This window comes from Mauremys reevesii, linkage group 1 (assembly GCF_016161935.1).
Source record: "Mauremys reevesii isolate NIE-2019 linkage group 1, ASM1616193v1, whole genome shotgun sequence".
NCBI classification, from domain to species: Eukaryota; Metazoa; Chordata; order Testudines; family Geoemydidae; genus Mauremys; species Mauremys reevesii.
The window spans coordinates 62,205,710-62,494,067 of NC_052623.1; the positions used below are offsets into that span (position 1 = coordinate 62,205,710).

General features: G+C 43.5%; 2 protein-coding genes and 1 long non-coding RNA gene across 8 annotated transcripts; 1 reads left to right on the forward strand and 2 right to left on the reverse strand.

The window, feature by feature from the left end:
- Positions 1 to 43,448: 43,448 nt before the first annotated feature.
- On the reverse strand, positions 43,449 to 55,295 carry MLNR (motilin receptor). The gene is made up of 2 exons (XM_039532968.1): positions 53,687 to 55,295; positions 43,449 to 45,235 (listed from the first exon to the last, which is right to left on the reverse strand). Exons 1-2 carry the CDS (start codon positions 54,456 to 54,458, stop codon positions 44,922 to 44,924), a joined length of 1,086 nt encoding a protein of 361 aa, XP_039388902.1. The 5' UTR covers positions 54,459 to 55,295; the 3' UTR covers positions 43,449 to 44,921.
- A 680-nt stretch (positions 55,296 to 55,975) lies between these two features.
- On the reverse strand, positions 55,976 to 234,678 carry FNDC3A (fibronectin type III domain containing 3A). 6 transcript variants are annotated; one of them, XM_039532933.1, is made up of 26 exons: positions 234,507 to 234,678; positions 211,123 to 211,251; positions 167,787 to 167,862; positions 135,540 to 135,616; positions 129,477 to 129,714; positions 125,625 to 125,900; positions 121,300 to 121,358; positions 112,784 to 112,941; positions 110,707 to 110,766; positions 109,051 to 109,189; positions 107,013 to 107,066; positions 105,953 to 106,077; positions 102,744 to 102,918; positions 100,618 to 100,704; positions 98,192 to 98,330; positions 95,045 to 95,113; positions 85,304 to 85,422; positions 83,958 to 84,063; positions 83,080 to 83,255; positions 81,658 to 81,771; positions 77,006 to 77,155; positions 68,460 to 68,743; positions 65,920 to 66,129; positions 64,448 to 64,614; positions 63,049 to 63,176; positions 55,976 to 58,370 (listed from the first exon to the last, which is right to left on the reverse strand). In XM_039532933.1, the coding sequence occupies exons 2-26, from the start codon at positions 211,219 to 211,221 to the stop codon at positions 58,056 to 58,058; spliced, it is 3,600 nt and encodes a 1,199-aa protein (XP_039388867.1). In that variant the 5' UTR covers positions 211,222 to 211,251; positions 234,507 to 234,678; the 3' UTR covers positions 55,976 to 58,055. The 6 variants fall into 6 exon arrangements, with proteins under 6 accessions (XP_039388867.1, XP_039388862.1, XP_039388874.1 ...); XM_039532928.1 differs by having other exon boundaries at positions 234,377 to 234,678; XM_039532940.1 differs by lacking the exon at positions 234,507 to 234,678 and adding an exon at positions 183,704 to 183,813 and having other exon boundaries at positions 211,123 to 211,252.
- On the forward strand, positions 149,273 to 153,151 carry LOC120402371. The gene is made up of 3 exons (XR_005597192.1): positions 149,273 to 149,302; positions 152,233 to 152,363; positions 153,127 to 153,151. It is a non-coding gene; the product is annotated as an uncharacterized LOC120402371 (long non-coding RNA).
- Positions 234,679 to 288,358: the final 53,680 nt, after the last annotated feature.

Below are 288,358 nucleotides of genomic sequence, written 5' to 3' on the forward strand. Positions count from 1 at the left end.
CTTCCATACCGTAATGTCACATCCTGTGGAAAATGAGGGGACAGGAATGATTATCAGGCACCCCCTACAGTGCTGGCTTGCCCCAAGAGCCAAGTGCCCAGTGAGCAGCAGGGTCCGGGAAGACTGATTTACCCTGCCTCTGTGGCTACTCACCATTTTGGGGGTCTTGTGGCTCATGGGTGCTTGCCTGGAGTCAGCCAGTTAGTGACAGGTGCGTGAATACTGGCTGTGTTTTAAATCACTGAATCAGTGTTCTGTGTGTGCGAACAATACTGTTTCTGTAAAATGTTGTGTTTAAACTTCACAGAGATGACCTTGGGAGCCCAGCCTCCCTCTTTGTTATTGGTGGCTGAATGGCTGCACAGAATTAGAAAGCAACCACGAAGAACTAAGGAGGACTTTCTGCATGATGTTATGATGCGCTCCATGGCCAAGAAACAGGAATTGAAGGAGTGGTGCGACAGCGAGAAGAGGGACCGAGAGGACAATGCGGCACGCCAGAGTGAAGCCATGGAGTGACTCTTAAATGTTATGGAGCACCAAGCGAACATGCTCCAGGCGATACTAGCAGTGCAAACCGAGCAGCTCTGCGCCCTCCCTCCCCTGCAGCGGCTGTCAAACTCTTTCCCATGCTCCCCCAGACACTGCCAACACACTCTTATCAACCTCCTGGCTCCATCTGTACCTGCGGCATTCCACTGCTTCCCTGTCACAGTCCAGCACTGCAGAGTCACACTACCCACTGCACTCAACACTCAACCTTCTGCAGTTTGGCCCTGCTGAAGTACAGTATCCACTGCACTGTACTCCAAAGGAGAAGATTGGATATGATCCCTGGACATACACAAATCTTTAGCTATCTGGGACCCCATCTCGTCCTGGGACCTTCCCTTCCCCCATCCCCCTCAGTGCTGATGGGTTTTTTTGTTTCACTTTCTCCTTCAGTGGTTGTTTTTAAATAAAAGAATTGTGTTTGTTTGAAAGCAATCTTTATTCTATTAATTGAAAGCAAATAGAGCCTGGCAAAGCAACAGACAATTATGTTAAACCTTCATATTGCATCGTCTGCACCAATCAATCACCTCCTAGCATTACAAGCACTGCACTCTCAAGCATAGCAATAAATAGTAGTGGCTTTCAGCTTCAAATTGCTGCCTCAAGGCATCACTGATCCTTATGGCTCTGTACTGCACCTCTCTAATAGCCCTGGTCTCTGGCTGTTCAAACTCAGCCTCCTGGCAAAAGTAAGATTCCAGGTCACCACAGAACTGTATCATGTTCGTGGGGGTGGTGGTGCAGAAGGAGAGGCTCTGAGATAGGACAGACTCTTCTGCTGGGCTAAGAGTATAGATGGATGGAATCCTACTTTCGCTGTATCCAGCTCAAGGAATATTTCCACCACACCACTGAACAGCACACTAACCCACAGAAACCTTCCTACCAATGCTACAAGAAGAAGGATACTGCATTGACTCCTCCTGACAGTTGAAACAACAGACTGGACTTCTACATAGAGTGCTTCTGCTGATGTGCATGGGCTGAAATTGTGGAAAAGCAGCATCACTTGTCCCGTAACCTCAGCCGTGCAAAACACAACGCCATCCACAGCCTCAGAAACAACTCTTACATTATAATAAAAAAGGCTGACAAAGGAGGTGCTGTAGTCATCATGAATAGGTCAGAGTATGAACGAGAGGCTGCTAGGCAATTCTCTGACACGTTCTACAGGCCATTACCCTTTGATCTCACTGAGGGGTACCAAAAGAAACTGCACCATCTGTCCCTGAAGAAGCACAGGAACAAATCTACACAGACACCCCTAGAGCCCTGACCAGGGGTATTCTATCTGCTACCCAAGATCCATAAACCTGGGAATCCTGGATGCCCCATCTTAGGCATTGGCACCCTGACAACAGGATTGTCTGGCTATGTGGACTCTCTCCTCAGGCCCTACGCTACCAGCATTCCCAGCTATCTTCGAGATACCATTGACTTCCTGAGGAAACTACAATCCATTGAAAAAAGAACAGGAGTACTTGTGGCACCTTAAAGACTAACAAATTTATTTTAGCATGAGCTTTCGTGAGCTGCAGCTCACTTCTTCAGATGCATAGAATGGAACACACAGACAGGAGATATTTATACATACAGAGAACATGAAAAGGTGGTATAAATCGTCCCCAAATCAAATCAAATTAGACTCTTCCTGTTGGTATGCATACTTCCTCCTTTTCATGTTCTTCCTGCCATGGCTGAGATTCAAAGGGCTCGGCTGCCCGCAAAGCGCCGTGTGCGGGGGATTTAGAATCCCCCCGCGGGCTGCACAGTGAGGCTCCGCGGGCCGCATGTTGTGCAGGCCTGCTCTAAGGTGCCACAAGGACTCCTCATTATTGTTCCAGCTTTGGAATCTATTAACCTATATTTGGGCTAAAGACTATATCCAAAGTTGTATCAGAGATGGGAAAACTGAGGGGTTAAGACACTATCTCACAGAGGTTCTGTTGTATTTTTCTGTCAGCTTGGGTAGGCAGAAATAGACACTCCAAACCCACAAATATACTGAGATCCACAAACAAATCCTTCAGATCTCAAGATATCCATGGAGGGCTGGATTATTTGAAGAGATAAGTTCCTCTGCACTATTTCCTAGAACCCCTATGTGCTTCCTGCAGACAGCTATCCTTCCTGAGTATGTGTATAGGGCCGGTTGGAAGTCAGAATTCTACTGTGCAATGGTGTAAGAGAAGTGCTGCAGAAATGTCTGTTGGAAATTGGAAACTGTTTTACCTAGTGGGAAAATAAAAAAAATTCATAGGTACAGTATTGTGCAGTATAAAGTTAGACTTGTAAAGCAATGTATTGTGACTATATATGGATAGGGAGTGATAGATGTAGAAAGTTTTAGGCAGTTTATGAATATAGGTACAAAATCTGTGTATGGTACTAGTATGTATGAAAATTATCCATTTGAGGGACGCAATTTTGTATATGTACCCAGAAAGGGTGAGATGGATCCTGATGTATACTTCTCAGCAAACACTTGAGGGACCACACAAAGGCATTCACTCTGATATCCTGACTTGGTCCCCTGCTGGGCCTGCCAGACAAGCTTCCCAAGAATGATTCAATCCATGTGGTGAGGGGGAGGAGGAAATCAAAGGATCAGGGTGGGTTTAAAGAGACACCCAAAGAGAGAAGTTTTTTGAGACTTTTGACTCCTACCAGGTGGAGGTTTGGGATAAGATACATCTGCTGAAAATTCTCAGAAAGGGAGACATTGCTGTAGACTTTTTAAAATCCTTTTTCTCTTATGTTATGCTTTGTTCCTACTGGTAAGATTCTTCAGCCATCCCCACCTTGCACTTCTCAGCTTTTACGGTCAGCCCAGCTTCCTGGAGTCGGTCCAGCACTTGTCTAACCTGGGACACATGGTCCTCCCAGGTCTGGCTAAAGACACAGATGTCATCAATATACGCCACCGCAAAACTCTCCATCCCCCTTAGTAGCTGATCCACCAGGCGCTGAAAGGTAGCAGGCACCCCTTTGAGGCCAAAAGGCTGGGTCAGGAACACAGAGTGATAAAGGCTGATTTCAGCCTGGCATCCGCATCCAGTGGCACTTGCCAGTAGCCCTTTCTAAGATCCATGGTGGTAAGGTACCAAGCTCCTCCCAATTTATTTAGGAGCTCATCAGGCCTGGGCATGGGGTAGGCATCAGATACAGTGATAGCATTAAGCTTCCGATAGTCCACACAGAACCGGATCAACCCATCCTTTTTGGGGACCAGCACTACCGGTGAGGCCCAAGGGCTGGAACATGCCTGGATCACCCCCAAAGCCAGCATGTCACTGACCTCTCTTTCCAGGTCCTGCACAATTTTCCCTGTGACTAGGAATGGGGAGCATTTTATAGGTGGGTGCGATCCTGTCTGCACCCAGTGGACAGTCAGATTAGTGCATCCAGGCTGGTTGGAAAACAGTTGTCGGTACAGATGCAGCACCCCTCTGATCTCAGCTTGCTGGGCAGGGGTTAGCTGATCAGAGAGGGGAATTGTTTCCAGGGGTGAGCCAGCTCTTGTCCCAGGAAATAGATCTACTAAAGGGTCATCTCCCTGCTCTTCCCAATGTCCACACACGGCCAACACCACATTCCCCCTGTCATAATATGGCTTCATCATATTCACATGGTACACCCGGTGGTGGTGTGCCCGGTTCAACAGCTCCACCACGTAGTTTACCTCATTTAGTTGGTTGACAACCTTGAATGGACCTTCCTAGGTGGCCTGTAGTTTGTTTTTCCTCATGGGGATGAGAACCATCACCTGATCCCCAGTGGCATAGGCGTGGGCCCGTGCCGTGTGGTCATACCAGACCTTCTGCTTCCTCTGAACTCTGGCCAGATTCTCCCTGGCCAGGCCCATGAGCTCAGCAAGTCTTTTCTGGAAGGTCAGGACATACTCCACCACTGACTCTCCATCGGAAGTGGCCTTCCTCTCCCATTTGTCTCTCATCAGGTCTAGGGGCCCCCTTACCCTCTGGCCATATAACAGTTCAAAAGGCAAAACCCCGGTAGATTCCTGGGGTACTTCCCTGTACATGAACAGCAGGTGAGGTAAGTTCTTGTCCCACTCCTGCGGGTGCTGGTTCATGAAGGTTTTCAGCATCATCTTTGGCGTTCCATTGAACCTCTCCACCAGCCTGTTGGACTGGGGGTGATATGCTGAGGCCCAGCTGTGCTGGACCCCACATTTCTCCCACAAGCACCGGAGCAGGGCTGACATGAAGTTGGACCCTTGGTCTGTCAAGACTTCCTTGGGGAACCCCACTTGGCTGAAAATGGTCAGCAGCACATCGGCAACAGTGTCTGCTTCAATGGGCTAAGGGCACTGCCTTGGGGTAGCGGGTGGTGAAATCTACCATCACTAGAATGTATTCCTTCCCTGACCAGGTCGTCTTGCTGAGAGGTCCCACTATGTCCATAGCCACCTTCTGGAAAGTTTCCTCTATGATGGGCAAGAGTCTCAAAGCTGCTTTCCCCTTCTCCTGGGCCTTCCTCACCCTCTGCCAGAGGTCAGAGGATCAGCAGTACTGTCGGACAGTAATAAAGACCCCAGGCCAGTAAAAGTTCTGTGGCAGCCTCTGCCTGGTGCGCCGGATTCCCTGGTGCCCTGTGAGAGGGATGTCATGGGCCAGGTACAGTAGCTTGTGGCGATACTTCTGGGAGACCACCAGCTGCCTCCCGATCCCCCATGACTCCATTTCCCTTGGGGGAGCCCATTCTCGGTATAGGAACCCCTTCTCTCACAGAAACCTCTCCCCATGGTCTGTACTGCACTGAGGTTGGCCAGGTCACTTAGCTTCCGCAAGGAGGGATCTTTCTGCAACTCGGCCTGGAACTCAGTGGCTGGGGAAGGGATGGGAACTTGCTCCCTCTAGCTGGCTGGGTCTGAGGCTGTAGGCCTTCTGAGCCTTGTCCCTGGGCTCTCCCTCCCCTCCGGGGTCCTGTGCCTCAGGTAAGGTACCCTCCCTGAGGTCAGGGTGTCGTGCCCCTCACCGGTTCTGGCAACGGGTCATGACCAGGGCATTCTGGGGGTTGCTTGGCCAGTCCTCTAGGCCCTCCCCATCAACATCTCAGTGGGCAAGTGGTGGTGCACCCCCATGTCCTTGGGACCCTCCTTAGCCACCCATTTCAGATGTACCCTTACGCCAGGCCAGGACGCCCTTATCAAATATCCATGGGTCCCCCATCACTCACCGCAGCCAGGGGCTTGCTGCTCCTCAGCCTTACCAACTCCAGCTCATGCTGTCTGTTTCTCTTTCTCCTCCAGCTCATGCTGATGCTGTTTCTCCTCCTCCAGTTCATGACGACACTGCTTTTCCTGTTCTTCCCGCTCCTCCTGCAGTTCCTGCTGCCTCAGCTCCAACTCTCTCAGTTTTAGCTCCTTCTCCCATTCCAGCCACCTCAGCTCCAGCAATGGGGAGCTCTGCTGGGAAGATCCCCTGCTGGCCAGGGGAGTCATGGTGCCCTCCTCCCAGCCCTTCCCATAGGCATAGGTAGAAGGGGTCTTGGGAAGCCCTCAGCAGCCAGCTGACCACTCCTAGCTGGAACAGACACCAGTGCCTGCACTGCCTCCACCGAGCTGCTGCCCTCAGAGACAGGGATTGGTTCATTCAAGTGATCTCCCACCTCCAGCTGGGCAATCAGCTGTTCTTTGGTGATCCTCCCAATGTGCAGCCCCCTCTGCTTGCATAGCTCTAGTCTACTAGGTCACTCTTAAGGTGCTTGCTATACATCTCCTTGCTGGCCACTCGCAGGCCTGTGTGCTCCTCCGCCCCCCAAAACCATTCCTCACTGACTCTTCAGCATGCCTGGTCCCCATCAATCCCCTTCATTTGTCTGCTCCCTAGTCACTTACTGCAGGAAGCGCTGTCCATGGGGTGCAGTAGATCCCACTCCTGCCACCAGTTGTCACGGAGTTGCGGGGGAGACAAGGCCCTGCGACCCCTGGCTTCCTGTGATTCAACGTGACTCTCAGCCAGGAAGGTTTATTAGACGACAGGAACACAGAGCTTGTAGGCATAAACAGGACCCCTCAGTCAGGTCCTTCTGGGGAGTAGGGAGCTTACACCCCAACCTCAGGGTTCCCTATGATTCCCCAGCCAGCCCAAGACTGAAACTCCACTGCAGCAGTCTCACTCCTTCTCTCTCCGGCTCCTTCCCCCGCCTTTGTCCAGTTTCCCGGGCAAAGGTGTCACCTGGGTCCAACCCCCTCCCAGCTCAGGTTACAGGCTCAGGTATCCTCACTCAAGTGGAGTCATCCCCTGCTCTCCCATCCCCCATGCAGACAGTCCCAGCAAAAGTAGACGACATTCCCAGGTCAATCCGCCCCTCTCCCTACTGTGTCACAGTGACTCAGCCCTTTGGCCGGTTATTATATGTTTCCCACTTCTGGGGTTCAGTCTCTCAAATCTTGTGTCACTCCCACAGTGACTCGAACAGTCTTCCCATTCGCTGCCCTGCCAGTACCACTTCCCCAGTGGTGGGTAGGGGAACCCGGGTCCACTCTCTACTCTGGGTTCCAGTCCAGGACCCTCAACTGAGCAGCCAAAGTCTGCTCAGTCCCCAACCTTACTGCTTACTCTCTGGGCTGCTTCCCATCCCAGCATTCCCCCACTCGGGGGTTTGCCAGCCTCTCTATTCCCTCCTCCCAGGGAGTAACCATGGGCTAAATCTGTTTATAGGCCCCAAACACATTTCCCTTCTCCCAAAGAGTGAGTGCCCTTTCCCAGCAGCACCCCATCTGTTGCCAGCTTCCTGGCTTAATGGGAGCCTCACCTATTCCTGCACAGCTGAACCTGCTTGTAATGAATGCTTGTTCCCTGGCTCGCCCTCCAGGTGCAGCCTGTGGAGTTAATAGGCCTACCTGCCCACATTAACCGCTTCCAGTCCTGTGTGGGGTGGACACCACATCACATAATCCAAAGAATGCACTAGTCCTTTTGGCCACAGCATCTCACCGTGAGCTGTCATGTTCAGCTGATTCCCACCATGACCTCAAAATCTTTTTCAGAGTCACTGCTTCCTAGATAGAAGTCCCCTCTTGTGTATGTTTATTCTGAAGCACTTAGAGGAGAGGAAAGTGATCAGGAACAGTCAGCATGGATTCACCAAGGGCAAGTCATGCCTGACTAACCTAATTGCCTTCTATGACAAGATAACTGGCTCTGTGGATGAGGGGAAAGCAGTGGATGTGTTATTCCTTGACTTTAGCAAAGCTTTTGATATGGTCTCCTACAGTGTTTTTGCTGGCAAGTTAAAGAAATATGGGCTGGATGAATGGACTATAAAGTCGATAGAAAGCTGGATAGATCGTTGGAGCCATTGATCACTACCTGTTGAGCCTATGTCTAGTTGGCAGCCGGTATCAAGCGGAGTGCCCCAAGGGTCGGTCCTGGAGCCGGTTTTGTTCAATATCTTCATTAATGATCTGGAGGATGGCACGGACTGTACCCTCAGCAAGTTTTCAGATGACACTAAACTGGGAGGAGTGGTAGATACGCTGGAGGGTAGGGATAGCATACAGAGGGACCTAGACAAATTAGAGGATTGGGCCAAAAGAAATCTGATGAGGTTCAACAAGGATAAGTGCAGAGTCCTGCACTTAGGATGGAAGAATCCCATGCACTGCTACAGACTAGGGACCGAATGGCTAGGCAGCAGCTCTGCAGAAAAGGACCTAGGGGTTACAGTGGATGAGAAACTGGATATGAGTTGACAGTGTGCCCTTGTTGCCAAGAAGGCTAACACATTTTGGGCTGTATAAGTACGAGCATTACCAGCAGATTGAGGGACGTGATCATTCCCCTCTATTCGACATTGGTGAGGCCTCATCTGGAGTAGTGTGTCCAGTTTTGGGTCCCCTACTACAAGAAGGATGTGGAAATATTGGAAAGAGTCCAGCGGAGGGCAACAAAAATGATTAGGGGGCTGGAGCACATGACTTATGAAGAGAGGCTGAGGGAACTGGGATTGTTTAGTCTGCAGAAGAGAAGAATGAGGGGGGATTTGATAGCTGTTTTCAACTACCTGAAAGGGGGTTCCAAAGAGGATGGATCTAGACTGTTCTCAGTGGTACCAGATGACAGAACAAGGAGTAATGGTCTCAAGTTGCAGTGGGGGAGGTTTAGGTTGGATATTAGGAAAAACTATTTTACTAGGAGGGAGGTGAAGCACTGGAATGGGTTACCTAGGGAGGTGGTGGTGGAATCTCCTTCCTGGGAGGTTTTTAAGGTCAGGCTTGACAAAGCCTTAGTTGGGGAATGGTTGTGCTTTGTGCAGGGGGTTGGACTAGATGACCTTCTGAGGTCCCTTCCAACCCTGATATTCTATGTCTGGCCTATATTATTTGTTCCTATGTGTATGCTTAGCCATACTAAAATACATATTGTTTTCTTGAACTCAGTTCACCGAGCAATCTGGTTTGCTCTGAATCAGTGACCTGTCCCCTTTGTTATTTAGCATTCCCCTAATTTGTGTGTCATGTGCACACTTGGTGATTTTATGTTTTCTCCCAAGTCATTGATAAAAATGCTAAATAGCATAGAGCCAAGAACTGATCCTACAGGTTCTTACGAGAAACACACCCATTCAATGATGATTCCCTATTTACAGTTATATTTTGAGACCTATCAGTTAACCAACTTTTAATCCATTTAATGTGTGCTCTGTTAATTTTATATCTTTCTAGATTTTTACTTAAACTGTTATGTGGTACCAAGTCAAATGCCTTATAGAAATCTATGCATATTACATAAACACTATTACCTTTATCAACAAAACTTATAATTGAATCAAAAAAGAGATATCAAGTTAGTTTGACAGGATCTATTTTCCATGTTGATTGGCATTATTTATATTACCCTCCTTTTAATTCTTTATTAATCAAATACTGTATCAGTTGCTCCATTATCTTGCCAGCCAGGATCAGCGTCAAACTGACAGGCCTAAAATTACCTGGGTTATCCCATTTACCCTTTTATATTGTTTGGCACAATATTAGCTTTCTTCCAATGTTCTGGAACTTTCCCAGTGTTCAAAGACTTATTGAAAATGAGAGTTAATGGTCCAGTGAGCTCATTGGCCAGCTCTTTAAAAACTGTTGGATGTCAATTATCTGGACCTGCTGATTTAAAATGTTTAACTTTAGTAGCTTCTATTTAATATCCTCCTGAGACACAGGTGGAATGGAAAGTGTGTTATCATATGATATAACTGCATCATCTGTTTTTTCCCCAAATACAAAACAAAAATATGTATTGAACACTTCTGCTTTTTGTGCATCAGTACGGGTAATTCTACCATTTCCATCTAGTAATCAACTAATACCATTGTTAGAGGTCTTTTTGTTGCTAATATACTTAAAAAACTCCTCCTTATTGTCCTTAACTTTACTGGCCATAGTTTTCACCTTGTGTCCCTTTTTTTCCTTATCAAATTTCTGCAAGTCCTAGCTTCTGATTTATATTTAGTACTATCAACTTCCCCTTTTTTTCATTTGTTATATTTTAAAAAATGTGTTATCATTACCTTCACTTCCACCAAAACCACATTTTTTTTAAACCAGTATGGCCTTTGGAACATTAAATGGACTGTCTAAAAAAGAAATATTTGTACTATATGTGCCTAGTAATCCACTTTAATTTTGGGGAACAAAAGTACATGCTGAGTTTTCTTATTTCTTTGCTTATGCTTCTCACATTTCTGTAGCTTACTTTATGTTGGCACAAAAAAACCTCCTCCCAGTCCCTTTTAAAGTATTTTTTGTAGTGATGTGGCCACCAGGGGGAACTATAAGTTAAGTACTAAATTATAAGAAACAATTGGTGGCTATTGTTTTGAGAGGTAATAATGAATAAAGGGCTGATCATACAGTCTTCTCCCTGCCAGACTGCACTCTGATTGACTTCAGTGGTATGGATGATTTAGGACTCTCTAGGTGAGGACTAGCTATGCCAAATGGCTAAGCCTGCTAGTTTAGGGCAGGAGACTCCCGGTGTGGGGGTTTTGTTTATAGAGGTCCTCTCTGCCGGCAGATAATTTTAAATCCAGTCTTCTCTGTACATTATGTGGCCTACTTAATAAAAGAACAACAGTACTTAGTTGAGACTATGTAAAACAGTACTGAGCTGAGAATATGGTCTTAAAATATACTGAACTTTCACACTTCACAGTAAACTACTGAAGTAATAGCATGAGTAACTGACAGAGCCCAAATCAGAGAAATAAAGGTAAATTAATTTCCTAAGACAAATGTAGCTGCACTCGGGAAATGTGCCACAAAATATGACGGTTAGTGCTAACAAATCTGACATTATTGCTGCATCAGTTCTTTACCAATGATGGAGAGAAACAAGGTCTGAGCTTGCTCCTATTGAAGTCCACAGGAGCAGTCAGTGAAACTATTATTTCCCTATCTACCTTGAAAAAGGAAATACAATTTAATCCCTAGAGTATTACTGAAAACCTACACCCCTATATTAATAATAGAAACTGTTCTGATCCCTCCAGGCAACTCAAAGATAGTAAGCAGTTGAGTGTAAAAAGTGAAGTGTAATGTGTCAAATTAAACTATCCACTATTTATCACACCAATTAAATAGATCTTAAACTTTTAAATTGTCCCTCCTTAAAAGAGGCAGTTGCCACCTGATGACTAATGCTGCAGAAGTGGTTCTAAACTCTTATGTATTATATGTGGCTTATTGGAATGTTACACTGCTGCTGTTGTGAGCATTGTAAATACATTACACATTATCCGGGAGTATATGCAGAACTAGGCTAAGAGATGGCAGAACGAGGAGGATTTTGATGAGGACATGGACACAGATGTTCCTGAAAGCACAGGCTGTGGCAATTGGGACATCATGGCAACAGTGGGGCTGGTTGATACTTTTGGAACACCAATTCTGGGCCAGGCAAACAAGCACAGAGTGGTGGGACTGCATAGTGTTGCAGGTATGGGATGATTCACAGTGGCTGTAAACTTTCACATGCATAAGTCCACTTTCCGGGAACTCTGAGTTGCTTTCCCCACACCCTGAAGCACAGGAATACCAAGATGAGAGCTGCCCTGACAGTTGAGAAGCAAGTGGCAATAGCCCTGTGGAAGCTTGCAACGCCCGACTGCTACCAGTCAGTTGGGAATCAATGTGGAGTGGGCAAGTCTACTGTGGGGGCTGCTGTGATCCAAGTAGCCAATGCAATCATTGACATTCTGTTATCAAGGGTAGTAACTCTGGGAAATGTGCAGGTCATAGTGGATGGCTTTGCTGCAATGGGGTTCCCTAACTGTTGTGGAGCGATAGAACGCATATCTCCATCTTGGCACCAGACCACCTTGCCAATCAGTACATAAACAGCAAGGGCTGCTTCTCAATGGTGCTGTAAGCACTGGTGGATCACAAGGGATGTTTCACCAACATCAACCTGGGATGGCTGGGAAAAGTGCACAACGCTTGCATCTTTAGGAACTCTAGGCTTTTCGAGCAGCTGCAAGAAGGGACTTATTTCCCAGACCACAAAGTTACCATTGGGGATGTTGAAATGCCAATAGTTATCCTTGGGTACCCAGCCTAACCCTTGCTCCCATGGCTCATGAAGCTGTACACAGGCAGCCTGGACAGTAGTAAGGAGCAGTTCAACTATAGGCTGGGCAAGTGCAGAATGGTGGTAGAATGTGCCTTTGGACATTTAAAAGCTCACTGGCATTGTTTGCTGACTAGGTCAGACCTCAGTGCAACCAACATTCCCATTGTTATTGGTGCTTGTTCCATAATATCTGTGAGAGTAAGGGGGATATGTTTATGGTGGGGTGGGAGGCTGAGGCAAATCACCTGGCATCTGATTTTGAGCAGCCAGACACCAGGGCTATTAGAAGAGCACAGCTAGGCGTGCTGCACATCAGAGAGGCTTTGAAAACCAGTTTCATGACTGGCCAGGCTTTGGTGTGACAGTTGTGTGTGTTTCTCCTTGATGCAAACTCACCCCCTTTGTTGATTTTAATTCCCTGTAAGCCCACCACCCTCCCCCCTTTGAAATAAAGTAGCTATTGTTTTGAAACCATGCATTCTTTCTTTATTAATTAAAAAATTAGATAACAGACAAGGTAGCCCGGGTGGGGTGGGGGAGGAGGAGGGAAGGACAAGACCACATTGTTTATTGTAGCCACACTAAAAATCAAACTGCTTGAATGACAGCCTTCTGTTGCAAGTACAGACAGCCCAGCATGAACGGGGTCCTTTTACTGTTCCCTTACAAAAATTCCCCTATTTCAACCAGGTGACCATGAACACTATAGCTTTTAAAACCTGTACTGTAGTTACAAATGTGCACTCACCAGAGGTGCCTTCTCTGGCTTAGGGTCGGGGATCCTGCCTTGGGAGGGTATTGGCTCCAGGGTGATGAAAAGTTCCTGGCTACCGGGGAGAATGGATTCACTGCTTGCCTGCTGTGCATTCTCCTCCTCCTCCACATAATCCTCCTCTGTGTTCCATTAGACTCCCCCCTTGCAGGTGTTCACAAACAGTGGTGGGATAGTGGTAGGGCCCCGCCAAAATGGCATGCTGCTGTTCATATAAACAGCATGTATGAGGCTCTGACCCGGAGCAACCATTTGCTTCTTTGTCTTTTGATAGGCTTGCCTGAGCTCCTTAACGTTCATGTGGCACTTTTGTGTCCCTGGTGTAGCCTCTGTCCAACATGCCCTGTGAGATTTTGGCAAATATATTTGCATTTCTTCTTTTGGATCAGAGTTCTGCTTGCACAGATTCTTCTCCCATACAGCAATCAGATCCAGTGTCTCCCTTTTGGTCCATGCTGGAGCTTGTTTGTGATTCTGGGACTGCATGGTCACCTGTGCTGCCGACTTCGCCACGCTGACCAAACAGGAAGTGAAATTCAAAAGTTCCTGGGGCTTTTCCTGTCTACCTGGCTAGTGCATCGGAGTTCAAAGTGCTGTCCAGAGCGGTCACAATGGAGCACTCTGGGATAGCTTCCGGAGGCCAATACTGTCAATTTGTGTTCCCCACTACCCCAAATTCAACCCAGCAAGGTTGATTTTAGCACTACTCCCCTTGCTGGGGAGGAGTACAGAAGTCAATTTTAAGAGCCCTTTAGGTCGATGGAATGGGGTTGGTTTTGTGGACGTGGTCATTTTTAAATCGACCTAACGCGGCTAAATTCGACCTAACCCTGTAGTATAGAACAGGCCTAAGGGTTTACAGGATTAGGTTCCAAGTTTTTAAATAGTTCTAGAAGAAACTGACAATGCCTGAGCTGTCAGATCAGAAGGAGCATCATTCGAATAAAGGCGGGCAGATGTGTGATAAGTTTTAGCTCCATTGCTAAGATGAGGAACATATTTTCAGCAAAGTTCTTGGCAGATTCCTGAGGCAGCCGGTTTAAGGTCAGTATCAGGCATTGTAATCTTCACTTAGGGCTCTCACCCCCACAAATCTGGAAAATTATGCATTGGTTTTCTTTGTTTTGCTGCTCCAGTTCCAGTTAGTAACATGCATGTTAGACTAGTTTGGCTGCAAAGAAGAATTCTATGTACACTGGCCACAACACCGGATTCCTGTCAGGCTGCACAACAGGGCTAACATCAGAATCCAGACATCCTCTGGTCAGTGCAAGCAGAGGCATACCTCTAATGATTTGGAGTTGATGTGATGCAGTATGAATGTCATGGATAATTCAGACCAATGGGGAGAAACAGAATAAAAAACACTGTTTAAACACCTTTTGTCCCCCATCCCTACCCTCTTGAGGACTCCTGGCCAATTTAACAGCACAATACATAAGCTAACAAACTTAAAGAAAGCCTTTGTTTAAGTTTGTTAGCATATAAATTGTGCTGTTAAAGCCATATAAAGAATGAATGCCCTCCCTAGCCGTGTAGAGCAAAGCCCCGCCCCGCCCCTTGAGCAGGGGAACTAGCCTCAAGTCTTTTCGGTACCCTATACACCCTAAAAATCTCTTGCTGGTACTGTGTACTGGACAGTACCACCCTACTTGCACTACTGAGTACAACCAATACCTGTTACCTGCCAGCACCCACAGACCACCATGCAGTAGATGGCAGCAGAGGGCTTGTGCAAGAGACAGCATAGTACGGGGAGATGCAGGGAAAGCATAAGAGGTAACAAGCTGGAACAGGAGACAGAGAGAGACAGACACATACGGACATTTTTGGTTGCTAGGACATGGGCTACCTAAACAGCTGATCTTGGTTAGGGGTCTAACTCTAGGAGAGGATTCACAACTGAGGTTCCTGAGTGGTGGGATACCAAAGCAGTCACTTAGGCACCTCTCCTCTTCCCACTCCCCTCTTCCCCTGCATTGTATGGGGAGCCTGGACACTTACCCTGGGGCTGAAAACTCTAGTGCTTAGCAGTCCAACTCCTAGGGGCTACTTCCACCTGCCAGGGGTTGTCAAGCCCTTTTGGTGTCTAAATACAAAGACCATTGTCATATATGGAAACAGGATTATTTGGCTCTGTGGTTTTAAAGTTGCATATTTAAGGCATCACATCTGAACCTCTTGAAAGACTAGAATTTGCTGCAGAATAAGCAAAGATCCCTCTGGTGATGTGATCAAAGTAGTTATTTCTGCAAAACCTTTTAGGAATTTCAGATAAAGATCTATTTCAGTGTAGGAACTGGCTGCAGTTCTGCATTATCCTTATATTTCTTCTCTTTAGGACTCTAATCCTGCTTCACTACCGAAAACCTCTCTACCATGCAAAGCAGCACATACTATTAGACCTTTTAAGATGAGCTCCTCTGCATACAGTAAAAATTACTTTCTAAACATTTCTGAAAGCTCTGGGTACTCTTTATGGATGCAAATAAAATCATTCAGGTTAACAAATACATCTTCAGCACCTCTCTGGGTTGTTTACTCTCTAAAAGGTGTAGTGTCAAGACCAAATGGGAGATACTATATATTAAAAACAGGCATAGGGTAAACCAAATATGCCTGGTCCATCTTCTGTATGATCTTCTACTGATATCTTGTAACCACATCAAAACTCATGAAAAATGTTGCTCTATTAAGTTCATCTAGTGTTTTAGCCATGATGAGGGATGGATACCTATTACTAGTTTGTTGATCCAAATCAAAATATTCCAACCTGGGTCTCCACAGTTATGGTCCTAAATTCATCATTAGGCACAGGATGGGATTGTCAAAAGTGCCTATGTGACTTGGACCACAAGGCCCATCGCAAGTCAAACCTCACCACAAAAGGACACACGGATCCCAAGCAGGATGAAGTGGAGACAGCCTACTTTATAGGTGTTCTCCCATTCTTTACAGCATCCTCATCCAGTTCTGAATCCAGGTTTTTTCTGGTCCTGAATCTGAGAGCCCTCAAGGGGCTAGGACCAAGCTGACTCACTATCTGCTTCTCCAGTGTGCCCCACAGCAAAAACTGATTAAAAGGTGCATTCCAATTGCTGATTCCCTGGCTGAACCTTCAGGATAAGCCTGAATATTGTCATCTCTAATATAAAAGCTAAACACTCATTTCATAGAATATCAGGGTTGGAAGGGACCTCAGGAGGTCATCTAGTCCAACCCCCTGCTTGAAGGAGGACCAATCCCCAGACAGATTTTTGCCTCAGATCCCTAAATGGCCCCCTCAAGCATTGAACTCACAACCCTGGGTTTAGCACTGCTCAAACCACTGAGCTAACTCCCCCCCCAAAGGTTGTCCCTGTAATGATGCTTCAGAATGGTATGGCAACATCTTCCTGGAAGATGACTATCAAAAACAAGCCTGCAGAGAACAATCAAGTCAAGGGAGCAGAGGAGGGCATTGTTCTTTTGGCAGAATGTATCTGAGTCTTATGTATGAGAAATGTAAATTCTACTTTGATTGGTACTGTGGAAATACATAGACTCACACCTTAGTTATTTTTCCTTTTACTTACAGCACACTGCTTCTACATTTGACCAACAAAACTTCTAGTTGTCACATAGCTGAAACAGCAGCTTCGCTTAAAGGCAAGTTAAGTCCATTCCTAGGTCTTGACCCTAGATATGCTTCAGTGCAGAAGTCCTAGAGAAAGCTTACTACTCTATTCAGGGCTGCAGTTTGTCCCTGAGAGGCCACTCCAATAGATGGATCACCAAACCCTATATTCTCCATTGGAACTTGTTTTACTTAGCAGAACCCCTACAGTGAATTCTGTTTCAGAGAGTCTTGGAAAGTTGGAACTTCTCTTGCTTGTAAATGAGTTGAGATTCCACTCCATCTCTCTTGCAGCAGCTGAGAGTGCTGAGTAGACCAGTATAAGGGGGTAGTCATGTTAGTCTGTATCCACAAAAACAACAAGGAGTCCAGTGGCACCATCTGAAGTGAGGTTTTTTTAAACCCATGAAAGCTTATGCCCAAATAAATTGGTTAGTCTTTAAGGTGCCACCAGACTCGTTGTTTCTGAGTAGAACAGATGACCAAAGATCTCAGATGGCAGTCCCATATCTTGCACTTTCCCCCCTTCTAAAAACAACCACTGGTACTCTCACCCCAGCTGAAGCAAAGTGATTGTCTCCAGTTTTTGATCTGATGGATTACAGTGTGTGTGTTCTAAAACTTCCTGTGTTGAAATGTACTGGGAAAACCCATTTTGAATTCAGTCTAATTCATCAGGTGAGCTGCATTTCTCTTAGCATTTACTTAGATCTCCCCATTGATGTTTTTGGTTGTAAATTAGCCATGTATAACTATGTTTCCTCCAAAACTGTGTGGTTTACCTGGCTCATAAATCTGATTATAAAATACTCCTGTATTTTGTAGGTTGATAAAGTATTAACCTTTGATACAGTAATTATTGGGTTATTCTGCTGGACCATTTTGATGGTAGCTGGCTATATGAATCAGCACCATCTAGTTTTCCTGAAAGTCTATCCTTTGCAGTGTCCCTTTCTACTGTTCTTCCTGACGAGATCCATGAACTGATCACCACTGAGGGCTCAAAATGGCAGATGAAATTCAATGTTCACAAATGCAAAGTAATGTACATTGAAAAACAAAATCCCAACTATACATAAAAATGATGAGGTATAAATTAGCTGTTACCATTCAAGAAAGATTTGGAATCATTATGGATAGTTCTCTGAAAACATCCACTCAATGTGCAGGGCAGTCAAAAAAAAGCTAACAGAATGTTGGGAATCATTAAGAAAGGGATAGATAAGACAGAAAATATCACATTGCCTCTATATAAATCCATGGTACACCCACATCTTTAATACTGCATGCAGATGTGGTCACCCCATCTCAAAAAAGATATGTTGGAATTGGAAAGGTACAGAAAAGGGCAACAAAAATGATTATGGGTATGGAATGGCTTCCATATGAGGAGAGATTAATAAGACTGGGACTTTTCAGCTTGGAAAAGAGAAGACTAAGGCAGGATATGATAGAAGTCTATAAACTCATGACTGGTGTGGAGAAAGTAAATAAGGAAGTGTTATTTATTCCTTCTCATAATACAAGAACTAGGGGTCACCAAATGAAATTAATAGGCAGCAAGTTTAAAAAAAAAAGGAAGTATTTCTTCACACAACACACAGTCAACCTGTGGAACTCCTTACCACAGGCAGGGCTGGCTCCAGGCACCAGCTAAAGAAGCAGGTGCTTGGGATGGCCAATACCAAGGGATGGCATTCCTGCTGCTATTGGGGCGGCACGTCCGGGTGTTCAGCAGCAATTCAGCAGCGGATCCCTCAGTCCCTCTCAGAGCAAAGGACCTGCCGCTGAACTGCCACTGAAGAGTGGAGCGGCGCGATCGTGCTGACGTGGCTTTTGGAGGGGGGGGGCTGCTTAGGGTGGCAGAAAAGCTAGAGCCGGCCCTGACCAGAGGATGTTGTGAAGGCCAAGACTATAACAGGATTCAAAAAAGAACTAGATAAGTTCATGGAAGATAGGTCCATTAATGGCTATTAACCAGGGTGGACAGGAATGGTGTCCCTAGCCTCTGTTTGCCAGAAGCTGGGAATAGGTGACAGGGGATGGATCACTTGATGATTACCCTTCTGTTCATTCCCTCTGAAGCATCTGGCATTATGATGTTCTCACATTTAGTCACCAGCCTGAACCCTCTTTTCAGGCTGATTTGCTTAGAACACCTGTACCTGTGTAATCTTTGTGTGGGCTAGAGTTCACCTCACTGCCTTTCAATGCCTAAAACCCTCAACTCCAGTAGAAAGTACCTGGAGACCCAGAGTTCAGTCTCTAAAGATTTTCAGCAGGGATTGCACAAGGTCAACCTCCCTACATTCAAGTCCCAAAAGGAGCTAAAGAAATGAATTTAAATAACTTTATAAAATATTACAAAGAAAAAATAATCAAATTTTTACAGCATAAAATGTCTATTTTATAATCCACAGACATAATAAATTATACATAAACATAAATAAAACAAATTAAAATCTGAACAGTTCAGTCCCCACAGAGACACAGTGAAAAGAAACTCAAAGTTCCCAAAAGCTTAGGTTTAGTTCACCTAAGTCTCAGTTAGAGTCTTTGATCACCAAATCTATACTGTCTGCTGAGTCTAAAACATCTTCCCTCCACTTGCTTGTAGGAATCTTCAGTTGGAATCCATGCAGACTTCCTCTGCTGAAATCACTGCTAGCCAGTCAGCTAATTGATTAACCACTCAGTTAAGTGTACAGATTTAAAGAAAACCCTGCTGCAAAATGCTCCAGAGTTAGGGTCAACAGCTTGCTTTCTGCTCCTGGGCTCAGCTTCTCCCAACTCACACAGGACACATGGCCCCTTGCAAATCAGCTACCTTCACTGCTTGCCCCCATGGAGTCTGACCCCAGCAACAGGGAACCTAGTGGAGCATTCCCAAAACTACCACTCCCAATTCCAGAAGCTTCTGGATGTGGAGTGCTAAATCTGCCTAGCAACAATGACCCAGACACAACTCACTCTTATTTCCCCACCAATGGGTCTCTTAAAGAGATCTCTCCCTATTAGGCACATGGGTTACACCTGCATCTCACACTTGCTTTATAATCTCTTCCTGTACCTCTTTGTGCACTAGTTTTCAGACTCTGAAACATAGCTACATACAATACTTTTGCACAACCTCTCAGGATTTCCACACCACATATCTCCTGCTCCAGTGTCTTTGCAGCAATATCATTTATTAAGGTATCTCACACCTCCAAGGACAGAAGGTTTAAAAACTGTCTTAGATGAAGGGAATCTCTCATAAATAAGCCCCTGGTTTTTGTTTCCTCACGTGATGTGCATTGTTAATTTTGAGCAGCCTCATCCTTATTTGTTGGCTTCCTGCATTTGATTGTGCTTGAAAGTTATCAAAGTGAATGATTAGTACTGATGAGAGTGAGCTCTTCAATTGATGCAGGAGATACATGGGCAGGCTGTTTCCTTCTGTAGCACAAAAATGCTAAGTCTACCTTTTAATTGTGTAAATAGTTGTCCTTAAGAACTCCGTCTGAAAACTTCCCCGATGAGGCATCACTGGCAGTTTATGGAAAGAAAGCTTTTGCATCACTAGCTTAATGATAAAAGGGCAGCAGGGTTTCTATTTTTTTTTTATCTTCATTAGAGACAAATTAATACATTGTAATAAGTAAAACATCAAATAAGCAAGTAGGATAATGGAGGATACTGTAAATTACTTTATTAACATGGAGGCAACTTCTTCCTTCTGCTTTGAATGTGCACTGACTTAAATGGAAGTTGCACGCACATATCCGAGGACAGAATTTGCTCCTGAGGAGAGGTAGCTGGTACAAGTCAGGTCAGCTACAGAACATTAACATGAACTCACACTCCAAACTTAGTCCTTTAAGTGCATTATTACATTTTTTCCTTCACTTCCTACCCTAAACTGTGTGGTGTTGAAAATGCAACTGCTGTGTTTTGCCTCAGCGCAATCCCCTTACATATATATAGTTTGCATATCTATTTAAGGCACTTGGGGATCAATAGTGATACTTACATTTATAAACAGAAAAACAACATTTAACCCTGAGCCGAGGAAATACATGAAAAGACATTTGTAATGAGCCATAAAAGCCACAATTTGTAACACAAGCTACCACCTGCTAACCCTTAATTGCACACTTCAGCACATGTGAACCCTCAATGCCTAACAATCTGTCCCCCCTTGTATTCAGCATTGACATTCTGGTTACCTTCCCCAGACCTGAGGAAGAGCTACGTCTCGCTAAAAAAAGTTTGTCCCCTCCACCAACAGAAGTTGGTCCAATAACAGATGTTACCTCACCCATCTTGTCCCTCTAACTTAATTTTAAACATTTTGAGGGAAGAGTCTGCTTGGGCAGGACAAGAAGATGTAAGGAGGCTAACTAGAACAGCAGTGCCTAGGCTACATTCTCAGAATTTCCCAGCAGTAGCGGAATAATCCTGTATTTAGCAGTGACAGGCCAACTAACCAAATAAATTTTTCATTCCCAAATTATGCATTTGTGGTATACATACATTTCCCTTGGATAGATACATCACTCAAGCTTATTACGCACATAATGAGACTATTACTAAACAAAGGATGTTCAATAGAGATGCTACTAGGGTGACCAGATGTCCTGATTTTATAGGGACAGTCCTGATTTTGGGTCTTTTTCTTATATTGGTTCCTATTACCCCCCACCCCATCCCGATTTTTCACATTTGCTATCTAGTCACCCTAGAAGGTGCTATGGGGCAGAGGCTCAGCTGGTGTAGGGCAGCATAGTTCCTTTGGTTTAAATGAAACAATGCTGATTTACACCAGCTGAGCCTCCTGAGTACACACTTCTGTTTTCATTGGAAATGAACTACTTTAGGGCTTCTTTGTAATAAACTAAGGGCGTGTCTACACATTGAGTTATACCGGAATAGCTATTGGGCTTTCAATTCGCTCACTCCCTGAATTCAAGTCCACACTTGAAAGTTAACAAGTCTTAAGAAGTGTGACCCCTATACACCAAAATGTTAAGCTCTGTTTTCATGTCTCACTATATACTCAAATATAGCACTGGTCAGAAGGAGACCACCATAATACAGGTCACATACAATATGGCCAGAGAAACGTATGGGCTAGATGACAAACTTCTGTCACAATGTGTTTAAAGTATTTTAAGAAGTTATTTACATAGCATTGATAGAGATCATGGGCAGGATGTCAAGCCAATAAGAACAATGTAACCAAACTTTGAATATACAGTAGACTATTTGTTTTATGAAGCAACATGTCAAAATACACACAGTGGAAATGAAAATATTTAGAAAGTCTGACTGCAGGAAAGCAGTTAGCCAAGATTGTTACACTGGACAGTGAAACCTGTGCAGCTGCTCCAAGATCCTGGCTGTAGAGAAGGCCCCATGGGAAAGGTAACGTAGGTTAGGCTGTATTATCTTTTCTGGGGAATCTTCATGGGGACAAAGCAGGGAGGATGTACAAGTGCAGCCTCTGTCATCCTCATTGTCTCATCCCCATGTAACACAGGTCACCCAGTCTGGGGCCCCTATCCCCATGTAGATTCTAACTCTGTGGGGAGAGCTCTAGAGCCTGTGGACTTGTTGGAGGAGGCGTGTGGGGAAAGAGGCTGAGCTGTCTGACACCCACCCCTTTCCAGTATGTGAGAACCAAGTGGGGGGGGCCCTCTGTGCATGGAACTTGAGGACACTATCTGGCCCCTGAGTTTATTAAGTGCCAGAAAAAAGTGAGACAGCTGTTTGGCCTATTTAACGCTAGACAGGTACTTGAGTAGGAGATTTAAAGCTGTAGAGCTGAGCCACAGAAAACTTATTTCACGCCAAACCTTTGGGTTTAACTTTAGAGCCCTTTTAAATTAAGAGCTTTATTTGTCATCAGCACTTATTTTCCTTTTTCAGGGTCATAAGAAAAAAAAAGTGAGATTAGTGGTGGAAACAAGTCAGTTTGACAGCCCTGGAGCTGGAGCAGCTGTTGTAGTCACAAAACAGGCAGCTGCCCAATAGTTATGCAAGTTGCCCATGGACCATCACTTGTGACATGGACACCACTCCCCTGGGAATTGGATGAAGATGTTTTTCACACGGGCCACCTGTAATCAAGCACAGACTCACCTGTGGCACCTCCTGCTGGTTGTCCATGGGAATTAGCTCACCAGTCATCAGAGCACCCTCTGCAGACCAGATGTCCCACCTGTTGTTGGCCTCTATATCCCTCCCAGACCCCAGTGCCCTTGTCTTGGGTGCTGCCCCACTGGCAGTACCCCACTCTCCAAGTCTTCCCACCCAGGGGAACCCCCACCCCCACATCACTTCAGTCATGGCTACTGCCAGTCACCATCTAGCCCCCGCACCCTATGGACTGCACTCTATCAGCCAATCATCACAGGCAACAAGGGGTTTAGACTGGCTGCCTTTACCCGCTCTCAGGCTGCCCCTCTGCAAGCCCAATACCCATGTGGGCCTAGGACCAGGCCCCACAGCCTGGGGAGTTGCTGGCCTAGGGCTTCCCAGCCCCCAAGGCCTTTCCCCAGCCCTGCCTCATGCTAGGTCCCTGGGTGTGTTCTCCAGCAGCCAGGCCCCTCTCTCTCTCCAGTCAGAGTGAAACTCCTGAGCTTCTGGAGGCCCTGGCCTTCTTATAAGGCCTAGTTGCTCAGTTTGGGGCATGGCCCCAGCTGCAGCCACTTCCACCAATCAGCCGGGGTTTTGCTCCCTTCCACAGACCCAGCCCTCTGCAGGGCTTTTCCAACCTCTTCCAGGCTGGAGTGGGTGTTCACCCCCCTACACCACCAAATACTGATGGTGATGACTTTTCATTCTACTGACACTGGTGAGATTCATACTGTGACCGATTCCATAATTAACTGCTGACCCCCACCTTTCTGCCTGATTACGCTCATTAGTGGATTACACAGCTCAGCCCTCGAGGCTCACCAGACTCCCTTTGATTTGGATTACATTGTGCAAGGTGCTGAACACCCACCAGTCCTGTCAGGGCACATTTTGAGAGGTGCTGAACAGCCACAAGTGAATGGGGTTTCCATAATGGGAGTCACTGGTGCTCACTATTGTCAGCACTTGCCCATTGACATCACTTTGAGTTGAAGGTACTCAGCACAATGCATGCCCTACTCATGCAAGTGTTGAAATGTTAGTGGGCTCAGTTCAGCCCTGGTCTAACTCCACTGAACTCAGTAAGGAATGGGTTAAAATGCATAATTGAGTAGCAGAGATCATTCAGAGACTGTACATTCCAATTAATATCCTTGTTTGCCTTTAAAGTCTACAAGCCAATAGAAGGAAATTTGTTCCAAGGGTAGGTCTTGTGATTGTTAGACCACATCAGTTCTAATACCGCAGTTTTACTAACATGTGCTGGGAAGTATTATCACTTTGGCTTTTTTCCCTTTTCACAAAGAGCATCTGTAACTTTTAAAAACCAAACCAAACCAAAGTCATATCTGACATTTAATCTCTTCATTTTTCTAGCCTGAATTTCTAGTGGCTAGGAGGGGATAAATTTAGTTTAGTCTCAGTTTGTTGAAAATAATGCAGAACATCCTGAGTCCTGCACAAAGCACACAATACATGTTATGCTTTTCATCTTATTTCTTCTCATATTTGTGAGACAATTACACAAGTGGAAACTGAAGCAATTATCACAGCCTAAATGAACGGAAAAAAGTTTTCTGCTATTCCGGATCTCACGTGACCCACTCAGATGACAGTACCTGGTAACTGCATAACTGTTGGGCTAGCTGCCTGGTTTGTGACCACAACAGCTGCTTTCATACAAGGCCATACATGTTCAAACAGTTTCCCCCCAAATACTTCATTGAGAAATCAGGTTGATATAATTACTAAGAAATAATGGCAGAGGGAAAGAGAAACAAGGTAGAGTGATGATGTAGACGAGAGAGGAAGGATTTAACTTCAGATATGTCCATCAATGGCTATTAGCCAAGATGATCATGGATGCAACCCCGTTTTCTAGATCGGGGATAGCCAATTATTTTTTGTCAAGGTCCAAAATTTCTTGGTCCTGTTCCTGACTCCAGAGAAACATTTTTCACACCACAACAATAACGATAAAAAGATTATGTGGTTTGCCTATTGACTACCCTTGCCTGTAGGTGTCCCTTAGCTTCTGACTGCCAGATGCTAGGACTGGACAAGAGGGGATGGATCACTTGATTGCCCTATTCTGGTAATTCCTTTTGAAGCATCTGGCACTGGCTACTGTCAGAAGACAGGATACTGGGCTGGCTGGACCATTGGTCTGATCCAGTATGGCCATTCTTATATTCCTAAGGTATGTGCTGCAGAGAGATGGCTGTCACACCAGCCATGGCAAAATAAACTCTGTGGAAGGACAGAGGAAAAGTTACCGTTAGCCTAGTAAATAAAGAATAGAGGGTGAAATTCACCCCCAGGCAGAGGGCTAGTGCAAGGGCTGTGCAAGCACCACAAAGTGCTGCCCTTGCACCACATGGACCAGAGTGAGCCTTAAACACCCTCAGAAAGAAAACACACCCAAGAAAAGTGATTTTGAACTGGATCCTGGAATTAGCATGTCAGTTCTTGACATCTCTTCTATGCACTATTCCTTACCTGCTTTTTCCAGCAAGGAGTATCCACAGAGCTTTTCTTTGTACAGTAGAACTTTGTTTTGTGTAGCATCTGTTATACAAAGTATACAAACACGGTATGGGGCCAATAGCATGGAGTCTGTCAATACCCATTCTGCCTGCGCTCTCTATACAACGTTAAGAATGAGGAAACCACACAGACATATGTTTCATATAACTATGTTTACTTATGATATAGAAACATACAAGGCCTAACTACACATGTACAGTGTTAGGTTCTGCTGGCTTCCACAATGGAAGGCAGAAAGAGCTCAAGCTATTTATGGGGATACTATCCAGTTCCTCCTGTATACTACAATACCTGACAGCATCCCAGTTTTACATGATTCTGAATCTTTTTGCTCTCTATTTGTTTTTTAAATGTCCAGCTGCATGGGGATTTGGTTACCTTGAAGAAATATGACAAAGTTGATGCTGTACACACAGATCGACTTTTAGTTCCTTGAAAGGGCTTTTTTAAATATACCGAGTCACTCCAACTTATTTCTTCTCGTATTCATTCGACAATTACACAAGTGGAAACTGAAGCAATTATCTCAGCCTAAACTATAGGAAAAGTTTTCTGCTATTCAGGATCTCACATGACCCACTCAGATGACAGTACCTGGGTAATTAAGTGTTGATTATTACATTGGCTAAATCTGTTAGACACTGAGAACAAGTGTGATCAAACAAAGAGGCCATCAGGACTCTACTCTAGAATATTGCATTCAGATGTGGTTGCCCCATCTCAAAAAATATATTGGAATTGGAAAAGGTTCAGAAAAGGGCAACAAAAATGATTAGGGGTATGGAACAGCTTCTGTATGAGGAGAGAATAAGAAGACTGGGACTTTCAGCTTGGAAAAGAGACAAATAAGGGGAGTATGACTGAAGTCTATAAAATCATGACTGGTGTGGAGAAAGTAAATAAGGAAGTGTTATTTACTCCTCATAACACAAGAACTAGGGGTCACCAAATGAAATTAATAGGCAGTAGGTTTAAAACAAACAAAAGGAAGTATTTTTTCACACAATGCACAGTCAGTATGTGGAACTCTTTGCCAGAAGATGTTGTGAAGGCTAAGACTATAACAGGGTTCAAAAAAGAACTAAATAAGTTCATGGAGGATAGGTCCCTCAATGGCTATTAGCCAGGATGGGCGGGGATGGTGTTCCTAACCTCTGTTTGCCAGAAGCTAGGAATGGGCAACAGAGGATGGATCACTTGACGATTACCTGTTCTGTTCATTCCCTCTGCGGCAGCTGGCATTGACCACTGTCAGAAGACAGGATACTGGGCTAGATGGACTTTTGGTCTGAACCAGTACAGCCGTTCTTATGTTCTAAACATGAGCAGGCATAATCATTCCATATTTACCTTCTGATTCATGGGGCTGGACAAAGAGCAAAACTAAGTTAGGAGCAACATAAGGAAAGATTTGTTACTGAGAAATGCACATTAGAATGTGTTACTGAGAAATGCACATTAGATCGCAGAAGAGGCAAGCCAGGAACTGCATTATGTCTTTCCACCCCCTGGGCTATGGGACAGCATAATTCTCCAGTTTTGCAGTCTTGGTGGTGAGGAAGCCAAAGAAAAGGCAATGGGAGGTTTCTGGAGGAGGTGCTTTCCTGGGGCAGAGTTATGCTCCACCAGAACTTAGGTGCTGGTCTTCCAGAGCTCCTACCAAGCCAGGAGCTCCCAGTGGAGCCAGTGCAGCATGGCTCTTCTCCTGTATAATATAGGAGCTCTGCTGCTTTGATCCGCTCCTGCAAGCCTTTCACTTTAACAGTTCCCTGGCTGCAGTACCTTTCTCTGGCCTATTCCAATTAAGGCCACATTCTCAGGCAACATCTACTTCCTCTTCGCTGCAGCCATGTTCCCATACTCCATCTCTGCTGGAATGCAGTAGACACCCCACAGCCTAGACATCTGTTTTGTCTGCTAGAGAGAAATGAAGTGAAGCATCCTTTGCTGTTTTGAAAGTGAGCACCATGTGTAGAAGGAAGAGCAGGTTGTAGCTAGTTTTATTTATTCCAAAGTCTGTGCCTCTGCTCCTTCAGGAAGAGAAAAGGATCACTCATTTGTTTTACATAGGGACAGCATCTGTTCTCAGGAACCCCAGTTCAAATCCAGATTAACTCTACTGAAGCTTGATTCTCCATTGCCGTGCACTGATAGTTACTGATACCTGTGCAAGCTGGCTGTAAAACACCAGCAAGGCAGTTTTCCACTCCACATGGCTCAGGGGTAAATGACTACACAAGAGGCAAGGCACTGGTGAATTGGTTCCAATATCTTTTGAATTCAGTGCAATCCCTTTAGCGTCACACAACATGACTGAGAGCAGCATCTAACCAATGCACCCTCATATGAAGGAAGTGTATTTTTAAATTCTTACCTTTCCAAAAGACGAGTGCACCTCTTGTGCTTTCCCATTTACCTGCTGCTGAAAGGCTCCCATTTACATAGGATGAGGTTTGGGGATGCTGGAAATGGGATGCTGAAGGGTAGCACAGTAATTGATGTCTTAGCAAAGATCCAAATGTCAAAGTGCAGGCTACTAGGGGCCTATCTAGGATTGAGGAGATGAAGTGGAGTTTGGCATCAGGGCAATTCAATCCCATAGCTTTATGCTTTGGCCATGTGGGGTTAGTCAGTCCTGCTGTAAATAACCACATGGGCTCCTTCTGGAGGCACAGCATTCAGTGGGGATACAAGCCACCTGGAGACTTGGGGTGATAATATTCTAAACTTTGAGAGTTCCATAGATACTAACTGATAAATTGACAGATCTGCAGGGTACAGCCTCAAACTGTGGGACCACTTTGCCCCCTTAACTCTCCCACCTGGGCTGTCTCCCATGATGCATTGCTAGTGTCAAGCAGCAAACTCCTCCAGGTGCCTGGATCGCTCAGTCAACAACATGCAGGGACACACCTAGCTAAAGTGCATGAATGCTCTAAGCCACTCATGAACAATACACAGGGAAACACCAGCAAATCCCCCCAGCTTTGCACCCCAGAAATGTACTCTCTTACACTGCTCATGATCGTCTCTTGAACAATGCAAGCTCATTAATTAGTTCACTGCTTCATCAAAGGCTAGTGGACATGCATCAGCTTTTGTAATCTGAACAGATTCCCCAAGTGCTTTAGACAGACTCATTGGTAAGGATAAAGCATTGTTTATTAACTACAGAAAGAGAGATTCAAGTGATTATAAGTGTTAGGCACAGAGGTTAGAATTGGTTACATAAGAAAGAAGAGGTAAACTCAGTCTAAATCCTGACCTTTATCAGACTAAGCAAAATTTAAATTAAACAGTTTCTCACCCCACTAGATGTTCCAGGCAGTTTACAATTCTTATTACACAAGCTGCATTCCCTCCTCAGCCTGGGCCCAATCTTCCCAGTTCAAAGCCTTTTCTTACAAACATTCTTGTTGCCTTCAGAGTAGAGAGGGGGAGAGAGAGGTGGACTCATGAGGTCACTGTCCTTATTTTATACTCAGTTCATATGCCTGGAAAAATCCTGGCTCAAACATGGAGTCAAGCATCAGATGTCTTGAGGTGCCTTGTTGAGTCAGAGTTAAGCAATCCGTATTGTGTGGATGTGACACTCTAACTCCCATACTCATTATTCTTGTATGGTTGTGATATTTCATACAAAGCATGCCATGTAAAGTATATGAAAGGTCATGATCTGCTGAAATCCTTTATTCTGTCCAAATATGTATATCATTACCATGTATAAAGCTATGAGATTATGCTGTATGGTTGCTACTAAATATGCTGTAAGTTTGCTAGTGGCATGCAAAGGGTCCTTAAATTTTGAAAGTGTTTCCTACAGTATGCTTAGGTAGTGGAGGGTTGACACACTCTAGGTTTACACATATATTCTGTTATGAATGTATTACATGCAGCTCAGACAAAGGGCAAGTTCTGCCCTCAGGTGAAATGAGGGAACCAATAGGGTTAGCTGTATGCAAGCATGGGCAGAATTTGAGCCAGGGAGTCTGCATATACTGGGCCTGATTCTTCCACTCACAGTAGTTTTAAACCACTTAATTCCACTTCTCAATGGAGTTATTCCTGATTCACCCCAGAGAACTAGGCCTATTTTCACCCTGGAATTGTTTGACTTGGTAAAGCTGTTTGTAGAAGCTTTTCACAGACTAAGCATTTGAGTGCCACAACTTGTAGAGTCGGCTTGTGAAACTGTGCTGGACATCATAAGATTCACTTAGAAGAAACTGACTTTTATAATGCCATGACATACTGAGGTTAAAGCAGTTTCCCCTCTGCTGACCAGAAGTGGTCTTATGGTTAAGGCAGTGGTCTGGGATTCCAGAGATCTGTGTTTATGGGCATACATGCAGGTACCTATTTTAAGATCCCATCACATTGATAGAATGGCTCAAAGAGGACTTAATATAGCGAGAATCATTCCTGATGATCTAGTACACTTACCTACACTGGGTGTTTGTACTCAGCTGACCACATCTACACCAGAAGGCCAGCCCCTTTCAGCACTGCAGAGAACATCCTGCTTTCCTTTTGTACCTCCTCCCACCTGCAACACAGGGATCTCCCTGAAGGAACTTATCTGAGGTTTGGGGTAAAGCAGGAGCATGTCACAGAGGCAGAGCACCTCTCCCCATCTACTATCCCACAGACAGAATCACCTCTGCTCATGGAAGCAGAGGAGAAAGCCACAGTTTGTCACCCAGGCTTTCTATATACTGGGTATGAGCTCTAATCCAACTGTACTCCTTGTATTTTGACACATGGTTCTAGAAGATAGGAAACATTCTAAATTAAAAAAAAAATCATTTTTTGCATCTTTGCTGCTTTACATTGCCCCCTCACCAAGGCAACAATAGTCTGTGATACGGTGACTGCACAGCATGCCGGTTGGATCTAAATGCCTTATGTAATAACAGTATCGTCTGTTTTGTTTTTCATTCTATCCCCTGATAAGCACACCTGTTATCTTGTTTGCCTTTTTGTGCTGATGGTTTCAATGACGCCCTGGACTCTTTTACTACGTCACATTCAAGGTCTTCATTGTCAACTACAAGATGTTCTGGTGGAGACATGAGTCTGGGATCCAGGAGATCTAGGCTCTATTCTTGGCCTTACTTCTTGAGCGACTGTGGGCAAAGCAAATTAGGCCAAATTTTAAGAAGTGGCCTCTGTTTTAGACACAAAAAGGTCTGAGGTGAATTCAAAAGGGTTGAGCATTGACTTAACTGGAGTGGTAGGCGCTCAGACAGCTGGGGTCTGAAACTGAACCCTGAAAAATCCAAGTCTGTTTTGACAATTTTAGCACTGAGTCTTTAGTTTGTACATCTCAGGTTCCTCATCAGTAAAATAGGGATAATACAGTCTACCTGCTTTGCACATGCACTAGGGGTGAGGCTTAATTAATTAAAAATTGTACGGATATCTTCAGATCTCCCATGCATACAAGAACAAAGTTTAATATGATAATACCCAATAACTTCTCCTGATCAGTTTTCTGGTTGATTGTTCAGAGTGGTGTTCTCTAGATTTGTTACTTTCTCTCAGATTGTTTTACAAAATAGACAGGAATTATCTTGCTGAAGAAATGCTATATTAACCAAAGTTACTGTGATCTTAAAGGTAATAGTGCACTTCAAGAATGTACTGCACATCTACAAAAAGTCACCTTTCCAAATATATACAACCTTCAAATCCCAGTAGTCTGCAAAGAATTCTGGTCCAACTAGTCATACGTTCAGCATCCCTGAGCACTTGTGAACACCCCCCTCCCCCCAAAAAAACCCTCTGCATTTGCCATCTGATCTCTTAATCAATGCACAAGCATTTGTATCTGACTGTACAATTTCTCACTATTTGTTCTGCCTACAATTTTAGTATCATTTGCAAGTTTGGAGATCTCTTTGCAGTACATCCACGCACATCATTTACAGACTACGTAATGCAGTGCTTAGCAATGAGCGTAACAGGTCCTGAACTAACTCCTAACTGCTCTCCAATCTGTAAGATACCCATGACTAATCATTCCTATGGTTCTTTGCATTAACCATGATGGGTCAAATCCTTCTCCAATGACTTGATGAGTGAGGAGAGCTGGATTTGGGCCCATATTCAATGGGGAACCTCATCAAATGCTTTTAGAAAATCCAAGCAGTCGTTAAGTATCACTCATCTATTTTAGCAGTAATTTCTAGAGTATTCCCGCAGGCTAGTTAAGGAGGCCCTCCCCTGTCTTAATGCATACTGCTACCCACTGCAAACAGGGCTGCTCCCACCACATGCCTTCGGATGCTTTCCAATCGTTCCTGTACAACTGTTAAAACTACAGCGCTAGAGTTTTCTGGTTTGTCTTGATTTTATTTGCAGTAGTGGAGCTTGTTTGCCATTTCACTGCCCTTGGGATTTTAGTACATGAATAAGCCATCTAGAAAATGTGTCATTTTGTTACATTGGTGTTGGTGCTTTTGTTTATTTTTACTACACGATACCTGGTTCCATCTCTGCCAGGTGTGGCGAATATGCAGCTAGAGCTTTAGGTTCTAAACTAGGGGTTCCCGGGACAAATTTTTTGGTGGTCTCCGAGTGCGGCCACCAACTCCGGCTGGTGGCTGCTCCCTCACTTTTTCCTAAAATACTTAATTAGCTTAGGAAAACCAAATAAATATGCACATATACATCCAAATCACTAATTTATTTATTGCTAGCTAGTAAGTCTGTTGTATGTTCATTAATATCACTTTTCACAAGTATCACTTTTTACAGCAGACTTACTCAGCCTCGGTAAGTCTGGGGACAAATTAAGCCCTGGGGAAGGGCCAGGAGAGATGGGGGGGGGGGCTGGGGGGGCAGCAAGGGCTGGAGCCTGAAGTTCTGTGGCTAGAGCCCAAAGTCCCGCAGCTCGAGGACAGAGCCTGAAGACAACAGGCTGGACTCTGGGCCTGCTGCCCAAAGCCCCGCAGCCAGAGCCTGCTGCCCCGCCACCCCGGAGCTAAAGCCCAAAGCTGGAGCCCCACTGCCCCGGGAAGGTGGGGAACTCACTAGCTGCCTGCTCCTACAGCGTTGTGCCCCAGGTGACTCCAGAGGGTGCAGGGCCCAACCCCTGATGGTGGCCCCAGCAGCCAACATCAAGGCAGTGCATCCAGGAGCAATGGGGGAGGGGCAGGAGGCCCTACTTCACCCTCCCTACCCCTTCCAATCACTGCCCAAGAGGCTGTGGCCACAAGAAAAGCTCCTGGTGGCTGCATTTGAGAAACACACTAAACCCAGCTTCTCTGAATCCACTCTGTGCATTTAGCTGAAGAGGCCTGATTGTTACTGGAGATTTTTAAAGTTCGCACTTTGTTTTTATTCCTTCACTACTCTCATTTCTCTGTTGGCTTATGCACCTTTCCCAGTTTCTCTCCTTCTGTCTGAAGGAATCTTCCCCAGCTGTAGCTTAGGCACATCCTAGTGTTGCACTGTGGATTTCCCAGGTGCTATTGAATTCCAGCCAGTTTTCTTGATCTCATTGTCTTCATTTCCTGCCATTTTATTTTCAAGCCTTTGTGTTTGATCCCACCTGTATCGTTTTCAGCAGCCTCATAAGATTCTCTGTTAGTATTAGTCTGGATATTCCTCTGGCCTTGGGTCCTTAAGTAGTTCCATGGAATCTAGGCTTTGCTATTTATTTTAGCCTTGAGGTCCCTTCCAGCCTTACATTTCTATAGTAAACATTAGAGCAGTGAATGGCTTAGCTCAGTGGCTCTCAACCTTTCCAGACTACTGTACCCCTGTCAGGAGTCCCATTTGTCTTGTGTACGCCAAGTTTCACCTCACTTAAAAGTTACTTGCTTATGAAATCAGACATAAATACAAAGAAAGTGCCCCAGCACACTATTACTGACAAATGGTTTACTTTCTCTTTCACCATAGAATTATAAATCAACTGGAATATAAATATTGTACTTACATTTCAGTGTATAGTATGTAGCGCAGTATAAACACGTCATTGTCCATATGAAATTTGAGTTGGTCCTGTCTTTGCTAGTGCTTTTTATGTAGCCTGTTGTAAAACTAGGCAAATATCTAGATGAGTTGCTGTGCCCCCTGGAAGACTTCTACATACTTCTGGGGGTACATGTACCCTGGGTTGAGACCCACTGTCTTAGCTAAGTGGATCGTCTTTAAGACATACAGTTAAAGATGACCTGAAGTGCTTTTGGGATAGACTAATGGTGACTTGCTGAGGTCTGTTGGAGAATGACAGTCCATCAATTAGGGAGAGCACTAAGAAGGCCATATTCAGTCCTTGTGAGATCTCTAGCCAGTTTGTTTTAAGGCAGCCAAGGACCAATGGTGCAAGCTGCTAAGCACCAGCAGTTCCCATTGACTCCACTGGTCACGCAGCATCAGGCCATTAATGAAAGGCTTGGCATGAGGGAAGGAAGAGGTCAAGGACCAAGTTCCACCCTCAGTTTGACCCAGGAAATCCCATTCATGTCAATAGAGTTACAGGAGTGTAACTAATGGCAACGTCTAGCCCATAGCACTATTTTAAAAGTCTAACTCCATTGCAACAGTTAACCTTATTTTAGGTGCTTTTCACACCTGGATATTAAAGCAACACTATATGATATTGTTGACAGGGAATATTTGTATACAGAATTTCACAACTGAAAACACACGCCTGGCCATAAAGCTATCAAATTCAATATTTACCAAATCATGTTTTCTTTTTACAGCCTCAGTAGGCACAGAGCACATGGGTTTGATAGAACAGGCATATGAAACAAAAGCCTCCATTTTCTAGCCTATTGAGACTGCCTATGTTTGTTTCCGCATGGTAGGTGCGAGTCAGAGTGATCAAGGAAGTCTGGACTCCAAGAAAGAGTGGGCTATTTGCTTTTGGAGAGAGTGATGAATGGATAGTAACAAGACAGAGATTATACTAATCAAATTTACAATATGTACAATTTCTTTGGAATATGGCTTTGAATAGAGCCATGAAAGAGCAGGCAGCCCAGCTTGGACCAATGCACTCCTAGACTGAAATACGGGCCTCTCAGCAAGAATTATATGTTTTTTCCTCAGCTAGCACAGGGACATGCTTCCCAGGGGCACCCAGGGTTGTGGGGCACTTGGCTACCACCTGCCCTTACTGAGAGGGAACTTTGTCTGCCTGTTGGGGGCCAGTTCCCTGACTCTCACAGCCACACGCAACAAAGCACTCCCCTCTCAGCCCATGGGCTTCGCTGTTTCTCAAGCTGGCTAGCAATAATTCTCAAACACCCAAGGCCTCCAAGCGTCCCTCCAGCACCCAGCCCCTTATCCACTGGGCAGAGGTTTTCATTGGCAACCTTACATGACATTCTTTGGTGAACTAGTATGTAGATCCTAGACCCAGGGATCCCTGCAACTCTTAGGTACCTCCGTTCCCTCTGGGTCCAACCCTGCACTCACTGACATAACTAAATTGGGGCAAAAGGCTGAGAGGACATTTGTTTTTTGTTTTAGTGAAACCTGTTAAACCAAAAAATGACACATTTTAGATTAGCAGTAAGTGTCCACACAGGGCTCTGTACCAATTTATCTATATTGGTTTAAATTCACTTCTTAATTCGTATCTGTGCAGCTTTCTTGTGTAGATCATACCTCTGTCTCAGTCTCCTCTACTTTACTGTCTGGTGATAGTGTCTCGTAGTTTTCAAACTTCTCCACCTCCTTCAATTGCCTTTGTGCCACATAAGGCAATGCTCTAGGGGCTTGTTTTTACACACACATACACACACACAGAGTTTAGTTAAATAGGTACAATGTTGCATGTGGACACACTCACATCAGATTAAACCCAGTTTATAGAAGTTTAGTTGCACAACTCCTTCATTTGAGAGGAAGGTAAATTCATCAATCTTAACTTATTTCCTTTGTAACTAGTCTAGGCAATGTGCACTCCCATTTTTAGTAAGAGGAACCATGAAGGAAAAAAAAAAGTCCCTCTGCAGCTCAACTTGCTTAGCACTAACAGCAAAATGACTTGAGAAATGGCCATTTAGAAATAAGACATCAAGAGCAAGAAAAGCAGCCAGCCTTATCTGAGAAGCACTTATTCATGAGAGTAGCATGTTTGAGTTTGGAGGCTTCGACTTTTGCTTGTATTTAAACAAACTATTTCTGCAGACGTGTACATCAAACAGTTGTACAAAGTGATGATTATGTTTATACAGGTCTCTTCTTGCACTACTTTATAAATTTTAAAAATATTTTTCAGTGCACAAGAATAACCATATTGGGTCAGACCAATGGTCCACTTAGCCCAGCATCCTGTCTTCTGACAGTGACCAATGCCAGGTGCCCCAGAAGGAATGAATGGAACAGGCACTCACCAGTGATCCACCCCAGTCATCCACTCCCAACCTTTGCCAGTCAGAGACTAGGGACAACTGGAGCATGGGGCTGCATCCCCAGCCATCTTAACTAATAGCCGTTGATGGACCTATCCTCCATGAACTTGAGTTCTTTTTCGAACACAGTTATACTTTTGGCCTTGACAACATCCCCTGACAATGAGTTCCACAGGTTGACTGTATTGTATGAAGAAATACTTCCTTATGTTTGTTTTGAACCTGCTGCCCATAAGTTTCATGGGGTGATCCCTAGTTCTTGTGTGATGTGATGGAGTAAACAACACTTCCTTATTCACTTTTTCCACAGCAGTCATGATCTTCTAGCACTCTCATCTCTCCCCTTAATCTCTTTTCCAAGATTAAAAAAGACTGGGAGTGTTCATCTCTCCACAGAAGCTGTTCCATACCCTTAATCATTTTTGTTGCCCTTCTCTGTACCTTTTCTAATTCTAGTATATCTTTTTTGAGATGGGGAGACCAGAGCAGCACACTGTATTCAAGATGTGGGTGTACCATGTTTATACAGTGGCATTTGATAGTTTCTTAGTATTTATCCCTTTCATAATATTCTGTTTGTTTTTTTTATCATATGGGGCAGATGTTTTTGGAGAACTATTCACCGTGACCACAAGCTCTTTGAGTGGTAACAGCTAATTTAGACCCTATCTTTTTAAATATATAGTTGGGATTATGTTTTCCAATGTGTATTACTTTGTATTTAACAATGAACTTCACCTGTCATTTTGTCATCTAGTCTCCCATGTTGGGAGATCCTTTTGTAATTCTTTGCAATCAGATTTGGGCTTACTATTTGGAGTAACTTTGTATCAGCAGCAAGTTCTGCTACTTATCTACCCCCTTTTCCAAGATAATTTATGAATATGTTGAACACCACTAGTCCCAGTACAGATCCCTGGAGGACACCACTATTTCACTCTCCTCATTCTGAGAACTGACAATTTATTCCTACCCTTTGTTTCCTGTCTTTTAACCAGCTACTGTTCCACGAGAGGACCTTCTATCTTATCCCATGACTGCTTTTTTTAAGAGCCGTTTGTGAGGGTCCTTGTCAAAGGCTTTCTGAACGTCCAAGTACACTATATCCACCCAAATCACCCTTCTCCACATTAGTTGTCCCCGTCAAAGAATTCTAGTAGATTGGTGAGGCATGATTTCCCTTTACAAAAACCATGTTGACTCTTCCCCAACAAATGGTGTTCATCTCTGTGTTTAATAATTCCGTTCTTTACTATAGTTCCAACCAATTTGCCCCATACTCAGGTTAGGCTTACCAGCCTGTAATTGCCAGAATTGCCTCTGTAGACTTTTAAAAATTGGTGTCACATTAGCTATCCTCTAGTATGGAAGTTGATTTAAGTGACAGGATACATACCACAGTTAGTAATTCTGCAATTTCATAGTTGAGTTCCTTCAGAACTCTTGGGTGAATCTCATCTGGTCCTGGTGGCATATTACTGTTTAATTTACCAATTTGTTCCAAAACCTCCTCTATTGACACCTGAATCTAGGACAGTTCCTCAGATTTGTCACCTAAAAACACTGGCTCAAATCTCCATCACATCCTCTGTAGTGAAGACTGATGCAAATAATTCATTTAGCTTAGGGTTATATTTGGGGTTCCCCCAAAGAGGACACTGCCAGTTGGGATGGGGGCAGGGGAATCTGGAGAGGGAGGGGGTTCAATTGGGGTGTGTACTGGAAGGGATACCTAGGAGGCACTGGAGGGGGGTAGTATCGCTCCCTGTCATGGTGGCAGGGAGGCTGGAGCAAGCCCAGGATGCAGCACCAGCTATCAGTTAGCATCTCCCTGTGGGATCCCCCTCCTTAGGGCTGGGAGCTGGGGTCTGGCAGCTGTGGCTGCAGGGGAATGGACCAATCAGTTGTGGATACATGAAGGGACCAATCAGGAAGCAGAGCAATCAGGGATCTTTCTGAGCTGCAATGACTGCTGTGCAAAAATTCCAGACATGGCCTTTTATTTAAAAAAAGTCTGACTAGACAGAAGGCAGAGGATAAAAAAAAAAAAGAGGCAATGTCCGGGAAAACCCAAATGTATAGTAACCCTAATTTAGCTTCTCTGCTAGAGTTATGTTCCTTGAGTGCTCCTTTAGCACCTCATTTGTCCAGTGGCCCCACTGATTGTTTGGCAGACTTCCTGCTTCTGATGTACTTAAAACTATTGTCTGTTAGTCTTTGGCTAGTTGCTCTTCAAATTATTTTTTGGCCTGCCTAATTATACCTTTACACTTGCCAGAATTCATGCTCCTTTTTGTTATCCTCAGTAGAGTTTGACTTCCAATTTTTAAAGCATGTCTTTTTGTCTCTAACTGCTTCTTTTACTTTCTTATTTAGCCACAGTGGCACTTTTTTGGTCCTCTTATGTGTTTGAATTTGGGTTATGAGTTTAAGCCTGTATTATGGTCTTTTTAAAGCGTTTCCATGCAGCTTGCAGGCATTTCACTTTTGTGACTGCACCTTTTAATTTCCATTTAACTAGCTTCCTCATTTTTGTGACGTTCCTTTCCTTAAGTTAAATGTGATGGGTATGTTCAGTGTCTTCCCACACCCCAGAGATGTTAAATTCAATTACATTATGGTCACTGTTACCAAGTAGTTCAGCTATAGTCACCTCTTGGACCAGATCCTGTGCGCCACTTAGGAGCAAGTCAAGAATTGTCTCTCCCCTTGGGGGGTTCCAGGCCTAGTGCTCCAAGAAGCAGTCCCTAATGGGGTCTAGAAACTTTCTGTGCCTACTGTTCTGAGGTGACAAGTACCCAGTCAATATGGGGACAGTTGAAATCCCCCATTAGAGATGCTATAAAAATAGAAAATGCAATAATAATCTCCAAGAGCATTTCACACTCACCATCCTGGTCAGGTTGTTGGTAGTATATTCCTACTGATATATTCTTGTTATTCAAGCATGGAATTTCTATCCATAGAGGTTCTATGGTATAGTTTGATTCATGAGATTTTTATTATATTTGACTCTTTCACACAGAGTGCCACTCACCCACCAGCACAACCTACTCTCTAAACCCCTCCCCCTCAGCTGATCTCAGAACTCTAAATCTTCCTCCAGAATGGTCTAGTCTATTGGTCATGGTATTACAATTCCTGCTCTACCTTTGTGGGCTAATTAGGAGAAGTCATGTGTCTCTCTGGGCCTCATCCCCCCCCCCATCTGTAAGAGTAGAGATAAGAACACTTGCTGACTTCACACTGGTGTTGTGAGAGAAACTACATTAGAGAGTGAGAGGTGCTCAGATATTACAGGAATGGGGGCTGGTCCTGCCATCCTGTAGCAGGCCATGGCATGATAGACATAATGCCTCAGTTTCCCCCCTTCAGGTGACCCATAAAACTTCACTTCAGTCTCTCCTGTCCCAGTACTACCCCTCCTTGGGGGCAGTTTATTACCCAGTGTGTCAATGATCCATAATATAAATCCATACACATAGGACGTTTGTCACCCCAGTACAAGTAGTCCTCATACCTCAGTACCCCCCATGTACCACACACCAGTTCCTTTGACCAAATGACACACACATTCCCTGTTAGCCCTCTCTTCTTCCTGTTCCAGGACAGCCACACTAGCCCCTCCAGGTAGAGCATAATCCCACTCATCCCAGAATCTCTCTGCTAGATGCACCCTCGGCAAGGGAGCATCCTTCACCCCACACCCTCAGTTCCTCTTGGTCTAGCTCTCCAGCCCTGGAGATGTCAGCAGGTAATAGCCCTACTGCCCCATTGCCTTCAGCCTTCTCCAGCCCTTGGCTCTGGCTCTCCATCTTAGAGTTAACAGGCAGCTCCCTCTGCTGCTTTTCCTCTTACCGTCAGCCCTCTGGCCCTGGCCCAGGGAGGCCAGAAAACCTCTCTTAGTGCACCTCTACCTTCAGCTTCCTTCTTGGCCCTGCCACAGTCCTTTGGTCTCTAGCAGCTCATACCTGCCCTTCCAGATTGAAGCAGCCTACTTTGGCACAGTGGGACTCCCTGATTCTTTATAGCCCAAAGATGCTGCCCTGCTCTCTTAATTAGCCAAATTTGGAGCAACTTCATTTACTGGGGCCAGCCACCTGTGATAGACATGATAGCCAAGTGATAGACATGAAGAGATTCTATCTGCTATGACTAGATATAATCCTAGTAATTTAGGCCCCTATTCAGGACTGCACTTCATCTTCATCTTCAAACACATGCGTCAAGTGTTGTCCTGAGCTGGGAACTTAGTTTCAAAAGTGTCTTTCCCCAACTGCAGAAAAAGAGTGTTTAAAACACCTCTGAATGAGGGGCTGCCGCCAGGCCCAAAATACCTTCAGAAAATGGGTTGAAAATGCCTTTGATAAGAAGGATTGGCTGAGACAGATGTCAATGGGGAATGAGTGCCTCTCGCTAGGCTCCACTACAACAAAGACACAATTGCCTGCTGCTCTGAGACAGCAGATGGCAAATGCCAGCCAGGACTGGCTCCAGGTGGAAGACAGCAGTATCACTAGAGCTTACATTAGTGAAGGCTTTTAAAAAAGACGTAAACCCCAGCCAGCATACTAGACTATACAACTCTGGGGGAGAATTTTTGCCATCAATAGAGTGAACATATCTGAGCTAATTTACTTTTCAGCATAATTCTTTTGCCCATAGCTGTGTCTCCATAGAGATTGGTGGAGAAAGAATGGAACATTCACAGTTCTCCATAGAAAACACAGGTTAGCCAGCCAGGCAATCTAATCACGTCTCAAATGAACCCCTCCAGTCCATTAAAAACACTATTTTTTTCTGATTGGAACAATCCATTAAATACTGCTCAGCCTGGATTTTCACATTTACTAGAGTTATCGGAATTGTAATGTTCTGAAAGGCTATTTTAAAGTTCCAATCCTCATAGAAAATGCCTTAGGAGCAAATCCCGCTTGCCTTTCTCATATGACTTCCAAGGGGCTACTCACATGAAGGCGGCAAGCAGGATTTGGGTTTATTGTATTATGACAAAAATAAAAGTAGGAATTCCATAAGGACCAGAGAAAAACACAGTTGTTTCCCAGCCTGAAAGAAAGATGGCTTTGTGGATAAGGCACTGCACGGGCACACAGATTTGGGATCAGTGCCTGTCTCTGCCACAGACATCCTGTGTAATCTTGGGCATGTCACATCACCTATCTGTACCTCAGTTTCCCCATCTGTAAAATGGGGCTAATGATATTCACCACCATTGAAGTGTTCTGAGATCTACTGATGAAAAGTGCTGTGTAAGAGTAGCTGTAAAATGGGGCCTATAGTTGTTCTTTTGTCATAAGAATGGCCATACTGGGTCATACCAAAGGTCCATCTAGCCCATCTTGTCTCCTGACAGTGACCAACGCCAGGTGCCCCAGAGGGAATGAACAGAACAGGCAAGCATCAAGTGATCCATCCCCTGTCGCCCATTGCCAGCTTCTGGCAAACAGAGGCTAGGGACACCATCCCTGCTCATCCCAGCTAAGAGCCATTGATGGACCTCTCCTCCATGAATGTATATAGATCTTTTTAAAACCCTGTTAGTATCTTGGCCTTCACAACATCCTCTGGCAAAGATTTCCACAGGTTGACTGTGCATTATTTATCTGTCTTATGTACTTAGCCTGTAAAGCCTTTCTGGCAGGGACTGTCTCTTATGTACCTAGCACAATGGGGCCCTGGATGTCAGCTGGGGCATTGATACTACCATAATGTAAACAATACAAAAACCAAACAGCTCTCTGGACCCAACTGCCACAGCGAGCTCACAGACATTACCTTGCTCCAGAAAAAGAGAAGGGCTGCATGGGATTTTGGAGTGTAACTGTTCACCCTTCTGCACCATTGACTAACGAGCCTTTTTCTGTGGGAATACGGACCTTACCCAAAACCACACGTGTCTTTTGGCTGCCTTCAGTGGCCTTTGGCTCAAGTCCTGATACTTTCCCCATTATTCACCTTACTGGTGCATATCAAACTGGTGAGTAGTCAGTAAAAATCAGTGGCCAGAGCCGCTGTGTTTTGCAGAATGTACAGATCTGGTTGGACAGGCCACAAATAAACTGCCAAGGCATATCTCAGGCAGGTCTGTTGGGGGAGAGGCACAAAATACATTTATTTAAAGAAACACCTAAGGCCTAATATTTTGTTGAAACCTAAAAGGAATATGGAAACTGCCATCCTGGGTAAGAGCAGTGGGTCATCTAGGGCTCAATCCTGCATCATTGAAGCCAATGGGAGTTTTGTCATTGACTTCAATGGGAGCGGGCGCAGGCCCCAAGTCCACTTTCTGTCTCTGGCAGAGGCCTCTACCCAATGCCTGAATAAAGTGAGAAACACCAAAGTGGACAGTTTGGGAGTAACTTACTCCCGGGGGGGGGGGAGGGGGAAAGGGAGTTTCTTCCCAATCCCTTCAATTACATTGGATTATACCTTGGAGCATGAAGTGTTTTAGCCTTTTCAAATGTTAGGTGCTTAAAAAAACAACCAACCAAAAAACAATAGGGTATGTGACTGTGGGGTGGCTTTGTTAGTCAGAGAAATGGCCAATTGATAACTCCAGCTAAGCAAATCACCACACCAATCTCTTGTAACAATGAGTTCCACAGACTAATCATAAGTTGTGCAAAATTGTTTCCCTCTGTCACTTTTTTGATTTGCTGCCTTTCAGTTTTTAATCAACTGTCCCCTTATTCTTGTATTTAAAGTGGGTAAATCGGAGCGCCCTGACATACCTCCTCTTTACCATTCATTATTTGTGCACCCAGTGCTATGTCCTTCCTTATCTGTCTCCTCATTAGATAATCTCAATAGTTTCATATGGAAGGCTTTCCATGCTGCTGATTAGTGTCGTTTTCCATCTTGGAATGTAGTTGGACTCTATTTCTGATCTATCTTGTTTTTATGGTGGGGTGGCCAGAGCTGACAACAGTGAGGATGAAGTAGCGATTTATAGCTCAGCATTACAATATTTCTAATATTATTCTCCATCCCAGTCCTTAACATTGTACGGTTTGACTGCCAAGGCAATGCAATGTCAGACCCAGCATTTCTGTACAACCACTCTAAGCTCTGATTAGTTTATGTGCGTATGGATTTGTTTTCAAGTAAAGCGCATCACAAGCTTGCAGTTGTGGTTTTCTGAATATATTTATTCTGCGATGCTTGGAAAAGGGATATTTACAATGGGGACTCAAATGATCTTCCTACCAAACAGGGCAGATTTCATGCCATCACGGTAACCAGAAACTAGTTTGCTTCTGGCATTTTGTGTTGATCAGCAGCAATGCATTATCTCCCAATCATAATATCCAGCCCAAGGTGTACCATGAGTAAGAAACAAGGCAACTTCTAAATAGCTTGCCAGCAGCTAATATGGAGCAGGAATGCAGTGTCCCAGCACTAACGGGTTATGCTGACATTACAGTGGCTGGGGTGCCATAAATGCTACAGATCAGACAGAACGGAGCTGCTGCCACTTCTTCAAAGTGAGGAGCACATTTTATATAGGGTGTGTCTGGTGGATGGTTTTCCATTCTATTCATAATCACCTGGAGGACCTCCCCTCTTGTTTGTGTTCAGCGGGGCCTCTCCTTCTCCTACCTATGATCATGTAACATCCCTGTGGAAGCTACAGGAATTGCTCACAAGGAAAAGTAACACCGAGGAAGCATTTAAAGTGCTTTTAGCAGGTCTTTCAATAACATTTAGCAAGTGGAAATGGAAAGGAGGCGCCAGCACCATGTAACCCGCCAGCTCTCAGCAGGCCACAATGTGGGATTATCCGATCTAGATTAGACAAATTAGTATCATCTTAGTGAAGCTCACAAATCAGTGTCACAAGGCTTTGTTTTATATACCTCTATTTATTTACAAAGTTCACAGGACAAAATGACGTGTTCTATCAAACCCACAAACTAGCAACTATTCTTTGTTCTGTTGTTAATTTAACATTTTGAAGGGCAAAAAATCCAGCCTTGCAGGGGTGAGAAGTTGCTGCAAGGCAAAGGCTGTATGTGTATGGCATGCCATGAGCTAACTGGCTCCTCTGCCCCGTGGCCTTTCCTCTAGCCAGCCAGTGCTCCCTTTCGTTAAACTAACTGTTTTGTCTGAGAATTTTAACGCCTGGGAAGGGTTTGAGTCAAACGCTGCTTTCTGGGGAAGTCTGTGCTGGAATTTTTGAGTCATGTTTTAACATGTCCACTCATACCATTGTAAACATTAGTGTAGACAGGACACACATGTTACTACACTAAGGATACACAACCACGGCAGTTAACATGGGTTAACCAACGTGTTAAAACATAACTTAAAGTATAGCCATGTGATCAATTACGCTGATGTGAATGCAGCTTAACTCCATTGGTTTCAGTGGAGTTGTTCCACATTTACATCAATGTAGCTGAAAGAAGAATTTGGCTCTTCATGTATAAGCAATATGCTTTGACTTTCCGTAGATAATGATACCTTGTCTTCCTACAGCTTTGCCTGACTCCACCACATTCCTCACTAAAGCATCTTGTTTTAGTCTGGGTTTAAAATTTGTGGTCTCAGTCACAAGTAGAAAGTTAACCTAACGTGAGCTAATTATTGTATATATTTAATAAGGAACAACACTGCTATTAAAATTATTACAGAGGATTGGTCCATATTATATAAATTAGAGACGCCTTAAATTGTACAGGTCATGCCTAAGGGACTGATCCTGGAAACAAGCATGCACATGAGCAACTTTACTTGGGGGAGCTTGGTGACGCTAGTCATGTGAGTAAAATTACTCAGGTTTGCACAATTAGACCCTAAAATCTTAAACTCCAATCTTGCAGGACATTCATATGGATGGATCCCTGCACCTGCACAGACCTCCTTGCAGTTGGGCCTTATAATTTGTAAGATCTTGTTAATGAGAAATCAGTTTCAAAAGGGCAAGGGTGTTCTTGGAGGTTCCTTGGCTATCAAACCCAAACAGAAGAACCTCAATATTTGGCACTGTCTCTCACAGACAGTCCTAAACATTGCACATAGCAATTTTTACCGATTGACATGTAATAAGTTAACAATGGGGTTTTCTAGGTAATTGATGTCACCTTGCCCTTTGCTATTTTGTTGCCTTTCACTAGTTCTAGGCCAGTCTCACGATTCTAAGTTGCCTAGTCATTTTCTCTGTTAACAGAACAATACAAGTAGTAAGAAAAAATACAGTACAAAGAATTATAAAACTCCACAAATAGCAAAACAAAAATCTAGTCTCTTATGACTATAATGCTAGAAATTAACTGCCCTTCCTTTATAGATTCTCTCTCTAGAAGTCCATCCGTGAAGCAGTCTCAGAAGTGGGTTACATACTCTTTTTTTATGCTAGTGCTGGTCTCAGTGTAACCACCAGTATCTCGGGTAGCACTGAAAGCCCTTTCTCCAGATCTGCGTGGGAGCAGTAGTTTGTAGACAGCTGCCCTGTATTTCTTTGAAATGAGGTTGTAGAGGATTGGGTTGATGGATGCGCTCAGATAGAAAAGCTGCAAAGCGAATATATTAAAGTACTGGGAGAAAAGCATCATGCTGGTATCCAGAGTGTTTATAAATATGATCCTGCCCACATGGAATGGCAACCAGCAAATTATAAACGCCAGAACCACCACAGCTGTAAGACAAAACAACACACACAAAATAGTTAAGGGTCAGGATTCAGACTCATTAAACCACTAACATTCTGAATGTCTAGGTACCAAAACATATAATATATTATAAGTCTGATTCTGCTCTCATTAGTTCCTCTTCTTACACTAGTGTAGATCAGGAGTAACACCAGTGAAGTAATATTGGTGTAAGGAAATGGGAACAGCATCACATCCATTAACTACTTTTCAGAACAAAATAAGGTAATTGGGACTCTCTCCAGCAAAATTCCTAGAGATTATTTAAACAGGGGGGAAAGTACATACTTTAGTGAATATGAAATTGTAAACTATTGTATCTTCCCTGTAATAGCAAACACAGTAAAAATGAATTTATGTAACATTTTCAACTTCATTTATGTAGTATGAAAACTAAGAGGAAAACCAGAATGAGGGGTGTTTTTGTAAAAGTGCACAGCAAATCTATTTTTGTCATTGATTTATTCTTTAATGTGGATATGTTGAAAAGGGCTGTACTGTTCTGCCTGCTCTAACACGCTGCATAGTTAATGTGTTCTCTCTACTGGGCTCTTACTGTAATCTACCGTGTGCATTATTTTAAATTATTTCTATTTACAAGTTCACGAAACACATACAATTCCTTTGTATTACTTGTGATTTTTCAAAAGGTAACATATGGCCAGTCAATTATAGAAAAAGTTTAATGGTCTAAATTCATCCCTTGCGAAATTCCACTAGCTTCAAAGGAATAACCAAGGATCAGTTTGACCCATATGTCAAAAGACACTATCAACTTGAAATTCACATTTCTGTCAGAAAACTTGGTCCTACTCTAGTAAAAAGAAATATCTAAGTTTACTACACTTGAAAGAAGTTCGCAAACAGGTATTTTTCTCTAGTGGTTTTAATTTCTTTGCTTTGTGCAACTGACAACGCTCTGTATGTAGTCAGTTTCTCTCTTGTTAAAAAAAAGCTTTACATATGGCAACAGAGGCAGAAAAACCTTCTGAAAAACATTGGCCATAATGTATAAATGATGCTCAATCAACAACTGGAATCTTTTAAAATTAGCCAATATATTAAAAAAATTAACACTGGCAATGTTAATTCAACTCTATAAAAGACGGTTACTCACCTGTAGTAACTGGTGTTCTTCGAGATGTGTTGCTCCAATCCATTCCAGTTAGGTGTGCGCGCCGCGCGTGCACGGCTTCTCCGGAACTTTTTCCCTAGCAACCCCGGCGGGCCGGCTGGGCGCCCCCTGGAGTGGCGCCGCTATGGCGCTAAATATATACCCCAGCCGGCCCGTCCGCTCCTCAGTTCCTTCTTGCCGGCTACTCCGACAGTGGGGAAGGAGGGCGGGTCTGGAATGGATTGGAGCAACACATCTCGAAGAACACCAGTTACTACAGGTGAGTAACCGTCTTTTCTTCTTCGAGTGATTGCTCCAATGCATTCCAGTTAGGTGAATCCCAAGCCTTACCTTAGGCGGTGGGGTCGGAGTGAGACGCTATGGAGTGTAAACCGCGGAGCCGAAGGCTGCGTCGTCTCTAGACTGCTGCACCAACGCGTAGTGGGAGGCGAAGGTGTGGACCGAAGACCAGGTAGCCGCTCTGCAGATGTCCTGGATGGGGACATGGCTCAGGAAGGCGGCGGACGAGGCTTGCGCTCTCGTAGAGTGAGCGGTGAGTCGGCATGGAGTCACGTGAGCTAGCTCGTAGCATGACCGGATGCATTGGGTCACCCAGGAGGCAATGCGTTGGGTAGAGACTGGCTCGCCTTTCATGCGATCAGCGACTGCGATGAAGAGCTGGGTGGAACGCCGAAAAGGCCTTGTCCGGTCGATGTAAAACGCCAGTGCCTACGGACGCCGAGGGTGTGGAGCTGTTGCTCCCGGGCGGCGTGGGGCTTCGGGAAGAAGACCGGAGGAAGATGTCCTGATTAAGGTGGAAGGCCGAGACCACCTTTGGTAGGAAGGCCGGGTGAGGGCGAAGCTGCACCTTATCCGCGTGGAAGACGGTATAGGGAGGGCCCACCGTCAATGCTCTTAGCTCGAGACTCTCCTTGCCGGCGTTATGGCAACCAGGAAGGCCGCCTTATAGGAGAGGTAGAGTAGAGAACACGTGGCCATAGGCTCGAATGGAGGACCCGTGAGTCTGGCCAGGACGAGGTTCAGGTCCCAGGTCGGGCAGGGCGACGCACCGGCGGGTACAAGCGGTCGAGGCCCTTCAGGAAGCGGAGACCATCGGATTGGAAAAGATGGTCCGACCCTCCGCCGACGGACGAAAGGCGGACACCGCGGCGAGGTGGACTCTCAAAGAGGAAACCGCCAGACCCTGCTCCTTAAGGTACCATAGGTAGTCCAGGATGGTAGTGATGGGTACCACGAAAGGGTTGAGCCCTGTTGGTCACACCAGAGCGCGAACCTCTTCCATTTTGCCATGTATGTAGTAATGCGGTGGAAGGCTTTCTACTTTCAAGCAGGACCTGCTGTACGGCTGCCGAACATCTCTCTCTCTGCGTGGGTCAACCACGCAGGAACCAGGCTGTAAGATGGAGAGATTGCAGATTGGGGTGGAGGAGTCTGCCGAAGTCCTGTGTGATGAGGTCCGGCCACAATGGGAGGGTGATGGGCTCCCGAACGGAGAGCTCGAGCAGCAGGGTGTACCAATGCTGCCGCGGCCAGGCCGGAGCCACGAGTATCATGGTGGCTCGATCCCTCCGAAGCTTCTGGAGCACTCTGTGCACTAGCGGAAACGGAGGGAAGGCATAGAGGAGATGAGCCTGCCACGGATAGAGGAAGGCGTCGGACAGAGATCCCGGCGAGTGCCCTCGGAACGAGCAGAACTGGAGACACTTCCTGTTCGCCCTGGAGGCGAAGAGGTCGACCCGGGGAAACCCCCACCTCTGGAAAATCGTGTGTACCACGTCGGGACGGAGGGACCACTCGTGGGAGAGAAACGACCTGCTGAGGTGGTCGGCTAGCGTGTTCTGCACTCCCGGAAGAAAGGACGCTTCCAGGTGAATGGAGTGGGTCACGCAGAAGTCCCAGAGGAGGATCGCCTCCTTGCAGAGGGGGGACGAGCGAGCTCCGCCCTGCTTGTTCACATAGGCTAGAGCTGTTGTGTTGTCCGTGAATACTGTCACCCAGCGGCCTTGCAGGCTGGTCCGAAAGGCGTGACATGCAAAACGGATCGCCCGGAGCTCGCGGACATTGATGTGGAGAGCGAGCTCCTGGGGCGACCAGAGGCCTTGCGTGTGAAGGTCCCCCAGGTGAGCCCCCCAACCGAGCGCTGAGGCGTCCGTGGTCAGCGTCGCGGACGGACGAGGAGGGTGGAACGGTACTCCAGCGCAGACGATCTCTGGGTCGAGCCACCAGCGGAGGGACTCGAGGGTCGGTCTCGTGACCGTGACCACCATGTCGATGTGGTCGCGGTGCGGGCGGTACACCGACGCCAGCCACGACTGGAACGGACGGAGGTGGAGTCGCGCGTACGCGGTGACATATGTACACGATGCCATGTGACCGAGGAGGCGGAGGCATGACCGCACCGTCGTGGTCGGAAAGTTGACCAGCTCCCTGATGAGGGAGGCCATCGTCAGGTGCCGAGACCGCGGCAGGCAGGCGCGGCCCACCGAGGAGTCGAGGATCGCGCCAATGAATTCCACCCGCTGTGCCGGGAGCAGGGTAGACTTCTCGGCATTGACAAGCAGTCCGAGGTGTTGAAAGAGGGACAGGATTTCCGCCACCTGTCGCTGTACTAGCCCCTGCGACTGCCCCCGAATCAACCAGTCGTCCAGATAGGGGTAGACATGGATCTGGCGCCTGCGAAGGGCTGCTGCTACCACTGCCATGCACTTTGTAAACACCCTCGGTGCCGTGGCGAGTCCGAAGGGTAACACGGCGAACTGGTAGTGGTCTTTGTTGACTAGAAACCGAAGGAAGCGCCTGTGAGGGGGGTAAATTGCGACATGGAAGTAAGCGTCCTTCATGTCGAGGGCGGCAAACCAATCTCCCGGATCCAGAGAGGGAATGATGGTCCCCAAGGTGACCATGCGAAATTTGGGCTTGAGCAGGTATTTGTTCAGCTCGCGGAGGTCCAGAATAGGACGTAACCCTCCTTTCGCCTTGGGGATAAGGAAATAGCGGGAATAGAATCCCCTGCCCCGTCTGTCTGGAGGCACTACCTCTATGGCACCCACGCTCAGTAGAGTCTGGACCTCTTGCAGGAGGACTTGCTCGTGAGATGGGTCCCTGAAGAGGGACAGGGAGGGTGGGTGGGAAGGAGGGGGCGAAACAAATTGTAGACGGTATCCCGACTGGACAGTCTGAAGAACCCAGCTGTCCGATGTTATTCGGGACCACGCAGGACGAAAATAGGAGAGGCGGTTGGAAAACAAACGGGGAGGATCCGAGATGGAGAGTGATGGGCCGCCCCCGGGCGTCCCATCAAAGGGCCTGCTTGGACCCTTGCGGGCCCTTGGAAGAGGCCTGGGACTGGTTGCGACGGTTACCCGAAGGCCGCCGGTGATTTTGTCCCTGACGCCTAGACGGTAATGGACGGTAACGCTGCTGCGGGAAGGACCGAGGGGCCTGTTGCCGGAAAGACCTGCGTTGCGGAGCCGGCGTGTGCATGCCAAGAGTTCGTATGGCGATACGCCCATCTTTCAAGGTCTGTATCCGCGAATCGGTCTTTTCGGAGAATAGGCCTTTCGTGTCAAATGGCAGGTCCTGCAGCGTGTACTGCACCTCTTGTGGGAGCGTAGAGGATTGCAGCCATGAGATGCGACGCATCGCCACCCCTGTCGCTATTGTCCGCGCCCCCGAGTCCGCCGCGTCGAGGGCCGCCGTAATGGACGAGCGTGAGGACGTCTTTCCCTCCTCGAGCATCGCTGAGAACTCCTGGCGGGAAGTTGTCGGCAGAAGTTCGGTGTATTTTGCCAGGGATGTCAAGATGTCAAACACATACCTGGCCAGGAGGACCATTTGGTTAGCTATGCGCATCTGCAGTCCGCCCGCGGCGTAGACTTTACGGCCTAGCAGGTCCATCCTCCGAGCGTCCTTGGATTTGGGCGCCGGGGCCGGTTGACCGTTCCGTTCACGGCCATTCACAGACTGCACGACAAGCGAGTCCGGGGTTGGGTGCGAGTATAAGTACTCATAGCCCGTAGGGGGGGCTGAGTACTTCCGCTCTACCCCCCGCGCCGTGGGGGGGATGGACGCGGGTGTTTGCCAGAGCGTGGCCGCGTTCTTTTGTATGGTCTTCACAAAAGGCAGTGCCACGCGCACTGGAGTGTCCGAACCGACCACATTAGTTATGGGGTCCTCATCCTCCTGGACCTCTGCCACCGGAAGGCCCATGGCCGTCGCCACCCGACGGAGTAGTTCCTGGTGGGCCTTGAGGTCAATGGGGGGCGGGTCTTTAGCAGAAGTCCCAGCCACCGCTTCGTCCGGGGACGATGACGAGGACATTGTTTGGCCGATGGCCTCCACTGGAGGGGCCGCCAGAGGCGCCTCAGCCAGGTCAGGCTGGACGGGGCCTGGTGGTCCCGCGCATCGAGGGCTCGCGGGAGGTGACCCGGAGGGCGACTGATCGACGCTTCGGGCACCCGGCGCTCCGCGGCGATGTCTCGTGGGGGAAGCGGAATGCCTTGCGCTTCGTGATGACCCCAGGGCACCCAGAATCCCCACTGCTGAGCACCTTGCGGATGGTCGTGTGGGGTTGGCGGCAATGAGCCGGTGCCATCCGCGCCAGAGGCGACCGATGCCGGACGAGACGGCCAGGGTGGGGCGGAGCCCGAAGCCGAGGCTTGCGGAATACTGCCGGATGGTCTGGAGGCCCGGTGTCCGTCCGTCCGGTACCGGGAGGGAGACTCGACCAACGGCCACCGCGTGCCGGAGCTCGACCGTTCCGGGAGCTCGACCGGGAGCCGGACCTGCGGTGCCGGAGCGGCTGCGGGAGTTCCCGGCGGTGCCGGACGGGACCTCCGCCGCGCCGACGCTGACGGTGATCGGGACCTTGACCGGTGCCGGAGTGCGACCGGTACCGGATGACGATCGGTACCGGGACTGCGACGCGGCGAGATGGCGAGCGGTACCGCGATGGGGAGCGGTGCCGAGATCTCGACCGCTGGACGGCGAGCGCGACGGGTCCTAGAGCGCGAAAGGACCGAGTGTCGACCGTGCGGTGGCCCACAGACGGAGGTCGGACCATCCTCGCCGGTTTTCCAGCCGACGGAACAGCCCGCACCGGGCGGTGCCGGGGCCGGAGGCTCGGTGCCTCTACGAGCTGAATTAGCTCGCGGCGCGGAGTACGTCTCGGCGCCGCCGGCAGCCTTGGCTCAACTCCGACGGCACCGGGAGCGCGGCGGTACCGACTCGACGGACCTGGCGGAGTCAACGGCCCAGTGTCTGCCTTGCGCGCGTCACCACTGGGCGCCGGGCGGCACAAGCACTTTAGCTGAGTCCTCAGCACGGGACTTAGCTATGGCTTTGGCGAAGCCCACGCTCGCCGCGAGTGAGCGGTGCCGGGTCTTCGGCGCCGGGTGGGGCCTGCGGGACCTCGGTACCGGGCGGCCCGGTGCCGCTGGTGCGCTCTGAACCGAGGAGGTCCTCGGTGCCGCGCCGCTGGTGCCGCCGGTTGAGCGACGCTTCCATAAGTATCTGCTTAAGCCTGTGGTCCCGTTCTTTGCGTGTCCGTGGCTTAAAAGCAGAACAGATAACGACTTGTCGGTGCGATGTCCTTCTCCGAGGCAACGGAGGCAAGCGTCGTGTGGATCTCCAACGGGCATAGGCTTTTGGCACACAGCGCAGGGCTTGAATCCCGGTGCCCTGGGCATGAGCCCGCACCGGGGAGGGAAAAGGGGGGGAAGCCCCCCTTAACCAACTACTATCTAGAACAACTATACTAAGACAACTATAAGAACTGAAACACTAACTATACAACTAACTATATATATACAAAAAACGAAGAGTGAAGGCTAGGGTGGTGGAGGGCAGAGAGCACTCCACAGTTCCGACCGGCCGTCACGGGCGGTAAGAAGGAACTGAGGAGCGGACGGGCCGGCTGGGGTATATATTTAGCGCCATAGCGGCGCCACTCCAGGGGGCGCCCAGCCGGCCCGCCGGGGTTGCTAGGGGAAAAAGTTCCGGAGAAGCCGTGCACGCGCGGCGCGCACACCTAACTGGAATGCATTGGAGCAATCACTCGAAGAAGAACTGTTAAGAACCTAAAACTAATTGTGTCAATGCATGTAAATAACTGAATTGTTTAACAAGATCTTGTTAATGAGAAATCAATTTCAAAAGGGCAAAGTCTAAAATCTATTGCATACATTTTTCTCTAAGCACTTATATCACAGTTATCACAGAGTATTTTAGTATCTCCTCTGCTTGCAAATAAATGTTCTGCATTCCTGCAAGCATGGCTTTGTGGTCTAATCAATATTTTCTAAATACATAGACAGCTGGGAGCCACATGTTCAAATACCGGCAGGGTCTGTTCAGCCCTTTGTATTTCTCCCGTAGCTGTCTCATACAAAATCGGTGTGTCAGATGAAGCCTTAGACGTTAAGGAATGAAAATCAGTGCCATTGAAGTAAATGGGAGTATCACCATTGACATCAATGGAGCCAGGGTTTCATCACAAGTCTTCTTTGCTGCATGGACCCATAATGATTTGTTAGCTCTTTTCATAAACATACACCTGACCCCAATTCTCCATTCCTTTGCTGCCAGCCTGGTTATCCACCTCTGAGATGGCTGAATTTCAGTGGTGCTGATGACTATGGTGCATGCAAATGTATGAAAGCAAGATTTAGCAAGTACACCAGAAAAATCTGCTAACAGGGAAACCTATTAGGCAAGGGAAGAAATCTTCCCAAGGAAGAAGCAGAAGCCTCGTTATTAAAGTAATTTTAAACTGAGCAAAGCTTTGGAGAGAGCATGAACTTCACCTACTGCTAGAAATTGGCCAAGTACATCTATAGGGACCAGTGGTGGCTTGCTGAGGTCAGAGGTCACCAGGCCCCACTGAGCAGTTTGACCTAAGGGATTTTTCCACCTCTGATGTCGCTGCTCTCAGACACATCCCTGCTGAAATCAGTGGGGTGCAGACACTGGCCGAATTGTGCCCTATGAGGTTCTCAGTCCTGTTCACCCTGCAGTTCACCCTGGAGCCACCTAGGGTGACCTGAAAGCAAGTGTGAAAAATCGGGACAGGGGGTGGGGGGTAATAGGGGTAATAGGTAATAGGAATAAAAAAAAGCCCCAAATATCGGGACTGTCCCTATAAAATCGGGACATTTGGTCACCCTAGAGCCACCCTGCAGAGATGGGCTGTGGGGAGAGTGCCAGGTTGCCTTGGTCTGTACACGGCTGATCAAGCCCAGCCCCAGGGGAGCTGGGTGGTACCTGGGGACCGAGTGAGGGAAGGGGCCGATTCCCTGGGACTCACCCAGGATCCTGATGGTCTGTCTGTGCCCCTTCTCCCTGAGGGCTGCGTTGGGGCCCTGGGGCCGGACCTTGCTCCTCCACAGCGCCCTGCCAATGAGGCCGTAGAGCACGTTGAGGCAGAGGACGGGCAGGATGAAGTAGCTGGTGGTGACCCACAACATGATGCCCAGCAGGCCGGACTCGGTGGCCAGCGGCGTGAGTCGGCACTCGCGGCTGAAGTCGGTCTGGTTGTCCCGCTGCTCCACGCCCACCAGGAAGAAGAAGGGCCCAGCCGAGAGCAGGGCGAAGGCCCACAGGGCCCCGATCACCGCCTTGACGCGGCGCTTGGTGATCACCACCTTGGCCTTGAGCGGGAAGCAGATGGCCAGGTAGCGCTCCACGGTGAGCGCCGTGATGTGCAGGATGGTGCAGTAGGTGCAGGCCTCGCTCAGGTAGTAGGAGAGGCGGCAGAGCAGCTGGCCGAAGATCCAGGGCCGGGAGCGCCAGAGGCGGTAGAGGTCGAAGGGCAGCCCCAGCAGGATGAGCAGGTCGGACACGGCCATGCTGCCCAGGTACAGGTTGGTGGTGGTCTTCAGCTCCCGGCAGCGCCGCAGGACCAGCACGGTCAGCACGTTCCCCGCCACCCCCACCGCGAAGAGGCCGAGGCACACGGCGGTGACCGGGATGAGCGCGGGCAGCGGCAGGGAGCTGCAGAGGCGCTCGTCGCACGGGGAACCCGCCCACGCCTCGCCCTCCCCCCTGGGCGCGCTGCTGTTCTCGCAGCCGCCCCCCATGGCGCCGGCTAAGCGCGGGGCCGGGGCTCGGGCGCGCTGCCCGCAGGAGCCGGGAGAGAGGCGCCCTGGCCGCAGCCCATGGTGGGCGGCGAGCGAGGCGGGGGCAGCAGGAGCCTCCGCTCGGGCTGTTCTGCGGCCGGGGGCAGAGCCGGGAGCTGCCGCTGCTCCGAGGCGTGAGCCGGGCTGAGCTCGGCTCCACTGGCCCCTGCGCTCCCCGCGGAGCTTATATGGCCCCTGTTCAGAGCAGCCGTTTTTCAAAGTCTAATCGAATGACTGGCCCGGCACATCGGAAGCCCATTTCTCACTGCTGGCAAGTGAGCACGAAAGCCAGGCCAGCCCCAGGCGTGCACCTGTCGCCAGCTCCGTCCGCGTTCACGGGCAGGGACCAGCGCCCCGCCTAGGCGCAAAGGGGAAAGTGCTAGTCAGGACTGGGCAGTGGCGCTTTAACCACCCAACCGAGCCGTGGCTTTAAGGGGAGTTTTTCCTTCTTTCTTTTCAACTCAGCATGAATCGAACATCTCGTGGTTAACAAATCTCAAAACAAGCCGAGTGGAAACCATCGATTTTCTCCTGCTCTCAGCCCAAACCTTGAATGTTGGATGCGGCCACCCGCTGAACAACCGTAACGTGCGTTATTTGCCTGAAAGTTCTCACCGCCGAGCTCACCCTTCAAGGAATATGACCTCAGCTTCCAATTTGTAATGAAACTCAAAACTATAGCTTGGGAGTATCATCCAGCTTCTGTTGTGACTGTTTCACACAGATCTATTTTCCCAGCCATGCTACATTTAAAATGTAGTTCTTCAAGTAGAAAACGTGCACAGTTTACAAGACAATGTTGCGCTGGTAGACACACAACTGCATTTTAGAATCTGAAATATCCGGTTAAAAGCTGCAGTCCCTGCTTTGACCGTACTCACAGAAAATCCCCTGTGGAAGTTTTGCCTAAACAGGGGCTGCAGTTCCGTATGACAAAAATAGATGTAAAAGAGCTTATATGAATGGATCATGTGGAAAAATTGATAATTTTCTTCTGGGCAACACTTAGCTTTTTTGTACTGTAACTGCTATTTTAAATCACTGCTTCTTAGTCTTCTTGCACTAACTTCTTGTACTGCATAAAGTAGGACTTTTGCAATATTTAGGAACTACAGAATATTGTTCAATGAAATTGATTTTCAAATTGTTTACATTTAATACGCATTCCTTTCTTCACTAACAAAACAATATGGTTATGAAAGCAATAAGGAAAAATAATTTACAGGAGAGCAAAGCTAAGTTTTAAGAAAGACACTTAGTATAGCAATGAGGAATTTTCCTAATCTTCCTATCAGACTGATGTTTGAGACAGTGTCTGGTCACACTCATTTTGTCATAGAATAGACAGAATGCTTAAAACCTTGCAAAAGGAGAATATTTTACATGAATTGTCTCATTAAAAACTATGTCTGTCTGCCAGAAAAGTGGGGAAGTCCAGGAATAGTTCAGTTATATCCAAAGATCAATTAGCAAACATGGAAAAAGAATGATACTTTTATTTTCCACACATTTTAAAGATACTTTTGCTACATAGTTTGTGTATATTTCTATGAGATTATACATTTTTCATCTGTATGAAGTCCAACATTATACAAGTTTAAAGTGATATGTTTGGTACTGTATCTATAACGTTTTAAAAAGTTTAGAGTTTTTTTGGAATGTACAGTATATGAGGTAAAATTAAGATTACATTAAAAACCGTCTTCACTGCAGTAATCTGCACTGAGGTTCAAATGGCAAATACACTATTAAATGACATTTACTATCAAAAATAGGAGTTCATTTGAATTTTACTATGAAAAACATAAGCCACTGCAGTTTAGCTGTAGTGACAAATCTTACCATTTTAGACATTCAACCATATAGAAATCTCTGGGCTATTACACTCAATCTCATTTGTACTGCCGAACATGGCACTTTTAAGAAGGTTCTAGAAAACATCTGTTGTCACTGTATTTTGTGGGAAGATATTAGCCTCTACATAAAAGTGACAAATTTAAAACAAAATGTAAACATACATTACATTTTAAAGACAGATCATTCTTACCACTTGAGGGCCAAGTTCTTATCCATTTCTTTTTTAAAACAAAACTCAACAACATTATTCTACAGCACAGATCATTGGACGTAGAAACAATTACAATACATGCCCGTTCTAATATAAGAGAAATTCTTCAGAGATCTTCAAAACACAAGACAGAGGTTCTTTTTATTATTATTTTAAGACTGACAGAAGTGCTTAATACCATTAAAAATGCTAAATCCAACACAAGTAGAAGTCATTAGTGATCCACTATCTTGTAACTGAAATAAATTAAAGCTAATTACAAAATGGATAACAGATAATGTAAGTGTGATGAGACAAGAATTTTTTTAAGATAGTTTCACTACAAGCTTTATGTAATTGGCAGTCATTGACATCTGACAAGATGTTCAATGGGCTACTTGATAAAGTTAAGTCTGGTCATTCAAGAACTCACAAATGCAAGCTCACAAAACATTGATGAATTATGCAATTGCAAAGTGCTCTAATGCAACATTAACTACATGCAATCAACAATTTGGTACAGTATCCAAAGAGACATTACATTAAATGTTAGGTTCTCAGGAAAAAGAAGGCTGAAGTTTTCTGGTGCAAATTATTACACTCCCACCTTCCCCCGATTTGGTGCCCCAAAGAACAAAGGCAGTACTTCATTCCGGTGGCCATGGCAAGTGAATGTAGGGGTAACAGCAAAAATTATGGTTATCCAAGAAAATTTATACACATTATCAATAGAGGGCACATATATCTATATAAACAACACCCAATCAAATAAAGGTCTTATTTAAAAAATGATTTTTAACTTAGTTCTTTATAGCGTTAGATCAAAAAAGCTCTCTCTCTTCCATGTTTGTAGGAAGCTAAAGAGGCATTTTTATGAGTAAACATATCGGGGCCAAGATAAACCACTTGTGCCATATCTTTTTAGTCTTACAAAATGTATACTTGCAGTGGAAAACTCTACATTTTGATAAGAATCTTCTTTCATGCATTCACTTCCATCCAGTTTACTGCCTGCGAAAAGCCTGTTCTATTTTCATCATAATCCTGCTTCCCAAATAATTAAGAGAAATGAGGAGGTAGAAATACAGCGCTAGATTGCTTTCACAGCATCAGACTAACATTTTATACAGCACAAGTTTGTTAGTGTAACTTTTAAATGCATTTTACTCGTTTCCCCCTCCCCCCTTATGGTACTAATCCTTAAAAATATGGACCAGGTTACCATTATTACACTCCTGCTTATTGGTCATAACCTTATAATGATACATTGCCTGCCTTACATAAAGTTTGTACTGCAAGAAGGCATGTTAAAGGAAATATTTCTGTGGCTTGCATTCTATAATCTGTGCCAGCGTCTACTTAATAAGCATTTTAAGTGGCTGAAAAGATGTGCTACAGTCCCAATGCTGATGCTAAATGCCTGTTTTTGTAAAAGCAAGAGAACAGAAATATTTTTAGAATATGAGAATGTAAAATGTAATGGGCAGCATTCTAAAAGAAAATGTTTTTTCTCACTTTATTACAAAGTACTGAATGATAAAGGCAATCAGAATGGAAAAGGTAGCAAAGAGCAGAAGGATGACAGCAGCACACTGTTCATCACTTAGTGTCTGTTGTGTCCTTGAGATTTCCACAGTGTCTTTGTTGGTGCTGGTTGGTGGTTCAGTTCTCTGAGAGATGAATAGTACTGTGGTACTGTAGGGGCCTATTAGGTCCTGATGACCTACTGTTTCTTGGCACTGTCGAATGGCACACACACGAAAACGATATTCACAGTTCAGTTGGAGGCCTGAATACCGGAATGACCAGTCAGGCCCTTTATAAATCTGTCAAGAAAAAAAATAAAAATAAACAAAAACACTTCTAGCAAACTGGCACATTGTGTTTACTGTAAAAATTTAAACAAAATGTCATACCTATAGTTTAATACAGGGATTGGTAACCTTTGGCATGCAGCTAGCCAGGTTAAGCTGGTTTGTTTACCTGCCGCGTCCGCAGGTTCGGCCGATCGTGGCTCTCACTGGCCGTGGTTTGCCGTCCCAGGCCAATGGGGGTGGCGGGAAGCAGCGGCCAGCCCCCATTGGCCTGGGACGGCGAACCACTGCCAGTGAGAGTCGCGATCGGCCGAACCTGTGGACGCGGCAGGTAAACAAACCAGCCCGGCCCACCAGGGTGCTTACCCTGGCGAGCTGCGTGCCAAAGGTTGCCGATCCCTGGTTTAATATGTCTCTATGTTTACTGTTGAAGTTATTGTGAAAATAGCAAGTGCTACTGAATCACCTGTGTTTTCAATGACATTCTTCTAGCTATATAGGCAGAAAAAATTAACAAAGATTAATGGAAAATAACTTTAATGCCTAATTAAATTTATTTTCAGTCTTTTGGTAAAATATGTAGCATTACAAACTCCACTAGATCATAACTTGCAAAGCACCAAATTTAGCTCCTGTAAGAAGCCTTCACTTTAAGTAAACATTTTAAGTGTCAAATATGATATAAATCTCATTGTCTCACAATGGGTTTCTAGGTGATTAATTAGATGTCAGATTGTACGCAGTGTTGTTGTAGCCGTGTCAGTTCCAGGATATTAGAGAGAAGAGGCAGGTGAGATAATATCTTTTATTGGACCAACTTCTGTTGGTGAATATTAGAGACAAGCTTTTGAGCTACTCGAAGCTCTTCCTCAGCTCTTCATTCATACTGTTCCTTAATCTGAGGAAGAACTCTGAGTAGCTCAAAAGCTTGTCTCCCTAATAGCCACCCACAGAAGTTGGTCCAATAAAAGATATTATCTCACCCGTCTTGTCTCTAGATGTCAGATTACCATATTCATCAATTCTAACCAAATCCAACACATTTTTGCTGTACTTAAGCTACACTCTCTTAAAAAGACCACCACAAATTCTCCCAGCAAACTTTGGATCCAATAAAGAGCCTTGAATTGAGCTGGATTTAGGGGCAGGAAACCGCCATTTTTGTTGTTATCATGAATAAATACAGATTTACAGATCCTAGCATGCATATTTATCGTCTTATATGTGAGGGCTAAATCGTGCATCAAAGTCGTAAAATGGGCTACAAATGCAATAAAAAAATAAGGTATTCAGAAGTTTAACAAATGGAGGGTGGGGGCGCTGAAGATGGTCCTTGCCTGGGACTCCATTTGGTCAAGGGCTGGCCCTGCCTTGAAAAGCCCTCTTTGTGATTCTTTTTAACCTCACCAATTCAGTGGTCCCAACACTCTGTTCCTTAATCTATCTGTTCGGTGACTAGGCCCTATCTTTCACTGAACTCACTGCTGCTTCAACATTCTGAATGCCTGTCTCACTGAAAGCTGAGGCCTGATCTCCTACGGTTCCATGTTTGTAGATCCATTTATGTCTGTGGAAGTCTCACTGAAACCAATGAGACTCCATGTAGGCATAATGGTCTGGATGAGTGGATTTATATGCTGTGCGGATGCCCATCACAAACAGCATATGTTAATTTCTCTCTTTAAATGCTTTTATCCTTTTCTCTCCCATTATTCGGTCTCATATTTAAGTGGAGTACTGGTAGCAGTAAACGAACATCAAATAATCCAAAACCTTCTCCTATAGTTGATTTCATAGTATTGAACATCGTCTAGCAAATAAATGCATGCAACTACTCATCTGTTTAGTGGTGGAAGAAAAAAATCAAAACCTGTTTTCTACATTTAGGTCTGGATGCTGTTGCTCATTTATACTTACAGGGTTAATTTAGTTGCATAAATACCTGCTTTCTTTCACAGGTTAATAAATCTAAATAACTCTATGTAACCCTGTTTTGCTTGTCTTGATGCAAAATCTGATTTAAAGATGTTTTATGAACTAATATAATTAATTAGCTGTACAGTCAGATTTCATATAGGTATAAAACATTTTCAGAGGAAATACAGTACATTAGGTGTATGTTATCAAAGTAATAAACTTCTCAAACTGAATTTGCTTGACGATTGTAGAAATAGTACACGAGAGCTCTTTCTACTACTTGCTACATAAAGTGTTACAATAAACAAAATTTCACATCACATTAAGGGCAGATCTTCTGGTCTGGTCCAGCTATACTGACAGCTGCCCTACTTTACACCTGGCTGCCCAAGGCCCCAAGGGACCATTCTGACAGCTAGGGATTGCTAGAATGTATAGACACCTTGGAGACCCCCTTCTTCCTAGACACAGTTCCCACACCAAGGGATGGGAGACAGGTTGTACAGGAAACCCTACGGCAGACCTATGCCACAAGAGGATTCCCCTACACAGAGGGCACCCTCCACTAGTAGGTCTTAAGGCTGGCCAGGTCTATACTACAGTGACTATAGTAGCAGAGCTACAGTGTTGTAGCTCTGCTGGCATAACCCCAGAGTGTATGCACAGCCTATGGAAATGGTAGAGGTTTTTCTGTTGCTGTCACCCCCCTAAGTGCTGGTAGCTAGGTTGATGGAAGCAGTCGTCCGTCAACCTAGCTGCATCTATGCCGGGGATTAGGGCTGCTTAATTATGGTGCCAGGGTTGTGGATTATTGCACTCAGCTGTGTTGACCTAAAATTGAAGGGTAGACCAGACCGCTTTTTTGTATTGCTGGAGTAGCAAAAAGCAGCCTTAATGGACAAGAGAATCTGGTTCTAAGGCCATGTCTACACTGTAGATCAGCACTGCTGCAATTGAAGCAGCGGGTATCGATTTAGCAGGTCTAGTGAAGACATGCTAAACTGATGGGAGAGCGCTCTCCCATCGATTGTGTATTCCACCTCTCCAAGAAGAGTAAGGAAAGTCGGCAGGAGAGTGTCTCCCATCGACCTAGCGCAGTGTAGACACCACGGTAAGTGGATATAGCTACGTCGACTTCAGTTGTGTTATTCATGTAACTAAGTTACGCTACTTCAGATCCATTTACTGCGGTAGTATAGACCAGCCCTTAGTGGTTTAACCTAATGTATGTGCTCATTTACACGTTACAGGCCAGTTCCCCAGCTGATGTAAATCAGCGTAGCTCCACTGAAGCTCTGCTAATGTGCACCACTTGAAGATCTATCACTATACATTTTGTAATGAGCAGTTAAGTACACAGTTTCTATCCTGGCTATTTCAAAAGGGCTTCTCACCATAGTATCCACACACCTTTAATATTCTGTTTCCATTCAGTACCCTGCTTTAATTTCCAGTGATAGTTTTTACAAACTTAATGCTATCTTTTTAAATCTACCTCAATTTACTGTGCTAAATAATTAGTGAGGCACATGTGATCACACAGATTGTTCTTTCAGTGTCAGGCTTTAAGAGTAATCTTCATTTTCTTTTACAGTATATTGGCAACATGAATCACTTATCAAAAAACAGTCCAACTCTGTCTCTAGAGGCAATTACACAGCATTTAATGAATTCTACTGACATACTGAACGCTGCATTTGCAACTTAAAAGCTACAAAATCAATAAGTAAAATACGTAACACTACACTGTAGGTACTGATTTATGAAATTAGTAATGTGCATAATCTATCAAAACACAGGGCTACACTTATTTAATTTGGGCCCATAATAAAATCACAGTATCTCAAAATTAATTGTGCTTCCTCTTTGGAAGGAAACCTGCTTGCTTAATAGTGTGAAACAGAGCTCACAAGTCTAATTATGTGTCAATTTTCTGAGAGTTTATAGTGAAAGACATCAGAAGCTAAGGTGGTATTGTACATCCTCTGTTAAAAGCAGCCTATTTTGTTATTTGGCATCTCAAACTGCATATCTACATGGTAAAAACAGAAATTAACTGAAAAAAAATTCTTAACTGTTTGGCACTGGTGGTTGGCCACTGGTGGCCTGTCTGCTCTACTGTGCTTTCCATACACCACAGACAATACAGTGAAACTTTCTAGAATATCAATAGCTTTCCTTGAACAGTTCATGATGTGCAGTGAACATCAAATTTGTTTACTTTTTCTTCATAAATCTTGCTTCCATTCCTTTAATTAGTTTGCTTCCCTTTTCTCAATTCCCCCATTTGTGGACATTTTCCTGACCCTCAGGTGCAAAGAACTGTACGTAGTATTCAAGATGACTCATCAGTACAATGTAGATTCATAGATTCAAAGGCCCAAAGAGACCACGGTGATCATCTAGTCTGATCTCCTGTATAACAGAGGCCATAGAACTTCCATAAAACAATTCCCAGAGCGTATCTTATAGAAAAACGTCCAATCTTAGTTTAAAAATGGTCAGTGATGGGAGAATCTACCACAACTCTTGGTGAATTGTTCCAATGGTTCATTACCTCACTGTTAAAAATGTACACCTCGTTTCCAGTCTGAAACTATAACATCCTTTCCCTCTGTAAACATTTTAGAAGAAGAAACCTGGAGGATTAGCTTTTAACACAAAATCAGCAAGGGTAATAAATATAACATTTGACCTGCACATTTTTTAATTGCAATTAACCTTCACCAATACATTTTACATAAACATATTATACTTTTTTAATGAACTATACCTGTTTGAATTCTGAGTCTTTTCCCGCCATGACTTGAAGACTATAAATAATTGGATCACCTTTCATTGGTTGCAAAACCTCCCATGTGATTTCACAAGTGTGATCATTTACTCTCTCTATTCTTGGCGCTGTTGGAAAAAAGCAAATGCATTAGTTAACTGGGTATTGTGTCCAGTTAGTGGTTTTCACTAATTTATAAACTGTAGCCTCTATGGTGTTTTATTTTGTTTCTGAAACACAGAAACAAAAGATTTAAGTGCAAAGATATTTTTCTTATCCACTTCTCATGTTGACTAACACTACATAAATAAGGATGTTAGCACACTGCTTACATGTTTTGTGTCCTTCACAAGGAAGCAAGGACAATTATGATTTTCATGAATAAATATCATAAGAAAGGTTAGTTGCTATGAAGAAAGTAGTCTGAAAGAACTTTATTGCAGAGAAGTGTTATGGAATACATGTAGATAAAGAATTGCAGTTTAAGATCAACTGACCGAGTCTGAACACAGAAATTGCCATACTCAACCACCAGACACTGGAAAGAACCAGATGCTTCAGATGATAGCGTAAGAACCCTGCAGCAGGCAGAGACAGGATAATCTGATACCTCCCCACCCACCAAATACAGAAAGAAGAATCTGTACAGTGAGTGAGGGCTAGGTGAGTCTGAGACTACATGAGAGACTATGGAAGAGATTGGGTGCCAGGCTGCGTGTAGTAGTCATTTTATACATTCCTCAACAATACAAGGGAAGGAAGGAACAAGTGATGACATAGGAAGGGGCCTCAAATGAGTTGGTCTGTAGGTGTTCTGGATGGATCTGACCCAGCCCTGCTACCAGGACACCAAAAATGCTAGACTCCAAGAAACATTTCCAAATGGAATACTACTACAAATGCTTAGGCAAACTTATTTCTGACGTCACAGAAAGTTAAATCTGTACCCTAAGTTTATGGAAGGAGATGTGTAGTTTTGGTGATTGTGTTCAAGCTTGACAAAAGGCTGCCAACCCTGCTTTAATTGAAAAATTACATGTCCCATTAAGTATGGAGCTGCTGCTGATACTTTCATAATCTATGTATTTTAATGCACCCATTATGGAGTCTCTGGATGCCACAATGTATCGTGTTTGTTTAGAGCACATTAAAGAGGAATTGTTTAAACTCCATCAAAAATAATTAATTGAATAAAATATGATCACAAAGTCCTTTCTATTCAGTTGAGTTTTAATGTTTTTTAAAAAAACCCGTTAACTTGGATTTGGGACTTAAACTACTCAGCACTGTCCCTTAACTGCAAGCTTGTTTATACTGAATAGGACTAGTAGTATTGATTTATTAAGTCGTGAGAAAAATGACATTACAGTTAAATGACAACTGAAAATACAATGCTTACCTTTCAAGGCAGCTGGAACAGATTTGGGAGTCGTGAAAATGTATTCTTGAGAAAGTGGACCTTCGCCAGCTTCATTACAAGCCTGAATACAAAATTTGTAGGATGTTGACTCAATGAGTCTTTGTACTTTGTATGTATGACATGGTCCTCTGTATAAGGATATAAACCTGAAAGTAGAAATAGTGATTATGTAAACAGACTACATAGATTCCAAAGTAATCTGCATTATTTCTATTTTTGTTTTAAATTCACTCATCTTTTTTTAATTGCTGGAACTTAATGAGAAACTCACAAATACCAATTTCCAAGTTAATTTATGATCTTTCAGTAATACAGAACAATGAGCTCACTTTTCAATAAGCAGTAACTGCTACTGGTCTTATTTCGTCTTGGAGTGGGAAAGGGGGAGAGTTTAGTATGTGGTGCTTTCATTATCATTGCTCCCCTATAATCTTCCTACTTTTCAAAAGTGAGTGGGCCTGGATTTGAGCTACCTGCACCTCAGCAATACTCCTCACTAGTTCCAAGAAATGGTCATGTCTCTGTGGTTCCCATTGCTCTTCCACATTTTTGTGGGGAAGGTGTGCTATGGCCCAAATGTCACATCTGTGCGGGAGGGATCTGTCACAGATGCAACATACGTTGTTGTTCTGATGGGTTTTTCTAGACTGGCCACACTCTCTTGTGTCATGATGCTGGAGCAGGTTAGTTTCACTGGCCCGTCTATTTGCTTTTCAGTCTTGGGGGTTCTAATACATAGCCCAGGTTTTGTCTTAGAGAGAGTGGAGGGGTTTTGTTACCATATTCTACTCCTGTTCATTTCTGAGTTGGGGTGCAGGCATGAATTACTTTTTGGTGGCAATGGCGAATTCCCTGCTATGTGGATCTCCATTTCTGTTTCTCCCTATGTCAGGACAGGTTCCACTTGGTAGACCCCTACTTTTGTCCAGTTCTCAAGCTATCATATGCTCATACTAGGGTAGTGTATATGCTGCAGTGGTATTGTGTGTTTTGCTATCTAGGGAAAGGTGGTGCAAGTAAAAAATTAATGAATTTAAATCCTTAAGCTCCTCACCCTATAAAGAAAGCGTCAACAAGGTGAGAACTCACCCCTCATCCCCCAAGAGGCACATCAAGTTAAAAGAATTAGATCAGACTTAAACATAAATACTTAACAAAACCATAGAAAACAGAAGAGCATGGTGGCACAAGCCATCTCATCTCCACATCAAGCTCCTCACATTGAACCTTCACTATGAAAACTGTTCAGTTTTAATTTCTTGCACCCGCTAATGCTGAACATCAGAGTCTCCCCTTTTCTTCCCTAGATAGACAACTTCTTAAATTCATTTTAAATTAAACCAAAGGTATAGTGTCTTCTTCCATTATGCCTTTCTGATACTTCCTTATCCATTAAACAACACCATGTGTAACGCAGAGCACATACAAAAGGAAGTGATATTAGTGCTAACCTTCCATTCTTATCTTCCATTTGAAGGTGATACTGAATGGAGTCAGTTAATGCTTTTGAAGTTCCCTCTCCCCATTTTAGCTTGAGAGTCTGAGAACTGTATACAGCACATTCCAGGCGAGGTGGATCAGGAGGGAGCGGCTTTGTTTTCAGTTTTATTGTGTGGCTGAAAGGACCTGCTCCAAGACTATTTAGGGCTTGAATTCGTATTCTAATAATTAAAAAGAAAAAAATTATCCATGTAAATATGACTACAGATTTAAAAGGGTAATTAATTCCAGCACTCACATTCAAGAGTGTTACAGTAGAGAATAATAAGGTCATTGAATAGATACTACTTTTTATGATATACATGTCCCTTACCACTAAGAGCCGTTGGATTTAGTCATAAATATTAATGAATGTGCATTCATCTTGCAGTACTTTAAACAATCTATTCTATTAAAAATAAAGAATATTAACGCAAGGGTCATCATATAATGACAAGCAATAAAAGTTCTAATGTCTGTGTCCTGGGACATCAAGTGATCGTAGTTCAGCACAAGAACTTATATTTATAGGACTTATATTTATAGAAAGCCATGATCTTCTGAGTCCCTTCCAATTACTGCCTATTTTCATTATACCTGATAAATGAAGTAGTAAGCAACAGACAAACATTCAGCTTTCTCTGATAATAAACATCCATGTTAGGACCAGCCTTAAAAGAGTTGGGGTGGCCAGTGAGAAGTTTTGAGAGCCTCCTAGAACTGAACTAATTCATTAAAAATGGAAGGGAATATTTGGGCTGCCACCAGTTTTTTCTCTTGCAGGTAGTTTGCAGTGATGCTGGTATCACTGGTAGTGGCGCAGTTGGTCACTTCCAACAATGAATTATCAAGGGGTCCACAAGAAAAGAGGGAAAGAAAACAATAAATCAGAGGACTAGCAGCTGTGAACTTTGCAGGCCATTGTGATTGTGGTAGGGACTAGGAATAATGTGTAATTTTCAGGAAGTCAATGTTGCAAACTTTCAATCTCAGGAACAGGTTTACAGTTTGAAGGTCTGTGACTCAACAAAGAAGATTAGAAACTTATTTTTACAAAACAAAAGCAGAAAATAGCCCAGAGATTTAAAGAGCATAGAAATCAGGGGGACACAGCTGCAGGCTTTATGGATTTCAAAGGTAGCCTTGATTAGACCAACACTCCATGACTCTAAGCCACCTCATTTTCCATTAAAATATCATACATTAATGTCTGTGTGTTTTGAAAAAAAATCAGTGTTTGAGTAACTGCAACAAATAATCCAAGCTCTAAACATTCAAAGGTCACAGTTGCAAAATGTTGGGGTCCCTTTGTATGCATGTATTTAATTCCTTATATATCTATCACTATAGAACTGTTTAATTTTGAGTATGTTAATTTATTACCACAGTGTAGCCCTGGCGACCATATATTTGAGTTTTGTTTATTTTCACAAGAAGCTGGCAGAGTTTATCAAATCTATAATAAAAAAGTACTTTTGTGTGTCCAAGTGCAAAAATATCTTTGCAATGTCAATTTCCAGTTCTTCAGTAATATATATATTTTACAATTTCTCATAATGTGGCAGGCAGTAGTTCTTCAATTACTAATATAACAGTTTTAAAAGTAATAACACAAAAGTATCTTATTTCTAAAAAAATATTAAGGGTTACCCTGGCAGTCTATAATGATCATCATACACATGGGGTGAAACCCTGGCCCCAATGAAGTCAATGTGAGCTTTGCCATTGACTTCAATGGAGTCAAGATTTCACCCAATATATTTTAATGCAGAGGATCTGTGTTTGTAACATGAGCATAGAATGCTATTCTACTGTAAAAGTGACTAAAGTGGAACAGTGGAATTCTGTGTCCATCATCTTTTAATAACTGCCATATTAAATTTAACCGATTTACAAGGAAAAGGATGTTTTCTGTAACCATCACTTTTGCAGACACCACCTGGTATCTCAAAGTTATGCTCTTTGTGCCTAGATGTATCACCACCAGCAATAAAGGTTCTGCAGAAATTGCATCACACTCTGTAACAACCAGGCACTGGATCAGAAATGGAACATAATGACAAATGGACACAGCAGATCAAATGATGTACAGTCCTACCATGGACAGTTCTTACCTAATTTGACAGATACCTTAGGAGTCTGTCTTTTTTTCAATACTTTGGCAACATCTATATAGCTTGTTTCATGACAACAAAGTCTCATTGAATTTGAATTTACAATCAGAACTTTGTTAAGCAATATGAAGCTGATGCATGAATGGAATTAGGTTCTCTTTTTCCAGAACTGTATTGGTTCTGCCATGCTAACAGGAGCAAAAACTTGGTAGACACAACTAAATGCCCATAGTGACCAGATCTGTTGAGTTCATTACATAGTCTCTTTTCTGACCATAGCTACATTCTAATACTTTGATAGGGTGGTAGTGATTTGAAGCAATGTGGGAACAAAGACAATAGATTATTTTCCTTCTATGTAAAATGCTAAGGAAGCCACACCACTTTGCACAGCATACCTGTATGTTGTGTCTGGCTGCAAATTGTCTATGAAATAGCTTGAAACCTTCCCAACAGTTACAGGCTGCTTTTCTCCATAGTCTATGCTGTAGCCAAGGATTTCAGAACCATGGTCACAGGGCTTTTCCCAGCTTATGGCAAGGCATGTGGAAGGTGAATAGTGTGGACTCTCCACTTCATCTTCACTTCTTCCCTGAAGACAGGTCACAACTGCAGGCACAGAGGCTGGCGTCATGCATACAACTACTTCACTGAAAGGTCCTGCACCTGCAACATTCATGGCCTGCAAATGCAAAGTAACATAAGAATGGCGATACTGGGTCAGATCAATGGTCCATCAACTCAGTATCCTGTCTTCCCACATTAGCCAATGCCAGGTGCTTCAGAGGGAATAAACAGAACAGGTAATCGGCAACTGATCCATCCCCTGTTGTCCATTTCCAGCTTCTGGAAATCAGAGGCTAGGGACACTCAGTGCATGGGGTTGCATCTGACTGTCTTGGCTAATAGCCATTCGATGGATCTACCCTCCACAAACTTATCTAATTTTCTTTTGAACCCCGTTATAGTTTGGCTTTCACAATGTCCCCAGGCAATGAGTTCCACAGGCTAACTGTTCTGTGTGAAGAAGTACTTCCTTATATCTGTTTGAAACCTGCTGCCTATTAGCTTCATTAGGTGACCCCTGGTTTCTTGTGTTATGTGAAGGAGTAAATATTTCCTTATTCACTTTCTCCACACGGGTCACTATTTTATAGAGCTCTATCATATCCCCTCTTAGTCAACTCTTTTCCAACCTGAAAAGTCCTAGTCTTTTTAATCTCTCCTCATACTCTTCCTTTCCCTTAATCATTTTTGTTGCCCTTCTCTGTATCTTTTCAAATTCTAATATATCTTTTTTGAGATAGGGTGTCCAGAACTGCATGCAGTATTCAAGGTGTGGGTGTACATATAGTGGCATTATGATATTTTCTGTCTTATTATCTATCCTTTTCCTAATGGTTCCTAATATTCTATTGGCTTTTTTGACTACCACTGCACACTGAGTGGATACTTTCAGAGAACTATCCACGATGATTCTGAGATCTCTTTCTTGAGTGGTAAGAGCTATTTTAGACTCCATCATATTGTAAGTATAGTTGGGATTATGTTTTCCAATGTGCATTACTTTGCATTTATCAACATAGAATTTCATGTGCCATTTTGTTGCTCAGTCCCCCAGTTTTGTGAGATTGCTTTGTAACTCTTCGCAGTCTGATTTGAATGTAACTATGTTGAGTAATTTTGCATTGTCTGAAAATTTGCCACCTCACTGTTTACCCCTTTTTCCAGATCATGTATGAAAATGTTGACCAGCACTGATCCCAGTACAGATCCCTGGGGGACACCAGTATTTATCCCTATCCATCGTGAAAATTGACCATTTATTCCTACCCATCGTTTCCTATCTTTTAACAAGTTACTTATCCATGAGAGGAGGTCCCTTTTATCCCATGACTGCTTACTTTGCTTAAGAGCCCTCTGTGAGGGATCTTATTAAAGGCTTTCTGAAAGTCCAAGTACACTATATCCACTGGATCACCCTTGTCCACGTTTGTCGATCCCCTCAAATAATTCTAATAGATTGGTGAGGCATGACTTCCCTTTACAAAAGCCATGTTGACTTTTCCCCAACAAATGGTGTTCATCTATGCGTTTGATAATTCTGTTCTTCACTATAGTTTCAATCAATTTGCCTGTTACTGAAGTTAAGCTTACCAGTCTAACTGCCAGGATCACCACTTGAGCCTTTTTAAAAAATTGGTGTCACATTAGCTATCTTCCAGTCAACTGGTACAGAAGCTGATTTAAATGATAGGTTTCATACCACAGTCAGTGGTTCTACAATTTCATATCTGAGTTCCTTCAGAACTCTTGGGTGAATCTCATCTGGTACTGGTGGCATATTACTGTTTAATTTATCAGTTTGTTCCAAAATCTCCTCTATTGACACCTCAATCTGGAATAGTTCCTCAGGTCTGTCACCTAAAAAGAATGGCTCAAGTGTGGGACTCTCCCTCACATCCTCTGCAGTGAAGACCAATGCAAAGAACTAATTTTGCTTCTCCGCAATGGCCTTATTTTCCTTAAGTGCTCCTTTAGCACATCAATTGTCCAGTGGCCCCACTGATTGTTTGGCAGGCTTCCTGCTTCCTTCTTCCTGTGTGTCTTCTTACTGTATTTTTTAATTTGGGGCATACATTTAATTTGAGCCTCTATTATGGTGTTTTTCAAAAGTTTCCATGCAGCTTGCAGGCATTTCAGTTTTGTGACTGCACCTTTTAATTTCCATTTAACTAGCTTCTTCATTTTTGTGTAGTTGCCCTTTCTGAAGTTAAATGCTACCGTGGTGGGCTTCTTTGGAGTCCCCATCCCACCCAAGGATGTTAACTTTAATTATATTATGGTCGCTATTATCAAGGAGTTCAGCTATATATTCTTCTCTTTGACCAGATCCTGTGCTTCATGTAGGACTAAATCAAGAATTGCCTCTCCTCTTGTGGGTTCCAGGACTAGCTAGCAGTCATTTATAGTGTCAAGAAACTTTATCTATGCATCCCATCCTCAGATGACATGTACCCAGTAAATATAGGTATAGCTGAAATCCCCCATTATTATTTAGCTTTCTATTTATATTGCTTCTCTAATCTCCCGGAGCATTTCCTAGTTGGGTGGTTGGTGGTAGATCCCTACTGCTTTATTCTTATTATTCAAGCATGGAATTTCTATCCACAGAGATTCTATGGTACAGTTTGAGTCATTTACGATTTTTACTATATTTGACTCTATTCTTTCTTTCACATACAGTGCCACTCTTCCACCAGCATGACCTACTCTGTCATTCCTATATATTTTGTCTCCTGATATTACCGTGTCCCATTGCTTATAATTGTTCTACCATGTTTCTGTGATGCCTATTATATCAATATCCTCATTTAATATGAGGCGCAAAGTTCACCCATCTTAGTATTTAGACTTCTAACATCTGTATACAAGCACTTAAAAATTGTCACTTTTTAACTGTCTGCCATTATGTGATGTAACTGAATGGTACTCATCCCATTAGTCTGGGCCATGTTCAGGTCCCACACCAGGAATGACTGTCTAACCTGTGGGTACAGCTTGTCCAGCCCCTTTAGGAAACAGCCAGCCACGGGGTTGGCGAAGATGGAACGCCCAGCCACTCCCGGGTGGGTGGTCGAGATGGCTGCCAGGTGTACCTTGATGAATGATGTCACCAGCCCTTGGTATTTCAAGTGCAGTAGGTAGTCCAGGATAAGCAGTATGGGTGCCTGCACTGGAGGTCTGTGGCTCTGAGAGCACCAGGCTGAAAACCTTTTCCACTTGGCAAACCCCCTGCTGGAGGGTTTCCTGCTACCAAGTAAGATCTCCCTAACAGGATCCGGGCACCTGAGTATCATGGGGTTTAGCCATGGAGCTTACAAGCCACGAGGTGAAGGGACTGGGGGTCTGGGTGGTGAAGGCGACCATAGTATTGGGTGATCAGTTCCGGGACCAGGGGCAGTGCGATTGGGATATCCACCAACAGCTCCAGGAGCGTGGTGTACAAGTGCCGATGAGGCCAAGTCATTGCTACCAGTATGACCGCTGTCTGTCTCTGCGGATCTTGAGAAGAACCTTGTGGATGAGTGGGAACGCAGATGGTCCATCCAGGGGAGGAGAAACATGTCAGCGAGTGAGCCCGGACTGTGATTCTGGAAGGAACAGAATCACAAGCACTTTCTGTTGCCCCGTGTGGCAAACAGGTCAATCTAGGGAATTCCCCACCTCTGGAAAATGCTGTGTATCATGTCCAGGCGGATGGACGACTCATGATTGTGGAAGGATCTGCTGAGGTAGTCCATTGACTCATTCTGGGACCGTGGGAGGTAAGATGCTTCCACGTGAATAGACTGGGCTATGCAGAAGACCCACAGCTCGAGGGCTTCCTGACATAGGGGAGAGGAACAAGCCCCACCCTGCTTTTTTGTGTAAAACATTGCAGTTCTGTTATCTGTCATGACTCCCACACATTTCCCTTGCAACTGGGCTTGGAAGGTTTGGCATGCTCATCAGACCACCCTCAACTCCTTGATGTTGATGTGGAGCGAGAACTCATCCTGTGACCAGAGGCCTTGCGTCCATAGTTCTCTCAGGTGAGCACCCCATCCCAGCACTGACGCAACTGTTACTAGAGACAGAGAGGGCTGGGGTTTGTCAAAAAGGACTCCCTCGTACACCTCCTGTGGGTTGAGCCACCAGCAGAGGGACTCAAGAACCTGCACCGGAAGAGTGACCACTGTGTCCAGGCGGTCTCGCCTCGGATGGTAGGCTGACACTAACCAAGCTTGTAGAGGTGTGAGCCTCAGCCTGGCATGCTGTACCACATAAGTACATGCTGCCATGTGGCCGCGGAGCCTCAAGCAACCCCTTGCTGTGGTCATAGGGTGCTGTCTGAGGCTTTGAATGATGTCCGTCATTGCTTGTCCAATAAACTGAGCTGATAAACTCTATCCTTTGAGTCGGTGATAGGGTTGATTTGTGTTCGTTGAGGAGGAATCCCAACCTATTGAAGGTGGATCTCACAAGGTGGACCTGAGCCTCCACTTGATCCCTGAAAATGTCCCCTAAGCAGCCAGTTGTCAAGGTATGGATATATCTGCACTTGCCTCCAATGCAGGAAGATGGCCACGACCGACATGCACTTGGTGAACACTCATGGGGCTCTGGATAGGCTGAAAGGGAGGACTGTGAATTGGTAACAGTTGTTGTAGACCACAAACGTGAGGAAATGTCTGTGAGCAGGATGTATTGAGATGTGGAAGTACACATCCTTGAGGTCGAGGGCAGCGTACCAGTCTCCTGGATCTAGAGAGGTGATGATCGAACTTAGGGAGACCATGCAAAACTTCAGCTTTTTCATGAAGCTGTTGAGGCCTCTCAGGTTGAGGATGGGTCTGAGACCCTCCTTGGCCTTGGGGATGAGGAAATAACAGGAGCAGAATCTCTTGCCCCATAGCTCCTGAGGAACCTCCTCCATTGCCCCTGAGGTGAGGAGTGTTCGGACCTCCTGCATAAGGAGATGCTCATGAGAAGGGTCCCTGAAGAGGGATGGGGAACGGGGGTGGGAGGGAGAGGAGGAGCAGAACTGGAGAGAATATCCCAATTCTACCGTATGAAGGACCCAGCGGTCTGATGTTATTTGTCACCAAACACGGTAAAAGTCGGACAGACGGTTCAGGAAACAGGGATGAGGATCCGGTCCATTGACTGGTGCACTGTCCTCGGACGCACCTTCATAAGGCCTGTTTAGTGCCTAATGAAGACTGAGCCTGGCCTTGGCCTAGGCTAGGCAGGGGCTGGGAAGGCTTGCGCCTGCCATTCTTGCCACACTTCCTCAAGAAGTCCTGCCTAGGCTGGGGAGGGTAGAAATGCTGCTGGGGTTGGGGCTTAAAATATTTGCGCTGGGTGTCCGGTGTATGCATGCCCAGTGATTTCATCGTTGCCCGAGAATCTTTTAGGCTGTGAAGCCTGGAGTCCGTTTGCTCCACAAACAGGCCCATGTCATCGAACAGCAGGTCCTGCAGAGTTTGTTGCACTTCTGGGGGAAGCCCAGACACCATGAGCTTCTCCTCATGTCTGCAGCATCCAATGAGGCTTGCAACAAGGTCCGTGCCACTGCCTTGCCCTCATTCACTATGGCCCCAAACTCTTCCCTGGACTCCCTGGGTAGTAACTCCTTGAACTTTAACATGGAGCTCCAGGAGTTAAAGTTGTACCTACTCAGGATTGCCTACTGGTTGGCAATCCTGAGCTGGAGCCCCCTGGTCCAGTAGACCTTCTGGCCAAATAGGTCCAGCTTTTTAGAGTCCTTAGACTTTGGGTTCAGACCGACCCTGCTGCCCCTGCCTTTCATTCTTGTTTACTGCGGCCACCATCAACGTACCCCTTAGAGGGGATGAAGTACTTTCTTTCCACTCCCTTTGCAGTTGGGGGAATGGAAGCAGGATTTTGGTGTTAGCCTGAATCGTCTTAATGAGGGGCAAAGCCATCCTCGATGACCCCTCCAGAGCCAGGATGTCCACCATCGGGTCCTCTTGCTCGACAACCTCCTTGGCTTGCAGCCCCATGTTGTGAGCCACTCTGCACAGCAGGTCCTGGTGTGCCTGACTGTCGATTGGGGGCGGCCTGGAGGAGGAAGACCCTGCTACTGCTTTGTCCGGGGAGGACAAAGGCGATGCTGGGGAGACACAGGGCCCTGCTGGCCATCTGGAGCCCTGGAGACGTCCTGCTTGGTGCCAGGCTCCTCTGCGACGACTGCAGGTTTGGTGCTGGTGGTGGGCACAGGATTGGGAGGCGGCTGTGCGGCCCGCACCGATGTAGTCTTGGAGCCCCAAGGGGTGGGACAAACCACAGCTGCCGGGGGCATTCGTGGTTCCAATACCATCGAGTGGGGGCCCCTGGAGTGAGTGCCCTGGGTCTGGTGGTAGGCCCTCAGAGTCCAAAAGGGCCTCTGCCACTGCACCTGCTATGGCACTGCACCCACGTCCTTCTTGTGGAGGCCCGACCTGCGCCAGCTGTGCCGCGAATAGTGGGACTCTGCCTCCGACAATGTGGACGTGGAGCGCAAAGGCCCCAGTGGTGCCGAGCGGAGCGGTGCTGGGGATTGATGCCATGAGTACGGTGCTGGGGAGCGGTGCTGCGATGGGGAACGGTGCCGTGATGAGTGGTGCCAGGATGGAAAGCGGTGCTGGGATGTAGAGCAGCACTGCGACTCAGAGCGGTGCAGGGGACAGGTGCCGCGTTGTCGGTGGTGACCAGTGCCTCGAAGACTGAGTTGGGGACCGTCGTCGGGAGCGATGGCACAGGGAGCGAAGCCCGGGGTATGGTGATCTCCTCAGCATTGACGGCTTGCCTCTAGAAGATGCCTTGTGCTGAGGCACCGGGGGCCTTATCCTGACTGGCTGGGGACCGAGGAGCTGTCATGGCAATTAAGTTCTGAGCGGCCTCAAAGGTGTCCCGGTTGGATGGGAGTTCTACGTCCTCCACCCGGCACTCTTGATCAGGAGAGTCCAGAGGTTCCGGACTCAACAGCTCCCCCTGCGGGGCCAAAGTCAACGGAGCCATCTCCTCTGCCGTTGGCACCAGGTGCTCCTCCGTTGGATGCACTCCGGCAGCGCTATCCGATGCAGTGGTTCTTGGCGTGGGCGAACGCCCCATGTCCGTTTTCCTGTGCTGCTTATGCGGCACCGAGGAATAAGAGCAGTGCCGGGGAGACCCTCCACTGACTTTGGTGCCGGGGAGCGCCAGTTCTGAGGGCCAGAGTCCTTCCTCAGCACTGTCTCATGCACAGAGGCCGGGGCACTCTGCACGGAGGAGCTCGGTGCCAGATCCTGCCAGCCCTAAGCCAGTTGCGGACAAAGGGCTGCCTCTATCAGGAGTTGTTTGAGCCTGAAGTCCCGCTCCTTCTTTGTCCTGGGATGGAACACCTTGCAGATTTTGCACTGGTCTATTTGGTGCGTCTCCTCCAAAAACTTGAGGCAAGAGCCATGGGGGTTGCCCGTTGGCATGGGCTTATGGTAGGTTCCGCAAGGCTTAAACCCTTGGGATCGAGGCATACCCCACAACCCCAAAGGGGAACAGGAAAATTGGGGTGGAGGACTGCCCCCACTCCTACAACAACTAACACTAACTATCTGAGAACTCTTAAAAAACTATTTACACACTAAACTAGCTGAGACTAGAACTAGGGGAGCGCTTGCGAGAGCAAGCAACCACAGTTCCAACGATCGTCACTGGCGATAAGAAGGAACTGAGGAGGCGCCAGGTTGGCAGGGTCCTATATTCACCGCCATGGAGGGGCCACTCCAGGGGGCTCCACAGCTGACTTGATGCATGCTGCTAGTGGAAAAACCTTCCCATGACTGTGCACATGGCACGCACACACCTAACTGGAATCGATATGAGCAAGCACTCGAAGAAGAACCTGCAGTTCTGCCTGTCTTATTGACTCTTCGCATGGAACTGGAAGCATTTCAGCGAATGCTACCATGGAGGTCCTGGACTTCAATCTCTTACATAGCAACCTACTTTGGCCTCCAGGACTTCCTTGCTACCTTTCCCTATGTCATTGGTACCTACATGTACCACGACCACTGGCTCTCCTCAGCACTGCACATAAATCTGTCTAGATTTCTTGAGAGATCTGCAATATTCACACCAGGCAGGCAATTCACCATCACAAACCCATATCTATATTTCTAATGATCGAATCCCCCATTATTATTACTTGTCTCTTCCTAATAACTGGGATTCCCTTCCCCAGAGAGGTATCCTCAGTGTGAGAGGATACTATGACATCATCTGGAGAGAGGGTCCCAATTATGGGACCGTTTCTCTCCGCTCCACTTTGATGTTCTCCTTCCCTGAGAAAGTAAAATAAATATTCATGGAAACACTGAGAACTGTGAATACCAGGATACCAACAGTAGGTCTTCCTCTTTACCTGAACCCTGCAGTAATATATAGTTGCAGGCAAAAGTCCTTTCATTTCATAATTGAGTCCAGTCCCACAGTAACAGATCTGCATGCATCCTTCCACACTGCCCCACTCCAAACGGTATTCTGTGATGTCGGCTCCATTATTTACTGGGACCTTTAAAGTTAATAGAAATAATTATGACTTAAATTCATTGTCTAAAAATCAGACCAAACTCACCAAATCTTGACTACCTTCTCTATAAAACAGTAAGATAATGAATGTAGCATTTTAAGCCATAAAAGTAGGCCAGAAAGCTGTAGAAACTGCATTTCCACAGGAAAGTCACCCTATGGTGGCGTCAGCAATCTCCAGTTTATTACAGTACATGCAAAACACTGCATTATTTTATTGATCTTGAGCACATTAAAATACTAATGGATAATGTTCATGGTGGCAGAGTATTATATGTGGAGCAGTAACTGCTTTTTCAGTTGCTTAAATACTGAAGTGACACTAAGTGATAATCATAAAATCTATTAAATGTGGATATACTTCAAAGCGATTTCTCTAAAAGGACTAGATTACAAATAATGAAATAAAAATTATTCTCTTCTTTCATGGAGGACTTACCAGTGTAAGATACTGCTTCTCACTGAGGATATGCTATTATGAATCATTGCTCCAGGGCATTTTTTTTTAAAAAGAATCATTAGTTTAAGAAGTGGACTATATGAAAAAGGAATGTGATTGAACATAAACAACATTTGAGAGAATTATGTTTGATGTCCTGTAGCTATGATTTGCAGAAATCTTTCTCTTCTATAATTTACAATAAATTGTGGCATATTCTGGACTATTTTATAGATTACATTAAAATTGTTAAAACACATTTAGGTTGCAAAGTCAAACACTAGAAAGTTAGGATGCACCAGAAGCTAGGTTGGCTATGTAAACTTTAATTCTGCTCCCTTGTGTGTATGCATCACAATACATATTTAAATATATAATTATATACTACTGTTTCCAGAGGACCCCTGCTCATTCAGGACACAGAATGGACAATCGAGGAATGAGGCAGCTGTCCAAATATTTTTATTCTCATTTTTTAGTTAGTGGCTCCATGCCTTACTTACTCCACAGTGTTCAAAGCCTATGAGCAACACAGAATTATTTCTCTCATGATATTTTTGATCATGGTACTTATAATTGTATCTGTGTTGCACAGCCATTAATTAATTTATCTCAACTACAAGATGACAGAATTACTTTTCCCATTTTATAGATGGGGAAATCAAGGCAAAGAGGCTTGGCTGAGGCCACACAGTGATTCAGTGGCAGGGCCAGGATTAAAACTCAGGACCTCCTGATTCCTAGTGCTATGCACAATCCTGCAGACCAAATTGCCTTAGGGGCTGAGCATCCACAGCTCCCAATATCGTTGGTTGCATTTGTGAATGCTCAGCACTTCTGTGTCTCAGTTTGCGGGTATCTTAAGTTGGGCACCAGTAAATGAGGAACACACAATTAAAATGTTGGTTTAAATGGCTTGTTTGAAATCATATAGGAAGACTGCGGCAGAAGCATGGACAGAACAGAGTTCTCCTGTGAAGCAGTCACAGCAGTAAGAAGGAACTGAGAGGGCATAGGGCTAGCGGCGCCTGATATACAGGCGCATGAGTGCGGCACTCAAGGGGGTGCCACTGCCTACTCTACGGATACCGCTAAGGCAAAAATCTCTGACAATCGCACCCATGGACATGCACACCTAGAATGGAACTGACATGAGCAAGCACTCGAAGAAGAATTAATGACATTAGCTGTCAGAAGAATCATAGAATATCAGAGTTGGAAGGGATCTAAGGAGGTCACCTAGTCCAACTCCCTGCTCAACGCAGGACCAATCCCCAACTAAACCATCCCAGCCAGGGCTTTGTCAAGCCTGACCTTAAAAACCCCTAAGGAAGGAGATTCCATCACCTCCCTAGGTAACCCATTTGAGTGCTTCACCACCCTCCTAGTGAAAATTTTTTTTCCTAATATCCAACCTAAACCTCCCCCACTGCAACTTGACACCATTACTCCTTGTTCTGTCATCTGCTACCACTGAGAACAGCCTAGATCCATCCTCTTTGGAACCCTCTTTCAGGTGGTTGAAAGCAGCTATCAAATCCCCCCTCATTCTTCTCTTCTGCACACTAAACAATCCCAGTTCCCTCAGCCTCTCCTCATAAGTCATGTGCTCCAGCCCCCTAATAATTTTTGTTGCCCTCCGCTGGACTCTTTCCAATTTTTCCACATCTTTTTTGTAGTGTGGGGCCCAAAACTGGATACAGTACTCCAGATGAGGCCTCACCAATGCCGAATAGAGGGGAATGATCACGTCCCTCAATCTGCTGGCAATGCCCCTACTTATACAGCCCAAAATGCCGTTAGCCTTCTTGGCAACAAGGGCACACTGTTGACTCATATCCAGCTTCTTGTCCACTGTAACCCCTAGGTCCTTTTCTGCAGAACTGCTGCCTAGCCACTCGGTCCCTAGTCTGCAGCAGTGCATGGGATTCTTACTTCCTAAGTGCGGGACTCTGCACTTGTCCTTGTTGAACCTCATCAGATTTCTTTTGGCCCAATCCTCTAATTTGTCTAGGTTCCTCTGTATCCTATCCCTACCTTCCAGAGTATCTACCACTCGTCCCAGTTTAGTGTCATCTGGAAACTTGCTGAGGGTGCAGTCCACGCCATCCTCCAGATCATTAATGAAGATATTGAACAAAACCGGCCCCAGGACTGACCTTTGAGGCACTCCGCTTGATACTGGCTGCCAACTAGATATGGAGCCATTGATCACTACCCGTTGAGACTGATGATCTAGCCAGCTTTCTATCCACCTTATAGTCCATTCATCCAGCCCATATTTCTTTAACTTGCTGGCAAGAATACTGTAGGAGACTGTGTCAAAAGCTTTGCTAAAGTTAAGGAATAACACATCCACTGCTGTCTCCTCATCCACAGAGCCAGTTATCTCATCATAGAAGGCAATTAGGTTAGTCAGGCATGACTTGCCCTTGGTGAATCCATGCCGACTGTTCCTGATCACTTTCCTCTCCTCTAAGCGCTTCAAAATTGATTCCTTGAGGACCTGCTCCATGATTTTTCCAGGGACTGAGGTGAGGCTGACTGGCCTGTAGTTCCCCGGATCCTTCTTCTTCCCTTTTTTAAAGATGGACACTACATTAGCCTTTTTCCAGTCATCCGGGACTTCCCCCAATCGCCATGAGTTTTCAAAGATAATGGCCAATGGCTCTGCAATCACATCCACCAACTCCTTTAGTACGCTGGGATGCAATAGAAGGCCATTATCCCTAGAGTGTGGAAGTAGGAAAGAGGCCACATGCTGGGTTCAGGGATGGTCAGTCTGGCTCTTTCCTCCCCTCCTCTCCCATGATATCTGAGGAGCTCATTCCCCACTGGGGCCATGCCCTAGGTCCAGCAAAGGTTGTCGGAGACTGGGGGTACCCTCTCCTGAGGAGGGTGCCTGCTCCCCAAGTCCACAGGGAAACATGCTGCTGCTGCATTGTTCCCAGTGCAGTGTGGGCATCTTAGATTACAATGTTCTTATGCAGTTATTATTTTGATATGCTGCCAAAATTTAGCTGACAATGCAAATGACAGAAGAGAATGGTGATTCTCTGGCCCCAAGACTTTCGTCCTGCTGAATTTTAAAGTCCTGTTGCAAACAATGAAAGTATTAGAGATTCTTTCTAAAAAAAGTTTCAAAACTCTTTTTCATGAAAAGTGTTAGGCAGCCTAAATATAAAGGTTTCTACCAGCTCTCTCTTGTAATGTGGGATTCCATCCAACACTTAATTTGTTTGTTATTTATGCTCACTGAGACCATGTTACATAATATGAACTTTTCATGTGGGCTTGTGCAAAAGTATATATATATATATTTGCTTTTTAAAAGTGAACATTTTATAGGTGCAAAAATGCATCTGAAAAGTCTTCAGCCTTTTTGCATTCATCTACAATGCTAACTCCCCATCCCATAGAAAGCAGTTTTTTTAAAAGTTAAGAGTCCTCCCCCACCCTGCAGTGACAATCTTTTTCAAATTTAGTCTTGATGAGATTTATTTTGCTTACTAAAAATCACGCACCTGAAAGCTAGGAGGTTAACAGATAGACCCTTTGCTACATTATTACTGATGTGATGATATAAAGTACAAATCAGCTTAGAAAAGAAAGTGGTGAGTGTAAAACTATCATTTGTATTGTGTGGCTGTCTGGGTTTTCTGCAAAGGAAGAAAAAATGGTCTTTAAAAAAATTAAAAAGAATCTGCATCAAATTCATACTCACAGTGTAGCACTAGTGGAAAAACCCATAAGAAAAACAAAGGAACGAGGATATTGTGTGTTGAAGTTTGAATATGCGTAGATCATTTAGCTACAAATATTGTATAAAGGAAACGGCAAATGATGCTTTGAGGACTTTCAAATTCTGTGTTTAAGTTTCAATGTAAAGATAACCCATAATCAGGCAGCTTGTTTCTGTTTTGGCTTTTTTTAAATGTCGTCTTAGCTACAGTTTAGGCTTTTTAAAATTGACAAAAGAATGTAAAAGGTAACAACCGTAAGACATAAATAAGCCTAAAATACACAGCATAACAAAATATTCCTACCTCCCAATACACCTGTGCACATGTTGCTGATCTACATGTCACTTGAGGGGGTTTGCACTGATCCGGTGGTCCAGGGGCTGTAGTAATTTCACATTTTTCTGAATAGGGTCCAAACTATTAAAAATAGGTTGACATAATTACTACCATGTTTTTAAACAGAAGTTTTGCCCACAGTAGCTGTATATACTGTTAGTGTTTGACAGTCAGCATCAAATATTGTGTGACTGTAATTTGTAAGATGACTTTTCATGACTTCAGGGTTCATTTCAATGTTTGAGCATTCTTCAGAACTACTATAGTATTCTTCCTCTATTGGAGATGTAGTGAGAATAAACATGACAATTTACACTCTGTAACTTAGAAGAGCACATGACTCTGTAAGTCACAGTTGCCAAGCTATATATGACAGCTAACCTATAACAGAGAATATTGTACAACTGTGTATTTATTTAAATCTAAATGAAACAGAAGACTCCAAATAATAGGCTACAACTACAATTCTTCCTCTGGATGTTAGAAAGTAATTAAGCATTCATGACCATTCTGCCCTTCGCTTCTCTGCCAATATTGACAACTAGTGACAATTGTAATAAAGGTTTCTGTGAGGTGGACTTCTGTACATTAACTGACCTGAGATGCCCACTCATTTTACTTTTAAATTAGGGTATTGGCTATTTAATAAAATCAAATATTTTAAAGCAATGGTTGATTTTAAAGCAGTTAATGTAAGGTTAATGTTCAAAATATAAGGAACCAAAGAACATTTTCTTACACTTTGTGAAGTACACACTAATAGATAAAAAACAGAAAAGAAGAAAATGCTAGTTGCTGTGCTCCAGAAAGCCTTCAGCTGTGGAATGCACACACAACAATCAATGTGCAAAACTAGAGTATATAAAATCATTTACCTACTTACTTCACAAGATGTTATGATAATTTATTAAAGTTTGTACAGTGCTTTGAATAAATGTTATATCATCATTATCATTTAGATTTAAGTAGTAATCAGATGTTTGCTCTTTCCTTCATCCAAACAATCCAGGCTTATTCAAATTGGTCTTTAACTGTTGGGTACTACAGTGCTGCAGCAAGTCATCGGAACCAATTAAATCTACATTAAGAATTTGCATGACAAAAACTTCTTAATACACCTCTACCCGGATATAACGCTGTCCTCGGGAGCCAAAGAATCTTACCGTGTTATAAGTGAAACTCGTTATATCGAACTTGCTTTGATCCACTGCAGTGCGCAGGTCCCCCCCCCCCCCAAGAGCACTACTTTACCGTGTTATATCCGAATTCGTGTTATATCGGGTCGTTTTATATCGGGGTAGAGGTGTATCTAAAACTTTTGAAAACAATAATATGCATAAAAATGACTGCACTCTATGTAACTCGTTTGATTTCAGACTGCCTCCTTACCCCAGCTTTGTTAGCTGCTCGCAGCCTAAAGCTGTACGTCTTTCCAGGAAGAAGGTTGCTTACGGTGCATTCAACATCAGAGCCTTGATAAACCTCTCTGTGTTCATCTGTTTCCACAGAAGACATTTCCAGACCATAACAGGTAATAGGTGATCCACCATCTGCTTGAGGTGGTCCTAAAAAACAGGGAAAAGGATTATATGGTTTTAAAAATATATCAACACATTTTGATTTCTCAGGCTATATCTACACCAGGGGGTCAACAACCTCTGGCACACAGCTTGCCCGGGTAAGCACCCTGGTGGGCTGGGCCAGTTTGTTTACCTGCCGTGTTGGCAGGTTCGGCTGACCGTGGCTCCCAGTGGCCGCGGTTTGCCATCCCACGCCAATGGGGGCGACAGGAAGCTGCATCCCTCGCCACTTCCCGCCGCCCCCATTGGCCTGGGACGGTGAACCACAGCCAGTGGGAGCCGCAGTCGGCCGAACCTGCCGATGCAGCAGGTAAACAAACTGGCCCGGCCCGCCAGGGTGCTTACCCTGGCGAGCCATGTGCCAGAGGTTGCCGACCCCTGATCTACACTATAGATTTCTGCCAGCTTTGCTATGTCAGTCAGGGGTGTGATCTCTGACTGACACAGTTGTGCTGACAGAAGTCATTAGTGTAGATGCAGCTATACTGGCAAAGCTGTACTTTTACCTCTGCAGTTTGTTTTACTCGTGGAGGGTGGTTTTACTATACTAGTACAAAACACACCTTTGTTGATATAGCTGCATCCACCCTTGGAGAACTTGGCTGGCATACTATACTGATATATCAACATTGGTAAAGCACTCCTAGCCTACACTTGGCCTTAGATGATAGTCACAATAACAATTACCCCATCTCAGCTGAATTTCTTTTGCTCTTGGTCTGCCCTGTAGTCTGGGAGGTTGGCCTGGACCAGGAAGCACTGCTGGTGTCTGCACCAATAAAGAATCAGATGCCTGTAAAGGAAAAATTGACAAAAGCCGTAATATAATCAGGTGCATTTTGACCTTACTTCATAAAGAAAATGAGAATACTTTGAACTACAACTAAATATCATAAATGTCATAAAAATCAGTGAGGTAAAATATTGATAAATATTTCCATGCAGATCCCAGTTTAGGAGAAGAGCTATAAAAAGAGATCAATAACCAGGGATAGTAGGAAATACAATTTTTGCACTGCTGTAACTATGTCAATTAGGGATGTGATTTTTAATTGATATAGTTATACTGGTACAAACCTAGTGTAAATACAGGTATGCCAGTATAAAGATGCCTTGCACAAGTATAGCTTATTCCCCATCCCATAGGGGAATAAGCTGTATCAGTATAAACATTTTTATATGGCTATAACTGTGTCCATACTAGAGGTTGTACCACTAACTATCCCGGTAGAGGTTTTGCTGTAAACAAGGCCTGAGAGAGAAGATAAGTAAAAATTGTTACCAAAAAAGTAGCAATGCTTTTTTTGACAGCGAAGTTGAATTGTCCACTTTTGCACTGCTTTTTATAATTAAATATGCAGTAAATATCCACCTCCAATTTGGGGATGTGCACAGGAATGCACAGCATACCCCTTGTGTAGCACGGAGTCCCATTCCACAAGGGTTCCCTGCATATGCTCAGGCAAGGGCAGGCTAGAGGATCAGAGGTTGTGCCGATCTGCCAATGCACACTGTTGCACAGGGATCAGAGGTGACTGCAGCGCACTATTCTGTGGCCTGAGGAAACATTCATTCCCTGCCCCACCTTCACATGTATTCAGCCCAGCTATTTAGACTGAGTGCTAGAATGATGATTTGGCTCTTGGAGAAATGAATATTCACATTGCTGTGCTGAGTTAAACAGATACTGCTTTAAGAAAGTTTTATTATTTCCAATAAATCACATCAGAAAAGTAGCGCAATTATATTGTCATGTTTTCTGTAAATTTGAAAAGCAGCTGGAATAAGTAAAACATTTGTACAGAGAAATGTTCACATTTTATTTCTCTAAGAAATGAGAGCAGAAACTCTAAACTCTGGGAAAAAATTTCTGAAAATTTCTTGAGTCCCCAATTATAGATACTGTATTACACAGTGGTTGTATGATTATTCTACAACATTCAATGTTCCTAGCTGGACCATCAGATTTTCTTAAAGCTAAAGAGGTTTTCCACAAGTGTCACATCTATATATAAAATATCAGATAATATTACCGCACTCTGCCCTCCTTCCCCAGTACAGTATACACGTAAGCGATAAGACCAGCCTGGATGTAGTCGATCACACAAATGTTCCCTAGCAGCTCCACTGTATATTACGTCCCAGTTGTTTCCTGAAAGGTTAAGAATTAGTGTGCAATGAACCAAGATGCAATTTTCAGCATTTCAGTATCAGACATAGCACATATCCTAATTTCACTAAACAAACATGTGTGTCATTTGTCAGACAAATTCAAAGCTTGCTTCGAATTTCCTGGAAATGATCTAATTATCTCATGACTATAGTTTCCTAGACAAATTTGTGTAGATTTGCTGAAGTGAAATATCTCCCTTATCTGGCATACCCAATAACTAAGATGTACAATTTGTATTTAATAAAGCAGTTTAAATGTGCTTACTGGTCTAGTAATAATGTTATAACTAAATAGATGGAAGAAAAATAAGCCCATGGAAAAGATACTTTAATTAAATCATACATATTCATTTTACACAGCAAGTCTATACTTCCTAAAATTAAAGTCTGATAAAGCCAGCCTGATGCTTGAGCAGTAGGCAGGGGCTTGCAGCACCTGAGATAAAAGGAAGTTACCTACCCTTTGTAACTGGAGTTCTTTGAGATTTTTTATGAATCTGTAGACTCAGGGGTTGTACTCTATGACTGGAGAATTTGCTAACATAGTTCCTATTTTTAAGAAAGGGAAAAGAGGCGACCTGGGAAACTACAGGCCTGTTAGTTTAACCTCAGTTGTATGCAAGGTCTTGGAACAAATTTTGAAAGAGGAAGTCATTAAGAACATAGAGATAAACGGTAATTGCGATAAAATATAACATGGTTTTACAAAAAGTAGATTGTGCCAGACCAACCTAATCTCCTTCTTTGAGAATATAACTGCTTTTTTAGACAAAGGAAATGCAGTAGGTCTAATCTACCTGGATTTCAGTAAGGCATTTGATACAGTTCCACATGGGAAATTATTAATTTAATTGGAGAAGATGCAGATTAATATGAGAATTGAAAGGTGGAGAAGGAACTGGTTAAAGGTGAGACTACAACAGGTCATATTGAAAGGTGTACTGCCAGGCTGGAGGGAGGTTATTAAATGGAGTTCCTCAGGGATTGGTCTTGGGATCTATCTTATTTAATATTTTTCTTATGGACCTTGGCACAAAAGGTGGGAGGGTGCTAATCAAATCTGTGGATGACACAAAGTTGGGAGGTATTGCCAATATGGAGGAGGACCAGAATATCATACAGGAAGATCTGGATTACCTTGAAAACTGGAGTAATAGAAATGGGATGAAATTTAATAGTGCAAAATGCAAGGTCATGCACTTAGGGACTAAGAACAAGAATTTTTGCTATAAGCTAGGGACATATCAGTTGGAAGTGACAGAGGAGGAGACAGACCTGGGGTGTATTGGTTGATCGCAGGATGACTATGAGCTGCTAATATGATATAGCTGTGAAAAAAGGCTAATGTAGTCCTAGGATGCATCAGGGTGTGGTATTTCTACTAGGGTCAGGGGAGTGTTTATACTATTATATGAGGCACTGGTGAGACCTTATCTGGAATACCGTGTGCAGTTCTGGTCTCTCATGTTTAAGAAAGATGAATTCAAATTGGAACAGGTGTAGGGAAGTGCTACTAGGATGATCCAAGGAATGGAAAACCTGTCTTATGAGAGGAAACTCAAAGAGCCTGGCTTGTTTAGCCTAACCAATAGAAGGCTGAAGAGAGATATGATTGCTCTCTATAAATACACCAGAGGGGTAAATACCAGGGTGAGAGAAGGAGTTATTTAAGTTAAGCATCAATGTGGACACAAGAACAAATGGATATAAACTGCCATCAAGTTTAAGCTTGAAATTAGACAAAGGTTTCTAACCATTAGAGGAGTGAAGTTCTAGAACAGCCTTCAAAGGGAAGCAGTGGGGGCAAAAAACCTAACTGGCTTCGAGACTGAGCTTGAGAAGTTTATGGAGGGGATGGTATGATGAGACTGCCCACAATGGCACATGACCGATCTGCAACTGCTAGCAGGAAATACCTCCAGCGACAGGTGATGAGACACTAGACAAGGAGGGATCTTAGTTACCACAGAGAATTCTTTCCTAGGTGCCTGGCTGGTGTGTCTTGTTCACATGCTGAGGCTCAGTTTGCCATATTTGGGGTCAGGAAGGAATTTCCCCCCAGGGCAGATTGGCAGATTCCCACCCTGGGGTTTTTTCGCCCTCCTCTGCAGCATGGGGTATGAGTGACTTGCAGGTTTAAACTAGTGTAAATGGTGGATTCTCTGCAACTTGAAGCCTTTAAATCATGATTTGAGTACTTCAGTAACTTAGCCAGAGGTTATGAGTCTATTACAGGAGTGGGTGGGTGAGGTTCTGTGGCCTGCAATGCACAGGAGGTCAGACTAGATTAGTCTATGAGATCTGTGGTCCCGATCTGTATTCCACTGTGGGTACGCATGTGCTCCATATACCTAGGACCAGGAATTCTAGCAAGTAGTGTCTGTTGGTCTGTGCCTGCAACCTCAGTCTCCTTGTGTCCTTGCTGATGGTATAAAGGGTGGTGCGGACTGATGGCTTCTCCAGTTCCTCTTCTGACCGCAAATCAGAGATGATCCAAAGCAGAGGAGAAGGAGGGCAGGTAGTAGAATACAGATAAGAACCCAACATCTCGAAGAATTCTAGTTACAAAGGGTAAGCAATTTCCCTTTCATTTTGAGTGCTGGTCCCTACGTGTATTCCACTGTGGGTGACTGACAAGCAGTACTCATAGAGGAGGAGGAGGAGGGTGCAAGAATGGAGGTAGTATGGCTGCTTGTAGAACCACTGTCGTGGAGGCTTGGACCAAGGCATAATGTCTTGTGAATGTGCAGATGGACCTCCACATAACTATCTTACAAATATCAGGCAAATATCTATTTGGTATACGCAATCCGGTCGAGTCAAACCACAACATTTTATAAATGATGTTCAAGGCGCAAAGACCTCCAGGAAGTTGAGTCATTTTGGAGTCCTCAACAATGTGTGTCATGGGCTGTGGATGCCCACATTGACACAGTGGGATGTCTCTTAAACGCCACCGAAATTCCGCTGCAGCACAAGTTCCAAGTGTGACACTACATCCCCTATTCATCATAGTGATATTATGATATGATTACGGCATAATTGTGACGCATTTTGTACAAGATGGGTCATGTAAGGTGTCATTGGAAAAGTTGATTTGCTAAATATGATTATCCTATGTGTGTACATATATAATTTTTGTATCTGAAGTTGTGAATATTGACTATGTATCTGTATTTCAAATGTGGTTATACCTGGGTGACACCCGCTAGGCAAGTCCTTGCCCAGACCCTGTAGGGAACAGAAGCAATGACATTTCCTGTTATTCTCGTGGTGAACAGGTCTACTTAGGGAGTTCCCCACCTCTGGAATAGTGTTCGGGCTACCTCCAGATGGAGCGACCACTCGTGATGAGAGAAAAAGGATCTGCTGAGGAGATCTGCCAGCGTGTTCCTGACACTGGGGAGGTGTCAGACCTTCAGGTGGATCGTGTGCTCGATGCAGAAACCCCATAATCTGAGAGCCTCTTGACAGAGAGCCAATGAGCATGCTCCCCCTTGCCTGTTGATGTAGAACATACAGGCCGTATTGTATGTCAGCACTCTCACCACCTTGTCTGCCAGGTGCAGCAGAAAGACTCCGCAGGCAAAACGTACCACTCTGAGCTCTTTGACATTTATGTGCAACATCATCTCCTCTGGGGACCATGTGACCTGGGTCTGGAGTTCGCTGAGATGTGCTCCCCAGCCTAGGTGTGAAGCGTCCAATATCAACTTGATGGAGTGACAAGGGCTGTCGAATGGAACTCCTTCCAAGACTGCCCTGGGGTCAGTCCACCATTGCAGCGAGGTAAGTATTGTTGGCAGGATGGTAACGACTTTTTCCAGGTGATCTCTGGAGTGGGAACAGACGGTTGCCAGCCAGGCTGTAAGGGCCGCATCTGGAGCCTGGCATGGCAGACAAGATATGTACATACTGCCATGTGTCCCAGCAGGCACAGAAACCCTGGCCGTGGTCAGGGGGAATGTGGAGATGCCTGCAATGAGGTCCACCAACACTTGGAACCTTTCCTGCGGTAGAAATGCTCTGGTGCAGGTGGAGTTGAGAATCGCTCTGATTAACTCTATCCTCTGTACTGGAACTAACATTGACTTCTTGTTGTTTACCAGCAGGCCCAGGGATCAGCACGTGTCCTGCAACACCACGACATCTCTTTGGACTTGGGACCTGGATCGACCTTTGACTAGCCAGTCGTTGAGGTATGGGTAGATCTGGATACCCTGATATCTGAAGTAAGCCGCTACTACTGACATGCACTTGGTAAACACCCTCCGTGCTGTTGCTAGGCCGAAAGGGAGAGCCGCAAACTGGTAGTGGTCTGATCCCACCATGAAGCATAGGAAGTGCCTGTGTCTTTAGAATAATAGAATATCAGGGTTGGAAGGGATCTAAGGAGGTCATCTAGTCCAACCCCCTGCTCAAAGCAGGACCAATCCCCAACTAAATCATCCCAGCCAGGGCTTTGTCAAGCCTGACTTTAAAAGCTCTAAGGAAGGAGATTCCACCACTTCCCTAGGTAACCCATTTGAGTGCTTCACCTCCCTCCTAGTGAAAAAGTTTTTCCTAATATCCAACCTAAACCTCCCCCACTGCAACTTGACACCATTACTCCTTGTTCTGTCATCTGGTACCACTGAGAACAGTCTAGATCCATCCTCTTTCGAACCCCCTTTCAGGTAGTTGAAAGCAGCTATCAAATCCCCCCTCATTCTTCTCTCCTGCAGACTAAATAATCCCAGTTCCCTCAGCCTCTCCTCATAAATCATGTGCTCCAGCCCCCTAATCATTTTTGTTGCCTTCCGCAGGACCCTTTCCAATTTTTCCACATCCTTTTTGTGGTGTGGGGCCCAAAACTGGATACAGTACTCCAGATGAGGCCTCACCAATGTCGAATAGAGGGGAATGATCACATCCCTCGATCTGCTGGCAATGCCCTTACTTATACAGTCCAAAATGCCATCAGCCTTCTTGGCAACAAGGGCACACTGTTGACTCAGCTTCTCGTCCATTGTAACCCCTAGGTCCTTTTCTGCAGAACTGCTGCCTAGCCTCTCGGTCCCTTGTCTGTAGCAGTGCATGGGATTCTGCTGTCCTAAGTGCGGGACTCTGCACTTGTCCTTGTTGAACCTCATCAGATTTCTTTTGGCCCAATCCTCTAATTTGTCTAGGTCCCTCTGTATCCTATCCCTACCCTCCAGCGTATCTACCACTCCTCCCAGCTTAGTGTCATCTGCAAACTTGCTAAGAGTGCAAACCATGCCATCCTCCAGATTATTAATGAAGATATTGAACAAAACCGGCCCCAGGACCGACCCTTGGGGCACTCCGCTTGATACCGGCTACCAACTAGACATGGAGCCATTGATCACTACCCGTTGAGACTGATGATCTAGCCAGCTTTCTATCCAGCATCCAGCCCATACTTCTTTAACTTGCCGGCAAGAATACTGTGGGAGACCGTATCAAAAGCTTTGCTAAAGTTAAGGAATAACACGTCCACTGCTTTCCCCCTCATCCACAGAGCCAGTTATCTCATCATAGAAGGCAATTAGATCAGTTAGGCATGACTTGCCCTTGGTGAATCCATGCTGACTGTTCCTTATCACTTTCCTCTCCTCTAAGATCGCTATATGAAAGTATGTGTCCTTCAAGTTGAGGACAGCATACCAGTCTCCTGGATCCAGAGAGGGGATGATGGAGGCCAGGAAGACCATGTGGAACTTCAATTTCTTTAGGTATTTATTGAGGTCTCACAGGTCCAGGATGGGCCATAGACCGCCCTTGGCCTTTGAGATTAAGAAATACCGGGAATAGAACCCATTGTGCCTGTACATGTGAGGAACCTCTTCCACCGCACCCTGCTACAGCAACCCTTCTACCTCCTGCACGAGAAGACTCTTGTGAGAGGCATCCCTGAAGAGGGAGTCCAGCAAGAAGGCAAAAAAAGAAAGGCCAGAAAAGAAAGGCAGGAAAGGCCTCAGGGGGGTGGAGAAGTGTAGTACTTCCTGGGCAGTGTCAAAAATGCCCACTTGTGCCCCATGCTTAGTACGTGTCGAGCCCACTTGGGCATAGTAGCAGGCTCCACTGCACTGCGTGAGGGATGGTACTTGGGGGATGGCCCCACTGCTATGTTGGCTGCTTTGGTCTTGGTCCTGGACGGACTTTCCCTCAGGGATTTTGGTTTGGGACCAGGGGCTACTCTGGGTCTTTTTTACAGCTGCGCAGCTTGTCTTTCAGGCCATGAGGTCCAGGGCCCAGTAGCCTTGCTGTCACTGCTCAGCCATGAAGGGAGCCTCCCAGGAATGCTGAGGATGCCCGCCACATAGAGCAGGCCAGAGCAGCCCAGGCTGCCGCGAGGAGGCTGGATGGGAGGGAGCTGGAGGCTGCTCTGAGCTGCGGCCGAGATCTCTTCGAGGATGCTGCTGCTCTGATGCAGGCCCAGAATTCCTTCCTGGACAGGAGAGCCTCCCTGGGATTCCTTCCGGCCCTCTCCGAGGATTGGCCTTTGCCACTCTGTCATCTGGGTTGTAATCATGGAAAATTGGAAGGGTTTGCAAAGGCACTTAACTTTTCTCCCTCAATTTTTGGGCTTCTTTTTAAAATTCAACTCTTTCAATCTCTTTTATTCTTGGGCCTGGGCCTTTGTTTTTGGGCCTCTATGGGTGTTTGGATTTGGGTGCCTTTAGCTGGCACAAAGTATTTACTTTCAGCCCTTTTTGGCACAGTGGTTCAGGAGGGGCAGTGGGAAAGGCTTTGCAATTTTTGAGGGGGTTAGAGGGCAGAGCATTACAGGTAGGGCCCAATCCGGTTGTTGGAGCTGTGTCCAGCAAAGCAGGTGAGCACAGCGATGGCCAGGGAGCCAAAGCTCCTCAGGTTGAGCAACTCTGTAGTTTAGATTCAATTTGAGGAAATCTCTTCAGTGTGTATCTGGGAGTTTGGGTGAGGGGTGGGACCCCAGAGACCTTGGTGAAGACCGCCGGCTGAGAGCCATGCTGACACAGCCCTGACCCAGTGAGCCCATGGGCCTCAGGGCCCTGGCCTCCCTGGGGGGGGGGCCTGCCTTGGGGGAGGAGGGGGAGGCTCCTGGATCTGGAGGAGCTGGCCTGGGGGAGTCTGGACTGTCTCTGGCTGCCTCTGAGCTCACCTGTCTGCGACCAGGCAGGGCCCCGCTGCGGGGCCAGGGTGGCATACTGGGGCCAGGTTGCTTGAGCGGGTGCTGCTGCATGCTGTGACCAGTGGCATGCTGGCTGCCAGACCCAGGCTTCCAGCTCAAGGACTCCTGTGTCGTCCAGAGTCGTGGCTGCTGCCAGCTGCCCGGGCGACGTGGAGACCAACGGACAGCCTCACGGACCAACTGGCTGGCCGCTGCATGCTGGACATAGACCTGATTGACATAGACCTCCTGAACCAATCGGGATTGGTGGGGACATCGTGTGGGACCATCTCGGCATAACGTATGGCGGATCGTAGATCGCGCTGGCCGGCTGAGGGACGCTTGATGGGTGGGGCGGGTCAGGGGGTCAGGAGGTGGGGAGCGTGTGTCCAGGTCTGAGTCTGGGTGTCAGGTGTCTGTGGTGTTGGTGACCATGTTGGTGTTCGTGATGGTGTGACCAGTGCCAGACCCAGTGCACTGGCCTTGGAGACACTGCTCCTGCCTCGGTGTGCTCTGCGCCTGCTGCGCCAAGCTACCAGCGCGCCACGAATCGCAGCCAGTGTCCCCGCCCTTGGGGCCCAGGAGGGACCGAGGGGAGCCTGAGGAGTTGAGCCTGCCTCCCTGCTCCTCTGCTCTGAGACCTGGCAGTGAGGACTGAGCAGAGCGCGCAGGGAACGGTACCGCAGTGGAGTTAGTCCCAAAGTGGGCCCCAGGCTGGGTACAGCTGGAGCGCTGTGTGTGTGTCAGGGTGTCCTCAGTTGCCTGTTTGGCCTCAGGCAGGTCCCAACAGGACACATCCCCAGGACGGATGCCCTCGTCACTGTCTGGGGTGACAGGCATGGTATGATGGGATGGGGATGGGATGGTGAGCTGAGTCCTGACTGACTCTGGGAGGTGTTGGAGTGCCAGCAGGCCCGCTCTTGGCTCTTCCTTCCCTTCCCCCCTTCACGGACGGGGGAGATCTTCCTTTCTTTTCTCTCTTTCTTCTTGGGCTGGGGGGGGGGGGGGGGGGTGGAGGATCTGGCGGCGCGCGCGGTGCTGCGCCCACACGCTGCTGTGTTGCTCAGGGCTGACTCAGACATCTGCTCCGGTGCCAGGGTCAGCACTGACTCCATCAGGAGGAGGAGATGGATCTCTCTCTCACTTTTTTTTTTTCAGTTTTTTTGGATTTTTTATGTGACTTTTTTTGCTTGTGTGTCCCTTCGCCCACACACCAACAAACTAGCATGTGGGTTGTTGATGGGGGGGCATAGGGGGGCCACTACATGATCGTGGGGCTTAAAGCCTAGGGACTGGGGCATGCCCCGTCCCTAGGCTGAGTCCCGTCTGCGACCGACTAAACTAGAACTAATACTAAGGGAACTACTAACTATTATACAACTATTTTATAGGAAACATTCAGAAGAAACACTGAAAGAAATGGTGTCACGTATCAGAGGGATAACCGTGTTAGTCTGGATCTGTAAAAAGCAACAAAGAGTCCTGTGGCGCCTTATAGACTAACAGACGTATTGGAGCATAAGCTTTTGTGGGTGAATACCCACTTCGTCAGACGCATGTGGTGGAAATTTCCAGGGGCAGGTATAAATATGCAGGCAAGAATCAGTCTAGAGATAACGAAGTTAGTTCAGTCAGGGAGGATGAGGCCCTCTTCTAGCAGTTGAGGTGTGAACACCAAGGGAGGAGAAACTGCTTTTGTAGTTGGCTAGCCATTCACAGTCTTTGTTTAATCCTGAGCTGATGGTGTCAAATTTGCAAATGAACTTTTAAAGGTAGCCATCCTGCAGCAAAAAAACTTCAGGACCAGACTCCAAAGAGAAACTGCTGAACTTCAGTTCATTTGCAGTTGACTACAATGGAACTTAAAAGCCATGCTTCAGTACCCTTCCAGAACAGGGATGCTTTCCTGAACTGGGACCATAGCGCTGTTTTAGCCTGAACCACACTACACACAACTAGCTATAAACTAAGGGCAAAAACAGTTGTTATTCCAAAAGTGCTCTGCATCATTTTTCCCATTTAATGATGGTAAGCACAACAGTAATGTTATTAACTAAAAGCTTAGCCACAAGAAAAGTGTCAACTCTGGTTGATCTCTGCTATGAACCAAGGGTACTATGTGGTCTTATCTGTAATTTGGCCATCCACATAGAATGCCTGTAATACGAGGATTAAATTTGGGCCATCTCTTTAGACAGAATAGGATGCAACATACAACCTAGTAATTACAACTTGCAAGAGTATTCTTTATACATACATTCAGAAAAACAGAGTGCCTTTTAGTGCCTTTCATTTTTCTATTATAGCAGTTCCCAGAGGTGCCAGTCATCTAAGCATACAAAAACAGTCCCTGCCCCATAGAATTTACAATGTATATCAGAGATATAACGAAATGCCAAAATCAGGGAACACCGTGCTGCATTTGAAAAGTTCCTACATTAATTCTTACCATTTGAGCCTTCAGAAATCTCCACGACATATTTAGTTATTGCTGCCCCTCCATTGTCTTTTGGTGGATCTACCAAATATGAACAAAAAGTCAGGCAAAACACACTGTTCTGGACACTATTGTATTTACATGACATAGATAAAAAACTTTCTGTGGAACATTTAAGGAAGTTAAGCTAGTGTCTAAGACCCAGATTTTTAAAGGTATTTAGACATTGCTCTGGTCAGCATTGCAAGGCCTAAATGACTTAGAAGCAGGACATAGGCTCTTAAGCACCTATGTCACTTTTAAAAATGAGAGTTGGGCTCCTAAATCACTTGGTTTTACAATGCTGAGTGAAGCAATACTTTTAAAAGTCTGGGCCTAAGTGCTTTTCTGATTGGGGAGGGACTTAAGCACATATTTAAGTACTTCACTGAATTGGGGCCTTGTCGGGTTCCAGAAGTTGCTTTTTTTTTTTTAAATGGAAAAACCAGATGTTAAGCAGATTTATTTTAATGTCTAGGTCAGAGATTTAATTACTTATATGTAGGGCTGTCAATTAATTGCAGTTAACTCAGGTGATTAACTCAAAAAATTAATAGTGATTAAAAAAAATAATCACAATTAATCGCAGTTTTAATCGCACTGTTGAATAGTAGAATACTAACTGAAATTTATTAAATATTTTAGTTGTTTTTCTACATTTTTAAATATATTGATTTCAATTACAACACAGAATACAAAGTGTACAGTGCTCGCTTTATATTATTATTTTTATTACAAATATTTGCACTGTAAAAATGAAAAACAAAAGAAATAGTATTTTTCAATTCACCTCATATAAGTACTGTAGTATGATCTCTTTATCGTGAAAATGCAACTTACAAATGTTAATTTTTTTTGTTACATAACTGCACTCAAAAAGAAAATAATGTAAAACTTTAGAGCCTACAAATCTACTCAGTCCTACTTCTTGTTCAACCATGCTAAGAGAAACGAGTTTGTTTACATTTATAGGAAACAATGCTGCCCGCTTCTTATTTACAATGTCACCTGAAAATGAGAACTGGCATTCACGTGGAACTTTTGTAGCTGGCACTGCAAGGTATTTATGTGCCCGATATGCTAAACATTCATATGCCCCTTCATGCTTTGGCCACCATTCCAGAGGACATGCTTCCATGCTGATGATGCTTGTTAAAAAAATAATGCATTAAACAACCTAGTGACTGAACTTCCTGGGGGAGAATTGTATGTCTCCTGTTCTGTTTTACCTGCATTCTGCCATATATTTCATGTTATAGCAGTCTTGGATGATGACCCAGCACATGTTGTTCGTTTTAAGAACACTTTCACTGCAGATTTGACAAAACGCAAAGAAGGTACCAATGTGAGATTTCTAAAGATAGCTACAGCACTCCACCCAAGGGTTAGGAATCTTAAGTGCCTTCCAAAATCTGAGAGGATCGAGGTGAGAAGCATGTTTTCAAAAGTCTTAAAAGAGCAACACTCTGATGCAGAAACTACAGAACCTGAACCACCGAAAAAGAAAATCAACCTTCTGCAGGTGGCATCTGACTCAGATGATGAAAATGAATATGCATCAGTCCGCACTGATTTGGATCGTTATCAGGCAGAACCCGTCATGCATGCATGATGTCCTCTGGAATGGTAACTGAAGCATAAAGGGACATATGAATCTTTAGCACATCTGGCACATCTTGTGATGCCGGCTATAATATTGCCACGCGAACACCTGTTCTCACTTTCAGGTGACATTGTACACAAGAAGAGGGCAGCATTATCTTCTGCAAATGTAAACAAACTTGTCTGAGCGATTGGCTGAACAAGAAGTAGGACTGAGTGGACTTGTAAGCTCTAAAGCAGGGGTCAGCAACCTTTCAGAAGTGGTGTGCCGAATCTTCATTTATTCACTCTAATTTAAGGTTTCGCATGCCAATAATACATTTTAACATTTTTAGAAGGTCTCTTTCTATAAGTCTATAATATATAACTAAACTATTGTTGTATGTAAAGTAAATAAGGCTTTTAAAATGTTTAAGAAGCTTCATTTAAAATTAAATTAAAATGCAGAGCTCCCCGGGCAGTGTGCGTGCCACTGAAAATCAGCTCACGTGCCAACTTCGGCACCCGTGCCATAGGTTGCCTACCCCTGCTCTAAAGTTTTACTTTGTTTTGTTTTTGAATGCAGCTTTTTTTTGTACATAATTCTACATTTGTAAGTTCCACTTCCCTGACAAAGAGAGATTGCACTACAGTACTTGTATTAGGTGAATAGAAAAATACTATTTCTTGTTGTTATTATTCACGATTAATCACCTGATTAGTCACGCTGTTAAACAATAATAGAATACCATTTATTTAAATATGTTGGATGTTTTCTACATTTTCAAATATATTGATTTCAATTACAACACAGAATACAAAGTGTACAGTGCTCACTTTATATTTATTTTTATTACAAATATTTGCACTGTAAAAAACAAAAGCAATAGTATTTTTCTATTCACCTAATACTCATAGGTTGACAGATTGTGTGGGAATTTGTACCTGGACTTCAGGAAGCATATATATTTCAAACTAGAGCTGTGTGAAGCTCTCATTAGAAAACCTGAAAGTATTCTTCACTCTGCTGGTTTCATTATAAACCCAAAGCTCAGACCAGGTTCATCCAAAGGTTTGTGAACCTAGGTCCAGTTGTAAGCGAATCTAGGCCAATTTATAGTTCTGCAATGAAACACATTCACTCATACATTTTCAACAGAAACCAGGAAAAATTGTAGTTTTGGCAAAGTTTCCCTTTAAGTCAGCTCAAATATAGAAACTCTAAGTTAAACTCAGGAACAGTAGTAGAGTGAGCCCAGGCAAACTGAAACCAAAAAAAAAAGTTTCTCATGAACCCCTGTGAACCAAAAAGGCTAAATTTCCCATAGCTCTTTTTCACACCTGATAGTTAGACTACTGTGGCATCCTCCTAAGTACCCTGAAGTCACTAGGTCAATATTCTGCTCTTGGTTACACTAGTGTTAATCCAGAAAAACTGCTGACTGCAGTAGTACTGAGAGCAGAATTGGTCATTCTTCACATACCAATGTACATAAATACAGAAGAAAGTATCAAAATAGAACTGAACAAAAACTTTACCCCAAATTATTTTAAAACTTTGTGCATGAATTTTTCCTTTAACTGATGGTTTTGAAGGTACTCCAGGCTTGTCTGGGCAAGTAGTAAAGTCAACTACCTCACTTGGACTGCTTTTGCCTTCCAAGTTATAGGCAATGACCTGTAAAAAAAAATTATATATATATATATATAAAAGTATTCTATAAACACCACATGTACACTATTGGTACTCTACAAGCTGCTAATGCTGTGTGTGTCTAAATCATTTATATATATATGTTTAATTCATAGGTTATAAATCAGCAAAGGAAAGAAAATTATCACACATTTTTGTATATTATACCATTTTAGTAGTCAACCACTTTACTGAAATGAAAAATGGCAGAGAATTGCCAGCAGTGAAATTTTAATATTTTAAAAAATGAAAATTAAAAATTTATCATTTTATAACAGTTGTAAAGAAAACAAAAAACAAACGAACAAACCCCCCCAACATTTTCAAAACTACCTGACTAAAGTTAGGCTCCTAAATCTATATTCAAGGCATGTAAAAGTAGCCTGATGATAAGACATACTCAGGAAGCTGCAGCTCCCAATGACTTTAATGGAATTTGTGGGCACTTAGTACTTTTGAAAGTCTCGCTACTTTTATTTATGTGCCCAAGTATGAATTTAGGAATCTAATTATAAGTACAAGGTTTTGAAAATTTGGCCATAGTATTTTTGGTAGTCTTAAATACTTAGCGGTATTTTTAAAATAAATGATCCTTAAATACAAATACACCGCTACCTCGATATAACGCCACCCGATATAACATGAATTTGGATATAACGCGGTAAAGCAGTGTTCGGGGGGGGGGGGGGGGAAGCTGCACACTCCGGTGGATCAAAGCAAATTCAATATAGCACGGTTTCACCTATAACGCGGTAAGATTTTTTGGCTCCCAAGGACAGCGTTATATCGAGATAGAGGTGTATAAACTGCACATGCACAGAGGCAAATTTTTAAACTGCAGATACATCAGTCAGTTAGTATTCAACTACATTAAACATAAAAAGCAGTTAGATCACATTATGGTTGCTGGTCAAATTTTATATCTGAAAAAAAATATCAAAATTAGAGCTACACAAAACTATATTAAACTACTCACTTCATCTTTTACAACCCATTAGTTTGAAAATAGCCTTCAAGCCCACCCTTCTTATTCTTCCCCTTATTCTTCTTTCAGGACACCAGAAAAACTTACATATATATTATATACCCTCAAAAATAAAACTACATTGGAAGCATCCATACAATAGCAATACAGAAGTTTGGATATTACACAAAATTTTACTTATTCTACTGAAGGAAACTGAAGTACTAAAATTTGGATCACATATGTTCCTCACTGTGGTAAAAATAATTTTGTATGATTAGTTTAATAAAATATTGAAAAAATGTGACATTTTAATAAAAGCAAAACATTATAAAATAGAATACTTGAGACAATATAGTCCTCGTCTTTTTAAACTTTTTTCTTTTAAGAAAATAGCTACAGAAATACAAAGTAGGAAATGTAAAAAGTGACTGCACTAATAACTGGTGCCAACAAAAGCAAAGAAGTTATTAAATAAATCTGTCACACCATCTTTCCACAATCTTAAGGAATGCTACTACTCCTAAATCTCTCCCATCTATAATGAAATGAGAGAGTTGATTAACACAGTATTTATTCTTTGTACTATGTGGGAGAACAAGAGCCTCTTCTACTTAAAAATGGTTCAGTTAAACAAAATAGCATCTGAAATTTGTGTCATGTAATATGTTCTTGGAGCAATATTGTGCTATCAAATCCCCACAGATCTATCTCCAAGAAGTATTTTAAGTGTTGCCAGCTTAAATACATATGCAACTGCTGAGGCCCCAATTTTACACTATGTTGGGGATATCCTGCTCAAAACAATGCATGACTAATGCATTCCCACACCTGGTCCTTCATAATTTTTTTTTAACTGTTGTAGCATCACTAGTTAAAATCAAGCCAACATATTCTACAATGAGTACCCTGAAGTTTGCGTTCTAAAATCTTTTCAGGTTCCTAAATAAGGGGCCTAATTTTCAGCAGTCTCAAGCAACAAGCAGCTGTTACTGTAATCAAGGGAATGCCCTATGTAAATTATAAAATGGAGATTTCAAAATGTATTGAAAAAGTATTACTTTTGCTAAAAGATCAAATAGTTTTCTCTCTGATATTACAGAGAAGGTATGCTCTCCTTGGGCAGCTCTCGTTTCTTACCAATAAATGTATGAAGTGATATTTTAAGTTTATCCAAACAGTACTTTAGAAAAGTATCAGTAAGTGTGTTACCAGTTTGTTTCATCACAGAAACCAACTGTAAAAAACAACTGCTAACACTGAGCAACTTTGCAATGAATAAAACCAAAAGAATCTGAAGAATCTTACCCTAAATTTATACTTTGTACTACGTCTAAGATTCTTCACTGTGCAGGTGAGATCATCTCCATCGTATTTTGGTTTGAAACCATATCCCTATAGAAGGAATAAAATATTAATACTTGAAATATATTTATAAACCAGACTATATATAGCAGAACTCATAAAATCTGAAACATAGGTACTTGTTAGGCTGCTTTGAGTGAAGTTTTTATTCTGTAAACAAATATTTTTGAGTCACCCATCACCATTTGGGATGGTGTACAATGGAAATAAGAGAATTATGATCAAAACAATATGATAAAATCAAAATAAACCCATCATTTTTTGACTATAAAACAGAAGTTCTAATGCAACAAAAGGGAAAAGGAGAAATAATATGTAGCTGATATTGGTCATACTAATGTATCTTTTGCGGGGAGTAGGGGAAATCATAGCAGGATTCATTGAAAAATGAAGGCAGATAAGCTGAAATGATTGTCAAGGGGAGCAAGTTCCACACCACAGGGACTTTTGCCAAGATCCTTCAAGGATTTACGCATGTACTTGACTTTCTATTCAAGAATACTACTCGTGTACAAAGTTAAACAATGTGTGCGTCCTTCCAGGATCAGGGCTTAACAGCAAAAGCATAACTGATAAGGATGATTGTTTGACATAACAAAAGAAAGGAAAACAATAGGGTTTTGTCTCAGTAAAAGCAAGTCATAATTTTCATTTAAGAGGAGGGAAAAGTCATGACAAATGATGTTTCAATATTAACAGTTTTTCCTTGGAAATTATGGGAAATCAAGTAAATAACCTTAATTTACAATAAAATTTGTTTAATTTTAAAATGATTGTTGAAAATTATTTAAAAGCCCATAATCTACTACATAGAGTCAAAATTAATGAAGGTGGCTTATTCAGAAGGGGACTGATGGGAGTGGCAAATGCCATAATTTTTTTATTTAACAGTCCTTTGAAAGACCGTAAGCCCAAGATTCTTTTATGTAAGGTTCCTTACTGCTCTGGCTGTGTAAAGGGGCCTTCAAGTGGGCATAAATGCAATTTCCTTTGTGGCCCTCTTACACTGCCAGAAAGGCAAAAAGGGGGCCTTACTGTCAATGAAAATCAGGTTCATAATTTGTATAAAAATAATCACAGAAGTCATATAGATGAGGCTAAAACTGACGACTGCAAACACAGACAAAGAGAACTGCATGGGCAGATCTCTATGCCTGTGTGGTTCTCTTTCCAGGGCTTGGGCCTTAGTCAGGAGCTACAACTATTAAGGGACTTAAAACCAGAAGGGTCAACTTAATCTGCTACTTTATCTATAGTCAATGCAAGGGATGCTGAAGTGTAAGACAGTGATCAAATGTGCTGAATATGTTAATGAAAAGCACTTCTGGGAGGCATGGAAAAAGAAAATAACCAACTGCCTCATGGTCAAGACTGTATGATTAGCTGTTGCAGTCGTCATGGTATAAGTAGGATACAGCCTGTATGAATTGCACAAACTCAGACACTTTCATACCATCTCTGACATGGTTTTCCACAGAAAGGATGTGCTCAAAATTGACACCAATTACTTGCTCATTGTTTACAAATACATCCCTTTAACAAACAGGGACACACAGAAAGTGAGAACATCCTTCCAACAATTCCCTCTTACTTGCTAGCAAGACTCATCCCTTTACAGGATTGAGGATGAGGTATATTCTTGCCAAGGCCAAAGCCTAATTTGCAGTGTCCGTAAGGCAAGAGATACATGAACGTTTAATATTAGAATATAATTTCATTAAAATGGAAGGACATTATTAAACATTTCAATTCTATTTACTGATATCACCTAACCATTACTAAAAAACCTTGCTGATTACAAAAATCACAACAGCACACTAATTTCTGTAGTGAATTTTTTTGCAGATATTTTCCCAATTTTGATTTTATGATATGAAATTTACCATCTCCCTCTACATGTCATATATATGTAATAAAAGCACCCATAAGTCTCATTAGAACAACATCACATCCCCAACAGAAGATCCTGTCAATGGCAAGTGTTGTTACTACACTGAGATACTATTAAGTGTGCTAAAACATTCATTTATGGTCTCTTCTCTTATTTAGAATATTTATTTCACACTTACTGAGGTCTCATCCTCCATCTCTAAAATATAAGAGATTCCTTCATCTGTTGGTGTTCCTGAGGGTTTAGTCCACTGTAAGGATAACCACGTAACTCCAGCTTTAATCAGCATAGGACTGGCTGGCATTGATGGGGCAGTGCCTGAGGTATGATACAGGACTTCTTCACTAAAACCACTGTTTTGAAACAAACAGTATGTAAACTAAATAGGATGAAGCAGGAACAAGAATAATACGGAATTGCTATACAACAGTTTCAGGCCAATTTGTCAGACGTGCACATCACTGGTAATTGCATGCTGGTACATGCAGTTGACCATCCTGTACAAACAAATTGTACCTGTGTGTGTAACTCATGCTAATACAGGTTATACATGCCCATATTTGAACGTTTGGCCTGGAATTAATATACATATTTGTTAATCAAATAGACCAAGAACACAATTTGTTTTTTAAAATCCAGTTTGAACAGTCATTATTTGCACAGCAGTAAGTCTCTAAAACACTTGTACGTTTATGTACTTTATCCAACTAATGCCAAAGCTTGTTCTTTCCACCTCTGCCCTGTACTGTTTTCCTTTGTCCAAGACTTAATAAAAAAACAACCAAATTCATTCTGCTCCCTAACCAGCTACCTGTGCAAACACTTGTACACTTCTAAGTGAGCCTACTACTTATCAAGTGTTAATTTTTCAGGAGTCCAAAAAAATGGGACAAGTAAAGCCTCTCTGAAAGCTAAGTTTCCTGTGGAGTTGCCAATATAAAATTTGTATTTTGTAGTAAATGAAAATACAGTGTAGACCACTGACTAATCTGGCAAAGCCTGATTTGTCAGCCTTACCTGATATATCTTTGGGTAGCCTTATTTGGAGACAAAAGGCAAGTAAAGGGTACAGGAAAGAACGAGAGACATTACGAAACAGAATCATTAGGGAAGGAAGCAAGAGTGAATGAGGGACTATTGGGAGCCTGGAAAATATAGTTCTCTGTATGGCTTACGCAACAAAGGTAGCAACCTAACAACTTTGATTTCAAAACTTGGATTTCTTCTACACTGTCTGGACTATCTGGGTCTTTTTAAAGTGGAATCCATCATGATACCATTTAATTTCCCTGCACATGTCTATTTACTTTTATTTTTTATGTTTTCAAACACATTATAATGATGTGACTACTATAACACAAAAGTTGTGATCTTTAAGTATAATAGATGGGCCATAATTTCACTATGTTTTTTTTTTTAACAATTAAAAACTAAAAGACAACATGTTATAAAGGCTTCCACAAAGGCAACATGCAAATCAGACCTTGAGAATTACTATATAATGAGCACAAAACACGATGGAACTTTCCTAATTTTGGGGACGGTATTAATTTTTGTACTTGCACTAAATCACTAGTAAGAATGACTCAGGAACAGAGATGCAGAGATGTGTATATCATTATGTTAGTTACTTCAAACAAACAAACAAACAAACAAACAAACAAACAAACAAACAAACCCAAATCTACATCTAGGTATGCTAAATGCATGGAGTGAATGGAAAGGCGTCATGACCCTGCAGGCCTTGAGACTGGGTCCACAGGATTGCCAGTTGACAGTCGCCTCCCTGCTCCCACCCAGCATATTGCTACTAACCAACCAAGCAGAGAAACCATGAAAACAAAAGCTACACCAGGGAGGCCTCCCCAGGCCCTGATTGGAGGAACACCAGGATCTCTGATTGGTCAGGACTTCCTATTTAAACCCAAAGAGAGGCACAGGAAGTTGTCCACACAACTGGGCTCTACCTGGCTGTTACATCAGACCTGGTTCCTGCCTCTCTGCCTGGACTCCAGGTTCCTGCCTTGTTACTGATTCTTGCCTCTTGTCTCCAACTCTGGCTCTGACCCTTTGCTTGACCCCCAACCCCAACTCTTGCTCCAACCAGACTACCCAGCCACCTACATCCCGGCCCCAACAACAGGCAGATAACAGACCTGTCTACCCCCCACTAATGCCAAAATACTTTTTTTTTTTTTTTTTATTTGGAGATAGACCAATCTCCTAGAACTGGAAGGGACCTTGAAAGGTCATTGAGTCCAGCCCCCTGCCTTCACTAGCAGGACCAATTTTTGCCCCAGATCCCTAAGTGGCCCCCTCAAGGATTGAACTCACAACCCTGGGTTTAGCAGGCCAATGCTCAAACCACTGAGCAATCCCTCCCCCCTAAGCATTCACCCAGTGAGTAGATCTAACTAATGGGTACGTTAACACAAAATAAAGTGTCAATTTAAAAAAAATGTTCTTAATTTATTATTTTTACTCTGTGGGCCCAATCAAAAGCACACTGAAATCAATGGAAAGAGTCACACTGATTCCAGTGGGCAATGGATCAGGCCCCCGACAATTCACTCAGAAGCTTTCTTTTAGCTATTTCTCTCTGCTTCATTTTTGTACTTTTCCAATTTAGCAAATATTTTTGTGCTGTATTTCATATGTGCCTGAAACTAATAATGGTTAATAACTTAAACACATATAGGACTTATAAAAACAGAACATTTATTTTTGGTCAGTAACATCATCTAGATGAAATTCTGCTCTCAGATGCCTAAAGTTCCCAACAATGTTAATAAAAGACATCCTCAATCATACCTAGCGCAAAATTTGGCCCCTCCTCTTGTAAGAGCTCTCCTTAAACATTGTTTACTACTTAAATGGAATTATAAAGTCAGTAGGGTATTTTTATGTCTATAAAATATGTGATTTAAAAAATGTTTAGAGAGTGATTAGTTTTAAAATGATATACGACCATACAGAGTAATGCCCTCCACTAGCTTACAATACAGGAAATGTGAGCTATATGTCCAAATATTCACAGATGGACTAGGAGGTGTTTTGTCTGTTTTTATTTTAATTTTCAAGATTTTATCATAACTGTTTATGTGTAATGTTACCTATTAAAATTACTTCAAAATAAAGATTTCTGTTTTAAATCTTTTAAAATCAAAATGGTTTAATAACAGGAGCAATATATCGTATGTAGTGGTAAGAAGCTCTAGGAGGTTTAAGAGCATTCAATGATATGTCTTGTGCCTTATCGTGTATATTAGGTGGGCATATAATGTTATTTAATTACAGCAGTATTCTGTTATATGTTGTTCCTACATATACATGCACGTGGACGTAGACACACTGCATTGTTTATGTATATAACATGGTAATACTCACCTCATGCCCATGTCATTTTTGGCTGCCAGTCTAAAGGTGTACCCCATTGCTGGTGATAGTTTAGTAATTCTATACTGCTTCTGTTGGCCATAGTAACACTGACAAAACTCTCCATTTCCTTTTCCCTAAAAGGAATAATTAAAACTCATATTATTTACACTGTTCATTAAACAAGCACATCTACTGATTAAAACAGTTTGCTAAATCTTGAAGAATGTTCATCCAATTAAACTCAAAACAAGCCAAGGATACCAAAAGAAGGTAAGTGTTATATCACATGGTTATGAATACTGAACTCAAAATGCTGTTTTCTCAGTCCTTAGCTCCACAGGGCTGATGAAGGAGGCTGTGCATGTTCTGCACCACAGCCCACCTAACTCCTCTCCTGATAAGCTCTTAAGTGTCTAAGGGGATGGGTTGGGAGACAGCTGAGCCATCCTTACACAAGGAAGGAGATCTTCACATGGAAATGACTCTCAGCTCACAGATCCTGGGAGGAAGAACGGGGCCACCAGAAAGGAAAAAACCACCCTAAACAGTGACCCAATAACGTAAGTTTTAAGAGCCACCTGATAATACTGCCATTTTCTGTTCAGCAAGCAAAATTTGAGGAAATATAGCTGTATTTTTGACACCTTCTTAGGAATGAATTGTATATTACCAACACTTGCCTCAAAGATATAGGTCACAATTAAGGATACAATTTGGTCACAGATTCTGTGACTTTAACAGACCTCCGTCCGTGACTTTTGCTTTCACCCCGCAGTGGCCTGTGGGGCTCCAGCTGTCAGCCCCACCCTGCAGCTGGCAGGGCTCCAGCTGTCAGTGCCTCCCTACCCCCTGTGCAGGGCTTCAGGTTCAGCCCTGTGGTGCTGAGCTCTCGATTCCATGATTTATGGTTTATTGCCTGCATCCTGCCCGTGAATTTTAATAAAAATCCCCTCGCCAAAATCTTAACCTTAGTCATAGTTTTCCTTTGAAAATATGTTCACATTCACACAAAGCTATTTTTAAAAAAATACAAAGAGAAAAATAGTATAAATACAGCAAACCTGCTTACCTCATCCCATTCTAAAAGATAATTGTGTATTTTAGAACCATTGTCACAAGATGTCTGCAACAAGAAAAGAATAAAATTAGGACACAATAGCATCAGGACAAGATCACTTTAGAAAAATGGCAATGGGCTAGAGACATTCATTTATAGGTCACCTGTTCCAATCAAGTCAAGATCAGAGGTGACCAACTGCTCCCTGATGCTGGCTGTTTGAGGTTTCACTCAACTCTCCTTTTATTGGCAACACACACCTCTGAAAAATATTCTGGCAACAGTGTCAAATATCATCCTATAGCAATTTTCTGAGGAGGGTTAGATAGTTAAAGGGTATAAAGGGTTACGTTAGCTTATCTTAATGAAAGAAAATATATGTGTTTTGTAGTTTAAGCCATGGGTTTTTAGCAGCTATGGGAAGGTCTTGAGGAAAAAAATGTAACTGGCAAGTTACAAGGTAAGTTGTAAAAATGCTGAGCTCAAAATGTGGCTAATAAGAGAAGAGAAGCATCTAATTATCAGAATTGGTTCTAACAGACAAAGAAAAGTTGTTTTGTGATATGATTAACTTATAATGATGCCTAATACAGCAATGTTATCTTGAAGAAAGAGGCCCACTCATAAACTCTTGTCTACAGGCTTAAGGGTCAATCCCAAACTAGACAAAAACTGTTTTTTAAGATAAGATAACAGTCATCATGACATCACTTGTTTCTTACACTGTATAAAAGAATCAGGCTTCCTAGGGGTATTTATCAGATCCTACCTAATGATGCTGAAGTAAATCAGGATGAGAGGGTTATCCCTGGGACTGATCCTTTTGTGAATATTCTCATCAAATGCTTATGAATGTTTGTTACTGTGTGGATGTGGTAATTGCTTACTATGTAGACATTTTAGACATGTTTAGAGCAACTGTACAAATACCATTTGGCCTTCAGATTTGGTGAACTGGCGATGTGGCAATACTATGTATTAATAATAATAATTCCAACAAGAGCCAAACTACAGCCACAGAGATTTTCTTAGTGTGATGGCTGATGATCTTGCCTATTACATTTTCTTTACTACATTAAAAAAAACACCCTATAGATTATGACGGCCTTAACTTGTTCTTTTTCTGATTTTTGTGCATTTATCTTTGAATCCTGAAAAATAGCGAAAATACTCCTCCAGGCCTACGAAAGTCCATAGGACAGGAACTCTTTTCCATAAGTGACTTACTCCTACAAAAATAGATTGTACACCCCATTTTCTGCTGAAAACAGAGAATCAACATAAACTCAGTTAAATGCACAATAGTCTTTGTAAAATACATTTTGTAACAAATTAATTTGACAAAAATATACTGTACAGACCTTGAAGTGCAAAAAGAAATGGTTTTGACAGTTTTAATAAACAAAAATACTGCATATCAATGTCATTTTAAAAATAGTCCATGTTTTAGATTTTGAAATAATCTGCAAATGACGAGACAAGTTCTTATTTAAATTTTAAAAGCTGAAACTTTAAGTGACATATCTATTTGTCCTCAACTCCACTTTTTACTTTAGCTGGATGTTACTGCTAAAATGATCAGCAGTGATTTAGTTAGCTATGTTGACACTTAAGTTGGCCATCTTTAAGTTTCAGAGTGTGAACAATTCAACCGAGATGAACAGAGCAATTTATGTTTCTTTAGGCTATTGGTTCGGAATGTCTGCAGTCTCACAAAGATAACAGTTTATACTTGGGTTCATGTTTTTAGGAGTCTCTTAACACCAAAATTAACACATTTCTTTATTAAACGCAAAAGTTTAGATACTGAAGTATTCATTTGATAACAAATATTTTACAATGTAAATAGTTGCTGATGGTCACTGTGAAACAGACAGAAAAAAATAACACATAAAAATGAATGCAGTAATAAACTTTGAAAACATCCTTTGGGGTTGATTCAATACTGCATTACTCCCAAGTACTGTAATTCCACTCTTAAGTTATACTGAGATTTGCACTTAAAGCAGGTATTAAATCTCATCCTGGGGTCATTTAAAACAAGTCTTACCTTCCATTGCAGAGTGAGAGAATTTTTGGTCCGGTTAGTTATCCTTGGAGGATTTGGAGTATCAGGTTCACAGCTCATTGTTGTAAAACTCTCAGCTTCTGAAGGGCTTCCCTTTATGCAGTTGCATTCTGCTTGGACTCTAGAGTAGTAAAAGAGGTCAATAACATTTTGTTTCAGAATGTACAGATACAATTTCTGTAGAACCTGAACAATATTTTGAGTTCACAACATTCAAAAAACAGCATATTCTCATCCCCTCCAAATGTTATAGTTAAAAGTAAATAATAAAAAAAGGTGGAAAATTTCTGCTCAATACAATTTATGCAAAGGGGAAATGCAATACACTGCTTTGGATATACATACATAGTGGTTCCCATCAGTCAACAATTACCCTCCCTATAGTTATATATGAGAAACCACAGTTATCCTCTTGCAGTATACTGGATACCACTATGTGATAACCACAGGTAAAGGTAGACTTTTAATGGTGACCAATGTATTAAAAAAAAATTATCCAAAGGTAAAAGTGTACAAAAACACTGAAATTTATCGGTCAACCTCCATATTTTGTTTTCAGATATTAGCAGATTAATATTGTACACATTCCATAAATATGTAGTAAACTACAAGAACACTAAAAGCCAATTATTTAAAAAAGAGACATTATGAGATGTAGTGATATGCAGAGTATCAGATACATGAAAGAATTTAAGCAACTTCCACCAATTTTCACAATTTGTGCAACACCAGAAAGAAAAACATAACATATCATAACTTCAAGTTTGGTCTTTATTATTGACCACCTACCTGCATTAATTAGAGAAAAACCTAAAAACCATTGTGGTTTAAGGACTTCATGTTTCATACTTAGGCCAAAATGTTCATGCCTGGATACCTAATGTTAGGCACTTAAATACATATTTATCCAGTTAAATGTGTATTCTCCACCTCCTTTTGTTAGTCTGAAGTCTCATTAACTAGCATCTAAATTAGAAACAAGAGAGAGAGATAGAGAGAGAGAGAGGAAAAGGAACCAAGCATGGCATCTTCTCCCCACCCTCTGCCATTTCTTCCATGGGCCATGAATTGTGCAGCAGTTCTTGCTGGAGCTGCAGAATTATAATGAACTAGGGACAGTGCATAATTGGTCAGATTCTCTTGCCTGCTACTGTGTTAATTGTACAAAGTGGCCTTAAAATGTCCAGAAATAACCAGTGGAGAATTCCCCTTGTGTAGGTGAGCTCTCCATTGGTGGAAACCTGGCAGAAATGGCTCCTTCACCTCCTGTGCCGACGCTGCCATAAGAAGAAGGAAGGGAGAGTGTCAGGGGCGTTCTGGTAGCATGAAGTGAGAAGGAGGGAGCATGGTGTAGTGAGCGCCACAACTGGCTTCCAGAGTCTGCCAGTCCTGGACCTCAGGGAGAAAGAGTTCACTACTCTTCATTTGAGAGTATCAACATTTCAACTGTGGCTAGTTCATAAATTACAGTGATCATCAGGGGAAGAACAGCATGTCTGGTGGTAAAGACTGAAGATATCAAAGTCAGTTACTGTGTTCATACTGTTATACATACTAATTACAATGAATAGTTTCAAATTTGGAAAGTTACTCTAAAAATTTCCATTGCATTTAATAGATAAAAAGAAGGGTACTTACCTTGCATGGTAATCAGTTGCTGGCCTGAGATCATTTATGGTAACACTAGTTTTTTCTCCACTGGAAAGAAGTACAATTTTGTTTAAAATATTGTCTCAGAATAATAGAAATTAAAGATCGAAAGAATTTAATCAATCCACCTTGCAGTGCAGGATTGTTCCTTGCTATTTCCTAATGCTTTGTTGTTCTAGTATATTTAGTGGTGCTTTATTAAAGATGTATCTATCTTTTGGTTTCCAGTTCTTTTATATAAAAAAGATTGTCCTCCACTTTACTTGGTCACCCAATGTGTGAGATATCATTTGAGTCCCATCCTCAGGTGGACACTATATGACAATAATATTTTAAAATACTAAACATGTACATAAACGCTTTATAAACACTGATTTTCACACCTCCCTGAGGTAAATAAAATCATTACTTAAAATAGTAATTGATTCTTCAAGAGAGCTGCCACTGTATATTCACATTTTTGGGAACACCAGAGATGGGAATACCAGCACACCTGGAGTAGTTCTTACTGGGGCTGAATAAGCCCCAATTACTTCAATTTATACAACTAGTTCTCACACCATTGTACATTCAGAATGAGGCTTTAAAAGGGCTGTGTAGCCCTAGCCACATTCCTTCCATTAAACCCAAAAGTCCTATGAGTATAGAACTTTGAGGAAGAAGGGATGGTGGCAGGTAGTGTGCATATGCAGAGACAACACACTTGAATAACCACAATTACTATGGTAAATAATTATTTTTATTCTTTGAGGTGGCCTCTGCATATTCCTACTTGTGAGAGGCAAGCAAGAAGTGCAGCCCCCAGGAAGGCGTTCATTAGCCTGGTTTGGGTAGCTTTTAGATTACATTGTGAAGGCTCATCTCTTGTCCCTTTGTTTTAGGGAAAGAGTTGCAAGGGTCTACGACTCTGTTGGTGAGGCTTAAGTTTTGCTTACATTTCACTGTTGCCAGGGTATTGTGTTCTGGAAGTAATAAAAAGTTAAAAGACTGTCATGGGGTCTGTAGCGGGGTGATCCCCCGCTCCTGCCTGGGAGGGCTGCAGTGGTAAAAGCAGCCCTGGAGAGGGCTGCAGCTCTAAAAGCTGGGCTGATTAGGGAAGCAGCTGCAGCTGGGCCACAACCCAGTCAGGCCACAGCTGGCCTGTATAAAAAGGCTGGGAGGCAGGCGCTCAGCAGTCTCTCTCTGCGTTCAGAGAGAGAAGGGCCTGGCTGCAGGGAGGTTAATCAGGTATCTAGAGTGGAGCAGGGCTGGGGAAATGCCAAGGGAGCTCCAGCCTAGGAAAGCCCCAGGCTGCAGGCCTGGTAAGGCCTATTAGGTACTGGGTTGCAGGGGCAGCCCATGGGTAGCCAGAGGCAGCAGGTCCAAAACCCTTTGCCTGTGATGAGTAGCTTATACACTGCAGTCTGCCCCAGTGAACGGGGGCTAGATGAGGACTGCCAGTAGCCAAGACTGAGGCAAGTGGGGATAGTGGGTGGGGGTTCCCCTGGGAGGCAGAGACCCAGACTGTGGGGGTACTTCTAGGGGGCAGCACCCAGTTAAAGGGGCACTGGGGTCCTGGGAGGGACATGGGGGCTAGCAAGCGCTAGTGGGACACCGACCTGCAGGCGCTCCAACGGCTGGAGAGCTAATTCCCGGAGATGACCAGCAGGAGGCACCGCAGAGGTGAGGCCCGCATGTTTACAGGGTCCCAGAACCTTGGAAACGTACCTTTGTTTTGGTGGTAGTAGTAGTAGTACAAATTGAAGTAAGTAAATGAAAAAGATTTTGATCTGATCCTGTATCATTTCAGAAACCTTAACTTCCATTGTAGTCAACCGAAGTACAGTCAGTGGAAGATGAAGGCATTCTGTTCCTTAAAGGGTCAAGCCTTTACATAGTAAATTATTGGTAAAGATTTGGGAAATAAAGCAGTTTCATCTTACTGATTAAAACAATTTGCCTCAAAAGTGAAGTTGTGTGAGACGTCTCATTATCTCACTCTGTAGATAAAAGGCAGTTTTTAAAATAGGCTTTTATGTACAAAGTTCAGGACATCAGTAATCTAATAAAGATAACAAATACCTACGTATATACAGTTTTGTATTTTCCATCTTTTCCGGTGTTTGAAATCAGAACTTCATAAACATACACCTTCGGCACATTATTCTTGTCAGCGTCCCCATTGATGACACTGGATGGAGGGGACCATGCAAGTACTACTGTCCGTGCCTGAATGTCTGATATCTACAGAAACATAACATTTAAGAACTCTGTCATATAACTTCAATTGTGGGCCAATACTGATAACTAAACAGTATGAATAAAACAGAACAGAAAGTGTGACTTTTTCAGAATATTTGTTCAATTACAATAACTCACTGGTTAGGCTACAAGTGGGACGAAACTATGTATTTGGAAATACAGGAAATGGCATGATCACTTCCATCCTCAGACACAAAGCTATTTGCAACCAAAGAACATAGATAAGTAACCAGAGCCATCTAGTGGCAAAATACAACTGAACAGTCTGGTTACATTTGTTTGTCATTCTTGTGTATAATAAATTCTGGGAATAATTGTTTTTTATTCAACAAGGCTCTAAAATTTTTTATTAAACTTGTTAAGACATGAAGTTAAAGGAACACCACGAACAACAACAAAATCACGCCTCTGTCTGAACATTTATTATCTATTGTTATATGTAACATTTAAGATTACTAAAACTGAAAATGCTTCTTTTATATTCAAGATTGTGTATTGTGCCTATCACCATAGTATCTGAGTGCCTTCCAAACGCACATTAAGTGACATGACTAACATTTATTGTGTGGTGCTCTTTCTTTCTTCCTCTCCCCAAGGGGAAATCTGTGCATGGATTTCTTTTCATTTTATTTTTTTAAGCATATGTATGCTGTGTTATTATTAATGAAGGTAAGTTTAAAGCGCATTTGAACTTTAGAATGGAAAGTGGTGAGGTTTGCAGTGGTTCTTTGATCCTGCAGGAATTTCTTCTGCAATCTTGAATCAGTCCTCTGAGAAAGCTCTGTCTTCTGCATAAACAAGTCTCCCCCTTGCAGTACACAGCTATGTTGTGCCACAGGAGCAGAGTAGTTGACTGAACTCCAGTTCTTGTCGCAGAGCTCTAGATGGTCTTTTAGGTATCCCGGTCCCAGACCATTAAAAGCTTCCCAAATAGAGACTAAGAGTTTGAATTTGATGTGACATTCTAGGGGGAACCAAAGTAGCAAGTAAAAGACATCTCTGATGAGCTCATGGTAATCCTTGTTGTGCAAGAGGCATGCTACTGTATTTTGTACTATGTACTCCTGGGGGAATTCTGCACCACTGCGCAATGCAGAATTTGTGCAGAACCTTCCCCGCAGAAAAGATGGTTACTTACCTCTTGTAACTGTTGTTCTTCAAGATGTGTCGTTCAGGTCCATTGCAATTAGGTGTGCATGTGCCATGTGCACGGACGTCGGAAACTTTTTCCCTTAGCAGCTCCCGTCGGGACAGCAGGGGAGCCTCCTAGAGTGGCGCCCTTATGGCAGTGTATATATTACCCTGCTGGCCTGACCCCCCTTTGGTTCCTTCTTGCCGTTGACTCCGACAGAGGAGAAGGGGGGTGGGTATTATAATGGACATGAACAACACATCTCGAAGAACAAAAGTTATGAGAGGTAAGTAACTGTCTTTTCTTCTTTGAGTGATTGTTCACGTCCATTCCAATTAGGTGACTTCCAAGCTTACCATTGGAGGAGGGTAGGAGTCATGGAACGATTGATTGAAGAACAGCTCTGCCAACCACCACATCATCTCTGGCCTGTTGGTTGACAGCATAGTGGGCTGTAAATGTATGCACTGAAGACCAGGTAGCTGCTTTACAGATCTCTTGGATAGGGACCTGAGCCAGAAAGGCTGTCAAAGATGCCTGCGCTCTGGTTGAATGAGATGTAATTGCTGGGGCTGGGACCTTGGCCAGCTCATAGCATGTGCAAATGCAGTCTGTAATCCAGGATGATATGCGTTGCGCAGACACAGGAAGGCCCCTCATTCTGTCGGCTATGGCGATGAACCATTGGATCGACTTGTGGAAAGATTTTGTGCGCTCTATGTAGAACTCCAAAGCTCTCCGTACATCTAGCGTGTGTAGGCTGCGGTGTCTCGGGCTCGTGTGAGGTTTTGGAAAGAACACTGGTAAGCAAACGTCCTGACCCATGTGGAATTGGGAGACCACCTTGGGGAGAAATCTGGGATGTGATCTAAGCTGTACCTTGTCCTTATGAAACACCGTGTAAGGTGTTTCGGAGGTGAGGGCTCTCAGCTTGGACACCCTCCTTGCCGATGTAATGGCCACCAGGAACGCCACCTTCCAAGAAAGGTAGAGGAGGGAACAAGTGGCCAGGGGATCAAATGGTGGGCTCATGAGTTTGGAGAGGACCAAGTTCAGATTCCATGCTGGGACTGGTGGGTGAGAATACGGGAACACCCTCTCCAGCCCTTTGAGGAATCGCCCCACGATGGGATTTAAAAACACTGAGCGCCCAGACTCCCCTGGATGGAAAGCTGAAATGGCTGCCAGGATGGAGGAAAGAGATAGACCCTGTTGCTTAAGGTGTAGGATGTAGTCTAAAACAACTGGGATAGGAGCCTGGAGCGGTTGAAGGTGCTTGGGTTCAATTCAACAGGAAAACCTTTTCCATTTTACCAGGCAGGCAGCCCTAGTGGAAGGTTTCCCACTACCGAGAAGAATTTGTCTCACCGACTGAGAGCACTGGCTCTCCATGGGATTTAGCCATGGAGTTCCAAGCCATGAGATGTAGAGATTGCAGGTGGAGGTGGCATCCATGGTCCTGCGTGATCAGATCCAGGTGGCGGGGCAGGGCTATCGGGGCATCTACAGACAGCTCTAGGAGGGTTGTGTACCCATGCTGCTGGGGCCAAGACGGGGTGATCATGATTACTGTTGCCCTATCCCTGCAAATTTTGAGGAGGACCCAGTGGACGAACGGGATACGAGGAAAGGCATACTTCAGACCCTTGCCCCATGATTTTAGGAATGCATCGGTGATTGAGTCCGGACTGTGGTTTTGGAATGAGCAGAACTGAGGGCACTGTCTGTTGCTCTTGGTGTGAAGAGGTCTACTTGGGGATAGCCCCACTTTTGGAAGACTAACTGTATGATGTCCGATCTGACTGACCCCCCGTGCATGTGGTATGACCTGCTGAGGCAATCCTCCAGCTTGTTCCTTACCCCTGGAAGGTACGATGCTTTGAGCTGAATGGATTGGGCTATACAGATGTCCCAGAGAAGAAGAGCCTTGCAGCAGAAAGGTGAGGGTCGGGCTCCGCCTTGTTTGTTTATATAGAACATGACGGTGGTGTTGTCTGTCAGGACTGCCATGCTGTGACCTTGCAACGTGGCATGAAAGGTTTGGCAGGCCAGATGAAACGCCCTGAGATCCTTCAGGCTGATATGGAGAGATATCTTGTCCCTCGACCCCAAGCCTTGTGTCCTCAGATCTCCTAAGTGTGCGCCCCAGCCCACATCTGACGCGTCTGTTACTAATGTCAGAGAAGTTTGGGGCTTGGCGAAGGGGACCCCTGCACAGACCACTGGTTGGTCCAGCCACCAACCCAGGGATTCTAGAACCTGTTCCAGGATCATCACCAGAAGGTGGTAAGACAGTGCGAGCCACGCTTGCATGGGCCCGAGTCTCAGTCGGGCATGCTTGACCATGTACGTACATGCTGCCATATGCCCTATTAGATGCAGACAACACCTGACTATCGTGGTGGGGTACTGAAGCATTGATTTGACAATCTGCTCTATGGCTTGGAACCTGGGTTCTGGAAGGCTTGCTTTCGCCTGTACCAAATCCAGGATTGCCCCTATAAACTCTATCCTTTGGGTAGGTATGAGTGACGATTTGGGTACACTGAGGAGGAGCCCCAGTCTGTGAAATGTGTCCATGACCATCATCACGTGGGATTGGACCTCGTCCTTGGAATGACCTGTCAGTAGTCAGTCATCGAGGTATGGATACACTCGAACTTGCCTTTTCTTCAGGGAGGCCGCCACCACCGCCATGCATTTTGTGAACACCTGGGGGGCTGTAGACAGGCCAAACAGGAGAACCGTGACCTGGTAGTGATATTGGTTTACAACAAACCAGAGGAAGTGTTGGTGCACCGGATGAATGGCAATATGGAAGTATGTCTTTCATGTCGAGGGCAGCATACCAATCCCCTGGACCAACGATGGAATGATACTGCTTAGGAAGACCATATGGAATCGGAGTTTGACCATAAATTTGTTGAGTCATTGAAGGTCTAAAATGGGTCGAAGACCCCCCCTTTGCCTTGGGGATTAGAAAGTAATGGGAGTAAAACCCCTTTCCCCTTAGTTCCTGTGGAACCTCCTCCACTGCACCTATCTCGAGGAGCGAACAAACCTCCTGCATAAGGAGTTGCTCGTGAGAGGGGTCCCTGAAGAGGAACGGGGAAGGTGGGTGGGAGGGAGGGAAGGAGGAGGAGAACTGGAGGGAGTATCCCACCTGTACCATACATAGTACTCAGTGGTCCGATGTTATATGGGACCACACATGGTAGAAGTGGGATAGCCGGTTTAAAAACCGTGGGGATGGATCCGGGAAGTGGGTTGGTACACTGTTCTCGGGTGCACCTTCAAAACCCTTGCTTGTTTCCGGGCTGGGGTTTATTCTGCTGTCTGTGCCTATTATTTCTGCCCCTCCTGCAATATGGCTCCTGTTTGGGGTGGTGTTGATACTGCCAATGCTGCGGAGGCTGAGGTCTGAAGGGCTTTTTCTGGGTTGCCGGCGTATGCATCCCTGGCGACTTCAGGGTGGCCCTAGGATCCTTAAGGCCGTGCAGCCTGGAGTCTGTTTGCTCCGAGAAAAGGCCCAAGCCCTCAAAGGGAAGGTCTTGGAGGGTATTCTGGACCTCTGGAGGGAGGCCTGATGCCTGGAGCCACACTGAACGTTGCATGACTACCCCCAAGGCAATGGTTCTGGCCGCAGAGTCAGCTGAATTGAGGGAAGCTTGTAGCGAAGTCTTAGCCACCGCCTTTTTTCCCCGCGATTAACACCGCAAGCTCAGAGTGAGAGTCCTGGGGCAGGTGATCCTTAAACTTGGACAGTGATGTCCAAGAGTTGAAGTTATGTCTATAAGGATCGCCTGCTGGTTGGCTATGCGTAGCTGGAGGCTACCAAAGAGGTCCAAACGCTTCGACTCCTTGGCCTTTGGGGCCGAGGCTTGTTGGCCCTGTTGTTCCTTCTCACTGACTGCTGAAACAACTAGGGAACAGGGAGTCAGATGGCAGAACAGGAACTCATAGCCCTTGGAAGGGGCGAAGTATTTCCTTTCTACCTCCCTGGCCATTAGCATGATGGAGGCCAGGGTCTGCCATATAGCATTGTAATTCATCTGTATGATCTTTATGAGAGGAAGAGCGACTCAGGAGGGATCCTTGAGCGTCAGGATGTCCACCATCGGATCCCCTTGCTCGACTGTTTCTTCTGCCTGGAGTCCCATATTGAGGGCAATCCTGTGGAGTAGCTCCTGGTGAGCCCCATGATCGATCAGTGGTGGTCCTGAGACAGATGTGCCCGCCACCACCTCGTCTGGGGAAGAGGAGGAAGTGAGGTGCTGCTGGTTGCCCTCATCTAGACTCTCCTGTGTGTCCCCATATGCCTGGGTCACGTCAGGGCCTGGCGGGGCTGACACCTCTTGAGGTGTCGCAGTGCTTGGCACTGCCTCGGGCATTGGGCCTGGTAGTGCTGGTTGCTCTTGGGAATCCGGGGGCAGCCTGGAGAGAGTGGCCTCCCTTGTCCTTGATGCATGCCTGTGTGGCAACCTGGAATGGTGTTGCATGGATTACCCGGACCTAGAGGCTCTGGAGGTGATGCCCTGCTGCTGGTGGTAGGCCAATGGGGTCCAGCAGGTGCCATGGACCCAGAGGAAGCCATTGTGGCTGCCATGCTGAGTGGGATTCTCTGCTGGCCACGGTTTGATGTCTGCTATAGCTGGAGCAACCGGAGTCGGCCTTGGAGCCAGAGGTTGTCGACGGAGAGGACCAGGGCAGTGCTGAACGTTGAGCAGCTGCAGGGTGCCATGGAGCTGGGGAGCGGTGTATGGCTGACCGGGACCGCGAACGGTACTGGGAGTCTTGGGACTGGGACCGGTGCCTCCCACTTGACGCCGGTGAGGTTGTCGGTGCTGCACTCTAGTGCCAGGTGACCAATGGCATCATGGACTGGCATGCAGTCTTCGCGGGTGCTGCTGTTGGGTTCGCTTCTGGTGCCATAACCTAGTGCTGGGTCGCGGGTACCGGGGAATAACAGGACGCCAAGCTTGAACGGGAGCGGTGCCGAGACAGTGACCTCGAGTGGCGCACCATTGCCGGCTTCCTTCTGGGAGGCACCCTCTTGGGCTTCTTCCTGCACGGGAGGGGATTTGGCGCCAACCACTCAATGAGGTCTTTTGCTACCTCGAAAGTGTTGGGCATGGCGGGGTGTTCGAGGACCTCCTCCAGACATTCGTTGGCACTGAATCCGCTGGGTACTGGACTCAACGGGACTTGTGGCGCCGGAGTCAACGGTGCCAGTTCTTGGCTCGGGCCTGCAATCTGTCTTCGCGTGCCGGGAGCTTCTTTGAGCGGCTAGTAGCTCTTTGGGGAGAGCGCCCTCTTTCCCCTTTCTTGTGACGCTTAGTTGGTGCCAGAGAGGTCGACTGGTGCTGAGGTTGGTCATCCTGTCTCGGTGCCTGCGCAGTACTGGGTCGTGCACGGATGCCGGGGCACTTCACACCAAGGAAGCTGCGGCCAGTGCCGGTTGGTCAGGGGCCGGTGGTTGTAACGCGGCCTCCATGAGCAACTGCTTAAGGTGAAAGTCTTTCTTAATGCGTGGCTTGAAGACCTTGCAGATTTTGCAGCACTCTGCCTGATGAGACTCTCCCAGACACCGGAGACAGGAGTCATGGGGGTCGCTGTTAGGCTTAGACTTGCAGCATGTGGCGCAAGCTTTGAAACCCCGGGCAGCAGCAGAGCCCTGGGCATGGGGGCAGCAGAGGGGATCCCAGGATGTGGGGTGGTAGCAGAGCCCCTTGTAAAACATGGGGGTGCTGCAGCATCCCCGCAACCCTAGTTCCCTGGGTAAATGTTTAACCATGTAACCGACAGAATTTTAATCGGTTACACGGTTACTGTTTTTACATGTTATTTACATCCCTAGTTTTGACTATCCCAGCAGGGGAAAACCTTGGACTGAACTGGCCTCAGGTGGGCGAGATAGGAAGTGGCCCAGGGAGGGCAGCCTTAAGCAGCCTCAGTTGCCAGACCACTGGTGGCCCCAAAGGACTCTAGGCTGGAGCCTGGTGGAGTGGGAGGGCCTTGGGTCCCCTAACAACAACTCCCCTGCTCTTCATGGGTCATGTCCCTGACCACTAGGCCATGCTTCCTGACCAATCCTTGAGTGAGGACCATTACACTCTGCCAACCAGAAGCATCTCTTTGTCGAGCAGGTTTAACTTAACCCAGCTTTTCTTCATGTATGAGCTGATCCTTGTCAAGCATTGGGCTAGGATGATGGAAATGGTTTTGCCATATGTTTTGAAGGATACAAAGAGCTCTCATCTGCATATTGTTGGCATATGAGCTCATTAGGTCTCAGTAGTTCTGCTAATGGCTTCATTTTGATGTTGAATAGGAACTGAGAGAGAACTGATCCTTATGGAACTCAGCAAATACAGGTCTGGATGTGAACAAGCAGTTACAGACTAAAAAAAATATTTTCCCCATTTGTTTACTTTGTGCATTTGACAGTACTTTATTCAGGGTGAGTCTTACTTTTTTCACTGCATAGTAAATTAGTCGAATTTCCATGTCCAAGGCCCTATTCTCACCCAGGAATTGGAAAAATGGACATCATGCCATTCAACTTCAATTAAAAGATGTAGTAAAGCTGCAGCTCAGCCAACATACTGATAGCACTTCAAGCTACAAAGACTATTCCCCTCAGCGATCCACATACACCTGCCTAAGTTCTGAATTAGCAAATTTCTGCTTGTAATATACTGAATAATTATTTGAAAATTTACTGAAAATTTTTACTTTTGAAACTGATTTTGAATGTTAACAAACATTTCCCTGATTCCTTTAATGATAAACTGCCTATTATAAGAGAGAGTTTTACCTGTATAGTTATTATGTCAGCTGCATTAATGCCACATACACAGAACAGAAACAACAAAATAACAGGATTCTGTGTGTGTCTGAATGATTTTAACCTTGACGAGTTTACAGTGGGTAAAATTCTCTTCTTAATTACACTGGGACTGTATCAGGGCGAGCAAGAAAAGAATTCAGCTTAGTCAGTCTTAAAAAGTCAGTTTCTCTAAAATTTATGAAATGACCACTTTAAGTAATTTGAACTTCAGTGACGGACGAGCCCTCAGTCTGGTGATTTTTCATTACTGTTGCTATCTAAAGGTCGTCCAGACCTGGACAACAGAAAATCAAGTGTTACTACAGGGTAAAACATGAATAGCTCAATTCTGATTTTGTGGAAAGTAGCATTTACTTACCACTGGCTTGGTAATATTCGAAAGAAGTGCTTCGAGTGCTTTTGTTTCTTCATCATTTTCTTAAAAAACAAAACAAACAAAAGTCAATGAATAACTGTTTAACATTTTTACAATAAAGCATCTTTTTAAATCCAGACAACACACACACATTTAGATGTGTGCAAGTGGAACTTCCTTATCAATTTAAGCTACATTGATATAAGGCACTCTAAAACTGAAAGAAGAGTACCTAAACAAGGGAGCTGTATAAATTTCATAGATTATAGCAGCATGACCATCTCCTAAAAATATATTTATTAGAGTTTAAATAACCCACTGCTTTGGAGGGCTTAGGAGACATCTTAGATATCTCAGTTACCTACCCTATTTTTCGTAATATATTTTAAAAAGTGTTTACACTAACTAAACACTTATTTAAGATGCTTCATACGTTTTCTCATATGTACTACTGAGTGAACTGATCCAACCTGGCTTAGGTAGATTAGAGGTTAGATGGGAGTTGTAGGGTATTTTTCCTTCATTTCTTTTTTAAAAAATGAGCAAATTTCAAGTGAACCTTCCTGACTTGCTAAATCTCCCACCAGAAAGTGAGATCAAGTCAATTCACTATTTTATATTCATAAGATTTTTCTTGTTAAAGTTGATTAAAAAATATCTGTGACCTGTTATGCCCTTGTTACTGCAATTCTAGGTGACATTATAAAGTGTTTCCTCTTTTTAAATCAACTTTAAATTTGACATAAAATCCACTGAAATAAAGTAGATTTGCAAAGAAGACCTGCTCTGTGTGTGTATTTATTTATGATTTTTAGTCAAAACCGAACTTCATAATAATTGCATTTGAATCAATGATAAACAAGTGCAACTCTGAACATTAAAACCAAAAAGAGAAGGAAAGAAGCGAAGATGAAAGTAGAAAGAAAAATTTTTGGAACACAGAGCTGCAATGCTGTTAGGAGAAAAACAGCAATTACAGTTTATAAGTGATTACATAGAAATACCTTTGCTGTTAAGTTTCAGAGTAGCAGCCGTGTTAGTCTGTATCCGCAAAAAAAACCAGGAGTACTTGTGGCACCTTAAAGACTAACAAATTTATTTTAGCATGAGCTTTCGTGAGCTGCAGCTCACTTCTTCGGATGCTATTAAGATGCTTTGCTGTTAAGATTCTCAATTGTTAGACAATAAAATTTTGGATGCTGCCTCAAAGAGAAACATCTATTATATATACATGTACAACAGAGGTATGATGTCTATTAAAAGTGTGTATGATGAAATGAGATGATGTGCAAATTAAAACAACAAAGGTAAAGTCAAGCCAAAATTTGAACAGTCTCTGTTTTCTTACTCTAAAAAGTTTGGCTACTTTAAATATACAGCACATATTTAAGGTTTATAACTGTACTGTAAAATGCTTCACTGATTTATTTTGTAACCTTCCAAATAAAACTGCTCGACATCTCTCAGTGAAAGGGTGAGAACTGCATTTTTCTTAGTATTCCACGTAGACTATTGACAGCTAAGAAGTCTATCCTTACTAATACGCTATTTTGTTTTTAAGTTTACTAAAAAGCTGCAACATAGTGTACATTAAGAGCAATACTATTCACACACACAACAGTCATATAGCCACAGATCAGCCCAGCAACAACCCCGCCTCTTCCAGTAGGGAGAACACAGAAGTGATGTAGCCAGCCAACCTGTGGGTGGTCAGCCCTAGAGGTTGAGACAACAGTTCAGCCTACTGGTTAGAGCTGGGTTGGAGGTGGGATAGAGTTCAGGAACTAGTCGAGGGTAAGTACTAGAGGGACAGAAGCAGAATGCCAGAGCCAGAGGGTAAACCAGAATCGTAAACCAGAGGCTGAGCTGAGGACTGAAGCCAAAGGCTGGAGCAGAACAGGGGCTGGCTTGAGAGCGGACAGCAAGTAGATCAGGAGCAGGTTCGAAAACAAGGCTAGAGCAGGATAGGAACCAGGTAGGAGCAGGTACTGGAATGAATGGCTGGAGCAAGGACTGGAAACAGGATCTGGGCAAGCGCAGCTGTCAGTGTGGTATGTGTTGAGCAGCTGCTGATCTGCTGTGGGTGCTAAGCTTAAAAGATGGCTGCTAAACCATCAGCCAATCAGGTGCTGTGGCTACTCTGTCAGTTCCAAGGCAATGCAGCTGGGCTAATTGGATGCCTAGCAGCAAAGTTAGTCAGGGAGTAGGTTAGCAACTGGCCTGGCCCCTGACAAGTGATGATGAGGGGATACCCTCTCCTGTGCAGCAGCATGACTGCTTTCTTTCTTCACTGGCTCAGTGCTGCACTAGCAAATATTGATGACATCCTAACTAGATATGGGTGCAAGGTTGTAATGAGCCATAAAACCAGCATCTCTGTTAAATCCATGTTTTTTAGCATCCAGCAGAAGTATGAATTTAAGTTCCCAGGTTTGTCTTTTGAAGTTGTTGTGCCGGTTTTCTTTGAGGAAGAGGACTGAGTGATCAGATGTGCAGTGAAAACTTTGTCAAAAGTGTTTGCTGAGTGGTGACAGGGTGTTTTTGCCTTTTATCATTTTTCTGTGTGAGTTCATTTGAGAGAGCAGTGATTGTCTGGTTTCACCCACATAGTTGTTGTTAGGCATTTGATACATTGGATGAGATATATCACATGTTGTGAAATGCAGTGTAGTTGTAGCTGTGTCAGTCCCAGGACATTAGAGAGACAAGGTGGGTGAAGTAATATCTTTTATTGGACCAACTTCTGAAAAGCTTGTCTCTCTCTCTCACCAACAGAAGTTAGTCCAATAAAAGATATTACCTCACCCACCTTGTCTCTCTAACACGTTGTGACAGGCATGCATAGAACCCACGGATCTTGAAATGTGTGCTGTGTTGGTATTGATCATTGTAGCAGTGGTGATATGTCTCCAGGTTTTGCATCTGTTCTAGCAGGGTATGGTGCTGCTTTGAGTTGGTGTGTCCTGGTCTACGGGGAGCTTGAGTCTGATGATGAGGTGGGGTGGGAGGAGGGGAGTTGTTTGAAGGCCAGAAGAGGAGGCTTAGGAAAGATTTCGTTCAGGATGTGGTCCCCATCAAGAATGGGTTGTATCTGTTTGATACCCCTTAGAGATCTAGTGTGGGGTGGTAGGTGACAAGTAGGGCTGTGTGATCAATGGTTGTTTTTCCCCATATTGAAGTAGGTTTTTCTAGCATATCTGATTGGCCCATTCCATGATGTGATCTATTTCTCTAGTGGATTGTCCATGTGTATCCTGGACTTTCTTTTCAGAGCAAATACTGTGCCTGTCTGCAGGTAATAGATTTTTTTTTGGTATGTCTGGGGTGGTTTCTGGATCTGTAGAGGTAAGTGTGGTGATCTGTGGGGATTTTTTATATAGGTGTTTGTAGGGTTCCATTGCTGAAGCTGATTGCGATGTCAAGGCATTTGATGCTGGTGTGGGAGTGTTCTAGAAGGAGCTTGATGAATGGTTAGTGGCTGTGGAGGAAATGTAAAGCAGCAGGGATACAGACTTTGGGCTGAGTGCAGCTGACGGGGATGTGCCTGGGAAAGGCACCAGCAACTAGTGCTCCCACTGAACCCTGCTAGGACGTGCCCAGAGCAGAGAAGAGAGATGGGGCTGGCAGTGCAGCTCCACCAGAGGTGGTGCGGGGAAGCCCTCTGAGTCCCATCCCTTACTCACCCACAGCCACAGTTACCTGCTTGGCAGTAGGTTTCTAGTGCCCACTCTGGCCTGAGCCATGCCTGCAGTGGGGAGGTGATGGGAGAAGTAAGTGGGGAAGGAGCTGTGGGGAGGGTGGGAGCAAGGTGGTGCCAGATTGGAGCAGGTGTAGAAGGTGCACGGGGAGTGGAAAAGGGGCCAGAGGTAAATGAGTGGGGAAGTCACATGCCCCCCTACAACCTTTAAATTGTGTCCCCCAACCATCAAGAGTTACAGGTCATCTCTGGCAGGGACTGTTTCCCTCCATGTCCTTTACAGTGCCAAGCAGACTGTTTGCACTCAATAGGCACATCAACATGCAGTACCAAGAACATCAAAGAGAGAAACCACAATGGTGGACAAAGTGCAGACCTTTATCTAAATGGAATTATATGATGTGCCCTACAAAACTTGCTCAGATCAATCAAGATGCAGCTAGCTGCTGCAATCTCTTAGGGCTGTCCCTCACTTTAATAACAAAGATGGTTGTAATCTCCATTTTATTAGATTATGTGAAATCAACAGGCTGCTGTCCAGCTCCAACGTAGTCAGTGTGGGAGCTCCACTTCTACAGACAATTCACAGAATAAGAGGTAGCATTTATGTTAATTTTTTGCTAACACTTACCTTCTACTTCTGTATCCGCTTGAGAATTACTTTTTCCTTTCCCCAAAGACTTGCTCTTTGTAGATCCTGTGCTGACAACACTACTTGCGTCCTGTCCTTTCACAAGTCCATTATGTTCATTTGTGGGAGAAGGACATTTCTGAGGTGATGGTGGCGGACTGTTCAATTTATCTTTCTGTGTTCCATGCCGATCTTTTAATTTTTTCTGTAAACGTTCGTATGTTTTACTAGACCTTTCGTCTCTAAAGTTGGACCTTCCATGGGTAGAGAGAGCATCTAAATTAAAGCAAAAACATGAAATGCTCAGAAAATATCATAATGTATAAAATATATTTACAATCTCATTTGAAGAGACTCCATATATATCTTGAAATTATATCTGTTCTTTTCTCATTGTGAACCTAATTAGCATAAAAGTTTATCTACTTAACATTTCAGTCAAACGTTAACTGTTGCATATAATTTTTTTTAAGGATAAAAATGTAACCCTTCTTCCTGTTTTAGTTAATACAATAGATCTTAAATATTCCAAATTCTGCTTTGCCCTCTTTGATACTATTAAATCCTGCACCTTTGTGGAAAAATTAGTGCTTGCCAATATGACATGTGTCTCCCTCCACCAATGAATTAGAGGCCAAGTAGTCTCAACAAGGTCCTGTTGGTGCAACAGACATAGTAATACCTATTCTGATTTATTAACAGAGTGCTGTAAAGAAGTATTAAAACAGAAAATGGAGAAACCACAGTGAAACCATATAACTCTTATAAATTCACTTACCACAGTGTTTGAAAATCTCATTTCAGGGCAGCTGAAACACCACATATTGAGCAAACAAAATGAATCAGCACTTAAGCCCTGATTAAGTAGACCACACTCATTCAGCAAAGCAAACTGAAGAATAGGCTTTGTTTAATTGGGACTAGAGAGCATTTTACTATAGCAGTAAGGCACAGCAGGGGATGGACATTGTACCCTAATGGAGGTTCCAGTCAAAAATGTTCACCTATCTCCTACTGGCTGCAACTGGTAACTAAGTTTTGGAACAGAATAATGAATTACTATTCTAATGGTCTTTCAGCAGAAACCAACAGAGATCAGTAGAAACCACCCCCAGCAGCTGAAGGATACTAATGGAATGAAACTAGTATAGCCAGGCATGCTCAGCACATTAATCATCTCTGTTTAAAAATTAACAGTAGATTTCTATATATTTATAATATCATGGGCAAAGCTATTCTCCTAATCTGTTTGATGAGGCGGTCAAAACAGTGAACAGCGGTGAACTGATGGACAGCTCTGACTTCACCAAAAAAGCCCAACCACCCAAACAGAGCATGGCTTTGGACAAATAATGACTAACAACAAGAAAGAACTGTTCATTCTTGTCAAATTTTGTACTAAAGATTCTACTTCCTTTCCCAGCGCTAACATTTTCATTCTTTTTTAACATCACATACAGAAGTGCTTTAATTACACAGTGCAGCCTTTTAAAAGGTACACACCACAGCACCAGCTCTGTTTTCTCAGTGTAATCCTATCTGTCATTAGTAAAGGAAACAGCTGGTGTTTGTTATACTTATGGGAAAAGGAGATTCGTCTCAGGGTGAACAATCTGTCACTTTACTTTCTCAATTTATGCACTGGTTGCATTTAGATTAAAAGTTTAGAAATGGGAAGACAGGTATCAGATGGACGAGATGGTTGACTTATCAACTTTTGGTAGCAAAGACATTTTATTAAGACAGATTACTTAAAATGAAAAAGCTTTTTAAAATGTATTCTTTGCATAATATACATGACATACATATGTATGCACACTTTATAATAATACTAATTACAATATATATAAACAATCTAACTATGAGGGAATAAACCTTCTGGATATTTTGATTTATCACTAACGTTTTAAATGGGCAGAAGTAACACATCAGCATCTTAGCTTGTGTAGATGTAACATATCGTTGCTCATAATCTGAAAAGATAACTGTGAAGTTCACTTACAAATATAAATATTAATTCAATTCTCAAATATGAAGAAAAAAGAAGAGCTAGCTCCTGTTCTAGTCTGAAAATTTTAAAAGTGAGAGATATTTTCTTTCAATATTTACCACTTTATTCAGAACAATCTGTGGGTGGAATGCTAGCTTAGTTAAAAATATAAAAATGACTGCCATTAACTATATCTTTCTACTGTGTGAAATAATCTACATATAATAAGTAAACCAATTATGATCAGAGCTACATATGTCCTACAATTCTGAAGTCATGGAATTGGCTGCAGTATCAATTCCTTACCATAGACCTGTGCAGCAGAATTAAAGGCCTTAAATATATGAGAAAGTTTTAGTTGTTTAAATTGTTTTCTAAACAGACTTAGTTAAATGAGTACAAACCACTTGTGTAGACACTCTTGTTTTATTTTAAAAAGAGTCTTATATTGGATTTAGTATAAGCTGGTAGGGAATCAACTGAGCTAAATCCAACATAAGACACTTTTAAACCAAAATAAGATTGTGTCCACAGGGGATGGGGATGGGAGGGAAGAGTTGTACTAATTTAACTAAAATGCTTTAGAAACTGATTTTTAGTTTAATCAATACAACTTTTTAGTGTAGTCAAGGCCTAACATTTTATTTAAAAAAATAAATTTTGAGCCATTATTGGGCAATGAAATACTATCCTCCAGAGTCTGAAAACAGCCTGAAAGAGCAGACCCGAAGAGGCAAACTCATTCATTGCAACTGAGAGTTGACTTTGAAGTGTACTGATGACATTTTGAATCTCAACTTTATTAACCAGTTTATTACCAATCATTTTAGTAGAAAAATCCTGCTAATGTGCTTATTTATGGCTGATGCACTGGTGGATATTTGAGAAGCAGCCAATTGGGTGATCAGATTACTGGGGTGGTAACCTAGGAGTTCAAGCTCTCCCCCAAATTCCAAGTCACTTTTGTTTCTGCACAAAAGGGGAAGGAAAGAGAAGATGAATACTCTTCCTTTTCCATTTCCCACCCACATCTTCACAGTGCCTAAGCCTCTGCTAGCTCCTGGCTGCCAAAAACCCAAGCCACATTCCATACTGGATCCCAGGAAGCAAAACTCCAACAACCCCAAACCCAGCAGTCACAACCTGCAGCTACCACTCCTGACGTCTTCTGGAATGCAGTTTGCTGCTGTTAATACAAAAATGTGCAACTTTGCTAAGAACCATAAATATTGGAACAGTGCAAAATTTAAAAAAATTCAAAAATTCAGGTATACATTGAATTTAGCGTAAAATAAACAAGGAATAATGTACTGTTTTATTTTTCACATATTTAATTCAATACAGATGCTCTGGTTTTGAATTTACTTGAAGTAACCATGGAAATTTCAACATGTCACAGATTTCTACACTGCTTATGTGGTAGAAATTCACAGAATTTGGATCCAGTGTCCCATAGAGAACAAAGGGCCTACCTATAATGCTGAGGCAATGGATTTAAATACTGAGTCAGAGGAAAAAGTGACACTTACTGAATCACTAAAATCATATCATATAATGCCTTGCCTTTTCCAGTGTGTGAGGCTCCCTTCTAGAACTCACCAGGCCTAATTCTGCTTAGACTGGGATATCAGACAATTTTCTGAAACAAAATACTTAACGTACTTTAATAAAAACATATATGGTTCCCTGATACTGTCTTTATTTGTACTGCAGGATGCCTAGCTAACAGCTCGAATTTAGGCTATAGTACTGCTTAAAGCTAACAGTTACACAACAGAAGAATACTGAATCGACTAGGGACGCCAGAAGAACACGAACACATTGCTTTGATAGGATATGTAACTCTTTGACAATTTACTTACCCAGATCTCCATATACCTGTGAAGTGTGATACTGTGGTATATACTGCGAAGCCATATCACCTGCTCCAGTCACTGTTGAATATATATGTCGTGGTGGGGGGGGCATCATGGCTTGAAGAGGAATGAAACCAGGCAACGGATGATGCGGAGGCCGATGTATTACTGCATGACTGCCAGGGTGAAATTCTGGAGCCTGGGGAACCACCACAACCCTTCGAACACCATTGTCTTCAATAACCTTAAGCCAAGAGAACAAACATTGATCAGGTAAAGGACTGCTTCTTAGATAGCAAACAGCTCGTTTCAAATATATGCCACAAAGAGGAAATGGAGTCTGGAACTATGCAGTCTGAAAGATAACAAATCAATAAATCTTTTTAAAAGAGAATTTTTCATTTTGAATATAAGAGCAAAAGAATCTTCAGTAGTATAAGTAGAACAAAATGGAGATGATAAGACAAAAAAAAAGAATGCGGGCGAGGAAAATGAGGGATACTTAGTAGTGTGTTTCAGTAGGTTTCTTGTAGGAAAGTGTAAAAGTGCAATTGATTTCTGGGTGGGAAAATAATGGGGAGAAAATACTTCTCCCCCCTCTTAAAATGAAAGCTGCGTGTAACAAAATTTTATAAACAGTTTTTAATCCTTTTAGGCCATTTTGAGGTTCACCAGTGTAGTTAATCCATTTTAAAAAAAAGTGGAAAACTAAATATGATTCAGTTGGTAGTATAACCTGCTACCTAAAAGGGGATCTGGCTTGGAGTAACCATAGCTTCAAGTATTGTGGGGGCAGTAACCTCAGCCTCCAGAGTGCCAAAAAGAAAAAAAAAAATTACACAGACTTCAAGATCCCAATAACAAGTGTTACAGAATACCTCAAAGGAAGTTGCCAGGCCTCTCAGCTGGCAGGTTTGCATGCTGATGAATTTGTAGTTGATATGTAATAGGGTGCGATAGATGTAAAATGGGTGTGTGGGGGAGGGTGGAAATAGCCATTCAGAAAAAAAGGAAAACCTATGTGCCCACTGTAATATCCTAAATAGCTTCCTAAAATAGGGGACAGACCACTTGGAATATATTGTTATTTGCAATGATGTTTGGTGAGATGACCACCTATTGCAATGTAGGTGTGGGAACAGGAATACACAACAATTAAGATAAAGTTAAAATCTATTTAAGGTTGGATTGATCAATTACAGAAATACTTATCTTGAATTTAAGATTAATTTTTAAGCCATAACATAGCTTTAAAATAAATACCATGTGACTTTCTAAAGGATTTGGTACTTTGAAACTGTCCCTTCCTGTAAAAGAAGAGTATTTTTAAACTAAAACAACGTTCCTCAAAGCTACCAAAACTGAAGAAGTCCTGTTCTTGCAATTCGAATATAATAACAACAGTATAGGCAACTATAGAGTTGGCCAGTTTAATTCCCCAAACATAAAGATGTAATTTTAATTATTTAAGTCCCTTATGTTTGTAGCAAGGATAGTCATACGAGTTATGCTTTCTAAGGGCTTGTCTACATTACCCGCAGGATCAACAGGCAGAAATCGATCCAGCAGGGGTCGATTTACCCTGTCTAGTCTAGATGCGATAAATCGACTGCTGAGCGCTCTCTCATCAACTCCGGTACTCCACCGGAGCGAGAGGCACAAGCGGAGTCGAAGGGGGAACATCAGCTGTTGACTCACTGCAGTGAAGACACCGCGGTGAGTAGAATTAAGTACGTCGACCTTAGCTACGTTATTCACGTAGCTGAAGTTGCTTAACTTAGATCGATCCCCTGCTCCCCAGTGTAGACCAGGCCTTACATACAAAAATTATATTACATATTACAGCAACATTTGGAGTTTGACAAACTGAAAAAAAAAGAATTAAAGATATCACTTCGTCCTTACTCTTCCCTGCTGCGCTTAGTTATTGAGGCACACATGGTGTTTAACATTATGCCTAGTTCACAGACTCCTGTGGTATCTCAGCATGTCCGAGTAAGTGAAGGATAAGGCAATGGATTTAAATGAAGACCTTTACATTAAAGGTGAACTTCAAGTGTGTATACATATATATATTTCAAAGTTAAACTGCAAAATGCAGCAAATCATAAGGCTACGAAAGGTATTCAGCACAGCATAATTTATTAAAATCTCGCTTTTCAGGTTCTGCCACATCTGGACCTGTGCCAGCTCCTATTTTCCATGATGCCCCAGCACAGTTTCTACAGCAAATCTTACTTAACATATAATCTGCTGGAAAATGGAGACAACCTAGATGGTAGTGTTGTCAAACACCCAGCCTGGAGGTTGGATCTAGCCTGTTTAAGGCATTTATCCAGCCTACTAACAGATTCAAATTCTGTAGAAAGCAAGATTTCATTAAAATAATGTTTCTTGCCCTTAGGGCTTTAAAAAAATGCCAAATGTGATCTGATGGTAAACAAATCGCAAACCAATATAATGCTGTCATCCTGGGTAACTTCCCCATTCATGACATTAGGTTCTGAAAGTCCAATTATTAAAAGTTAAGAGTTTCAAATAATTTACATGCACAACTGTGTGTCTCATTTAAACATTAACTGCAATAGTGTGTGCAAATCAGATAACTGCACATGTATAAAAATCAAACAAAAATAGTGCCCAAGTATGATTTTTTTTCCGCACAGCACTGAGGGATGCTGAATGCAACAATAACCGTACAAGCGAAACATTTAATTCTGGCGTAAGGCCCATATTCTCTATCTTTGTGCAAAGCCATCATCATCACTGGGAAACCAACTACAGATCAATGAATGTAGACAGACTTAACTCTGTAGAACAGGCAGGCCCACACACAGTAACTAAAAGTGTAATTTTACTCTCTTCACAGAATGAATTTCACTCCCATGAGATTGGGGGTAAAGCAAGCCCTGTTTTTTTTAAACAGTATATCACGTTTTCTGAAACACTTAGTAGTTTTATATAATGTGTGAAAACCAAGACATGTCTTATCCTGTATGTTGGCTCTAATCTCCAGCAGCAGAAAGTATGGTGTAAAATCACCAAATTCAGGAGCTAGGGCAAATCCAGGCATAAGAGACCTAAACTAAAATGATACATAAATGATAGATATATTGAATAGCCTTCCTAGCCTGGTGGTTTTGGTCATTTAGCATATATTTCTGCAGGTTTTCAACTTCTCTTAATATATACACATTTGCAGGGCACCTTCAGGGTTTTTTTTTCTTTTTAATGTTAAGTATAAAGAAACAATTACACACATACAAAATGGGAAATGACTGCCTAGGAAGGAGTACTGCAGAAGGGGATCTGGGGGTCATAGTGGATCACAAGCTAAATATGAGTCAACAGTGTAACGCTGTTGCACAAAAAGAAAACATCATCCTGGGATGTATTAGCAGGACTGTTGTAAGCAAGACAAGAGAAGGAATTATTCTGCTCTACTCCGCGCTGATTAGGCCTCAATTGGAGTATTGTGTCCAGTTCTGGGTGCCACACTTCAGGAAAGATGTGGGCACATTGGAGAAAGTCCAGAGGAGAGCAACAAAAATGATTAAAGATCTAGAAAACATGGCCTATGAGGAAAGATTGAAAACATTGGTGTTTTTTAGTCTGGAGAAGAGAAGACTGAGGGGGGACATGATAACAATTTTCAAGTACATAAAAGATTATTACAAGGAGAAAGGTGAAAAAAATGTTCTCTTTAACCTCTGAGGATAGGACAAGAAGCAATGGGCTTAAATTGCAGCAATGGCGGTTTAGGTTGGAAACTGGAAAACACTTTCTGCCAAGGTGGTTAAGCACTGGAACAAACTGCCTAGGGAGGGTGTGGAATCTGCATCACTGGAGGTTTTTTAGAACAGGTTAGACAAACACCTCTCACTGGAGGTTTTTAAGAACACATTAGACAAACGCCTGTCAGGAATGGTCTAGTTTTTCTGTAGTCTTGCCTTGAGTGCTGGGGACTGGACTAGAATACCCAATGAGGTCCCTTCCAGTCCTACACTTCTATAATTCTAAATTAAAATCTCTTGTTGGGACTTTATTTGTTTTGGGATAACTATGAGCTTGGTACTGGTTGCTTCCACTGGCAGCAAGTTATCTATTTGTTGTCAATTTTTTTAAATTTGCTACAGAATCTTTTTGTATAAATCACTACACAATGGTATGCTTTGTTAGCAATAAGCATTTCAGAACTCTTACAACATAAAGGTTTTAGCAGGATTTGATCACTCTGAGTTCTGGGTGACAGCTGAGAGAGGCTCTCTGCCCTCAATGGAAGCAAACAGTATATATTAATTTCACTAAACTTATTTAGCCTTTCATGTATTTTATAATGTTTTAGCATTAAGTAACCCACTTGAAATTAAAAAAAAATACAGAAGAAACTAGCTCATGGCAAAGATGTAAGGATTTTTATTTTTCCTAATGATAAAACATGAATTTTAACAGGAAACATGCCTTTCTGTAATGATCTAAAACAAAATGAAACAATTAAAAAACACAAAATCCATTTTGCTGCCAGATTCGGTATTCTAATATTCAAGATTTAAGAACCAACCAAGGGCTTGTCGGTTAGCACGTGGCAAGACAGGGTATGAATATACAGCAGGGGTCGGCAACCTTTCAGAAGTGGTGTGCCGAGTCTTCATTTATTCACTCTAATTTAAGGTTTTGCATGCCAGTAATACATTTTAACGTTTTTAGAAGGTCTCTTTCTATAAGTCTATAATATATAACTAAACTATTGTTGTATATAAAGTAAATAAGGCTTTTAAAATGTTTAAGAAGCTTTGTTTAAAATTAAATTAAAATGCAGAGCCCCCCGGACCCGTGGCCAGGACCTGGGCAGTGTGAGTGCCACTGAAAATCAGCTTGCATGCCGCCTTCGGCACCCGTGCCATAGGTTGCTTACCCCTGATATATAGCATGTGAGCCTGCCATGCGGATCATGCTACTGCACACTAACAATTCTGACTATGGTATATTTAGTGTGCAGTAGCAGAGTCCACATGGCCAATTAGGGTGTGGCAAGCTAGAGCACGGTACATTCACCCGAATTGCTGCACATTAAATGACCATGCAGACAAGCCTTTATACACAAACTTTCCCCAGCAGAGAGTAAGTGAAAGTAGGTGAGCCTCCTGCCCTGTATGCAAGCACTCTGCTGGCGGACAGAATTTTATACTCTTTCATTAACATATGCACCATCTGACTGGCTTTGGTTATTTGGGTTGCATTTTGTGTTGTTTGTTCGTTCCTTATTCTATACCACAGGCTGTGAACATTGGATCAGCAAAGGCAGAGTAGGTTGGCTGTAGATCCAGTACAGAGGCAAGAGAAAAAACTTGTATGGTTTGTGGGAAGTTTTAATTAAGACAATACACTGACAATTATCAAAGATTTGTATTGCACTAGTGCCTAAAGACCACAACCAGGTTGGTTCTCCATTTGGCTAGGCATTGTAGAAACAAATAATAGATGACAATATTTCCCAAAAAGCTACTTGGTACTTGGTCTAACATGTTCTCTGTCCATTACTGTTTGTCTATCTTGTCCATTTAAGTTCCAGTTCTCCAGGGAGCTCCTTGGTGGCAGAACACTTAACCAGATGGCGCCCCCCGGAAGTCTGTGGGGCTTTGCACAGATGAAGGGGGTCTACCAACATGAAGCTCAGTGCAGGATTGGGGTCTTGGAAGGTAGACTAGAATAGGGAACCACGTCTTCCTTATATGTTTGTACAATGCCTAGCACAAGGGTTCCCTGATCCCGCTTGGGAACTTTGCATTCTATTACAATATAAATAACTGGGAGTAACATAAATATTATACACATACATCAAAAAGGAGGCTCATAAAAACATACAAGGAGACTCCTACTGAAGAGACTTTATGGGACACCACATTTACTTGTGCAAATCACTGTAATTCTGAAACTTACCATGTCATGTTACCAGGTTAGACATGTCAGCTTATTGTTATGTTAGTCCCAAGATTTTATGTATGTTTTATTTAACTGCAAATGTAATGTGAATATATGAAGCCATATGAATCAGATGTTTGGACATACCTGTGGGGCATATCCAGGAGGCACATAAATAGGAGGCACTGAACCATTTGGGGACATCATTGGAACCTGAGCAGGACCTAAATGGGTTACAGAAGTATTTCAGTACAGCACAGTTTAACAAACTTTAAAAGTTCTAAGTCCATTCTGAATTTCAATATCTCTGCAAAGAAATAAACAAGATAACATGGACAACAGAGCACATGGGCTGTAAAGATAAAATTATAGTGAAGGGTACTCAGTTCATATGAACAACAGATATGGCGCATAAAAACAATATTTCCCTGTAAATATTTCCCTCTTTCTGGAAATAAAGCTTCTTTTTTTAAATACACAAAGCTATAATCACCAACAGTAATCATTAAAAGGAAGAGAAATCCATGTGTATTCTTCCTAGGAAAATATTTGAGGAGGATGGTTTTGTGGCAAAAGCACAGGATTGGGAGCGTGGAGCTCTGTGTTCTATTCTCAACTTTGCAACAGACTTTCTGGGTAATCTTAGGGAAAGTAAAATGCGTAGGCTGATTTTCAGAGGTGCTGAGCACCCAGAACTCCCAACTATTTCAAAGGAGTTACAAAAGGAATGAATTTGATTCTTTATCTGTAAAACCAGGATAATACTTTTCTGCCCCAAAAGAGTGTTCTTATTCTTAGACTTAGGACATTAATGCTTCTAAACTGTGTTCAGATCAGCAAATGCAAGGTGCTAAGTAAATGCCAAGTATTATCTGTATAAGAAGATTAATCCATCCTATTGTTGGTAAGCAAAGATGCTAGAAGAAAAATCAAGGTAATTCTGCCTGAATGCGAAAAACTGGGCCAGAGCAACAAAAATATTTCTGAACTTAGTGTCTGATCAAATTTGAAAACTTTATACAATATCCTCAACATAAAACATGCAATGCTATAAATGTTTTAATCTGCAAAGAAGCTCAGTTTTACTTTCTGTGTAATTGGTAGTCCATGACTTTGACAGCAAAGAAACATTCTCTATCTAATTTCAAGAGCAAGGTCTTTAGTTGCAGATGGGAAAAGATGGGTTAAAAGCCAACTTTAATGTAGCCTTTTCCATATTTTGTTTAACTCGGAATTACAAATTTTCTTCAGCAACTGAAGCAGTGGGAGTTCTGCTGGAGTAAGGAGTGTTGAAGAGGACCATAAATAAATATAATAAATATATAAGCCTACAATGGGTTGCTACTGTCCCTAACCTTAAAACAGTCTGTCTTAAACAGAATATTTCAGAAGAAAAACAAGGATGGAACTACTTAAAAAATAAAGTCAATAGCAAAAGCTGCAGGCATATTAAATGTATCATCAGCCTAAAACAGAATATACTTTACATTTTTAAATAAAAATAAGGGGTCTTTTCTTTGCTGCTTGTATCTTGTAGCCATTTATACTCAAGAAAAATGTTTTCAAAGTGGATACAAAATGATACCACTCTGCTTTAAACCACTCACTTTAAACAAATATAAATGACTACACAAGTTATAAGTCAGTTGAGAATCATGCCCACAGTTCTTCATGCTGCTCATGTCTAATTAAAACCCTTCCATTCTAGTTGCTCCAGAAACTCTGGTGATGCACATCTGTGAAGAAAGATATATAGTATGCATATAGATGGTAAGCACATCAATGGATGTTTACTTTTGCTGCATCTGGCCAAATTGAGTGTTCTGAACAGCAAATTATACTTCATTCGGAAGACCACCAATTTTGTGTATTTAATGCCTTTCTGTCTTGACTGATATAAGCAGCAGTTTTCTCCAAAGCCAATACAAAAGTTGCCATATGGTGGCATTAACACATTGCTCCCAACACAGCCACGTTCACAAACCACCTACTCCCCCAGCAGTCAGAAAATAAGAGACTCAAGGCAATTTATTAACTTGAATGAGTCCCACTTGTGGTGTTAGCATTAAGACAAGGTGCTAACTTTGAAATATTTATATCCTGACTTTAAAATTCGGAAGATTTAAAAATAGAGAAAAGATGGTTTCTTCTCACTCAGGCTGTAACGGTGAACTCCATTATACTTCTGATTAGGTTTTTAAATCATTGTAAAATGTAATAAATGGTAGATAAAATTAAAAAAAAAAAAGAGCTTGGCAGAGTTCCTTGCTGTGATGTTTTTGCCAGAAATCATGGTACTGCTAGCATGACTTGAGAAAAAAAAAAAGTTTTTTTTTGTGAGAGCTTAAGATAAAATGCTAACGCCAGATTTTTAGAAATATAAAATTGGGGTTTTTTTTGTTTTTACAACTAACGTGAAGATCTTGGTTTTATTTAGGCATAATACATTGTAAAAGGAACTCTTATGTTTCTATTTGTTATTGCTTCAAGTTACTTGTTAGACTGTTGATAAGTATAGATGACAAATTTACTGTTCCTAGCCATGAAATACAGTAATGATGTCACATTATCAGCCAATAATGACATTATTAGGATGTGTTAACATTTTAATTTTTTAGAGTGTATACAAATGAAATTCTGCTTTAGAAAGTGTTTCCTTAATATGATTATATTTGATTATTAATGTTAAAGGTTTGTATTATCTAAATTGCTAGTCTGGAATCTTCTATATATTGCAACATGCTGAATCTCATTATGAAAGTAAAATTGAAGGACACAAAGAAAAAAATCTGATATAAATATTCTATAGTTTAAAACAGTGGTGCCCAACCTTATCACATAGGAGGCCCACAGAAACCTACACACAAACTTGTGTGGCCCAAACAGATTCTACATATTTTAATATGATTTAAAGTCACCTGTATTGATTTATATTTTAAGTTCAGCTTGTTTTGTATGTATTTAGATAGAAATAATGTATGTACAGTATTGTCTATTTACACTCTTGTGTAAACTAAAATTATGTAAACATGACGACAAACTGCTAATAAATTGTACGTTAGTATATTGTGTTGAAGCAGGCTGCAGGCCTTATGAAATGCTCTGGTGGACTGTGTACAGCTGCAGGCCGTAGGTTGGATACTCCTGGTTTAAAATATAATTGCCTGAAAAATGCCTTATCACACACTAAAAATATCATATTAAAACAAAAGACACATGTTTTCCCATACTTTCAATAGTGCCATTGTATCAGAATGTCTACATTTCCCTTAAATTATTATGGCAGACGTAGCTTGTAATTTTTTTTTTTTTTGGTGTGCATTTTACCCCAAAGGGAAATGAAGAGATGGTGGTAGGGAACAAGTCTCCTGAGACATTTGTTACAGAGTTCGTGAAAATTAAGAACACTTGCAAGAAGCAGTGAAACCTAAACACAACAGCTTAGGTCATATCAACTGTATCAGGTTGCTTAAAATCTTGAGCGTGCCTATTTGAACATAATGTAAAAGAAAATGTATCATGACTCTTACAATCACTATAAAGAGGGAAACAAAATTAATATGATGTATGCTTTCTACTGTCCCAGACATAATTTAATCGTATGACAATACATTTCAAACCTGTAAACTTCAAAATATTGAAAAAAACTTATTTAATCAGCTATGCAATCAGTTTTCTTAGTTTTTAAATCTCACTTTCTCATTCAATTTTGAATTCAGTAAAGAAATTGTAAACTTAAATGGACTGAATTTTCAACATAAAAACCAAACATTTTATCAGTCTATAAACAAAGATTCTTTCTGGGCAGTAACAGTATATAATAGTGCTCTTATAAAACTAATATTCATAAAGTCCTCAAAATGCAATACTAGCTTCTAATGTTATGTTCTGACAGACAGGGAGGTCCTTAAAACAGGATACACAGTGATACACATTAATCTACTGAACCCACATAATAATAAAGACAATTCATAATTTTACATACCACCAGATCTATGTTTAAATGTACCAACCCTTTTCTACCTTTTGTAGCTATTATATATCTGGCATCTGCTGAAAACACAGGCTGGGTTTAGATTTATGTAATGCTTTTCATGTTTTAACACAAAAGCAGAACTCTCTTTCAAAATACAGTCAGCAAATCTTACCACTCATTTTGTTTTTACTGTAATAGCAGAAGAGTAAACAAGATCCAGTGATCCAAGGTTGGACACGTTAGCTGCTTTAATTGGGAGAATGCTTTCGTTTTTGTGCTGGTTGAGGAAAAGCTCCTTTGACCGAGTCACATGATCATCACATGACTTACTGAGAAAGGAAAAAAGGGAAGCTTCAGGTATGCAGCAGAGTGATTTGTTCTTGTAAAGACTACACTTCTTTTTCTGTGATAAGATTTTTATCTTTTAAAGTATGTACTAAAAGTGGATCCAAAAGCTTGTCAAAACAAGTGGTAAAAGTAGCTCATTTTAAAGAAGATGACAACTGTTCTCAGTGGAATACCCCTCAGAGAAACACTTCATTTACTGTTTTACATGATGTATACTCTGATTTTTTTTTGCAATCTATTAAGTACTACATAATCTGATGTGATTATTTACAGAAGTTCTTATAATTGAAAGATTTTTACATTTTAATTAACAGAATTAAGTTTTAAAGAATTACTTTAACCACATATTTTCTGATTAGGAGGGTTTACCTTTAGCTGATAATCAGTGAACCCTTGGGGAAGCAGGTACATACAAATACTTCTTTTTAAAAAAACACTATTTTGACACCATGTTTAGCAAGCTGCAGTAGTTGTGATACTAATCTGTGTGGATGCTGCAGGTCATGAACACTGCTATACTTAGCATTAGTCTAATGTGAACAAGGATGAATCACTCTCTCTCTGTTATTCCCAGGAGGAAATAGTGTTCAGGATTTACTGCAGCACATTAGTTTAACTATGTCTCTGTAACTGAACACCCACACTTTGACATCACACAGGCAATGATATGCATCACTGACGCAAGCACTGCCAGGATCAAATACAAAGGCCACAGCAGTTGAAACAATACAGTGCACCACTGACGTAGCAGCATGCCCATCTAACATTGACAGACTGCAGTAAATCAATAGTCCCCGATGCCAGGAATAGTTGCACCACTCTTTCTTTATATAATAGCTAAGACTTGGAAGTTTTATTTTAGGCTTCCAGCAGCTACAGTAATTACAAGAGACAGCAGCAGCAACAACAAAAAACAAGAAGTCTATATCTCTTTAAATTCTGTCTGTAAGATATCATGAAGAATCATCTCTAAGTGACAGGCACTAAAAAGTGCTACAAAGAAAGAACTGAGAATTTTACTTATAATAAGCAGATAATATAATCCAAGTTTTGGACTTGAGCTGAGAAAGAGGCACCAGTAGGAGCTGTGAGCACTACAAGGATGTGGATAAACAGTGCTGTCAATCTAACACTTTCCATTAGCCCTAAATTCACACTGACAAAACACCTCCCTCCCCCCATCAGTCTAGCTTTGGCATCAAGGCTATGTAATAGCTGCTCGTAAACTGGGGTGGCCAATTTAAATATATACTTTTAAACTGAGTGTTAAATCTACCCATGAGTATATTGCAGTGAACAGGGAAGCTTATCTTATAAAAGAATAGTAGAAAGAATGCAAGGGGAAAACGCTCAAACAAAGCAGATACCTTCAGAATTGGAAAAACCCCATCAGCTTCATCCAAAGAGACTGAGGAATAATGGATCAAAGATCAGAGAGCTGTGAAGCGTGATCATCTCCAACCACTCCTGAAGAGTCCCTTCCAAAAACATCCCAGGCTTTTCCATGGGGGAGTACACACCCATTCAAACTGAGAAAATAAAAGGAGGCCATCAAATCCCCTCACAGAGGCAAATTGCCTGGAAAGGACAGATTCCTTGTAGGGTTTTACAATCAATAAACCAATCAACTCTGTCCTATATGGGCCCAAACCTTTGAGAAAACAGAAGATACAGGCTTCCTTGCCCAAAACATCAAATATACTTTTATTTCAATTATTTCTGCGACCATAATGCAATCTTTTTTGCCAGTTACAGGCCTACTCTTTAATCAATATAATCTTCAAAATATAAAATAAAATCTTGGACTTTGCAGCAGATGATCAGCCTCTAACTAGGGACATGTATGCCATCCAAGGTGCTTAGACAGATCTGTCGCACATTAGAGACTAATATCACTCTACCCCATCAAGCGATACATCTGAATGAGGAGGTATTCAATTAAATGGAATTATTATACAGTCTCTGTTCCAGACTCTCAAAATGTTCAGTTTGGGTCCTTTCTTTTATGGATAGTATCAAACTTGTCTTGAGTAACTATTGTGTGTCTATGCTAAACCCAGGGTTGTGAGTTCAATCCTTAAAGGGGCCATTTAGGGATTTGGGGCAAAAATCTGTCTGGGGATTAGTCCTGCTTTGAGCAGGGGGTTGGACTAGATGACCTCCTGAGGTCCCTTCCAACCCCGATATTCTATGATTCACTATGATTTACCACTTTCAATAAATTTATGTTAAATGTCTCCAGTCCTCTTATATCTTGTCCTGATCCAAATACCTGGCTATCACCAGGCATCACAAGGAGACAAATACAGTATATTAGACTGAACACAAGGAATTTTTCCATTTTAATGTTCTTATCCTCAGTTGTAAAAATCCAACTATGTTCACTGGCTCTTTAAAGTGATTAAACAGCAGTGTTTGTCTTACAGTTTGTTCTGACATAAAAAACTAACTGGGGAAAAAATGAAATACTCTCAGTTTCCCAAGATCACCTTTGTGTAGTGCTTACATGATAGGACTTTCACCATTTGCACATAATATTCAATAGGTGCATGTACAATAAGACTGAGGTGATTCCAAATTAATTAAACAACCAACCTGGCCACCTGAAGGGACTTAAAATAGCTCTTGCTAGGGAATATATATACATCATCTAAAAGATTTTAGCCACATAGTTCAGCATTTTTTTCCGTGTTTCCTCTTTCAGTCCTTCAAAAGAAAAAAGTTTTATTACCTGAAAAGGTCTTTTCTGTACCTTTATATCCAACTCTCTGCACTAAAGGGTTATTTCTTTCTGTCACAGCTTAGCAGGCTGCACTAATACCTAACTAAAGTTCAGATTTTTTTCGCATCTTCTGCTTTCTCAGGAAATAAGGGAATTTATTAATAATTAAAGAAAGAGATTTTGGGGTCCGTTCAAAAGCATCTGGCAGTCCAGATTTGGCCTGCAGTCCACAATTAACTAACCCTGATCTAAGGAAACCTCTTTCTCCAGTTGTGAATTTCTTAATACTCCAAAAAAAACCCCCAACAACCCAGAATAAAATCTGCATATAGGTAGGTCATGACTAAACAAATCAACTATACACATTATTGCTTGTATCCAAAATACTTATTTTCAGGGTGGGACATTCCAGAGTTATGACTGAAATTATATGGAAGATGCCTTTGGGAGGTAATGAACTTCTATTTTCTGTATTTTAATGTCTGATGGTATTTGACTATTAAACCACATATCTAGCTAGGAGGATAGGAGAAAGTCAGGAAGGCATCACTGCTCCAAGAAAGCAACACCCATAGGGTATGTCCAGAAAGTAGAAGGCATCCAAGTTGTGATACTTTGGTGAATAACCGCAGGAAAAGCCAAATATCTACCCTACAGATCTTTTCTTCAAAGGACATGTTTTCTCCTCTTTCTGTTCATAAAAATGTTATACATTTAAGTGAATTCACTTTGAATTGGGATCTGTTGAACTGTGTAGGTTTCAGAGATATACAAGAAAATCTAATGGTAGATTTGTATGCCCTATCTCCATTTTAATGACAATAAAGTACCACCAGTACTTCCCCTTCCTAGTAAACAGACTAGGGCAGAAACTGGGAAGACCATTTTCTGAGGTAAGTTGGAACAGAGGCAAAACTTACATAGCAGGAGGTGACAGGATAAGGATCTGTTTTTCATCAAGACAGAGTGGAGAAAAATTTGTAGGACAGAGCAGCTGGTTTACTAAATGATCTATCAGAAAAAGAGTGACAACTAGGTAATTGACATCATGAGTCTTGAATATTAAGGTGGCCTCCACTGATGAAGTTCTGGGACCAAAATGGCTGCTATCTAGTTCCCATTAAAAACAAAAAGGTTTAATGACAGCTGTCCCTATTTTTTTAAAACAAATAGCTCAATGTTCCTGTAAAATCTATTTCATTGAATGTATAGACATCATTCTCTTTCCATTAGCCAGTGAGTTTGCTTTTCTGACCAGATGAAAAGGTCTTTTGTCACAGCTGACAGAAGTGGAGATAAGTCCTTAAGAACTGATCTCATCCCCCTCCTCTGATCATAGACACTACATGGAATTACAGTTTAGCCCTCTAATGACAAAAGCAGATGGAATTTCCTGAATTCCAGTAAGCTGATGTGAAGATTCTACCTGTGTTCAGAACATTTGCTTTGTACTAGAAAGTGTTCAATGTGCACCTCTGAACTCTGCAGATTTGTATCTACAAGAACCTTTCATGTGTGTTCTTGAAGTCACATGTTTCTGGAAATAGTCTTTACTCCACCATTTGAAGGAGGATGAAAACTGTCTGAAGCAAATGGGATAAAACAGAAGAAGTTGTCCCAGATGCAAGCTCCCTCTGAGGCAACCCAAGCTGCACACAACAAGCTCAAAACCAGATCAAACAACATCCACGTATGACATTAAAAAAAAAAAAAAAAGAACTAGGAGATGATGGGCTCTCCACCCCCTCCTCTGTCCTTCCACGACAAGACAACTATATGAATACAATTATAGTATGCAACCCTTCCGAAGACAGAATGGAGAATGAAGTCTGGCTAAAACACTGATGATCTTAACATTTATTTTATTTGGCACCTGCATAACATGGTGATTGGTGTACTATTCATACTTATACAGCTAGATGAAATTCCTGATTCTGGCAATCACTTTTAAAGTAAACAGAGAGGAGTATAGTTTTCACTGATCAAACAACTTTATGGAACTCTTGTCCCAGGTCAATCAGCCCCAGGCTTTGGAACATCTGAAGAATCCAGGACATTGCTTTTTTGGTTAGACTTAAAAATTATGCTTCAACTAAATACTGAGAGGTACTATAATCTACATCACACACCTGACCTTTTCCCTAATGAAGTGGTTTCTACAATATCATTTAGGTCACAAAACTACCGCTGTTCCTCCCACTCCCCCAGGGGCAAACTTCAAATTCTGATGTTGACCCTGCAAAACCAGGGTTCCTGGGGATCTACGGATGCAAGAAAATCCCCTGGATTGACTGCCAAAAGCACTTTTAAAATCTATTTTTAACAGGTTTTACCATTTCAAGTCCAGAATTGGTTCTCCCCTTTCATCTTTTTTGGTTCTATAATGAAAAGGGAAAAGACTTCCTGATTCTATCATAGAATCAGAAAAGAGATAATAGAATCCTTTGCTTGTAATAAAAAAAATAATTTCCTTACACAAAGGCTCCACCTACCACGAATCAAATAACTAACAGAGACATTATAGAGGCACCAACCTGCTCTTTTCAATCTCAGTTCTACATCTTTCCAAACAAACTAATACAGACAGAAGTACAATTGTGGAAAGAAAGCAGATTTGCTACCTATAAATCAATCCTCAAGGTAAAGTGGGAAAGAAGTAGGATGGGGAAGAGAAAAATTACTGCTAGGGCTGTTGATTAATCGCAGTTAACTCACGTGATTAACTTGCAAAAATTAATCATGATTAATTGGTTTTAATTGCACTGTTAAACAATAGAATACCAATTGAAATTTATTAAATATTTTGGATGTTTTTCTACATTTTCATATATATTATATTCTGTGTTGTAATTGAAATCAAAGTGTATATTATTTTTATTACAAATATTTGCACTATTAAAATGATATACAAAAGATAGTATTTTTCACTTCACCTCATACAAGTACTGAAGTCCAATCTCTTTGTCGTGAAAGTGCAATTTACAAATATAGATTTTTTTGTTACATAACTGCACTCAAAAACAAAACAATGTAAAACTTCAGAGCCTACAAGTCCACTCAGTCCTACTTCTTGTTCAGCCAATTGCTAAGACCAACAAGTAGGTTTACATTTTCAGGAGATACTGCTGCCTGCTTCTTATTCACAATGTCACCTGAAAGTGAGAACAAGAGTTTGAATGGCACTGTTGTAGTTGCAAGGTATTTACATGCCAGATATGCTAAACAGTATGCCCCTTCAGGCTTTGGCCATAATTCCAGAGGACATGCTTCCATGCTGATGACGCTCATTAAAAAAATGTGTTAATTAAATTTGTGATTGAACTCCTTGGGGGAGAATTGTATGTCCTCTGCTCTGCTTTACCCGCATTCTGTCATATACAGTATTTCATGTTATAGCAGTCTCGGATGATGACCCAGCACATGTTGTTCATTTTAAGAACACTTTCACTGCAGATTTGACAAAAAGCAAAGAAGGTACCAATGTGAGATTTCTAAAGATACCTACAGCACTCGACCCAAGGTTTAAGAATCTGAAGTGCCTTCCAAAATCTGAGAGGGACGAGGTGTAGAGCATGTTTTCAGAAGTCTTAAAAGAGCAACACTCCAATACAGAAACTACAGAGCCTGAACTACCAAAAAAGAAATCAACCTTGTGTTGGTGGCATCTGACTCAGATAATGAAAAGGAACATGTGTTGGTCTGCACTGCTTTGGATTGTTATCGAGCAGAACCCATCATCAGCATGGACGCATGTCCCCTGGAATGGTGGTTGAAGCACGAAGAGGTATAAGAATCTTTAGTGCATCTGGCATGTAAACATCTTGCAATTCTGGCTACAACAGTACCATGAGAACGCCTGTTCTCACTATCAGGTGACACTGTAAACAAGAACCAGGCAATATTATCTCCTGCAAATGTAAGCAAACTTGTTTGTCTTAGCGATTGGCTGAACAAGGAGGAGGACTGCATGGACTTGCAGGCTCTAAAATTTTACATTGTTTTATTTTTGAATGCATTTTTTTGTACATAATTCTACATTTGTAAGTTCAACTTTCATGATAAAGAGTTTGCATTACTGTACTTGTATTACGTGAATTGAAAAATTTCTGTTGTTTTTTTACAGTGCAAATGCTTGTAATAAATATATTTTAATATAAATATAAAATAAATATAAAGTGCGCACTGTACACTTTGTATTCTGTGTTGTAATTGAAATCAATATATTTGAAAATGTAGAAAAAATATTTAAATAAATGGTATTCTATTAACAGTGCGATTAATCGCGTGATTAATTTTTTTAATTGCTTGATAGCCCTAATTACTACTAACAAAAGTATTACTAAGTAATTTTCCTCTCAACTATATCTCCTTTTCTTCCTTTGTACAACGGATTCTTTTTATTAAGCAGATGTAAGCAGTGTAACTCTGACCATGCTTACACAGGGAGTCTAGTTCTCATTGAGTTGACTCAGACTAGTTGGTGCATAATACGTAAGCCATACTAATAACGTGCACACAGGATGGTTGTGCCCACTTTCAATTTGCATCACTGTGTATATACAGCAGGGGCTTTGTATGAACCAAGGTGGTGGCATTGTGCGAGGATATCCCATCGTCCTTGGCTTTGCTGGTGAGCTGTGTGCATACTGGGATTTTTCTCACCACACACTGTGGAATGCTTAATGTAAGCCAGGCAGAAGCCAGTGGCGAATTCTGGACTTCGGGTCAACTTAAAAAATTCCCATGATTCTGCTCCCTTTGTCCCATGCGTCTTCTCTTTCTGGGCAGGCTAGCACCATTTTCGGTTTTCAGCAGTGACTTCTGCAGCAGCAGCGGCAGCGGAGGAAGGATGAGGAAGCCGAGAAGCCCACTGAGCAATTGCTACTATGTGAGCTCGTCCTGGAGCCACTTCAAACAATGCAGCACTGTTTCTGGGCTTGGGAAACCAGTGATAATGTGTGAGAAAGGATCGTTCTGCAGACCTGAGATAATTAGCAGTGACAAAAGAATTTCAGGATGGCAAAGGCAACCTTTTTGGAGATCAGTGCTGAAGTCGCCCTGGAACTGCAGCAGAAGCATACCAATGTGTGGTGCCCCATTCTCACTGAGAAGCAGGTCACCATTGTTCTCTGGAGTCTGGCCATCCCTGAATGTTGCCAGTCTGTAAACAACCAATTTGCCTAAGGAGATCAACCGTTGGGACCACTGTCATGCAGGTGTGTGATACCATGCATAAGGCACTGTTGCATCAGGTTACAAAACTTGTTAATGCTCAGATTTTTGATGGCTTTGCTCGCATGAGGTTCCCAAACTGTATTGAGGTAATAGATGGGACCATGTGCCTCTAATTTATCTCCCATATCAGGCCTTTAAGTATATAAAGAGAAAGGGGTATTTCTCCATGGTGCTCCAAGGGCTGGTTGACCACCAGAGCAGGTTCACAAACATAAATGCAGAGTGATCTGGAAAGGTCCACAGTCTTTTGGAACTCACCTCTATTTGCCCGAATGAATAAAGGAGACTGCCCCCAGGATCACCGTGGACATTAATGGTAGGGAAACTGCTCCATTTATCCTGAAAGACCTGGCTTATCCTCTGCTTCCCTGGCTAAGGAAGCCATTCACAGGCTACTTGGAGAGAACAAAGGAATTGTTTAACTATTGTTATAGTAGCTGCAGAATGACAGTGGAGTGTGCGCTGGCCACCTTAAAGGCAGATGGCACTATTTATGGGCTAGGTTGGAAGCTGCAGAGTTTTTTGGTTAAAATTATAGCTGCATGTTGTATTTTGCACAATATTTCTGAAAGTAAGGGAGAAGGTCTTAATGATGGGCGGGAGGCTGAGGTGCAGAGACTTGCTCAGCAGTTTAAGTAGCCAGCAAGGAACCCATGAGAAAATGGAAACAACCAGAATAATACTGTCAAGGATGCTACCAAAGGCTGGCTGGCCCTTTAAGGCAGGTGGGCTCAGACTTGCCCATAGCTACTTGGGGCAATTAGTGATGCCAGCTGGGTGTAATGGAGTTAGTGACTGACTCCAGCTTCAGAGGACTACTTAAATAGAGCGGGGAACGGTCCATGGGGAAAAGATTCTGGAGAAGACAGGACTCTCCTGCAGGAAGAACCCACAGGATAGGCTCCTGGGGATGAGGGTGGGGAAAGCACCAAGACAGGGATCATAGGGTATGTCAACACAGAAATTAAACACCCTCGGCTGCCCTGGGTCGCTGATTCAGGCTTGGGCTGTGGGGCTGTAAAACTGCAGTGCAGACATTTGGGCTCAGGCTGGAGCCTGTGCTCTGGAGTCCCACAAGGGGTGAGGATCCCAGAGCCCTGGCTCCAGCCAAATCCCGGGTGTCTACACACCAATATTTAGACCTGCAAGCCTGACTCAGCTGACCTGGGCCAGCAGTGGCTGTACCACTGGCCTTTTATTCCAGTGTAAACATACCTATAAAGGTTGGAAGTCAGGTAGGAGAACCCACATAAAGCAGAGTAGGCTCCTGTGGAGAAGCCCTAAGACAGGGCCTACAAAGATCAGGGAGATTCCTAAGGAAAGCTGCCAGAGTCCCTGGGAGAAGAGAGGCAGTAGGGGAAGAAGGAAGATAAGAGAAGCTCTGCATAGGCCAAGAGAAGGGACCACAAAGCAGAGGACTTTAGTGGAACCTGAGAGGGGCAGAAGAACCTGCATTTGATTTGGATTTTCCGTTGGATCTCATTATCCCAGAAAGGGATTGAGCTTTGTGTGATTTGACTGGAGGTCTGAGCCAAGGAAGACCCAGCAAGAGGCAGATGGCAGGAGAAAGTGCCAGAAACGGTGATGCCCTGCAGCACTGAATGCTGACGCAAGGGGGTATTACAGGTGGTGAGTACACTACCTTACAGATGCCTATTGCTCTTAATTTGAGTTTCAGGCCTGAAAATGTCCTGCTGTATATCCAGCTGTTATCCAGGGGGAGGCAGGGGGCATGGAATGTGAGCACTGCAGTGTCTTTTAGGGGTGGTAGAAGTGGCACGTTGTGCTGCTCCTTGTTATCTTGTGTCTGCTGTTATACTTTTGTAAAAATCTCTGACTTATGCAAAATTTACAGTTTTTCTGTCTACCATGCACTGCAGATCCTTTATGAATGATTTTTAAAGGTTTTTATTATTAAACAATGATTTATTATGTAACAACCAGAAACATTTAATTAAAACATCAGTGAAGCACAGGTTTAAAGTGACACAGTGAAGTGGAGAGCAATGCACAACAATGGGGTGCGGGGAGGAGCTCCAGTTCACAGGCAAGTATATGTCTTGCCTCTGCCTCTTGTTCTTGTTCTTGGACCTTCTGGTGTTGAGTGTCGGGCTCAAAGTTATAAGGGTGTTAAAGGGCCTGAAAGAGCAGGGCTCCTGGGTGTAATTCTTGCTACCCTCAACTTGGGCTAGGAAGGGGAATGGCATCTGGGAGCACAGCTGTGGGGGTACAGTGGGAAACACATGCTGGTGTTCCCAGGACCTTGTATTGTCCAGGGGCTTCAGCACAGAGCTTTGACTGTCTGTGTGCCCGCTAGCAGCATGCACTGCAGCAGAGCATTCTACTTCTGTATTGCCTCCAGGAGTTGCCTCTGCGTATCTCTGTGTCAGAGGCCTAGCTGGCCCTCCACCTTGTGGAGCTTGTCAACCCTCCTGGTTTCGCTGGGAGTCTTCCAGAATCGGGCTCTATCTCCCAGAGCTACTGAAACCAAACTGGAAGACTTTGGGCTGCTAAAAGTCCGGCCGCGCAGCTGGACTAAGGCAGGCTCCCTACCTGCCCTGGCCCCGTGCAACTCCCAGAAGCAGCTGACATGTCCCTGCGGCCCCTGAGGGGGAGCAATTGGGGTCTCCACGTGCTGCCCCAAGCGCCGATTCCATAGCTCCCATTGGCTGGAAACTGTGGCCAAAGGGAGCTGTCGGAGTGGTGCCTGCAGGCAGGGCAGCGCACAGAGATCCTGCCTCCCCCTGCAGGGATGTGTCGGCCACTTCCACAAGCGGCGCGGGGTCAGGGCAGGCAGGGAGCCTGCCTTAGCCCTGCTGCGTCACCAAGCGGGAGCCGCCCAAGGTAAGTGCCGCCTGGCTGGAGCCCACACCCCCTCCTGCATCCCAACCCCCTCCTGCCTCAGTCTGGAGCCCCCCTCATGCACCCAAACTCCCTCCCAGAGCTTGCATCCCACACCCCTTCCTGCACCCGAATTCCCTGCCTCAGCCCAGAGTCCCCTCGTGCACTCAAATTTCCTCCTGGAGCCTGCACTCCCTCCCGTACCCCAACCTCTTGCCCCAGCCCAGTGAAAGAGTGTGTGTGTGGGGGGGAAGCAAGCGACAAGGGAGGGGGGGATGGAGTGAGCTGGGTGGGGCCTTGGAAAAGGGGTGGTGCCGGGGTGGGGCCTTGGGGAAGGGGAGGGGCAGGGGGTGGGACCAGGGTGTTTGGGTTTGTGTTATTAAACAGTTGGCAATCCTGAAGGGAATGGGAGTAGTTAATTCACAGAGTAACTGGGAATAGTTAATTAGACAGGGAAGCATCTGAACATGGCTAAGGATTTTAGTTAGACAAGGAGAAAGGAAAGGAGAGGAACTGCCAGTGAGCCCAAATTAAGCAAATGCTCTCCAAACAGCGAGGCCTGGGAGAATCCCTCAACAAGCAGGGGAAAGACTTCAGAGCTCTCTAGGCAGTGGAGAAGCCTGACGCCTTACAGCTGAAGTAGCTGCTGCTGGCACCTAGAGACTTTTGGTTTGGAACTAAAGTTTTATCTGGGCTCTTAGATAGGAGCCTTTAAATCACTGTATATGTGCTCATTTCAGAAGGTTTTATTAAAGGGAGACATTCTACTGTAAAGCAGAGTGGCTTCTCCTCAACCTAACTGTTTCTGACCTCACTGAGGGTGGAAACTGAGGCAGGCTATAGCAAGCCACACTCAGTGTCTTTTGCCATGGCAATGCTGTCTCTAGCCATTTCAATGCTCTCTCCCCAAGCTCTTTGGATAGTTGCCTGGTTTCTTCCCCCTCTCCAACCTCAAATACAATCTCCAGCTCTCCATTATCTTTATTTTTGGGAAGTGGGGGTAGGGGAGTCTGAAAGGAGGTCTGCAAACGTTCATTCCAAGTTCTCTGTTTCTTCCCCCTCAAGTTACCCAACTGCTCATTCATTGATAAAGGCCCTGTCCTTGAGAGTCTGGCCAGTGCAGGTGCTCTGGCTGTGGGAGTAGGGGAAAACACCCAAGTGGTGGTGGTTCATATTTCAGAGAGGCTATGATAGTATTTTTCTAATATGTATTTCTCATTTCCCCTCCCTGAGATTCTTCCCACTCTGGGGGAACTCCAGATGGTAAGCGGTGGATGCCTGGGGCTAGATTAGGATTTTTTGGTGTGCTGTAGATGCTGTTTGAGTTTGCAGTTGTACCTCGGCAGCTGTGAGTGTTGGGAATATGTTCAGGGTTTGGCTTTGCAGTTTAGGCTATGCCTTGGAAGTGCTGATCAGGTGTTGGAGGGACTAGCAGGGGGTTTCTGGGGGCAAACTAGATACTAAACCCCCTCTACATCCCTTTTAGGCTGCCCTGACTCTCAGTGATGTTATACTGAGGTGGGTGACTACAAGGCAAAGAACAGCCTTATTCAGAAAAGCAAAGGGCAGATCAGCAAGATACACTGTGAAGTTATTCACCAAGACAGTCCCTTCAGAAGTAGTGAAGGAGTGGAAGGGAGTTGTGAGATATGCTGGGAGCAATAACCGTAGAGCAATTCCCCATGTCTCAATTAGTTTCTGCTCTATCTCCCCTGCAGACATCCTGAAAGTACAGAGAAAAACAGATTGGCTTTTGCGCTGATTGTTTGAAGCCTGAACTGCTCCTAGTCTTTTTCTGTATAAGTCTGTGAAAAGTCATTTGGAGCTGTACAACTATGCTATTGCTAAGGTAAACTTATTTTTTGTACGAATACCTGTTACAGGGCATATACAACTCAGCAGGAAGCTGCAGTCTTAGTACCTTTATGGGCATGCAATGCCCATGTCTACTTCATGTAAACGGAGAATACTGACCAAACTTTTTTTTCCTGTAATGATTGTCTCAAACTGTTGAATTTAGCACAGCTGAATGTTTTGACTATTCGAATACACAACAGGAGGGGAAGGAAGGAGACTGTTGTAGTAATAATAAGGTCTACAAATTTACCCTAATTGTAAGATCCACTGTAAAATGTATATGATAGTGTAGTTCATAAACTGTTACGATAAATGATAACAAATGTTAATTAAAGTAGGTAAAGTTGTTTATGATAATAAATGTTATAAACAAGTGTAAGGAAACCAGAGAGACTAAATTAGTCCAAACAACAATAAGGACCTGCTGATAAGATTCAAGAACTGTTGAAATCGTGATTGGTAAAAACAGAATATGTGGAACCAGAAGCTAATGGACCAAAATTGGTGTGAAGGATATTAGGTCTAATTGGTAGACAAAATAATGAGGGTGATATTATAGTTCATCCCCCTATTTCCCCATTTTGGGTTTCTTAAAAAGAAACTGAATAAAAAATTCATTGCTCCACCCCACTTTGCATGCCAGCTTGTCTTGTCTCGTCTCATCTCATCTTCTCTGACCCCAAGATAAAAGAAGCAGACCAGACTAAAAGATTTTTTTCTAGGAGGAAGGCCAACTGGCCTTAACCTTGTTTAAGGAACTTTTATTTTCATCTGAGAGTATTGAAAATCATGATGACATCCAGCCATTAGTGGGACTACCCAATTGCCAGCATCGCAGTCAGGTAAAATCTTGTTTTGCCTCCCTTTCCTGTTGTGTTACTTTCTGCCCCACTAATTCTTTTCTACGACACCTCTACCTCGATATAATGTGACCCGATATAACAAAAATTCAGATATAACGTGGTAAATCAGTGCTCCGGAGGGGGAGGGGGGGCGGGGCTTCGCACTCTGGTAGATCAAAGCAAGTTCGATATAACGCAATTTCACCTATAACGCAGTAAGATTTTTTGGCTCCCGAGGACAGCGTTATATCAAGGTAGAGGTGTATCTTCTATCTCAGCTTTCCATTGAACCCTGAAATCAACTAAACTGCATCTACCCAAACCTGCTCTGTCTAAGGAAAACAAACCCAACCAGATGATGTCCCTGACTGGAATATAAACCAGCAGCAGGTGCCATAGTTGATCTGTCAGACAAAGCATCCATTTATGATTGACCAGCCACCCAGTGTTCCAAAGACATCAACAAATGTTGTATTTGCCGCACCTTTTCTATCTTATCTCTCCCCAATTGTATGTCTGTCTGTTTATTAGAAACAGGAGAAGTGAATACAGTAACTCCTCACTTAAAGTTGTCCTGGTCAACACTGTTTTGTTATTAGGTCGCTGATCTATTGGAAAACATACTAGTTTAAAGTCATGCAATGTTCCATTACAAGGTTGTTTGCCTTGCCCCACTCTGCCTAGTGCTCCTGCCTAGTGCTCCCAGACCCCTGCAGCTCTCCCCGATTCCCTGCAGTGCTCCCTGATCTCACTCCCTGGCAGGAGCGCCGGGCAGGCAGAACGGGGCAAGCCCCCATGCCCTGACCCTGCTCCCCAGCAGGAGTGCCAGGTGGGTGCAGCAGTGCAAGCCGCTGCGCCCTGAGCCCGCTACACCCCTGCCTCAACCAAGCTTCACAATAATTATTGGTGAGTACAGTATTAAATTGTTTGTTTAAAATTATTTAAAACATACTGTATATGTATATAATATCTTTTGTCTAGCGAAAAAAAATTCCCTGGAACCTGACCCCCCCCCCACCCCATTTACATTAATTCTTATGGGGAAATTGGATTCGCTTAACATCATTTTGCTTACAGTAGCATTTTCCAGGAACATAACTACAATGTTAAGTGAGGAGTTACTGTATAACAATAAATTGTACAGACAGATACTTATATGTTGAGGAGGATCTACCTCCAGAATCTGGGGCTGGGTTTCTGGGTGGAAAAAGAACTTGCTTCCTACACGATCGCCCTCAAGGTTCTGAGTCCAAGGGAGATCCTGGCTTTCTGGGAAGAGCTCTTCAGTGACCTCCTCATGTTCCTCCTTCATTGACCCTTGCTGCTTGTCCTCTGGGGTTGGGAAGAGGGGCACAGAGTCCACAATGTCCTTGGATCTGGCAGTGGTGTAATTGCTCAAAATTCGATCCAGCTCCTCAAGAATTGGACAGATTACATTTCCATGGCTGGACTGTTTCCTGACTCCCTGGTTTTAATGTAAGTTATTCCTGAGCTGATTGCTCTTTATCTGGCACTGGTCAGCATCCCAGTTGTGACCCCTTGTGGATATCTGACTAGCAATATCCAAACCCACAACTTTATAGCAGTGGCTGGCCCCAAGGGCATGCTGAAGTCATGCTTCTCCCCAGATGGCGATGAAATCTAGGGTTTCAGCATGGCTCCAAGCAGCTGCTCAAGGCATATTGTAAAGGCTGCTGGAGTAATATTGCTGTAATGCCAGTATATTGGAATCCAGGACCAAGTGTGCCGATCCTGGCACTGTGCCAGTTTTTAAATGGACAAGGGGACATCCAGTGAACTTGACTCCAGAACAGTGGCGGGCACCCAGGTAAACAAACAGGTCAGTAATAGACATCCACAAAGCAGTGTGGCATAGCAGTTGGAGTACAGAAAAAGTAGTTCACAGCAGCATTGTGTGCCAATGAACAATCAACTGCACTAACTCAATTCATACTGAACTTCATACACTTTGAAAAAGGACTACAGAGTTTGCAATAAATGCAGCGTTAGTGCACTCTAAGGAATTGCATCATGTGTATGCAAGGATTTTCAGACTGGACTAACTCAAATTAGTGCAGACCAAAGCCCCTATACAGACAAGCCCTCAGGGGGGATACTCATCAGATGATTAAACTGAGGAAAAAAGTTTTTCTGCTCAGTAAAAAGGAAGATATGTTGTTTTTAAACAAAGATAATCTCATATAAATGAGATTTAATTATATGATGCCATAAGAAATACTATGAGAGTAAAGTGTTCTCAATGTAACATACCTTAAGTGAAAACACCAAATAAGAATTTTAAAAAATCTGATTGCAACTTTTTTTTCATGTGTGCACATGTAAATCAGTTAAGTGCAAGTCCACTGGCATGGTATCTTTGATCTAGATTTAATAAAAAAATCCCAATCACATTCCTATTTGGATCAATTTCACTTCTTAATTTCTATTTCACTTTTGCCTCTTTAGCTCCACAATGAGAAATGTGTTGGGCAGCTTCCTTTCCAGCAGTGGGGTCATAACAAGGATGAAATGGGCTGGACACACAATTGGAACTATCAGTACTGTAAGACACATGTCAAGGACATAATCATGAAAGTTTGCACGTGCATAGTACGCACACAGTAATGGAATGTATGTGACCCAATATTGGTATTTCAGTCACGTGCCCCAAAAGTGCATGGTATAGTGGGGGGATGGGATGGGAGGGTAAGGGAGAAGAGCAGATTGGGTGAAGCTAGAGAGAGAAAAGCTAGACAACAGGGTATGTCTACAACAGCAAAGAAATACCCGCGGCTGGCCCATGCCAGTTGACTTGGGCTCACAGGGCTTAGGCTGCAGGGCTGTTTCACTGCTGTGTAGACTTCTGGGCTTGCGCTGGAACCGGGCTATAGTACACTGTGGAGTGCCCAGAATTCTACCCAGCAATGAAACAGCTCCGCAGCTCGAGCCCCGTAAGCCCAAGTTGGCTGGCATAGGCCAGCCACGGGTTTTTCTTTGCTATGTAGACATACCCACAGACACTAACAAAAACCGAGTACATTGTAGATACCTAAAGAAAAAATGAGGTGATTGCTTCATATTATATTGAGTAAATACAGAGAATCATAATTTCATGTTAATTTTTATTATATTTCACAGATTCCTAAAACACCCATCGCCACAATATTTTAACAGTTAGGATGAATAAATCTGAATTCTGTTTAATTTCTTAGCTTTTAGATCTGTCCATTTATGCAGTAATACTGTTAATTATGCACATGCTTTAAACAGAAATCAGTGATTGGAAAATCATTCATCTCTCCTTCCAACATTAATCTATAGCCAACTTATTATTCTTTTAGTGACAAAGTGGTTTGATAGAATACACATTTCATTTCCTCTCTTAGCCATCTGATTTTAAGATGTTACTAGAAAGACGGTATTTTATAAAACCTTTATCCAAAGTTTAATTGTTTAGTTTCTATTTAGAATGCAACAGGGAAACTTACAGTGTGTACACACACACACACACACTCTCTCTCAAGGAGCTGGAAAGGCATAAGAAGGAATTGTTCACCCTGTGCAGTAACAGTGGTGGATTAGCCACTGGGCCAATAGGGCCTGTGCCCAGAGGCCCCAGGCAATGGGGGGCCCCCCCATAAAAATGGGCATCCATGCGCCCCTACCTGCTCCGCCTGGTGCTCCTGCTGGGGAGCTGGGTTGGGACACGGGGGCTTGCCCTGCTCCGCTCGGCGCTCCTGCTGGGGAGCAGGGGAAGCCCCCAAGCCCCAACCCTGCTCCCCAGCAGGAATGCCGGGTGGAGTGGAGCAAGACCTCGCGCCCTGACCCAGCTCCCCAGTAGGAGCGCCAGGGTGGGGGAAGCCCCTGTGTCCCGACCCAGATCCCCAGCAGGATAGCCAAGTGTGGGGGGGAGCGAGGCAAGCCCTCCTACCCCGACCCCATTTCCTCTGCAGGAGCATGGGGAAGAGGGGTGAGGGGACTGCAGGCGGAAGGGGTGGGGAGGGCCCCACCCACGCACTGGCCCAGGGCCACACGGTCCCACAAACCCCTAATCCGCCTCTGGCAGTAACTGTAGTTTTTCAAGATATGGGTTTCTATGGGTGCTCCACTTCAGATGCATATGCTCCTCTTGAGCCCTTAATCAGCAAGTTCTAGCTAGCAATGTTCCTTCAGTCCGTGCATGCACCCTATGCCTCCTCTTGGCAGACATCGAGGCTATATATACACATTTGGAATGCCCATCACTTAATGGTTTAGCATCCTGGCAAGAGAGGCAGCATTTGAAGCCTGGCGAACCAAGCATAACTTGCCAGGAGAAGACAAGTCTCCCGGGGGAAAAGAGAGTGGAAAAACAGTCCTCTCACCCAAAACTAACCAGCCATACTAAACACCACACAACAACCTACTACCATAAACTAACACTGAAGAAAAGAGAAAAGGCTGAGTATGCTCTAGACGGATATGCTAATGTTCCATCTCGGGACAAGGCAGTAGAGAAGGGGCTGAGGGTAGTTTGCCCAAGCACCCCTATATAGCCTTGGTGTCTGCCACAAGGAGGCCTAGGGCGCATGCATGGGCCAAACAGACACTACTAGCTAGAAATCTCTGATCAAGGGCTTTAGAGGTGCATGTGCACATGAAGTGGAGCACCCATACGGACACTACTCGAAATAAAAATCAAATTTTCCCCAAAAAAGCAAAAAGTTCTGATCAGTTACCTTCAGAATTCAGAAATGCCTTGTTTCATTAATTTACAATGTTCTTAAAAAAATTCTCCACTGGCAGGAGCCCACACATATGAAATGGGAGTCAGAGAAGGGGTTTGTTTTATTTATTTAACTCTGTGGATACTGGACAGGGCTGCGGCTGGGAACTCAAAATTAAACTAACAACGGAAAGAAAGTTACACTTCTAACTATAGCATCATATTACCGTTGCTTCATAATGGATGTAAACTTCCTCACCCTTTCAACTCTTAAAAACACATTTTAATGGATATTTTATTCCTTATTTTAAACTAAATTAAACCAAAGCAAGGTTGCTTATTCTTCTTCTTTCCAGAGACTTGCCTTACACTGATATTTTATTCATTTCAAAACATGAAGTATTTATGATCCATTCTAATTTGCACACATTCTCATTTTATGAATACGGCAATTTTCCTTTTGCAGAGCCATATATAACATGGTCTCTCTTATTATGTCAAGTAACATTTAATAGCCCTTAGCTGCAACTTGTGACTGTTAGAAAATGTGCTCAGGATGAGTCATCTTCATTCACATATTCTGCAGTGGAAAGAATTCATGAATGGACGATCTGCTGTAATTCACTTCTACAAAGAGAACCCATTCATACATTTTAAACCCAGTTTTATGAATCACTCTAATGTAGCTTATAATTCCACTTTAGAATAAGAAAATTTTGGCTTAAGGAAGGTTTCACAAAAGCCCATAAATACTACTACTATCAAAAATGGCTATATAGATTTACAAGAACTCTTTCCTTTTAAAAAATATACATTTCAGTACAGCAAACTGACAAACTAAGATAGAAGTCCTGTTACCTAACTAACAAACAAAAAATAAGTTCTCTCTGGAAAGCAGATGCTCATGGGATGGTACTGCTAGTCTTTCCCCAATAGTTTGCTGGTTTAAGCTGAGCTCAGATCAGTGGTGACCAGAGGTCATTACTATCTGATGACTGTTTGGTAGTCAAAGAGAGTAATTTATTTTTTTTAATAAACATATAGAGAGCTGTTCACTAATGTATCTAGGTGCTCATTTTTAAAATACATGTTCTTAAATAAAACTATCTACAATGGGTTGCAACTAAGAACTCATGGCTGAAATGTTAGCAGTCATGCTGTCATTTTTTTAGGAATAAAAAGACGAATATAAAAAACCTGAAGAAAATCTAAGAAATATATTTTATTTTGTCTTGAAGCTCATTAGTACTCTGATGGGCCATCAAAGGGATTGAATTGCCAAGGTAGGGCCCTTCAGTTAAGACTGTTCTTCTGCCATCCCTGGAGATTTCAAACCCAGGAAATGATCACAAGGACCTTTCATCCAATCTTAACTCCATGAAAAAGGCATTAACTGAAATTACTTCTCACCTAATGTACTTCCACATCATCCAGGGCTTTCCAGATCACCAGCCTAAATTACATTTGGAAACAACCTGGAAGTCATGACAGGGACTTGAGTACAAATGTACTTGCAATACCTTACCCCTCACAAAAAATGGGCAGCACATTTTTCATCAGCTAGTGCTTCAGGGTAAATTCAAGGATATTCCTTAAAACATCTACCCTGACACACCCTTTCGTCTGGTAGGACATTCACTCAAATTTGTTTTCAAACTTAATTAGAGTGTTTTTAAGTGTTTTTTTTACCTTTATCTAGTACAGCATCCCAAGTCATGAGAGCACTCATTTGAAATAAAAACCAACAGCAAAAAGTTATGAAGTGTCCCATCTCTTAATGTGCCATGGTCTCTAGATAACACCACAAGAAAATGCAATTAATATTCTAATTATTACATACACAAATAACATATGGTGACTTCACTAGATGGTGCAGATGATCAAATTGTGCCTTGAAGTCCAGAATCTGGCCTCTGGAATATCGACAAGGCATTAAGAAACCCAAGAAACTGACACATGGTGATCTGCTAAATCCCCCATGCAATACTACACTCTCTCTATTTCTACTCCATAAGCTCAGCTCCTTCTAGAAAAAAGATGGCGGCTCATTACTGCAGTCTAAGATTGTAAATATATTAAGAAAATAGCACCCTTGGAGTAGATAGCATATACTGTTTCAAACAGGTATCAGAGGCCCAAGGAAACAGAGGAAGAGCTTTTGGTATAAAAAGTTGAGTTTAAACAGACTCATGACATTCCTTCTGATCCAGCAAATGCACATGAACTTTTGTCCAAGGGAGGGCCAGGCCCCTACCCTTGCTGCATGGTTGGAAGGACTTTGATTTGCCAGGGCCCCACAGCATTGATGGGCGACTGTTGGTATGTTTAATACGTGTGTAGATCTGTTTACTGTTTTCTTGTACTGTTTTCTGTATTCTTTTGTCCTTAAATAAATGTATTCTGCTTAAGAAGGCTGTTTGGCCACTGGTAAAGACAATATCATTGTTCTTGGTGAGAACCCAAGGAGCACAAACTGCAGAGCTGCTTGGGATAAACACACTGAAAAAAAGGAGGCTGCAGCTTAAAACCTCAGTCAGAAGGGAAAGGGCTGCAGGCCTCTGCTCAGGCAGGTGAAGCGGAGAGACCTGAGACCGCATTTCTTGAGCAGACCACAGAGGGGAGTTAAAGGGACAATTACCCTGACATTATGACAATTTCCTCCAGCTATCAGAAATCATAAAATATGTCCCAAAAACATAACAACAAAAAACGCCTGCCTAACCCAGAGAAAGGAGAAAATTGGCATCATGCTATGTAGAAACCTGCCACTGGATCCAGAATGGAATGGTTTGTAATGATAAATGGCCAAATACTATGTAACACTCTCCTGGATGGTCACACCCTCCTCTACAAGATGAGGGGTTTGTCTTTTTTTTTCCTTAGCACACACTTTGGCAACAATTGTATTGCTTGTCATGATAATAAAGTCTCAATGAACTGAGTCATAACTCCAAGTGGTGTACTGGAATGGAATTTGTCCCCCTTTTCCCTTAAAGACTTCGTATTTAATTGGAGGTGGTTTTATTATGCCAACTGGAGTGTCTTCACCAGATGCGCTACAATGGTGCAGCTGCACCACTGTATCATTTCTAGTGTAGACTGGCCCTTAGTCTAGCTGGACCACATTGCTGATGAGAAAGAATTATGAACTGGGATAAGTAAAACTTTAAAGTTTGATTGTGTATATTTTATAAATTACTAGTAGTTCAGCAGCCATCAATTTAATTATATGTCTTATGAAAATAGCCTGGCCGGCACCAGTCAGATTTGAATCTTTCTACCCTTGGACAAAGATGCATTGTCAAAGATTTGCAATTTTTTTCTTTAGCTCTCAATAATTTTCTCCTTTATGTTACGGATCCCTTTCTGTTTACAGGACTTTACTACCAAAAGACAGGTAGCAGTGATGACAAATACTAGCAAACTGCCACATTGATAAGTATAAATCTGGTGTGTATGCTTAGAACACTAAAAGTGCACAAGCATTCTCAAACCTTTTCTTAAAGCAACCCCCTTGTATGTTTAAATTTATTTTTATTTCTCTGGCCTTGCAATTAGGTATATTATTTGTAGTGTGCTGAAAGCACTACAAAGCATGAAGCAACAAATCTTCTTGACTCATGAGCTTCTGATCTAAGAAAACGATAGAGGACAACACAGTCACAGAGTTCTGGGTGATCAGCAGATGAATTTATCACAATTAAGTAAATAGGGTGGTGAATGAAAACACAGGTTGCACAAAAGCATGTTTTGAGGAGAATTTTAACAAAGACAAGGGGAGTGCTTGCTGCGTATTGTTAGGAAGGTCATCTTGAGTGCAGGGGTAGCAGGGAAGAAAGTACTCAGCCAGCACATAACTTCCCTCCAGTTGGATTTAGAATGTCTGAATAAATCTCAAGGAGATAGATTTGATGCAGATAATGCTGTTACAAGCATTTGATAAATTATGTGGGCATATAATATATTTATTACATGCTTGCACAATGTATCATGTGGCTATTACTTCCAAATATATGATTGGTGTGTTTGTATGTGCGTGTGCATGCATGCACCATTTTTATGAATATAGAGAACATTCCCTCCTTTATACAAAGAACTTCACAGAAAAAGCATAACTGAAAAATTTACAGAGCTGACTCAGCAGCTTCCATTGCAGGCAGAAAAAGAAGACTACAGAAAATGAATGAAGTAGAATACAAAAGAAAACTAACACTAGAAAACAGAAAAAGTTTTAGCAGGTATTCTGGTGAACTAGGTAGTGAGGAGAGGATAGAAAAGATGCACTAATGAAGAAAAGGGAAGATGAGTGGAGTTTACTATAAACCATTGACTAAAGAAAGTAAGTGACTCAATAGCTCTTAAGGGCTTGTCTACATGGGAAAGTCAGTGTGCAGCAAGTACATTAACAACTCTGCAGTCACTCCCCATATGGATGCTTATTATGCATGAAGAGGATGCTTGAGTGGTTTAGCTGAATGCACTTCCAAAGTGCATTAAGCTAATAAGCACAAAGGCATTCTTAAGTAAGAGTGTCCACACATGGAGTTAGTGCAGAGTAGCTAGTATGCATCAGCTACTATGGGCTTTTCCCCCATGTAGACAAGCCCTGAGTGAGGGACAAAGGAAAAAATTCCAGATCTGATTTTTGAAACTTTCTGCCAACTCTTTCAAAGTTTGAATGATAGATAGAATAAATTGGTATGTCTTGCTGACATCTCAGTATTAAAAGTTCAGATCAGTTCTTTAGATTTTATTTTCTTTCTTTATTCCAAATTCTTGTTTCAATAATCTACCCTCCATGTCCATGTTTCCCCAAATCAAACCTCCTTAGTATTGTCATATCTTTAACGTTAATGTCACCCAATTGTTGAAAGGATAGGTTTAAAACTTTATCTGGGAGTGCACCTATGAGGCCTACACCTAGGAACAGTGATCAGTCACTACCCAGACTTGGGGGTTTAGAAGCACGTGGGAAAATAGCAGTTGGATCCAATCACAATAGGCTGGTATCCATCCAGAGATTGGGATGAGGAGTTTGTGAAAATTGGCAAGGATTAAATCATTTGTTTAACTACTGTTGTTTAACTATTGTTATCACAGATTGCCGTGGTATTTATACAGAGACAATAGTAATATTTTTGCATGTAAACTTGATAGATGACAATTTACCATATGACTGGAACACTTTTAAGGTTATAGTGTGTTAGGATATAGATATTCAAGCCTGTCTGGCCTATACTTTAAGAATTTAGGTGTATTCTTATCACTTAGCTAGTTATAGAAGTATAAAAGAAAGAATCAAAATCATTGTCTATCTGTGTAAGGGCCTTCTCTCACTGTGACAGTCTGAGGCCCTGTTTAGTCATATTGAAATAAGGCAATCTGGGGCTGTTAGGAAGGCGATCCGATCTATCACCTCCAGAGAAAGGAAAAAGCCTAGAACATGTAAAAGGAAATTTAGTTTGATAGTTTTCTGTCTGGTAAGAACTCACTTATCAATAGACACAGCTGGAAAACCCTTATGTCTGTATAGATGTAGTTGTGAAATCCTCACTTCTGTATTGTTTTGTATGTTTATTTGCATGGTCTCTGTCTGGTTCTGTGATTATTTCTGTCTGCTGTATAATTAATTTTGCTGGGTGTAAACCAATTAAGGTGGTGGGATATAATTGGTTAAATAACCATGTTACAGTATGTTAGGATTGGTCAGTTAAATTTCAGTAAAGTAATTGGTTAAGGTATAGTGAAGCAGAACTCAAGTTTTACTGTATAGTCTGCAGTCAATCAGGACGTGGAGGGGGGGAATGGGAACAGGGACTGGGGGTGGGGGAAACTGGGAACATGTTTTGCTAAAGGGAGGAATGGGAACAGGGGATGGGAACAGGAACAGGGACACAGGCAAGGCTCTGTGTTGTCAGAGCTGGGAAGGGGGACACTAAGGAAGGAAACTGGAATCATGCTTGTTGGAAGTTCACCGCAATAAACATCGAATTGTTTGCGCCTTTGGACTTCGGGTATTGTTGCTCTCTGTTCATGCGAGAAGGACCAGGGAAGTGAGAGGGTGAAGGAATAAACCCCCTAACACAGTGCATGAAAATGCAGTATCTGTTCATCTTAGATTCAATCCCCTTATTTAGTCTGTTGATAATTTAAGATTACAATAAAATGATTGAGTTGTTATACTGATGAGTTCAATACCTTGAATAAAAAGAATGAAAATTTAGTCTCATGTTCATTATGTTTTTTTCACTTTTGCCTGAATATCAAGGTATAAAAGTACTATGTTCCCCACAGAAATTGTGCAGTAATTACTACACTGACATGTTTCAAATAAATCTCAGAAAACCATCGGTTGCAAGGTTGACCAATCTGTGGTTCAAAAAGGGGAAAAGAATAAACGGTAACAAACAAATTTCTGAAAAGGTTTGAATCCTCTTTAGGGTCATGTTAGAATCTTCAATACAAATCTGATTATAACACTATTCTGAAATAATTTAGTTGCTAAACATTCTGCAGAATCACGAAAACTAATAATGAAAGGGAAAATAGTTTTCACTGTCTGTTAATTTACTTCCTTTGAGATTTTTTAACACTCCAGACAGCTAAAATATAATTTCCCCCAGCCAGCAGATGGAGACAGAATAACTAAATTTTGAGAGCACCATCCTCCCCTTATATAAGGGATTTGTCATCCCACAGTTCTCAGTTGAAACTTTAAAAGCCATACTATCAAAACAGAAATCTAGGAATAATTACAAAACAAACTATTAGCATTAAACAAATTATTTCAGGGACAAGTTCTAGACTTGTATACAAGCCCTCGAAGAAAGGAAATTAACAGCTAAGGATAATTTTCCGTTTCTCTCTTCAATGTTCTATACCAGTCCATATGTTTTTGACCTCCCATAGTAGTACAAGAAATCTAACATTCAGGATGGATTAATATTTTACAGTTGCCTGCATGACCCACAAAAGCTGCATCCAATTATGTTTGCAGATTGCAACAAATCTAGTTCCTGGCCAAGTTGTACATGAACAAACAGTAGTGGTCTTTCATCTGGGCAATAAGCTCAGGTATTGCAGGCTCTTCCTGAAGGTTTGAGAGTTATACTGTATGAATGGCGTTTGGAAAAGAGGGGGAAAGGAAGAGGCACCTGTTCTCCTCCCCAGGAAGCCCCTGGGTCTTTTTTATTAGTCAGTGACTGCTCAAACTTTTTTAATTCCTCCAAGACAAGAATTTTCATTGAAGGGAGACAGCTGCCAGTCTGACTTTAGAGTGACTTTTTTTAGACAGGTGATTCGAACCCAAAGAACCCTTTAGCTATCTAAGAATTTATATAGTGATGAATAGTAGTATCTAAATAGGGGGTACCTAATTAATACCCCCAAAGCTTTAGAGCTCAGACAGAGGAGACAATAGAACAAAAAGACATCCTGATAATATAGAATGTAGCATCACTAAAGAAAGAGACTAAGATAGGATGAGGTCTTGGCAATGTATGACTACTTATTTTTGGCAGCCAGAGATCTGCTCAATTATTGCAGCCATCTAATAGCTCTTAGACTGCATGGCCTGTGGAGAAGATCTGAACATTCTCTTTAGAGAAGCTTGCATTTTCCTGTGTAAGAGGACCTTGAGTACTGCTTCAGGTTTCAAGGAGATACTAGTTCCTTATCCACTTTGCAAAAAGATGTATCCCCTCTTGGATTCTCTATGAAAATTTCTGCCTTTTCTCCCCAAATCAGATATAACAACTTTAGCAATATGTGTAGTGCTAATTTTCTTTCAGAGACATATTACTGTCCAACAACTATATCCTTCACAGGTTGGTTGCTCCTGGGGGAATTCTGTGCCACTGTGCATGTGCAGAATTTATGTCTCCCACAGATTTCTTTGCTTCTCTGCAGAAAAATGACTTTGTGATGTGGAAACCACAAAAGCGGTCATGCAACCTTCTCCAGCAGTATGTTTCGGCTGCCCAAGGCAGCTGGCAGAGAGGTAAATCACTATGGGGCAGGGGGAGGGACTGGGGAATACCCAGCTGGTGGCTTCCAGCTGCTAGTCCCGGGTGGGCTGGGGAGAATGGGACTTCCTCTTCCCCTGCATGGTATCCAGGGCCAGGTCAGACCCACCCCCAGATTTTTCCGCCAATTGCAGGAAGCTCTGCAAACTCCCTCCCTCCCTGCCACTTCCTGCACCCATCGCTCCTCAGCTGCAGGGGGAGGGATCCATATACAGGGAGCTGCTCCCACATCTGCCCAACCCCCATGCATCCAGACCCCCTCATACCCAGACCCTCCCGCCAAGCCCACCCCTCCACTCAGAAACCCCTCCCCCTATGAGCCCCACTTCCCCTGCACCTGGACCATCCCGAGAAGCCAGCCGCACCCGGATTACCACCCCACGAAGCCCCAACCAGCTGCACGTGGATCCCCACCCAACTGAGTCCCACTCCCCCAGCATCTGGACCCCTCCACTGAGCATGCCAAACCCTGACTCCCCTGCCGAGCTCTATCCCCCCCCCAGACCCCCTCCTCCTGAGCCCCAACCACCTTCACCTGGACTCCCTTACAGAGTCCCATTACCATTGCACCTAAAATCCCCTAACAAGCCTTTGTGTATCCAGATCTCCCACTGAGCCGCCTGCACCCAGATTGCCCGACACAGAACCCTCTCAACCCACATCTGGATCCCCCCCACACTTACATCCTGCCTTGCTGAGCCTGCCTGCCCATACCTGGTGCACCTGGCACAGAGGGGAAGGGCCCTGGGGTATTTCTGGGGCAGGCCTGGTCCTTATGTTGTGTCAGGGTTGGGTGCGGCCTCACCGCTGAGTCCATGTCCTGGGGGGAGCTTTACAGTAATCTCTCACCTCTGTGCAGCCAGTGGCCTGTGCTCCCCACTGCCATGCTTATTTGACAAATAAAATCTGCAGAATTTTGCAGAACGTTAAAATATTTGCACAGAATTTTTATTTTTTTTTGGCACAGAATGTCCTCAGGAGTAGTTGGTGCATGGAAAGAGCTTAGAGGGCCTTGTAAGAAATAGAAAGTAACAGATCTCAGGAAACTAGTTCTGCTGCTTTTAACCCCTCCACTGTTAGTATCTGGAAAGCAGAAAAACCTTCTCCATCCTTTTTATGCAATTGAGGATCAGAAATCCTGCCCATTCCCTGGATTGCCTCCTGTGACGCTTCCCAGAGGTACCTAGGGTTGTGAGGTACCTTGATGCCATCTGCCCTTAGCGTGAGGAAATCTTATCTGCCCCCACAGGTAAGACAAACAATATAATAATAATAATAATTGGAGATATACCAATCTCCTAGAACTGGAAGGGACCTTGAAAGGTCATTTTTTAAAAAAAGTTCATTGCTACATATCCTTCTCTACCTTAAAAATCCCTAGGATTAATTTTACAGTTACCTTCAAATGACTGCCAAACAAACCGTTTCCAGAGTCAGTAAGTAACTTTCAAGAACTGAATTACAGCTTTAAATTCTAAAATTGAGATGTGCATTTAATAAATAAGCAAAACCATAATTGTTCCTATAGTACTTTATAGTACATAATTGTTCCTATAGTTCCTATCTGCACTGTAGACTTTACAGTAATTTCCTTTGCAGAATCTAATTTCATGATACATGTAAAAATGCACTGGTTATGGTTATGATAGTGAAAAGGAAAAAAAATCTATACACTAGCATTAACTGGAATCTTCTATAAAACTATTTTAAAATCATATCCTCCTCAACCCTCTTCCTACAACTTCAAAAACCACACATTTACACAATGAAAGAATTCCTTGCAATACCTTTTGTTTATACTGAAATTAAATGAGAATATCAAGGAAATACATTATTAACTTTACCTGTAATGCACTGAAACTGCCCATCTTCTCTTCTTATTGTAAAAGCCTCCCCTGGATTAACTTGCACCAGTATAACCTTAAAAATAAAAAGGTGTTTGAAACTGTTACGTAGGAATGCGTCACATAACCCAGTGCACCCAACAGGCCATCTTTCTTCCATCTAATGTATACATTCCTTTCCATAGCACGCTGCTTGCTACCTTCTTCCTGGACAGAAATGAATTAAGTTAACATAAAGGTACACCCATGACTTAAATATAAATCTTTATGTAAAACATTTTGAAAGTTCAAAGATTAAACCAACAAATGGTTGAGGCAATAACTTTACATAATTTACTTTCTGGACTGCTGGCGAAATTTAAAGAAGTACTTCATTTTATATTATTCCAACTACAAATGTGACCTATTAACTTGGACATTAATCAAAACATTATAGATAGCTTCATAAAGAAGGCTTATAATTCCTAATATTTGAATATTAATCATAACTGCTTGGCAAATAGCTTTCAGCATGAGGGAAATATTGTGCAATTTCTTTCCTTTCACAGTACTAGTATGTTTGTACTTTCATTAATAGATAAAGCATTACATAAATAATGACAGAGTAAGAGCACCAGATGTGCAGCTTCAAACACTGTATGTATATTTTTTATCATGGAAATCTGTTTATCCTCCTAATGTTGCAGAACCAACTTGCTTTTCTATCAATTGTACATTACTTGATAACTGAAATAAACAGAGGAAGACTGATCTGTACCAAAACCAGAAATCTGCAATCTCTTCAGCCTTTTGTGTTTTAATTATTAGCCCGCCCTTCTGTGTGGGAAAGGGCTTTATAATTACTTAAAGAACCTAATTATAATTAAAAACAAACAAAAAAAGAACAGAGTCAGTATACTCCATGATTCCCTATTTGGACAGAATCTTTGTCTTGTTCAGTCTAGTTCAGACATTTGGGTCTGTCCAAACATGGTATGTGTCCTTTGTCTCATGTAAACTACAATGCAATATATCTTAATACATATCATCCACCAGTGTCCTGAACATTAAAAATTAACATGCTAAGGAAAATAAATTGGGTTTGTGCTTTTTTATGGTGTCCTAAATAAAGGCAGGACAAAAATTTGAAGTGTTCCCCCCCGCCCCCCCCCCGCCTGTTTATTCACTTTAGGAATAATAAACCACAATTTCGTGTTTTGCTGGAGGACACATTGGAGGACCAGAAACTGGAGAAATAACTTTCTTAGCCTTCCATTGAAGAGGCAACAGTACTGAAACTTTCACAAAGATCTTAACTCCCAAATGTTTGCTGGGCATTTAAATTAAGGGGTGAATAAACTGAAATCCTTCCCTGCACAATTGCTAAAGGCTCACATTCTTGGTACTTAACAATTCATAATCCTGCCAGTTCTCAAGCAGGGCAGAGTATTCCAAATAAAATAAAGTCTGACTTTCTAACTTAAACTAAGAAAAAAGTATTTAAAAACAATTAATAATCCTCCTCTTCCAAAAAACTCCGAAAGAAAACACAATTCAGGCCACCTTTTTAATACCTCATTGAGAAGAAAGAGGGTGGGAAGGGACAAAAGCATTTCCTTTCCCTCGTTTTGCTGATTACCATTACAAATTAAACAAACAAACAAAATAAAATAAAAATAAAAATCACAGTTTGTATCTCGATTTAATAGTGACTTGATGGGAGTTATTAGATACTCAGCATTCAAAGTCAGGCCACTTATTTCAGTGCCTAAATACTGATTTGGCTTAACTTTAAGTATCTGTTTTTTTTAAAAATCCAAGTTCATATTTTCACACACTGTGCAACTCTCCATTTGTTACCGGTGTTACTTGCCTTTGAAAAACTCCCAGACTGCTGGAACCAAATGGCTACATGTTTGTTTTTTTAAAAAGTGAATGCTGTTTTATCAATGTGTGATACATTAAATCTATGAATGTTTTATATAAAATATACAAATGAAAACAGCACACTGCATTCTAGAATTTTTTTCATGAATGTCTCTGACCTATTTTATATTTGAGATGGAGAGCCAAATTCTGCTCTCAGTTAAGTTTATGGAATTATTCCAAATTTATATATATTCAAAAGAGCAGAATTTGGCCTGGAGTGTACAAGTCCGGCATCTAAGTGCCAATTCCATAGAAAAACCTTGTGTATGTTGCTACACTTGTACAAAAAAAAAAAGTGACAAGTAGAAGGAAATCCACTAAAGGGCTCCTGGTGATCTACAACAACTGACATATGCAATCAAGTTAAATAATTATTCTCTCACTAAATTTTTTGCATTGTTAGTTTATAGATTTTAGAATTGTTATTTCAGGGCTTTTCTAAAAACTGCCTAGACATATGTTTATAAAGCATTTGAATTCCATGGTTTATTTTATTTCATCCTAGTGAAGTCTTAGCCTAGAGGTGGGCAAACTACGGCCCATGGGCCACATCTGGCCCAGCGGACCCTCTTGCCCGGCCCCTGAGCTCCTGGCCCGGGAGGCTAGCCCCCGGCCCCTCCCCTGCTGTTCCCCCTCCCCCGCAGTCTCAGCTCGGTGGCGGGGCTGCGAGCTCTTGTCAGGCCGTAGGTCTGCAGCTGTGCTGCTCGACCTGGTATTCTGTGCCGCGCAGAGGCATGGCTGGTTCTTGTCCTGGTGCTCTGGGCAGCGCGGCTGAAGTGCCACCAGCCGCTGGTGCTCCAAGCAGCATGGTAAGGGGGCAGGAAGCAGGGGTGGTTGGATAGAGGGCAGGGGAGTTTGGGGTGGTGGTCAGGGTGTGGGGGTGTGGATAGGGGTTGAGGGGTCAGAAGGTGGGGAACAGGGGGGTTGAATGGGGGCAGGGGTCCCGGGGGGGCAGTCAGGAAGGAGAAGGGAGGTTGGATGGGGTAGCAGGGGGCAGGGGTTCCAGGGGCAGTCAGGGGACAGGAAGAAGGGGTGGTTGCATGGGGCAGGGGTCTCAGGGGAAGTCAGGAAGGAGAGGGGGTTGGATAGGGTGGCAGGGGGCAGTGAGGGGACAGGGAGGGAGGGATGGATGGGGCAGGGTCCTGGGGGGGGGCCATCAGGGGACAGGGAACAGGGTGGGTGGGATGAGGCAGGAGTCCCAGGGGAATCATCAGGGGGTGAGAAGCAGGGAGGGAGTTGGATGGGGGGGCAGGCCACGCCTCCCCAACCAGCCCTCTATACAATTTTTGCCCACCCAGGGCCGCCCGGGGGGGGAGCAAGTGGGGCAATTTGCCCCAGGCCCCGCAGGGGCCCCGCAAGCCCTGGCCGGTGGCGGTCTGGGTCTTCAGCGGCGGGGGGGCCTTCAGTGCTGCCGAAGACGTGGAGTGACTGAAGGGCCCCCCGCTGCCGAAATGCCGCCGAAGACCCGGATTGCCCCCCCAGACCCCCTGAATCCTCTGGGCGGCCCTGTGGCCACTCCTGTCTTAGCCTCTCTACTTCATTCTCACTCCCACCCCTTAACCTTTCCAGCTGCCTCTGACACTATTTTTCATTCTTTGTATAGCCCATTCACCCTCAGCTTTTGTGATAATACTATCTTTGCTTCGTTCTCCACTCTCCTGCTAACCCTGTGACCACTCTTTCAATGGCTGCTTTTCTGTCTCACTTTTCCAGTGTATAGGGATTACCAGAGAACTATGTTCTTGGGATACTTTTTTCCTTCTACACTTTATCATTAGATAACCATATCTGCTCATTTGGAGTTAACTACATCTCTATACAGATTACATTAAAAAGCACAAACCAAAAACTAAGGTAAAAGAAAGTTATTGAAGTTGCAAGTCAAGAACTCAAAAGCTTGTAAAAGCCACATTTACAGTTGACTGTGTAACCTTAATTCTGCCCCTCTGTGTGCCAATATGCTCTGAGTGAGGGAGGAGTATTATGGAAAAATAGCATGTTATCAAAGACCATCATAATGCAGAAGGAGGCTGAATTAATGTTGCAAGGATGACAATAAATCTGGCATTTCCTAACTTCTGAGTACTTGATTTTGTAACCTAAGTAGTGTTCCTTTAACAGTATTTTTTGTTGTTGTTGGGTTTTTTTTGGATGTAATACCCTAGGGTTTTTTTTTCCCCAAAAGGAGAAAGGTAAAAACAAATTCTACTATGTGCAACTATATCCCTCCTTCACCACCACCCCCCTTTGGACCCGGAATCTTCAGCATTACTGTATAGACTTCTGCTACGTGAGCTAAAGGACTAACAACATTAGCGGGTATCATGGGAACATTGTTTTCTCAGATTGGGAAATGGGGTGCTGGGTCTAGTTAGTGGTTGGGGTGGGGGAATTTAGCTTGGTCTGGCTCTCTCTCCTCTAGCAATGGGAGTTGGGTGAGCTCTGAACTAGCTGGCCGTCTACACTACAATTTTTTTAACCCCACAGTCTGAGTCAGATGACATGGGCCATCCGCGGGTGTTTTACTGCAGCGTAGACATACCCTAATGGTACATCTACACAGCAGTTGGGAAGAGTAATTCTGGGCTCAGGTAGATGTACATGTACTAGCTCTGCTTGAGCTAGAGCCTAAAAACAGCAATGTTGCCACAGATTAAAAAACATTTTAATACCCAACAAATATTTGAAATGTTTTTTCTGACATTCAGAAGTTTACTTTGTGATCCATTTGCTATCATGTCAAGGAACATAAACTGTAATTAAGTGATAAATGCCAGTTTCCTAACAAGACTGAATCATATCACATATTAAAAAGCTCACTAGGTTTTTACTGAAAAAAAAATGGTTACTAACTTTTCTGGAACTGTAAAAGCAGCAAAGAATCCTGTGGCACCTTATAGACTAACAGACGTTTTGCAGCATGAGCTTTCGTGGGTGAATACCCACTTCTTCGGATGCAAGTCCGAAGATACTATGTATCAAGTCCGAAGATACTATGTATGCAAGATACTTTTCTGGAACTGTTGTTCTTCGAGTTGTGTTGCTCATATCCATTCCCATGTAGATGTGCGCATGCCATGTTCACTGTAGCCGGAAGGTTTTTCCCTCAGTGGTATCTGTTGGGTTGGCTCTAGTGTCCCCAGAGTCAAACCCCCATGGCGCTATATATAGGGGCCTGCTGCCCCACCGCTCCCTCAGTTCCTTCTTGCCAACAACTCTGACAGAGAGGTAGGAGGGCAGGTTTTGGAACGGACATGAGAAACACATCTCGAACAACAGATGCACAAGGTTAGTAACCGTTTTTTCTTCTTCGAGTGCTTGCTCATGTCCATTCCCATGTAGGTGACTACCAATCAGATGCAGGAGATGGGTTCAGAGTTCAATGACAAGCAGACTGTAGCACTGCTCTGCAAATCCAGAATCATCCCTAGCCTGCTGCGTGATGGCGTAGGGTGTTGCGAAGGTGTGGACTGAAGACTATGTTTCCACCCTACAGATATCCTGGATGGGAACCTGTGCCACAAATGTGGCTGAAGACACTTGCACTCTTGTGGAATGTGCCATCAGTGCCAGAACAGAGACTTTTGCCTTGTCATAGCACATGCAAATAGGAGAAGTACAGAGCACGTTAGCGAAAATGGACCTTCCGCTCACCCCGGGTGAAAAGCCGAGATAGCCATCAGGTGTACTTTAATCAGAGACACCCACATCCCTTGCCGCTTCAGATGTAGCAAATATTCCAGAATACATGCTATTGATGCTCAGATGGGTGAGACCCCTTTCTGTACTGACCAGATCGAGAACCTTTTCCATTTTGCCTGGTAAGTGGCATTGGTAGATGGCTTTCTGCTACCTAACACAACCTCTTGAACCATCCCTGATCACATTCATTCCAAAGGATTCAGCCATGGAGCTTCCAGGCTGTGAGATAGAGGGATTTGAAGTTTAGATGATGTAGGCATCCATAATCCTGAGAGATTAGATCTAGAAACACAGGTAGGGTGATTTCTATTGCCACCAAGAGCTCCAAGAGAGTGGTGAGCCAGTGCTGACAGGCCGGTGATATCAGAGGTTGCCAACCCCTGATATAGAACATTGCTGTCATGTTGTTTGTAATTGTTGCATCATTGCCGGCTTCCCTTTCAATGACACCTGCGGTCTCGGTGATGTAGCCACTCTTCCCTCCAGTGCCGAATCGCACCTGGTTGGTGATGGCAGTACCAATAGGGATACTAAGTCCCGTGCTGCCTGGAACGCCTCATGGCATTGATGGAAGCTTCAGTCTTGCACTGCTGTGGCTCTCCCTTGAAGGAGAGTTCAATGGCATTGTATTTGATGGCCCACTCACTGGGGCTGGAGTCAATAGTACCAAACTGGCAGCTTTTGAGCCTGAGTGGCCCTGCACGGATCTCACTCTGCCAGTTTCCTTATGACTGGTGGGCTTTGGAGTAGGGGAGCTTACCTTGTCCATTTTGCGTTTTCTTTTGCGGCATCAATGAATGGGATCAGTGCCATGTGAGCAGACCTCCTCTGCATGGGCGAACTTTGGTGGGGTCAGGAGTCCCAGGATGCAGATGAGGAGTCCCTCCTTGGCGCCGGAGAGGCCAGGCTGTGATGCCTCTCTCTTAAAGAAGCTGGCACGCTTCTTATGGAGGCAGAGGTGCTCGGTGCCGAGTCGGCATGACTTGGCTCCGAGGGAGGGCAAAGAGCCGCCTCCATCAGAAGGAACTTGAGTCTCTGGTCTCCTTCTTTCTGGGTCTGGGGTTTGAAACCTTTACAAATCCTGCAGCAGTCACACAGATGGGGATTCACCCAATCCGAGTGGGCATTGCTAATGGGCATAGGCTTGTGGCAAGCCTCACACGGCTTATACCCCAAAGACCGAGGCATGTCCCGGTGCCAGGGAAGAACCCCATTAAGTGGGGTCCTACTCTATTACTACTAACTAGGCGGGCTGTAGCAACTAACTGCTAAAATTTTAACTATTTACAGGAGAAAAAGACAAAAGTCCACTGGGGAGAATACTTGCAAAGCAAGGACGAGCAGTTCCAGCGACCATCACAGGCGGAAAGAAGGAAATCAAGGGGTGGCGGGGTAGCAGGCCCTTATATACAGCGCCACAAGGGCGTGACTCCAGAGGGCACCAGAGCTGATCTCACAGATGCCACTGAGGGAAAAACCTTACGGTGACTGCATGTGGCGCGTGCACACCTACATGGGAATGGATATGAGCAAGTACTCGAAGAAGAATCATTGTTCAGACCAGGGATCAGCAATCTTTGGCACGGGGCCAGTCAGGGAAATCTGCTAGTGGGCCAGGATGGTTTGCTTACCTGCAGCGTCCACTGGTTTGGGATCAAAGCTACCACTGGCCGTGGTTCGCTGTTCCAGGCCAATGGGCGTGCGGGAAGCGGCAGCCAGCACATCCTTTGGCCCACGCTGCTTTCTGCAGCACCCATTGGCCTGGAATGGCAAACTGCGGCCAGTGGGAGCTGTGATTGGCTGAACCTGCAGACTCTGCAGGTAAACAAACTGGCCTGGCCCACCAGCAGATTTCCCTGATGGGCCATGTGTCAAAGGTTGCCAATCTCTGGTTCAGACTCATGCAGCTGTTCAAAGCAAGTAAAGCAGTACTTAACTTTAAGACCCAAGAACCACATAGATCACAGAATATCAGGAGGTCAACTAGTCCAACCCCCTGCTCAAAGCAGGACCAATCCCCAGACAGATTTTTACCCCTGTTCCCTAAATGGGCCCCTCAAGGACTGAACTCACAACCCTGGGTTTAGCAGGCCAATACTTGAACCACTGAGCTATCCCTCCACCCCTAAAAAATATATGGAGATATACCTATCTCATAGAGGTGGAAAGGACCCTGAAAGGCCATTGAGTACAGCCCCCTGCTTTCACTAGTAGGACCAAGTACTGATTTTTGCCCCAGATCCCTAAGTGGCCCCCTCAAGGATTGAACTCACAACCCTAGGTTTAGCAGGCCAATGCTCAAACCACTGAGCTATCTCTCCCCCATCTAAGCTTCTCTCCCGCTCCCCCAAAAGATCTCAACTATTTCATTTAGACTCATGACACTCCTGTGAGATAGATAAGTATTATCCCCATTTTGCATAAAAGGAAATGAAGGTAGTACTAGTGCTCAAAGAGAACACAGTGCTCAAAGTAACACAGGAAGTTTACAGCAGAGTTTAGAATAGAAACTCAGGTCTCCTGACTCCTGATGTGTCTAAACTTCAAGATCATCTCTTTCTTCCTTGCCTGACCCTCAGTAGATCAGATCTATGCTCCAACAGGGGGTGCATGGTTGTAGTGACACACATGCTAGGATGTCTAATTAGAGGGGGATTGAACATTGAGACCTGAAGTGAAAGGAAGTTTTAAACTAACAGCGAGCTGAATGCTGAATTGAAGTTAAATATTGGGTTCCATCCTAGATAAAGCAGTATTTCATACCTACAAAGTGCATTTATTGAATTTACTAGTCTTTAATGTTTTGTCCTCTACCAACGTTTCATCACAATATTGTCACAAATAAATTAATGACAGTGGACATACATGCACACTCCTGGTTGGGAAGGGCTCTCTCAGCCCCTTTAATAGCATCCATGTCAAGGTTCTATGACCAGGCGTTCACTGCTCTCTATCTGATATTAAGCAGTGTCCCACACATAATACACCAATTTAAAAAATTATAAATTCAAATATTCAAATTCTTTATCTATCACCATTCACCAGAGTAAATTACATAGTAATTATAATGTATGTGTAAATGCATGGTTTAGTTGGATCTTCTGTGTCAGACCTCTGATCACAGATTGAAGAGCAATGCAACAAGTCTGTCCCTCTACTGTGTTAATGTGCCTCAGCTGTAATTTTGAAGTCAAAATAATGGCAAATTATTTATCTAGTAATTTCATAACATGCAATCTTAGCTGACTCTCCTTTTAGTCAGGAGTTCTTTGCAACCTTTTAACTTGGTCTTCTCTTCCTAAGGGTGCCTCTACATTTCAAATTAAGGTGTATTTGTAGCATATGTAGGCATAACTGCACTACTTTTAATTTAGCTTGCATGGGTAACAAAAGCAGTGAAGATGTGGAAGGAAAGATTTCAGCACTGGCTAGCTGCCTCCAGTACAAGCCCACTGGGGACCCAGGGAATATACTCGGGTTGCTAGCCTATTCCAGATATGCCTACCATGCTACAATTACACCTTAATTTGTGGTGTAACCGTACCTTCAGTTTGGCCCCATTTCTTAACTCCCTCCTCTAACCCCTCAGCAGATTCTCTGCTTAGCTCTATGTGTCAAATGAACAAAGTGACACTTCACTACTCAATTCATATTGCATATTTAGATACAAGATACGCATCATTAATTCATACCATGACACCTGCTCAGTAACAAACTAGCCCTCATATGGATTCATGTCTAAGATGTGGAAAGAGTTTGGCTCAGTTTATCTCTCAGCCATGAGATTTCCAAGAATATGCTGCCAAGTTCACTTTCAGTTCTGATTTTGCTGACATCAACCTACCATCATAATTCCAAAGGAGAGAGACTCCATCCATTTGGAGAGTTTTACTGAGTTAAAATACAGAAAGGAAGGGACTTTAATAGCCAGATAAATTTTGGATGAGTCAGACAACTGGAGATATATAGGAAGAGCATTAAAAATTCTCCTACATTACTTAAACTCACCAAGTATAGGGTCTCCATTACAAAAAAAAAAAAAAGACACCTGCGGGAAAACGTTTATTTCCTCAAAACCAGAACAAGAAGGAATTGGATGCCTTGGTGACTTTTGGGATGTCCTTGATCTCTGATGGTGCTGTCATTTTTTTGTTGATTATATTTTCTGAGTTTTTTTGTTTGCTTTTTAAAAGCAGGATCTGACCCATAACTCCAATTTGAAAGAGCACAGTAAATATTTCTTGGATGCTTAATCAAATTGGGAGATGAAAGAAATGGACCTGAGGGACAAAGTAAAACAATGCTGCAAGTGTGAGACTGAGGCTGCAAAGGGAGAAACACACTGCAAGGGACATCTGCCTAGGTCAGGGTTGTTACCATCTTGACTCAAAGGATTGTTGTGGTAAGAAAGGAGCTTTGGAGACCAGAAGCTTTTCCAAGCTCATCATCTGCAGACAGATCTAGAAGTGACCTAACATAGCATACCATGAATAAAGACTGACAGAGACAAATGAAAAAAGATCTTTACATAAGAGGCCTTGGTGAAAATATTTACTTCCTCTTAGCCAGCATGACCATGGCATTGTTTTGTAGCTAGAATAGTGAAAGTGACAGAAAATGGTGCTGATTCATGCCTTAAAATTCCCTTCAAATGCTCTGTCTTGATGGGCAAAAAGGCTGTGGTTTTTCAAATGTGTTAGCTTACACAACTAAAAAGTCCCATTAAGATGAAGGCTAACACATTTGTAAGGTTGGGGAGCACAGACCACAGCTAGCTTCAAACATGTCAGTCTGCTTCTTAGCTAAAGATGATGGAAAAGCCCTGTTAAATCAACTGAGCTAACACAACTGAAAATCACACGCTTGTTGCCAATGAAGATATACCCAAAGACAGACTACCTTACCTCAGATATATTGCACTGCAGTTTACATGAAACAAAAGACAAAAACAATATTAGGACAGACCCAAATGTCTGAACTAGCTTGATCAAGACAAAGATTCTGTCCAAATAAGGAATCATAGAATATACTCTGTTCTTTTTCTTGTTGTTATTGTTTAATTTTACCTCAGTATCCACCATACCTATAACAGGACACATTCATTAATAGGCTGCTAGGCTCAGAACACCATCAGCTACTAAAAAGGAAAGAAAGCAACTAGGGCTGTCAATTAATGCAGTTAACTCATGTGATTACCTCAAAAAAATTAATCGTGATTAAAAAAATTAATCGCGATTAATCACAGTTTTAACTGCGCTGTTAAACAATAGAATACCAATTGAAATTTATTAAATATTGTGGACGTTTTTCTACATTTTCATATATATTGTATTCAGTGTTGTAATTGAAATCAAAGTGTATATTATTTTTATTACAAATATTTGCACTGTAAAAATGATAAACAAAAGAAATAGTATTTTTCAATTCACCTCATACAAGTTAGGTAGTGCAATCTCTTTGTCGTGAAAGTGCAATTTACAATTTTTTTTTACATAACTGAACTCAAAAACAAAACAATGTAAAACTTCAGAGCCTACAAGTCCACTCAGTCCTCCTCCTTGTTCAGCAAATCGCTAAGACAAATAAGTTTGTTTACATTTACATGTTGCCCTCTTCTTATTTACAATGTCACCAGAAAGTGAGAACAGGCATTTGCATGGCACTTTTGAAGCTGCATTGCAATGTATTTATGTGCCAGACATCTTAAATATTCATATGCCTCTTCATGCTTTGGCCATCATTCCAGAGACATTTCTGTGCAGATGACGCTTGTTAAAGAAAAATGCATTAATTAAATTTGTGACTGAACTCCTTGGGGAAAAATTGCATGTCCCCTGCTCTGTTTTACCCACATTCTGCCATATATTTCATGTTATAGCAGTCTCGGATGATAACCCAGCACATGTTCATTTTAAGAACACTTTCACTGCAGATTTGACAAAACGCAAAGAAGGCACCAATGTGAGATTTCTAAAGATAGCTACAGCACTCAACCGAAGGTTTAAGAATCTGAAGTGCCCTCCAAAATCTGAGAGGGACGAGGCGTAGAGCATGTTTTCAGACGTCTTAAAAGAGCAACACTCCAATGCGGAAACTATAGAACCCGAACCATCAAAAAAGAAAATCAACCTTGTGTTGGTGGCATCTGACTCAGATAATGAAAATAAACATGTGTCACTCTGCACTGCTTTCGATTCTTATCAAGAAGAACCCATCATCAGCATGGACGCACGTCCCCTGGAATGGTGATTGAATCATGAAGGGACATATGAATCTTTAGTGCATCTGGAACGTAAATATCTTGCAATTCCGGCTACAACAGTGCCATGTGAACGCCTGTTTTCACTGTCAGGTGACACTGTAAACAAAAATCGGGCAGTATTATCTCCTGAAAATGTAAACAAACTTGTTTGTCTGAGCGATTGGCTTAACAAGAAGTAGGACTGAGTGGCTCTAAAATGTTACATTGTTTTATTTTTGAATGCAGTTTTTTTGTACAAAATTCTACATATGTTAGTTCAAGTTTCATGATAAAGAGTTTGCATTACTGTACTTGTATTAGGTGAATTGAAAAATACTATTTCTGTTTTTTTTCAAGCAAATGCTTGTAATAAAAAATAAATATAAAGTGAGCACTGTACACTTTGTATTCTGTGTTGTAACTGAAATCAATATATTTGAAAATGTAGAAAACATCCAAAATATTTAAATAAATGATATCTATTATTGTTTAACAGTGCAATTTATCGCAATTCATTTTTTAATCACTTGACAGCCCTAAAAGCAATGTAAGATTGGTGAAACCACACGGCGGTACATAAACTTCAGTAGTTGGGGCAACTTTTTCTCAGATGCTCTTGGCCTCCTGGCCACTTAAGGAAAAAATAGGATAAACCACAGTCACAGATCTTCTTTGTACAAAGTACTGTCTGTCAGTTAAAGAGGTGAAAAACCCTGCTACTCACAGGGCACTTCAGTGAGCCAAAAAGAATAAAATGTATAGACTTTACTATGAAGCATCCAATACCAAAAGTTGCTATTCCAGGCTTTGGTGGGTGGGAAGGGGAAGAAGAGGCAAAGAGATTGATTCACCATGTCACTCCAGTTTTATGGCAGCATCACTCCATAGTTCAGACTGCACTGAAAGCAGGGATTAAACCTCTTTCTGGGGTTATTTTTAAAAATGCTGACCTTATCTACCAGTGAGATAAAACTGGAGTGACAATAGTGAATCAAGCCTTTTTACTTCAGTAAAATATCTCCCCAATCCTTTGTCAGGATCAGGGGCAGCTCCAGGCCCCAGCACGCCAAGCGCGTGCTTGGGGCGGCATGCCGTGGGGGGCGCTCTGCCGGTCGCCGGGAGGGCGGCAGGCGGCTCCGGTCCCTCCGCAGGCACGTCTGCAAGAGGTCCACCGGAGCCGCGGGACCGGCGACCGGCAGAGCGCCCCCCCGCGGCGTGCTGCCGTGCTTGGGGCGGCGAAATTGCTAGAGCCGCCCCTGGTCAGGATTAACTACTTAGCATAGGAAACTTCATAGTAAAACATATACATTTTCTCTCTTTTGCTCCCCAGAGTACCCTATCAGAGGGAGCTCTCTGAATCAGGCCCAAAGGGTCAAAACAAGAGTCTAGCCAGCCAAAAGAGCTGAAGACAACTGATGGACTCTGGAAAAACAATTAAGCCACCCACTTTCTTTTTTTAAAAAAAAGGGGAAGTGATGTCTCATTTTTTTCTCTCCATCAGCATGCAGGAAGATATATATCTACCACCTTTGCAGCTACAGAGATATTTGAAAAAAATCTACACAATAAAAAATACACACTATGTGGTGTACTAACAGATCTCTTTCCTATTTAGAGGTTAGCTCTAAGCAGTTTGAATTCAATTATCTCAGGAAAGGTATCACAACAAACTCATGTATGTTCAAATGGTCAAAAGCAATCATATCCACAGTTAAGACTACACCTCTAACCTTCTCCAGGCACAACAGCACATGTGATATGAAGATCCACCTGATTTAAGGAGATCTCTGCAATTCATGGGCTGAACAAGGTGCACTGAAGAGAGAGTTCCTTGCATTGTGAGGTTAAATTGGAGTCTTCATATTATTTGAATTATGTTTTTATTAGGTAACTCTTATTTTGTGATAGGTTTATTTTAAAAAGGGCAGAGTTGAAATATGATGATCATACTAAGGACTAATAACTTAAGCCAACATAAACTTAAATATCAAGGGACCCAATTATGATTTACCCAAATTTTGTTTACTGGTTTGGTATTCATAGCAGCATCTTCAAAATCTTTTACAATGTACAATGGGCTATGTATCTAAAATACAAAGACTCTCAGACAGAAAGTGATTATATGATAAGAACCTAAATATATAGACTCTTGTATATGCAGTTAAAAGCTTTAATAAAGTAGTTAGTGTAGAACAGAGTAACAACTTTTAAAGGTAGCTTGGGCTTCTGAAGACAATCTACATTGTTGACTTCCAACCAGCAACATTTCACTTTCAAAAATTAGGTCTTTATATTTACTGGGGCACAAGACAAAAGGAAAACCCAAAAGACATGAAATATTTTTGAACTTGTATAAATTAAAGGGGACATGGCTGTCAGATTCCTGATTGAACACAGCCCTCCAAAATCAAAAGGATCATCAACCCTTTGAAGAGAAAACTAATAGTTTGTGGATACAGGCTCTAAGTCTGAGCAAACGAAACACATCATTATTACTTATTTCATGTCCTACAGTCTTGCTCATGACACAATTGTACATGTGAATAGCTGGCGCAATCCCTGTTCTCTCCACAAACTAGTACCCTATGTCATCACGCAAACAGCAAATCATGAGGAGTTGTACTTTAGTTTTGGTGGAAGAGGTATTTTCAAAGTAGAAATTATTTTTATATGGGAGAGGAAGAGAATGAGTCAGTTTTGGGATGTTCAGACATGAAGACAATCTACATTTCCCTTATAAAACTAGCTAAATTCATTCTTAGAAATTTTAAAATTTTTGTTTTTAGGAACAAGTTACACCTTGGGATGAATTATTACAGGCAAGTTATTAATCTGTAATGGAAAAGCTGATACATCTATCACTAGAAACATAAATGGCACTGACAAAACAGTGTGGTCTTTAATAGTAATGTGTAAACTCAAATTTTGGCATCACTATTAAAATTATTGGAATATGTGGTGGAATTGGTATAGGGCAATAACAAATTACATTATTTCTTACTAAAGGGAAGAAACCAGAAAATATTCTGTTTTATTACACTAACTTTGCTTATGACTGAAGTCACAGACAATACTGTAAAGAAATATATTTTGATGTAACCCAACTCTGTGGTCTGAGATATTCAAATGAAAGATACAGTAAGGTAAGAGGTACAGCTACTGCTAATAGGACTGATTACAAATGGGAAAAAAAATCATTGTGCTGATGAAAAGCAAAGCTCTCTCTTTTTTTTTTTTTTTTAAACACAGGCTGACTAGCTGTAACTGCTAAAGGTAATATGGATCAAGTATATTTCTCTAGAGCTCTGAAACCACAATTTAAAAAGACAAGTCATGACCAAGATCTGCAAAAGCAGAAATAACATTCCTCTCCTAGGTATTTTACTGCAAAAGTGGAGATAAGGGCTACATTATTTTTTTTTTAATATGAAAGCCTCTATATTAAGTATTTCATAAATACAGCTGCTGAGTAACTGGCAAACAGTTGTCAACAGAAATGAACAGATGATGGAAAACATTTTGTATTCAAATTGCATCATCTTTAAATACACTAGTAAAACTGCAGCAATATAAAAATGGTACTCTGTACAGCTTTGTCTAAAAATGCTGCAACTGTAATTAGCTCAGCAATATTAATTAGAAGTATTTTAGGCAGACAGTGAAAATGTAAATTAATTTTAAAGCAGTTTACAAATTAGAACAAAGCTATAGCTATTGTGCTTAGTGATTGCAACTGTAAAGGTTTTTAAAATGCTCCCCTTATCTTGCTTAACGGGTGATACAGCCAAGTCCTCTATAAAATGCACATAGTGCATCTTTAACAGTCTTGTCCGTGATAAGATGAAATACACCCAGATTTGGCTTCTTTGTTTGATCTTGGGAAAAAAACATAATACATACACACCTCCTTGCAAAGCCATGGTTTACACTCATTGTTATCAGGGCACGCACATATAACAAATAATTTTTTACCACTGTGAAAACCAGCTAACAGCTCCAATCAAGATGTTAGTTACTGACATGCTTAATCTAGTAAACCATTCAAAGCCTTAGCACTTTCACTTACTGTGGCTCGCATCCTTTTATTTCTCTCATTCAACTGGTGCTACCACACTGACAAAGGGTGAAGGAAGATTCAACAGTCACCACTCCGGATGTTCCAATCTGTTCCATTCACTAAAAACGGAGGTTATCTTCATTGACGTGCCAGACATTGACCTCCCTCTGTTTAACAGAGCAACCTAGCCTAAACTCCATTCCTTAAAGTATCTCTCTTTATCTCTTTCTATTGCTGTGCATCCATAACACATGTAGAGGCAGGATGTTAAAGGTATGACCAATTATCAGTATAGTCAGCAATACCTACCTCAAGCCTTGCTTCCTATCAAATTAGCCAATGTACAGTGAGCTTCCTGCTGTACACGAATGTATCATGTCACCATAGCAACTAAATCAACAAATAGCTGCAGCAGCATCTGCTTCTGGATCATATAACGTCAGTCAACAGAAGGTTAGGATTTAAGGGAGCAAAGCTTCCAAATATATTCCATTTTAGAGTCATATTTTTAATTTAGCCTTCTGATTCCAAGATAGACTCTGCTAGCTGGGAATGCACCAACTTCTGGCTCTGTAGCTGGATATATGATGCAGTGGGTGGCTTCAGTTTGCAAACATATGAACAGAAATAAAGCAGTTTATTAGGGGATGAGCTTCATAGCAGAAAATAAATCACTATCCAGCTGCTGAGCTCCTCACATTAGTCTCAGATACTCTATATTTTATATGGATAATATGTTAGGTGTTTAATATTTTCTTTTGTCATTTTTTATTTCTCCATCTCCTAATTTTGCTTGAAAATTTTTACGATTTATATATGTTTATTTTAAATGCTATCATGTACAGAAACAGAGCTGCATATTTAAGAAATATAATCGGGGCGGAAAAAGATGGTATCCCTCTTTCTCCTACAGCTCTCCCTGTATTTCTTCCCACTCAAGTCTTGATCTGCTACATTCAAATTGGCCACTACTGGTCGCTAACAAGATCCTGTTTCTGTCACCTTTGATCTCTATGTAACTTGGGTCCACTGTCTCTCTGACCTATTTATGGACATTTGATTGTGATGATATCCTGATGCAGCACATTTGAACAAACTGACCCTAACAGAACATATACATGAAGCTGGATTTAAGATTTTTAACTCCAGGACTGTATGTACTGTGGGGAACAAAATGTCTTCAACAAGATGTCATAACCACCAGATATCTGGGACATGATAATATTAGATTCAGACATTCTGATAATTTCTAAGTTTTCTATACTTCAGGCAATATTTTAATCATTAATGCCCTCAAAGCTAATAAATATGTAATGCATATTTATGTATGAGAAGACCAAGCCTACAATCAACTAAAACAAAACAAGCAGCTTCACAGTTGTGTAATGTCAAGAGTTAGAAATATGGTATGAACCACCCACAATTTATTTTTAAGCAAAATTGTCCAAGCCAAAAGCTTCAGTACATCATGACTACTTTTTTTTTAAACACTCAGTTTTAGGATTTAAAGGGTCTGGCCTTCCATCCACGTGCACAGAACTCTATTTAAAAGGAAATTAAATACAAAAGGAGCGCTTAAAGATGATAAAGTCATTGCGGAGAAACTAAATGGATTCTTTGCTTCAGTCTTCACGGCTGAGGATGTTAGGGAGATTCCCAAACCTGAGCTGGCTTTTGTAGGTGACAAATCTGAGGAACTGTCTCAGATTGAAGTGTCACTAGAGGAGGTTTTGGAATTAATTGATAAACTCAACATTAACAAGTCACCGGGACCAGATGGCATTCACCCAAGAGTTCTGAAAGAACTCAAATGTGAAGTTGCGGAACTATTAACTAAGGTTTGTAACCTGTCCTTTAAATCAGCTTCGGTACCCAATGACTGGAAGTTAGCTAATGTAACGCCAATATTTAAAAAAGGCTCTAGGGGTGATCCTGGCAATTACAGACCGGTAAGTCTAACGTCGGTACCGGGCAAATTAGTTGAAACAATAGTAAAGAATAAAATTGTCAGACACATAGAAAAACAAACTCTTGAGCAATAGTCAACATGGTTTCTGTAAAGGGAAATCGTGTCTTACTAATCTATTAGAGTTCTTTGAAGAGGTCAACAAACATGTGGACAGGGGGGATCCGGTGGATATAGTGTACTTAGATTTCCAGAAAGCCTTTGACAAGGTCCCTCACCAAAGGCTCTTACGTAAATTAAGCTGTCATGGGATAAAAGGGAAGGTCCTTTCATGGATTGAGAACTGGTTAAAGGACAGGGAACAAAGGGTAGGAATTAATGGTAAATTCTCAGAATGGAGAGGGGTAACTAGTGGTGTTCCCCAAGGGTCAGTCCTGGGACCAATCCTATTCAATTTATTCATAAATGATCTGGAGCAAGGGGTAAACAGTGAGGTGGCAAAGTTTGCAGATGATACTAAACTACTCAAGATAGTTAAGACCAAAGCAGATTGTGAAGAACTTCAAAAAGATCTCACAAAACTAAGTGATTGGGCAACAAAATGGCAAATGAAATTTAATGTGGATAAATGTAAAGTAATGCACATTGGAAAAAATAACCCCAACTATACATACAACATGATGGGGGCTAATTTAGCTACAACGAGTCAGGAAAAAGATCTTGGAGTTATCGTGGATAGTTCTCTGAAGATGTCCACGCAGTGTGCAGAGGCGGTCAAAAAAGCAAACAGGATGTTAGGAATCATTAAAAAGGGGATAGAGAATAAGACTGAGAATATATTATTGCCCTTATATAAATCCATGGTACGCCCACATCTCGAATACTGTGTACAGATGTGGTCTCCTCACCTCAAAAAAGATATTCTAGCACTAGAAAAGGTTCAGAAAAGAGCAACTAAAATGATTAGGGGTTTAGAGAGGGTCCCATATGAGGAAAGATTAAAGAGGCTAGGACTCTTCAGTTTGGAAAAGAGGAGACTAAGGGGGGACATGATAGAGGTATATAAAATCATGAGTGATGTTGAGAAAGTGGATAAGGAAAAGTTATTTACTTATTCCCATAATACAAGAACTAGGGGTCACCAAATGAAATTAATAGGCAGCAGGTTTAAAACAAATAAAAGGAAGTTCTTCTTCACGCAGCGCACAGTCAACTTGTGGAACTCCTTACCTGAGGAGGTTGTGAAGGCTAGGACTATAACAATGTTTAAAAGGGGACTGGATAAATTCATGGTGGCTAAGTCCATAAATGGCTATTAGCCAGGATGGGTAAGAATGGTGTCCCTAGCCTCTATTCGTCAGAGGATGGAGATGGATGGCAGGACAGAGATCACTTGATCATTGCCTGTTAGGTTCACTCCCTCAGGGGCACCTGGCATTGGCCACTGTCGGTAGACAGATACTGGGCTAGATGGACCTTTGGTCTGACCCGGTACGGCCTTTCTTATGTTTCTTCTTATGTTTCTTATTATCCGGTCAAATTTGGCCCAAAGATCTTGGTTTAAAAAATAAAAACACAAGGACGCTTGTGTGGTCCAATGAATACAAACCTGGACTGAGAGTCAAGAGACCAAAATTCTATTGCCATCTCGGCCACTGACATGCTGTGTGATTTTGTGCATGTCACTTCACCTGTCTGTGCCACAGTTTTCCTGTCTGTAAAACTGAAATAATTATATTAGCATTTCTGTTCTTCTGAAGTCTACTGATAAATCACAACATATAACCTAAATATTATCTATTTGGAACACAGGAATTGCCATACTAGATCATGTTAGTGGTCCATCTTATCCAGCAAGACCAGTGGCCATGACCAGATGTTTCAGAGGAAGTTCCAAGAAATCCTGCAGAACACAGTTACAGGATAATCTCCCCTCAATAAAGCTGTGTACGAACCCCAAATGGTTAGGGGTCTGACTTACACCTTGAAGCATAAGGCTTATTTCTGTTCCAAAATAATAGATTTTTTAAAATAGAAAAAAAATATAAACATAAGACCAACAGAAGTGTTTCTATGATTTAAAAAAATATTCTAATAGAAATATTTTAAATAAGTAACTCTCCCATTGCAGTATCTACAGTCAAAGCACTGAGACATTAATGCAAAAAGAAAAATAATGAAAAGTAAATTAATTTTTTTAAATGTTCTCTTTCGATCATTTAAGGTTTATAAGAAACGAAGGAATGGATTTGTTAAAAATGCATTTAACTTGTCTTTTAATGTAAGTAGGAGTTGCACATGGACACTCATAGCAGAACAGAACCCTTAAGAAATCCTAATAATGAATTTAATTAACAACTTTGACATTCTAATCTGCCTCAGGTTCTCTTTAAAAAGTTTTCTATTTTTAGGAAATTAAGTTCCTATTCTTCAAACCTTCTATTCCTTCCCTTTGCCCTCAACCTTTCCTCCATCTTTGTCCCCCAAAAGCATTATCCTATATTTTAAAACTCAGGATGTGTGGTACAGGGAAAAGGAAAACGTAGTAAAAATATTAGTAAAAAATTGAGGAATAAGATTTACATTGTGGAATAGTCTCTTACAGGAAGTGGTAGATCCTTGAGACCTTTACAGCAAATCTTAACACAAAAGCAGTTGAAAATTTATTATAAGGCAGCAGTTCCCAAATGGAACCACTGAACTGACTAGTCATATTTGCAACCTTGTTTCCAGCTGCTTCTACAGGTGCCCATCCCTTTCACTGTATTCATTTGTGCTGACTGATGATCTCACAGTGGTTGAAGAGAAAACATTTACTGACTTTATTAGATCTGTCAGCTTCCTTTGATACCAATGGCAAAGTAATTACTGGGATACTTGCTGTCACTAGTGAGAATGTATGGGGTCGCTTGGGAGGTTCCCTTCATTCTTTTCCAGAAGAGAGGTTTTGAGCAATTGTTCTGCCACCTCAATAGCTCTCTCCTGCAGGATACCACAAGGCTAAACTTCGTCCCCAGTTCAGCACCTGATCACTGGAAGGGTCATCTCTCTGAGGGCTAAAATGTCACAGTCTAAATCAGCTGAGGTGCTCAAGTTGGAGTTCCCTCTATTTGAACAAGAGGAGCTACTAGCAGAGCTTTCCACATGACAGTTCCTTGACTCTGGAATACACATTCCATCTTGGCCCTCCAAAGACCAGATTTGTTAACCTTCTGGACATACTGCCCAGTCCATCTTTTCTTGCAAGCATGTTCTGAGGTTATAAGCTCCACAGGTGGAGGAGTTGAGACTAAAGGATGACTCTGTGAGGTCCTTTGCTATGATTGGATTTTATTTTTGTGAAAAAAATCTGTGGCTTGGAATCTGTGTAAAGAGAAATTTAAATGAAAAATTCATACTGGTAGATTTTAGAATTTTTAATATATTTCTAATTTAAGAGTTGTGAACAGACTCCAGAAAAACAATTACTAAATAAATACATAGAAACCTGAATGTCTGTAAAAGGAGCTGAAAATGAAGGTGAGCCACCCTCTCACTTCAATCAGAGGTTACACTACATAAAAGGATAAGACTTTAAGAAGCTAAAATTAACTAAAAACTTTCCTAACATTACTTTTCGATGTAAGTATTAGGCTACATTTTAGTCAGGGGAATTTTTAGTAAAAGTTATAGACAGGTCACAGGCCGTAAACAAAAATTCATGACCTGTGACCTGTCCATGACTTGTACTATATACCCTGACTAAAACTTGGGTGCTCTGGGGCAGGGGGTGGCCCAGGGACACCGTGAGTGCTGGGGGTGGGATGGGTGGTGACGTGCAGCCCAGGACCCTTGCTGCTGCTGGTGAAGGGGAGAGGAGGGCTGGTGGGGCAGGCAGGCTCCCTACCCAGCTCCGTGCGGCTCCCAGAAGCTACTGGCATGTCCCCTAGGCAGACTTGGAGGTGCTGCCAGAGGGGCTCCGCACTCTGCCCCTTCATTGAGCACCTGCTCCACAGCTCCCATTGGCTGGGAACTGCAGCCAACGGGAGCTGTGTGGGGCAGAGCCTGCAGGCGGAGGCAGCACGCAGACCCACCTGCCACGCCTCTGCCTAGGAGCCGAGGAAGGGGCATGTTGCTGCTTCCAGGGAGCCCCCCTGAGGTAAGCGCCACACAGAGTCCTCACCCCGTCCCGCACCCAAGCCCAACCCCCTGCCTCAGCCTTGAGCCCTCTCCCGCACCCAAACTCCTGCTGCTGCTGGGGGGGGAGGTGCGTGGTGGCCCAAGACTGCCCCAGCAGTGGTCAATGCAGCTGGTCCGGGGGCCACCCGAGCTGCTCGGGTGGCCCCCAGGCCAGCCATACCAGATGCTGCAGAAGTCCCAGAATCCATGACTTCCATGACCTCCATGACAGACTTGCAGCCTTACTTGTAGCTGCTACAGTGAAATTATGCAATTATGAATTTCAGTTATCACCAATGGAAATATTTTTATTGGTTTGTTTGTGTATGGTAAAATCAATGTTAACTGACATTTGCTGATAAAAATCTCATCCTTCCATGCAAAATTATTTATATTATTGTAGCACCTAGGAGCCCTCATCATGGACTAGGACCCCATTGTGCTAGGTGCTGTACTAACAGAACAAAAAGACACTCCCTGCCTCAAAGAGTTTGCAATCTAAACAGACAAGGCAGACAAAGGTTGGGGAAATGTTTAGAACATACAAAGTGAACAATGTGATGGTGGCAAATGTCATGTTAGTTCCATGGCTTTTTTTTAGGAGAAAGTTTAGTTAGGAGGGGATCAGCTAAATGGAAGGGGAAAAGATGATGAGGACAGGGCAGGTGTGAAATGAAGATGAGATAAAAGGATGGTGAGGTAAGGTTGGATCAAACAGCCAATTAGCATAGGGCAGAGAAAGTCCTGTCAAAACAACAGAATGTTCTCCAAACCAATGGTACACTTGTGGCTGTTCCTGCCCATACTGGCTGCAGACTCTGGCTGCCTCTTTTTAATGCACATGGTCAGGGGAGACTCTGCCTGAGTCCAAGGGCCCCCAGAATGAATATATATATATCTGTGTGTGTGTGTCTCCTTGCACAGTTCTGAGTCTACTGGGTGCTGGGAGGAAGTGTGGCCCCAGCTGTGCCCAATTTTCCCTCCATCCCAGTACAAAAGTCCCTGCTTGCACCTCTACCAGCTTGGATGCTTGCACCCCTACAAGATGGAAACTATGACATAATTCTTCATTGACAGGAGAATGGTTTAGGAGACCTACCAAATTTTTTCCATTTCTAAATTTTTTGAAAGACAAGTTAGAGGAAGAAAAATAGCTAAGCAATGTTATTTTTAAAACTGCTGGTAATTCAAGAGCTCTATTTCATATGGCTGAAAAGAAATGTTAACAACACAATTTAATCATTATTTTTATGCATACAAAAATCATCACTGTGGTGGAAACAATATTTTAAAAGGTGTGTTTTTTTAAATTTAAACCAGATTTTTTGTATTTACACAGAATCATAGAAGTGCAGGACTGGAATGGACCTTGAGAGGTCATGTAGCCCAGTCCCCTGTACCACTACCATTTCTGACAGGTGTTTGTCTAACCTGTTCTTAAAAACCTTCCTGCCTGAGAATGACATTTGCTTTTTTTGCCACTGCATCACATTGACTCATGTTCAGGTTGGGATCACTTTCACCAGACTTGCCTTCCACCTTCAGAGTCACAACCAGTTCCTCCCTGATAGTCAGAATCAAGTCTAAAATGGCTGCGCCCCGGTTACTTCCACCCCACCTCATCTGTCTTCTCATTGAAAAGGTGGGCTTCATCAAAGGGCAAGTTCTCTATGGTGTTTTGCACCTCCCTGTGAAATCCCAAAGCCTGTAGCCACTGACTCATGGTTCATTACAATGGCTGTCACCACTGACCTTAATGATGTGTCTGCTGCATTAACAGCTGATTGAAGTGAGGTTCTGGTCACCAGCTTACCTTCTTCAATAAAGCTTGGAACTGAGTTCTATCTTGCTGTGGCACCTTGTCTACAAAGTCTGTGAACTTGGAATAGTTCAGATAGTCATACTTAGCCAACAGCCCTTGATAGTTTGCTATTCTGAACTGAAGTCTAGTGGATGTGAAGATCTTCCTTCCCAATAAGCCTATACATTTAGCCTCCTGTCAGAAGGAATAGATTTTGGATGTTGTTCTGTAGATCTCTCCATGGCAGTCTTTATGACAGAAAGCTAGGTCTGGAATGGGTAAAAATAAATTCCTTCTCCTGGGCTGGGACAAAATAATGTTTTTCTGCCCTCTTTGAGGGGGTAGGTGCACATGTGCCTTATGTATGCCAGACTCTTCTAGCAGGTTGCAGAATAACATCATTAACTAGAAGTGCTATTTGACTGGATCTGGTAGTTTGCAGTATATTCAAGAGTTTGTGCTGAGGGCCCTGGACCTCCTCTAGGGCAGAGGTTCTCAAACTAGGGTGCATGGAATGTATTCGGGGGAGGGCAGGCATAAGAAACTTTAGGAAAAAAACTTTCTGCGCACATTTTACCCACAGCAATGAATAACTAGCAAAGTTGATTCATCCATGCTCCAATACGTCTGTTAGTCTATAAGGTTCCACAGGACTCTTTGCTGCTTTTCCAGAGATATCAGGTCCTCAGATGGTGCTTTGCATTTTGACAGATTTCTGTTAAGCTTGCATAGCATTATACAAAGTTGTTTCAGCATGGAAAAGAGATAACTAAAGGAGAATATGATAGAGGTCTATAAAATCCTGACTGGTGTGGAGAAAGTAAATAAGGAAGTGTTATTTACTCCTTCTCATAACACAAGAACTAAGGGTCACCAAATGAAATTAGTAGGCAGAAGGTTTAAAACAAACAAAAGGAAGTATTTCTTCACACAACACAGACAGACAACGTGTGGAACTCTTTGCCAGAGAATGTTGTGAAGCCCAAAACAATAACAGGGTTCAAAGAAGAACTAGATAAGTTCAGGGAGGATAGGTCTATCAATGACTATAAGCCAGGATGGGCAGGGATGCAAACTATGCTCTCAATTGTCCCTAACCTCTGTTTGCTAGAAGTTGGGAATGGGCGACAAAGAATGGATCACTTGATGATTACCTTTCTGTTCATTCCCTCTGAAGCACCTGGCATTGGCCACTGTTAGAAGACAGCATATTGGGCTAGATGGACCATTGGTCTGACACAGTATGGCCATTCTCATGTTGCCATCTATATGTTAATCCATTTTCTATGACACAGTATGCACATTTAATTGTAAGCGTGAAACACAATCACAGTTTTGCTTTTGCTCTTATTACAATTGATCGTTGGCTCATTCATGAAACAGAAAAAAAAACCCTACTCAGCTGGAAAACAAAGAAGCCAAAACTGATTCAAATGAAGCTCCACTGCCACTGTTTATACTGGTATAGGTACTAGTGTGGTAGGAGGAGGGGGGTGTAAACTATTACAGACAAATAGGGGGGCACGATCAAAGAAGTTTAAGAACCTCTGCTCTAGGGAGATCTGGAGTTCTTCTGCCGCTCCGTGCAAAAATTCTTGGAACTGTTTATAGTCATCTGGAGAGGACAGAGACACTGTGGTGACTGCTTCATTGTGAGATCTTGTTTGTACCGATGGAACCAGCTCTGGCTGTATCCTTAGAGGAGAAAAGTGGAGTGATTCCCTAGAAGAATGTATAAGCTCTGCATCTCTTGTATATGGGTCCCATGATCTCCAGTATGGTCAGAAAGCTGGGGCAGGAGAGGGCTGTGGAGGTGCCCAAGGCAGGGACTATGAGGGTGTGTGTGTAAATCACTCTTGATCCCAAGGTAAATACCAAGGTGCATGTTGGTACTGGGAGATTCTGAATCACCTGTCTGAGCTAGAATTTCTTGGAAAAAGAGATGATGGTTCCTCTGGTGGTGAGATTCTCCAAAGGAAGAAAAAATTGGGCTTGGATCCATTAGTGGTACTGATGGTGCTGATGGAGGAAAAGCTAGGCTGGTAAATGGAAGAGGGGATAGACTTGTGTCATGGCCAACATCTCCTGGTGGAGCTAAGATCTTCCTAGTGAGAGAAGGTCCTGCTGATGGGAGAAATTGAGGCTCAGGAACAGCAAAAAGGTCTTCTGGTGTTGTATGTGTCTCTGTCCGCCCTGGAGTATACGAGATCTGATGCACTTGTGCTGACAGGGTCAGAGGAAGGAACGCGTTGGTGTTGGTGGTACGTGAGACAGCAACGGTACCATCAGTGATTGAGACTATTGTTGCGTGTCCCTTGCTGGAACCAAAGGATCTCAATGTTTCAGCTTGGATCATACCAGTGGAATTGATGTTGTCGATACGGGGTGCAGTACCGATAGACTCCTGATTCATGGGCTTCTGTGTCATGGCCCTGGGACTTAGAATGTCCTATGTCCTTAGGGACTGAGGAAACAGGCTTGCTTGGTTTAGGCAGGGTCGCATCAGTGGCCTTCGAAGCAGTCTTAGAGGGAGACATGCTTTTAAGATTGTGAGAGCATTCCCTGCTCTCCTGATGAGACCGTGATTGAGGGTCTATGGGTATGGATTCCCTCACATAAAAGTCAGACCTTGTGACAGAAGATGTCCTCCATATTGATTCAGGCAGATGTACGGCTGAGGGGGGGAAGGGAGAGTCCCTCAGTTTGGGTCCAACCACAGCCTCGTGACCTTCTTCATTAGGTATTTCTAAGCCACAGTTCCCACGCCCCATGGGTACAGCTAGGGAAAGAGCAGCAGATATTGCACCTACCCAAGATGTGTGCTTCCCTGAAAGAGTAAAGGCAATGATGATGGTTGTCACTAACTGAAAGGAAGGATGTGTGTAAGTGCTTGAGACTAAGTAAAGTTTAGCTTTAAGTGAAAGCACTCTTGTGTTGTCCTGTTTGTGCCAGCCATCTATCAGTCGGACAGCCGTGTCTCTCCTGATTTATTTCCTGACACCACCTCGCACAGAGTAAAAGTTACCAAGAGCTTTGGGTTGAAAGAACCCCGGATAACAACCTGACATCCCAGGAGATGTGCTTCCTGCTTGGAGCATGTATGTGAGACATTACAGAAAGGTTGCCAAGGCTCATCTGGCCCTCTGACCACTATCCCATGCTGCTCATCCATGTGGGCACTAGTGATACTTCCAGGTATGACTCTGAGCAGAACAGTAGTGAAGGAGCTGGGGGTGCAAATGGCATTCTCATCCATCCTGATGGTTGAAGGTAAGCACCCAAGCAGGGACAGACATCTTGGAGATGAATGTATGGTAGTGCAAATGATGTTGACAGGAGGACTTTGGTTTCCTTGACCATGAAATGCTGAGCGGGCAGCTGGCAAGAGATGGTGTCCACCTGATGAAGGGGAAGAGCATCTTGGGACACCAACTCGCCAACCTAGTGAGGAGGGCTTTAAACTAGGTTCAAAGGGGGCAGGTGACAAAAGTCCAAAGACAGATATTAAAAAAGGTAACCTTGACAGAGGGCAGGAAAAAGGGGAGATATGGAAAATTACAATAGGATCATAGGAGTAGCACGAAAAAACAGCGGAGGAATCTGCTCAACGTCTTTGATGTCTACATACACTTGGAAGGAGTACAGGAAATAAACAGGAAGAACTGGATGTCCTAGTACACAAGCTAAAATATGATGTAATTGGCACCACAGAGACTTCGTGGGATACAGCTCATGACTGGAATACTGGTATAGCAGGGAATAGTTTGTTCAGGAAGGATAGACAGGGAAAAATGGATGAAGTGGTGCATTGTACATCATGATCATATAAACTTGTTCTGACGTCCAGATGGAGGTGACAGGCAGACCAGCTGAAAGTCTCTGGCTGAAGATAAAAGGGAAAAAAACCAGGCAATGTTGTGGCAGGTACCTACTACAGACCATCAAATCAGAAGGAAGAGATGGATGAGGCATTTCTAGAAAAACAACAACAGACATATCCAAAATATATGACCTGGTAGTAATGTAAGACTTTAACTACCAGATATCTGTTAGAGAAGTAATATGGCAAAACAACAAAATGTCCAATAGTTCTTGGAATGCGTTGGGGACAATTTCTTGTTTCAGATGGTGGAAGTAACTGGGGGGCAGCCATTTTAGACTTGATTCTGACTATCAGGGAGGAACTGGTTGTGACTCTGAAGGTGGAAGGCAAGTCTGGTGAAAGTGTTCACAAACTGAACATGAGTCAATGTGATGCTGTGGCAAAAAAAGCAATGTCATTCTGAGATGTTTTAACAAGAGTGTGGTATGTAAGACATCTGCTCTATTCAGCACTGGTGAGGACTCATCTGAAATAACGTGTCCAGTTTTGGGCACCACACTTTAAGAAAGATGAAAAAAAATTGGAGTGATTACAGAGAAGGGTAACAAGCATGACAAGAAGTTTAGAAAACATTATTGTGACACATGGCTAGAAAGAGTTAAATGTTCTGCAAAATATATAACTCCCCAAAGGCATTGAGGGAGATAATGTTTGTGTTTTTGTGTATTTACATATGTATGAGTAGGATCGACAATGTAACCAACAGTCCTTGGCTATGCTGTATTCTGATATCATTTAAATGAACTGTAAACCCGGGATATCTCAGTATTCATCTCTTTGAAATGTACTGTGAATGGTGGAGGAAAAAGCAAATGGTCTTATGTTAATTCATATAGCTAAGTACTGGTAATGGACTTCCTTCAAAGCCATCCTAAGTATCTTTTGTTCCCCGAGGAAATCCCAACTTGTCAAAGAGGACATGAAACTATATAAAAGATCCTTGGGCCACCCCAGAGCCTGCACACCCAGCAGGAGCCCTAACCCCTCCTCCAACCCCCAGCCCAGAGCCCCCTCCCGCACCCTGAACTCCTCATTTCTGGCCCCACCCCAGAGCCCGCACCCCCAGCCAGAGCCCGCACCCCCTTCTGCACCCCAACCCCCAGTTTTGTGAGCATTCATGGCCCGCCATACAACTTCCATACCCACATGTGGCCCTCAGGCCAAAAAGTTTGCCCACGCCTGAACTATGAACTATTTCTGAAAGAACTCTTTGCAACTACAAAGCTCACCATCTCTGCTATGAATCTGAACTTAAATGAATTGAACTCATGTCTGTATGTATACTGATCTTTTAACCATACTCTCACTCTTGTTTTTTAATAAATTTTAGTTTAGTTAATAAGAATTGGCTGTAGCGTTATTTGGGTAAGATCTGAAGCATTCATTAACCTGGGAGGTAATGTGTCTGATCCTTTGGGACTGGTAGAACCTTTTCTTTTATATGATGAAATAAGATTTATGGAAATTTTCATCACATTTGACGTGGTTGGAGGTCTGGATGGAGGCCTGAGGCTGGAACACTTTAAGGGAACTGTATTGTTTGGACTTCTCAGTAACCAGTAAAGTCAATAAAGAAACTGGTTTATGCTGGCTTGGTGAATCTAAGTATTGGAAAATCCACTAGCTTTTTGGAGTTTGGCTGCCCCATTCTTTGCAGTTCACCCTGAGTGACCATAGCTAGCTCCCCACTAGAACCACGGTCATAATGACCAAGGGGAAAGGTTGAAAAACCTGGACATGATTAGTTTAGAGAAGAGAAGGCTGAGGAGAGACATGATAAATCTTCAAATAAATTAAGGTCTGGGTATGAACATCTTCTGCCCACATTAACCGGGCTAAGAGCAATTTGATCTTACTGGGCTCTTGGTAGTGTAGTGATCCCCCTTCATTGACCCAACAACAACAATGAGGCACCTCTGGGATTAAAGTGTTGTGGATCTTTTTCAGATCTGTACAATATACATTAAGGAACTGGGAAGGGGCTGATGAGAAGGTGTAAGACCACCTGCAGAAGTGACACTGGCTCCTTCCTGGACTTTCTTTTCAGGAACAGGTTTTGATTGCCAACCATCTTGTGGCCTCAATGTTGTGGCACCAGCTACTGCCTTCCCTGGGCCCTTTGAACTGGATTTAGAGGCACATTAACCATTTTTTAAAACAGTCACCACTGGTTGCACCTGGTTAACTGTTCCTGAAATTAGAGGAAAGGGGCTCATTGATTTAGTCAGCAGGGTGGCAGCCTTTCACCTCTGGTCTGCTCAGCAGTTGCTATACCCTGAATCCCCACTGGCCTGAAAGTCCCTGGGCTTCTCTCTCTATGTTGTGCTCACAGGATGGGCATGACTCTCATATACTTTTGTTGGCATCTGACTGATTACGAAGTCTAGATTTGCCTCCATTCTAAAATGGCCTTTTTTATGCCTGGTGACTTCTGCGAAGTGCACAACTGGACCAGCCATTTTCCAGTGTACGGCTCTTAAAAGAGCTGCTGCTTTTGAACCCGCTTTTTCTGCTTAAGCTCTCTCCTCCAGAAGCCTGTTTTTTGCCTTTACTCAGGCTGAGTTGACCAAGCTGTTCCCCCGATTGTTCTCAAGCTGGAAATTGGTGACAGCTCTTGCTGTTCAGACCAAACTCCAGTCTGTGTGTTTTTTGGATAAGGTTGTCACAGTCACAATAAAAATTGACCCCATGGCGTGTATATTGCTAATGCTTATATATACACATAGGAAAGGATCTTGGGAAGGGTTGAAGGTGTGAGTGGGGAGTGAAAGATTCCTTTGCAGGTCACAAGAGGCTGAGGAAGGGAGAAAGGAATGGGTTAACTCGACGATCCAGCTAGGCTCAAAGATAAGGAACGAAACTGCAGCCCAAGACCAATGCACACAAACAAGCAACCTGCTGCCAAACAGCCAGAAGCTTGTGAGAAAAGAGAACTGAGCCAGACAGACCTGACAAGGTTGCAGAACTAGATAGACTGCGAAGGCCAGTGAGTTGAAAACAACAGGTGTGTTTTGGGGAAACTAAGAGAGCCACGGAAGACCAGTTTGGACTGGTACCGAGAGCACGGGGGAGGAGGGGGCGTAAAGGTCCCTAGCTGAAAACGTCCCCAGAAGAACCCAGGGCTTAAAACCTTCCCAAGAGCTGAAGCAAGTCGGAGATAAACAGCGGACCCTAGATGGCCTGTGCAGAGGACAGAACTCTTGTCTACCCTTCTCTCTCTTCTTCTTACGTTAGACCCAGGCTTGGCCAGCCTTGGGTTGTGCATGTGAGAGTATGAAAGTGGGTTACGGCTCGGGCACTAATGCTTTCTTCCTTCCTCCAAGTGACGTGGGGTGCACCCAGCACTCACCCCTGTTATTTGATTAATAAAGCTTTAAAACTGGTCACTTGGTGTGCTCCTGCATCTCCTCCCCTAAAGCTCCTGCGGCCTCAGTCTGATCACCTGAAGCCCCAGGCAGATTGGTAACAAAGTCCTCTCTGAATTCCAGGTGGCGCTCCCTCAGTGGGCTGCTCAGTATTTGCAGAAAGTTTTAGCAGTGATTGTTCTTTTCAGGGAGAATCCTGTACTCTCTTACTAGCTGTCTCTCCTTCTGTGGATGACATCCTTGTGCAATCAGGCAGATTGTTCTCCTGGAAAGGTCTGATGCATGTTCCTTTTGCAACCATGACTAAGAAGCAGCTCTATGGTATATGTGTCAAGGTGCAACATTATGCCACCCTCTCATCTCTCTGATACAGCCTGGAGGATGCCTGTCTCCGGGTGACTCTATGACCCCAGTTTGGAGGATGTTCTACAATCCTCTTCCTAAGTGCTCCAGTGACTTGCAGTGGAGGGTACTGCATCGCATCATAACAACCAATCATTTTGAATACCATATTACCCCTGAGGTGTCTGCACAGTGCTCCTTCTGTCTGGCTTCAGACACAGTGTTTCATTTTTTCCTACACTGCTCCCAACCGATCCCTCTTTTTGGGCTTTCCCCAAGCTCCTAATTTGTTCTCCAAGTGAGATACAGTGCTCACATTCAGCTGCTTTCCTGCCTGCTAACTTTTTGCTGGGACAGGAAAAACTAGCCATTTTGAAATCCCAACAGAACAGAATGGCCGAGGTAGAACACTGTGATGTGCTAGGGCTCTTCTGAGCACTGATTGTGGCCCAACTGTTGATTGATAACACTTTTTAAATAAATTGACTTGCAACCTGGACACTTTTGGGTTGATTTGGTGTGTTAACAGTATTTTGAGTGAACTTGATGATGTTTTAGTGATCCATGTTTAATGTTCCCTTAAGATGTATTTTGCTTCATTTTATTCTTTTTTTGTATGTACATATTGTAATTTTATAACATGTTAATGGTTTTTAATGTGATTTTATGTGAATAGAGATGTTTTTCATATAATCTAGGACCCGGTAAAGTGGAAGGGTCCCAGAGCTGATACTGCAGCCTGAGCTGGAATGTCTACACTGCAGTTATAAAGCCCCACAGCCTGAGTCAGCTGGCAGCAGTCTTGTGGGGGGGAAAAATAGTATGTGATCATGTAATTGAGTTTTCACAGGCATCCTTAATTCTGACATTTCCTAATTTTGGAGTGCTTGACTTTGCAACTTAACATTCTTTTAACATAGTTATTTCGGATGTAATTTCCTACATTTTTTAAAAACTGAAAAAATTAGAAAACAAAAATTCCATTATGTAGAATTGTATTGACCTCCCCACTTGTGTCATCAGAAGGGCTGGAATCTTTATTTCCACAGCAGTTTTCTACCAGAGCTAACAGAGGAAATGATGGCAGTAGAAGACTTATATTCTTTGTTTACCTGCCACTATAGGTGAATGGAGAGTTTGTCTGTGGGCTTCACAGCTATTTGCTGACAGAAAAGGAATGCTGAGACTCAGGAACGATGGGCTCAATTCCAGGTTCTACAGGGGAGTGTTCTCTAGACCCTTTTGCCCCATCCCCTAGCTCCTTAGTTCTAGCCAAATTTCAAGTTCCTGCTCCAAAAGAAGTAGCAGTAGAGCTTCTTAATAAAAGAGTTATAATATTTATTTTTTTTAATATAGGGAAAACAACATTTTTCCTAATGTGTTTCTGGAAATGGCTGAATCATTTTAGCTAAAGCTTTTAAAAAATAAGCTTGAGGCAAACATCTGGCATGGAAAATTTCAGCCAAAATAGTTTAAATTTGGCAAAGTTATAAGCAATTGAAACCAGGATCTTATAATGGGAAATGGTGGACACCATTAAGTATAAGCATTGCTACCTGTGCTGCCTAAAGTATGTTTAATATACACCATGGATAATAGAATTATTCATGCAAGATCCATTCATATGGACCTGTATTCTCTATCCCTCCTTCTAATGGCACATTTGACTGTATGGAAAAAGGAAGCGTAAAAGGTTATACGTGTGGACTCACAAACACAGCTATATGTAAAATCTTTCCCTTCTCAGTCCAGCTTTTACATCCTGCAAGGAAAGTCAAAATTGTGGATTCATGACACAGTGGTGGCCATGGACTTGTCATAGTGAGCTCATACGGTCACAGTCATCTGCTCACTATGACGTCTGACATTCCCTATGGGGGTGTGGAGGAATATTTGTGAGGGCACAATGGGGCCTTAGCCACGCCCCGCGGGGCGGGGAGAGGGAGCACCACCCAGCCCCACTCTGCCCCCAGCACTGCTCCAATTGTGGCTACAGCATCAGCCCGACTCCCAGCCTGGCTGTGGCTCCACACTCAGCCACAGCCCTGGCTGTGGCTCTGCCCCTGGCCCCAGCCCCCTTACTTCTGTCATCCCTCCCCCCCTCAGAGCTGTGGCCCTGCTCCCAGCCCCAGCTGCTGACCACAGCTCCCAGTGGGAGAGGGGTGCAGACAGGGGCTGGGGAGGTGCGATGTGAAAAGTTTGTGGACCACTGGTATAGGAGGACAGAATTGGCTGGAAGAGAAAATCCTCATTTAAAGAAACAAGTCATTTGTGGATTTGCAAATGTTTAAAAAATACAGAAAAAAATCTGTGAAGTTCATGCACTTAGATTTTTTAATCTGATATATTTCAAGAGTTTCCCCAGAATATGAGTTCAATTGGAAAGCAGTGGTGTAAATATCATCTATAAAAATCTCCTCTACCAAGAGAGCATTTCCCCACCAGACCCAGTACGCTAAAAGTGGTGTTCTTTCTAATACAGGATTGGCAGTACTAGGAAGGTATTATGGAGAAAGGTCCCAGTCACCATAATTCCAGATCTTTTCCACATTATGAAGACAGTTTCTCCTCTCTGTCAACTAAAATCTACCCCAGCAAATCCCAGAAAATAATGTTAACACAAAGTATCATGTACAATAGAAGCAATGATGAAATAAAAGACAAGGAAACAGCTGCAGCTGTCCTTCATGAAGGCAGAACACAGAACGGGGAGAGGAGACCACCACCTGGGGAGATGCTGTCTCAATTATGCTAAAATTATATATTTTCCCCAGTTGCTAGATCTGACTTTTAAAAGCACAGATTTTTTTTTTTAAGAGAACAAAGACTAATATAACATATGTATTACTGTGTTTGATTTTAAGCAGCAAGAAAAGGACAAACAAAGCAAGCTACCGCATGATTATCTATCACAGTGATACTCAGATTGAGGCTTGGGAACCACAAGTGCAGCACATCATAGTAAAACACTGTGTGATTTAATTATTAACCAAGTTATTAATCAATCAGGATGCATTTATTATGTTATTAACCAATTGTAGAATACTTGGTCAGTCATTTCGCTGGGGAATTATATATATAAAAATAGTAAATGAAACAGTGAATTCACACTACTGTGGCTCTTTTGGGTAATGCTGATCAGTAAGGTCTGAGTATCGCTCATCTATCATATGTTTTTCAGCAAGAAAAATGTCAAAATTAGAATGTAATTAGAATTTACATCACGAATGAGATGTAAACTAGTTTAAATATTCACCAGCATCTCTCCTTAACTCTGCACGTTGAAACAAAGAATTTCATACTTTATAACTAAAAATTTAATAATCAAAAGGCCAGAGTGATAAGGTAGATATCCTTTGAAGTTCTACAGTCATTTTTATATCTATCTTGTATTGCTCTGTTGATTAGAAAGATTATTCTTTACTAGTGCAGGCCAATACCACCCAGGTACAGCTTTTAATATTAAAACTTATGAATCTTAAAAGAGCAATTGCTTTCAGAAATACTAACTTGGAGACCTGATAATGCTAAAAGCTCCTTTTTAATTCAAATGTTTTCACCTCAACTCATACTTGAAAGAAAGAGAGAAAGTTTCCCAGTCAACATGGTTTTAAAAGCAAATCTCAACCACAGCAGAATCATTTAACAGGATCATTCTTCAGTTAAATACATGATTTTTCTAGCATTAATAAGTTTCTGTATGACACCGATAACACAACTGATGCTATATTAAAATTAGCTGAGACCACTTGCAAAATAAAGACTGGATCCTGCACAGAGAAAAGGCCCTATGCCCTTGTGGAACACCACTGACTTCAGTGGTTTGCTTACATGGAGACAGTTGCAGGATCAGAGTCCGAGTGTAGAAAAAAAATTGAACATTGCATTATTTAAGTAACAGCATACTGTGCATTTTTCCCACTACAATCATAGATCCATGGATAGAAATAAACAGAAATGAAAACAATTATAAGATTCCATCTATTGATCATTATAACAATGGAATAATTACGTTTTAATCAACAGATCTTTTATATAAGTTCTTTGTCAGGTATGAATTTTAACAGTTTTGGAAGCATTAATGTACAATATATTTAATTAGGCAAATAATCCTGGAATAGTAATTTATTATTGTAATATCTCACAAGCTGTTTCTTCATTGAAGGTTTGTATTAACAGTATTAATACTATGTCTTTTAGGGTTAAATGTAGCTATTTGCGATTTTCATATGACATCCTTAATTAGGCAAAATAAATACCATTTTCTTTAAATACTGGATGCATTTTTAATAATATTGTTAAACTGTTTTTAATTTAATGTAAGAGTGATTTCAGTTACAAATTGGAGCACAGAATTTATCCTTGTTTGGTACTGATTTGAAAATTATTAATATACTATGAGCCAGATCCTTAGCTGTTGAAGCCAATAAATGTATGTTGATTTACACCAGCTGAAAATCTGGCCCTGTATTTCTAACTGGACAGATGCATGTCTTACATAAACAGACAAACATGAATGTTTCCAGATGCCAAGTATTTAACTATATTAAATAGCAATAGTGTATTTAGTGTAAGATATATTAAGGAAGCACAACTGATCAGTGGAAGATCTACCACTCTGCTAGAAAATCCAAATCCAGAGTTTGGAGACAAAGAATTAACAATTTACGTCCTACTCTTTCACTGAGCTCTGTACACGTGAACCTTTACGCTCATGAAGAACGCACTGCAATATTGTTGTGCAAAGGACAAAATCCATTACTTTGGGCATTGCTTCAAGTGTGTTAAAGTTCTTTTTAGCCAAGACATCAGCCTCCTCTTGAGGCAACGGAAGGACAACACTCTCTGAACAGCACTCATCCTTCTCAGAACTATCTAGAACTGTGTAGCAATGAAAAGCCAGAGAATGCCAGCCCTACTCCACTAGCCTGAGTTGAATCTGGGTAGAGCTTGGAATTGGGGGGATGAGAAGGCCTGGTAACCTCACCAACCTAGATTCCTCACACATAGCATTAAGGAGCTCCATCAGAACTGGGATTAGTTGGGAAAAAAGTAGGGACACTGTGTCTCCACCAGCTAACTGTTCTATTCCCAGTGTGTGCCTTTGCACACCGCAGGAGGAACAGGGCAGCCTACCCAGGGCTGGCTCCAGGCACCAGCGCAGAAAGCAGGTGCTTGGCGCGGCACGTCCGGGTCTTCGGCGGCAATTCAGCGGCAGGTCCCCCAGTCCCTCTTGGAGGGAAGGACCGGCCGCCGAATTGCCACCGAAGAATGAAGCGGCGCAGTAGAGCTGTCACGAAGTGCCGCCGATCGCAATTTATCTCCTCTCCCCCCCACCCCCACTTGGGGCGGCAAAAAAGCTAGAGCTGGCCCTGAGCCTACCCAATGTCTATTTATGGTAAGACAACATCTTTTGGGGTCTCATATCCAGAGCTGAAAGTAAGCCTGGACGGTAAGGTATGGCGTTTTGGTAAGAAAGAAGGTACACAGCCGACTGTACCAGCAGAGCCACTGATGGGGACGGGGGGAGGGAGGGCGCAAAAGGGGCAGCTCCCCCAGGGCACAGTAATTTAAAAGGGTTCAGGGCTCCTGGCAGCAGCCAGAGCCCCAGTCCCTTTAAATCGCTACCACAGCCCCGGGGCTCCTGGCCGCTGCCACTACCCTGGGGCTCCAGCAGCAATTTAAAGGGCCTGGGGCTTCCAGCCACTGCTGCTGCTACCGCGTCAGCGGCCAAAGCCCCAGGCCCTTTAAATTGCCGCCAGAGCCCTGGACAGTGCAGGCCGGGCAGCGCTAAAGGGCTGGCTGGGGGAGTCTGGCCCCAGCCCCACCCCTTCCAGGGGCCCAGTGCCACCCACCCACCTTGTCCAGGACCCTGGCCGCCATGTGTACTGGTAAGTCCATTAATTTACTTTTTCAGCCCTGCTCCTATCCCTCTCGGGAAAGTGTGACTATCCCACAGAACAATCGAGGCAGGAGGGGCTAGCCGAAGAATGGACTGGCTGACTGTGATGACTGCAGCACCTTATGTATGACAAAAATCCTGTCATGTCTCATCGTGAGGTAATAGATAACAGAGAGAAAGAACAGGTGATCAGAGTGCACATATTGGCAACAATGTAATCAACTACTGCCTAATTTCCAGAGCTCCTCACAGAAATTACATTTTCAAAAATCTAAACCCTAGTTTATTATTTTGTGCAGTTTAACATGGGAAATAGACGTTTACCTTTTGGTTGTTGTGTTCAAAAAGGCTGCAGATGAATGTTTATAAACAGCATCACAAATATCCACTATCTCACTAACTCAGGCCAAGTAAAATATCAGTTTTTTCATAATCAATCTTGTACCATGGGGTCTCAATTGGATGAACGAATGATAGAGTTGTAGCTACAATTCTGAACGTGCTGGCTTTTGTAAGCTCCAAACATAAAAGTATTTAGTTAATGCTGGTTTCTAAATCACGATAAGAAAAGTAATAAATGTTTCCAGTAAAGGGTTCCTGACACTGAATAAATACATTTCCAAATTATTTAAGGGTCATTTAAGGGTCACACACAAAAGAAAAACAAAGTCAAATCAATTGATAATAAAAGTTTTGCTAATTTTTGTGAGATGCTAAATTGTAGCCATATCTGTTATATAACTTGGAACATGGAAATGAAAAAAGTGGTATTAGCTGTCCTTAAATGTTATTAACTGAAAAACTAGCTAACATATTTTGTAGAATTATTTTAAATAAATCTGTTAACTGTTCTCTGAGGGTTATATATCCAGTTTGTATGCATGACTGCTCTCTAAGGATAGATACTGCATAAACTACAAACTTTTTACTCCTAAAAAAATTAACAAGAGGCATAATTTAATCTCTAGTGTGGTTCTTGGTTCAAATTCTTTTCTTTCTTAGTAAAAAGATAACAGAATATATTTCTTTTTAATAAAACTTCCCCCAAAGGACATTCAAAAATACAAACTCCTTCAAACCCTGGAGGTCATTACTAAACAAGCTGTATGAAAGGGCAGATTGATTAGCCTCATCTTTTGGAGGGGATAGAGAGAAGTTACTTACATGGGTACCTAAAGGTAAAGTAAGAATAGAAATGGGAAGAAAAGAGAGAGAAATATGTGAAGAAAGGGTATGAAAAGAGGATAGTAGTTAAGCAGAAGTATTGAATGTCTAGAGAGAAATGTGAGTAGATAAGCTTTAATATGTCCATACCTTTTATTCAAGTTTTTGCTTAATGGGTTGCTGTTTAGTTTAGGCAGGGATGGCTTACTTCTGCTTTTGGTTAAAAGTAGTTAGAACTGTATTTTTATTAAATAAAAGCTCTGTTTTAAATTTTCAGAATAATTTCTACCTGTATTATATAATAATTGCCATCTTTTTTAAACAATTTATGTAAAAATTCGGAAATGTATTTAATACCAGGAAAAAGATTCTCAGACACAGCAAACTGGAATATCATATTTTCTTCCCCCATTCTCTTCTGACCATACACCCACCACATAACACTTAACAGTTCTGCCTCCTCTTCATTTAAGCCTCATTCAGCTCTCATCCCAATTTGACCTCATACTGGATCTTAGTTTGGCTAGTTCACTCCATTTCCTCTTAAAGCCAAGCAACCAGGCTTCTCTTCTAAAATGTCTTTCTGCTCCCATTTCCCTTATTACTCTTGGAATATATGACAGCATCCCTTTGTCTCCTTGGCATGATCTCTCTCCCAGGGCTAGAAGTAGCATTCACAAGCATTCCCCAAATGGTCCTGTTTTGGACATGTATAGGGATCTTGTTTTTCATTAAAGCAAAAACAAACATATGTAGAATGAAGAAAAAATGATTATGAAGTGTCTATTGTAGCAAAGATCAACTGTCAATAGGCCATGGAGTCCCACTCCCTTGTAGCATAATATTGCTCCATATAGTGCACATTTTCTGCTGGTTTGATAAGAAGTATATTATGTTCTTTATTAGTTTTGAGGAACCATTAAAAGGCTTTATATGGTACTTTCCTGAAGCAACAAAATTGGCATCTATATTGGTACCAGATTTTTTGAAACATTACTTGATGTGACCCAGGGACCTCTTGGGATTCACTGACAGAGGGCACTGGGGTGCAGAGGGTCACAGGGATTCCCTCGGTCTGGTCTCTGTAGTTTGTCAAAGAGTGTCATGTAAGGTCTCTACTGAAAGCCTGTGTCACATCGATCATCATAATTGTTGCAAAATGGATGGATGGATGGATAATATGCAAGGAGTTATGTATATATACTGAAAATTATGCTCTTATGGTCTGTGAGCTGGTCACCAGAAAGCAATACGCAAGTTTCTTTCAGGCAGCAGATGCTTATCTACCTGTCTGGCTACATATAAATTGAGCATTGCATACTTCACAATGAATGCCTATTGACAGCCTGAACAAAATGCTAATCCAGTAATTGCAAAGTCACCAGGGGAGATTCTATACAGGAAAAAACAAACAGCAGGGGTTACCCTGTTTACAAGTGGATGGTTAGAATGGTATCTGGGGGTGCAGATTACACCCAGGTATCTTTCAGCTAAGGGACAAGCAGCCAGCTGGCTTGTCTTATGAACAGAGGATCACAGACAATCTGGCTTTTTAAACAATGGGAGACACACTTTTGGATGGACTATCCTTTGAGAGACAGAAGAAATGGCTTGTTACATTTAGGTTCCAAAAAGCATGTTAACTTTTATTTTATATGTAACCATTTGTTTCAATTAACTCTACTTGCTTCTTCTCAAATCTCTGTTCATTAAACAAACTTTTACTTGTTTTCAATATAAACAAATCTAAATGATGCTATTTGAGTGATCCTGAGGTGAAACGGGTAAATGTGTGTACTGTTTCTTTGGGAGCAGTGGATCTGTGAATTCTGAGATAAATATTATCAGGAATTGTGCCATAATGTGAGACTTTTAACTTCCCGGATATAGATTGGAGAACAAGTACTACTAATAATGGTAGGGCCCACTTACTCCTGGATGTGGTAGAAGTCAGTTTCCTTCATCAAATCATCACTGAACCAACAAGAAGGGATGCAATTTTAGATTTAGGTTTAGTAAGTAGTGAGGACATCATAGAACAGCTGGTCATAGGAAATAACCTTGGATTGACTGATCACAGGATGATTCAGTTTAAATTAAATGGAAGGATAATCAAAACTGGGTCATCAAGGATGTTTTTTTTATTTCAAAAGGGCAGATTTTGGGAAACTAAGGGAATTAAAGAAGTCACCTGGACTAAAGAGCTCAATGGCTTCAATGTGAAGGAGGCTTGGAATTTCTTTTAAATCAACTATACACAAATTATCTTTAATTTGCATCCCAAGCAAGGGGGAAAAACTTGTAGGGAAAGACTTCAGAGCCATCTGGATGAATAATTATCTCAAAAAGGTTATTAGGAGTAAGTAGAAAGCCCATAGTGAATGGAAAAAGAGATTGATCAGTGGAGAAAGCTATATCTTGGAGGTTAGAAATTGTATGAATAAAGTGAAAACTGCTAAAAGCCAGTCTGAATTAGTTCTTACCAAGGAAATTAATATAAGTAGTCAGAGGTTTTTTAGTTACATAAAAATAGAATGAAGAAGGATGAGGTCTGTGTGCAGTGTGGATAGGGAGAAGCTTAACGATAATCTAAGTAAGCCAAAAAACTAAATTAATACAATGTCTCTGTTTTCAATAAGGAGAATAATATGGAACATGGGTACGAAGGCAGGATGGCTGATAGAAATGAGTGCATAGAAATAGGTATGACCACAACAGAGGTGGAAGAAAAACTTGAAGAGTTTAATGCACTCAAATCAGAGGGACCAGACAATTTCCACCTCAAAATACTGAAAAAAACTGGCACATGAGATTGCTAGTCTAGTAGCAAAGATTTTGAATAAATCTATTTGGGGTACTACTGCATGACTGAAGAATAGCTAATGTCATACCTATGCTTGTGGGCAATTACAGCTCTGTTAGTCTGATCTCAATAGTATGCAAGATTTTAGAACAAATTGCAAAGGAAAGAATAATTAAATTTATGGAAGTAAACAGAAAATGAGATGTAATACAACATGGGTTTACTGGGGTATAGACTGTGCCAGTGTGATGGGATGTTTACCACACATCACTTCTGAAAGGAATAAGGAAGCCGAGAAAGGACCAATTAATGTGAAATGCCACACGTGCAGGGATTGGGCTGAAGAAGCAACCCTTGACTGGAAGATGAAGCTTAGTTCAGTAGGTGTGGGCTGGACTAATATAAAGCCAGGAAGATGGCAACAGAAATGGTTGCAGTGAGGAAGACTGCAGCCACCCTCTGCACAGAAATGGGATGAAATTCAATAGTACAAAGTGCAAGGTTATGTATTTAAGCTTTAATAAGAATTTCTACAAAAAGCGGTGGGCTCATCAGTTGTGACAGATAAGAAAAGTGACCTGAATGTGTTGGTCAATCACAGGATGACTGAGTCACCAATGTGATGCAGCTGCAAAAAAGGCAAATGCGATCCTAGGATGGATCAGGCGTGGCATTTTCAATACAGACACAGACATATTAATGTCATTGTACAAAGCACTGGTAAGAACTAATTTTGAATATGGCATACAATTCTGGTTGCCCATGTTCTAGAAAGATGAATTCAAACTGGAACAGGTGCAGAGAAGAGCTACAACGATGATCCGGGGAATGGAGGGCCTGTGCTATGAGAGGGGGCTGGAAGAGCTTGGCTTGTTTTAGCATAATGAAAAGAAGGCTGAAAAGGGAACCACAGAGGGTTAAAAGCTATTTAAGCTAAAGGACAATGTTGGCACAAGAACAAAATGGGTATAAACTGCTTGTGACCAAATTCAGGCTGGAAATTAGAAGAAGGTTAGAAACCTTCAGAGTGAGATTCTGGAACAGCCTCCCAATAGGAGTTGTGAGGGCAAATAACTTAATTAGTTTTGAGAGAGAGATGAATTTATGAATGGGATTATATGACGGGGTTGCATGTAATCATGGGGGCAGGTCTTGGCAGCTCTGGGGGTCTCTTCTCATGTATGTCTTATGTCCCTCAAATCTCAAGCTTCAGGGCTTCAACAGGTCAATTGCAAGGATCAGGAAGGGATTTCTACACACTCCTCACCCATCAATGTATTCTTGTTTTTTTGCTTTTTGTCTCCTTCCTCTGAAAGATCAGAGATGGCCATGGCTGGAGATGGGACACAGGACAGGGTGGGCCAGTGCTCTGAGGTGGCACTGAGGATTCTCTCTCTCATGGGCTTAGCTAGCTGGTTCTTGCTCAGCATGCTCAGGGTGTAACTGATCATCATATGTGGGGTTGGAAAGGAATTTTCACCCAGGTCAGATCAGCAGTGACCTAGGGTTTGTGCCTTCTTCTGCAGCATGTGATGTGGGTTATTTGTGGGGATTATCTGGGCCTCTCTCACTTAATCAATTCCCTGCCATTTCAGGAAACTCTGACATTGGTGCATCTCGGTACTGCCTATTCTCTACCTGCGGCACACACCAGTTTAGTCTCTTGTGGGCTGTAATACTTCAGTCTAATTTCAGTTGTTGGGTTTAGTGTGTGGGTGCTGGGTGGTGTTTGTGACCTGTGATATACGGGAGATCAAACTAGATGACTGGTTGTCCATTTTGGCCTTAAACTCTATGATAATTGTTAACAGGCTCTCATTATAAATACCAAAAAGTTTTTGGAAATATTTACAATCTCTATAGGCAATGTAAATGTCTCAAGAAAAGGATCAGAATCTCGCACCTGCAGTACTCAGACTGCAGTTTCTCTATTCCACAGCCTAATAAGTGAACAAAAAACACAGTGAGCCTAGATCTACACTGACTTCTCAAGAGATATCAGAATGCTGTGACTATTATTTTCAAGACTTTTGCTAATGAGCATAACCACATTTCTTTTGTATATATGGCATAAAAGAAAGCAAAGGTGTTGAAGTTTCTTTACCTGTTGTGCTCCATCCCCACTAACAACAGGGGCAGGTAGAAGAGGAATTTCACTACTTATAATCTGAGTGGTATCCAGTAGTGGTGGGTGTTCTGCCATCTTTGATGGAACATTAATTCACAGGATCACCTGTAAAGAAAAACTACCAAAATTATATAATGTGCATGTTATTATGAAATGAGTTTTCACTTATATTTTAATAAGTATCCTTTAAAATAGTCTTTAGTGTTAAAAAGTAAAGTTAACAAGATAATTTAGTGCACCAGTATAAATCTTTTTCATAACACATCTCAAAGGACCTTTCCACAAATATGACTTTAAGGTTATTTTGGAATGCTAGCACAGTGGTTCTCAACCAAGAGTATGTGTACCATTGGGGGTACTCAGAGGTCATCCAGGGGGTACTCAACTCATCTAGATAATTGTTTCTCAACCTGGGGGTTGCAGCCCATGGGGAGGGGGTTATGGGATAGGTTTGGGGGGCTTGCAAGTGCAGGGTTGGCATTAGGTCAGGGGTGGGCAAAATTTTTGGATCAAGGGGCACATCTGGGTGGGCAAATTGTAAGCAGGACCATGAATGTAGGGTTGGGGCAGGGGGTTGGGATGTGGGAGGGGGTGCAGTGTGCAGGAAGGAGCTCAGGGCACGGGGTTGGGGTACAGGAAGGAGGGGTGCAGGAGGGGGCTCAGGGCAGAAGGTTGGGATGCAGGAGGGGGTGCGGAGTGCGGGAGGAGGCTTAGGGCTGGGGTGAAGGAAGGGTGCGACAGGGGTTTAGGGGGCTCAAGGCAGGAGGCTGGTGTGTGGGGTGCAGGAGGGGCTCGGGGTGTGTGCTCCAGCCCAACGCCACTTACCTCGAACGGCTCCAGGGTGGCAGCAGTGCGCAGCAGGGCTAAGGCAGACTCCCTGCCTGCCCTGGCCCCGTACCACTCCCGGAAGTGGCCAGCATGTCTGGCAGTAGCTCCTGGGAGTGGGGTGGGGCAGGCGGCTCCGCTGCGCACTGCCCTCGCCCGTGGGTATGACCCCCAAAGCTCCCATTGGCCACGATTCCCCATTCCCAGCCAATAGGAGCTGTGGGGGGGGGCAGTGCTTGCAGGCGAGGGCACCACACAGAACCCTCTGCACCCCCCTCCCCCTCCAGGGGCCGCAGGGACGTGGTGCTGGCCACTTCTGGGAGCACCACAGGGCCTGCGCAGGCAGGGAGCCTGCCTTAGCCTCGCTGTGCCACAGGGCTGGCATTCCCGCAGGCCGGATTGAAAGCCCTGACAGGCTGGATCTGGTCTGCAGGCTGTAGTTTGCCCTCCCCTGCATTAGGGGGTGGCAAGCAGGCCAGTGGCACAGGGCCCCACATCACAGGCAGCCACATGAAGCTAAGTTACATGCTTCAGCCCCATGTGGCAGGGCTTGAGCTTCAGACAAGTCCCACAAGTGAAAAAATAGCCTCAAGGATCACACTGAAATGTAAGTACAATATTTATACTCCAATCAATTTATTTTATAATTATATGATAAAAATGAGAAAGTAAGCAATTTTTCAGTAATAGTGTGCTGTGACACTTTTGTATTTCTCAGTCTGATTTTGTAAGCTGATTTAATGTGAGGTGAAACTTGGGGTGGCATAGGGTGACCAGACAGCAAGTGTCAAAAATCAGGACTGGGGTGGGGGGGGTAATAGGAGCCTATAGAAGAAAAAGACCCCAAAATTGGGACTGTCCCTATAAAATCAGGACATCTGATCACCCTAGGTAGGTAAGACAAATCAGACTCCTGAAAGGGATACAGTAGTCTAGAAAGGTTGAGAACCACTGTGTTAGCATAACCCACAATTATACTCTATAGGTTTCTGGCCCCCTCTGGTGGCTGAACCACAGAGGTTTATGAGTTCACTACAGCCTCCGAGCCAACAGATGTCAGCCTTTTAAGTCAGTCAGTAGAGACTAATGGTTTTAGACCCAGAGGTCCAAGGTTTAATTCTCATTGTTGACAACTCATCTAAGGGCACTGTGTTACATTAGAAAGTCTTGAAAGTGCATAAATGTCTAGCTTCATTATGAACAAGAGCACTGTCACAATGTAATCTAATGTCAATTCATTATTATTATTTATTTATTTTAATACTGTCGCATCTAGGTGCCCTAGTTATGGACCAGTGCCCTGTGGTGCTAGATGCTGTATAAATACAGAACAAAAAGATGGTTCCTGCCCATGGTCAAGCAGGAATATAAAATATAAAAATATAAAATAAGAGACAACAGATGGATACAGTCAGATGGGGAAGTGCAGGGAAACGACGAGACAATATTGGTCAACATGATTGCATAGTTTAGTGGTCTCAGCGTACCCCCCACCTAAATGTTGCCGATATTTCTGTAAGCATCACAGAAAAGGAGGGGTTTGAATGAGGTAGCTTTGCAGATGTTTACAGGGAGCTCCTTTCAGGCCTGACGGGCAGCACAGGAGAAAATATGAAGATGCTTGTTTGAAAATTTAACAAGTGGGCAATAAAGGGTGGCATCATGGTCTGATTGGACACAAGAGTTGACATCTTGATTGCCAGTGAGATATTATAGGTAGGGTGGGGGGTGTGGGGGACAGGTCAGGGGTTTGAAAGTGAAGATGAACAGCTTATATTTGATGTGACAGAGTAGTGGGAGCCAGTGGAGGGATGCAGAGAGGTGACATGGTCAAAGTGACGGGCTAGAAAGATCATCTTGATAGCAGCATTCTGAACATATATGAGTGGGGCAAGAGTGCACTTATCAAGGCCAGAAAAAAGGATGTTGCAGTAATTGAGAGACAAGATAAGTGCCTAGACAAGAGTTTTAGATGAGTGGATGGATAGGAAATGCCATATATTAAAGATGTTATCCAGAAAGGAATTCGCAAGATTTAGATATAGCCCTGGATGGGAGAACCTAGAGAGAAGTCCACGTCAAAGAGAATGACAGACAGGATGGTGGTGGTGTTTACAGTAATCGAGAAAGAAGGTAGCAGGAAGCATTTTAGAGGGCACATTAAGAGCTTTATTTTATTCATATTTAAGCTTAAGTTGACAGCTAGACATCCATGAGGAGATGTCAGAGAGATGGACCAAGATTTTAATTTGCACAGAAGATAATAGGAGTTATCTGGAGTGAAGGTCCACACAGTTGATGGTAGTTAAATTTGAATATACAGATGAGATTACCCAGAGATAAGATTTAGAGGGAGAAGGAAAGAGGACCAAGGACAGAGCCCTATGGAACACCCAAAGAAAGGTGGAGGTGGGATGAGGAGCACCCTCTTAAGGACATGATGAAGGAATGATTTGAAAAGTAGGATAAGAACCAAAAGAGGGACAGAGTCACAGAAGCCAAGGGAGAATTTTTTTTTGAAAAAGGAGCATTTTCAGTGCCTTTGCAGGTGACTGACAGGTCAAGGGGAATAAGTATATCTCATTTATGCCACATCAATATCATAAGCATATTTCCATAAAGAATATGGAATGTAACATCTCAATACAAAAATTAAATTGAATTAAAAAACCCACACTGAGTTAGCATATTTTTAAATGAGCAGGAAATGCACAAAATTATTCTTCAAGATTTATTTTAAAAAAATAAAACACACACCTCCCTCCTAAAAAACCTTGATTAGAGTGTGTCAATATGTGGAGTCATCACAACTAACTCATACTTTCTATCTACTTCCTATGTTGCAAACTATGCTTATTCTCCAATATCTATCTACTCAATGAACACCGCAGAAAGACTCAAAGGACTTTCAGAAGCAAGCAACCATCATCCTTACCATTGTGCTGACAGTAGATTCTAATAATCTGAGGAGCAACATAACCAGGAATGTTTCATTTGGGTTTTTTTCCTGCTTTTAGGTTATCCAGCTAACCTAGCCTTCCTGTTTTATCAATGTTAGTTTAAACTTCCTCCAGCACAGATATATCTTCTATGTAGTGAGGTACAACAGTGCTGGTGTTCATTATTCACAGCATATTTAATACAATTTCCTTTCAGTGCACTTCAGGTTTGTCTTTGTTAGTATCAAACAAGGGAAAGGCTCTTATGCTAACATGAGAATTGACAAAGACAGCTTAATGGCTCTCAACCCTCTACAGCTAAATACTGGAGATACTTATTTGACCAACTGAAAAGATGTTATGCAACCTACAATACAAAAATAGATTTGTTGTCCAAAACCCCAACACAACTGACCATTTTAACTTATTTACTCCTTCCAGGCTGAAACTCTGTTGTAAATTTTCTCTGGGCTTAAGTTGGAATACAGAGCTGTAAGCATACAGAAACCGTATGGGGGGAAAAAGCCCAGAGCAACAAGTGTAGAGTAGCTAGTGCACGACGATATTCAGTACAAAGTATGAGTGGAAGTAAGGGGGTCTGTAAGTAGTTAGTGCAGAGTGGCTAGTACACTTTAAATTCACATCCTAGCTTACTCTGCACTAAACTCCCCATGCAGACAAGCCCTAAACCTAGGGCCCTACCAAATTCACGGCCTTGAAAAACATGTCACGGACCATGAAATCTGGTCTTGTGTGTGCTTTTACCCTATACTATAAAGATTTCATGGGGCAGACCAGCGTTTCTCAAATTGGAGGTCCTGACCCAAAAGGGAGTCACAGGGGGTTCGCAAGGTTATTTTAGGGGGGTTGCAGTATTGCCACCCTTCTGCATTGCCTTCAGAGCTGGGCAGCTGGAGAGAGGTGGCTATTGGCCAGATGCTAAGCTCTCAAGGCAGCACCTGCCAGCAGGAGCACAGCAGTAAGGGTGGCAATACCATACCATGCCACCCTGACTTCTGCGCTTTTGCCTTCAGAGCTGGGTGGCTGGAGAGTGGCAGCTGCTGACTGAAGGCCCAGCTGTGCAGGAAGCAGCACAGAAGTAAAGGTGGCAATACTATACCATGCTATCCTTACTTCTGTGCTGCTGCTGGCAGTGGCTCTGTCTTCAGAGCTGGGCTCCCTGCCAGCAGCCACTGCTCTACAGCTGTCCAGCGCTGAAGGCAGTGCCGCCACCAGCAGCAGCGCAGAAGTAAGGGTAGCAGTACTGCAAACTCCCCCCCCCATTACAACACCATGAAATTTCAGATTTAAATAGCTGAAACCATGAAATTTACAATTTTAAAAATCCTATCACCATGAAATTGACCAAAGTGGACGGTGAATTTGGTAGGGCCCTACTATACCTAGACAGTCTAACATCATCTCTTCCCACTGAACCAGCTTAGCTACTATTTTTACTGTCATGTCAACAGCACAGGTCTTCCCAAAGAGATCATGAGATGCTAGCAGTCTGATTGTTCATTCCTATGGTTCATGGAGTTCCTGTTTTCCTCTTTCTCCACCTAGCTCACAAGTAATTTGCATGCTATCAAGCCATCAGTTTGCGTGGTGGAGCAAGTCCGAAGGATTTAATCCAGTTTATCATTAAATGGGCAAATTTATTACCCTGAGGTGAACCAGTTGTCTTCCCAGGTCTTATAACACTGAGTTTTTTGGGGTCACTTCTTATTCTTGTGGCACTACTTGCGCTCCTGGGGATGCACATCTCTGTCAGTTACTCAGCCACCTTGTGAAATATTAAAGGTCAAACACATGGGTTCTGGATCTCCTCTGTACAGACTGATACCAGAATCTACACTTCCATCTCTGGCTAGCTAGCAGCACATCCATGACAGTCTTCTATGAGATATGCCAACAATAAAATCAGCTGGATCACAGAAGCAGAAAATACATTGGTCACTCTTAACATAGCACATAACCAAGCTTCACAATGTGTGCAGTGTTATTTGTACAGCTAAATGGCTTCTAGCCTTTGCCTTTAAGGCCCTCAACAAATTAGGACCTATCTACCTTACAGACCCTTTCTAATTCCACAACAATTCAAGGTAACAGTACTCAATGGAAATCAAAACTCAAGTTGACAGAGCCTAGATTCAAAGACTTGAGAGCAGGAATCACAGCACTGTCCATAACAGGTCCCCCTCCCCTGGCTGCCCCCCAAACTTCAGAACTGAAGATCAGATGGAGCTCTCACCTAACCATTTTCCTGACACTCTCTTATAAAGGCGTTAAAAATTACACCTGTGTGTGTACAACACCCAATACAACGCAGCCCTGATTTTGATTGGAGTCTTGGGGCACTACCACTATGATAAATAATAAACTACAAAGAGGGGAAAAACAAATAAAAGGGCATAAAAGGAACAACAGAAACCTTCAAAATGAAATCAATGCTTAATAATGTTTTATTTTGTGCCTAGATAGCATAGTGATGTATTGGAAATGTTGATGATAGGGGAGTCTCCCAATTTCCTTGTGTCAGTAGAGCAGTCATGTAAATGCTTCAGCCTGCGTCCTCTTACAACAACCAGCTCTTGTGAATCAGAACTCAGAAGGCCTATTCTTCCAATGGGCTTCAGTGGAAAGCTGTGCTGGTGCTCATACTTTCTTCAGTAGGGTTCTTTTGTGGTTAGGCTCCCACAGGAGCTAAGGCAACTCCCCTCCTCAAGCACAATGGAAATTTCTACCATAAAGATAAAAGCTCATCTGTGCAGGAGGGCAAGAGGTTTCTCGGGGGCTGGTCCAAGACTGCAGAATGAACTGATACACCACCACAAACCTCACCATCTTCCACTTCAAGTGTGAGGAACACGTCTTCAATCTAGCTTTCTCTAACACACTCAAAACAGCAGGCACATTTAAAAAAACCAAAACCAGAATCCTATCAAAACAAAATGACCATACATAATTTTCCCCCTTGCCAGAAAATGAAAGAGAATGAATCACGTGTGACAGATGTTACTCTCTCTGCTTAAAGCACTATTGGAAAGAACTCACATATTACAGCAGGGATCGGCAACCTTTGGCACACAGCTCACCAGCACATCCCTCAGCCCGCGCCGCTTCCCAACGTCCCATTGGCCTGAGACAGTGAACTGCAGCCAGTGGGAGCCACGATCGGCCAAACCTGCGGATGCGGCAGGTAAACAAACCAGCCCAGCCAGCCAGGGTGCTTACCCTGGTGAGCCGTGTGCCAGAGATTGCCGACCCCTGTATTGCAGCGATGAGGGTGATATCAGAATATACAAAATTAGGCAGTGACCCACAAGGTCTGTATCTGGGCTACCAGAATTATTAAGCATGCTAAAGAGATTCTTTTTACATGTTTACACTAGGGCTGTCGAGTGATTAAAAAAATTAATCGTGATTAATCACGCGATTAAAAATATTAATCATGCTGTTAAACAATAATAGAATACCATTTATTTAAATATTTTTGGATGTTTTTCACATTTTCAAATATATTGATTTCTATTACAACACAGAATACAAAGTATACAGTGCTCACTTTATATTTATTTATTACAAATATTTGCACTGTAAAAAATAAAAAATATTTTTAATTCACCTAAGTACTTTAGTGCAATCTTTTTATCACGAAAGTTGAACTTATAAATGTACAATTATGTACAGAAAAATAGCTGCATTAAAAAATAAAACAATGTAAAACTTTAGAGCCTACAAGTCCACTCGGTCCTACTTCAGCCAATTGCTCAGACAAACAAGTTTGGTTGCAATTTGCAGGAGATAATGCTGCCCGCTTCTTGTTCACAGTGTCACCTGAAAGTGAGAACAGGTGTTTGCATGGCACGGTTGTAGCTGGTGTCGCTAGATACTTACGTGCCAGATGCGTTAAAGATTCATATGTCCCTTCATGCTTCAACCACCCTGATGACGGATTCTGCTTGATAATTATCCAAAGCAGAGCAGACCAACGCATGTTCATTTTCATCATCTGAGTCAGATGCCACCAGCAGAAGGTTGATTTTCTTATTATATAGTTTGGGTTCTGTAGTTTCCGCATCTGAGTGTTACTCTTAAGAAATCTGAAAACATGTGCCACATCTCGTCCCCCTCAGATTTTGGAAGACAATTCAGATTCTTAAACCTTTGGTCGAGTGCTGTAGCTATCCTTAGTAATCGCACATTGGTACCTTTGTTGCGTTTTGTCAAATCTGCAGTGAAAGTGTTCTTAAAACAAACATGTGCTGGGTCATCATCCGAGACTGCTACAACCATGGGCGCCAACTTATATGGGCCCCTGGGGCTTTAGCCCCAGGAATATTCACAGTCAGTGGCTCTGCTCCAGCAATATTTGGAGCTAGGTTTCTCCCCTGCTCTGGGCTGCCGGCAGCCCAGAGCCTTTTAAATCCCAGCCGCCGCCAGGAGTCAGAGGGCTCTGCGCTGCCCGCTGCGGCGGGGAGCCCAGAGCCCTCGAAATCTCAGCTGCGGCCGGGAGTCAGAGGGCTCTGGGCTGCCCGCTGTGGCGGGGAGTCCAGAGCCCTTTAAATCCCAGCCGCGGGCAGCCCAGAGCCCTCTGATTCCCGGCCGTGGCTGGGATTTAAAAGGCTCTGGGCACCCCGCGGTTTCAGGCAGCCCAGAGCCCTTTGAATCCCAGCCCCTGGCCGCTGGTTGCCCCCTCCCCAGACCCGGGCCCCAACTGCCCCCCAGGTCCCCCACCCCCTATCTAAGCACCACTGGTCCTTGTCCCCCGATTACCTCCTCCCGAGACCCCTGCCCCTAACTGCCCCTTGGGACCTGAGCCCCTATCTAAGCCTCCTGCCCCCTCCTGAGACCCCACCCAACTTCTCCCCAGGACCCTTCTACCTGTCCCCTGATAAACCCCCTGGACTCCCATGCCTATCCAATTGCTGCCTGTCCCCTGACTGCCCCTCCGAACCTCTGCCCCATCCAACCCCCCCTGCTCCTTGTCCTTTGACTGCCCCCTGGAACCCCCTACCTCTTCTCCAACCCCCAAACCGCTTACTGTGCCACTCAGACCAGCGTGTCTGGCTCCGTGCAGCTCCAGACAGTTGCTGCCATGCTCCCCCAAGGAGCCCACAGCCCTCTCCCACCCCCAGCACCTGCCTTCCAGATTTGAACACCTCAAAATTCAGGAGCGCTCAAGCTCGGTTTGGGCAGCTTTTACTTCATTTCTCCCAAATCAGTTTCCCCTGCAAGGTGCCAACTGAAGGTGTTGGAGAACAGAGAGATCGGGTGGCCTCCTAATACCTGGAAAAGAGACAAAGGCCAGAGGAGAGAGTGTCAGTGCCTGTGCGGACTTCTGAGAAGTGCCCGGTGTGGAAGGGGATGCTGTGATGCTTTGGAACAACTCCATACAAAGCCAGTCAGGACTCTGGGGGAGCCTCCTCTCTTGGAGCATACTGTCTCCAGGGTAAGAAGCTTACACCTTCCTGGGTCTGACCTCGGAGCATTCAGCATGCCCTTCCACATCATGCACTTTCCACAGCGAGTCTGCCCAGGCTGGTCCTGGGGCAACCAGAGGTCCCTGCACCCCAACTCCGCAGTCAGATGTGACTCTCAGCCAGACAGTAAAACAGAAGGTTTATTAGATGACGGGAACACAGTTTAAACAGAGCTTGTTGGTACAGAAAACAGAACCCCTCTGTCAGGTCCATCTTGCGGGGTGGGAAGCCCAGAACCAAGTTCTGGGTCTCTCCCCATTTCCCCAGCCAGCTCCAAACTGACACTCCCTCCTCTGGCCTCTGTGTCTCTTCCAGACAGGGAAGCCACCTGATCTCTTTGTCCCCAACACCTTCAGTTGGCATCTTGCAGGGGAAACTGAGGCACCCACACAGTATTCAGAGAAAATATTAAGAACATTCCCACTTCATCACAACAGGTGCAACAAAATATAATACTGTATATTGAAGTAGGCAAGTGCTGCTTCTGACTTTCCACTTTTAATTGACCCTTGTAATCTTGTGGCACTGACGCGTTGTAGCTTCATTTTATATCGGCTTACAGGGCGGGAGCGGGGAGGCACCACCATTTTGGGCCCCACCAAAAATTATACAAACCTGCCGCCTATGGCTACAACATGAAATATATAGCAGAATCCAGGTAAAACAGAACAGGAGACATACAATTCTCCCCTAAGGAGTTCAGTCACAAATTTAATTAACACATTTTTTTTAATGAATATCATCAGCATGGATGCATGTCCTCTGGAATGGTGACCGAAGCATGAAGAGGCATATGAATGGTTAGCATAGCTGGCATGTAAATACCTTGCAATGCCGACTACAAAAGTGCCACGCGGATGCCTATTTTCACTTTCAGGTGACATTGTAAATAAGAAGCAGGCAGCAGTATCTCCCATAAATGTAAACAAACTTGTTTGTCTTAGCGATTGGCTGAACAATAAGTAGGACTGAGTGGACTTGTAGGTGCTAAAGTTTTACATTGTTTTGTTTCCGAGTGCAGTTATGTAACAAAAAAAATCTCCATTTGTAAGTTACACTTTTATAATAAAAAGATTGCACTGCAGTACTTGTATGAGGTGAATTGAAAAATACCATTTCTTTTGTTTATCAATTTTTACAGTGCAAATATTTGTAATAAAAAATAAGTGAGTACTGTACACTTTGTATTCTGTGTTGTAATAGAAATCAATATACAGCTCTACCCCGATATAACACAAATTCACATATAACATGGTAAAGCAGTGCTCTGGGGGGTCAGGGCTGCACACTCTGGCGGATCAAAGCAAGTTCAATATAACGCAGTTTCACCTATATCGCAGTAAGATTTTTTGGCTCCCGAGGACAGCGTTATATCAGGGTAGAGGTGTATTTGAAACTGTAGAAAAACATCCAAAATATTTAATAAATTTCAATTGGTATTCTATTAACAGTGCAATTAATCGCGATTAATTTTTTTAATTGCAATTAATTTTTTTGGAGTTAATCGTGTGAGTTAATTGTGATCAATCAACAGCACTAGTTTTCACAAACAAGAACTATAACCCAAAGCTACTTAAGAGGTTTTGTCAGTATTTTTGTTTGTAGTTTCACCAGGTTTCCACACCTAGATTTCAGATCCAGCGACCAGAGCAAAACCCAGTGTCATAGAATTCCATCTTGCTCACAAACTAGTCCTCCTATTACTCTAGAATTTTTTTTAATGTCCTTTGTCCTTTCTAAGATGTTTGTTTCCATTTTAGACAAAGGGTTACTGTTAACTAGACCTGGATGAAAACATTTAGATGGAACAGCTTTTCATCAGAAAATGCAGTTTCATGAAAACAGAAATGTTTTGTGGGACTGCATCAATTTCAATGAAATTTGACAAACATTTCAAAATGATTCAACATAGAAATAGAGTATTTCATTCCAACTTTCTCATTTTGTTTCATTCTGACTTTTACATTTGTAATATTCACAATGTAAAAATAAAGTATGTAACTACTTAATATTTATAATGTATTTACATTCTATATGTCAACATTATCCAAACAAAACATTTAGACATGATCACTAGATGCTTCAGAATTAAAATATTTAATGATTGACTTTTTATACAAATTTCAAAATGCCAAAATTTCAAGGACAGAAATTCAATTTTCCAACTTGCTCTGTTGTAAATCAATACTGTAAAGGTCTCAGCCATAGTTTTCAAATGAGGACACTTATGTAAAGACAATGGTAAAACCTAGAGCCTCCAGAAAGGATCTAATTGACCCATGAGCTGGGTCTGTTCACAGAAATTTTTTGCATGTCTGGAAGGCATGCTGGAAGGAAAGCAGTGGCTGCTGTCGAATAGAGCCAGTATGATTAAAGTGAGTATGAGCCACAGCAAGAGTAGATTCTTCCTGGCTAATACAGAGACCCAAACTCTTGAAGAGGTAATAGATTACACCTAAGGAAAATCAGTTTGTGGAGATTAGGCCTTGACAAACCAGTCATCTGAAGAAGGCAAACAAGTACAACATACATGCTTGTTGTATCTACTTACTGTCTCATCCATTACTTGGACTGTAAACTCTTTGGGGCAGGGGGCTGTCTTTTTGTTCTTTGCATGCACAGTGCCTACCACAACGGGCCCCAATTTGCTGAATGGGGCTTTTAGGCACTTAGTTGCCTGTGAGAGGGGTCCCTCAAAAGGAATGAGGAAAGAGGTCTTGGAGACACAGAACTGAACAGTGTACCCTTTCTTCACTAATTTACAATGTCCTCCTCTACAATTTCACTACATGCTGCAATAAAAGAAAGATGACCCCAAGTTTGTTTTTTATACCTTTGATTAATAGTTCTTCAAAATACCTATTAGACCTCCTAATTTCCATTTTACATCCCTCCCCTTCCACCCCCCATTACATTAGGTTCCTCTCAACAAACTCCCCAAGGATTGGAAATTATTTTTTTTTTTTAGTAAGGAATCTGGCTCAAAAACATCTTGAACCTTGCCAAGTAATCATTTTTTCTTGCCCTCCTTTTTTGTTTAAGGGTACATACGAATACATAGTGACTCAATTATATTAGTAAGGGAACTCCATGCCAAGTAATTTCCTCCTTTTTGACGGGCTTCCTCTTTTTAAAAGATTATTTCAAATATTCACTGTCAGAGTGGTAGTTTTTAGTATGATCTTTGTAGTACACATGGAATTACTATGTAATTATTAAATACTGATCTAATAATTTTATTGATATTGTATATGGGCACAGAAATTTACGTTCTGTGCCTCCCCAGGCTCTTCCTCCCCCCATCCCGGCTCAAACTTGCTTTTCCCTTCCTCCCTCCGTCCCCAGCTCCAGCAGGCACTTGCTCTTTTACCCACAGCCCCAGGGCCAGGAGGAGCTACTCAGTGAGGTAAAGTTACTGTCTAGTTATACTGTTATTAAACTTCTCTGTATGGGTATAAGGGTCTAGCTTATATGAGGCTATTGGGGAAAAACAAGCAGAAAGGCAACACAATGAATCTAGATAAGCAACCTCCCACCCCAAAACTTTGAAGGCAATTACAGTTCAGTGGCCTAGTTCCAGGCCTAGTTCCATGCTTCAGCCCAAAGTTACACAGTTGTTTTGCCAGGTCTATGAACAGTTAAAGTGATTTAGGGCATGTATATACTACAAATTTTGGTTGACACAAACTACAGCAGCATCCAGCTGCTGAAGTTAGTATATCACTCGTGTGCAGGCATACTTAGCAGCTTGTGATGGCACTGGACATATCTACCAGGAATGCTTGTGTCAAAGTGCAATGCACGATGGATTGTAATTCCAGTATGCCATGCATTGCCCCACCCCCACAAAAAAGCAATGCCTTTTGGAAAAATTTTGCAATGTGTTGTGGGATAGAAATGATTCACTCAAGGATCTCTGGGAGATAGGGGGTCAAGTTGCCACCCCATCCCATAATTTTTGTACTTTTTTTTCCCTTCAATCCTACAAACCTGTGATACTTTTTGATGTCCACCATCTATAATGGAAGCATGGAGCCTGAAGAGCTATGCATTATTCTCATGATTGTTGTAAATACAGGACACATGATTCTCCTGTATTTGGAGACTCACAGGAACAACCGTAACAACAGGGGATATGATGATGCCTTCAAGGGATAAAACAATTCAAGTTTGCTGGTGGAGTTCACGGAACAGTTGCAGACAGTGAAGTGCTGCTTCTGGGCCTGAGAAACAAGCACTGACTACTGGGATCACATCATAATGCAAGTTTGGGACAACAAGCAGTGGCTGCAGAACTTTTGGATGCAAAAGGCCATATATATATTTCTGGATCTGTGTGCTGAGCTCGCCCCAGGTCTCCACCACAAGGACACCAAATTGAGCTGCACTGACAACTGAGAAGCAAGGGGCAATCACACCCTGGAAATGTGTAACGCCAGACTGCTACTAGTCAGTGGGAAATCAGTTTGGAGTAAGAAAATCCATGGCATCATGCAAGAGTGTTGGCCATTAATCATCTTCTGCTACACAGGACTGAGACCTTTGGCAGCGTGCAGGACACAGTAGATAGATTTGCAGCAAAGGGGTTCCTGGACTGCAGTGGAGCAATAGATAGCATGCTCAGGAGGAGGAATAGCTCAGCGGTCTGAGCATTGGCCTGCTAAAACCAAGGTTGTGAGCACAATCCTTGAGGGGGCCATTTAGGGAACTGGGGTAAAGATCTATCCTGGGATTGGTCCTGATTTGAGCAGGGGGTTGGACTAGATGACCTCTTGAGGGTCTCTTCCAACCCTGATATTCTATGGCATGCACATCCCCATTTTGGCACTAGTCCACCTTGCCACAGAGTACATCAACAGAAAGGTTACTTACGCAAACATTAGAAGATCATTGGAGACACTTCACTGATATCAATGTGGGCTGGTCAGGAAAGGTGCATGTCATCTTTATGAACACAAATTGTTCAGAAAGCTGCAAGCAGGGCCATTCCTTCCTCACTGGTAGATTACCACTGACTATATTGAAATGCCAATAGTGATTCTGGGGGATCCAGCCTACCTTTTGCTCTCCTAGCTCGTGAAACCATACACTGGTTACCACCAAGCAAAGATTCTACCACCAGCTCAACAGGTACAGAATGACTGTTGAATATGCTTTTGGTAGATTGAAGAGACGCTGATAGTGTTTACTCACTAGATTGAATTTCAGTTAAAACAATATCCCAGTGATTATAGCTGCATGTTGTGTCCTGCATAATTTCTGAGGCAAATGGGGGAAAGCTACCACTATGGTGGAGGTAGAACATCTGTCTGCTGACTTTGAACAGCCAGACACAGGGCTATTACAAGAGCTCAGTGTGAAACTATGCAGTTAAAGAAGCCTTTAAAAGAGAATTTTAACAGGCTGCAGTGGACAGTTCTGTAGGCCTAAAGCTTTAGTTTCTAACAGCACCTATGCGGCGCTTGATGTACTTTTATAAATATGACTTGGTGTTTTCTTGAACCTATGAGTTATCTGGTGCTCTACATTTACAATGTACTGGATGCTTTGGGTACCCCTATGCACTCTACAATGTGTTGTGAACTAATAAACAATCTTATTTATTGAGTGGCAAAAACAGTACAGAAAAACAATGTGGAAAAAACAGTCAATGCTATACAAACTGTAAATATAAATTAACAGAATGGCACTTTGAAATTAGAAAGGTAGAAAAAAAATTGTCGATTTCAGTGCACAGAGTCCATTGTGGCTACATGTATACCACTCTTTGCTGTCCCCTGACATGGAGTGATGGAGGTACAGATGCAACCTGTGATACCATGTGGAATGCTGGGGTATGTAGGAAGCCACTACCATGGAGTTCTCTAAGGACTGCAAAAAGTGAAGAGTCAGACATATGGACCTGTACATCAACCAGGGTCTGCAGCATTTGTGTTTGCTGCATAAGAAGCCCTATTATGTGTTGGTGCATCGCCTTCTCAGTTTCTTGGGCCTTTCTCCTGTCCCTTCTCAATGCTCTCTGCTGTGTCAGCCTTCCAGGCCCTCTGCTTGCAGTCCAATGCAGCACCGGCTTGCAGGATTTCACTAAGCATGTCCTTCCTACTCCTACTTTCCCCTCATGGGGCCAGGTGTTCTGCAGATGTGGAAGGGGAACTCTCCAAGACTGCAATGGTAGCAGCTGCTGATAAAGACAGACATCATTAGATTTACGGTGACAACAGAAAGGGAAGGGTAAGTTTCAAGACTACCTCCCTTATTCCAAAATTAAAAAAAAAAAAAAGAAAACCACTTTTTAATAAGATTGTTTATTATAGAAATGTGGAATTGTAGAACCGGAAAGGACCTCATGAGGTCATTTAGTCCAGTTCCCTGCACTCATGGCAGGACTAAGTATTATCTAGACCATTTCTGACAGGTGTTGGTCTAACCTGCTCTTAAAAATCCCCAGTGATTGAGATTCCACAATCTCCCTAGGCAAATTATTCCAGTGCTTAACCACTCTGACAGTTAGGAAGTTTTTCCTAATATCCAACCTAAACTGCCCTTGCTGCAATTTAACACCTTTGCTTCTTGTCTATCCTCAGAGGTTAACAAGAACAATTTTTCTGACTCCTCCTTGTAACAACCTCTTATGTTCTTGAAAGCTGTTATGCCCCCTCTCAGTCTTCTCTTCTCCAAACTAAACAAACCCACTTCCCCCCCCCCCCAATCTTCCCTCAGAGGTTATGTTCTCTAGACCTTTTGTTGCTCTTCCCTGGACTTTCAAGCTGTGCTCCAGCTCCAGGCAAAAACCTGCAGCTCCACTGTTCCGGAGCTGCTCCGCGCTCCAGCTCTGGGCTCTGCTCCAAAGTCCTGCTTTCTCCCATTTGTGCACATCTTTCTTGAAATGTGGTGCCCAGAACTGGACACATGCCTCAACTGGAGTACTAAGCAGCGCGGAGTAGAGCAGAAGACTAACTTCTCCTATCTTGCTTATAACACTCCTGCTAACAGATCCCAGAATGATGTTTGCTTTTTTTTTTTGCAACAGTGTTACACTGTTGACTCATGTTTAGCTTGTGACCTACTATGACTCCCAGATCCTTCTCTGCAGTATTCCTTCCTAGGCAGTCATTTCCCATTTTGTATGCGTGCAATGACTGTTCCTTCCTAAGTGGAGTACTTTGGATACGTCCACTATTAATACGTTGCTTTTGGTGCTGTGTAGAAGCACTCGCCCTCCAACCACAGTTCTGCAACCACAGTGAATACGGACTGCCAGAGGCAGGGGAGAAAAGGAATGTTGGTTGTACGAAACAGAATTTCAGCCCCTAATCCATAGGTGCTGGAACTAGGGGTGCTGCAGCACCCACTGGCTTGAAGTGGTTTCCCTTATACACAGGGTTTACAGTTTGGTTCAATGGTTCTCAGCACCCACACTACAAAAATTGTTCCAGCACCTCTGCCCTAATCCATGGGTCCAGGTATAGGGCAACGTACTGAATATTTACACAATTTTTCCCCACTAGTGGTTGTGATTTTAGCTGATTTCACTCCTGAGAGTAACAAAGGCACAGAGAGCTCAGCTTCTACTGGCACCCCAAACCAACCCAGACCTGTATGCCACTAGCCAGTTTACTGTAATATTGCCAGCTAAACTCATTGCAAACTAGTGTGGGAAAATTTCCTTCCACAGAGGAAGAAATAAAGGACAGTCATCCCTAGAAGCCTCCGGGAAAGGACTGTGGAGTATCTCCATTAAAGTTTCATTGAGATCTCTCAGGAGGATACAAGATACAGCCCTATGTACATAAACTGCTCTGCATGCCCTACTCCCCACTTAATCCAACAGGGAAATGAAAAGCAGGTACCAACTCTACTTTTGTTTGTTGAACCGCTACATCTTCTCGTATAAGAGAAACGATGAAAATTCAATACTTGGTCATGATACCTTGGGGATGGTGGGGGGAATTTTTAAATTTCAACACTGTAAGGAAAAATTTATGCACACACTTACTAAAGTCCCTTCCCCTTCATCTGGCTCATCCATGTTCAGATGGCAGGACTGACTAGGCTGTGTGGGAGTCCTGAACAAGTTCTGGGTCACAGCATGTCTAGATTCCCCCTCTCCACCCGGCATCTCCTCCTTCTCCTTGCTGTTCACAGCAGAAATCTCGGTCTCTGGCTCCTCCAAGGTACTCATGCTGGTTTGTGGGGTGCTGGTGGAGTCTCTGCCAAGTATGGCATGCAGGTTATAGTAAAGGCGGCAGTTGTGCAGCTCAGACTAGATCGACGGTTGGCTTCCTGGCCTTGCGATACACGTGCTGCATTTCCTCTGCTTTCACATGGCACTGCTCCTGAGCTGTCAGACCCCTTTGCCTGCCTCCCCCATGCAATCTTTCTGTAGATGTCCAAATTTCTATGGCTGCCTACATTGCACAGCCTCTCTCACAAGCCCAGGACATCCAACACTACGTCTACTCCAGGCAGGAGTTCATCTAGTACATGGAGCTCACGCATTGTCACTTGGACAATAGCAATTCTCTCTTGTTGTGTGCAAGGTGTGCTTGTTAGGAAGAGACATTTCAAAAACACACAGGGGAAGGGGTTAAGAGGGAAGAAGAGTGGCTTTTGGTCTCTGACCTCTCGGAAGTGGAGTCTACAATTGTGACCAGAACAATCACTGTATCAGGGAATGTGGCATTGCGGGACAGCTGCTGGAGGACCGTTAGGCTCAAGACAGATCACACAGCATCTCTACTTGCACTGCATCAACTTCAGAAAGCCAAACAGGGCTCTACACCAGGGGTCAGCAACCTCTGGCATGCGGCTCGCCAGGATAAGCCCCCTGGCGGGTCGGGCCAGTTTGTTTACCTGCCGCGTTGGCAGGTTCGGCCGATCGCGGCTCTCACTGGCCACAGTTCGCCGCTCCAGGCCAATGGGGGCGGCGGGAAGCGGCACGGGTGAGGGGTGTGCTGGCCATGGCTTCCTGCCGCCCCCATTGGCCTGGAGTGACAAACCATGGCCAGTGGGAGCTGCAATCAGCCGAACCTGCGGAGGCAGAAGGTAAACAAACTGGCCCGGCCCACTAGGGTTCTTACCCTAGCGAGCTGCATGGCAGAGGTTGCCAACCCCTGCTCTACACCATTCCAGGAAGTAGTTTTATTGCATTGCCATAATGAGGCATTTATGTCAATGGGAGAGATTTGCAAGGCAATTTACATAAACCCAAATCTGTAGCGTAGACCAGGCCTTAGTCTCTGGGATTGGGAGGAGGGGGAGGGCTGATCAAGAAGACTGGACAGCTTTTAAATGACACCCACCCAGGTGTGAATTGTCTTGTGAGTTAAAGAAACAGATTTCATTGCCCACACACTGTTTGTCACAGAAACATAGGACTGGGAGGGACCTTGAGAGGTCACTGTCCCCTGCACTCATGGCAGGACTAAGTATGGGATCATGCTTCATTTTGTAGCACATAGTGAAATTGCTAACTATAAATAGTGACAAAAGATTACACTATTCAGTTCTGTCTCTCCTGGCCCTCTTTCACCATTTATTTTCAGGAATCCCTCTCACAAGCAACTAAGAGAAAGTTCTCTCTCTAAGAACTCAGAATAGTGGAAGGCATCCTGCTAGTATTATAGGTATATTTTTTATTCATTGTGTTACTCCTCACCACTGAAATTCTCATTAGATTTTTATGGAATCTTTTAGGTTCCGTATTACTCTTGCATCTTTCGCCTTCCTCTGCAGCATGGGGAAAGTAGTGTAAAATGGTGGATTCTCTGTAACTTGAAGTCTTTAAATGATTTGAGGACATCGGTAACTGAGGCAGAGGTTAGGAGTCTATTTTAGGAAGGGGTATGTGAGGTTCTGTGGCTTGCAATGTGCAGGGGGTCAGACTAGATAATCACAAAGGTCCCTTCTGACCTTAAAGTCTATGAGTCTACATAGTTACAGACAGATATTACTGTATATCACTGACAGACATTATGAAAAGATAGAGGAAGGAGAGTTATTGCCAAAGTCCTCTTTCTATCATTAGGCATTCTAGTGCACTTATTGTTTATCTTCTTACAGTGGTATACAGACATTTACAGTTTTTGTCAATGTGCCTACTTGTATTTATCTTCTTAACCTGAAAGAGATGTCTCTGTTCCCCAGTATTAATCCACATCTGCCGCCTAGGCAGCAAAAAACAAACCTAATCTAGTTATTCCCTGCTTTGCTGTGAAAAGATGAAGCTACCTCCTGATAAACTGTAGAGAATAGGTAACTTTTCAGTACAAAAATTTAAAGTGTATTGAAAAACTGAAGTTGGGACTCATAAGATTTACTTTAATATCAATCTAATATCAAGCTAGTGATACAGTAGTTAGTATACTAGATTAGGAAGAGGACATAAAACAAGGCCTGGCAACAGCCATTCTTAACACACAAGATTGTGCTACACAGAACTCCTGGTTTTGCTTACTGAAGACAGTGAATAGTGTACTTTGAGCAGTACACTATTCTGTGGATTCTGGCATTTAATTTCAGAAACGAGAACTATGGAAAAATGAGGAGGTTAGTTAAACAGAAATTAAAAGGTACAGTGACTAGAGTGAAATCCCTGCAAGCTGCATGGACACTTTTCTAAGACACCACAATAGAGGCCCAACCTAAATGTATACCCCAAATTAAAAAACACAGTAAAAGAACTAAAAAAGAGCCACCGTGGCTTAACAACCAGGTAAAAGAAGCAGTGAGAGATAAAAAGGCATCTTTTAAAAAGTGGAAGTCAAATCCTAGTGAGGTAAATAGAAAGGAGCATAAACTCTGTCAAATTAAGTGTAAAAATGTAATAAGAAAAGTAAAAAAGGAGTTTGAAGAACAGCTAGCCAAAAACTCAAAAGGTAATAAAATGTTTTTTAAGTACATCAGAAGCAGGAAGCCTGCTAAACATCCAGTGGGGCCCCTGGACAATTGAGATACAAAAGGAGCACTTAAAGACGATAAAGTCATTGCAGAGAAACTAAATGAATTCTTTGCTTCAGTCTTCATGGCTGAGGATGTTAGGGAGATTCCCAAACCTGAGTCGTCCTTTGTAGGTGACAAATCTGAGGAATTGTCACAGATTGACGTGTCACTAGAGGAGGTTTTGGAATAATTGATAAACTTAACAGTAACAAGTCACTGGGACCAGATGGCATTCACCCAAGAGTTCTGAAAGAACTCAAATGTGAAGTTGCGGAACTATGATTTGTAACTTGTCCTTTAAATCAGTTCCTGTACCCAATGACTGGAAGATAGCTAATATAATGCCAATATTTAAAAAGGGCTCTAGAGGTGATCCCAGCAATTACAGTAAGTCTAACGTCAGTACCAGGCAAATTAGCTGAAACAACAGTAAAGAATAAAATTGTCAGACACATAGAAGAATGTAAAATGTTGGGCAAAAGTCAACATGGTTTCTCTAAAGGGAAATCATGTCTTACTAATCTATTAGAGTTCTTTGAAGGGGTCAACAAACATGTGGACAAGGGGGATCCAGTGGACACAGTGTACTTAGATTTCCAGAAAGCTTTTAACAAGGTCCCTCATCAAAGGCTCTTACGTAAATTAAGTTGTCATGGGATAGGAGGGAAGATCTTTTCATGGATTGAGAACTGGTCAAAAGACAGGGAACAAAGGGTAGGAATAAATGCAAAATTTTCAGAATGGAGAGGGGTAACTAGTGGCGTTCCCCAAGGGTCAGTCCTAGGACCAATCCTATTCAATTTATTCATAATGATCTGGAGAAAGGGGTAAACAGTGAGGTGGCAAAGTTTGCAGATGATACTAAACTGCTAAAGATAGTTAAGACCAAAGCAGACTGTGAAGAACTTCAAAAAGATCTCACAAAACTAAGTGATTGGGCAACAAAATGGCAAATGAAATTTAATGTGGATAAATGTAAAGTAATGCACATTGGAAAAAATAACCCCAACTATACATACAACATGATGGGGGCTAATTTAGCTACGAGTCAGGAAAAAGATCTTGGCGTCATCGTGGATAGTTCTCTGAAGATGTCCACGCAGTGTGCAGAGGCAGTCAAAAAAGCAAACAGGATGTTAGGAATCATTAAAAAGGGGTCAAGTATCAGAGGGGTAGCCGTGTTAGTCTGGTTCTGTAGAAGCAGCAAAGAATCCTGTGGCACCTTATAGACTAACAGATGTTTTGCGAAGAAGTGGGTATTCACCCACGAAAGCTCATGCTGCAAAACATCTGTTAGTCTATAAGGTGCCACAGGATTCTTTGCTGCTTCATTAAAAAGGGGATAGAGAATAAGACTGAGAATATATTATTGCCCTTATATAAATCCATGGTACGCCCACATCTCGAATACTGTGTACAGATGTGGTCTCCTCACCTCAAAAAAGATATTCTAGCACTAGAAAAGGTTCAGAAAAGAGCAACTGCTCAGCTGAGGGTATTAAGAAAGGATCAGCTGCCTACCACATACACACACCCTCAACACAGAGCTATGACAGACTCTACCTTCAATCAGGGACCAAGTTTTTTTTTTTTTTTTAGACAGACACTCCTAATATGAATATGCATGTACATATATATACACACCCATATATAATGACCAAATCTTGCAAATATTTATGCAAATAATTAACTTCATATAAGCAGGTGACCTTGGGGAAATCCTGGCTCCAATGAGTGTACTCCTATGTGCAGAGCTAGATATATATGCCTAGGTCTTTGCAGGGCTGTGACTTGTATTAGAGCAGTTGACAGTATTTGAGATCACGTATTTTTAAGAAGCGATTTTAAGACATTGTACTAGATTTAAACAGATAATTTAAAAAAAAAAAACCACCCAGTACCCACAAGTTCTAAAAATAAAAAGGCCAGTATTTTTGAAACTTGCAAAAGAAGTTAAAATGTCTCAGTTCAAAAAGTATGCCAAGTGGTAGTCTACAGTGAAATTTTACAATCTAGTCAGAAACCACCTTGAAAAACAAGATTTAAAATTAAGTCACTAACATGTCCATAAAACATTGTGCACAAAGTGTTGGGGTTTTTTAGGTTATGAAAACAACTTATTGTTCACTTATGTTTATTTACCTAGTTCCTACAATAAAAATAGGCTCATCAGTTTCACTTTTACTGCAAGTTAGTTTCACTTTCTGATTGACAGGAAGCAACATCATATTTTTGTTTGCATTCCACACCCTATGTGTACACGTTTGGGTTTTCCTGGTTTTGGTTTCGGATTTTTAAAATTTAAAGAACCAGGAAAATATTTCCATTCATATTACCGGTTTATTTATCTATTTTAAGAATCTGGAGTGTAAGTCTAGCTGGAAACACTTCTTTAAATCGTAACTACACTGGCAGGTTTCATACTATTTCCAATAGGAAACCAAACGATCATTATCAACTCTCATGGTCTGTGAAGACAAGTTATGAGAGCACACTTTGTAGTTTGCAGGGGAAGGCAGCATCTTCAGGAACAGGTACCGCAGCCAGCCACGTCCCTGCCCCTTGATTGCCGAGCCCACCACCTGTACTGGTAACGCTTCACCTATGCCCCCACCACTCACAGCACGATGCACCCACCCCTTTCACCGCCTAACTTTCACCAAGAGACTTTCCCACTGACAACGGACTTTACATCCCGCGAGCGACACACGCAGCAGCAGCCGCCCCGCGCCTCTGCACACGGACGTTTCGGCCGAAGAAGCCCAGCGTGTCTCTGAGCCCCAGAGCCAGGGGGACAAAGTTGACGCCGAGGGCTTTGCAGCCCGAACAGCCAAGCCCCAGACCCGGAGCCGGAGCCGGAGCCAAACCCTGCCCGGGCAGGACGGACGAGCCGGTCTCGGGGGGCGGGGTACGAGCTGAGGGAGCTGAAATCCGGCTCCCCAGAGCCGCCCAGCCGGGAGGGTGTTAACCTGCCCGGCCGCCCCGCCAGCGCAGGCAGAGGCGCCCCCCGTTACGGGGGGGAGGACCGGACCTACTCACCGCCAGGGCTCCGGAGCTAACGGTTCGGCGCCCCTCACCGGCAGCAGCCGCGGGCAGGGAGCTCCCAATGGCGCAGCTGGAGCAGGGGCGGGGCGGCGCCAGCGGCTTTCCCCACCTCTCCCTCAGCTACCTGCGCTGCGCCTGGACCTGTCCCAGCAGCGCATCGCCGCCGCCGCTCGCTGCTGCCCCGCCCCGCTCGCGGGAGCGCGGCCGCCACCCTCAGTCAGGGGAGGGGGAGACGCTCACTCCGGGGAGACTCGGTTCCAACACGCACTGCGCCTGCGCTGCGGGAGGGGGTGTTTGTCAGCGGAGAAGCACAGGGCGGGAAAGGGGGCGGGGCGGAGGCAGGGCATAGAAAGCCCCGCCCCCTCTCGTTGTCCCTGGTGCTCAGGGGATGGGTGCCCAGGCAGGGCTGATGCACCAGCAGCCCCTCACTCAGCTCCTCCATGGAAGGGGAGGACAAATAGCCTGTTGCGTGTCTCTCATTGGCCTCTTTAGAATTCATGGAAAAAGTCATGGGAGGCCTATTTCAGCCTTCTCACACCACCCACTAGCTCATCCCTGGAACATCAGGAGAGGGCCAGGGCTCATGTTACTTTGAGCACACTGATGGCTCTCTATGGCACTCAGAAGCAAGCAGCAGGCACATGCTTATTACAGGTACCAATACTCTAGAACTGCTGCCCTTCCTTCTCTCCAGCCACAGTAACTAACAGCTGACATTTCAGGAAAAGGAGTAAAGTTATGCATCTCCAGTTATTCAGTAGTGAACATAAGGAAAGGAGGTGCTATCCTTTCTTAATACCCCCAGTTTTAAAGTGGCAGCCTGAATCATGGGCTATGATTATCCCTTGCTTAACGTTTATCATTTTAGACATTGTTATGGGTCAACCTTAACCAGCTACAGTATTTGCCTTAGGGCAAGTCTACACTACAAAATAAAGTCGACCTAAGTTATGTCAACATATGGCCGCCGCCGTAATTAAATCACTTCGGCATGTCCAAACTACACTCCTTGTGTTGGTGGTGCATGTCCTCTACTACCACCATTTGCACTGATGCAGAGAGCAATGCACCGTGGGTAGCTATCCCACTGTGCAACTTGCCACCATCTAGCGCAGGGTGTTTTGAGAACATAAGAACAGCCATACTGTGTCAGACCAATGGTCCATCTAGCCCAGTATCCTGTCTTCCAGCCCAGTATCCTGTCTGCCAACAGTGGCCAATGCCAGGTGCCCCAGAGGGAAGGAACAGAACAGGTAATCATCAAGTGATCCATCTCCTGTCACCCATTCCCAGCTTCTGGCAAACAGAGGCTAGGGACACCATCCCTGTCCATCATGTCTAATAGCCATTGATGGACCTATCCTCTATGAACTTATCTAGTTCTTTTTTGAACCCTGTTATTGTCTTGGCCTTCACATCCTCTGGCAAAGAGTTCCACAGGTTGACTGTGCATTGTACGAAGAAATACTACGTTTTGTTTGTTTTAAACCCGCTGCTATGAATTTCATTTGGTGACCCCTAGTTCCTGTGTTATGAGAAGCGGTAAATAAGGAGAAAAGTTTTGCAATGGTTCCTGGGGGCAAATGAGTTATGCAGGGGTGACTAGGAACATGATTTCAACGTCCCATGATGCAGTTTTCTCCATTCCATAATTTTATCAGAATCCCATAATTTTTCACGCCTCTTTTCAAATGCCTTGCAAACCTGTGCATCCACAATCCATGAAGAGCATGGATCCTGCACAGCTCTGCAGTATTGTGATAAGCATTGAGAGCACGGGGTGCCTGATCTTACAGTATTTGTGGAGCCGTCAGAGGAGCCTCATGGAGCATGACAATTCCTTGGAGGCTAGCTTGATGTGGGACATAGAAAGAAACAATTCAAGGTTGTTGTTGGTATTCACAGAGCAGCTATAGATGGTGAAGCATTGGTTCTGGGCCCGAAAAACAAGTGCTGACTGGTAGGATTACATTGTTATGCAGGTATGAGATGACAAGCAGTGGCTGCAGAACTTTTGGATGAGCAAGTCTGCATTCCTGGGTGTGTGTGCAGAGCTTGCCCCAGTCTTCCAGTGCAGTGACACCAAAATGAGAGCTGGACTGACAGTGGAGAAGCGAGTGACGATCGCTGTGTGGGAGCTTGCAATGCCAGATTGCTCCTGATCAGTCAGGAATCAATTTGGAGTCAGGAAATCTACTGTGGGGGTTGCTGTGATGCAAGTGTTCAGGGCCATTAATCACATCCTGCTATGAAGGACTGTGATGCTGAGCAATGTACAGGACATTGTGGATAGTTTTGCAGCAATGGGGTTCCCAAACTGTGGTGGGGCTATAGATGGCACCCATATCCCTATTTTGGCATTAGACCGCCTTGCACAGAGTACATCAACAGAAAGGGCTACTTTTCCATGGTATTGCAAGCGCTGGTGGATCACTGGGGATGTTTTACTGACATCAACGTGGATAGGACATACACTACGCAAGCAGCCAACCAACATCACCAGACAGGCACTGCGGTGGAACCCCCAAGGCAAGCGGAAAAGAGGCCGCCCAAGAAATACCTGGCGACGCGACCTTCAGGTTGATAGCAAAAAAATGGGCTATACCTGGAACCAGCTAGAGCGAATGGCCTAGGATAGAAGACTCTGGAGATCTGTGGTTGGCGGCCCATACCCCGGTTGGGGTGACGGGCATGAATGATGATGATGAATGAATGAACGTGGGATGATCAGGGAAGGTGCATGATGTGGGCCTCTTTAAGAACACAGGCCCATTCAGAAAGTTGCAAGTAGGGACTTTCTTTCCAGACCATTGGGGATGTTGAAAGGCCAATAGTGATCCTGCGAGACCTAGCCTACTCCCGTGGCTCATGAAGCTGTACACTGGCCACCTCAACAGCAGCAAGGAGCACTTCAACTACAGGCTCTGCAGGTGCAGAATGACAATTGAATGTGCCTTTGACCATTTGAAAGGCTGGTGGCGCTGTCTACTCATGAGATTAGATCTCATGAAAAAAATATCCCAATGGTTATAGCTGCCTGCTCTGTGCTTCATAATACCTGTGAAGCAAAGGGGGGAAAGTTTCTGCCAGGATGGAGGGTGGAGGTGCAACAGCTGGCTGCTGATTTTGAGCAGCCAACTACTAGGGCTATAAGAAGAGCTCAACGGGCAGCTAAATAGTTCAGGGAGGCTTTGAAAGACCATTTTAATAGTGAGCCACAGTAATGTGTGTTTCTGTAGGGTGCTCTGCCTGGCATGGGTTTATCTGCACACAGTATGAACCTTGTAATGAGGTCTCTGTGTGTAGTAATATAATATTGCAAATGCACCAATTGCTATTATGTCTGAATGATGTCAGCTCCAGCCAGCATATGTTGTGAAGTAATAGAGATGTATTAAGTTTCCATAAATAGACTTTTATTCCAAACCCATCCAAACAGACATATTTATAACTAAGTGAAATACAGGGGAAAGAACCTTAGAAGGGGAAATAACAGTCATTTCAATTTCACAAACAGATACACCAACTATGTCTCTCACAGGTCAGTGTATATGTGGCTGTGATGGTCTGTACTCTCCCCTGTGGTGAAGTGGTAGAGTAGTGCAACAACTTGACCCCATGTGGAATGAGGAGGTCCTGAATGCAGTTCTCTATGGGCTGCAGAAGGAGACAAGCATGGGTCTGTTGAACCTGAAGGTCAACAAGAGTCTTCAGCATGTCTGCTGCTTGAGAAGTGCTAGCATCTCCTGCTGCATATCTCTCTCCTTTTCCTGTGGTTTTCTCCTCTCCACTCTATTGCTGTCCCTTCTGTCCACAAGGGTGATCCTTCAAGCCCTCTGCTCAGTATCTATTCTGAGAGTATTCACAAGATTAATGAAAACTTGGTATATGGAACTCACTCCCCTTGATCCTTACAAGTTGCAAACACTACATTCTCACTTGTTCTTGGGATTCATAGAGCATGACAGCAGTCCTAGCCATGGAAAGTTTGGCCTGGGGAATTTGAGGGGATGAGTTGCGACAATAAAGGGGCTGCAAGGATGAGGCCTTTTCCTGTAGCCATGTTGTAAGGCCTTGTCTGCCATTAGCTAAGAAGCTGGAAGTCACATAGAATATCAGGGTTGGAAGGGACCTCAGGAGGTCATCTAGTCCAACCCCCTGCTCAAAGCAGGACCAATCCTCAGACAGATTTTTGCCCCAGATCCATTAATGGCCCCCTCAAGGATTGAGCTCACAACCCTGGGTTTAAGCAGACCAATGCTCAAACTACTGAGCTATCCCTCCCCTCTAAATTACATTAAAACAATGTAATAGTAGGCAGTTAAGAAGGAGATTCTGTCCTAATAGCACCCACTATCACCAGATAAATAAACAGATTTTAAGATGATTAAAGAAAACTTAGTTTGACAGCATTCTGTCTGGCAAGAAATCACTTATCAATAGTTGTGGTCGTGAAATCCTCATTTCTTTAATTGTTTTATCTTTATGGTCCCCACTTCTCTATTGTTTGTCTGTATGATCTCTGTTTGGTTCTTTGATTGTTTCTATCTGTTCCATAATTAATTTTGTTAGGTGTAAATTAATTAAGGTGATGGGATGATTAGGTTAGAGAATTTTGTTATAATATATTAGGATTGGTTAGTAAAATTTTAGTATAATGATTGGTTAAGGTTACAGCTAAGCAGGACTCAAGTTTCACTATATAAACTGGGGTCCAAAATGAAGTTCTTTGGGAACCAGGACACAGCCCCAAGATCAGAGCTGCCACACCTCAACACTCTGCCAAAAACACTGTGCAGAAACTGGAGCCCCCCAGTCCTGACTGGCCATCAAAAAAAGTTAATCTGTCTTATTGGGAGTGGTGAGCATTGCATGGTAGTGTGTGCATTCTGTTTTGGTGATTGTTAATAAATAGAGGTTAAGTAGGATATTACGGTGTAAGGCTCTTTCACTGGTAAAAGACCCTATAAATCCAAAAAGATTAAGCCCTGAGGCCAGAGGGAATGGGTGTTTGCTCTGAGTCCACAGGGAATGGGTGTTTGCCCAGAGCCTGGAGGAGTACAGCCCAGAGCCCGAAGGAATAGAGCCCAGAGCCCATGGAGTGGTAGAGTTAGGTGCCTTTCACCTGGAGTCCTAGGAACTGCGAAAGAGTGGGGGTACCTAAATTAACTGGGTTACACCTTGAGCTTTAGGAAGTAGGTAGAGGTGGGTGCTCTAGAGTGTGCAAGTGACAGAGAATTTTGTGTGCGTAATAGGGCGGGGAATAGCTCACCAGAATGAGTATATGCGGATAGAGCAATTGAACTGAATACTGGCACTGTTTTTCGCAGGCGGTGGTGATTTTAGCTGTTACTTCACTCCTTAGGGTAACAGAGGCTGAAAGGGAACAGCTCCTGCACGCTTCCAGCTACAGGCTGGGCCATATGCTGCTAACCTGTGTGTTGCAACGGTGCCTGCTGAAGTAATTGCTGAGTGACACGTGAAAGTGTCCTTCTGCGGCAGAAGATATAAGGCAGCTGTCCTCAGAAACCTTTGGCAAAGAGTTGCAGACTACCTCCAGGAAAGTTTCCTTGAGATCTCTATGGAGGATTCACGGGACGTCCCATCGCACATAAACAAATTGTTCTTCAGTGCCCCCTCTGCCTAACTGTACAGGGGAATGAGAAGCAGGTAGCAACTGTATCTCTATTGCTTATTTCACTACCTCTTCTAGCATGATTAAAAAAGAGTAAATGAACATATGTGTCCCCACAGTATCAAAAGAAACTTGCATACTTATCTGAGGTTCCTGTCCCTGCATCAGGCTCACCCATGCAGGATTGTAGGGACTGGTTCAACCGCTTTGGAGTCAAAAACAGGTCCGGGCTCCCTGAGCCACTGGATCCCCTGCCCGCCATACTCCTCCTCTTCTGTGTCCAACACCTCTTCCTCACTGGGCACTCCGGGGACCTGTGACTCTGGCTTCTCCGAAGTATCTACTGGGCTTCTGGGGTTAGAAGTGGGGGTGGGGTCTCCGCCCAGGACGGCATGCAGCTCTTTGTAAAAGCAACATGTCTGTGGCTCTGCACCAGAGCAACTGTTAGCCTCCCTTGCCTTTTGGTACACCTGCCACAGCTGCTTAGCCTTCATATGGCACTGCTGCGGGTCCTTCTTGTAGCCCTTCTCCCTCATGCCCCGTGCAAACTGCTTGTAGATATCAACATTTCTAGAGCTGGATCAGAGCTATGCCCGCACAGCCTCTTCTCCTTACAGACCCAGGAGATCCAGTACCTCCTGTGTACTCCAGGCAGGAGTGTGTCTGTAGTGTGGAAACAGCATGGCCCTAGGTGAGCTCTCCATGCCGAGCAAACAGGAAATGGAATTTCAAAAATTTGCAGGGCTTTAGAGGGGAGTATACCTGTTTGGCTGGTTGTCAGGCAGCGGAGTTCAAAACAATGACCAGAGCGGTCACAGTGGGGCATTGTGTGACACCTCCTGGAGGTCACTAAAGTAATTCAGTGTCTACGCCAGGGGTCTCAAACACGCAGCCCGCCATAGCTCCCATCACCCCCCACCTCTGCCCCCCCCCGAGCGCGCTGTGTCCCGCTCCTCTGCCTACCTCCCAGTGCTCCCTGCCGCCAACCAGCCGTTTGGCAGAGCTTAGGGCTTTCCAGGAGGGACTGGGGAGGAGCGGGGATGCGGCGTGCTCAGGGGAGGAGGCAGAGAAGAGGTGGGGCTGGGGCAGGGATTTAGGGAAGGAGTTGGAATGGGGGCGGGGAAGGGGTGGTAAGAGGCAGAGCAGGGGCGGGGCCTCATGGAAGGGGTGGAGTGGGGGCAGGGCCGAGGGGGCTTTTGTATCTTTTTATGAAAAGGTGTCAGTGATGCAGCCCTCAGGCCAATGTACTAGTCCTCATGTGGCCCTCGTGGTGATTTGAGTTTGAGATCCCTGGTCAACGCTGACAGTGCATCAACCTAATTACATTGACCTAAGCAGTATACCTGTCACGGAGGCGGATTTATTAAATCAGCATAGAGGGCAAGTTACATTGGCAGGAGTAACATTTTAGTGTAGACACTTACAGAGTTAGGTTGAGGTAAGCTGCCTTGCATCAACCTAACTCTTTAGTGTAGACCAAGCCATAATGACTTCCTGCAGTTGTAAATTGCATAGGATAGCTGTCTTAAAAATATCTAATTAATTTAAAAAGTGACCCTTTGCTTGCATTACCTCATAGTTCATATCTCCCTTTGTAGTATGGGTACAAAAGACAAGAGCATACTGAAAGAGAATGCATTTTTTCATGTTATGTGTAAATTCCTGATTGTTCCCTGTAGACACGTCACCTAAAACTCATGATTTAGCTGATGTTCTGCCTGCAGACAAAGTATCTCAGGCTGTAATCTGTCAGATCTCAAAACTAAACAAAGTCGGGCCTAATCAGTACTTGGATGAGACACCTCCCCAGGTACTGCAGGAAGTGCTGCTGGTGATTCATTAGACAGCATTCATCCCTCTGAGTCAGTACTGAACAACTGCTGTTGCATGATATTAGTGACACTGTACTGCTGGAAGTGCTGTCTTTTGATGATTTCAAAAAAATCAGGTCTTCACCCACTAATATTATTGACAGGTTTCAGAGTAGCAGCCGTGTTAGTCTGTATCCGCAAAAAAAACAAGAGTACTTGTGGCACCTTAAAGACTAACAAATTTATTTAAGCATGAGCTTTCGTGAGCTACAGCTCACTTCTTCGGATGCATAGAATGGAACACACAGACAGGGGATATTTATACATACAGAGAACATGAAAAGGTGGAAGTATGCATACCAACAGGCAGAGTCTAATCAATTGAGATGAGCTATCATCTTTTTTATAATAATAAAAAAATATTATTGAGTTGAGAGATCCCTAAGAGCATGTCCTAGCCCATTTGGAGCCTGGATCGTCCTAAATTCCCCATGCAGTTTCAAAGGACATCAGTTGTTTAACAGGACAGAACACCATGCAGATCTAGACAGTAGATTAAGAATATTGTATATTTTTATAAGAATACTATATATTCTTAATCTACTGTCCTACCATGCATAATGTTGTGTTATTAAGCAACTGCTGACTTCCCCACCCTCTTGTCCCCCAGTTGTGGGTAAAGTGAAGCAGTTTGCATAGTGCTTTGGTATTATATTCAATTCTGTCCTCTCCTACAAGGCAAACTACAGTAGAGACTCATCTGAACAGTCACTCAAACTGACAATATTAAGTCACCAGAAAACCTGTACAAAGGCCATGGTCATCTATTTTTTGTGCACGCACTAATAGATTTATTTTTCCAAAAACAGCGGATTAGACAAAGCTGAGGTAAGGTTGAGATCATTTATTCGGCCAACCAGCCTATCCAGGTCTCAGCAGGTGCCAGAGAACTGGCCAAGAGTTCTTCCCTTCATCCATTATGGGACTTGCCAAAAGGGGCCCAAAAGGCAGAATCTCTTATATATCATAGCTAAATAACTCAGAGGAAGAAATCTGTTTTTAGTTTCTAGGAGGCTCTCAGTGAGCACCAAGTGTTAAGGGTGAACAGTTGGGAACTGAATATTATAGGTGAGCCCCACAAAGGACAAGGACCTCAATCAACTATTAAGAGGGTATGACTCATTGTTTTCCCCCCATCAGATGCATTCTTGATTGCTACAGTAAAGACTCCCTTCTGTGGCTCTCCTCCCTTTGGTAAACAAAAGGGTACTTTCTCCAGAGAATTCTGAAACTTTAGCTAGGCAAAAATATTATTATTTCACATGCGTATTATGGTAGCACCAGTCAGAACTGGGGCTCCCTGTGGTAACTTTAAAATATAGAATACTGGAGCAAGTCCTACCCTCCTGTTCTCTTCATCTTCATGGGGAATGGGGACAACCTCCAATTCAAAAGGTAAAATAAAAAACATATAACCCAGCAGAGGGTTTGAATTTTAAGGTTCTGCAGGCATTCATATGCTCAGCAGAACAGCTGATAGCAGGAGCCCTGCCTTTCTGCAGACCTTACATAGCTAGGTAGGATGCTTATAGTGCATGTACTTATAAGCAGGGAAAGAGGCCAGTCATGGTAGTAGCAGCTCTGCTACTGTCACAAGGGATTCCTTGCACATGTAAGGAATTATATGTTAGTAGCATTGAAAACTATCTGCATGGAAATACCATATTGATAATAGTAACTCATTACTCAAAGTCCCATCTATTATTTCCCCCTGGTAAGTTTAAAAGGTAATGCTCTTTATCACTCATATGTATAAGATCCACTAAACATTTACTTTAAAAATAGGAAATAATTAGGGCTGTTGATTAATTGCAGTTAACTCACTCGATTAACTCAACAAAATCCTGTTTGTTTGTTTTTTTTGCTGTGGGTGGTGGTGTTTTGGTTTGGTTTAAGTGCAGTTACATAACAAAGATGCACTTTCACAACAAAGAGATTGCACTACAGTACTCCTATGAAGTGAACTGAAAAATACTATTTCTTTTATCATTTTACAGTGCAAATATTTATAATAAAAAATAATATACACTTTGATTTCAATTACAACACAGAATACAATATACATGAAAATGTAGAAAAACATCCAAAATATTTAATAAATTTCAATTGGTATTGTATTGTTTAACAGTGTGATTATAACTGTGATTAATCACACTTAATTTTTTTAATCATGATTAATTTTGTTGAGTTAATTGTGTGAGTTAACTGCAATTAATCAACAGCCCTAATTATTTCCTATTTTTAAAGTAAATGCTTAGTGGATCTTATATTTACAGGATTTAGGTGAGAAGGCTATGACAGATACAGAGGCAGCAGTGGTAGTGACCCAAGCAGTGGAAGACACAGTGAAGATGACTGGATGTGGAAGCTGCAGCATGTACATGATCCTGGAGGGGGTACCTGATAGGAGTTTCATCTGCATGAAGTGCTGCCTGGTAGAGCTGATGGAAGAAAAGATCTGAGGATTGGAGATGCAGGTGGGAACTCTGGTTGAATTTAGAAGGGGGGTTGAGCGGATGATGGAGCAAAGACATGAGGAGTCTAAATGGAAAAGCTCAGACTTGCAGATGGAAGCAGGACCAAAGAACTCTGAGGGGAGACTGCTGGGTGAGGAAAGTGGATGGTGGAAGCATGTGACTAAGAGAACCAGGCAGAGAAAAAGATGGGCTAGTGAAGGAGAAATAGAGCTCAGGAACAGGTTTGCAGAGTTGGAAAATGAAGAAGAGGCACAGCAGGTGGTTGCTGAAGGTGAGAGGGCAAGGAAGAAGAGAAGAGCAGCTAGTCCTAAAGAAAAGGGGAAGAGTCAATGGAGATAACGACACCAAACATGAGCCCCAGGAGGATACAGGATGGGATGGGTTGTGGAGGATTGCAAAGGTGAATAGGAATCGAGAGGACTTGCAGCCAGAGGGAACAGGGGATAGACCGGAGAATCACACTGTCACCAGGAAAAGGCAGGTCTACGTGATTGGAGACTCCTTACTGAGAAGAACAGACAGTCCTGTAACCAGAGCTGATCCAGAGAACAGAAGTGTGTGCTGTCTGCCGGGTGCTAAGATATGGGATGTGGACCTGAGGCTGAAGAGGCTCCTAATGGGAGCAGGAAAGAATCCACTGATTGTCCTTCATGTGGTAACGAATGATATGGCTAGATTCTCGCTGGAACGTATCAAGGGAGACTATGCCAGGCCCACATGCTCAGGGTTTAGTTGATCGCCATATTTGGGGTTGGGAAGGAATTTTCCTCCAGGGCAGATTGGCAGAGGTCCTGGGGGTTTTTCGCCTTCCTCTGCAGCATGAGGCCTGGGTCACTTGCTGGAAGGTTCTATGCATCTTGAAGTCTTTAAACCATGATTTGAGGACTTCAATGGCTCAGACACAGGTTTGATACAGGAGTGGGTGGGTGAGATTCTGTAGCCTGTGTTGTGCAGGAGGTCAGACTAGCTGATCATAATGGTCCCTTCTGACCCCAAAGTCTATGATTCTGTGAGAAATAACAGCCAGTCAGGCTGAATTATTTGCTGGTTTTATGATCCAATAAAAGGATTCAAATTGTAAAGATCCTATTTTAATATCAGGTTGATGCATCAAAATAAAAGTTTAATGAGATGTTTAGAACTAGATATGCTTAATTTCAAAGGTAAAATCCATGCTTGTGGAGGAAGGGGAAGAATCTAAGATTTAAATTACATTATCAACTGCATTTCTACATAATTTGACAGACATCATTATTCAAGCTATTTTAAGAGGTTTCTTATAATCAATTTTATACAGTTCTAAAATTGCTCTACAAGAATAGCAAAAGAGTAAATGCTGTATAAGATTTAATTTACATACTTTTATTAAAATGTTAACAGAGACCTTAACAAGTCACAAGTCTGGCTTCTTCCCCTGCTATTAATAACATGGATGATGACAGAGAAGTTTATACTAGCTGAAAGTCTAAAACTATTGTACCAAGGTGAATAGAAGGATTAAATGGAAAAGACACTAATCCACTCAGAGACAACAAATTTCAAGTGTTCAACATCTGGATTATAGAGAGAGAATTTCACACAGTATCAACAATTTATAGGTAGGGCCCTACCAAATTCATGGTCCATTTTGGTCAATTTCATGGCCAGAGGGTTTTAAAATTGGTCAATTTCACAATTTCAGATGTTTACATCTGAAATTTCACAGTGTTGTAACTGTGGGGGTCCCAATGCAAAATGGGATATGGGGGTTGCAAATTTGTGGTGTCCCAAGATTGCCACCCTCACTTCTGTGCTGCCAAGCTTTTGGCAGTTAAAGGAAGTTCCTGGAGATGGAGGTGGGAAGGATCTCCCCCATGCTGCTAGGAGCACCCCAGGTGGGGCCTCCTAGCTGCTAGTCCAGGCCAGTGACAGATTTAGGCAGGGCCCCCCTAGCCAATTTGGAGGCCCCTGGAAAACTGGGTGCCCACCCCAGGACGGAAGCCCCATCAAAGTCACCCAAGCCCTGGCAGGAGCCCTGGAGGAAGAAGCTCCGAGCCCGGGTGCCCCGAGCCCTGGCTACAACCGCGAGGTTGAAGCCTTGAGCCCGGGCAGCCTCCAGCCCAGACTGCCACAGCTGGGTGGGTGGTGTGAAAGCCCTGAGCCCAGGCTGCCCCTATTTCCAGCTGGGAGCTGGGGGGAGGATAGAAGCTCCAAGCCCAGGCTGCTCTGGCTGCAGTCAGCAGGAGCGAAAGCCCACAGCCACAGCAGGAGCCGCTGGGGGAGGAAGCCCGGAGCCTCGGCAGGAGCCTTTTGGGAGGTGTGGGGGAGACACATACCCTGAGCCCCTTGCCCTGATTCCTGCACCCCCCACACACATCCAGCCCCCTGCACCCCCTCACACACATCCAGCCCCCTGCCCTGACCCCTGCACTCCCCTCACACCTCCCCAGCCCTGATTCCTGCATCCCCCCTCACGCCGCCCCTGCCCTGAAACCTGCACTGCCCTCACACACCCCCAGCCCCCTGCCCTGACTCCTGCACCCCCCCCCACACATCCAGCCCCCTGCACTGCCCACACCCCCAGCTCCCTGCCCTGACTCGCACCCCCACACACATCCAGCCCCTGCACCCCTCACACACCCCAGCCCCTGCCCTGACTCCTGCACCCCCACATCCCCACCCCCATCCTGAGAACCAAACAGGAGCTGCCCCACATAAGCGCTCCATGCCCCAACATCCTGCCCCAACCCTGAGCCCCCTCCCTCGCCCTAGCTCCTGGCCAGACCCCACACCCAAACATTTTTTTACAATATTTGGAAAGATCATTAAATGGTCCGTCAAGACCCTCCATGATTTTCTAGTGGTCTGTGGAAAAATAAGTTAGACTACAAGAACAATCAAGGTACCTCACTTTGTTTTCATTTACTTGCTATTACTTACAGGAGGAGGATGAAGAAAAAAGAATGAAAAACAGGGGCAGGGGGAGATAAGAGAGAATGTTCTTTTTCTTAGCTGGGTCCCAAGGAGAAGCCCCAAAAATGAAGCTGAGCACAGGGCTGGGAGGCCCCACTAACTCTTAATCCACCACTGGCTGTCACGTCACCTGGGCTGGGGATACTGTCAGGGCCAGTGTAACCACTAGGCAAACTAGGCGACTGCCTAGGGCACCAAGATTTGGGGGTGCCAAAAAAGGGTGCCCCCAATTTTTTTTTTACACTACAGTGGAGTCACGTATAGTGAAAATTACCATAAACTACAGTATACACTATACGCGATTTTCCTCTTACACGGTGACTTTAGAACCTAACCTCCGCGTAAGATGTGACTCCACTGTATTCATTTTTGAAAATTTATAATAAGCGATGCTCTGGGGGGTGGTGAGGCAAGGTGGAAGTTTCACGTAGGGTGCAAAATATCCTTACACTGGCCCTGGATACTGTGTCAGCTGATCCACACAGTCTTCAACCTACCTGGACACTACAGCAGACGTGGCCCTGCCCATTAGCTCCTCTCCACTCCCTAGCCCACCCACCACTTGCCCCCCTTAAGGCTTAGCCCTCTTACTTTTAAAAATGATGGCTTGCCCCTCTCTCCACCTCAGGCTTTTCTGGCAGCCCTGTTGCCAGGTATCCAGTTTTAGACTGGAAGCTCCAGTAGAAAACGGGACCTGAGGTTAGCAGTGCTGACTGGAAACTAAATGTCCGGTTATAGGAGTAACCACATTAGCCTCCGCTCCTCCCACTCCCAACGCCCTCCCCAGAGGGCTGGAAGAGAACCTGTCCTGCTGCTGTGGGAGGAGGGGCAGCTCAGTGCAGAGAGAGACAAAGAGAATGGGCTAGAACTGGGTAGGTACCCACTGTATGTGGGCAGGGGCGGGGGGGATCCTGTTTACTCCCTCGCCAGCCCTGCTGTGCTTGCAGTTTACCCCGACCCCTCCTTTGCTCCAGAGACCAACCCTAGCTCCTGCCCCACTGTGCTTTTACCCCTGGCCCCTTTTACAATCATTCCCCAGGGGGCCCCACAAAAAGTTAATCCAGCCCTGGGTGGGAGAAAGAGAGAAGCCCCAATCCCAGGCTGACCCAGCTGGAGTGGTGGGAGGTGCCCTGAGCTCTGGCTGGAGTGACAGTGGGCAGAAGCCTACAGCCTGGGTTACCTCAGGTGGGGGTGGGAGGGGCAGAAGCCCCCAAGACCGAGCTACCCTGGCTGCAGTTGGCAGGAGCAGAAGCCCCCAGCTCTGACAGGAGCTGCAGGGGGAGGAATCCCCAAGCTTGGTGCCAGAAGCTGCGGGGACAGGGACAGGTGGTGCTGCCTCTGGAGGTGGGTCTGAACTCCCAACCAAGAGCCACCATGCAGGGGAAAGACAACTCCTGTCCCTCCCTAGCGTGGTGGGACTAGCAGCTAGGAGCTCCGGGCTCTGAGGAGCAGGGGAGCTCAGATTTCATGGGGAAGGGCTGATTTCAGGATCAATGACATGTTTTTCATGGCTATGAAATTGGTAGGGCCGTATTCATAGGACAATGCAGCTTGTTAAACATACAGGTTAGCAATAAGTGCCGGATTTGAGCCCCTCTTACTTATGTTACTTTCCAAGGAGTCCCACTGATTTCAATAGGATTACTCATGTGATAAGATCTTATTCAACAAGAGCAAGGGTGGCAGACTCTGCTCCCAACAGAGCTAACCTTAATTATGCCAAACTCTACAACAAAAAATAATTAATTTAGACCAAAAATTTTCTAACCTGGATGCCAAAAGTCAGGCATCTGTGTACTTTGTCAAAAGTAGTTTGCGCTAAAAGCTGTATGACAGTAGAAACAAAGTATTCTGTCATTACTTCAGAATAATGAAACCACTGAAAATCATCAAACCAGGATGAGCAGAGAGAATGGCCTTGTTTTCCAAAGTTATGCACAGGGAAAGATGTAAATCTCAGAAATATTATGGGTGTCAGGCAACTGACATTTGGTTCCTGTTGCAGGTGATCATGGCAAGAGCTTGGTACTTCAACCAGCAGAAGCTGATCTAGTTGTTGTTGAAGTGTCATTTCCGCCTTCTTAATCAGCAATGCTTTAGGCAATTTAATTTTAGCCCTTGAAAATATGCATTTGTTTCTGTATGTAACTCAGTCACCCCTCGGTGAGTCACTAATTCCTGTAGTCTTTGACAAAAGACGATAGGAATATAATATTGGCACAACAATATGCAAATATCTCTAATAACTATGTACCAGAGTCTCAAATAGAGATCTGTGCACAAAAATGAAAAATGCAATTAATTGTCTAACTATGAGAAAATCCATTGGAGTGTTACTGTATTTATTCAGAATTGTGTTTGTTAATTTTATAGAATGTGAAACATGTCCATATATTTTAACTGACATTCATTTCTGGTTTGCTCAAAAGGACAAAGATATGTTGGCTGCATTATGCACTCTCCTTAAGTTGCTTAAGAAGACTCTTGCTCAGAGATGAAAGTGTCCTCCTTACTTTGATCCTTCAATACCAGATGGTCTTTATTAGCAGTCAAAGTGTTACTAGTGGCACACACATTGTATTATACTGTATCATGAGGTTTGAGTTATGAAAATAATGGTAGCTTTTTATGCAGAAAAAGGTTTGATAGACTAGAATAGCCATACCTGTTTGTGATAAAAGGGTATGGGATTTTAGCTCTCCATTAGATAGATTAATTATTGGGTTGTAGCAATGATTCCACAGTTAAATTGCAGGAGCCATATATTTCACTCCCTTACACAGTAAACTTATTTTTAAAAAATCATCTTGAGCTGAACCTTTCCATGCTTAAATCTCACTCTAGTGGTGAATTTATTTTTTGCGTGGAACATTAAAATGACATTTGCACAACTATTATGGCACTGGAAGAAGTAAAATTCGTTTAAAAATATCCCCACGGTTTTTTATGTAATCAAATACCTAAAACATAGCTTACTGTTACAGCTTCATATTTATCAGGGACTTACTGTCAGAGCCAGGCCATGGACAACCTGTGTGCACTGGTCAGCTGCTAAATTGCAGTCAGGAGATGAGTAGCAGGATTGGGAGCAAGCTGGGTCAGAATACAAGGAGGTCGGGGTTAGGCAGCAAGTTGCAGGTTGCAGGCAAATAGCAGAGCTGGGGTTGAGCCAGGTCAGGATATCAGAAAGTTGGGGTCAGGCACCGGGTTATAGACAGCAAGCAAATAAAGTCAAGGGCAAATCAAGGTCAGGAGTCAGAGGGTATGTCTACACTACAAGACTATTTTGAATCAACTTAAGTCGAATTTGTGGAATCGACGTTACGAAGTCGAATTTGTGTATCCACACTAAGGACACTAATTCGACTTTGTGAGTCCACATTAACGGGGCAAGCATCAACTTTGGAAGCGGTGCACTGTGGGAAGCTATCCCACAGTCCCGCACTCCCAGCTGCCCATTGGAATTCTGGGTATAGCCCCCAATGCCTGCTGGGGGGAAAACTGTGTCAAGGGTGGTCTTGGGTAACTGTCAGCATTCAACCGTCACTCCCGCCAGCGGGAAATCAGTTTGCGCACTTTTCCTGTTATAAGTGACAGCGCGGACGCCACAGCACTCCACTGCGATCATGGAGACCGCTGCGATCATCGCTGCACTTATGGCCATTGTCAACTCCTCGCACCTTATCGTACACCTCTTCAACAATCAGATGCTGAGAAATTGGGTGAGGAGGCAACGGCAGCGCGGTGAGGATATGAAGTCTCAGACTGGCACAGACCTCTCAGAAAGCATGGTACGCCACGCCGTGGAGATCATGGTGGCACTGGGTCATGTTCATGCTATGGGACGGCGATTCTGGGCCCAGGAAACAAGCACGGACTGGTGGGACCGCATAGTGCTGCAGGTCTGGGATGAATCACAGTGGCTGCAAAACTTCAGGATGCGTAAGGGCACTTTCCTTGAACTGTGTGACTTGCTGTCCCCTGCCCTGAAGCGCAAGGACACCCGGATGCGAGCAGCCCTGACTGAGCAGAAGCGAGTGGCCATAGCCCTCTGGAAACTTGCCACGCCAGACAGCTACCGGTCAGTAGCAAACCACTTTGGCATGGGCAAATCTACCGTGGGGGTTGCTGTGATGCAAGTAGCCAACACAATCGTTGAACTCCTGCTCTCGAAGGTAGTGACCCTGGGAAACGTCCAGGTCGTCATAGCTGGCTTCGCCGCGATGGGATTCCCAAACCGCGGTGGGGCTATAGATGGGACTCACATCCCTATCCTGGGACCGGACCACCAGGCCAGCCAGTACATTAACCGAAAGGGCTACTTTTCAATGGTGCTGCAAGCACTGGTGGACCATAGGGAATGCTTTACCAACATCAACGTCGGGTGGCCGGGCAAGGTTCATGACGTGCGTGTGTTCAGGAACTCTGGTCTGTTTAAATGCCTCCAGGCAGGTAGTTTCTTCCCGGACCACAAAATAACTGTTGGGGATGTGCAGATGCCTACAGTGATCCTCGGGGACCCAGCCTACCCGCTAATGCCCTGGCTCATGAAGCCCTATACAGGTGCCTTGGACAGTGAGAAGGAACTCTTCAACTACTGGCTGAGCAAGTGCAGAATGGTGGTGGAGTGTGCTTTCGGACGTCTCAAGGGGAGATGGCGGAGCTTACTGACTCGCTCGGATCTCAACGAAAACAATATCCCCATTGTTATTGCAGCTTGCTGTGTGCTCCACAATCTCTGTGAGAGCAAGGGGGAGACCTTTATGGCGGGATGGGAGGTTGAGGCAAATCGCCTGGCTGCTGATTACCCATGCCATTAGAAGATCCCAGCGGGAAGCGCTGTGCATCCGGGAGGCTTTGAAAGCTAGGTTCCTCAGAGAGCAGGGTAACCTATGACTGTCCAGTTGCTTTACGGAGAAGCTGAACCTGCCCCTGTTTCTTTACCCAGTTACTATTGACTCTCCTCTGCAGTTTCATACCCCGTTCACCCCGTTTGCCCCCTTCCAACACACGTGTAAAAATAAAGTTAATGGAGCATTGTTATTTAAAAACCTTTTCTTTAATAATGATTTCGCGTTAAAGGGTTGAAACAGGGATGCAGACTGTGGTGGGTAGGGTGTGCACTGATGTAGAGACCGCTTCTAGACTCTAGGAATAATAGGCTACTGCTCCTACAGCGGTCTCTGGGGGGAGGACGGTTACAAGTGGGGGCGTAGGAAGGGGTGAGGGATGTGTGGGAAGGGGGAGGAGGCGTAGGGGGTTGCGGGCTGTGGCTGGGGCTGAGGGTTTGGGGCATTGTAGAGGCTCAGGGCTACGGTAGAAGGGCAGGGTGAGGGCAACCTGCCTTGCCATTTGTGGATGGCAGGCGCTAGGACCCTGGAGCAGCAGACAGCATTTCTGCCGGTAGCCGCTCTACTGTCAGGTAGGGACGCAGCGCGGGGGGGGGGGGGGAGACGACACGCCGGGGGAGGGGTGGCAGGTGGGCGCTGGGACCTGCTCCAGGCAGGGAATTGACGGGGCTGGGGGAGACCCACATGGGCCAGGGCCCGATCCAGGCAGGGCTGGGGGAGAGACCCACCTCCAAGTATACCTGGAGCAGGGCACCTGCCGCCTATGAACAGAACATTAAAAACACCTCACAGACTAACCAGGGTGCCTAGTGACTGCACTCAGTGAGTAACCTGCTGTTGATCCTGCCCCCATGTCTGTACCCTGTTCATGGTGAATGTCCTATGCAATTACCAAACCCCTCTCCCCCCTTCACAGAAAGTCTTCAGCAAAGAAACATGACAGAAACAGTAATTAACAGCAAACTACTTTTAATACTCGACAACACAGTAAAGGTAAGAACTTTTCAAAATCTAGGGACTGTGAACTTTTGGGTAATTTAGCAGTCCGCTGTTGTGCAGTGACAGTTTTCACGGCCCTTGGTGCCCCTCCTTCTTGTTATTCTGGGTGAGGTGGGTATTGGAGTGTGTGGCGGGGGAGGGCGGTTGCAGACACAGTGCAGGGGGGCTCTGTCCTCCTGCCTGCGGTCCTGCAGAACATCGACAAGGCGCCTGAGCGTATCCGTTTGCTCCCTCAGTAGTCCAAGCAGTGTTTGAGTCGCCTGCTGGTCCTCCTGGCGCCATCTGTCCTCCCGTTCGCTGTGTGAGCGCTGCTGCTGTGTGAGGTTCTCCCTCCACTGGCTCTGCTGGTCCGCCTCTGCTCTGGAGCAGCCCATAAGTTCAGCAAACATCTCGTCCCGTGTCCTTTTCTTACGCCGCCTAATCTGCGCCAGCCTCTGTGAGGGGCATGGTGGAGCAGGTCGGGATACTGTTGCAGCTGTGTGATGGGGAAAAGGGACTGAATTGCTTACAAAGATACATTTTCTCAAAAATGAAACATAGTCTACTCATTGTCTGTGAACCAGACCATGGACGGCACCTATCTCATGCGCACTCACTCAGGGAAAGTTCGATTTCTCTGCATTCGCTTTCATTGCCTGGGGTATTGCACTGCAGACCAGACAAGCGGGGCAGGAAAGCTGAATCCGTGGAGCAGCCAGGCATGGTAAGCCAAAGGCTTTTGGCTGCTTAAAAGTCAATGTCCAGCTCTGTCCTCTTGCTGCAGGCAATCCTGAAAGCATAAACTCTGCCCCTGTTCCACCCCCTCGCGGTTTTCCCTTGGAAAAGATCCCTGTATGCTGCCACTCTGTAGCCTCCAGCACGTGGCTCTAAAGTGACGCTTCTTGTTGTTCTAAGGAACAGTGAAGCACTACCAATACTAATAGTACACAAATTACTCTACTTACATGCAGGAGTCTGCGCGCGAGATCACCCTGAGGAGGGTGTCACAGAGAGAGAGAGCGCATGCTGAATGAAAGCCAGCACAAGCCAGGGCCCTATGCTGCGATGCTCGTCAAGGCACTGGTCCCGGAGTACCAGCTGAGAGCGTGGCGCGGAAAAGTGTGCTACCTCGGAGCACCCAATAAGCCAGCTCTCCCCAGGAACCTCCTCCATAGGCTTTTCGACTACCTCCAGGAGAGCTTCCTGGAGATCTCCGAGGAAGATGCCTGTTCCATTCCCCTGTATATAGACCTTCTGTTCGCCTAGTCTATTTTCCTGTTCTTTTAAGAAATAAATGTTAACATGTTTAAAGCACTTACCGACTGATCCTTCTCCTGATTCAGGGTCCGTGGTAACGGCTGCGGAGGGTTGGTAGGGGATCTCAGTGAGGGTGATGAAGAGATCCTGGCTGTCGGGGAAATCAGCGTTGTAAGCGCTGTCGACTGCCTCCCCCTCCTCATCTCCTTCCTCATCTTCCCCATCTGCGAACATCGACGAGGAACTGGCCGTCGACACTATCCCTTCGTCAGAGTCCACGCACACTGGTGGGGCAGTGGTGGCAGACCCACCGAGAATGGCATGCAGTGCCTCGTAGAAGCGGCATGTCTGGGGCTGGGCTCCGGAGCGTCCGTTTGCCGCTTTGATTTTATGGTAGCCTTGTCTCAGGTCCTTGATTTTCACGCGGCACTGCATTGCATCCCGGCTGTATCCTCTGTCTGTCATGGCTTTGGAGACCTTCTTGTAGGTCTTCGCATTCCGTTTGTTGGAGCGCAGCTCCGAAAGCACAGACTCATCGCCCCACACACCGATCAGATCCAAGACTTCCCGGTCAGTCCATGCTGGGGACCTCTTTCTATTCTGGGATTGCATGGACTCCTCTGCTGGAGAGCTCTGCATCGTTGCCAGTGCTGCTGAGCTCGCCCCGATGTCCAACCAGGACATGAGATTCAAAGTGCCCAGACAGGAAAAGGAATTCAAATTTTCCCGGGGCTTTTCCTGTGTGGCTGGTCAGAACATCGAAGCTCGGACTGCTGTCCAGAGCGTCAACAGAGTGGTGCACTGTGGGATAGCTCCCGGAGCTACTAAGTTCGATTTGCATCCACACCTAGCCTAATTCGACATAGCCATGTCGAATTTAGCGCTACTCCCCTCGTCGGGGAGGAGTACAGAATTCGAACTAAAGAGCCCTCTATGTCGAATTAAATGGCTTCATGGTGTGGACGGGTGCGCGGTTAATTCGAATTAACGCTGCTAAATTCGAATTAAAGTCCTAGTGTGGACCAGCCCAGAGTGTAGAGTCTGCTGCAAGCAAGATCTGGAGTGGAGGCAGGCAGGCAGTCTGCATTGTTGCTCACACTGCTCCCCATGATGATTTCCTGGTTAAACACTAGCATCATTAAGCAGTGGGCTGTGAAGGGGCCACCACTCAGGCCCTGCTAAGCAGTATTTCCTGCAGAGCCTATCTCCCCAGGGTCCTCCAGTGGAAACACAGCCTAAGCTTCCAGTGGTGCAGAAGCATCAGCAGCCCAGAACCGCTGTGGTCTCAGATTCTATTCCTGCAGGTTCTTACATCACTTCTCCCTCCCCTAAGGTCCTCCTTTGGTGGGTTGCCAATCCAGGCTTGTGTGGGTGAGCCTTGTGGAATTCCCCCACCAAGTCAGAGGCATGGGCATGGGAGGAAGGCTCCCAAGTGTGCTTTTTGGGGCCACAGCCTTCCCAGTCCACCAGATAGTACAGGTGGCCATGCATCTGTAGGGAATAGAGGAGGCCATGCAGGGGGACCCTGGAGCTCTCATTTGTCACAGACCATGGGCCCTGGAGCCCCCAGTCGCCACGGGTGATGGTGGGCCCCGCAGATCTGAGCTGCCGAGGGTGGCATGGGGGACCCTGTGGACGGTGGGGGGAGGGACCCTGAATCTCTGAGCCTCTGTGGGCACCTGGGGGACCCCGGCACCACAGCTGTGGTGAGTGCTAGATCCCCCCCTCCCATTTTGTCACAATTATTGTTAGTAAAAGTCACAGGCAGGTCACAGGCAATAAACAAAAATTCACAGAAGCCCGTGACCTCTTCCTGACTTTTACTAACAATAACTGTGACAAAATCTTAACCCTAATTATAAATGTTCTGATTGTTCACAGCAATAGATATGAACATTTACCACATGTGCATGAATCTCTGAATGTTGAGAGCACTCCTTCACCTGTCTGTTACTGGCTGATGGACTCTTCCATCATCCAGGTACTTTCTTGTAGTGTCTGTCTGATTATGTCTTTCGTGGTTACCTGCATATGCTACATCATCACCTTAATTGCTGGATAAAGTCTGACTGTTCCTTATCCAGACATGGAATTGCTTCCTCCAGTTTTTTGTTCAGTGTCTCACTCATTTTCAGAGTTAATGCCTCTTTTAATTGCTTCCTCAGTGTAGTTCCCCATCCTACCCCATACGTGATTTAGGGCCAGATCATGATCTAGTACCCCCTGTTCATTTGGGTAAATAGGCATACGGAGTGGACAGACACTTGGTTCCACCCTACTAATGCACCTGGCAGCATAAGTGTGCTGGCATATCAGGCAGTGTATGTTGTGCCAGGTATGGAGCTGATGTACTGTATCCTGACCCAGAACAGTGGAGAAAATTGGGCTGACGCTGTGGAGCGCAACAAGATGCTGCCCTTTACTTGGGGCAGATTGTATAGTCCAAATCTAGCTCTTTGTGATCAAGTAATAGATTGCAAGTGAGGTGGGTTTTTGAACTGCAACACCTTTTATCAATATGCATCACTAAAGCCTTGGAGCTTAGCATCTTTTATCCATTTCACATCTCTTCTCGCCTCTCCCTCCTTCACTTGTCACTGGGTGTATTCTTTTCTTTTCTTTTCTTTGTTAACCACTGGTCTTAAGGAAACTCAGTGCTCCACGGTTATCTGTGGCTTGACTTTCTCTGTCTGGGGCTATGTTCTTTTTCTTTCAAGCCTCTAGGCCTGGGGTTTCCAGCCTTTTCATCATGGATATCTACTTTGGACCAGCATAACACTTGAGATCTACCACGCAACATTAGTTATGAGAGAACTTAGATGTAATTAATGTATTTTGGTTGACTGACAAATATTAGGGTGGTATTTGATACCACATGCTGTCTGCTTGTTTCTCAAAATTCAGTGCTGAGATGTCGGTCTATCAGAAATCTATAGCACAAATATTTTTGTGGGCCAGAAGAAGGTTTCCATATTAATAGATTAGGTATTTTGCGTTGTCTAAAAAAGTCCCAAATTCAGCATCCTAACATTGGGCTTTCAACTAGATATCAGTTTGCATGGTGGCAGTTTCCATTCATACTGTATCACCATTCAAATGTAACATTTCATTCACTCAGTTCATTGATGGTAGCCACCTCATTGATGTCAACTGCCACAGAAGGGTTGGAAACAAATACTGTTTATGATTCTAATTTCTCACCCTCATAGAAAAGTCTCATAGAATGTAACAGAAAAAAATTAACTTTTTTATAGGTGTCTTGAACTATACTACAGAGTTTAATAGAGAATTACTGCATATCCCAGAATTCTATAAGATGGTTCAAAAATTCTGTAGAAACTATATAATTCTTTATAGACTTTAAGGCACCATCATGATAATCTATTACAATCTAGATGTTTTGAGAGTAATTTCTATAATGCACAACAGCAAAGTAATTTTCTGTCAAATTCATTTTGCTGCATATTTAAGTGACCAGCACATACATATCTGCATGGAAAACCTCTGTCTTTGTTATACTGAGGGGTTCTTTAATTATTATTATTATTCTCTTCTTCAAAGCTCTCCATTCAAAGCTATTTCATTGTTAGGAAGGCCTTTAACTCTTTGCTTCATTTGAATTATTCAATGAATTAATTCACTGGTATTGTGACATATGAGGTACACCCACTTGTCTGTAACTATTGTAAACAAATGCTCATGTTCCCACTGTTCATGAAAATTATGTTTTCTCTTCCTTTGTGGATAGAGGATTTTTTAATGTGGGCTTTAAGAAATATCCAGACTACAGCCCTGAGCCTATAAAAATTATTTATGTGCTTAACTCTACAGGCTGTGAGCAGTCCCTTTGAAGTGACTGGGACTACTCACAGTTCATAAAGTTCAGGAAGTTTGTAAGGCGTTGCAGGGACTACGTGTGGGCACCTTAACTTTGGAAAACTAGTATACTCGCATGGACTTTAGTGCAGGGTGGCTAGTGACCCATATAATTACCCAGGGTCTCAGGCGGGCTTGTAGAGTCCTCGCCGAAGTGCACGTTGCTGTGGCTTCGCTCCTATCAGTACATGAGCTAGCTAGATTAAAGCTGGCTCAGGTATGTCTATATGTGCTGCAATCACACGTCCCAACTGCAGCATGGACAAATCCTCACTCTCCGAAAAGCCAATACGATGCAGATAGCAGCCATATAGGCTTCTCCACACCTCACCACAAAGATACTTCAATCCTGTTTTGGAGGGGCCCTCTATAAGGCTGAGAGAGTAGTTCCATCTGTGTCCATTCATTCCCTGGACTGCCTGCTAGGACTAGCAACAAGGACATGTGTTGTCATGATTACTATTGTGAGGTGGACATCTGCTCACTAGGAATTAGGCTCACTAAGATCAGCTACTCATTTTAGTATCTACTGGACAATTTTCTTCTTCGTGTAGGTGATTTTTGATTTAAAATAACTTTGAACAATATTATAAGGCATGCTTTTGTATCAGAAGCCCTTCCAGCTTTGTTACTTGCATAGTTAGCCAGGAGGGATAAATTTGAATGCTGCTGCAGAATGAGACAATCAAAGTCACAGACTGCCTGCTTCCATTCTGCTAATGCACTTCAGTTTTCTGCAGCTGGCACTATCAACAAGGAAGGGAGATATTTTAATTTGTGGCTCCAACCAAGGATGTCATGCTAATACTGCAGGAAGCTGAGGAGGGATGCAGCAAACACATAAAAAACAGTTTTTAAAGATTTGTGAACTAGAATTTTTTTTTAAAGTGTGTGTTAATGTGTATAAAATGTTTGTATGCTGTACATGTGGCCCTATTTTTTAAAAAAAACAACATTTATTATTGGGTTGGAAATTAAATTTAACATAGTGTGGAAGCCAGAAAATAATACTTCGACAATAGTATCTATAGCATTTCCTATTCTAAGTAAGAAAAAAAATCTCAACTACTGTGTCAAATACACCATTGTGATTGTTGTCTTTTAAAAATGATTTTACAGTCCTGTAGGCTTGGAGCAGTAAAATAAACTTAAGTTGCTGCGTACTTCCCAGGGTATTGGTGCACTTGGCTGTGTAAGATTTGTTATACTGATAAATGGGAAACAGACTGACAACAGATGAACAATAACAAGTTGACATATTTGTCATAGTGCAACTGTGCTTAATATTTACAGGCCAGATTGTGGCATTCAGCTACTCACCAGCACTGGGGTGATTCAGAGCCATACTGCTTTAGGGGGGGCTCTGGGATGAAATCCTGGCCTCACTGAAGTCAATGCCAATGCTCCCATTGAATTCAGTGGAGCCAGGACTTCATCCCTGGAGAAGGGAGTGCATGAAATTTACCTTTCCATAGGAGCATGGAACTGGAAGAGACTTCCTGGGTCACTGAAATTCGGTTCCCTGCTATCATAGGCAACCTCATCATATAATCTTCCCTTGGGCTGCTGTAGTCTTTTCTATACAATGCTCTTAGACAGTATGGTGGACCAGTAGGAGGGAAGGGTTCAAGTTGACAGTTCCACCTTAACCCCCAACCCAAGCACAGATAATGCTATTGTCCCTAGAACTTGGGTGGGGAGCATAGAGCAGGGCAGAAGTTAGGGATGGTCTGGCCTCACAAGTTACTAGAAGTAATTGGGAAGTAAACATGGTAAACAATCTGGGCATGAAAATGACAAAAGTATCTGTCAGTAAGATCAGCTCTTTCTTGAAACCTACATTTTATTTTAAAAGAGAAAGAGGGGGAGAAAGCACTTATCTGACTCTTAATGAAATCCAGGAAACTTCAGTGCACTTACCAGAAAGAGAAATTACTGTATGAAGGCTCTCTGATTCATCTCTGTAGATGCTATTTCACATGGAATTTGAGATAGCATAATTAAACAATTATCTATATAATTAATTAACTGGAGCCTGGAAATCTTTTGTATTTGTATCTATTAAATCAGAGGTCATATAAAAACATTCACTGGAAATTTAAAATTGGCATGAGGAAAACCTGCAGTTTGGCTCAAAGAGGTTTGATTGTGCGGAAATCTTCTAGTCAAGTAGTTAGGGTAAAAAAAAAAATTAGATCCAATAGACGGTGGTATTTAGTCAATATGATATTTTGCTGAAACTAAATGGCAAGATATTTAACATATTTAGCTCACCACTTAAGCTAATTACAGTTGATGGATGGCACTCACTTAGAACTCCTGTCATAACAGAGCAAGAAAGAGAAAAATAGCTGGCATAATAAACTACACAGAAGAAGGTCAGAAGGGTATAATATATAACATGTCATCAAACAGAGTTGTAGTAGTATGCTAAGCCTCACTTCGGACTTTCAGTGCACTGTAGCAGTATCCACATGGGATGTTACTGCACGGCAAGTTGGTGCACTATAGCTACACAGCCTGCTTTGCTATGCAGTAACTTGCCATGTAGAAAAGCCCTGAATTAGAGTGATTAGCTATTGGATGAACACCTCTTTATCCAACACTAAGTCAGTATCTTGACCTGTTCCCTCAGGTTGTGTAGAAGGGTAAAATCAAAGGAGGATGTATACTTCTTACAAGTGAAGGCAGTTGGTTGCTGTGTACTTTTTAAAGTAATTCCTTCCAGGAAGTTGCATTGTGTGACTCAGGGAGAGCCAGCAGAAAGGGACTGCATGGGCGAGTGAGGTTTAGGTAAAATTATTACACTCTCTAAATATTTTGTCTTTTCTGTCATGCAGCTGTGTTTTCAGAGGGCAAGAAATTAACTGTGAATAGGAAACGAAGCACAAGTTTTAATGGCTGTTTGGTGTTCTTGTACCTTTTTTTCCCCTGTTGTATATATTAATTCTTGTTCTTAAGCATCCTTCTTTAAATAAATTTATTTAACAGACTATAAGAAGTATCTGACATAAGTTTTATAAAAGCAGGACCATCTTCTAGAGGCAAAGCATACAAAGAAATATATGTTGTTTGACCTCATTCCAGAGTGGGAAATGAGTGAATATTCCCCACTTTCTCATTGGGAAAAGCCTAATTCAGAATAGCGTTACCACATTGCTTGGAAGTTGGTCTGCATGATTTACTGAAGGCTGTCTGAGAACATCTGTGGGCCCATACTGGCCAATGAGCAAAAATCAGAGTCAGTGATTATACAGGACACCCATTAAGTTCTTCATGTGATATAGGCACGGGATGTGAGTGATCTGATCTAGTGGTTAGAGCTGGAGCCAGGAATCAGAGCCAAGGGTCAGAAGCCAGGCAAAGTAGCACAGCTGGGAATAAGGCAGGCATGGAAGTGATCACAGCTGTGGGTGTAAGTGGTGAGCAGCCAGTAACCTGCTGTTGCTGCTGGCTTAAGAGCATGCCTGCTGGTTCCCGTCAGCCTACGAGGTGGGCCAGCCAATCAGGCAGTTCTGCTGTTGCTCGTCTGCGTTCATTAGTCTGTCTGGAGCTAGAGCTAGCTTGTCCAAGGCTCAACTGCAGGCCCTTGGGTCTGACAGGGGTGAATTAATTAAGGATAGTCATTGACAGCAGCAACCAGTTCCTGCTGCTTGTAGCATGTGGATCACATGGCCTCTGGGAGATGGAGACTCACTGGGACACCACCTTCTTAGGTCATGTCACAAGATCAAAATATGGTGGGACTTATTCAAGGGATGGAAGGGTTTCAAGGGAGTGACAGCATTGCTACCTGGGAAGGTAGCAATGTACACACATTCTGGACATCTTTTGTGGGGTGAATCCAATACTCTTTCTAGAGGGTAGAACTAAAGAGAAGACCTGTACTATGTCCCTTACACTGTGGAGAAAAGAAGAAAGAGCTGCCCACTTCAAACTTCTGACTAGTGATTTCATGGTGTGGGGCACATCAGGGAGAATGAGTTAAAGGAGAAAGAAGAGATTTAGAGAATGGGGAAAGTGGTGGTGGTGGGAAATTGAGGGAGACATTTGAAGTGATGGGGAAAGCAGAGGGAAGAGGGTGAGACAAACAAAATTGAGCTAGAGGTAGAGGTGGAGAACACAGTGAAAGACTAAAAAGGTATTGAGAGGAAGATAGAGGACACAGGTTACAAAATTGGGGATGTAGACAGGAGATAAAGGGCTGTGAGAGAAAGGGAAGAATTTTGACTAAGGGAAAAAAGAAGAAAGTCAGAGTAAAGGTCACACACAGAAAGGATTGTGGGAAGAAAATGACAGAGGCAAAACAAGGAGCTATAGACAGAGGCAGAATCAGAAGAGAAAAAGAGGATTAAAGTAAGTTCTTGGAGATCAAATAAACTGAAAATTGTGTAAAATATTAAACAGAAAAGAGACACTGAAAAAGAAATTGAAGAAGGAAAGGATACACCAGAATACAAAGTATGGAGATAGAGAAAGGGGAAAAGAGAAAACAAAATCAAGGGAGACATGGACTCTATTCTGTTGAAAGCTTGATGCCAACCTATTTTTATATAAACTATATTGAAGTATGTGATTGTATTTATCAGGCAATGACAGGGCACATGCCAGCATAGTAGTAGGGGGCAGGGGAAATTGATTAGCCAAGCCTGAGAAGATGGTGGTGCCAGATGGAGCCTTAGGATGGAAGGAAGAGATTGGGGCTCATTAACTGGCAACCTCTGCAGGTGGTTCTCACTAGCTTTTGAAAAGACATAAGACCAACAGGAAAGGCTATATTGTTAGTACAGGTGTGCAAAGATTGCAGTAAATAAGCTATTGGGCTACTAAATATATCCATTTCCATTTTGTATCCATATTCACTTACAGTGTTGTAACACAATTCAAGACAACTACTTTTCTAATATTCTAAAAGTATGGAATTAAAATTAATGCCAATTTAATTGTAAATTCTCAGCTAATGTATAATGGCTCCTGTCCTTTGAAATTTCAGATTGCTGTTCTGAAGCATATGAGCACAGCTTTAAGTAATATGAACAATGTTGCAAATACTGAAAATTGCAGAGTACGCTAGCTAAGATCAGCATTAGTTTACACATAATTTTTATCTCTCATCTAATTTTTCCATATGATTTAATATGGTTTAGTGTTGTACATTAATGATTCCACTCCCTTTTGATCAGACTAAACCCTCTTTTTTGGAGAGTGGGAACAGCTCTATGAAATACAAACACAGTCAACATATGGCTCAGAAGATTTGCCCTTTCCCAATATATGATACATTGAAGCAAAAATTTGGTCCAGAGGCTTCCATCAAGCCTCTGGAAGCCAATTTTTTTAAAAGAGAGGTCAGAGGACAACTAACCTTACAGCTTCCAGAACAAGCTACAAAACTCATTTAAAGAATGACTCATCTTTCCTATAATACTCACAATATCATTATTTTGATTTGATCTTTTAAAAATAATTCCTGCTATTGGGGAGGAAGTGCAAGATTGACTGATATTGTGTTTTACTAAGAGTTGTAGAGGGTTCAGATACCACTGTGATGGACGCAGTCTATCAATTGACAGAGGACTGCTCACAAAGGAAAAATAATATAATGGTGCTAAAGAATATAAAGACCCTTAATCAAACTAGCCAATATGTGGACATATTTAAAGTAAGTAACCATGTCACTGTATCACAATACTCCATTGCCTGCTTACTGTTTGTCACCCACGTTTGTTTTACCACATCTTACATTTACAATGTAACCTCTTGGGGAATGATTGTGCCTTGTGATTAAGGCTCTGAACTGGAACTCAGTGATCAGGATTCAGTGCCCTGCTCGGCCACAGGCTTCCTGTGTGACCTTCAACAACTTAGTCTCTCTGGCGTAAATTCTCACAGGGGTTTAGGCGTTGCGCAGCTGAGATTGGCCCCTAAGGATGGGATTCATGAAAGCTGGCCTGCTAGATGGGGAGCTGCCTAAAGTAGCCAGTGGGAGATGCTGACAAGAGGAGTGTGTGCTAAGCCTCTCATGGAAATAGGCATTTCCCTACAGCCCGGGCTTAGGCGTCTACCTCTGCTAGTGATCCACAATCAGAAATCCCTCTCAAGTCAAGTGGCTTAGGCATCTTAGTTGTTGCTTGTCAGAATGGATTAGGCACCTGCCTCGTTCCATGCAAAACAGCCAGAGGAGGAGATGCCGCCACTCCCCTTATAACTTTCAGCCCAATGATTAAGACACTCACCTGGCATGTGGGCTACCCAGGTTCAATTTCCTCTTCTGCCTCAGGAGCAGAAATATTTGACGGGTCTCCCACACCTCTCAGGAGAGTGCCTTCACCACTTGGTTAGGGGATATTCTGAGGTGGGTCTTTCTAGATTACTCCTGTTGATGCTGTTCCACTTTGGTAACAGTACCTCCCTACCTGGCTGGGTTTTGTGAAGATAAATCCACCTTGTGAGGTGCTTAGATGCTAAGGTGAGGGAGGCTAGATTCACAGAGTTTAAGGCCAGGAGGGACCGTTATGTCATCTAGTATGGCCCCCTGTATAACACAGGCCAGTTTCAACCAGTTATCCCTGTACTGAGCCAATAATTTGAGTCTGGCTAAAGCATATCTTCCCGAAAGATAACTAGTCTTGATCTGAGGACAACAAGAGATAAGAGACTCCACTACTGCCCTTGGTAGTTTATTGCAGGGGTTAATCACCCTCGCTGTTTAAAAAAAAAAGTGTTCTTAATTTCTAATTTTAATTTGTCTGGTTTCAGCTTCCAGTCACTGGTTCTTTTTATACCTTTCTTTGCAAAGATAAAGCGCTTTTTAGTACCCAATATTTTCTCCTTGTGAAGATACTTGTTATACACTGTAACCAAGTCCCATCTCAGTCATCTATATAAATAGATAGGGTTGCTAGCTGTCTAATCACAGAAACCCAAACACCCCTTGCCCCACCCCTTCTTTGAGGCCCCACCCAGATCACTCCATCCCCCCTCCCTCCCTCCATCGCTCACTCTCCCTCAAACCTCCCTCACTTTTACCAGGCAGGGGCTGGGGTCCATGAGGGAGAGTGGGCTTTGGGCTGGCTCAGAGGGTTTTGGAGTGTACGAGGGGGCTCCATGCTAAGTCTGGGGCAGGAGTGCAGGAGGGGGTGTGGGGTGCAAGCTCTGGGAGTAAGTTTGGGTGCTGGGCAGGGGATTAAGGTGTGGAGGGAGTGAGGGGTGCGGGCTCTGGAAGGAAGTTTGGGTGCAGGAGGGGGCTCAGGGCTGGGACAGGGGGTTGGGGTGCAGGAGGGAGTTTGGGGTGCTGGCTCCAGCTGGGCAGCACTTACCTCAGGACGCTCCCTGCTTGCCCTGGCCCCACGCTGCTCCCAAAAGCGACCAGCACTTCCCTCTGGCAGCAGCTCCTAGGTGTGGGGGACAGGGGTCTCAGGGGGGCTCTGCGCACTGCCCCTGCCCACAGGCACCACCCCCACAGCTCCCATTGACTGCAGTTCCCGGCCAATGGGAGCTTTGGAGTCCACGCTTAGGGCAGGGGCAGTGCATGGAGACCCCCTAGCCCCCCCAGAGGCCGCAGGGATGTTCTGGCCACTTCCAGGGGCCATGCAGGGCCAGGGCACGTAGGGAGCCTGCCTTAGCCCCACTGCGCCACCGGACTTTTAGCGCCTAAAATCTCCTGGTTTGGTCTCTGGGAGATAGAACCTGATTCCAGGAGACTCCCGGCAAAACTGGGAGGGTTGGTAACCCTGTAAGTAGATAGTTTCGATGGCCTTGTCTTCACTACTGGGGAGATCGATGCTGCTGCAACTGATGCAGCGGGTGTCAATTTAACAAGTCTAGTGAAGACCCACTAAATTGATGACAGAGCGCTCTCCGGTCGACCCTGGTACTCCAGTCTCATGAGAAGAGTAAGGTAAGTTGACCGGAGAGCGCCTTCCATCAATGCGGCACAGTGAAGACACCAGGATAAGTCGACCTAAGCTACATTGACTCCAGCTACGTTATTCACACAGCGAAGTAGTGTAACTTAGGTCGACGTACCTAGGGCTTGTCTTCACTACCGACGTCTTCTGGGAAGCACCTAGCACCTTTCTAGATACTATAACATAAAAACAATACAGCTAAGAAAGTACATATAAAGGTAGGTATGTAATTACACACAAAGTTTTGCATGTGCAAGTGGGTCTCAAATATGGTTTTAACTGCATAAATAATGCCAGTTTCTGGAAATCCACAAAGTGGATCTGCTAGTGTCACGTGGGCCTAAGGATGGGCTGCTATGTTGAGGGGAAAAATGTAAAGCTTTTTACAAACTGATCCCATTAGTATGAATTGCACCTCGCTTTCCAAAAATTAAAAGAACTGTCCAGGACAAGATTACTCAGAAGAAAAAAAGATAGATATTTCTTAAACACTTTGTGTATATAAGACAGTCTCTCATAATATCTGTGTTACAGAAATAAGTGAGTTTACATTTCATCAGTGTTATGTCTTCTAATACTGAAATACAGGATACAATAATTACTGTCTGAAATCTGAATCTGTATTAGCATGGTCATTTTCACAGTAACATTCCTACTAAGTATATATATGATTCTACCGAGGTCATAATAATTCTTTTCTTATGAGATATCTCTCTGCATTTGTTGCTCATACACTGAGGGAACAAGTAGCACCACAGAAATGAAGAGTGAGCAGCCTCAGGGCCTCTCTCAAGATATTTTAAGATTGAGATATTTTCAGCTGGTAAGTCTGTGGCAAAATAATTGGAGGTGTCTATATTTTTTGACAACATTCCGTTGGTCTGGCTATTTCAGTAGCACCTACTTTAGAACTGCCTCCTTGATAAACTAGATCTACACCATAGGAAATTTAAATGAAAAAACAAAAAGGATGTTACTTTTAGTCATATACTTCTTTCATTCGTTCTAAAAAGGCTTCATAAAGGACCAGTTAGACCATGATGATTACAGACAATGTGAGCAGCATGTCAGTGCTAGCAACTGGATATCGTATCATTATTTCTTGGAAAGAGAATTGTTAGGCTATTTGTGTTCTCTTGTGGTGTACCTACAGTACTCATTCACACCTGCAGATGTGTCTGCTCAAAGTCTGCCTAATTGCAAAACTCACTTTTAACTTTGTTGGTTCAAAGTTTCTTCTGAGACTTTTAGACTCAGAGTGAGATTTTGTGGCAAGTAAAGGTAGTTTAAAGCATAACTTTTGAAAGTTGAGCCCCTCACTTATAGAAAATTAAACCAATCACACACCCCACCCCTCAACCTACCATGTTGCATTAAAGGCCTATACATCTTAATTCACACATCTTCTTTAGCTAGTCCAGTGATCTGCAAACTTTTCACATCACGCCCTCGTTCACACTCCTTCCTCTGGTGGGAGAGGTGCGGATAGAAGTAAGGGGGTTGAGGTTGGAGCAGCAGCTGGAGGCGGGTCTGGGGCTGGGAGAGGAGCCTCAGCCAAGGCCCAAAGCTGGGGGAGGGGCTGGGGTCAGGGTCAGAGTCATAGTGAGGGGCCATGGCTGGGGTCGGGGCAGGAGCTGGGAGCAGAGTCGTGGCTGGGGGCTGAGGCTAGAAGCGGGGCTGGGGCCAGGCCAGGGGCTGGGGCCATGGCTGGGGGCAGAGCAGGGCTAAGTGGCACTTCCTCCCTGCCCCCCCATGGGGCTGGCCTGTGCCCTGCATGCCCCCCCGAACATTCCTCTCTGCCCCCCTGAAGGGGCACACCACACAGTTTGGGGAGCACTGAGTTAGTCCTTCATGTCTCTAGCCTCCTACCTCTGCCCCACACAAACACATTTTGGGGATGCTGGTGTAGGTCTTCATAATATTTCACGTCTTCTTTCTTAGATACTTTAAGTGGTAAAATTGTTAACCATGTTGACATCTAAAGCATCATCACTGGTATCCAAGTTAGCACCCATTGAAATTAATGGGTAAGTTCACACCTAAGAGCTGTTTTTTCAGGCTCTCTGCAAACTCCGATGGATGTGTCTGAGTTGGTTACACTGTCTTCATATTTTGAAGGTTTTCTCTGCAACCACCGTAACAACTAGAGACTTAGGTCTTGTCTACACTACAGAGTTTTGTCGACAAAAGGCAGCTTTTGTCGACTAAACAGTGAATGCATAAACACTGCGCTGTGACTTTTGATGGCAAAAACACCCTGTTTTGGTGACAAAATAAAACCATCCCGATGAGAGACATAAGGCTTTTAGTGCAAAATTTTTGTCAACAGATTGCCAGTGCAGACACCACAATTGATTTTATTGCTTTAATTGGTCTCTAGGAGGTGTCCCACAATGACTATCCTGACCGCTCTGGTCAGCAGTTTGAATTCCATGGCCCCACAGCCAGGTAAATAACCATTCACCCCTCCCCCTTAGAAGCCCTGGGAATTTTTGAAATTCCATTTCCTGTTGGCTCGGCGTGGAGAGGTCTCATCGCATCTTCCCAGGTGACCATGGTAGGTTATCACAGCAAATACTCTCCCGCTTGGACCACTGTGGAGCTACTGGATCTGCTCAGTATTTGGGGAGAGGAAGCTGTGCAATCTCAGCTGGGCTTGAACTGTAGGAATTTTGATACCTACAGGCAGATTTCTCGAGGTTTGTGCGAAAGGGGCTATGATCGGGACATGCTGCAGAGCAGAACAAAGATAAAGGAGCTGAGGCAGACATACCATAAGGCGAGGGAGGCAAACCATTGCTCTGGTGCTGCACATAAGGCCTGCAGATTCTATAAGAATCTGGACAGAAAACAATGCATCATGGGACATTGAGCCTGGTCCCAAAATGCGCCACAATCCACTCCGCCTTCCCACAAGACCTAGCGACCGAAGGTGTTGAGCTGGACTGTGGGATAGGTACCCCCAGTGCATTGCTCACACTGTTGATGATAGTGCCCCAACTGTGGACGTGCTCTGCCGACAGAGGGAGCGAGTGTGAACATGCAATACAGATTTTTATTATAGCGTTTTTTGAGTGTCGACATAACTTTTGTCAACAAAACTCTGTAGTGTAGACAAGGCCTTATTCTTTCTTTTAAAAAATGAGAGCTGGGACTCTGGAGAACAAGTGGGATATCTGTCTGTATCCCTGTCCTTGGCTAGTCATCCCCCAGCCCCAAGAGGCATGTCCCACACTTTGGGAAATACTGCTTCAAGTCCTGCATGGGCTGCCTCTGAGCAGCATTTCAACCTGAAGTTGCCCATAATTGCCACAGTGCTGTGATGATAGCCCTGCCCTCTCCTGTTCTCAACAAATTCCTTCCCAATCCTGCCCCTATGTCAAGGTTTGCAGGAGCTGAGGGGAAGGTCTCATTGCTTGAACCCAGGGAATTCTCCCCCAACTAGTTAAGGGGATTTTATGGCTCCTGTACACCGTGGCACATACTCAAATTCTTTGATGAATCAGGTCCACAAAAATTCTCTTACCCAAACTGGAATTTGGTCAGGTCCGAGGTTAACACCTTCATTGTCTGAATTATCAGAGGACACACTTCAGCTGGATACCCCCAAGTTAAAATAGGCAAGAGTCAAACACAAAAGTATGCACAACAAATGGCTGTTGCAAAGAAAGAGTTAATTTCCACTGTAGGACACTGAATTTAGATGACAGTGTTCATCATCATGTGAAACAACATGTGACATGGCATGGACAGCTATCTAGGTCACTGAGAGATGCTTTATACAGACATGTTCTACGTTATGGAAACCTTAAACATGCAAATATGTGAAATCTAGGAAGCAGAATAAAACAGCTACAGCTGTATTTGCTACTTATCATGCTATGTCTACTACTCTGAGTCAGGAAGGGAAAAGGAAAATAGCTTATTTCAAAGCCCTGATGTGACAAAATGTTGCAGCTTTGCATTGTATTCTGACTGATTCTGGAATGAATGGTTCACAATGACATTTGACTGGCTTCTCACTGTAAAAGGAAATTTCTCTTAGCACAACTGTGTTGGCATCTGAAAGGTCAGCTATTCCTTTCTGACATTCCCTAGTGGTGGTAGTCATCATCCTCCCAGGACCATATAAGGTCTTCCTGTTGTTCCCTTAGATAACTCTATACTATGCGCTGTTCAGAGATTCCATTAGTAATTACTTCTCAGATGTCCCTCATTTCAAGGGATGTCCCTCAGTTTAGGCTTAAAGTTACCAACAGTCTACACAAATGCGGCGCCTCTCACTTATATGGTTGAAAATTATTTACCTCAGAAATAAAGAATCTTGAAATTGAGCTCATAGAAAGAATGCAAAGAAAGAATCTCACAGCAGTTTGTTATCTGAATAAATATTTTTCATGTCCCTTAGACTGGGTCTTTGTCACACACTAAATCCCATTTGGGAATTGGCAGGTTGATTGGTATGGGTTACTATTATCTCTCAATAATGTAAATTACCAACACTTGTATGAAAGAGATATATTGCAGAAGCAACAAACTGGTTATGCAATCAAAGAATTAAAATATAGTATGGACTTCTGTTTACTTTCCATTACAACTCTGAAATGCGTTCCTGTTACACAGACGTAAAACAAAAATCCTGATAACTCAGAATCACAGTTTCCACTCCAGGAAGTAACCTGCTAGAGCCCCGTACCTAATGCAGCTCACTTCCTGCCCAGCCTGGCTTAGCTCCACTGGCTGGTACGTTAGACTCAAGGTTCTGCCCACACACTGCTCATTTCCTCCAAGAAGAAGGGAATACAAAGAGCCCTGTAGAACCTGCTCATTCTCACCATGTCTTGAGTGGTGATCTGGGAAGGCCATGCAGAAGAAGTGGATGGTGGTGTGTGTCTTAATCCTTCTTATGTCCCTTCATAGCTCCAAAGCTGGGCTACATTGGGTATGTCTATATTTCAATTAAAAACCCCTGGCTGGCTCACAGGGCTCAGGCTGCAGGGCTGTTTAATGGAAGCATAGAGTTCCAGGCTCAGGCTGCAGCCTGAGCTCAAGGACTTTCCCACCTCGCCGGTCCTAGAACCCGGGCTCTGGCCCAAGTTCAAAGTCTACTCTACAGCTAAAGAGCCCTGTGAGCCTGAGTCAGCTGGCATAGACCAGCCACAGGTGTCTAACTGCAGCGTAGACATACTCACTCTGGCCCCCAGAATCTAAAAAGGGCATGTTTCACTTCCTGTCCTAAGTTGTTGGGTAGTGTTGCTTGTACTGTTAAACTACCCAGTTCCAGGCCAGCCACTGGCTGAATTTCAGTAGTAGATGAGGGGATCTCTGTGTAGTTTGTACATCAGTTCACAATGCACTTTGGAATCTTTGATGGCACAAGACACTGTCTAATGCAAGGCCATTCATTCAAAGTGGTGAGTGGAGTTTGAAACTCCCTAAATTCCATTATTAGTACCAATGGGTGGAGCAGTTTAGCAAAAAAGATAAGAAACCATTGTAACCCTTCTGCCAGGCAGTGGTGGCAGCAAGAAAGGCCGGGTTCAATATCTAGGGGGTCCTCTTAATATTGCAAAACAGAACTGACACAAGCCCCCCCACCCAGTAATCTGGGAAAACTAAACACTGTCTCTGTGCACCTGTAAAAGGCAATACTTTCCCGCAGGCAAGCACTGAGTCTGTGTATAACAAAAGAAAACTTTAATTAAAAGGGAAAGGGAACTCAGCATCAATTTGGGAAAATACCACAACCACGATTCAAAAGCATGTATGCATTAGCGCACCCCCACTGACTTTCACCTCCTTGAGCTGTGAAAGTCGACCAAATGAATGTCCATTAACACACCATTCCCCTCTCCCTCCGCTGCACCCCACTCACAGTTGATTGTCCTTGGTCAGCAGAGACCCAGAGTTCAGAGTGTGTTTACCTCTGCAACCGGCTCAGTGCTGCTGCTGTCTCTGCCACCACTTGCTGCTGTAATCTGCTGCTAACTCTACCCCTGCTGGCCACTTACCACCACCATTATCTCTGCCACTGTTATCATTGCAAGCTGCTGCTTGCTGCTCACTTCCACTTCTGCAATGCTGTCTTCCGAGATTCCACTACTTAACTCAATTCTTAATGACTTTACTAGACAGTGAGGAATCTCACTGCTAGTGTAGTCTCTGTGTTGTCTTTTAATACAACACCATCTCCACCATAAACATCAGGTCTAAAGTTTAGCCTGCTTATAATCAGCACTAGATAGAAATGAAAACTCTCAGTTGAATCCTATCCACTCTATCTAGTGGATAGAACTGTTCAACCAAGAACCACCCCCAATTAGAAATATCTATCACCCCCATATCTCTTTCAGTGGGATTTGGCATCCCTACCCCCTGCTTAGCATGTGAGGTTCAAATTAGGGTGACACCCTCAATCAGGGCAGGCTAAGTATAGTTCTGCTGCCTTTTACTCATGCAAAAAGGATAACAACATTTCATTACCCCAGCATTCAATTTTATAGTGAATTGCAACTGAAAAACCAGCCAAAATGGATCATTTTGACAAAGCAGCTCAGTGTGTTGAACACCTAGGCAGAGTAGATGTGTTTATGCAAATATGGTCTGCTTCTGAAGTCTTTTCTCCCAGTTCATCATTAGATGTCAGGGGAAAGCTCATTCAGATCTTGCTTACACTATCTTGTACCATTACTTAACCCATAAACCAAACATTTTCAATGATGAAGGTCTGAAATAAAAAAAATACACAATTTAATTTGCTCTTGTTATTTTCATGTGCATCTACACTCTAGTTTTCTCTTCCTCTTTCACCACCAAAAAGAGTCCACTAGTGAGGTAGCTGCAGACCCTCCATAAATAGGATATAGGCAATCTCGTGAAAGAGTCTTATTATTGTGAGATTTCAGACCTGGGATTTACACATGCAAGAGATCCCTATACTGTCATTTGGAAAAGCAATTAAGCTTTTGGGTACTTAAGCAAAGCAGAGCTCCACATTTTTGAGGTTCACCTATAACATTGTGCATTAGCTCTGTGTCTGTGGACCATATTCTGCCCTCAGAAATGTGCTCATAAATCCTATTTACTTTAATAGGAGTTTTACATGGGTATTTGAGGGAGAATTGGCCCTAGTGTATGGTCTTTCCTTCTGTCCCATATTGTTGCACTGTACAGTATCTGCTCAATAGGACGTGTCTTCTCAATTGAGACTTTCCCCAATGCACATTTCATTGTGGAACAAAAGCAGATTAACACTGTATATTTACAATATTTTTGTTGGATAGCCATGCCACTGAATGTGAAGGGTTTAGTACCACCAGAGAGCCAGGCGCTTTGTTTTAAAGATGTCCATCGGCAAGGTCTGGTACAGATATTCATTCTGCAAATTCTCTGCAGTGTCCACCCAGCAGCAATGGCCTAGAAAAGTCATCCAATTCTTCTCTTATGGAGGGAGATATTGTTACATTCTACTCGCTAGCTCAGCCCTAGGCATCTCTCAGGCAAGTCGCTGATCATACCAAATTACCTCACATTCTGTGGAATGATTGACAATGTGGACTTCAACAAGGGACTGTGTGGAAACTGTTACCTAGCTTCCCTTAGAAACATGAGTTAGAATCATAGTCACAGTTAAGGCAGGAGATTCTGAATCAGTGATACTGGAACTTCATTTCTCAAACATAAAAGAACCCCACCATCAACATTAATTTCTGTGCTACAGAATGAACAAAACTTGGCTTATAAAGTAGCAGAGCAGATTCTGCCTAATACTGTGACCCTTGTAGATTGATGCTGTGGATGTATAGTGGTCACCAAGAGAAACCCCCTGCTGTACGGGGGATTGCCCAGGGGTGCATGGCCAGTAGAACAGCCATATATAACCTTCCCCTGCAGCCTCTGGCATAGGGGCACGCTGAGGGTGTGGCCAAGGAATGAAGCTTCCATGGCTTGAGTACACTGCACTCAAGCTACTTTGTGGTACTGGATGGCTTTACTAAGAGCCACTGCAGGCAGCATAAGTTAGAGCACTCCCTGGGGTGACACTTGTTTAAATCAAGACAATTCTGGTCCCTGGCTTAGGGTTAGGGTTATCTGTGAAGGTGACAGATAGCATCTTTGTTCTCCTCATCCCTCCAGGCTGCACTGAATTCATATTGGCCACCGCTGGGCCAGCTTGGTGTTATACTAAATAGTTCCTGATTCTATTGTTCCACTTGGATGGGTTTTGGAATCTGAGGGTTTGTCTTCACTACCGGCTAAATCGGCGCTGCTGCAATCAATGCAGCTACGTCGATTTAGTGGGTCTGGTGAAGACGCGATAAGTCAATGGGAGAGCTCTCTCCCATTGACTTCAATACTCCACCTCCCTGAAAGGTGGAAGCTATGTCAACGGGAGAGCATTTCCTGTTGATATAGCATAGTGTAGACACTGCTGTAAATCGATCTAAGCTATGTCGACTTAAGTTACGTAACTTATGTAACTTAACTAATGTAACTTAGATTGACTTACCTCATTAGTGTAGACCAGGCCTGAATCACACGGGGAGCAGTTATTCTCTTCTATGGATAAGACAAATATTTGAGTCAAGGCTTTTTTAGGATTTCCTGCTTCCTTCCCCCTTTTAAGCTTTCCGAACACAATACCTTTAGTTGTCTATTTTCAGTCAGAGATGGGCCTGTGCATCACTATTCCAGGTTGTTTGCATTTTGGGTTTTGTTCAGGTCCATCTCTATTTCCAGGCAATTCTATTATTCTGGAAAGATCTTCAGCCTCTTTGAAGTCCAGGCCATACTTGGCTTATCTAATAAGAGTATGATCACCTATGGACTACCTCTAACTTATATGCACTAGATTTATAAATGGAATACTTTTCCCCAAACACACACACAGAATTTGCTGTTTCCAGGCAGCTCAATAGACTGTAGAATGGTTACAGAGCAGTGTACTTACAGGGATGGCAATGTAAGGTTATTATTTTTAAGAAACAGGAATGGCCCCAGCAAAAGTCTGTGCCTTTCCAATAAAAATACACTTTAAAGCTGTTCTTTACTGTTTGCATGTCCCGTTTGCCTTTTTGAACTCCATTGGGGACGGGAGGGGAGCCATGCTGTTCGCATTCATGGATTTACTCTGCTAGCCGAGGCTTCTTATAACATTTGCATTTGTTCATAGAGTGAAAATTCCTCCCATTACTGTATTATTAAACATTAAAATGGAGGCAGAAACTTACCTACTTACAGGCTTAGTAGCAGCTTCTGTCCCATCCATGTCTGCTGCAGGCTCCACAGTGGGCTGCTCTTCAAGGGGTGCATCAGTTCCCCTGAGTATGGAGCCAGAACTTGCTGCTGCTGCTACTGCTCAAAGCCTGCTCTGGAGCTGGTTTCAGCAACAGAGTGACTTCATTGTCCCCACTCAGTACCTGCAGCTGGCGCCCATCAGTCCCCATGCTGGATTCTGGGGCCAGCAGGGCACCCTCTCAGCTGCCCAGGTCATCATGTGTGATCCAGAACAGTTGGCTCCATGCCCAACACCCAGTCAAATGCCTCATAAAACGGGCCCGAGATGCGGTTCTGATCCCTGGTTTTCTGGTACTCACACCTGAGCTGCTTAATCAGCTCCCTGTACTAGTCACCAGTTCAGTAAATTTGCAGAGCTGTCAGCTTCTTCATTATTTGCTAGTATGCATGGTCATTTCTGGTACTCTCATAAGAAACATCTCATTATATATAAGAAGTCAATTGCATCTGAAATTGAATTTTTTGATTAAAATACCATTTGTAAGTGTGATTGACTGACAGTGCCTTCCCACCGTATATCATTAATTCAAATCAAGCTCACAAGCTGTTGTGACTGAAAGAAATGGTTGTTCAGTGGTGTATGTAAAATGGGCTTAGAGGCTTCAATTCAAGTGCAAGTGGTCCTAATGGCAAAAATCAAGGCTACAACTGGCACCAGGAGACTGAATTGCAAGGGAGGAGACTGACCCACCCTCTTGCCTCTGAAAGTGATCCTGAGAGCTGAGGCACTCTGGCAGGGCATTGTGAGGGAGCTTTCATCATCATTTCAATTGTCGGACCTGTTCTATGCATAAAGAGATATGAGTATCTGGGACTGTCAATCCAGTACCTTTCATAAGCATAACATTCATGCAAAAGAGAGGAAGAAGAAAAAAAAGCCATTTCTAAGTGTTATGCATTGCCAAAAGGTGAATAAGGTGTGAACAGTCAGATGTCAGAGATGGTAAGCCAGTTCACATCCTTCCAATTCAACGGTTAGAATTTTTTATTTTAATATTTAAACAAAATGTTAATATTTAAACAGTGAAGCTTGATGTTTGAGGCAGTATTTAAGGACTGTTTTTATTCCTTCTATCAGAAAGACATAGTTATTAAAAACAGAGTTTTTTTCAGTATTTATGGCAACAGTCTTTCAGGTGACTAAGCATACAGAGAAATGTATTTTGCTAAGTAACTTTGGAGCTTGTCTTTATTTAGTAGAATAATCTGTTCAGCATTACTAGACTTAATTCCACCCTATGGGAAACTGAGATCTTTACTGAACACTTCATGATTTGCTATAACCATTTATCACAGACACCTCCTGCAAGTATTGTACTGGATCTGTCTGTGACCATTAACTTTCAGATGGTCTAATCTATTTATATACTACCACCCTTATAACTTTTCGAGGATGAAAAGAATTCTCAAATTTCCCTCCTGGCCTCTTTCTTTAAATGAAATTTGACTCAAGGGTGGATCAAATTAGGCTATTTATCTCCTTTTATATACTTTGCGTGCAAAGAAAGCCGCTGATTGTGCAGTTATTCCAAAAGAGCTCAATGTTATTTTCATGCTATCAAAGGAAAAGAAAACACAGGGTGGAATTCACTTGTGGTGCAGAGACCCCACACCAAGCACTGGGCATCATACTTACGTTTGTGCGGGGGTGGCATGGGGTCAGGCTCTCCAAGGATGTGCCAGCCATACAGGAGTTTGGGCACCTGCTGTCCAACGTGGAAGGGCTTGATCTGTGCTTGCCTATGATAGGCTGGGCTCTTTTTAGGTCACATTTGGGCATTTTCAGAGACCTTTCCACCTCAAAGGTCCTTCCAATTATGGGGGTGCTCCATCTGAGTGTTTCAAGAGAATCGATAGAGGTCTGGCTTGTTTCTGAAGGCAGGGTACGGTGAGACCCCAGGTCAGGACTTATCTTCAACCCTACCCGGCTGCAATCAACAGCACCTGATCTGAGTCTAGGCTGCAGAGATTTGCAAGCTGTCTTCCTCTCAGCAGCTTCACTGGAAGAGCCTGCTAACTGTGGCACACAGGCAGCTTTCCTCCCGGTCACCACCCCTTCCTATGACAAACTCTTCCTTTTAGGGTCATTTCCTTCAAGTGGCGCAGGCTCTGCAAGTGTGCCTATGTAATACTGATTGAGCCCAGAGCAGCTTGTCAGCCTTTTCCTGATTGGGATGAGGGTATTCCTCACCACAGTGCTGCATGTATTCCAGCACATCAAGGAAGTCTGCAGGCAGGTGGAGATGCAGATGGACCGATTGTCCTCTCTGCTACAACAGTTTTACACTGAAGCAATTAATCTACTCCTAACACATCAAAATCCCATAGATGGTTCAAGGTTAGCAGCAGCTGCTGTTCCAGGGTATCTCATCTTGCTCCTGAACACGTACTATTCCCTTGTGAGCTTTGTGCAGTAGGGATGACTTTTTACATGTATACATGTGAAATGGAGAGGAACATATCAAATGAACAAAATATTCAATACAATCAATACTTACTAATTTGAGCAAACAACCCAACAAAAACCATATTCAAGGCAAAGGGTTTTCTTTACCCCAAAAAAGGGAGAAGAGCCTGAGTGTCAATGAAGTCCACTATCAAACTTACATGGAATGCACTCAAATTCTACGGTGACAGGCAGCAGTATAAAACCTAAGACACGGAATCATAGAACCACAGGGTTAAAAGGGATTCGTTGTGTCTAAACCATCCAAAACAGATGGGTATCCAGCCTCTTTTTGAAAACCTCCAGTGAAGGAGCTGCCATGACCTCCCTAGGCAGTTTGTTCCATTATCCTTCTGTTCTTAGAGTTAGAAAGTTTTTCCTGAGATTTAATAAAAATTTGCTATGTTGTAGTTTGAACCCATTGCCTCTTGTCCTGCCCTCTGTAGCAAGAAACAACAGCTTTTCTACATCTTTTTATGGCAGCCTGTCAAGTATTTGAAGACCCCTATGTCCCCCCTTAATCTCCTTTTTTCCCAAACTAAATATATGCAGTTCCCTCAGCCATTGTTCATATAGCTTGCATTCCATCCCTTTGATCATCTTTGTTGCTTGCTTCTGGATCCTTTCCACTTTCTTTACATCCTTTCTATATGCTGGTGATCAATATTGGACACAGTACTCCAGCTGAGGCCTAACTAGTGCTGAGCAGAGAGGTACTATCACCTCCCGTGACTTGCATGCTATGCCTTTGTTAATGCAACCCAAAATTGCATTTGCTTTCATTTGCAACAGCATTGCATTGTTGACTCATGTTGAGGTTGTGATCCACCACAACTCCCAGATCCTTCTCAGAAGTGCTGCTGCCAAGCCAGTTATCCCTCATTCTGTATTTGTGCATTTGGTTTTTCTTTCCTAAGTCTAGCACCTTACCTTTAGCTATGTTGAATTTCATTTTGTTGTCTATAACCCAGTTCTCCAATTTATCAAGATCCTTTTGCATTTTAGCTCTATCCTTCAAAGTGTTTTCAACCCCACCCCAGCTTTCTGTCATCTGGAAATTTGAGCAGCATTCTGTCTATACCTACATCCAGGTCATTAATAAAGATGTTAAATAACACTGGACCCAAAATGGATTCTTGTGGAACCCCATTTGAGACCTCCTTCCAATCTGACATCATTCCATTACTAGCTACTCTTTGTTTGCAGTTGTTTAACCAATTATGTATCCACTTAATGGTAGTTCTACTGAGCCCACATTCCTCCAGCTTACATATCCAAATGTTATGTGGGACTGTGTCAAAAGCCTTGCTGAAGTCCAAGTATATTATGTCTACAACATTCCCCCATCCACCAAACCAGTTACTTTGTCAAAGAAGGAAATAAGCCAGTTAGGCATGATTTGTTCTTAGTAATTCATGCTGGCTGCTAGTGATCACCCCTTTATCCTCCAGGTATTTGCAACTTGAATGCTTTATACATTGCTCGAATAGCTTCCCAGGTATCAAAGTCAGGCTCATGAGTCTACAGTTTCTTGGTTCCTCCTTTTCCCCTTTTTAAAGCTGGGCACTAAATTAGCTTTTCTCCAGTCTTCCAGGGCCTCTCCTGTCATCCATGAATTTGTAAATATTATTGCCAGTGGCTCCGAGATTTCTTCAGCTAATTTCTTCGGCACCCTAGGCTGAACAGCATCAGACCTTGCTGACTTGAATTCATTCAAATTAGTTAGAATATCTGTTGTGTTTGTTATTATCCTTATCTGCATCCTTTCCCCTTTATTGTGTATGGTAACTTCGCTAGTCATCCAGTTGCATGTTATTTTTTTGTAAGAAGACTGAAGCAAAGTAGACATTGAACAGCTCTGCCTTCCTGTCATCTTCCGTTACAAGCTCACCTTCTCCATTGAGCAGTGGACCCATGCCATTCCTCATCTTTCTTTTTTGTTTGACATATTTGTAGAACCCCTTCTAGTTGTCTCTAACATTCCTTGCCAGCTGTAACTCATTCTGTGCCTTGGCTTTCCTGATTTTGTTCCTACAAACTTGTGCTATTCCCATTTATACTTCCTTGGTGACATGCCCCTCCTTCCATTTCCTGTATGTATCCCTTTTGGTTTTCAGATAGCTAAAAAGCTCCTTGTGCAGCCACATTGGCCTCCTGTGGCTCTTCTTATCTTTCCTCTGTGTCAGAATAACTTGATGCTGAACCTCTAGTATTACATATTTTAGGAACTGCCAGATCCCTTCAACTCCTTTTCTTCCTAATTGTTCTTTTCATGGGTCCTTACCTACTATTTCCCCAAGTTGGCTGAAATCTGCCTTTCTTGAAGTTCAACGTTCTTGTTTTGCTGCTCTTGTGTCTTCCTTTCCTCAGGATTTTGAATTTTATCAGGTCATGACCACTTCCTTCCAAGTTCCTGACCACCTTCATGCTCACAAGTAATTCATCCCTGTTGGTCAAAACCAGATCCAAAGTGAATGCCCCCCGCCCCACTTGTTTCCTCAACTTTATGAATGAGAAAGTTGTCCCCTACACATCCTAAGAATTTGCAGGACATATTATGTTTTGCTGTAAGAGTCTTTCAACAGATATCAGGGAAGTTAAAATCCCCCATTAATACTAGCTCACGTAGGGTAGCTAATATTGTTACCTGCTTGTAGAATGCCTCATCCACTTCCTTTTGGTGGTCTCCCACCATAATACCAGCAATACTATTCCTTCCCCTTTTTATCCCCACCCAGAGACTCTCAGTATGTCTGCTGGTCACTTCCTCTTGGATTTCTGAGCAAGTGTATATATAAGCAGAGTCAGGATAAGCTCTACCCTGACATCTGGTGGTGAATTATGGCGAGTGTGGAAAAGAATTTCAGAGGCTGATTGTGTTTGCATAGGCACACCCACTCCGCCTAGCATAGCCCACGGCAGCCTAAAATGGTTACTTTCACAGCGGTGGGATCCCCAATTTCTTTGTTATTGGGGCAGGAGGAATAAAGTGTTGTCACCCTGATTAAGTAAATGAGGAACTACGAAACTGTTTTATGATAAAGGGTTTCACCATCAACTAAATAGCACTTGCTAGACAAGGGACATGGGTTCCAAAACCCAGTGAATTGAGAGAGGCTGGGGGTAGGTATTTGTCCCTGGTGGTGTGGGTGCCTTGTATGAGCCAGAAGCACCAGTTCTACCTACTCCTCTCTCCGCTGTAGAATATCAGAGCTGATTTTTGATTCCCTTAAGAATCTAGATACAGTTTACTGAGCTGAATTCACTTTGGGCTAATGGTGCACCAGTACTGTGGCTCCCCTACTGTGAGCTGAAATCACTAAAGAGCTGCAATTGCTGAGCTGAGAGCACTGAGTACTGTGCTAACTAGTGGGGGAGCCTGAAGCTATACTTTGGAGCAGTTTGTGGGGCCATGGAGTGAGCAGAGCTGAGCAGTTTGTGGGGATGGCTGGAGTGGATCACGGGACAGCTGGTGGAGCAGAGCAGCTGGCAGAGCAGAGCAGAGCAGCTATGGGACGGGTGGAGCGGCCCACGGAGCGAGCGGAGTCAAGCAGTTTGTGGGATGGCTGGAGCGGATCATGGGACGGCTGGTGGAGAAGAGCAGCTAGCGGTGCGGAGTGGAGCAGTTTGTGAGGACGGCTGGAGGAGCGGAGCAGTTTGTGGAGAAGGCGGAAGCAGAACCCCACAGAGAGGCAGGGCAGTTGGCCCCGGACCATGTAAGGTGCCCCTTTCTACCCAGGCTGCGGGGGGGGGGGGGGAACCTCTGCAGATAGACTTTCGAACTCTGGGGCTGCACTGACCCGGGACAGAGACTTTTGGATTGTGGGACTTTTGGGACTGTGGGTGATCTTTGGGTTGCTGGACTCTAGGGACATTTGGGGTATTGGACTTTGGAGTCTTGGGGTGATTTTGGGGTTGCTGGACTCAAGAGCCCAGGGAAAAGGACACGGCCCAATTTCCTGGGGTGGGTCTTTGCTCACGGTTTGGTCTACGAACTCTAGTTGAGGTGTTTTCCCAATTTAATGCTTGTTGTTTATCTCATATAATTAAACCTTTTCTGCTACACCGAGACTCTGTGTTTGCGAGAGGGGAAGTATTGCCTCTTCGAGGCGCCCAGGGGTGTGTGTAAGATTTTCCCAGCTCACTGGGTGGGGGCTCGAGCTGGTTTTGCATTACGTTGTAGGCAAGGGACCCCTATGTATTGAACCCAGCCCTTGCTGCTATCAATTCGGCCTGGCAGAAGGGTTACATATACATTCTTGACGTACAGTACAACACCTCCTCCTTTTTTCCCATACACATCCTTCCGAAAAGATAGATAGAGAGCCTCATACCAATTACTTTGTACATTTTCTCTTTTGTGTTCCAAGAGGCTCCCACGAGTAAAGGCAGCAGAATCAGGACTGTGTACAGGTCAGCAATACAAGTAGTAGACAGCAAGCTGTTTATGGATAGTGAACATCAATCAAGGCAGAATGAGATTCTTAAACATAGTGGTGCTCCAGCTGGTATTTTTTCAATCCCCTGTCTTTGAATGATCATTTTGTTTCTCTCAAGTTCCTTTTGGATCATAATTATAATGGAATTGGCTATGATAAGCCAAGATTCACTGACTGATTTTTCTACTCATTCATAGAAACCAATTTTTATTTTGGCCTTTCCTTTTTGGAGGGGCTGGGAGAAGAACAAATTTTACTGTGCAGCCTCTACTTGAAAGCCTTTAAATATGTCTAAACCTGTTTATTTCTTCAGTCAGTTCTGAAAAATGGGGATTTGTTGAGCAAGAAAACTGAGCACATCCACTGTTAGGACAAAGTTCTAATGCTCCCTGGGAAATCACTGAGAGCCTTGTGTATTTTTCAGGACAGAATTTGACAACTAAAATCAGATCTCTTTGGAACTGAAAAATCATAATCTAATTTCAATACTGTAGAATGCTGTAAATCTTTTAGAAGTTAATAGCACTTCGGTGTCAAGCAAGTCTACTTTTAGGAGCTAGTACAATGTCAGCTACTGCATTGTTAAGGTCACTAGTGACATTTCGTTATCTTTCGATAATAGAGGCTTACTTGGAGCTATTTTATTGACCTAAGCAAAGCTCTCTGTGCATTTGAGCATAATGTTTTAGTGAGAAAATAATAAGTACAGGACTGTTGCTGAGTGATTATTTATCAAATTGCTTTCAAATAAACCCTTTGTAAAGAGCAGTGAACTGAAACTTCTCTCTGCTGGAATCCCCAAGGTTCAGTTCTTGGCCTGTTCTTTTATTTATTTGTTTTGTAACAAAAGTAATGCTATTGATTTTTTTAAAACTGTAACAGTTTCTTGGCTATGCAAGTAGCACCATTATATATAGGCCAGGGAAACATTTTTGGTGTTCATTTTGGTTTCCACTGTGATCCTAATAAATCATAAAATTGACTCAAGGTGAATACATTAGTTTAAAAATCAGAATCTGGTATGTGGACCTCCTGCTTTATTTTACTGGTTTGGCAGATTCCACCTTGAACTTATCCTGCACTTGAAAAGCAGAGATCCTCCCAAACTGAAAACTCAGATCAAACTCCTTTCCTTTCCTGTTTTCTAAGGGTGACAGTGGGGAAGAGATGGCTGTTCCAGAATCTGTAACTGAGCCCATCCTTGAGTAGGACCTCACCCTTTAATGGGCTGAATGGGAACCTGAATCTGTCCACTCACAAACTCTAGGAGTTTGAAATCCAGCCAGGAACAAATGTCTGAATTTTCTGATTCAGGCTGGGCTCTGCTTCAGAGACTTTGGAAATGATAAATGACTGTTTAGTACAGGGGTCGACAACCTTTCAGAAGTGGTGTGCCGAGTCTTCATTTATTCACCCTAATTTAAGGTTTTGTGTGCCGGTAATACATTTTAACCGTTTTAGAAGGCCTCTTTCTGTAAGTCTATAATATATAACTAAACTATTGTTATATGTAAAGTAAATACAGTTTTTAAAATGTTTAAGTTTCATTTAAAATTAAATTAATACGCAGATTGGAATAACAGGGACCTGGTGGGATAAATCACATGACTGGAGTACTGTCATGGATGGATATAAACTGTTCAGGAAGGACAGGCAGGGCAAAGGTGGAGGAATTGCATTGTATGTAAGAGAGCAGTATGACTGCTCAGAGCTCCAGTATGGAACTGCAGAAAAACCTGAGAGTCTCTGGATTAAGTTTAGAAGTGTGAGCAACAAGGGTGATGTCGTGGTGGGAGTCTACTACAGACTGCCACACCAGGTGGACTAGACTTTCTTCCGGCAACTAAAATAACTTACTAGATCACAGGACCTGGTTCTCATGGGGGACTTCAAGCACCCCGATACAGGGCCGGCTCTACTGTTTTTGCCGCCGTGGCCAGCTGAACATAGAAGCTGCCGCTGAATTGCTGCCGCCACGGAAACACGTGGTGGCAATTAGGCGTGCTGCTTGGGGGCAAAAACACATGGACTGCCGCCCCTTGCAGATTGCCGCCCCAAGCACCTGCTTGGAATACTGGTGCCTGGAGCCAGCCCTGCCCCGATATCTGTTCGGAGAGCAATACAGCGATGCACAGACAATCCAGGAAGTTTTTGGGAAGTGTAGGGGACAATTTCCTGGTGCAAGTGCTGGAGAAACCAACTAGGGGCAGAGCTCTTCTTGACCTTCAGCTCACAAACAGGGAAGAATTAGTAGGAGAAGCAAAAGTGGATGGGAACCTGGGAGGCAGTGACCATGAGATGACTGAGTTCAGGATCCTGAAACAAGGAAGAAAGGAAGGCAGCAAAATACAGATCCTGGACTTCAGAAAAGCAGACTTTGACTCCCTCAGGGAACTGATGGGCAGGATCCCCTGGGAGAATAACATGAAGGGGGAAAGGCACCTGGGAGAGCTGGCTGTATTTTAAAGAATCCTTATTGAGGTTGCAGGAACAAACCATCCCGATGTGTAGAAAGAATAGTAAATATGGCAGGGGACCAGCTTGGCTTAACAGTGAAATCCTTGCTGATCTTAAACACAAAAAAAGAAGCTTACAAGAAGTGGAAGATTGGACAAATGACCAGGGAGGAGTATAAAAATATTGCTCAGGCATGCAGGAGTGAAATCAGGAAGGCCAAATCACACTTGGAGTTGCAGCTAGCAAGAGATGTTAAGAGTAACAAGAAGGGTTTCTTAAAGTATGTTAGCAACAAGAATAGTGTGGGCCCCTTACTGAATGAGGGAAGCAACCTAGTGACAGAGGATGTGGAAAAAGCTAATATACTTAATGCTTTTTTTGCCTCTGTCTTCACAAACAAGGTCAGCTCCAAGACTACTGCACTGGGCAGCACAGCATGGGGAGGAGATGACCAGCCCTCTGTGGAGAAAGAAGTGATTCGGAACTATTTAGAAAAACTGGATGAGCACAAGTCCATTGGGCAGGATGCGCTGCATCCAAGGGTGCTAAAGGAGTTAGTGAATGTGATTGCCGAGCATTGGCCATTATCTCTGATAACTTGTGGCGATTGGGGGAGGTCCCGGATGACTGGAAAAAGTCTAATATAGTGCCCATCTTTAAAAAAGGTAAGGAAGAGGACCTGGGGAACTACAGGTCAGTCAACCTCACCTCAGTCCCTGGAAAAATCATGGAGCAGGTCCTCAAGGAATCAATTCTGATGCACTTAGAGGAGAGGAAAGTGATCAAGAACAGTCAGCATGGATTCACTAACGGCAAGTCATGCCTGACTAACCTAATTGCCTCCTATGATGAGATAATTGGCTCTGTGGATGAGGGGAAAGCAGTGGACGTGTTATTCCTTGACTTTAGCAAAGCTTTTGATATGGTTTCCCACAGTATTCTTGCCAGCAAGTTAAAGAAGTATGGGCTGGATGAATGGATGGACTATAAAGTGCATAGAAAGCTGGCTAGATCGTCGGGCTCAACTGGTAGTGATCAATGGCTCCATGTCTAGTTGGCAGCCGGTATCAAGCGGAGTGCCCCAAGGGTCAGTCCTGGGGCTGGTTTTGTTCAATATCTTCATTAATGATCTGGAGGATGGCATGGACTGCATCCTCAGCAAGTTTGCAGATGACACTAAACTGGGAGGAGTGGTAGATACATTGGAGGGTTGGAATAGGATACAGAGGGACCTAGACAAATTAGAGGATTGGGCCAAAAGAAATCTGATGAAGCTCAACAAGGACAAGTGCAGAGTCCTGCACTTAGGATGGAAGAATCCCATGCACTGCTACAGACTAGGGACTGAATGGCTAGACAGCAGTTCTGCAGAAAAGGACCTAGGGGTTACAGTGGACAAGAAGCTAGATATGAGTCAAGAGTGTGCACCTGTTGCCAAGAAGGCTAACGGCATTTTGGGCTGTATAAGTAGGGGCATTGCCAGCAGATTGAGGGACGTGATCATTCCCCTCTATTCGGCATTGGTGAGCCTCATCGGGAATACTGTGTCCAGTTTTGGGCCCCACACTAAAAGAAGGATGTGGAAAAATTGGAAAGAGTCCAGCGGAGGGCAACAAAAATTATTAGAGGGCTGGAGCACATGACTTATGAGGAGAGGCTGAGGGAACTGGATTGTTTAGTCTGCAGAAGAGAAGAATGAGGGGGGATTTGATAACTGCTTTCAAACTACCTGAAAGGGGGTTCCAAAGAGGTTGGATCTAGACTGTTCTCAGTGGTACCAGATGACAGAACAAAGAGAAACAGTTTCAAGTTGCAGTGTGGGAGGTTTGGGTTGGATATTAGGAAAAACTTTTTTACTAGGATGGTGGAGAAGCATTGGAATGGGTTACCTAGGGAGGTGGTAGAATCTCCTTCCTTTGAGGTTTTTAAGGTCAGGCTTGACAAAGTCTTGGCTGGGATGATTTAGTTGGGGATTGGTCCTGCTTTGAGCAGGGGGTTGGACTAGATGACCTCCTGAGGTCCCTTCTAACCCTGATATTCTATGATTCTATGAAAGTAGGCATTGAGCAGCTCTGCCTTCCTGTCATTTTCCGTTACCAGCTCACCTTCTCCATTAGGCAGTGGACCAACACTGTTCTTCATCTTTCTTTTTTGCCTGACATATTTGAAGAGCCTCTTAATGTTGTCTCTAACATTACTTGACAGCTGTAACTCATTCTTTGTCTTGGCTTTCCTGATTTTGTCCCTATATGCTCACACTATTCCCATGTATACTACCTGAAGATTAATTTGGCCCCTGCTTCTAACACCTTATGATATAAATTGAATTTACACACTATAACACTTAAAGAATGTGGCATCCAAGATAGGGTTGTCATTTATCAGTGATAGGAAGCAAGGAAGAAAAAATGTGTTGGAGGTGAGAGATCATTAGGGGATGGGAAGAGAAGTTTTTCAAGACTCAGGAACAGGGTGACCAATGGGGCAGAGTTAAGGGTATGAGACGGGAGCAAAGAAATGACTGGACATAATGGAGAGGGTAATTAAGTCAGCCAATGAAATATAATGATACTTTAAACAGCTGGTTTCAGGATTGTGTTAATATGTGTGTTTACTATGCAGGAGCATTAGATCACATGCTACAAGCTGCATATTTCCTTTACCTCTTTAGGCAGTGCAGAATCCTTTCTGCATGGTGTCTTTGGGCTGGGGGTCTTAGTGACAGGTGTCCCTTGGATCAAGGCAGATTTTGGAATAGCAATCCAGCCATATAACCCTAGATGAACCAAGAGTAACTCTCCTTCTGTATCTTGAAAGTCATCATGGTGGTTGGAGACGCTTGCAGTTATCAGGAAAAACTGTGGAGGCCTTGGGGCTTTGAATGGTTGCTCCTGGCCTGTGCAGATACTATAGCCTGAGGTCTGCAAGGCTCTCAGAAAATCCACAGGTTGGGGGTATAGGGCAGGTGTCAAACTCCTTCCCACTTCTGCCGAAGGAGGGCAAATTTCCACCCTATGGAACAGTTTGGTGGAATCTCTGCAAATGACAGTTTGTGGAATCCATAGACACTGTGGTATGTGAGGTTTCCTCCACAGACAGCATTTGGGCCATTATTGTTTCATCCAGAAACTCCTGTAAGTAGTACAGTGTTACCATTACCCATTCTAGTCAATCACATTTCTACTGAGCAAGACTTAGATGCATAATATCACAATATACTTTGAGCTAGATAGCTGAGAATCTGCAACTGCCATTGGCTGCAGTGGGATTTACGGATACACAGCACTTCTAAAAATCAGACAGCTTATATTTAAGTGCCTAAATATGGATTTGGAAGGCAACTTTGGGTGGGGGTGCCTCCTTCAAAAACTTTGACCACTCAGCCCATGTATATTCACTGTATTAGTTTGTAATGATAGTAACTACATTGACTATCATTTACTCAAGACCTCATTGTATAGAAAGTCTTTAGGTGCTTAACCGAAAACTATGGGCCTGATTCTCCTCTCACTTATACCAGTTTGACACCAG

Coding starts and splice junctions, on each gene's coding strand:
- MLNR (XM_039532968.1), bottom strand. CDS start 54,458: ATGGGGGGCGGCTGCGAGAACAGCAGCGCGCCCAGGGGGGAGGGCGAG. Junction 45,236..53,686: donor ACAGACCATCAGGATCCTGG/GTGAGTCCCAGG, acceptor TTTGTCTTACAG/CTGTGGTGGTTCTGGCGTTT.
- FNDC3A (XM_039532933.1), bottom strand. CDS start 211,221: ATGGCAGAACACCCACCACTACTGGATACCACTCAGATTATAAGTAGT. Junction 100,705..102,743: donor AGATGGAGGATGAGACCTCA/GTAAGTGTGAAA, acceptor TTCCTTCTATAG/GGATATGGTTTCAAACCAAA. Junction 81,772..83,079: donor GAGCAGCTAACAAAGCTGGG/GTAAGGAGGCAG, acceptor TATTTTTAATAG/TTTGGACCCTATTCAGAAAA.